This window comes from Cloeon dipterum, chromosome 4 (genome assembly GCF_949628265.1).
Source record: "Cloeon dipterum chromosome 4, ieCloDipt1.1, whole genome shotgun sequence".
NCBI lineage: Eukaryota > Metazoa > Arthropoda > Insecta > Ephemeroptera > Baetidae > Cloeon > Cloeon dipterum.
This window is the reverse complement of record NC_088789.1, coordinates 18728538-19005384: the sequence shown is the minus strand read 5'-3', so window position 1 is coordinate 19005384 and position 276847 is coordinate 18728538. Positions and strand designations below refer to the sequence as shown.

The following is a 276847-nucleotide window of genomic DNA, read 5'->3' as shown; positions in this document are numbered from 1 at the left end:
GAGCAATTTAAATTAAAAAAATAACATTTCTTTGACGCATGTCTTTTTATTAACTTTCAAAATCAAATAGCAGTAAATTGACGAAAGAGCCATTTTTATTTTTCAAATAAGACGCCGGCAGAAAATTTCAGAATGGGCTGGTCTGTGTTGATTAAATTCGGCCTTTGATTTGCCGCTCCGCGCGCTATCACGCGCTGCAAGATAACACAGTGAGTTATCAGGCCATAAAGCAGATCTGCAGGGCGTTTGATTTTGAGTGATTGCAGGCCGAGTGCCGCGCGCTTTTGTCTCATCCTTTTATATGGCCGTTCATTTTTACAGCCCCGCCGCAAGTACGCGCTTTATGTCGCATTATCTACGTGCACACCACCGAGCTTCAACGGGCGCAAAAGTGAAAATGGAGAGGCACTTGACCTCGGCATGTTTCGTCAACTCATAAAGGCAAAAATGCGTAATGGCCTTTCCGCAATAACAAAATTAAATTCTCATTGGGACAATCGGGGGCCGGGTTGCGATCTGTTTTGGTTCCCGCCGGTCAGAAGTCAATATGGCGTCGAAATGATGGAGGCCAATCTGGAGACAGTCCAGCGGCCAATCAGAAGCGTCGAAAAAGAGGCGTGCCGCCTAATAATTTCATTCCCGCGTATTTTGTTACATTTCCATTGGCCTGTGCCATCTAATGGTCGATTCGCCAATTACTGGGCTAATCAGCTGTTATTAAAGAAATATCAACAAAAATATGCATTGTGCCTGCGGTATTTTCATGATAAATTTTCCAAGCCAATTTAAACTAACGTTTGAAACTTTCCCGCCGTACCATACCAGACGCCATATGATGCGCGTCACCTGAATCCGGCCCCCGGTGATTGGGACTGTTTTTTACATGGCATTATTTTAAAGAAATAAGAGGGAGTGTCAAAAACTTGGGATGAGTGCTGCAAATTAAAGATATTTTCAACTGTGTAACAAAGCCAATCGATTTTTGTATGCCTGCGCTCCTTTTTTCATCCTTGTAGCACATCTCCCTTCTCTTCTTTTCTTACTCCTTTTTGATTTCTATGGCTATGAATATTTGACAGGTTTTTGTGAAAAGTTGACTATTTTTAGACTATTTTTCCGTGTAAATTAGATGATTTCTGTGCCAATTTTGTCAGTTGTAGACGGTATTTTGAAACATCATTTCAGCCCATATAAAACGTTGACGTGTGGCAACGGCGATGCTCAACAGCTTTTCACAAATGAAACACACATGTTAGTGTTGCAAAAATCGTTCATCAGTTAATGCAAAAATAAAAGTCAACCCTTTGCTGAAGGTTACTGAGAATCGCCGCTGCCATGGCAACGTGTTTGCTGTAAAAATGTAACATTTAAAAAAATCTTACGTTTTTTCAGAGGTCCAAGATATTTGTTGGTTTTAGGAGAACTGTACTAAATTTAGTGTTGTTTATATTTTCCATCTAAATTGGAAAATAGTAACAAGTAAAACGAAGGTTATTATTTTATCTTTTGAGAAAAAATTGTGACCCTTTTTTAATCATACCTGAACCATTATTTTTTTTTTAAAATACTTGCGTTACCACCAAAATTAACAAGACGAGATATTTTCCACGTTGTAAAGATCTGTGAATAATTTAAAAATGTTAGAAAAAAATCTAGCTGGAAAGTGGAAATGGAAAACTGCCTAAAAATTTAGTATAAAACAACGAGGACAGTTCTGTCTGATTTTCAGCAGGTCTAAAAACTGCAAAATATTATACATATCCAACAAAATACAAAAAAGCGAAGAAATATTAACGAATGCAGAGTGAATTAGTTAAAAATCAAAACATCCTAGTTAGAAATAAGTCAATCTACTTTTTCGATCCAAAGAGCTTTTCGGAAGCAAATACGGCTGGTTAAAATCTCGGATATAATCTTTTCCAGCATTTGATTAACATATGTTAAGACTTAAGTTGTACACAAAAAATAATTATATTATTGTTTTATTCTTGCTAAGGTCATATACAATTAAGAACAGATTTACAAATTACAACAAGAAATGGCATGCAATGCTAGTAGATGTCTGCAAAAACGATCATTTCAAACTAAAATAAGATTTAATTTAAATTGATTTAGGTTTTTTTACTAAGTAAGGAAGGGGAGTCACTGTGCTTTGAATGAACGTGATAATAATTAGAAAGTTTCCAACGCAGATATATTACCAGAGAAGACCAATCAAAAAGCACAGAAGGATGCTTCCGGCTAGTTGATTGAAAACCGTTTTTCTCCATTAATAGCTCGTGACCCCATATAGCAGAGTTCAAATTTTCTTTGGTATGTGCATTTCCCCTCGTGGCACGATTAAAATTGAGAACCTCCAAGCGCTTTTCTTTAAGCAAAGCGGCAGCAGAAGCTATAAAATCACGATTCAATTATTAGCCGCGCGCGAGTTAATTTATACACGCAAGGTGAAACTCAAAAAGTGAGCGTTCAAACTGCTGCTTAGCTCTGATTTGCGGAAATGTGCGATAGCGGACTGTATATACCTAATTTTAGAAAAGCACGATTTTTACGCCATTAAACTTGATATTTAACGCGATTAATTAAAAAGTAAAGTTATCGTGGATTCGTAAATTTTCTTGCTGACGCAAACCGTAAATGAACTACACGAAACATTGTTTTTTCATTAAATAAATTTTGTAAGTACTTTTACGTGCTCGTTTATATTTTGCCTCGGTTTTCAGCAGAGTTTTAAGGTTTGCAGCGTACGCTGGGTGCAGTAAAAATTCCTTTATCAGCACTCGCAGACAAAAACGATTATGGAAAGCGAAAAAAGAAACACTCCCCATGCTAAACTTCCGTGCCTCCACAGTCGTAAAGCGTGTATTTTTGTATCGATCGGGATATGGCAAAGAGGCGAACGCGACGTGGATCACAGACATTTGCAATTAGGCATCTGCCTCGCTTCCTGTGCACTATACAAGACCTTCTTTCAGCCAAGCACAACGGAAACTTGATAAAATTGGCAGACAAAGTAGAAAAATATTTGGAAAATAGTTAATCAAAAATTCAAATAGCCAAAATGAAGCATAAACTATAAATTTAGAGAAAAATTAACTTTTTTACAAGCGGTTTCATTCCCACATGTGATTTTCATAAAACACTTCTTGTCAGAAGAATCAAATGAAGATTCCTTTGCATTTAATTCTTCAGACAACATGACCACCTCGCGTGCTACTGCCTTCATTGGCATCTCTCTGTTGGAAAAATCACGAACTCTTGCAAAAGTATGAAAATCGCACGTCATTCGATTCATCTCGCTCAGCAGATTTCAAAAATGGAAAGTTAGTTTGAATGCGACCACTCCTCGTTGAAATTAGTTATAATTTTGACTTATTAATTACAGGGGCGTACTTCTAAATAACTATAAATAAATGGCAACTTTTCCTCTTGGAAATTTTTCATCTTTGATCAAACACTATAAAATGGTATCGAAAGAACATTAGATTTTTCTAATTAAAAGGTGCGCTCCCTCTACAAGATAGAAAAAAATCTTATAAGATAACATTCTCTGCCAGAAATTTTAGACTAAATTTATCGCCATTCTGCGAATAAAAAATTGTGTCTTGATATTTTGCTTCATGTCCAAAACAGATTTTCATTTGAATTTTCTTGTATTGTTTAGAGGAAGAGTAATGTTCCCTCTTTTAATGCCAAAATAATATTTTGGGACCGAAAAAATGATTTTAAATCAAGCAATTTAGTTTTAGGGTGTTCTCTGAAAATACAAAGTGAGCAAAACTGTTACTAAAAAATCGTATTATAACAGAACGTCGAATTAAAATAATTAATTCAAGGAGAGGAAGCGTATCATGCAGGGGGCTCTAGTGTTTCGATTTCGAGTCCAGGGAAAATTAATCGAAGAACGCACACGCGGACAGCATGAACGAGGGCGTCCGGGCAGCCAACCAGCAAATGAAGCCGAGAATCAGTCACGTAACAAACAGGCGGTCCGCTTGATTTGGCTTGCGTGCGTGACTCCATCTTTTCATTCGGCTGGATGCACGAAGAGCGAGTGAGTTCGTTCAGAATTAATATCGAAAGGCAAAAGCAGCAACGGACGTGCGCCCGTTGCTCTCATGCCACCAAGGGAGACTTGAACGCTTCCAACAGTGTAAGGAGAAAAATGAAAATCGCTTTTAGTGTGTGTTTGTTGCACGGTTGGTTCTCATTTTATTGTATTTTTTCCACATGTAACCATCTCTTAATCATCACATTTGCACATTTTTTCATTCGTTTCCACATTTGCACATTTTTTCATTCGTTTCCACATTTGCACATTTTTTCATTCGTTTCCACATTTGATTGTAAAATAAAAATATATGAAGAGTCTCTATTGGTAAATTAAAACATGTAACATCGAATCCTGAATCCTGAAGCATTTTGTTGACTATTGCGTAAAATCGGAACTAACATTTTTCACTTCCATTTTCTGGCTCTGCTTCCTAACATGGACTCCTTTAAATAAAGTGTTTTTGGATTTGAAATATACTCTCACAGCAACCGATCTCATGCTTTTTGATACAATAATAAGTTAATTGCTCGGTTTCTACAAATTACACATCGCGACCGCCTGGCTGGGTTTCCTCTTTCAAAATAACTCAAAGACGGAGAGATATTTCCCATCAGTATGTATAAGTTCGCCAAAGTATGTTTTGAGATCAAATTAATTGCACACAAAGCAACCGAATTTAAATGTAAAAATTGTAGTTCAAAAGTGAGGACTTCAATCGTTCTGGGGGGAAATGGAGGGCTCGCGGCGGTGGATGTGTAAATTGAAATAAAAAAGGTACGTACTTAAAGGCTAAAAAATTAACAACAAACGGTACAATGTACTAAGTCGAACCGCACAACGCGTGCTCTTTTGTGTTATGTTACTTTTGTGTACAGAGTGGATTTCTTTTGCCTTGTTTTGCATTTTGTCTCTCTCAATTAAAACTTGAGTCTCTGTGGTTTTGTTCATAATTCGTAATCATCAACTTCTCGCAGTTTGTACTCGCAACAGTTTTCAATCACTGAAGTCAAACGGCTCCGGGGGTCCTCCGGGGGGCAGCCCGGGGGCCCCTGCTGGTCACATGAGCGGGTGCTGCAATTGCACTACGGCATCCAACTTCTCCTTGGCAACCAGTTCGTCTCGCTTTTTCACCTGCTTTCGCTCTTTCGCGCGTCGGTTCTGGAACCAAATCTTCACCTGCGAACATATGGGGTAAAAGTACGGCTTTAGCGAAAGTTTTCACAAATAATTTATAAACAGTCCTAGATAATGACTTGTTAAATAGCAGATCACGATTTGCATTTTCGGTATTATACGGTCGGTAATTTTCTGTGCGTTTGATTTTGTTTTACACAAAAAATGAGCTCTATTACACATTTTTGAGACTACAAATTGCATAAAACCATCGTTAGATTCAAAATCCATCTAGAAATGCCAACAAATGTCAATATCACCGGCTAAACGCTAAAAAAATGCCTTGCACTTGTTGTTGCATATAAAATTGAACTTGAAGCATGTTTTCAGGAGACTTTTTTATTAATGAAACCACTAATGCCTTTTGAACCTTATTGATTCTTGAATACATTTATTTAAAAAAAAACCAAATTTAATAATGAGATATTAACCATACAGCAATTTCTCGATTCTAAATTAGATGTATTCACGATAGTTTATTATACCCGAATCCACATGATCAGAATGATAAATATTTTAGATAGCGCTTCATATTGAACCTATCTTCATGTCAAAATTGTTTAATTGTTAATGTTTTATGTTAATGTCTGTACAAAAATTAAACGCATTTTTGAACCCGTAAATTCGAATTTATTTTTATTTTAAAAATTTTGATTTTGAAAGCGACAGACAAGTAAATATTTGCTCAGCTATCTTACAATTTAATTATGTTTGGAATAAAAATGACTTTAGGCAGCTCATCTGGAAACTACGTTCGTGCGTTAAAAATTATTTGAACAGTGCCGATTTTTAAAATGACATTTCATATAAAATGCGTGAAATTTATTGCGCTAAATCACCATTTTGAATTTTTGGTATTTTGCATGGGTGTTTTAGAGGAATGACATAGTTCCAGGAAATAAATTTGATGCTCATTTCCTGGTAAATTGGAACAGGCGTGGACACGTGGAAATCACACATAATCAGGAATTTCTCAGTTTGAACAACGAACTTTGGACCAAATGATGTGCTACTTTTCACGGGGAACAAAGAGTAACTCTGCAACACTTCATCAAAACAAATAAAAAATGAAGTTACCGCGTGGAAATATATTTTCTGTTCTAGAACCGTCTTAAATTGAAATATAATCACCGATTTAATTGAATTAAATTACTTTTATTTTTTCTCATTGCAATGCATTTCCATGCAAGTATAGTGTGACTCAAAAACATATTTTAAATTATTTTGCAGCCTGGCCGGGCAGAGACGGAAGTTGAACGGAAGTGAATCAAATTTTTATGAAAAACAACGAATTCCACGAATTTTCCCATGGTCAAGATTTTTTATTCAGAAGAGAAATTTTACGGCAGTTCACATGCGTACAAATCTATAAATAGAGGCGATGGAGAACATATAATCTCTCCAATTAATTTTCTGTCTCTGCTCCGTTTTAATTATTATCATTTACGAGCTGCTTAAAAACTGCATCTCGACTCTCCCTATTGGCTGTGGACAGCTTGTCCCGCCGTCGGCATTCGAACATCTCCACCATGACGCGAGCAGAATAATTAAAATAACAAGCCAAGCCTTTTCGAAAAAGCACGCGCGTCGCAAGTGAAAAAATAGACGTGTTTAAAAGCTGCTGTCGTCTTCTCGGAAAATAATTTTTCGAGTTGTTGCGAGAGCGCGCGCCGAGGGAGAGAAAGATAAATTATTAGAATGGATTTGTTTTCCTTGGTTTGAATGCAAATGAGCGGCGACGGAATTGAGGCCAGGGAAATATCGGCGTCTGCGGAGCTTTCACTCGTCGAATGCTGGTTCACAATCGGGTGCAACGTCGATATTCCAGCACAAATGCACACGTATGTGAACGCCAACCGACAAATAATACACACGAGTCGCGCCATTGCAGTATAGCAGCAGCAGGTACAATTATTATGTATTGCATGCGCACTGCCCATGGGAATTGTCAGCGCGGTGGCTGCTGCTGTGCCAACGCCAGAAAAGACCCTGTGCCGATTTTCCAGCTCATTATTCATTCAGATCTCGCATGACTCGCCTCCAGTTTTGCTGCTCTTGCGGCCGCATCGCAAAATGAAGACGCCGCCGCGCCTTTATCTCTGCGCCCGTGGGGTTCGTTTAACAAAGTTGCATGCTCAGGGTTCCCACATTCCTCTTACAAATGAAAAGTTTATAGAGACGATGAGACAGTCTCAAAGAAAGGTTTAACTGCAATGACAATCCAAAGGAAAGTGACAGTCATTTTTACAGCTTCTTTCTTTCTATCAATTTATATTAATAAAATAACATATCAGTCAAATAAGTGTTATAGTCCTCAGGATCTTTAGAGAGTCGAAGATTGACATAAAAGGCATAATTTGTTTTTTGGCATTTTCCGGTCAATTTAGATTGCGATATTTAACTGGAAAAAATCATTTCACAAATCAGAATTTTCAGAAACAATTGTTAATACGCTTGGAATTTTGATTTGTTGTTTAAAAATTTTTGTAGATCTGTAGGTGACAATTAAGTCTACAAATGTTTACGAATTTTAACAATTCAATTTAGCAAATAATGGCGTCTAAAAATCGACTCTTTTAACAAAGCCCAACTTAAACTAAACCAAACTAAATAGTCTTAAAGAAAACAATTAGGTATTTTTGAAAACTTAAAAAATAAAATTCTTTGAAAAACAGTTTTCTTTACCATCCATTTGATTTTTGGTCTTCGAGGGGCTGGAAAAACTCTAAAAAAAATTGGTACTTTAAATAAGAAAAGTTGCAAGAAATATCTGAAGAATATTTGCTTCGTTCCGGAAAACCAACAAAAATTTCCAATGAGTCGGGAGTGAGATTCTCAATGTTGTAAAAAATTCAAGATTCAAATAAATAAAAATGGACATAGGTATTGGTTGACGGTGCGCAGTTATTACCAAATCATCGATTGATTTTGTCAGCTCGCGAGAAATCAATAAGCCAAAACGGCCTTCGGTGCCAAGGAGGCGAACGTGGGTGTCCAGCATGTTGCATAATTGCGCAGTACGCGCTCATTAATTAAGGTTGATTGCAACAGATAGTGCGGCTGACGTCGGTTGCTTGCTTTGGTTTTGTGGTTTATTCTGTCTCATAATTATCAACACAGCAAACCATGTTAAAGCTTTTGTGGGATCTTAATGAGCAAAAAGAACGTGTAACGCAAGCCTTGGAACGAATTACTCGGAAATCCGTCTGACCACTAGAACGTTTTCTTTTCACATTTGGAGGGAATTTTGGCGTTTTACTCGTTGGAAAACTATATCCCGCTTCCGTGATAAATAGGGCTATGAATTTTAGACAGTATAGACTATTCTGACATTTTTCTGTTTGAAAGAAAAAAACAATCAACCTTATTTTAAGAAATAATAATTCTCATGCATTTAGCACAATATAATCCTTAAGAAACCCTAGAAAATAACATTTGTAAAGACATTATTTAGAATATTCATGTATATTTTATTTTGGAAAATTGTAATTTTAACGAAAAAAGTGTAAAATGGTTAAAACGATTGAGCAAAAAAGTAATCTAAAACCGTCTAAATCGACTGTATATAAATGCAATATATTTTGCACTATAAAACAGTCATAAAATATTCAATTTGCGATAAAACTTGTCTAAAATTTACAGCCCTAGTGATGAATTTAAGATGATAAAAAAGTCTCATTTCCTTCTAATAGTCACGGGATTATCAAATTAACACGACAATCATGTAATAAAAAGCCGTTTGTCAATAGCTGCCAAAATCAGCTAAAATACGTCCAAAAGCGCTATTTTTATTCTTTGTGAGATTTTTCATAATTTTAAGTTCATTCAAAAATATATTTTGATCGATTTTTTAGACTTACACATTTTTTGTTAACTTCTCCGTTTTGTTGGAAGATTTTAGACATTTTTAGTCAGCATCCAGTAATGATTTCTCAGATTTATTTCACATATAAAATCGTTTAAGTTAAACAGCAAAAAAATGAGCTTGCAATGAATTCTTTAATTTCTGCACTATTAATCCTATAAAACGCAATTGACAATAAATAATTACAAAATATGCATTTACCTGTCTCTCTGAGAGCCCCAGCGTGGTGGCCAACTCCGATTTGCGTCTTATTGTGATGTACCTGGAGTAGTGGAATTCTTTTTCCAGCTCAAGCCGTTGATGGTCACTGTAAACGACGCGGTACTTGTCTTTCGTCCGCGTTTTTCCTACAACACACATAGATTGCAATTAATAGAGTGACGCAGAACAGCCTTTCCACATAAGAAAAAAGCAAATAAAAAGGCAAGAAGTTGTGTGTTTGTACGTGTATACATTTCACAAAAGCGGTTCGCCTATTTTCATATTTATTTATTCAGTCGGCCGCCATGCTGGCCCAGTCACGCACACCGTTCTTATTTTACGATATTTTTTTATCTCCAAATGTATTTAGAAATGCTGGTTGCGTGCAGTCAGGGCGGAGCCAAGCACACCTGACCGCCTCACCTGCCCTGCCCCTGGGGGCAACCGAACCCCCGAAGCGGCCAAATCGGAGCAGCGCCTTCCATGCAAATCAACCGGAAACTCTCTCGTCGGACCTCTCCCTCGAGAAATCATTCGTAATACGCTTGAATTAAACGGCTAAAAGAGTCTCTGCTCTTAGCTGTTTCTATTCTTAGCCACTCTATTAAGAGATCAACAAAGAGGGAATTTTAAATAAACGTTTTTTTACCTAAATTGTGTTTTTTCTGGTGGGTAGAAAAAAAAATTGAAACCGATGTCTTTTCATTCCAAACATTGTTTCTTTTAATTACTATTTATCTTTCTATATTGACGTAGACACAATATATTTAGATTGTTTAACGATGTTAAAGTTAAAATAAAACACCAAAATTTTCTAAATTTGTATCTTGTAAAAATATAACATATTGATTAATTAAATTTCAGTCTGCTGGGCACTCAAGTTAAAGTAAAATTAAGTCATGCTTGAACAGTTTTCCGTTCTGCATTCTATTCTGATTTTCATTGAAACAGGGGCGTAAAAAATTCTTATCAGCGCCTGTGAGAAACGCTTGCGAGCTGCGTCGTGGCTTTTTTCCGGTAAAACGCGTTTCCTCACATGCTCTCTGCTCGTTTAACGCGCGCACACACAATCAAATCAAGAGCGGCCTGTGTTTGTTATTTATTTACCCGTCAGCACACGGTGTGTGAGTGTGCGATATGTATTTTCACGTCTCATTTGTTATCACATTATGTTGTGTACACACACGAGTATTACGAGGAAGAGAGAAGAGCTATAGCTGGGCATGCTGCTGCGTGCATGTGTACCAAAAGCGGGAGAAAATTGAGGATTTTCTCCTCACATTCAAAACCATCGAAGGTGCCACATAACGACAAAAAGTGGATTAATTATATAATTTTGAAGATCCGTTAAAGACAAGTGTAGCAATTTCTGAATTTCTGATCACTTCAATTAGTGTCGTAAAATCGATTGAAACCAAACTTTTGGCTAAAATATCATCAGAATTCCGGTAAAATTTTTAAAGCATTTTTAAACATATTTTTGCAAAAAAATATTAGTTTTCCTGCACTTTCCGTGACATTCTAATTTATTCTCAGAAGGGATAAAAACCTCAAATTTAAGAATAATTAAAGTTTATTTTACATTTTAAAGGATGAATATTGTTAAAATGGTATTGCAGGGACACTTGATTCAGTGTTAAGATCAATGAAATTTATTTTAATTGTAAAAAATAGTGACGAATAAAATATCGAGCCGTTATAACTTTAAATGAAATCATTAAAACCCCATTTGAACTAACAGGTTTTTTAGTTCATTGGACAGTGTTCGTTCAGAATAGTAAAAATGGAGAGCGTCATATGCGCGCGTCCTCTTTACAATTCGCGGAATGCGCGCTTGGATTGTTCCGAAACAAACAATGATTGCAGTGCCGTCGGCGCGCTTTGCGAGATCAAAAAGGCTTGATATTTGCTAACGATGAGTCAGAGAGGCGCGATGTGAGATCAGCACTCCTCCCTGCCCGCGCGATGATGCTCTTGGGCGCTCCATCTCGTCATTGCATCATCTCGCCATCCTTTTCGATTCCCGCAGCCGCTTTTATACGACCGCCATATTTTCAAATATAGCCGAGTTAATTAAAACGGGCACTTCATAAAAGCGCATTTTATTAAAGACGCGACGCTTCGTTGGTAACATTTGCTATTTTTATCAGAGAGATTGGCTGGATTTTCCCAGACGTATCTTTTCTTATCGAAGCAAATTGGGATTATCCGTGCTTATTTGATTTATAAGAAAACTGGTTATTTCCTGTGACGAGTGCATTTAATCGAAAACGATGATGTATCAATTTGAAGAAATCGTTGCAAGTCTTATTCAATTTTCCTCGAATAATCGCGTCTGTTACTCAATTTACTAACAATTGCGAGAGAAAATAATGTGGGAAATTCTGATATTTATATATGCACGCCTTTTCTATAAGACACTCTGCAATAAGAGGAACTAGCAAAAAACGTGTATTTTAAATTGATTGCATAAGATATTAGCAAATCTTCCAATGAGAAAAAATGACTTTGAATAGAAAAATGCATTATTAATGTGATAAAAAAACACTAGATATTATTTCTATCTCCCTTATTTTATCATTCTCTAATCTAAGGCTATTAACCCAGATTTCTATGTTGTCAACTCTCAAAGATGATTTAAATCGAATTTAATTAATTCCTATTTTCAATTCTTAACGTCTTTTTATGAAGCAAGTTCTTGATTTCCAAGCTGAAAATATTTTTCTTTTAAACTCTGACACAACATGTTTAGATTTCTGAAAATTGATTCAAGCTATAGTAGTAAACTTAAAATTTGGTTGTCAACAATTTTCTGATTGATCTAACGTTCCTGAAGGGTTTGGCTTAAGGGCGGACAATTGGCAAAACTACTCTCCAGTGTTTTTCTTTCAAATGTCACCGCAATTTTCTTCTACTTTTTTAGATGTATTTAAATAGAAAACCCCAGCTGTTTCATAATTTGTAAAAATAATTCAATTTTTTCCTCTTATCAATTACCCATTCCGATTTAAATCAAGCATTCTGTGTCTTGAGTGAGAGAGAGAGATATATATATATACTAAATTTAATAATTAAAAAAACCAACAGAATATTTTTAATTGATGTTCATTTTAATTTTGTACAGGGGATCTATTTTTAATAAATCATATGCATTTTTAGAGCTCTAAAGCCAAATACATATATTAAATTATTTTAACTGTTGAACTTTTTAAGTAGCTAAATAGGACAAATACTGCTTTAAAAAAGTCTCACTTAAAAATTGATGTGCTCAATTTTTTCAATTATTGCCAAAACGAATCATTTTCATTTTGAAACTACATTAAAAATTAACATTGTTATATCATGTTACTTAGAAATATTTGTTATCTTCTGTACATTTAACCTGCCCTTGTGTAATGTTTATTTTGGATTTCAGAGAAAATCTTAAAAGTCTGGATAAAACTGACATTTATTTAATGGACGGAAAATTATTAAAACATAATAAAAGCGTTAAAAATTGAAATTTTCCAGGAAGGAGTTACTAATCCCAACCTGGTCCTCATTTACAGCGTGTTGAAGTGAAAAGTCAGATAAAAACCCTCGTCACATAAATCAAACCGCGAGTGTTGAGTGCTCCTTAAGCAGTGAGCAGTAAAAAGCTGTCAACAGAATTGCTTTTGTCATTTGGAAAATTGATTCCCGCTGAGTTCACCAGGTTGGCCCTCTCAGGAGTCCGAGGGAGCCACGCGCCACCGCCCTCCAATGGCCAGCTGGGCCTTATCGGCGGCGGCGGCGGCCACAAACACGCCTGATCGCAGATAAGGGGATTAGGGCGGCCCCCTTTGAGTTTGATTAGCCATCGTGGTGACAAGGAGACGCTTTCTTTCGCGGCCTTCCTGGCACAATTCGCCTTGTCAACCGCGCTGCACACGCAATTGATAAATATACATCTACACTTCTTCCATATATATGCGATTCTGTTTGAGTAACGATGCTGAACTTGGGCTTTTTCAAAACAGAATGCAGCCTGCTGTGTTTCAGGTGCATATCGAAAAAAGGGGAAAAGATCGGAAGTAGACATAACTAAAATTTTTAATTCGAATTTAAAGCAGACCTTGGCTTTTGCTTTGGAGAATAGTGACATTTTCTTAAATTTGTTTCTTGCCAGAGGAGAAAGTATTTGGAAGCGTTGCAGGGGCTTGCATTGTTAAAATTAACACAAAAAACGAGTAAAATCATATTTATCAAGCTACCTCTTAGTTTCTCCTGAGCCCAAAGAAACATTTACATCATATCATTTTAAAATTTTTCACTTTAAAAATTCCTGCAAACCTCCCCCAGACCTTTTTTTATGAGGCTGGAGAGAAGAAGCAACACGCTTTCGTTCTTTACATTGAGAAAAATCATCCTTTTAACCAATTAAAACGCATGCTCCAAGACGTTTCACGCAACAGTTTTGGCTGCGAAATATAATATTTATGCTCTGAGAAAGAGCAGTTTCAAGAAAGAATTCAATATTGCTACAAAGTGAAGCAACGCAGGAAGCAGGGGTAAAACCGAAAAATTACACAATTTATTACAGATAATTGCATCACTCCAAACTAAACAATTCAGGCAAGAGAAGAGGGAGGAAGAAATTTGTGTCAAGTTTTTAAGTGAAGAAATTTTGTTTTAAATAATTGCTAACGGGCCAAACTGTCCACGTTTCTTGTTTCAGAATCAAATGAATTTTTTTCAATATTTTATTGGTTCATATTTTCCCCTGATAGCGAACAACTCACGAAAAAACGCTGCGTCCTAATAACATCACGCATGAATATCATGGGCGAACGGACCTCATTGGAAGAAGCCAAGTCCAAGAAAAGGACCAACTCGGTGTTACTGGCCCCGTACAGGGGTCTTTTATTGAAACGCTAAACATTCATCCCGTGAAATTCGTGCACTGGAAAGGTGTAAATCAACCAGCACTCAACCCCCTAACATATTGTATAAGGGCAAGCAAAGCATGCGCTCTACCAACGGCGTTCCAAAACTAATTCGAATTAAAAAATTAAGTATGTATATGCCGCATATTTTATTATTACAACTGAAACTTGCAGCGGCCGAATGTTTTCCCCACCTGATAATATATGTGTCTTTGCTCCTTCAGAGCTTAGCCCTTGACGCTCCTGGACAGGCCCCAAATTGTAACGAATAACTCTGGTCTATGGTCTCGTTTTACGATATATGCGTCAAGTCCGGTAAGCACCAGCAGTGCTGACCGGAGTAGCTAAAATTTGGTGAAATTTTGCGGCTGCATTCGTTCATCTTTTCTATTTACAAAAATTTGACGATATGCCTGCCCAATAAGTCATCACGGGCGTCGACACGTTTCAAAGTGGAGGCCTGCTCTCATTAAATCGACTCAAATGACGGGCATAGAGAGGACGATAAACCCTGCTTGATATTCTGAATGAACAAATTTACAGCCTCTTGGCGAGCGAGCGTCTAATTACCCAGCCAAACGAGCGCAGACTTGCCATTGAATCAAAGCGGTGCTCGTGCGGCTCGTTGCCATTAAAAATGGAGTTGTTGGCTCCGCGAGCAAACATGGAAAACGCGCGGCTTGGCGGCGGCGGCGTTTTGTGCAGCCAGCGAGAGAGCCGCGGCGCGCCGAGCAAGCGGGTTTGATATCAAACGAGCGGCACAAAGGAATGCATGATGGCCGCGGAGATGCAGGTGAGTGGAGATTGGCTGAGGCCTCGTCACGCAACACACCTGCAGCATCTCATTATTCCGTTCTCAGGCCCCTAATTGGATATACACCTAGCAAGAGAGCCGTTTTGTGTTTTTCCTTCGCTCGCTCCGAGAGAACGCGCGGCGCACTCTCTCATTATTTATCCACGATACCAAATCTAGCCGGCGCTTTTTTGTGCCCGCAGTCTGTTTTTCATTTTATCTGCCAGCCAGATGCCCCGGACCCTGAGCAGCGAGGATCCGACCCAAATGGCCGCCTTGCCGCATCAATGCCGGCTTTTTGTTCTCCGTTGAGAAAAGTGCCGAATCTTTTCATTATATGCCTCGGCGGATGTGCTCCGATGGCACCCGAAAAAGGGAAGTTAAGAGCATTAAAAAAGCAACCGCCACGAATCCTTCAAAAGGGTTCAAGTCGGTTCGCTTTTATATTTTTTGATACCTGAGAGAGGAATGAACTGTTGAAAAGCCTTAAAGGGTTGCATTGAAACCAAATTTTTATTATAGAAGAAGAGAAAATTTCCGAGAAAATCAGCTTCTTTGTTTGGCTATGCATTTGTTTTTATCCCGTTGTAAATCACAACTGGATTTAAAAAGTAACATCGGTGGCAACCAATTTAGTTTTAGTGTCGACAAAATCAGAGCAAGAAAATCTTTTTGTCTAAACCTGCCTGGTTTGAAATCGGTGGGAGGAATTGATCCCAAAGATTACAAGCACTGAAAATATCCTGCTCAAATTGCAGAATTCGAATTAAATATAGTTAAATATAGTTAAATATAAGAGCTATCACACGCGCACTCAAACTTTGCGCCTGGGTGTAACAGCCTAAACTCTAGTGCATTCAAACAAAAAGGGAGCCAAATATCTCTCTTGCCGAACTGACTGACTGATTTTCTTTATTTCCCTCTGTTATAAAAAAATGTTTTATTTTTTTATCTGTTGTGTTCTGAATGTGGGGAGGTTTGGAGCATAGTTGCTCTGCTGATCCGCAATAAAATCACTTTGAATCTAGAATTTTCGGTGGGTGAGATAGCCGAATTGTGACCGCGTGCGGTGCAAGTGGCAGCTGCAAAAAATCGCAGCGAGGCGCGCCAAATTAAGAATTCGATTAACCTCCCACCACTAATAAATTCACAGCTACGTCCATAGTTATTCAAGATCAAGTAACGTATAATACTTAATTCCAATCCACTTTAATTCACTTAAGTGAAGTAAAAGTACTCAAAACTTAACACGCTTGCAAAGACTACGATCAGATCATATATCACCCCTGCTTTTCCTTTCATATGCTGCGCTGAACGAAAAAATAACAGTTTTTAACGTGAGCGCCATAATCATTATTGCCTGGTATAAATCACTTAAAAATTAAAATAATGTAGAACAACTGTTGGCCACCGTAAGCTCCCGCGTAATATTTAAAACGTTTTATTTCGCTGATAACTTTGTATTGCCCCCAATAAAATGCTGTGTTTATGTATCCACGTGCGCTGTAAACTAAAAAGAACGTATCAATCTTGTGCAAAGGCTTTGTCCATCCCCCTTTTGGATGCCAGAAAATCGCCTTGAGCCCAGACAAAAATGAATAACAATGGCAGAGACGGGAACAAATATTTTTTACCCGGAACACTCCAAATCCCAAGGTGAGCCAATGCGGTAATACGCATTGCCCCACGCCATCGCTCTTTCTTTTGTCATGTGCAGCCTCAAGAATTTGCTTTGTTATAACACTGTTGACAGCTGCTGGCAAAACAATGTAATGGATTGTCCCTTCCCTTCCTCCCTCCAAGTAGATATTAAAAAAAACCTTTTCTATCCAGCAGTGTTTTCAAAGAGCACGCGAACTTTCCTTCTTGGAAACGCTCAAAGGGATGAAGCATGAAATGCGCGTGACGTAAAGGCTTACATAATTCAATAGTGCCCAAAAAGTGAAAAAAATCTCTTGAAATTCAAATCATATTATCTCTTATTAGATGTTTAAATTAGTGTTAAATATTTCCAAAAAATGTAATAATAAGACTTGTAGTGTGGTGAGTAGTCGGGTTAGTAGCCATTTTTGTTATTTTTCAGTTGGCTATTGCTCACTAACACCACAAAAGCCCATTTTCTCCATAATGTGAAAACTCGAAAAGGAGAGGGGTGAGGCTTACAAAAGCGCCTAAGTTCGAGCATTTAAACGGAATATTATACACTTACGAGGAATTGATCCAAAATCAAGAAGAATTAACAAATTTTCAAGGGGGAGAAATTCCCTCATGGACAGCTGTATCAAAATGGTAATAGATTTAAATTATTGTTTGGACTGAAATTTCTGAAATGTTCGCTTTCAATCAGATTAATTTCTAAGAGTTAAATTTCATTTTTAGCAATGCAGAAAACATTCATTCTTTTCTCCAAATGATTTTCCGGCGAAACACAGATTCATGAGCTGCTTTTGCGCATGCCGCGGCGGTCACGGGGCGGCAGGCCAGCAGTTACACTGTTTAAGCTGGTCATATTGACGATGACAGCGTTTTAACTAGTTTTAAGTATGTAGAGAGCTTGCAAGTTTTAAGCTGGTCAGCGACCGTATGCCCTAACAAGCTTTTAGCTTGTCAAGAGGGCTTAAAATCGTGACGAGTAAAAAGCGATCATCGTCAATTTGACAAGTTTTTTCCTTGTCAAATTGACTCATTTTAAATACAGTGTGGTTGCTAGTGTCCGCAGAAGATGCAGGGACAAAATTGTGACCTCGCAACTATGAATATTACTGGCCCCGATTGGAAATGACAGAAAATTATAGGCAACCTTCCTCAAAAGCACGATTGTTTCCATATTTTGCAACGCAACGTAGATCGAAATAACTTACTCCTTTTACTTAGGAGCAGCATTCTCATGCAACACAAACCAAATATTAAAAAATTTGAAAAAAATTACAAACTTTCTGGAATGCACTGAAAAATTATGAATTTTCCTTCAACACCCTGACTATAGTGAAATTCCAGGGCTTTTCTTCAGCTTGCAGGATATATGTTAAGGAAATTTCGAAAATTTAGATTTTATGATTTTATGTGTTTCATGAGAGAACAAAAAAAATTCAAATTTATATTTATGGGAATATAAATCAAGTGCTAATTTCTTTTTGATTGATTATCTCAAAGAACAACCTCATAAATATGTTCATAATTGATCGAAATTTTAAAATTCATTGATGATTTTTATGTGCTGATAATCAAAGATAATTTTTTCATGAAATTAAGTGTTTGAATTTTTTAAATCAGAACTAATTGGTAGCAGATTATGAAACCTTCATAAATTTAAAAAAATGCATGCACGAAAATGAAGAGGCGTTTCTCGCGTCAGAAGCCAAAAAGCGAACACAACAGAGCAAGCATTAAAAAAACACTCCTGCCAATGCCGTGCGGCCGCCGCCAGAAAAATGTCTTTTACGCAAAGTGCAAAAGTTTTGAAAGGCTCCCGGGCGCCGTCAGTTGGCCCGACTCCAACAATTTGCGACAACAATGCGCCGTGGCCGCGCAGAGAGGGTTGCCGGGGCAACGGAAACGATCCAATATAATGGTGTGTCGTGCGCGCTGCGCGGTGCAGGCAGAGAGAGAGAGAGAGAGAGAGAGAGAGAGAGAGAGAGAGAGAGAGAGAGAGAGAGAGAGAGAGAGAGAGAGAGAGCTCTCGACTCTAGCCGGGCGAGTGGTGCGTGGTGTTAATTAAAGTTTGCCTGCATTAAGGAGGCCATAAAGCGATTACCATTAGAGAGACAATGGAGCAGCACAATTTTATGGCGGCCATAAATTAGCAGCTCTTTGGCACCCGCGATTTTAAAATATTCGCGTTGCACATCAAAAAATACACAAACAGCAGAGGCGGCGGCGGCACGGCCAAATGACTGCGGAGGACTTTGACGGCCCCCTCGGGGGCCATTCGCCATCGATTCAGCCCCAATAAAGCATGCGAGAGAGAAGAGTGTGTAATGTGTGGTGGCCTACCCGGCAGTTCTCCCTCCGGCAGCTCAACTAAAACAGAAATAACACACTCTCAGCCACCTCACACACAATTTTATGCGTTACTGCGCCCGCAAAACTCACATTGCAACACAGGGTAAAATTATAACTACACGCCTTTGATTTTCCAACGCGAATAAATTAACATTCAGAGCGAAATTTCAGTCTTTACAAAAATCTCAACTTTCCCGCGTTAAAAATTTGGAAATTTCACGACATGCTTTTGGTTATGTTTGGAATCAAACGGCACCGAAACCTTTTCAACCCTTTTGTGTTTCATTTTATTGCACCCAAGTGATTAGAAGCCCCACGGTATTTATTGGTCCATTTCCCTTGGTGTGTGCGCCAGAAATTTTAACGAGCGGGTTCCGTCTTCCTCAGATTGAGGCACAAAAGACAAGTTCGAGACAAAAAATTACTTTTCAGCGGCGGCTTGACACAAAAGAGTTTCGACCGTTTCACAAAAATTTATCGAGCCGCTTTCATCACTCATTTCCACCCTCAGACCATCAAAAATCCTGTGCCGTCCTTGTAACTTGGTCATGAGACTCGGTTTATAGTTCTCTCGGGAGTTTTTCCTCCCCGCCTCATGCGTTTTCCCGTTTTTCTTTTCGTGCTTGTGTGCAAACAACCATCTCGAGAAAAACAATGTTGCGGAGAAAAGGTACAGAGCGAGAAAAAGTACCCGACGCTCGCAAAAAGTCGGTTTTTAATGTTTTACAACTGCGAATGGTTAAAATAGGGAAAAGGGGAAATTTTTGAATGCTGAGAATGATTCTAAGTGGCAGAATTGCCTGAAAATATTTAAAAGGAAAGAAAATATCCAAGATATTTTAATTAATCTCGAATGTTCTTATATTTTGTACTCAATCCTGGTGTTTTTCCGAACCATATTATTTAAAATATTTCCATGCATTCTTGAGCTTGGAATACAACAAATCGGTTTTTATTTCCAGCACCTCATTTGGATGCATAAAAACAAATAAACTAATTCGTTCCAATGTTTTGCTTGTTTTTTGAATTGGAAGTTTTTAAATGAATGTTTGATCCCGTTTTAGCCCATTTTTTTAATTCGAAATAACATATATTTTTAACAAATTCTTTAGAAATAATTGGAGAGACCTTAATGAGGAAGAACCTCCAAAGCTTTCTCGTCATTATGCTCTGATGCATTCCGAATCATGTTTTTTTTAGACGTAGCGGCCAATTATCTTTCACTGAAAAGATACACAAGTCCATTTGTCGGCGTTTTCATTCTCTATCTCTTGTCCGATTCTCTTTTTGGAGGCCACACACTGGCCGCTCGTGTGTGTCTCCGCGTTCTGCGGTTTCGCTCTGCGGCAAGCAACCAAGTCGGAATATAAGAAATTTTCGAGTGAACGAGACTTACATCCATCAAAAGAAGTGCTCTCGTGCTCGGAACAACATTCCTTTGGGATCTTTGAGCGATGCTCTCATCCCGAGGCTTTTTAATTACCGCTCTGTTGATATCTCAATAACCCACGCATCTCCAACACATTTTCATTTTGTGAGGAATTAAGTGTCGGCCGAGCCAGGGCCGCTCCTTTCCCATAAACCCAACTACACCCAGCCGGCAACATGCATTTTATGGCCCAATGCAAAATAATGCTCGCGCCGTGTGTGAGTAAGTGAGTGTGTAAGCAGATAGATTTTTCCATCTCGTCCGAATCGTAAAATCCATCCATCGCGCGCCACGACGCCAGAAATGAACAGGAAATTTTAATTTACGGCCTCTCGATCGGGCAGAGCGAGCAGCACACGCGTTTTAATTTTATAATTTTTTTTCTCTGCTGAGCCGATCCCAGGGCAAACACAAAGCACACCACACCTGGGACATTGTAAAGTTCAATCCTACATAAAAATATTGTTGCCCGCCTCCGCTGATGGCTAATGAATATGTCGGTTTTCTTGGAACGCTGATTTTACTATTGAGGGAACATTGAATGTGGTTTTTTCGACTAACTTTACCTATTTTATTTCGACTAGTCTCTTAAATAGTAGAAATAAAACATTTAATGTTTAAAAAAATGAAAACATGGCAAATCAAAAATCTGACGTGAAAATAACCTTCCCAAAAAAATTTTAGCCTGCTTAGCAAATGAAAAATATCATTTCATATAGTAGAAAAACTCTGGATAGGGTAGTATGTTTCACAAATTTGACCCTTACCCCCTCTATATCAACTCAGTGCTGAGATGCATCAACCCGTATTTCAACCTAACACGATTTCTAATCTAAGGTTAGTTTTGAAAACGCAACAGATACATGTTTCAAACATTACAAACCTCAAGGAAATAAGTAGCTAGCTTCGTGTACCATAAAAAAAGCAGGAATATGCTTTTACGAAATCCAGGAGGCATTAAAATACCAAGAATTCAAAATCCAAAAATTCTACCATTATTCTCTTCTACAGCCTGCACTTTCATTGATGGGGACGTGCTAAACCGATAATCGAATATATCGTTATGTTCGAGCCAGAAAATGGGCACAAATTACGAGTTGTTAATTATTTCGATGATCACGCATTAAAAAACAATTATCTATCTGCTAAACCATAGTAAATCTATTATATGAGTATTTTAGCTGAAAATCTCAATCAAATGTCAAATTTGTTGATTTTCCAGCGCTTAACAAAACTAATTTTATTAATTTCTGGGGAACCACACACACCCATTTCAAACTTCCCACAAATTGACGTGCCCTTCTATTGATTGCTGTTCACAGAAAATCCGGAAAACGTTTATCAATGCAAAAAATCAGTCAATTTTCCAAAGGGTAACTCGTCCAAATCGATTGTGCATAATTTTAAATATGGAAACGAAACATGCGGCTAATTTACTGATGGTTTGTTAGCAAAATAGCTAATTTTTTTAAGCATGTAGAATCCGATTGTTCGCCACAAAATCGATAAATTCAATAAATTTGAACTAAAAATTGATTATTTTTGCACATCCATATTATTTATTAATATTTTTAAGGTTGAAACGATAGATCAATCACATTTGATTATGAATTTTTGGGTGTAAAAATCTCCCCATCTCTAACATTCCTTTTTTTTAAAATAATATTTTTAAGCACACCACATATTTAATTAACAACTTTGAATTTAACAACTTCAATTTGATTTGAATAAATCTCAGACGCAGAAACGGAACCGTTTAAACAGCAATCCAATCGTGATAGCTATATATTCATCTCATCTTTCCACTGTAAAATGATAATCAATCAAACCATTGATTTGAAGCATCATAGTCACGCATGTAATTGATGTCATATACTCATCAAGGGGCAATAAATCATAAAAAGAACCACCATTCAATATCTAAAAATCTTTTCAAATAGTTCTGCGGCTGTAAAAATCTCAACTTCCTTGTTTTGCTCTCGTTGTGAGCGCAAATCTCGCGTTGGATTGCACTTTTCACGTACGGAATTAATTAACAACAGCGTACACGCGTGTTTGTTTTTAGCTGTTTAATTAATGAAATAAATGTTAAAAACAAACAACACATCAGCAAATGAGCAAACTCCAATATTTGAGTAGCCGCGCGGCATTTTATGACCCTTCTCGCGGTAATTACACCGAGGCCCCGTGTGTTTGCCTTTTTAATTTTCGCCGCTTTGCGTCTCAAAATGCCCACTTTCAAATTTGTCTTCGGCAAACAAACGCTCATTGTCAGCCACAATTAGCTCCAGCTTTAAATGGCAAACAAAACTTTACTCTAAGGGATTAAAATGTATGTCTCTAGCGGAGATAATAATACCTTCTAGAAAACGTTAATGAATTAGAAAAATGAAGTACACTAGTTTCATTTAATTACCTAGCAGCTTGTTGAAAATCTTTTAAAAAGTCAATCCTTTCAAATTTCAACGAATCCTTGATGAAAATAAAGGAGAAAGGCGTTTTTTACTAATTATTTGCCGGCCCAGCAGCTAAACCATGCGCGCAATTGAGTATGTGTTTAGCAAGCATTAAAAAAGAGATTCACTTTCCGGCTGTGGGACGTTTTATGAATGTTGTGACGGGGACTTTTATGAGCCAATAAATTTTTTATTATTTACTATTTTGCCGTCTATGGTGAATAAAGTGTGTGCCTGCCTCTGCGCGCGTTGGCATTTTATACACGGCAGCACTTCTCGCGCCGTCAAGTGTGTGAGCATTTAAGTTTATTGTGGTCATAATGCTGCATCAATTAAATTTTTCGCGCATACGCCGAAAGCCACCTTTTGCCCTTTTTTACGTTACATACGCCCGCCGTCAATTACTTTGCTTTATATTTAGAGTTTATGCTTATTGCCGTGTAACTGATTCCCATTCATCAAGTGTGAAAAGGCGTGTGTACACTTGTACTTGTCACGGTAGTTTGAAAACGGAACAAAGCCCATGAGATGTACTGCCGGTTTTTACGTTATTGCTGCTCATTTTACAATTTTGTTCTGCAGTTAATATTTATTTAATATATATGTAATATTTTAGCTAGCACAAAAATAAGATGCGAAGATTGAATAAATTTGAGTTAAAATGAATTCAAAATGACACCTTCTCTACAGTTCCACAGGGCACAGGGACAGGGCCGCGTAATTTATCTGTGCTTTCAATTATTAACATGGGATAGGAAAAAGCGCGATGTATGATTTTTAAACCATATGCGGATAACTTTTAATTCCATCTAAAAATGGTTTAAACTATTTTTAAAGTGTTCAAATATTTTTCTTAAGATTTTCAAATTTCTGCTGCCCTTAAAATCTTGTAAGTCTAAATTCCAGAGAGAAATTTGAGAAGTTGGTTTTATTGCAACTTTGAGAACAATTTATTTTTTTTTTGCATTGGTAAGTTTAAAAAGGAGTTGCATTAAATTCACTTCTTGCCGACCATGAAGACAAAGACCAACCTCTTCTCAAATTCGAATTATTAAAGAGAGTCCAAGTTTCAAGGACAACAATCGATGGGTATCAGAAAACGCGCAAAACCGTCTACTGAGACCATTTGGCAACTGTTAAAAATCAATATTTTTGCTCCAAAAATATCTATCTATTTCCAAGCGGTGTGTCGAAAATTAACTAAACTGTTAATTAATAATTCTATATTTATCAATAAAATTGGGATTTCAAGACGTTGTTTATTGCCAAGTTTGAGGCCCGTGTAATGCGGCTTTAACTGTTTATTCCAATATTATCAAGTAATCTTCTTGAAAAGAAATCGCACCAAAGATTTTTTTGCAATTCTTTTGTTCGTTTTTTGCTGTAATATGAAAATATGTTTTGCATTATTTTCTATTATAATGGCTTTCCCATGGGAAAAAATAAGAAATGGGAGGCTAAAAAACTGTAAAAGAAAAGTAATACCATGCACGCTCTCGTATTTTACGCATATTATAGCAAATATTTTTTAGCAGGTCAAAATTCACTAGTCGATTGCCTTTATTTTGAACTTCCATTAGTTCTTTTCAGGTTTCCATTAAGCTATATCGAAACACCACCACTTTTTTTGTCTAGGAAAAGGAAATGAAAAATCACTTCACAAGCGATTTCGACAAACTTTGATCATTTTAGACGGTTTTGTGAATTAAAAGTCTTAAAATTGCGTGGAATGAGCTCATTTGGCGTCTGTAATTAAATCAGACGCGCAAACAAAATAATAGTCGATTATCGTGGATTCCCGACTTGGACCTTATTAACTGTTGTGGATGTCATAGGCTGAACGGATTGATTAAATAAATAAAAGCAAGGAATTGACAAACAGAACTGTCAAAGAAATGCGGGAAAGGTAAGAATCATACTTTTCTTATGTCTACGCAAAAAATTTCTATCAACACAAGCAACACAACAAAGATTAAAGCTCACATTTAAAGATAGTCTACTATTAAAAAATGGACAGTTCTCGTAACTGTCTTTAAATTACTAAACTAAAAAAATTGTACCATTTTTTCATTAATTATTTTAAGGATTAAGCACAAGTAAGAGACAAATCTTAGGATGAAAAATAAATTTTAACAAAAACTTCTCTATTGATTATCAAAATGAGACCCCCCTTGTTGAGATTGCGCGATTCTACGCGAGTTTTCCGGGTTTTCCCGTTTGAAAATGATGAGTTTCTAGGTTTGAACCGCGCGCCGCGCGCGCATCTCATCAGAAATAATAGAAATTCGCGGCACACAGTGGTAATTTTTTAAGCGGGAAATCGGTCCCCGAAGAGGGCGGCAAACAATGGGTCCGTTGGGGTGCAGCGCGCGTTGTACTCACCAGGGGTGGGGTGGTTCGTGTACGAGGGCTTCTTCATCCACTCGTAGGGGCTGCGTTCGCTGGACGGCCGCAGGTTGGCGCCGTGCAACTGCGGCGACCCCGCCGAGCTGGACACCCCGTCCGAAGAGCCGGCCAGCCCCGAGTCGGCTGGCGACGGGTGCTGCCCGCCGGCACCCCCGGGCGCCGCCCCCAGCTGGCTCAGGTCCTGCGGCTGCGGGGGCGGTGGCGGCGGAGGGCACTGCTGGAACTCCAGGCTCGGGCTGAACTTGTATGGCCCTGGAGCAAAACCAGAGCGCCGGACTATTTCAAAAGATTTTCCTTTGCCATTGCAAAAATGTATTTTTGACTATTTGTAATTCGTTATTTTTAAAATTTGACCAATTCTCAAATAGGAAAGCATTATTTAACTCTAACTTGCACAGGTGTCGCAATCAAGTTAAAACTGAAATATTCAAGTGAAACATATAGTGAGAACTATATATTATATATTTATTTAAAGAAACACCAATGGTGTACAACATAGTGTGAACTATGTATTTGAACAATTTATACACCTGGATCAATTTTGGTTTATAAAAACTCCTTTCTTAATGTATAAGAAAAACTGTATTTTAATTTTATAATTTCTCATTTCTGTATCTGCGTATTTTTGAGTGGCGCAAATAAAATTTTATTTTTACAAGAGCAAGTATTAATCACAATGAAATTCTCATCGTCACCCTATTTTACTGTATATAGTGAATTTGGACGTTAGGTTTGGCATCTAAAATTGTGTTGCACCTCTTTGATAATCCGAACGGTTCATGCTGTTGCAAAAATATGAATCTTCATAAAAAATAATTTTAAATTAAAAAAAATACGTAATTAGTTTTTCCACTTTTATTAAATATTAAAAAGTAATTTTGCCGTACAATTTTGCACTATTACTTTTTTAATTAATGTAGACTACTGGTTTTAGAAATTTAGAATTGCTTTAAGTAGCAAATACCAATTTTTTTCTTCGAATTCTAACGATTTTCATGAAAGAATTTTAACCATTTTTTTGGTACAAGCCCAAAAAACTCGGCCTCTTTAGATTCTCATATGCTTAGACTTTTCATCAAGATTGACTGAAATCTATGTCGTGTAAAACGTTCCCGCTGAAAACACGTTTCCCACTTGGTGTGCGTGCACTATAAAAATATTAAATTGCTGTTTAATTATGGGATCTATACCGATTATCAAAAGCACCGGCGGCGCTTTACGGTACTCGGCATCATTATTCAAACGTGAAGCAAGGACACAAAAGAAAACTCTTTCTCCTTCGTGATATGAAATTTAGATTCGTTCTCTTTACTGTACACTATGAAAAAAAACTAGATGCTATTTTGAATTTGCTCAGCAACTATTAAACACAAAGTGGCCAGAGATAAGAAATGGCTTTCCTGGAAAGAAAAATATAATGCAAAGCAAACTTCACCATGCAGCACACGCACGCCTAATTTATCAGGTCGCTTAGTTTTTAACACTTTATCACCAACTGTTTTAAAAAAATATCACAAAAAAGCGAGAACTAGAACTGAACAGAAACTGAACACTGAATTTTTAAATTTAAAGTCGAAAATATTTTTTAATAAAATTTGGACGGTAGTCACAGAGCATAATAATGGAAAATCAACAGACCTCCAGGGCTGTTAGGCGAGTGCGCTGGTCCGACGTTGGCTGGGTTTGGCCAGTCATCAAAGTGTCTGTTACACGAGCTTCCGTAGATCGGAGAACCGTGCCATGGCGGTGACGATGCAGCGGCCAAAGGAGCGGCCGTCGACAATTCGAATGCCTGCTGCTGTCCGTAAACTGTGAACACGACATTAGGATAAATTTAGTAGATCTCGACATATAAGTTTAAAATATCACAAGAATTGTATTTTTTTTTAATTTTCAAAATTTTCCATGGTTTTTCAACGGTTGAATCAAAAAATTTTCAATTCAAGGCATCCAGGTGTTCTATATCACTTATAGCTTTAAAAAAGAAAAAGGTTGCTCTCTTTTTAAAATTATTATAATATTGCTTGAAAAATGAATCCCATATTTTGAAATCGTATGATATATTATAGCACTAAGCTGAGTGCTTAATTTGAATTTTGGTTTTCCTCGACAAAGAAATCAACTTAAAACGTAAATATCAAATATTTCCTACCTCAAGTTATCTTTGCGTTAAAATATCCATATTGTTTGCTGACCTGCTACACTGTTCCTTTAATAATAAAATTTATTGCAGGCCAATTTGAATTTTATTGCAGCGGGCGGAATGACTATATGGCAGGGTGAGTGAATAAATATGGGTCCTCGGACGAAGATGCGGCGTTCGCCGACAGTTCAAGCGCTCGTCAACGCCCGCACACACACTTTTCATTTTCATCCAACTTTTTCAATAACGATCAAGTGAAAGGGTGATAAAAGTCCCGTGTTAATTCCTCTTTTTTTAAAATAGTCAATTAAAAGTCATCTAGCAAATAAAATACTTAATAAATCGGTTTAGCATTCATTAGTCATCTGCTATTTTAATTTTGAATGCATGCAAATTGAGACAAAATAATTCAAAGTTTACGAGGGAGCAATAAAAAGCTATATGCACACAAACTATAACAACTCTGGCGCTGGAATTTATTGTAGTGCCATTAATTTTCAACGCACAATGAAACAAGTGCATAATATAAAATGGAGTGGATCACTCAATTGGGGGTTCTTTTACCCTTTCTTCGTGTGTTAAAATTACCTAATCCGAAAGTAAATCAAAGCTATGCATTTTGAGGGTATTTTTTTCAAATTTGTCTCTTAAACTGGTTCAAATATATTAGTGTAAAAATATGGGAAGACTTATTTAAAACTTTCAATTCCAAAGAGCTAACAATTTTCAAAAGGATATTAGATTTTTGCGAATGGGATTATGTTTCTATAGAACCAAATAAATTTTTCCATTGCTGCTACTGATTGAAGAAGCTCCAGGTTTTTGCTTTTAGTGATAAAATATTTAGATAAAACTTGGCAGCGTGGAAATATCCCTTTTTGCACGTTTCCAATTATTATGAATATAAATTTTTGCGTTTGAGATGAATTTGGCATGGATATTTCAGCTTTTTTATTCATCACAGGCTCCAATTATTAGCCTTTATTCATTGCCGAATTTTCCTCAAATACCAGGAATTGTGGAAATGGAAACCCAGGATCATGAAATATATCAAGGATTTACATTTCGGCCTTAAAAACACAATAAATTGGTTTGATCACTAAATTTGAAAAAAATTGCACGTAAGGACAAACCTGTAAAAACTGGATGTGTACACTTGAATTGATTTAAGATTTACATTCTTAGTTTAATTTTAATTCCTTTATCACTGCCGCTAATTGTAAGAAGCACACCGCGCACACCGGTCACCATATAAATTTCGCACTTTTCCGAGTCCTTTTACTAACCTGAAGGGCTGGGCGCTGCATTGTCCGGCGAGGGGGCCAGTATGCTGCCACAGGGGGTCAGTTCGGTGGGTCCGGGCGAGGAGGCCGCCTGGGCGGCGGCCGCGGCGGCCACCGCATAGTAGTGCTGCTGGGGTGCGAAGTGCTGGTGCTGGGGGTAGCTGCCGTAGCCGAGGTAGGCTGCTTGGGCGCGGGGGTGCGAGTTAAAAAGATGATTGTAGTACGACGACATTCTGCTCAGGCCATCGCCTCGCCACGACTAACTAAGGCAGAGAGCGGCTGGCGGCTGGCGCGAGGCTCGCTCTGCTGGCCGCCGGGGCGGGCGCAGCCAGAGGAGGGCCCACCGTAGCCATTCGCGCGGCCGAGGGGCGGGACTTCGCTCGACGCTCTTCAAATTGATTCCTCCGTTCAATTAGGCTAATTGATAGAAGGGGGCTGCACGCGGAAATTCTGCCGGAGTGGGCCTGACATTCGCGTCCGTAAAGGGGTGGGTGCTCCGCACATTTTTGCACTCGGATTATTTTTGTTCCAAATTTGAGGAATTTGAATTGGCGACGAATTTTAGTTTTAACTTTGTCCAAGATGAAAAAAATCGATTGATCATCTAATCTGCGTGATTTAATGCTTAAAATCAATATTGCAATTACCATGCAAGTTGAACTGAAAAATTGAGCACTTTTCACTTTGTGATATAATAATTTAAAAATATTCTATCAGCCTATTTTTAAACTCGACTATGACCGAGGCAAATTTGATTGCTTTCCCATGCACCCCCGCAGCTCACACATATGTGGTCAATGAATCGTGCTGCAGGGTGCACTCTTTTGTTAGCGCTTTTCTTTGCGTTAAAAGTAGCCCTACACACTGTTGCCGCACTGGCTCCTTACACAACGACTCATGCACAATCGTTCCCTGACAAATAGTTACGCGGAAAAGTGCATGGTACTTCTTGATGATACCACTTTTTCTAATAAGAGTTAAATCCCTTTTTAGAAATCAAATTTAAAAATTATTATAAACTGTAGATTGCCAAAGATATTTGTTGATATCTTGGTCACCTTGTATTGCAAGTTGCCAATTAGAGCGAATATGAAAGCAATTAAATTGAAGGCCGACTAGATCCTCTCCAAAACCCCTACCCTTAATAGACCCTCCCTTGGGACGCAACCCTGATGCTTTACTCCTCCTATTTCCCCCATTTTTAGGGTGTTTACATTTCATGCAGAAAAGTTACTTGGAAATATATATACCCTCTCAAAAAAATCATTAAATTATTCTCTGATAGTTTAAAATTAGAATTATTATTGCAATATTTTATAAAGCGAGAAGTGGAGTGATACATGGAAATTAATCTCAATTGTATTTAGATTGAATAATAATTTCTTCGGTGTGCAATAATCAAATCAGGATCACGTAAAAACTAAATTTCAGAATTTGCAGAATTTTTTAAATAAAATTAATGGTTTTTCAAAATATATTCCGCTTGATTTCAATTCTTCACGTCGCGATCTATTCAACTGTGGGCGAATTATGATGTGAATTTCCTTTAAAAAAAGCAAAAATATTTGTAATATTTTCATAAGTCGTAAATCAATTAGATGAATAAATTAAAATATCTAAAATGTAAAAATCATCAAATCAAATTGATTTATTATTTCATACTGACTTCTATAGTTTTAAATTGCACCATAGTTAAGTAATCTATAATAAACGGTTTTTGCTCTGCACTCCAATCCACATATGACTTTATTACATATAATAATAATAATAGAACCACCATCACACCTCTACTAAGAGCTAAACACTCCACGCGCAGGAAATCAAATGATGTATGTATATAAATAACATTTTATTATCTTCTTCCACAATATTATATTACAATGTAGCATGAAAATGCATGATTTATTACAACCTGCAAAAAATAATCTATCATATTCACGCGTGAGTGCAGATGCAGATATCCTTCACAATATCAATGCCATAATATTTTTAATAGTATTTTTATGATGATAAAAGTTCAAAATCTTGTGTTTTGGAGAGTATCAAGAGATTTGAATCTTCAACATTTGTCCACAATTTGAAAAAATGATATTTTATTAAGTGTCAGTGGTCATGGTCAGTGCTGCAAAGAGAAATATTTGTTTTATTCTGCCTGCACTCTGTAGAAATAGGAGAAGAAAAACTATTGTCATATTTCCATGCACAAAGCCTTTGTATAAGGGATGCTTTCCGCTATATATTTATATATGACAGCGGAACTCCCAAAAGGTCAATTTTTGTTCTCGCTGTAAAGCGGGCTACTCGTCAGCGCACCCCTCTGACAATTCATACAATAGACGCTAGTCTATAAAGGTCATCCTTACAATGTAACTAGCTTTGATCGTGGCCAAACAATTTGTTGGAACAAGTGTATAACTCTACGTAACAAATGATCGATGAACAAAAAATCACTACCTTTACAGCGTATCCCATTTATAAACTATTTATTGACTCAAGCATCTACTAAATATAGACTATTTTTGCTTCTTCTGTATGTAGGAGATGTTTTAGAAAACTTAATGGGAGCGTGATAAACAAGAATCGGAACAAGTTGTTTAACGGTGTTCCATTAATTTTTTGCTTTTCAAAAGGTTTTTTAGAGTTCCTTCATAGACAATAGGATATTTTACGGATTAATTCTTAATTTTCCCAATTTCCACGCGCCAAAGTCATTTTCAAAATGCCATGAAAAAGGAAAAAAGAGCGGAGCGGAGCTAAACAAATTTCGTTACATAAAAGTAGCCCCCACGGTGAGTTATGGTATTTTCATTGACTTCTTCCGAGGACAATGAAAATATTAATACAGAGCCTTGAGATGCGAGTTTTGTCACGGCACGTATTCTTTTGACTTGGCTTGAATAGTGTGCCCTTTCAAAAATTTGGCCGGGGTAATGAAAAAATCTGAAAACTGCGAACGGAAAACGCGCTGACAAAAAGGAAAGAGAAAAAAGAAACTCTCTATGACGAGAGGTGGTCTTTGGTATAGAAATTTTAGGTTAAGCAAGTTTCTTGATAAAGCGGCTAGATACCGCGCACATGTAGGCACTTTATATTTGAATAATTTATAAAACGTTAAATATATAATATGTGCAGAGCCATAAAAACTGGCTAGCGCGCGAAGCTAAAACGTTTTCCCATGTGCGCAATATGATAAAGTTGAATCTTTGATAAACTTCCTGGAAACTTCAAACTTGGTGTTGGGATTAGTCACAAATGCTTGAACTGAAACTTTCATTCTCGTGAAAGTTAAAAAACATTCAGAGTATAAGTATGTCTTACTCTGTCCCGGAGAAAAACAAAAATTATTTAAAATGGAAAAAATTGTATGATCCATGTAATATAAATTTATTTTTAATTAATATTTTCATTTTGTAGTCATGTATTAGAAATAGGGCACTTCAGTGACGCCGCATACATTTTCAGAAGATAGGATTCAAAGGAAATTTTTAAGGCAACGGAAATAAAGTTTTGTTTTGTTTTCATGATGCAATGGATTTGAAAAGTTATTTTATTTTTAAAAAGCTCAATTTTTTAAATGCGTGCTAAAAATATGTTGATGATATAAGTGCTTATTGTGGCGGAGTTCACGGAGTTACACTTTTCACTACTATCTATCTAAAGTTTATAGTTTTTATCTATATAGTTTAAAAATTTGAAGTTTAAAAATATATTTCGAAAAGCAAAACTAAAACTGTTTTAAGCTATTGGCTGTAAATTTTGAAATCATATAATAACAATTATTGGATTAAACATTTTAAATAAGCATTTTGGAATGTTATAATATTTTTATGGTAATTTTGGCACTAAGGTAGTAAATGAACACACCGATTTACCCATAAGAGTACAGCGCAGTGTGTATTTTTTAGTCGGCAAAGCATCTAATAAATTGAACCATATATCAAACGAAACAACTCAAGAGCAAAATTATACACACAAGTGGATGTGCAGCTTTACTGTTTAATTACACTTCGCTACTCGTTTTATGAAGTAGGAAAAGAGGTGCGAAAATTGACACATTATAATAATAACTATTAATCCTTGTATGGCCAATAAATTATATAGCCGCCTGAGCGATGAAAGGATTTGTGCGTGTATCAATAAGATTATTTATTCAATATAAAATATATCTCTATTAAGCACACAGTTTCTTGGATGGAATGCCTTTTTAGCAGTGGATGGTTTCAGTTGGAAATCAATCGCCTTGAGCGAGTGTATTGCGAACTTTTAGCGTCGATTTCTATGGAGCACGATGCACACACACACACACACATGTCTCCTTGGCCGAAACCGCAAAAGCGGCCGGATGGCCGAAATGAGGGCCGCCGTTGGAGCGTGGCCACTGAGAAAGAGGAGGCCGCCGCGCTCGCGGAGGCCAGGAAGCGAGCGCTCGCACAGCACCGCAAATTTGAGGTGAAATTCTCGGAGGATTCACGCCTCACTTTTAATCAAGCGTGGCGTCGAAATTTTAATTGCCTGTCGGACAGATCGTAAAACAAACCTTCTTCTCCATAACGTCTCGCGCTGACAAATTTACTTTTATTGCCGAAGTGCTGCTGAATTCTGCTTTGCTTTTAATGGTTGCTAAATTACTCCACAGCTTTTTCGCGTAGCCAACCATTAGTTTCTATATAGTCTCTATACGCACGCAACGCACTCATGGATTTTCGTTTCACTAATTTCCCGTCTCTGATAATGGTCTGCTATATTGTTTCCGCAAGTGTACATTTTCGCCTGCAGCAGCTTCAAAAATGCCACCTGCGTTGACGAGCTATTAATTTTTTTCTATTTAGATATGCAAAGGAGACGAAAACAGAGTCAGGGGGTGTGAATGTGAATGAGCCACACTCGCCCTTAGGAAAATATTTTCGGTCAGTATATGTGCACGCGTATGAAATGCATATATTGAGACACAAGATAAATATGGGATTTGAAAATGAAATTATTTTTATTTAATTTTTATCATCGTAAAAGATTTAAGATTATATTAATAATTAATATTGATGGTAAATAATATTAGCGGTTTAAATCATCATTCTATTGATCGCTCAAAATACTTTTATTTTGTTAGCCATTTATTTGCTTCAGTAAATTTTTGATAGTCATGAGCGCAAACATCAGTTAACTACATAAAGGTTTCAGCCAGCCGGCAACTTTTGGGTCACGTTGGGCAGCCGCCAACCACCGGTGAAAAAGGGTCAAAAATTAAAAAGTGCAGGAGAAAAAAATGTCTTCCGGCCCTTTGGCCCCTTTAAGCAATATCAAACTTTCCGTTAAAAGCCACCTTAAATATCGCGCGGATGAGACCTCAGTCAAAACTTATATTTTTTTATTAATAATTGGTTTCCGCCAAGTCGTATAAAATACGATTTTTTAATTTCTGAATTGTAAAGGAAGGGTTGGTAAATCAAGAACACAGTTGGATGTTTTCAACGAACATATTGATCCAGAATTCTCTGTTGTTAATTCTCTGTACTATGCTTTTTTATAATCATGAACTGCTGATGAAAACTGCGAGAGCGTGTGGGATTTTATTTTTTCTTATTATTACATAGTTTGCGTTTTGCATTATTTCTTTTCACAGATCAGGGAGTTAAATAAATCATTAATATTAATTTGCTGTCGAAGGTGAAGATATTTACAAAAATATTAAATTTTTGTGCTTGCCTAAAACTTCATCCTGCCATAAAGCAAGAAATATTTTTCTGCTGTAGATTTTGAGTTCATGTAATCATGCGAATTACCGCGTCTCACTTGACAAACCAGAGTAAATGATTTTCGTCTTCACGAGAAATTTCCAATCGAATGTGTGAATTGCAAGAAATTTTGCCAAGTGTCTGCGTCTCTGCAGCAAGGCCAAAGTAAAGGATCACGCAGCAATTTTTACGCAAATCGGCTAGTATGAACACTTTTAATTAACGCTACACACGCTACACTCACACAACTGAATTGGAAATTTTCCATTTCTTTTTTCTCGAAGATGCTAACGGCTTCGTTGGAGGCGTGTGTGAGCGAGTGGAATGAAAAGTTTGATATGTTTTTCAAGAGAGCGGCGGCGTTGAAAACGATTGGCTGGCAAGAAATATATAAGAGTCGTGTCGGGAATTCGTGTCAATGGTTGCGTGTTCGAATCATGCCCCTCGAGGCCCGCGGGCCGTGTGGAAATTTTAATTACGGCTCGCTCGCTCCTTCGTTTTGAGCATCGCCAGCCATGTCTGTTATTAGCATTATTATATTCAGCAGCAGCGACGGCGCACAGACCGGTGCTCTTTTAATTTTTCATGTATGCGGCGGCAGCAGCAGCAGCAGCACACACGCTGCGGCACAGCGATAATTGCGTTCGGCCCATTATCCCTCAGGAGCCGCGATTTGAAATTTCCGCTTGAGTGTATTTTTCGGTCTCATTTTTTTCGCCTCTCCACGACTGGGTACAAATGGCGAATTTCACCCGGCAGCAGCAGACAAACGAGTCGCTCCGGCTTTCTTGGAAGGTTCATTTAGGTTTTCGTTGTCTCTCACTTCACCATTTACTTAGTCGTGGCTTAAAATTGCGTTCAGTAATTGCCGTGGTAATGACACATGCGCACTTACCTCAACAGCTTTTGGGGTACATTTGCATAATTTTTTAATTGTATATAAACGGAAGAGCCATAAAAGTGCGCGCCCTATCATTACGTGTGCTTTTAAAAGCTATACCCGCGAAACAATTTCGTTAAAAATATTGTTGTTTAATTAAATATAAATGGTTCAAAACAAACTAATCATGGAAAAATAAATATTTGAAATTTTTAGAATCACAACATAAAAAATTTAAAAATGTGTTAAAAAAACTTTTAGGAGTATAATTTTTTTTGTCAAGATTTGGGTTCATTTTACTCTTTAATAGTGAGAACTTTGAATATTTAATTTTTATCAATTAGTTAAAATTCTGGGCCGTCTTCTGTCCCTATATTGAACCCGTCAGTTGTTAAATATTTTGTTTTGTTATGTTCTTAAAATACTAGTGTGTCTTTTACGAATACAATTTTTTCGACACTTTGGAATAAAATTAATCTTGCTCTCGCATACCGTAAAATACAAATACAGACGCAGACCGTGCTGAAAAGGCAGGCCGCCGCGTCCTGGGGGCTGTACGAGGGCTCCTCGACGAAACAGGCTTATCTCGATGGGAATTAGCCGAGATTCTAAGAGCAAACAGTCAGTCAGGTCTTAATTTTAATGCCTGATGCCAGATAAAATGTAAAATAAAAATGCATCGCGTGAAGAACAGTGCCTCCTTTTCATCGGCGGTACCCTCCGAGACAAAAGTCGCAGCCCTCTCACCAACTTGCTTCCCACACTTAAAATAATTTCAATGCCTGTGAATTATCAGGTTCTTTGTTAAGAAAAAGAGAGCACAGATTAAAATTTCGATCAATTGTGTTTTTGACAGCTTTTGATTTATTTTCAAAATATTTACTAACTCAGAAAGACATTAAATTTTTATTTTGTATCCCTCCTGTGATTCATTTCAGTGAACGTGCATTAGATAAAAAATGGTGTTGAATTTAAAGCTTAGATTTGCGAAATAAATATATTCTGAATTAAATTAGGAACGCACTTTAAAAATATCTTTGCATCAAAAACGGCTATATTTTAAAGTGGCTTTGAAGAGTAATAAATCATTGGAAATTTGTGATTCCACGTCCTTTCACTTGTCAGGAATAATATGCCGATGTTCTGTAAGAGGCCTTGGAAATTTACTGCCGTTTCGTTTTATCAATCTCAAGATCACTGATAAATTTGTTGACGGTTTCCTACGGTCAATAAAATCATAAAAATGTTCCCATGAATCCCAAGTTAGGCATATTCACTTGCCTTGTTAATTTAAAAAGCATATATTATTAATTTCGGACTGAATCAACAATTTCCAAAAATAGGAAGACCAGTTTTGAATGGAATGGGTGGCACAAACACTTGCTCTCACGGCTCTATAGGTTTGCACATCGGCAATATTTGCTCACAGTTACCCAATAGTCTGCGGGTTTGCGAGCAAGTTTATCTGCGAGTGACGCCATCAGTGCCGGGCGTGGTTCAAAGCAAAGATGGCGCTAATCAGTGATCAGGGACTGCCCTGACGCAAATTCTTTGACAATGTCTCAACTTTTGGAAGTTTTCAACAAACAAGATTGTAGTTAAAAAAATTTTATGATTGAAGCTCAATTTTCTTTATTTTGAGGATTTAAAACATTTTTCACGCAAAATTCCACCAACTGCTTGTTAATTTTGGCCAGACTGCCCTCGACCATGACCCGTCCATTTCCCTCGACAGGTTCATCCTCCAACTCGAGTTCTTCCCTTTTCTCAGTCACAATAACACGCACTAAAGGATCCTCATCGTCAGCCAGCGGCCGTCTGAAAGGCTGGAGTACAGATCCTGGCTGGAGCTCAGCAGCAAACAGGTTCCTGGGAGCAAGAGCCAACACAGCGGCCAGCACAGGGCCACGGTGAGCCAGATTCCGCAGCAACTGGCCGCTTGGTGCGTCCCATAGAGAGAGAAGGCCGTCCTGGCCTCCTGACGCCAACAGTCGGCTGTCCAGGGAAATGGTCAAGCAGGTTACTGCGGATTCGTGACCGCTGAGAGTGAGGCACGGGGTGGAAATCCCTGGGGCTAATCTGTGGCCCCGTATTTGGCCTGATGAGAGGCCCATGAAGATGCGGTCGAGGGAAAGCGTGGCCGCTGTCACTCCGCAGTCGGCTGTCAGGCTCAGAAGTAGGCGGCCAGAGGTCAGACTGTACACCCGGCAGGTCCGGTCAGCACCCACAGAGGCGAGAAGGCTGTTCAGGCCTCCGCGGCCAACCACCAGGTCCCTAATGGCCGCTCCATGGTCCTATAACCATGACAGAATTTATTATAGCTTCATAATGACATCAAAATTTAACATTTTTGCTGAGAAAATTTTCAAAAATACATCTAAATGATTTAACCAATTAAACCATAGAAATAAATTAAAAGAGCTGGTTTAAAGTCGCAGGTTGAAAGAATCTAGAACTCTCAATTTAATTTTACAATAAGTAAATATCTAAAAAATTAAATGTGTCAAGCCGAAGTTGTATTTAAAAACATCAATAATTACAATATTAAAAATTATTTCTCTGTAAAACTAGCAGCGTTCTTGCAGTTTTTAATTTATTTGGAAAATACTGGAAAAAGCAAAATCCTTAATGTGAAGCTAACATTTCAATTTAACCTGCAAGAAATATGTATTTAAATAGACCTGCTCAAAAATTTTAAGATGTTATATAATATGGAAACAAGCCTCTAAAAATGTAATCTAATATATTTTATACCAGCCTAATATTTTACCTAATATTTTACTGCCAGTATTATGGACATCAATTTTAGAGTTAGAATTTGGATAAAATTTGTAACTTTTGTAATTTGTTTTCATGGAAAAGATATGATTTTTCTTCTTAATATCTTAAAAGCAACTTAATTTTGTTAACTCTGATCTTACATCTATTTGAATTTTTCTCCAAATTTTTAACCTTGAAAATCCAAAGTTCCGATGAGTTCCCAGTGACGGCACCAGCCAATCTATTCACTCGGACTTGTCCATCTTCCGCAGCAGAGGCCAGCAAGGAAGAGTCGTCAGTAAACGCAAGACAGGTAACTTTCTGGAAGTGCCCGCTCAAGTTGGCCACCTGAAGGCCAGTGGCTGTTTGCCAAATAACCACGTCTGTAGACACTCCGCCAGCAATAAAGTTGCCACAAGGGCTGCAGGCAAGGGAGCTGACTTGCCCTCCAGGGCTCACCATCTTAAGTTGACCCTGAAAATGAAATATTAGATAATTATAAATTTTTAGAAACATAATTTAGTTTTAAAGATTGTAACATTATATTAAAATCAAACCTGTTCATTCCGATTTAAGGGCCAGGCCCTGATGAGTGACTTTCCATGTTCTGCGCCTAAAACATAGTCTCGTCCTAAGAGACATAGGGTTCTGGGGGCAACCACAACGCCTTTGTACGACTGTAGAACAGTGCCGGCTCTTGGATCCCAGGCTGTAATTCCACCCGTGCTATCACTCGAGAATAAAACTTCCGCTACGTCGGCCATTGAATTAGAGACACGGGACGGAAGAGTTCGAGGTTATTTGACCAGCATTAACATCGTCAACTTAACAGAAAATTAATTCAAGAGCCAGTGGCTGGGACGGAGTCAGGAAAGTCAGAACATCAACAGGACAAACGTGCTTCTTTTTGTTTTCATCGAACAGGCACATGACATGCTAGCTGGGCAAGTGCTGCCAACCGTACTTTAGTGCTCTTAAATTTTCTTAATTTTTCATGTTACATAATTATTTTGTTTGGAACGGAAAAAATAAAAACAAGATTTTATTTTGCGATTTTTCGTTTTCCAGGTAGCAGGCAAGGGAATCAAATTCGGGGGAAAGGCTTTTCAGCCTTCTTCATTCCCCTTTCCGCCGCCCGGCGCCCGGCCGCGCCCGGCTTTTACTTCTAGTGTTTATCATTTAGGTTTACCCGGTTTACCCCTACTCATTTTTTTCATTTAACCACAACCACACCCCCTCGTTACCTCGTAACCAGCTCGCGACGTCTTATTAACACTCGTTCATTTCCCGCTCTAATTTAGCATCGCTAGGGACGCCAGGACCTGACAAGCCAAGTTCTTTTCAACTTCGGAATCCAGAAACCCGTAATATCTCAACAATTATGGAGCCTAAAGCTACGGAAACTGAAGCCGGAGTTTCCACCCAGGAAACGAGTGTTTCAGTTCCTGAAACCGCTGAAACCTTTGACTTTACCAAATTCAGCGTGCAGAAGGTGTTGAACGAGGATTGCCGCTCGAAGGTGATCTTCCTTCAAGGAAAATTTGAGGAGAAGGAGGGTGATACAGTCGTCATCCTAGAGAAGCAAGTCTTCAATAGCGAGAAGATACAAGGGATCTTCACCGCATGCACTGCAGCGAAGACAAAGGAAAATGACATCTACTACAAATTCGTAGGGCAGCCAAACAACGAGGACTTTACAGGCACGTGTAATGTATGGTGATGGTGGTGACTCAATTTGCATTCTCCCCCGTGCCAAAATTTCGTACAGGCCAAAAGAATGATTTTTAACTTGGCCACTAATTCAGTCCCAAAAATATGTACATATGTTTTATGTAAAACGTAAAACAATAATAAGCTAAACAAGAAAATTTTTAAAATTCATTTAATGTACATAATACGTAATAATATGAATTTCATTATGTAAAATCTATGTTTTACATACGTTTTATGCACATTTTGAACAGTTAAAAGTATTGATTTTAATGTTTAACACATACGTATGCACTCATATGTGCATAATGAAATAGTAAAGATAGTAAAATAAATTAATATGTACAAATATGGTCTTGCAGGCGTGAAAATCGACGTGGTTCACCCAGCAACTACCAAGCACATTGAGAAGTACCTCAAGAAAAAAATCTTCCTAGTAGAAGAAACTCCAGAATTGTACCGCAACGTGGTGCTTCCATATCTGAAAGAGTGTGGATTCAGTCTGCAGGTCAGGAAAATATCTTGGATAATGAGATATAAACTTAAAAGTAAAATTTTAGTGGGTTTACAACATTCTTGAACGCAAAGCTGAAGTGGAAAAGATCGAGTTTGAGGATGTTGACCCAAAGATTGGCTTCACGCTTGTCCATGATGACAAGTGGGACGGCGTGACTGTGGACAATCTCCACCTGCTTGCAATTTCCAGGGACAGGGAAATCAGGAGCCTGAGAGACCTAAGGGGTGCACACATTGCCCTTCTTGAGAATATTCAGCAGAACGCATCGGTAATATTTATGTTCTACTGAAATTAAACTTTTACTTGTGATTTAACTAATGTGTGTTATAGCAAAAGTTAAAAAGGCAGGTTTTGGACAAAGTATATTGTGATAGATTAAACAACCAAAATTAATCAATTCTTCCAATTAACTAAATTATTGCAACTTAAATATTTTTGTTTTGTTTTTCTATCAATTGTTTTGTCAGGATTAAATCATTACCAAACGCAAAAATTAAAATCAAAGAGGATTGTAGTTAATATTTGAACTCTAGAAAATGGTACACAAATACTTAAATCCAAACATATCATGTGCTTAATGTTGACCCATTTTGCTTAGTTCTACAGTTTTTTGTTTGTTTCCAAACTTAATTTATTTCAAGATCAAAATTCTTTTCAGTTGTTGAATAAATATTTATCGTGCCCTTTGTAGGAGACCATTGAGAAGAAGTTCAACCTGCCACGGAATAGACAGGTAGCCTACTTCCATTACAGGCCATCCTTTGAGCATCTGCACGTTCACATCAAAGTGATTGAATTCGAAGCTCCTGGTACGCACGTGGGAAGGGCCCACCTGTTGAGTGATGTCATCGCCAACCTCAAAGCGTCTTCGGACTACTACGCCAAGTCCACCCTTGGCTACACCCTGTCAGAAGCCAGCTCCTTGGCTTCTGCACTCAATTTGTGTTGAAGTTCGACCCAGGTTGGCTGTGTGCCAAGTCCACATTAGTGGACGCCAACTACCGAGACTTGAAGTAAGGACTCTATTATTTTTAGGGTTAAGTGATAAAGTATTGTCTTGGGGTTTCCCCGGGGTCTTTACTATCATTTACGCGTTATAATGAAAAGATGTTAAGTTTAGGTGACTACTTTACTTTCATATGTGTTCTTGTTGATTTTCAAATTGGACATCAAGTAATTGAAAATTAAAATTTGTAATAAACCATGATTGAATAAATTTGAAGGGGGAGTTTGTTCAAATGCTGCATCTATTCTGTTTATCACGGTAAACATATATTTGTATCAATATTCATATTTGGAAATTAGATGTCCGTTTATTTGTATGCTGTTTTTTATGCCGACAACTGTATGAACCATTTTATAAATGTTAACATACAATGAATAGAGCTGCCTTGGAAAAAAAATTATAAACTTCCTATTCTCTAATAATTTTATTTTAGTGTTGCGCTGTGCTGGATTTAAACCCTTTAACTTTTTGAATTTCAGGTCCTGGTAGTTGGCTCAGAGCAAATTCGCGTCATCTTCGGAGATGATCAGGCTGTGGATTTGTTTATTGACAGTGCCAATTTTATCAAAAGTGGGACAATTGGGACTGTTGTCAACTGGACTCCAACCCATGTTGAGGTTCGGTTGCGGACAGCTTCAGCTTACATTAAGCAGGAGTTAACCGCTTTCAAAACTGCAAGAGCACCTCTTGCATTGAATGCAGGGGTGAAGTACGATTTGCAGTGCAGATCGTGCCTTGCAGTGGTTGCTCAGGGTCTTTGCTTTGGCCGGATCCTTGAGAAGCCTCAGGAGAATGACGTGTCGTTTTTCTGCCATGGGCATAGCAGGCTTCAACCGAAGCCCCGTGCTGATGACTTACTCCATGACGTGTCAATATTTGACATACACGGAGTGAGCAACGTGTGCATATCATGCGCGCAACAACTGGGCTCAGCTTACCAGGATAGAACTTCTATTTGGAAATTTGCAGTTATTTGGAGAGGTTTGCATAAATGAGGAATATTAATTTGTATAGATATATGCATTCAAAGATCATCTATTTATTGTTTTTCTGAAATTTTTTGCTGAGTGTGTTCAACATAATTTTTTACAAATATTTAAAACTACCGCTAAATGTCTTAACGTATTGAAGAGGTAGCTTCACTTAAATATAAATAATAAAAATTTATTCATTGCCATTCCCGAACTAACATTTATTTATATTTTTTCTCAAATGTTCGTTCACTTTTGTTATGCTATCAGTGAGCACCAGTCCAAAATTTTATATCCAGCCTAGTTACAGTTCGGACAATGATGTAGGGAAACTTAAACATTAATTTTTTCATTTGTTTTGTTTTTACGTATTGATTCCTCTTCATGAGACAAACCGATTGATGAGGTCATTTTTTACTCCCTGTAGTTCTCAAAGATTATATTTTCAGGCACCTCTTGCGTTGTATAATTTTTAATTTGATTATTTGATGGATTTATTTGCTTCATTTCAATAAATTTATATTATTGTATTTTAATTTAAATTTAAGTTTATGATTAATAAGTTTAAAACAACTTAATTTATAATATTTACCAGAATATAGCTTATAATTTTCATAACACCTCATAAATGCCTGTTTCAGACATCAACTTGACTCCCTCGGACACTCTTGATTTATCCGCAGCTGCACTGGCCAATTTTTCGTCAATTTTGGTGGATGCATGCAGCGGTCTGCCAATGTGCAGTGTCATTCTGATTTCAATCAACGACGGTTCACAACCTCCGGTTCCACTGAAACTCTTTTCTGCACCCCTCTTCGTGTCTACCACTGAATATCCTGCAGCGTTGCCTCCACCGAGGGCAGCCTTGGGAGTTTTAATGGAGGATCAGCTGGACAAGCAAGCTGTCAGTTTGCCAATGCCCCAGGTGGTTCTACTTCGAGGCTTGGAAGAACTGAAGCGTAATGCAGCCTTTCTAAATTCGCCCTGCCTCACTTTTGTTTACATCTGAGCTGGGCAAGTACAGCCCTGTTTTATTTATTTGTCTAAGGAGAATTTAAACAATTAAATTTAATTTGGGTCTCAAGCTTATTGATTTTATTTTATAATACCTATATTATAACAAAGCTAGGTTACATTAATGTTAAGCGATCCTGCAATTAAGTTATATATATGAAGCATTTCAACCATATTGTGTAAGGTAATGAGAAAGAAGAACGTGGGCAAACTCGTACTGCGCCTGAAAAAAAATAACCGTTACAATCTCATTCCCTTCCCTATACTAGCTGATATCTTAAATTAATTCGCAATATTGTTTCTTTAATAACCTTATTCTCGATCATGTTGACCCTTTCCTGGCGCATCCTCTCAGCGACGGCCCAAACGTTGATCATGCTTTCATTCCTGTACTTCCGCAGACATGCGTCGATTAAAATGACAGTTCCTGTGCGACCAGTGCCGCCGCTGAAATTGATAAATGTATTCTAAGTTTTCAAAACGGCCTATTTAGCATTGGGCTTCTACCTGCAATGAATCAGTAAAGGCGATGTTTCCCTGGCAAGCACTTTTCCCATGAACCGGGCAAACGTGTCGATGTCCTCCGGCACTCCTTGGTGCGGCCAAGCCGTGTAATGCAGTTGAAGCACCTCCCTGTGGCCCATGCGCCCTGTCAAACTGAGAGTCCTTTCCACGTGGTCTGGGAAGGCCAGCTCGTTAACGTTTTGCACAAAGTACTCGCCGAAGGTCTCGTTGCAGCCCACGTCTGGCCAGTATTTATGACAGCGTGTCTGAAAAGACAAATGGGGGGTTCAGATTTCACATTGTGGTTATTTTCTTAATTTTTTAGTCTTAAGCAGTCGTATTGGAAATTAGATTCTTAACTGAGTAATTAATAATTTTCATTCTTAGTTTCAAACTTTTCTTAAATAAATATTTTTGCGTCACTAATGAATAGTCACCCTTTTAATCAACATCAAGAGAATATCATTGGATTTTAAAATATTTTGATGGTTGATGATTCATGACTCAGATAATAAATTAAATGCAAAATTGGTAAGTCATTTTTACTGTCGCACTTGCAGGGTGACAATGCAACTATTTGGAACCGAAATGATAATTTATCAAGTTCTGAAAGCAAACATGCGGACTATGGCAGTAAGAGTAAACTTTATCTAATCAGGATGCGCAAATTTTCCAATGAACAGAACTGCACTTGTTTATTATTTTTTTAATTTTGCTATAAACCAAGCGGAAATACAAATTTTAGTTTTCCTAATCTGACCACTGAAAAGTTCATTTTTGCGTCAAACGAGATAAGTATGTACTATTTCATAAATTGTTATAAATCAATTTTTCAATATCATTGGCACTTAAATTGTTAAGTTAATTTTGGTTTGCCAAATTAAACATTAGTTGTTTGATAAATTGCAGAAAAACGCAAGAATAAATTTGCAATGCAGTGGGGGTTTCCAGGATATTGTGGGTTTTTACGAGTTCTGCTTAGAAAAATAATCCCTTTACCCACAAAATGCAACTCTTACCGTTTTCTCTACCAATTTTGTAAGCATGACAACAGTGTCAACTTCCTCTTGCCAAATCATTTGCCAAAAGTCGGTTGTGGTCTTCTCCAAGGGACCTTGGCTGGCGATGTATTTTTTCTTGTTTGACTCGTCCTAAGCATGGTTAATATTTTATGGATACCTTAATTATTATAATATTAATTAAATTACAGAAATGAAATTAGCGTTTATATAGGCCCCTTGGTCGCCCAGCGTGACCCGAGAGTGGTCATACGCCAACAATTTTGCATATCGGTTTTTCTGTTTATTTTCGGCAGTTATTCCGACCAACCACTCCTTCTGCTGGCCGCTCGGTAGCAGCTGAAATAAGTTAGCTATAAAATTTGAAATTTCTTCGCAGCATTTGTTACTTCAAAGTCTTTCTTTAGGGACCCATTTGCTCTCGCCTTGCTGACGTACCCCGCAAAGTTGACCTTTTTCACCAGCTGACCGTGCCTCTTGGGCGCAGGCAGGTACCGCAGCGGCAGTTTGTCCTCTTCGCCATCTGCGGAATTCACAATTAATTCTAAACTGATAATGATCGTGTGATTCGTCAAACAATCTTTGCCTTCGGTCGCCACATATCCATTTTGGCTCCTGCGGTACCTCCATATCACCAAAAAGACCAGAGCCGCAATCAGAAGCAGGACTAGAATTGACCCACATGATATCCCTACTATCTCAGCCACGTCAAACTGATCTGCATTCATTACTATAGTAAAATGGGTTCTAATTGTATTTTAATATGAGTTTACCGGTTTCTATTTTCAAAGCAAGCAAACCCTTCTCGCCTAGCCAACCGCCGGAACCTTTGCAGCGAGCTTCAATATGAACCGAGTATTCGGTGTTTTTTGTCAGATTCGTCATATTATAAAACCTGTTAAATTTTGGCCGGTTGTAATGTGAAGATAATTTTTAATACACTGATTTCAACCTGTGATTCACGATTTCTATGGTTTCATTCTTGTGTCCGACTTTTATTAAATATTCGTTTTCTGTGGTGCAACCAGCTTTTCTACAGTCAGGTGGATTCCATGTTATGTTCAAGAAGTATTTGCCTGTTTTAGTGTTTTCGTGGTCCAGAGTTGGAGATTCATTTATTTTTATGGCTTACAAAGAAATATTTAATTAAGTGTGAGGAAAAATTAATGAGTGTGTCCTACCTTCGGGAGTACTGAGTGGCAAACTGCTTGGTTTTCCCTTCATTGCGGATGTGCGTGCAGTCACTACTACTGTATAGCTCGAGAATATTGCCAAATTACTGAAACTAACACTTTCGACAGTTTCATTCACTTCTTTTACTTCATTGTGTCGGGAATCAGCAGAACCTTTTCCACAAGCGACAAAATATTGATGCTGCAACATAAGGAAACAGTGATCAAAATTTAGTATGTGATGAAAATAAATTTTGCTCATGGCGTCCATTGCACAGCACTTTAATTCTTAAAAGAAGCCAATACGACCTAGAAGTAAATTTAAGAATCTCACTATCAGTTCAATTGTGTATCCTTTCAATTCTCCATTGAGTGTTTCTGGTTTTTTCCAATTCACGACCAATTTGGAATCTTTTGCTTCGTGATACACATTTAATTTCTTCACCGGTTCTGGAGCTAACAAATTTTATTTAACGTGTTGTATTTAGCAAGAAATATGATTATGATTACCTCCTTCAGTTGTATTAAAATCTCTTTCGTGCATTTTTTTGCCTTTTAGTTCAGCAATAATGAGATATTCTGAATTTGGAGTGAGACCATCGATTATTGTATTTGAATTGATTCTAACATTGACTGGCTGTTGGGACTTCCTATTCTGGATTTTGATATCGTAGTCTTGTGGTGGACAAAAGTTCTCTCCCTTCTCCCAGTCAATGGTTAGTGATGTATTGGATGGACGGAGCGTGACAAATTGTGCTGAAATTAAGAATTTAAATCTCGCTGAAGCTCAAAAGGCTAAATTTTGATTATTTAATGCCAGAAAATTAAATATAATATAGAACATTCATTATTCTGGGGCAAATAAACACTCACGATTTTGCGTGCAATTTTTTGTTTTTACATCAGCTGTGGTGTTTTCATTAGGATTGACGTTCTCAGTGCCATTCTCGTGAACTAGTAATTGAATTTTGTATTCTGTCCCCGAATTAAGCCCTTTTAGTTTATGCTGTAGGTGTCTTGGCTTCCAGGGAATATACTTCCACGCTTGCGCTTTGCACTGCTCAAGAGAAATTGGTGGTTATTAAAAATTCGACTTTGACAAAATCATCATGACGGAGAAGTTAAAGAAAGTTGCCAGTGAATAATAACTTCTTCCTCCTCTTTTGTCTTGCCCAAATAAAAACTACCCTATCACTGGCAAATTGAAACATCTTAAAGAAATTAATCCTCTTGCTTTTTCCTCATTAGCCACAATCGCGATACTGTGAAATACTTACTTGATTGGTGTTGGCGCATACGGCTGTTAAGTTAAGGTAACTGATTTTCACTTTTTGTTTGCCCTCATTGTCAGAATTGTTTTTCTCGATGTACTTAAAAGCTTTGGTAATGTCTACTTCAACCCACGAGTTCCCAATCTGTTTAATTTCTGGTGGAACACCTGAATCGAGCAGTTCTGGAAAAACAAGATGATTGCACCTCTTGCAAATAAAATTTGTTCAATCATACGCACTTTCTTTGCAGAAAGGAGGTCGATGAAAATGCAGACAAGACTTATTGTTTGTGCAGATACCGTCAGTTTTTCGACAACTTTGATTTATGCAATAATTGCATTTGTTTGCACAGTTGAAGCCATATGTTCCCCCGGAACAACCTGACGCAGAGAAGCAAGTCTGAGAGATCTATGTTAAATCTCGTCTTATCAACTTACTATTTTCGCAGTTCTGGCCGTTTGATCCCATACAGGAACAGCCATCTGCATCGCAGACATTGTCTTTTTCTTCTATGAGATCCTTAAAAGTGTCATCAATGTCCTCAAATTTCTTTGCTTTCCTGTCTGTAGTAGGATCAATAATGGAAACAATTTTCATCATTGTTTCTTTATCAACGCATTGGACCCCAGAGATGAGCTTTGTATTATCAACGACTGTGACTAATTTAGAATATTCTGCAAAATATAATAAGATATTATAATAGTTTGATTGAGATGAGGAGTTATATCGTTTTCTGTAGTATCCTAACCTTTATCTGAACATGAGCGGAGAGCGCCTATGGCTTGAATTTTGTCACCTAGGGATTTTCCTGCGAACTTCACCTTCACCGAACCATGGAAAGGAAATTTGATCCTCTCAACTCTCCATCTTCCATTTGTTGCCTACGCATGAAAAAAATATCATTTTCTTATTTGTACATGGGATCCTATAATCTTGAATTTTTAGCGTATGTTTTTGTTCATTTGGATTTGCTGATATCTTGATAATATAATTAAAGTTTTATTTTAAATTTATATTTTATCAAAATTAAAATAAATATCGTTTATGTTAGTTCTAAAATTTATCCATTTTCAATTACTAATTTTGTAGAATATGTTAAAACCTTAAGTGATGCTTCTTTTTTCTCGTTTTTTCCTCCAGTGATGGTCATCGTCATTTTATCTATTACGCTCATGTAGGTGACAAAGATACACCCTTCTGGAACTTGAAATTGAGCTTCTAGTCCTGTGCCATCCTCTGGTAAAATAGCCATCGGATCTTAAATGTAACAATTTTATTATAAATATACCATTTTGATTTTTTCCTCTTACGATCATGTACTTTCAAGTAATAGAAAGCTCCCGAAAATTTCTGCGAGAATTTGATTTTCGTCGCTTTACCACCAGTAGAAAAAGATACTGGTGTCTGATCCTTTTCAATCCAAACGCTCACGCCTCTTGTCTCTGCGTTGATGGAAATCGACATGTTCACCCATTGTGAACCACTCCTAAGATTTGGTTGGACCTAAAATGGATCTGCCGATTCACAAATATTTTCCCATTCATTGACATAGATACTGTTGAGAGAGATGAGTATTTAGCTTCGTTGGAACTGCCATTTACGGTTGTAACCAATGTAATCCACCCTGTATTAATTGGAAGCTGGATTTCCTATTAAATGAATTAAATTAAACTATAGCAGTAAACACTTAATAAAAAAATTTAATACAGATGATAAGTTCGCTTTGTATCCAAATTGCAAGAGATAGTCTCTATTTTGGTCATCGGTTATCGTCATGTCAAAGCTGTTTCTAGACAAAATTGAAAAGTGCTTTTTATAATAGCTTGCGTTTTTCTTCACTTCCATTTTGAAAGGCGTCGAACTAGTCACATTTATTGTATCTAAAACTGAATTAGAGAGACAACTTAATAACTGCTACCTTCATGTCTTGTAGCTATATATAATACCATTCCAGCGAGCATCATCGGTTGGTCCAAAGTCGAAATGGGGGTAATCGGAAGTGTGCTTCACCGGGGCTATTTCTTTCATCTCAACTTTGTCTGGTTTCGGTTCAATAGTCAAGTTGGAAGTAACTTGTTAGGAATTGTAAGAGTTATCATAAGAAATGTGTTTCGTTGATTATTTTTTGCTCTACCTATGTAATGAAGCAAGCTTTGACCTGGAACATTAATTGGGAATTTCCAAACCAGGGCACTGTCCTTAAAGTTTCCCTTGTAGTAGCACGTTAATTCCCATTTTGGATTGTTTGTAGTGGTCTGTCTCGTGGTTAACAATAAGTTTCCACCTGAATTGAATTTTGAAAGCAGCGGATTGAAATACTGACGAACACGTGAAAATAAAATTGCGACTCACGTGAATTAGGGATGCCTCCTATGACTAATATTGTCACAGAGAAAAACCACACCCAGCAGGCCATGCCTGCTCACTAACTGGTGCACAACCAGGAAATACTTGCTGAAATTTCTTGCGCCATCATTTTATTCCTTTGAGCGCAGGAAGTGGCGTTTCCGCAAAAAAAGTAAAGATAAGAAATATATCTTTCGGCAAACGAGCGAGTAGGAATGCCTCTACCCTCTTTTATTAACATTAACACAGTCTTAAAAATTCAGTTCTTGTCATCAAAGCCGACTAGCCCGGGATGATCTGCCGGCAGTTGTGCCTTTATTTCAGCAGCGATTTTGTCGTAAGCCTCAATCATCTGTTGGCGGACCTTTTCCTTAAGTTCGTCCACGTCGTCCAGGGTCAAGCCAGCTGTCTCGATGAACGGCAACACAGTCACAATTACCTTTCCTAAAACGAGATTTCGTTTTAAAATAAATAATATCTACTTAAATTTACTGTTAAAAAAACTAGTAAGTTGCTCAGAAACAAAATACAAATTAGAGGTTTTGTCTATAAACTGCGACCACATCTTAACGTCACACTTGGCACTCAAAGCCACAGTAAAAACGTTGAACGAAAATGGATGTTGAAATGGAATCGATTTTTAACCACAGAATGTAAGATTGCGTCAAAAGTAAACTAATTTTAGAAAATTAATCATGCGTATGATAAGGGCTGTTAATTTTAGATGGTAAATTTTTTTATCTAATTGTAAGCTTCTAACCGTCATAAAATAGCAAATTTCAACGAGTTTTTTTAATGTTTAGTCATTTGAACCATTCTAAAAAATTCCCACCCCTAACAATATTAATAATAAAAAATAATAAATTAAAATTCGTACCACCGGTGTGGTATTTGTTGTGGGGGTTGACGAAGTAATAGGGTGAGTAAACGACTGGCATGATGGGCGCCTGGCAGGCGACGGCCACGTGGAAGGCGCCCTTCTTGAACGGCATCAGGCAGCGGCGCTTGTTGCGCGTGCCCTCGGGGAAGAGCCACAGCTTGACGTTGTCCTTGGCCATGAGGCGGGCCCCGTGGGCCAGCTGTCCGCGGGCCCGCTCCGAGTTGATGCGGTCGATGAAGACGACGCCGGCCAGCCAGGCGGCCAGGCCGAACGGCCACGCGTAGAAGATCTCCTTCTTGGCCACGGCGGCGATTCGGTACGACCACGGCCAGAACCAGAACATGCCCAGGACGTCGAACGAACTCTGATGGTTGGCCACTGCTACGCACCCGCGCCGCTGGCCCAGGGTCTCCAGGCCGCGTACCTCCCACTTGATGCCCACCAAGTACGAGGCCAGACGCAGAAAATAGGAAATTCGCCTGTGGTTGAAAAGAGATGGGATCCATTATAAGATCACAGGTCTCAACCCCTGCAATTTTGCCAAGTATGCAACCCGCTTGGCTGATGTGCGAATCAGGTTGCTTGCATTTTTATTGTTACCTGTGTAACCTTTATTTTTTTCTTAAAATATTATACATATTAAAACTAATAAAAAATTATTGGAAGATTTTTAAATACTGCTTGCTAAATTTAAATACGTGCAATTTTTGCAGATTAGAATAATGCAAGTAATCTGGTTCGTCTTTCCATGTTTTATCACTGCTATCGCATACCAAGACAAGAGCTAGAGTTTTAAAAAATGTGTTTTGGTACGTGACTTTCTTTGTCTTAGTTTCTGCTATATGATAAAGAGGTAATTTTTCCATGAATTCCGGTAATTAAGACTAACTGTGAGTATAAACAAGAATTAAGAGTATATATCATTGCCAAGAATTGCATGTTGGGAAAAATAATTAATCGCACTTCTAAGTTGGAGTTTCTGACCAATTTCAAAAGTGCACCTGAATTAAAAAAATATCGCTTAGAGCTGTGCCATTCAATAATTTTAAATTCATAAAATTGCTTCGTTATCTCTTTCTTTTAACATACTTAAAAAGTTTTCAGGTTGGGAAATTCTTTTTAGTTATTTCAATAATAATTATGCGTGCCTATCTCTGGCTAGGAGTTAATATTGGAAGCTTAGAATTGCATTGCTTTACCACATTTATAATCGTAAAAAAGAACATTGGATATAATCCTTAATGAATTGAAAAGAATATAAATTGAATGGTCATGAATTTTCTACCCCTTTTAGAACTGGAATAAAAAACACACGCTCCCCTACGAATATATTAGTTTTGCACCCGCTAAAAAAGTACATACGCATTAATTTTTGTACGAGGAAAGTTACATGCTGGTCTTATCACTCAAAATTGAAATCAAAAAAGGAAATGTTGAACCGCACGGAACGATATCTTTATCTCAGATAATACATAACTTTATCTGCGAGCACTATAAAAAAATTAGTGATTCTGGTAATTCTAATTTTTCTTTATCCACGTGGTTCAACTGCAAATTTTATTTTACAAATTAAATCTAAAGCGCAGTGTAATTATTTCTGCTTTAAAAAAGGAGAAAGAGCCTCTGACATGCAAAAGCTTACTTGGAGTTAATGCAGTCTCCAGGGTTAAAAATCGCGAAGAAAGGGATTGCCAGGAGAGAGCAAAAGGAGACGTAGACGTAGAAAACCAAAGTGCGCCAATTGAAGCGAAACCAATGGTTGAAGAGGAGGCGGTCGAGCAGGCCGAGCACGGCGAGTGCACCCGCCGCCCAGAGCAGCGCCGCGAGCATCCTCTTCGTCAATGGACCAGGGACGGACTGGAGTGAACTCGGGAGGCACACACGTGCTTATCTGGCCGCGGAGAACGAAGAGGACGCGGGGTCACCTCGAGAAACGCGGCTGATATACACACGCCGGGTAGGGGGTGTGCTTCGCGAGGTGTGGGGCATTCGGCACGGAGGCGCGATTTGCATGGCCTCGTGTCTATTGTGATTGATGCACAATCTTCCTATAATCTGGGGCACGTTGAACTTTGATAACGCCAGTTTTCTAGTCTCTTAAGTTGTTTACACAGCGTTTCCATCATAATCGCAGCAACTGCAGTCAAATTATTCAAAAAATTAATAAACGCACTTGGCATGTACTACACCAAAACTATTACACAAATAATTTCTGGACAGTTTTGCTGCTTCTCTAAAATATATCTTTACATTGAAATGATTTTTTACAGCAGGAGTTGAGTATTTTTTTAACTCTCGAGGAAGCTGAAATTTTAAATTAAAAAAGAAAATTAAGTTTAAGGATCTGAAGCTCCCGTGTCAAACTTTAAATTCATTTTCCTTGTCCTGTGGTCTTCAGTTATTCTGTGACATTATTTAACCAATTATTTTCTTTCTTACATTAGTTCATTTTTAATAATTTTCCTGATTTTTCGAAATATTTTATGAGCAGTTAATTTTTGATTCAACTAAACTGCCTTTATTTGATTTACTGAATAATCACTTTAATTTCCGCAAAAGAAAGCAAATAAGTAAACAAAAGAATTTCTTCGCAGCGTCACTTTCTTTTAATGACAATTCAACCGATATAAGTTCAAATGGCACGATAAGATTAGCGAGTAAACATCTATATTTATGCGTATATGATAATTTTATAAAGCAACTTGCGCTTGGAACTATCTCTCCCCCACTCACTAAGCTGTCGTGGACATCTGAGTGAAGTGTCAAAATTCCCAAAAATAATTGACTTAAATAATTACAGGAATTTCCAATGGACCCTCTCGCTGTTCCAAGAGCTACAGGTGTTTGAGGACGAGTGCATGAGGAAAATCGCACTTAATAAATAATAGCGTTCAATAATTGCGTTTAATAAAATTATTCATTCAATTTTCAGAAAATTACCTGTGGTGACCTCTAATCTTGTTTGCTGTCTAAATTTAATGTTCATTATTCGATCGATGGATCCAACGCACACCTTACTTGATGATTGGATGAGATTGCCTTTTAAAATTTTTAATTATTGTATTTTTTACAACAGCAATATAAAAAAATTTAGACGATTTTGCCCATTTTGTCCTAAAAATCTCATGGTAAAGACGACTGATAAATTGATGTGAATTTCCCAGGGGGAAAACTGGTTATTCAAGAAGTTTTTTTTATATTTTCTCTATCTCATAAAATTCAGATATCGCCAAAAGTTGTACATATAGCGTATGGCATTCCACGCACACATATATAATATACAACACGGACCAGATTAGGCTGACTTTTTGCCAAGAATCAAGATAAGTTTGTACTCCTCAAGTTTCACAACTTGCTTGGCATCAGCCGAGTTATTATTTATCGCGCGGCAAGAGTTTGGTGAGGAGTAAACACACACGTAGGCGCGCGCCCGCGACTGGCACAACTCCAGTTCGCAGCCGCATTATTTACTTCTTGGCTTGCAAGTTGCAAGCTCGTTTTTCGCTTGTCTCTTCTTCACTCGAGATGACGCGTTTCAGGATCGGCGAACCCGGACTGCGCTCAAAATTTTAGTTGGGGGTTACAATGGAGTGGGGGAGGGGTTCGTGGATGTTAATTAAGGAAATATTTCCTTGGCAAGAAAAATTTCCTGGGTGTGTTTCAATATTAATTGGTTTCTGAGGTTTGAAAATATTGCCTGCGGATTTTTTTCATTTGTACGCGCGGGAAGTCTATTTTCTACATTTCATACTTTTTCGTTGCATATACTTAGATGATTTCAATTATTAACTGCGTTTTGTGTGTTTTTTGTGATATTGTACACAATCATGCGAATTGATTGTTCAGCTACCACAGTTTGGTGCGAATGTAAAATGACGAGTTCAATTCAACTCCTAATGCGTCTCTTTATTAGCTTTTGCATCAAATTACTCTTGTCATTTTTGAGTAAACAGGAGCATGCTGCCAAGCAAGATGCAAGAGGACACCTCAATCGCAAGCAGTCCGGGCCTGTTGGGGAATCGCTCAAACTTTACGGCTTTCCTTTCCGTGCAGATTTTTCCAGGGAGACGCAATTGACATTCGTGGACGAGAAATTTGATCGTGAAAAAGGCAGTTTTGCCGACTGCCAAATGAATAAACATTGAAAATATTTGCAACAAAATTAATGTGAATCGATTGATAAAAATTTTTCCCCAAAAAGTCATAGAGGAAATACTTAAAAACTTTTATATTGTTAAAAACAATACCAAAGCTTTAAAGAGGAACTTTGCATTTAAATCATTTCAACAATCAATCTCCAGTGAATGCAGGGTTTTTATTGTTTAAAATAATTCGCATTCATCTAATCGTCTCCTTTTTTATTATCGAGTGAGAAACACTTTATCTCCAGTCAGGTTTGTCAGCGATGCAAAAGTTCCCAAACACACCGCTCTTTGAATTTTCGGCGTGCTCTTCAACGGCTGATGAATTTTTAACTCTATATATCCGCGACGGGCAGCTTTTCTCTAAGGGGCAGTTACTGCTACTGCTGCAAAAGTCGCTTCGATCTTTTGAGGTGCCCTCACTCACTCGGAGCAACAGTTCGCTTTTACCACCACATTTGCCGTTCGTTGATGAAAGGGGCAGGATTCAGTTTGCCCCAAGTTTAATTGCGTTTGAATTAGTAAATAGGGACTGGCGTTGAGTTAACTAGATCTATGGAACAAGCAGTTAACGAAGCTTATTGGGGTTACCTGTTTCCCACTGAACTACATTGAGTCTTGAATTTCTTATTATTTGTTTGGATAAATTAATTATGTAAAAATGATAAGAAAAACGATAAATAGTTGAGAGTTCACGGATGACTCATTGTTTGAGCACTTCTTGCTCATTTAGAGGGGATCGAGGGAGAACAACAATCAGTTATAGCTGCAGCTCTTTGCCGACTTTATACATCGTGTGCACTGAGATACTAAAATAAGGCTGGTACATTTATAATGTAAACCTATTATTGCTTTACTGGCATCTAAATGTTTCTTTAAAGCATCTTACAAGATTTTTGTTTTAAATTTAAATTAAACTTAACTTCCAACATTATATTTTTATTTATTTGTCAAAAGACTTAAATGCAGCTCTCTGCAGGACCTTTTCTGTAGAAATATGGAAAAATAAACAGCTCAATACACACCGAGGAAGCTGCATTTTATTCTTCAGAACTTTCTATTTGCATTTTTGTTTTCATGCTTTTGCATGCCATCGTACAAAGCATAATATATAATATTTATGGCTTAAATATGGTATCATTTTTTTAATGTTGGAAAGATTTATATAATATGAATTATTTTAAGTAATTAAGACATTTTCTTCCTAGATTTTAACCCCTATAAAGTAATGAAAACTGACTAAATATGTTGAAAATAGCAACAAAACCGAAATTTGCATGTAAAAAATTATCACTAGCCTGGAAAAAATCACGAGAAAAATCCCTGGCGCGAAAACGTAATCATGCTTGGACTTTAATCCGGTTTAGACAGCTTTTTAGACTGTTTACGACGGTTCTTGCGGTTTTATATTATTTAGATTATAGTTTAAATGGTTTAAAATTACACGATTCGTGCTCATTTGATGTTTCCGCAACGATTAGAAGCTCAGAAAATTGTCAGCCGTCTAAAATTCAAATCCCTAATTATTTGCATTAATTTTGCAATTCATAACAGCACCAACAAATTCACGCCACTGCGTATTAAAGGTTAGACAATAGCAGATAAGAACAAGAAATAGATAAAAATTCACGATCAAAGTTTGATGTTAATCAATGCTCCAGACACAACAGCCCAAAGTTTACAAGTGATTCAGAGATTCTACTGCATGAAAAAATGTCAAATTCTAGCACCGTAACACGTCTATTTTTGCGCGTGAAAGAAACGTGCACACTTACACTTATCATACATTATTGCATCTTCGAAGCACTCGAGGAGTGTGACACGCTATCAAAGGATAAAAAGTCCTAAATTATCCCCGCATCCGACCTTCTGCCTTGGTTCTTATCACAGAAACAGGGGCACAACATTGTGTGCAGCAGTAATTTCGCATCTTATCTGCTCATTTGAACTGCAGTGAAAATCTGCAGGGCGCTCGAAAGCCGCGACATTCGCTCGCCGCCTGACCGCATCCAATGGAAGTCTGGCTGCTGATCGCGGCGGCCACCTGCGTCGGCCTCGCCCTGGCCCGGCGTTGGATCGCGTTCAACTGGCGCGCCATCCTCTTCTACATCTACACGTCCTTCTTCTCGCTGCTCGGCATCCCCTACTTCCTGCTGCGCCCCTGTGATTCAGTCAACTGCACGTAATTGAAACTTGTTATTTTTCCACCGGCGCGACTCGAACCTTCTCGTAGAGTTATCGGTGCAGTGAACAAGATTAACACTGGAATTAATATTCATTGCTACTGTTTTGTATGTGGCGCAGTGAATACTTTCTTGATTTACATTTGAGCTAAAACAAATTAAAGGTATATATTTAAAGGAATTTATTTTAGCTCTCGAACTCAACAAATGATTCGTTTTAGTTCGTGGTGAAATGAAAGACCTAATGTGAACCAAGTTCATAGTTGTCATAATTTTTTGAAGCACAATTAATATAGTATATTATTAATTAATTAACTAATATTGATGTTGGAAAAAACTGTTTAGATTATTTTCCTAAATTACAAAAAATTGAGTAAAAAACTATAGTTCAGACAAATCGGAGTTCCAAAACTCAATAGCGCAGTGATTTTACTAGAAGCCTTTATATGAGCATGAATTCAATAAATTAACCACAAATTTAAACGGAGCATCCTTAGAGTTTCCTAATAAGCCAAATAAAGCTGTGGACCTATATACGCGTGTACTTAATTTTTGTTAGCGTCAGAGGCAATGTAAATAGAATCACGAAAATTGAATGTGAAAAGTGCAAAAGTCTAGTTATAAAATCTTACTAATAGTCACAAGAAAGGTTTTTCTAAGATATAAATTAATTTACATTTATAGACAGGCGCGCTGGAAATAAAATCTACAAACCTCTAAGTCTGTCTCGTACGACAAAGAAACATTATAATATAATTACTTTGAAAATATAAATTAAATTTCTATCTAAAAATATAAGGTCAAAATTCACAGCCTAAGTTATAAGCATTGATAAAATTAGTAAACAATGCAGCATGTCAATTTTTTTCTTTTAGGCATTGGACACAAATTCTGCGCTTGTGCTCGTATCTGGTGGGCATCAAATGGGAAGTACGGGGCATGAAGATAATGAGCCAGCGGCGCGGGTGCGTGGTTGTGGCCAACCACCAGAGCTCGTTCGACGTCCTGGGCATGTTCTGGTTCTGGCCGTGGTCGTACCGAATCGCCGCCGTGGCCAAGAAGGAGATCTTCTACGCGTGGCCGTTCGGCCTGGCCGCCTGGCTGGCCGGCGTCGTCTTCATCGACCGCATCAACTCGGAGCGGGCCCGCGGACAGCTGGCCCACGCGGCCCGCCTCATGGCCAAGGACAACGTCAAGCTGTGGCTCTTCCCCGAGGGCACGCGCAACAAGCGCCGCTGCCTGATGCCGTTCAAGAAGGGCGCCTTCCACGTCGCCATCGCCTGCCAGGCGCCCATCATGCCAGTCGTCTACTCGCCCTACTACTTCATCAACCCCCACAACAAATACCACACTGGCGGTACGAATTTTAATTTATTATTTTTTATTATTAATGTTACTAGGGGTGGGAATTTTAGAGGACTCTTTGGCCTAAATTTAGATGGTTTCCCATTTGTTCACTTCAACTATCATGTTAAAGGCTGAAATTTAAGACAGCTTTTTTAAGCAGATAGTCTACAATTTTAGAGGTTTTTTTTGCAGTACAGTAGTCGGTTGTCGGTTTTAGACTCGTTGTGGCATAATTCACTCGTACTTGACGGTTGATTTTTTTTTTCAAGAGAAAATTGCTGCTTTCAAAAATTGTTGTTGCTTTCGCATTTATAAATACTTAATTATAAATAAAGCCTTAACCCCTATTATAATTCGTTTATTTTTATATTAATAAGATTTCAAAATTAAAAAACTTTTGAATCAGAAAAAATTAAGTGTCTTAAAAATTTTCAAGATTTTTAACTTAACTTTTCATATTTTTCCATAACTCGTAAATTATGAATAGTGGAAAATTATCCATTGGCAAATTTTCATCTTATTTAAAAATATTTAGGATGGTAGAAATAAACAAAACAATATATATTTCGGATTAATATTTACATCAAAAGAGAAAAAATAAACATATATCAGGAATTTAATTAAATAAGTTCAGAACAGCTTTTGTGGAAGAAACTTGATCATTAAAGTTTAAAGTACCTCTAAATATTATTATTTCAGGTAAAGTGGTCATAACTGTGTTACCTTACATCGAAACCAAAGGTCTGACGCTGGATGATGTTGAAGACTTGATGAACCGAGTGAAAAGTGAAATGGAGAAAGTCTACTTTAAAGTAGCTGAAGAACTAAAGGCTGAACTTCCTCCTGACCATCCTGGATTGGTCGGATTTGAAGATTAAAACTTTAAATAGGGTTAGGTTATTTTTAAATGTCTCGATATATGATACTAAACAAATAATCAAATGAAAGCTTGGTTGTTCAAATAAATCTCGTTCATACAAACATAACTCTTATGCGTGTGTGTCTTACATAACTATATCCGTAATAGTCTAAGATATAAAGCTCAAATTTTACATCGCTGATGCTGATAAGATAAAACAATTAGGTCCAGACGCCCACCTGTGATGAACTGTCGACAAAGCCTATCCTTCATATGGGGTGATCAAGTGCAATCTATCATACTGATCGATTGTCATCGAAAGAGAGCGTTTTTTAAATTGCAAATCTCCGATGATTAATCCCGTTTACATTTTTTCTTGCATTTATTACGTTCTAGAGATCACTGCTGAGATACGAAGAAGTCACGCTACTTTGCGTTTCAGTTTGTCAATTATTACTACATTAGTTTGTATTCTCTGTGCAACTATGTGCGTCTCCATTGTGTTTGATAAGATACTCGTTCGCGTGATTTTACAGTGGATTCAAGAGAAGCCCGAGACTTTGTTGCAATGCACTCATTCTAAAATTCTCCACGAAGAAAATGTGGCTGGCGACAGTTGTTTTCTTGCTGGGGCTAGTGCTGGCTCTGCGATTCGCACCTTACAACACAAAATTTACCCTTTACTATTTCATCATTTCGTTTTTGGCAACTTTCTGCATCCCTTTCTTCGCCGTTTTCAACCCGTGCGACCCCATAAACTGCTAGTAAGTAGATGTTTTTCAAAATCTTGAAGTGATAATTGAAGTTAATGACCTTTACTATTTTTTAATAATTACAAAGAGTGAGAAATGTGATAAATCATATTGAAGTAGGTGTTCAGATAAAAATCACTTACCTAATGAAATGGCTATTCTTGAAAATTTCAAAATACAAAATAAAAACCAAAGGCTGCAGTAGAATAATAGAGAAAATAAGTTGCGGTGTGAAATAAATTTTTTTTTGTCAGCAAAGGATTGAAGAGAAACATTTATTCATTATTTTTTTCCATCATATATGGTTACTAAAATTTTACGTTCAATTTGGAGCATCAATGCATACATTCGGTCAGGGTTGAAATCCCAAATGAGTCGTTTGCATAAAATTTAGCACGCTGCGCCAGTTCGATATTGAACTAAGTTGATCTGTTTGGCAATAAAAATACTCTCATATGTGATAAAATTTCCTCTTTCAGCAGGTCTTCATTCGTCCTCCGCTTGGTATCGCATATTTTCGGCATTAAATGGGAAGTGCGGGGGAAAGAATTGCTGAGCCAAACGAGGGCGTGTGTGGCCGTGGCGAACCACCAAAACTCGTTTGATGTTCTCGGCATGTTTTGGATCTGGAAATGGATGAAAAACTGCTCGTCGGTGGCCAAAAAGGAGATTTTTTACGCGTGGCCCTTCGGCCTTGCGCTCTGGCTGTCAGGATGCATTTTCATCGACAGACTCAACTCAAAGCAGGCCCAGAAACAGCTTAAAGAGGCTGCTAGGTGAAAATTTGGGATTAATTAGAGAATTTCCCCCCAAAAGGTTTTTTATACGATATAAAATACCAGTTTATACGTTTTGTCAATAGTGTTAATTCTGACTAAAATAACTTTTGTTTAATATATTATATAAAATATTAGAACATTTTAAGAAAAATCATGTTTTTCAAATTTTAGTTTCTCTGGAATAAATACACGATTTTAATTCAAAAGCGTCATTTTTAACTCAAATTCACATAAAGTCAGACGAATTATTTTACAAAATGCAACCATTATCAAGCTAAGAAAAAAAACTGTCAATGCTCCGAAAGTTCGCCCCGTTATGCTTGATTTATTGCCACGCAAATTACCCTTTTTTATTTTTTACGCAGGAGAATGGACAAGGACGGCGTCAAACTGTGGGTTTTTCCGGAAGGAACGAGGAATAAAAGTCGCAGCCTGATGCCATTCAAGAAGGGCGCTTTTCACGTGGCGATAGCATGCCAAGCACCCATTATGCCTGTCGTTTTCTCACCATACTATTTCATCAACCATAACAATGGCTTTTTCGGCACCGGTATCGCATTTTCTTGCGCCTCGTATCGCCAGTGTTCATCGCATCCATTGATTTTGTTTCAGGAAAAGTGATCATCACCGTGTTGCCTTATATCGAGACCAAAGGGCTCACGCTTGACGACATTGGCGAGCTGCAGAACAAGGTTTGGAAACAGATGAACGAGGTTTACACAAACGTGTCGACCGAGCTGAGAGATTCCTTGCCACCAAAATACCCGGGACTGGTTGGATTTGACGAAGAAAACTAACCGAGTGCTATTAATCATTTTTTATAATTTGACTTGGTATAGTTGTTGTCTTCTAGCATTGTTCGCTATTTTTAAATTTCAATATTTTGTACATCTGATGGCGAAAGCCAAAATTAATTAAAGAGAGACTGCAACACCCAGAAAAATCTGACCATTTTTCCACAAAAAATGAACAAAAGAAAGAGCTAAATCGAAATTTACCCATCAGGTGCAATGAGCATTTTTAGAAAATATATTGGCTATAAGCAACAAATTTAGGGTGATTTCTAATCCTTCCCTTCTAGAAGCCTTATTTCATTTTTAAGGATGTGAGAATAGATCTCTTCTATAGGAATCAAAAACTGCCTTAAAAACCTGATCAAGTGAAGCAAATTATAAAAAATGATTTATTTTGTAGCTTGAGCTTCTGTTTTGTAGAAAAAATCACTTGAATGATCACCTACTGGACAGTGAAAATAATTTCCAATTGTTTCACTGTATGTAATCTTCTATTTTGACTTCATCCTAATTAATTCAGCTCTTTTAGTTTAAAACCCCCGTAAATATATTTCAAGCCAGAAAATGTCCCCAGCGATATATCTTAAAGAAAGTATAATATTTTACCATGAAAATATAAAATAAAAGTCTGTAAAAAAAAAACTAATACAAGCTTAAATTTTTAACTAGAAACTCTTAGTAAATAAAATCTCCTCGACTTTCTTAAAAAATCCATTGAATATAAATACCGCATTATTTTTCTCAGTAGCGTGACCACGTTTCTGCTTTCTTTTGAACACTATACCACTTGCTCATTATCTTGCACTTGCGATAAGAAAAGTAAAAGCGATAAAAGTTCAATAACAATGCATGGAAATTTCTCTTTCAAGCATTTCCTGCGGCTTTTGATCAACCGGTAATTGACGAAAGTGCCTAGATACTTTTGGCTGGCCACGCTTTCAATTTGATCGGAAAAGTTGCGGAGTAACGGCTGGAATAATGACTTCCCCCGCCACTGCTGCGGGGTGGTGGGTTACTTGTTTTGAGTTTTGGCGCCGCACGCGCGCGCTGGAAAGTGGTCCAGGCAGAGATGTTTTCCGGCCGCTGCTGCCCGGTCTTCGATCTGGAGGGGCGCAGTCTCGCTAGCTGCAGGGAGTGGCTGCCTACTTTACAGTGCACCCTCTGTGATAAAAGCCACCCTTGATTTGGCACCCTTATTTTTGTGTATTTGGCGATATGTGATGATGGGCGCTCACCCGCACAGAACAATCAGCACTCCAGCCATCCTGGAGGCGATGTCCTGGGACTCCATCCCCTCCAGGGACTACCTCAGGTGAGACACAGGCCGCTCCCGAAAGCTGTCCAGGAAAACATAGAGCCGAACGTGCTGGGGCCAGTTTTTCGTGGATATTTCGGGGGATACCAATAGCTCTTTTTGCGGAGGTTTTGGCTCTTTTTTACTTGTAAATTTCGATGTCATTTTTTTAGATCTTGAATTTATGTTAATATTCTTATTTAACCCGTTCGCGCGGGAGGTTATGGAATTTTACCTTGAATGATTAAGAATGAAACATATTTTTTCTTATTCCTAACATTTAGGAAAATTAAATTTTGAGATGGAATGAGATATTTATTCCTCTAATAAACACAATCTTAAAATTTTTGTGTATAGGTAGCCTTTATTCTTACGAAGAAATTTGGAATTTACAACGTCATTGTTATTCCTGTTCTAAAATTAATAATATTACGAAATAATTTTTATGGCACCTTTGGTTAAAGATTTTCATTCACATAATTTTTATCAAAAAATTAAAGGGAAAATACCACAAAAGGAGATAAATATTTGCTGATTAGATTATTCCTGATAAAGTCTTGACTATGAACTTTTAAAATTGAATTTTATTTCCGTTGCGGAAACCTTTAAATTAAATTTCCGGCCTCTTTCCTTTCACTAGAAGACCTTCAAAAAGCTCAAAAGCAATCACGTCCCCATTTCTTTCCCATTTTTTCAAGGCATTCATTGCAACAACCCAGTTCACTTGTTGGTATTCAACAGCGGAGGTAGCGACAAATTGCAAAAGCTGCAAGCAAAATGAAAATATGCAGCTAAGCGGGTGCAATCTAGGCCAGTGGACCGCTTGCAAGTGGCAGAGGGAGGAAAACAACCCTCCAGCTGCGAAGAGGCCAACAGCCGTTTAAAAACACCCCTGCGCCGCGTGCAATGCAATTGTGATGAATTTTTGAAAAGGAGGAAAAGTAAAATTGGAAAAAAGTGATGGATAGAACCAATAAAATTAGATCGAGCGCACTTCACCCGGAAGAGGCCTCCGAGGGCCTCCGAGGCCGACGTCGTGGCCGTTGCCGACTCGCGGGGATGCACCCTTATTGATCGGTCACGTGAGCCGCGCGCGCCGGATGCACCCCGCACGCGCACGCCGCGATCGCGCCTGCCGGGGATGGAAATCGGCCTTATCTATTTTTAATGAGCCCGTTCGTCAGTCAGTCGGGCAGGCGGGTGGAATGAGAGACCATTGAGAGGCGTTTATCCAGGCCACGGATGGATGGATGGCCGAGAGGGTGGGTGGGAGGAGCTGTCATTAGGTCTGGGGCGGAATCCATTAATGGGCCTAAAAACGGCTGCTCGCAGCCTCCCGGAGACGCCGCCAGACAAAACTAATTAGCGCACGCATTAAGACCTCATGCAGCCAAGCCGCTTATTTATGTTCTTATTCGCCGTCATCGGAATTCGCACATAATTAATGGTTGCGTACGTCAAAGTGACTTATGCTCCGGCCTGAATTTTGGTCAAAGCCGACTAGTCACCCGCTTTTAATATCGAAACGCTATGAGCGCCCTAACGGCGCAGCTATGTGAATAGAAATCAGATTCTCTTCTTCATCCGATTAGTGATGATTGACTATGTTGGACCCAGCATCTTGTTTCTCTTCTTGGAAATGCTAAAATAGTTGAGATACAGGAGAAGCGCCAGAAATATGAATTTTTAAAGGACACATGCACGCCGAAAAAATATATATTTGTTAGCTAAAAGAGTTTTCTTTCTCGTGAAAAATAATTTTCAATGGAAACAAATTACAATCAATTAGAAAGCCAACAATAATATCAGTTTTGGTCCAAAAATTGCCAGTTTTTTATGGAAGTTAACTATAGAACCAAGAAAACATAAATTTCTGATAAAAAATTGCGCAAATCCAGAAATAATTGTTTCGCTCAAAGTTTTTTGATTTAAAAAATCCTGTCATTAGCGGCACAAGCCACCAACTGTCGGCCACAGCCCTACTACCCTCGCCAGACGGACCACCCCTGCCGCGGCCACATGAGCTCTTCCAGTTCCGCGAGGACAACAGTGAGGCCAACGGCCACGGCATTTTTGACTGCTTTTTTGCATGTCGCCGAAAATTAGAACAGGGCCTAGCGAGAAGAAGGGTATACAGTATTACGGACGGTGCTGCGTTTGCACGGCTGATTCGCTGAAACTGTTCTCAGGTCGAACAAGGCCTAAAATTGTACAATCAACACAAGCAGCAGGCTGCGGTTGCCAAATGGAAAAGCGCCCTGAAGCGGATCAGAAAAAGAGAAGACAAGTTTCTGCTGCTTGGCTATCTATACCAGGCCTACATGGACTGGGGTAAATTTAGGTGAGTGCTCATAACACTTTCAGTGCTATTTTTATCACCGCATAACAAGGAAAATCAAACTTTAATAAAAAACCACACTCTCGTGGTTTCACACCGTCAAACGTCATCGTAAGGGCTCTGTGTTTTAAGCGCGTTATTTTGTCGAGCAGTTTTGTATGGTTATATGGAGTGAAATGATCTGTTTAACACGGCTTCCATGCTCATTCAAGTAGCTATTTTCGGCACAATTCACAAGTAATAAATCCTTAATATGGCATTGTTCTGTTAAAAACTGTCCTTGTTTGTAGTTGTTATTCAAGGTATTTTATAGAATAGTTGATTTTTTTTTTATTTCCATGCTCATCTCTTAAAAGATTGTTTCTGTCCAAATACATGAAATAATCCTAAACCAAATATCCAAAATGGAACAGAAGGAAAGCAGTTTCCAAATGCGTATAAGCCTTTTTAAAAAATCTAGTTAATAGATATGAAAATCTGGCTCATTCTATAAATCTTAATAAATGTTCCGACAGATAAAAAGATCCAAAATGCAGCTGAAACTGTCAGGAATTTAATTGATCTTAAAAATTTTTACACTAACACATTTCTTTATAATGTTTATATATTTTTTTTTAATTTTTAGGAACGAAGATAATTACAAAGTACTAAAACACAACCCAGATTTTTCTGCATTTTTCGTAAATTTTTGTATTAACAAAAAATATGTCAACAAAATTTGCAACAAGATTTTTGGATGGTTTTGGGAGTTAATGCGATTATGAGAATGGTTCAAACTGCTTACAATTGCATGATGGTCTCGCAACCACTGGAAGCCCAGAAAAAATTGTCGATCGTTTAAATTTCATATTGTCAACTCATGCGTATTAAAATTTGTATGTGTCAACACACGCCACCGTCTCGACACGCCTGTTGAGCAGGTTGCATATTGCATACACAAGAAAATTAATTAAACCATTGCAGAGAGAGTCTGGAATTTGCTCATCGGCAGCTGGGCGTGGCGGAGGAGACGGACAGCGCCAGCTTCAGAGCCGAAGCGTACCTCAACCTGGCACGCACGCACGAGCGTCTGGGCGCGTTGGAGCGCTCCATGGCGTACGCGCGACACTCGCTCTTCAACGAATGCGACCAGTGCAAGGTGGCCGGGCACGTGCAGCTGTGCGTGGGCAACGTCAACACCCAGCTGGCCAGCTTCTGCCCCGCGCTGGAGGCCTTCCAGCAGGCTCACAAAATTGCTCAAAGCACCAAAGACCCCGCTCTAGAATTACAAGTTCGTGCAATGATTTGTTCATAGCAAAAGTTTCTTAATTAATTAATTTAAAATTTCTTTTTTTAAGTTGAAATTTTTATTTAGAAGATGAGAAAATAAAGAATAAATACAACCCTAACAGCAGTATTAAGGTCAATATTTAAATTTAGATGAATGTTAGATAGAGGATAGAGGTCTCTTTGACATGGATTATTTCAATTTAAATTTCCAAAATGAACAGATCCTGTATAATTTACAGTGCCGCATATCTCGTCAAATTAATTGAGTGAGACATATTAGAGCAATGATATTTATTGTGTAACGAGTAATTGGATCACTCCCCGTAGTTACTCGTTACAATTGTACAAACTGAAAATTTTCAATAGTTAAATTTACTTTTGAAAATAAGGAAAACCCGGATAATAAACTTTGATTTATATGTTCTGGATACTAATGATTGCTATCATAATTATTTAAATTTAATTTACGTTATTATTTGTCAGTTTTAAACATAAATTATTTACATGCCAGAAGTTCTTACAGTAACAATTAATTATACATTTTGCTTGAAAAAAACCAGGAAAGTATTATTTTTATTTAGCAAAACGTATTTCTTCATTTCCAAACAAATTTAAACGAAAACTGAAATAAAGCTAAGCGATAAACACGAGTTGTAATTATACCTGCAATTTAATTCAATATAAAATAAGAACATTTATACAAGTGGCATTTTTCTCATTTTTCTTTTAGGTGAAAAATTCAATTTTTACTCTCCTTGTAATCTTAAAAAAATCGTATTTAATCTCTGATTTTACAACTTTCCGATCGGACATTTCAGGTTTACGTCGGATTGTCCGAGCTGTTCGCTCGACTGCAGGACGCCGAGAAAAGCGCCAAGTACGCGAGTAAGGCCTATGACCTGTCCCGAAGCCTGCAGCTGGGTGACCTGAACAGCAGACACCACCGTGCGGCGCTGCTGCAGATGGCGGCGGCGCTTCGCAAGCAGGGCGAACTCGGCGACGCGCAGGACTACTGCTCCGAGGCCACGCGCCTCTCGCTTACCTCTGGCGACCAGGCCACCTACGCACGCAGCATCCGCGTCATGGGCGACATTTACCGCAAGAAGTGTGACATCAACGTGAGCATTCCAAGCATTCTTTCCACTCTTTTAAATTGGAATTTTTATGAAATTGTAAACAATTAGTGAGAATTTGAAATTAATTTTCTTTTTATTATGTGATGAAATTTAAAATATATAACGTTGTTAAATATTGATTTAAAATATTTGAAGTGACTTCCAGATTAAAATTAAAAACGATTTCCCGCCGTTGCAGAGGGCTTTTAAACAGTACGAGCTGGCGTTGGGACTAAGTTCCAGTCTGGGCGACCGCCTGAGCCAAATGGAGACCATGGAGGGCATGGCCAAGTGTCTGGAAGCTCTCAGGCTGCAGAGACGCATCTGCAACTGTCGGCCGCTGGAGTTCAACTCCAAGTTGTTGGAGCTGGCCTCATCTATAGGCGCTAAGGTGAGTGCCGCATTTTTTCCCCGCATAACGGCCCAACTTTTTTGCGGAGGGCAAGCTAAAAATGCTCTCGCCAAGCGCCAGGTGCGCTGCGTCATTTTCGTGGCGTTTAAAACTAGTAGCGGCCCAGTTTTACTGCCGCAAAAGAGTGTGGCTTTCTGCAGTCTGAAAAGTTTTGACGCGGCAGGTGCCGCAAATGATTGTGTAAATGATCATGCGGCGCAAGTTGCCACACCACAGTCAAGCGTCAATAATGTGCCTTAATCAAAAGTTTGTCCGCCCTTCTTTCTAAACTTGCTTTACACTCAACGAACTCATTCTTAACCGGTAACATTAAATGGAAATTTTTCGTTTGAAGAGCATACAATATTTAGGTAATTCAAATCGAAGGAAAAAAATAATCAAATAAGCTAGACAAAATAATTTATCTGTGAAGATTTTAGGGTAAAGAATAGTTAAGGATTTTAATTAAAAAGAAATGCTTGTGCTCAAGATTTTTTGAATTTTGAAATTGTGGAAATTATGCTTAAAAGCTGTCCTATATGACCTGAGTGAACAGGTTCAAAATCTTCAGATTGGTATTGCCTTTTGTTTTCAAGAAATTCCACTTAAAGACACGATAATATATGATTTTTCTGATTTTTCATGTTTTGCATAAATTTTTTGCTCAATATATTTAATGTTCTAAATACAAAAATTTCCAAAACTTCATACTGTTAAACTCGTTTGTACCTCCCCTGACCAGCTGAAGGATTTATGGGGTGCTGTATCTATTTGTTTTTTCTCACAAACTAAACTTAAACTTAATACAAACAACAACTGAAACACTCGTCAAGACAAAAACAAAACTCTTTTTGATACCATAAAATTGAAATCCCCTTCTGGGTTGGCTAAATATTTAACCTTAAATTAATTTTCCATTAGTAAATTTTTAACTACTAACAACATTGATACACTGTAATAAAAATTTCTCAGTTTACCAATTATTTTTTTTAAACGGTTAAACATTCTTTGCATTTAAAATCATATCAAAATTGTTAATAACCCTAGAAAAATAAAATTATCCAACTATGTGTTTGTTTGCTTATTTTAGCTGCTGGTGCGGAACGTGCGCGAGCGGCTGGCGCGCATCTACTGCAACCTAGGCGACGAGGAGCAGCAGGCGCACCACGAGCGGCTGGCCGCGCAGTTGGACGCCGAGCTGGAGCTGGTGTGCGGCGCGTGCAGCTTGCCGTACGGCGGCGAGGCGGACAGCCTGGAAGCGCTGCCGTGCGCGCACATCCTGCACGCGCGCTGCGCCTACGAGCTGCTGCGGCGTGGCAGCAGGCGGCGCCGGCCGCGCCAGTGCCCCGAGTGCCAGCGGCTGGTCAGCTCGCGGCTCTATTTATGCTGCGACGAAGCGCGCCGCTCCACCGTCAGCCTGCGCTCCAGCCCCAGCCTGGCCAGCCTGCGCTCGTACTCGCAGCAGGCCACCTCGTCCGTGTGATTCATGCTCAACCCACCCCGCAAGTCTTTCCGTCCCTCAAGCCCGTCGCCACCCCGCTCGCGTTTCGGCGCCAAGCGCTCACAACACCGATCTCTGCGCACGCGCAGCGCCTGAAAGCAGGCGCATGCGCAACGGCTTTCCGCTGCCTCTTTCTCTCTCTCACGGCTCTTCACGCCACCACAGCACGCACCCAGGGTTGCAGCAACCTGACATTTTTCATGCATTTCCGATTTTCACCAATTTTTTTACTCGTTTTCATGAAAAATTCGTTGGTTTATTTCCTGTAAGCCATGATTCAAACTGGAAAGAGGAAGAAGGTTAAACGATGCAAAATTTAAAGGGATCGAAAGAAATATATATATTATGGAAAAAGTATTGTACATAAAATTTATATCTGCCGTATTATCACTAAAATAAAAGAGTTGACAAATGTTAACCTCTGAATTCTGACTGGCTTACACGAAAAAAAAACAAATTTACAACCAAAATTCAGTCTTGGAGTTTGCTTGTAAAAGCATGAAAAAATCTGTATATTTGAACTTTTTCAATTATTCAAATGGGATAACAGATATAGAGTGAAATGAAGTCGTCATATCTGTACATGTGCCCCTTTTTTCAGTGCAGAAAGGAGTGTTTATTTTAAAACAAATTAAAAAATTTAATTGGTGAAAATTGAGCAGTAAAAACAATCGGGTAGTGAGAAAATGCAACCCTGCACGCACTTCTTGCTTTCGTGGTTTCCGAGGAATAATTCAATTTTCAGAGACCTTTGCAGGGCTTGTTGCAGGTGCACTTTTTCCCCTTTATTGGGTTCACTCAATCAAGCGACATAGGGTTGGCAAGAAATTTGCTTCAAAAGTCGCTACGGTAAAAATGTTCAACGAATGCAGAATCGAGGAATTGTTGATGGAGTACGTGTCTTGGAAATAGTTTTAAACAGGAAAAGACTGATATACGCATTTTTAATTTTACACTAACGTAAAAAGCATTAATTAGATATTTAGATTTAAATAAAGGTTTAAAGAATTTAATTTATGATCAGATGCGATAAATTTAAATTGAAAAGTGGGTTCAAAAAATCAAGGATGTACGTGAGGAATGGAATGGTTCTACAAAAATAAATCAGTAAAACCTTAACTTCACTCAAAATTTTCCTGAAAATATCAAAGAAAAACTGAACCAAAGTTTGGCTGCTTCTTTTAAATTGAGCGACATCCTTGAAGATAATCTAAAGTCTAGCTTTTTTGAGAAAATTTAACAAAAAATATTGTGTCCGTTTTTCTATCTAAAAATAAACCCTCTGCTGTGTTTTGGCAAGTTTCATTCCTCTCAAATGATGCTGCCTCAACCCTGGATAATATGAGTTTCGTTCATAATAAAGCAATCTAAGCCTGGACAAGTCCTGCAAAGGATTTAGCCCGCGCAGTGACACGTAGCTGCGTCGATTGCAAAGTTAATAAAAAAAAGTACTGCGTCGCCCTTTAGATCACGTTGATTCGCAGCATCGTTGCTCGCTGACAGTTATAATTACATTTATACGTATTTACACGTACCTTATTAACCAAGCATAAACTACAATTGTGCAATTGTTTAACAATCTATATTGTTATCATGATGTTTGATTAGCTGAATAGTTTGATCGTGCGGTTGAAAAGTCGGCATATCAAGTTTTAAAAATACACACTCACTCACACACAAACACGTTAATCCAAGAAGAATTTTAATCGAGAAAGACAAAAGACTCACTCACTCACTCACTCACACCAAGCATGTTTTGACGACGAAACGCGAGTGGCCGCAGACCAAAGCTCTGAGGGACGTTACACTCACTCAATTAACGAATTAATTATTTACTACTCACTGTTGTATTGCGTGTTTCCACCAATAAAAATGATGGTTAATCACATACACACAACACACATACACCCGCCCCACTCGACACACACGTTCTCACACACGACACAAACACACCACCAAGTTATCTGAAAGAGAAAACTGTGTTTGATTTAAGTGTTTCTCAAACCTTTGAATAATTGTATGTTTCAGCTTTGAAATTATGTCTTATCAGAAAATTAACCAGCAAGTGTGTTAAATAAATTTTATTTAAAAAAGAAATGTTTATTTTAGAACATCTTACAAAAATAGCGATGCAAAAAAATCAGATTCATCTGACAAATGAAGCGCAGCGCACTGTTTAATGCCATTTGATAAATTTGACATTTTACCGAAAGAATAGTTCCCGCCGTTATAACTTTGCCCCCGTAATTTTAAAGTAAAATTTTCAAAATATTTCCATAACTTCTCGAAAAGTTGATTTTTTTCAATCTGCTCAGCGAAGACGAACCAAATAACATGATTTTCACTTTTGCATGATTCGGATCGTGATTTTTAAAAAATCTCCGGCAGAAGAGAGCTCTGGTAAAATCGCGTTCAGAAATAAAACAGTGTGCGGGAACCGCCACACGTGCTCCCCTCCCCCCCCCAGTTCACTTCTGCTGCAACAGCTATTGTAGAAAATATAAATTTTATCTAAAATTGTTTTCATAAAATTGAGCTTCATTCTGGCTACTTCTGTGTTTTTGGTGGTAAAGACGGTTCAATTTTTAAAACGGGGTTTAAAGATATGAGAGGAAACGTGTTTTTCCAGAATATTATAGAATATATAAAATAATTGCAAATTTTATTAGCTTTCTGATTTAGCCAAGATTTGTGCTCCCTGTCGCAAAATTTTGTATATCTAGCTAACACTTTGCAAGATTTATAACTTAGACTGGTAAAAAATAAAATATTCTTCTCGCATTGAAAGGCATATCAGATTTTAAATAATTTAGCTCTCATACCACTTGGTACAAGATAAATAATTATATTGTTTCCAAAACAAATAATTTATATTTTGCTAATGACTTATATAATTGCCAAAAGTTCACGAAATTCAAAATAGACAAATCTTAACTAAAGGCAACACTCAAAGCTCTCGTTCTTCGAGCGGCTTAATTTATCTGATAAACATAATCCCAAGCAGTGCAGCCATGGTGTTCGGCACGGCGCTGCTGCTGCCGCCGCCGCCGGCACAGCGCCGACCTTTTTGCCTTAAAGTTTGTCTGATTACCGGCTGCACAGTGCATGCTTGTCCACTCGATCGCCAACATAACATGCAGCGTGGAGGGACGGCGTGGTTCGAGTAGTGCAACGAAAGATGAGATGTGTGCGCGGGTTACTCGAGATGAAAATCAACACCTTATCATCGCCCCGTCAGCTAAAGTAGGCCTGCCCTTTGCCAGAGCAGCGTCCTCAACCGGCCTGGTAATGCGCAGCACCACTCTGCTCCTGCTGGCGGCCGCCGCCGCCGCCTCCACCGCCCTCGACCAACAACGTAAGAGGCCTCTTAGTCTGCTTAACCCCGCGTGTTTGCAACCCCTTTGACACGGTGTCTCTGTGCTGTTTGTTTCCTCGGCTGACAGCGCGTTCTTTGCCGCGTCAAAGCAGTGAGCTAGCCATAACTAGCACGCCGGCAAAATATCACTTTTCGCACTTCCGCCTGGTTTTTCCGGTAAATTCTAGCATTTGAAAGTCTGATTTACACATTTAAAAACGTTAAAAAAAGATTTGGTGTTCAGTCATATTATAATTATTAAAACCAGTAATATTTAGAAAAATTGGAATCGTTTAATTGAAAAATAGCCGAAAATTTCTGATATCGCCCAAAGTGCAGCTAGGAAAACAGTGACCTAAGCCACTGACTCATTTTTAAGAGGGTCACTGATCTGCCCCTCCTCCAGAGTGCAAGCGAGCTGCACGTCTGCCTCCTTTTTAAAAAATTTCGGCTCACAATACTGATGAAGAAATGACATCCACAGAATCTCTACCTAGCCTATGTCGGAACGATCACCCCCACGTTTTCGTAAACGAGGCACTGATGCTGGACCTGTGGCAGGAGCCGGCACAGCATCCCGCCAACTGCTCGGTGCGGCTCGTTGCTCCCGCTGGACACTATTTGGCCATCGCGTACCACCCGCCCAAAAACCAGACTGACCAGTGCCCCATCAGACTGGACCTGGTGAGACTTAAATCAGCCTTTTTCGGCGAAAGGGAATAATGTTTTAATAACAAATAAAACGCGCAGCGTTGGCCATGCGATCAAACGGACGCGAACAAATGTGCACACTTTGCAAGTTTTGCCGGCGTACGCGAGAGATTATAAAATATGTGTTGCGCTTTTTTATACCGCCATAGAGGACGAATGCCCTTGACAAAGGTTTGTACGTTGGACTGAATGTGTTGCACAGCGAGAATATGATTTTAGCTTTGGATTAATAATCAGCGCTGGGAATTCACTGTTTAACCAAATATCTTTAATAATTTTTCATTTGACATCCAACGAATTAAAAATACAATTAAATATTGAGTATAGAATATATAATTTATTGAATTATCAGTGTTCTGCTATTTTACAAAATTGCTGTGTCAATAATAGAGCACCGTTGGTGTTCAATTAATTATCTATTATATTAATATATTAAACATATTTAATCGTGAAAATGTTACATCCCCTCGTTTTGATTCACAGGCATACGATTACGATGGTGTCCCCGTGAAAGTAGAGGGCCTGTGCACTCGTCAGTGGATGGTGCCGTCCCTTCTGCCCAGCATGTTCCCAGCGACGGTAACTCTGGAAGTGCATGAAGCCCTCTGGCCCCCTAAAGGACACAGACTGCACGTAACTGCCGTTGGCATCAATGCGGTGTGCGATGACCGCAAGAAGTACTATCTGTGCGCCGTAATGAACCCGCCCCCAAACGAGAATGCGGTCAGAAGGTTCTGCGTGCGATACAGCCTCGTGTGCGACGGCTTGCTCAATTGCCCTGCCTCAGGAGCCGACGAGATCGAAACGCTATGCGATCCGCCTAGTGGCGTTGCTGATGGGGATGGTGACTCGATCGTCAGTAAGCAACTGCGTGAGTTGGTGGAGCATGCCCAACTCGAAATCTTCAATAGTGCGCAGACAGCTGAAGAAGGTCAGTCAAAAATTTGAATAAATCTAGTGTAAAAAGAGGAAATGAAATTGAAAATACTTAAATATAAAAAATAGAGAGATCAGTTATTGTACATTTTATCAAGATACATATCATGTAGTTAAAAGTAGATTTCAGTTATAGTTTAGTTAATCCTCTGCTTATTGGGGTTTCCTTTTTTTATTACACAATGGTTTTAAGACGCCAACACATACAAGGCAACAGGAAAGTTGCGCACTAATCTTTACCAGCCTCAACATTCTATTCGTCAAAATGTGCTGACCACCATTTTTGCTCATTATGTATCACGGTGTCTAATATCTTTATCAAACGACATTTTCCCTCTAGGAAATTATCTGCTCCAACTCATAAAAAATCTGATTTTATCATGAGACACAACAATAACTCCATCAAAAAAATTTTGATCGATTTTAATTGCAGAATTCAGCTGGTGGTGGTACTTGGCAGCCACCTGCCTGTCGCTCGTCCTTTTGGTGACTGGGGTAGCGGTTGCAGCTTACTGCAGGAACACCAACCAAGACGAGTCAGACAGCGAGACAACAGGCATGAGCACGTCCTGCCCCGAATCCTGTCCAGAGCGCGAAGACCCTCCTCCCGACTACAAATCGATTTTTCTCTGCGAAGAACCTGTGTGAAAATCTATTTCATGCTAGAAAAGACTTTCAAAAGTTGACTGATTTTAATTGAAAACCGAACTGAGCATGAAGGATGACTAAAAGTCGAAATTTTTATATTACATCTCAATAAGTTTAATAATCGATTTAATTTATCACGCTTTGATAGTGTACAAAGGTTTTTGAAGTCTTCCACAAACATTTACTGTTCATCCATTTCATCGTCATTTTTGGGAACGCGATAGTATGCAATTATAATATAGGCTATAATCTCTGTTTCATATACACACTGTAAGAATTCGAACTCATAATCGTCCTTTCCGTAGACTCTCTTATTATATGTATGCTCAATTATGTGGTACGATAATAAAGAAACAATCAAATCTTAAGCAGGTGTCAAATGATTACGTGTATCCTCACCATTGCGTTGATTTTTATCGCTCATAATCTGCCTTCTGATGAGTAAAATCAGAGGCTACAGCGAGACGTTCTTAATCAATCATGACCTTATTACTGTTGGACATGTTTATCAAAATCGAGCGAGCAATAAAAAGCAAAGCAAGCAAGAAATTACCAAGTTAACATTGGAAAAAAAATATTATAGATTCGCGTTTATATAAATTCTCTATCGTCGAGTCAGATTAAATTGGAATTATGTCTAGGTCCACAACACAATTTTTAGGAGTGGCACGTTATCGACTGATTTTGCAACAGTCTCAATCGTAAAACTGCCCTTTTGAAATTTAACTCAATATCTAGAGCGTTCCACCGGTGCACCAATTACGAATTGGCTCGCTTAATCACCGTGACAACACAAGCCTATCAGGTGATCAATAATTATTTTTTTTCCAAATCGGGGGCCGACAACAAAGCACTCAAATCTCTTATCTGAGCGCAGAGTCTGTTGTCGGGTGCACTTTGGGGTATATTTAAAGGGCGCCAGCCCGCAGCGCAGCAGACGAAATAAGATGCTGTCCAAAGTGATCCTGGTTAGCCTGCTGGCGTGCGCCGCGCAAGCCGTTCTCAACGAGCCTTGCGACCCCAACACTGCCGGGGCTTGCGGCGATGTCCTCAATTCGATCTGCGACCCCACATCCCTGACCTGCGTGTGCGATGATCGCTACCTGGCCACCTCCACCGGCGGCTGCGACGGCGTCATCGGACGCTCCTGCTCCATCGACTTCGGCGCTACTTGCAACAAAGTATGCAATTTTTTATAGCTTACTTGGCTCCTCTTTGATGCATTTATTTAACAACTAGGTATCGGGTTTCATATTACTTGCTTTAGTCAGAATCATATATCTTTTTCGCAAAATTTTATCGTAGAATTTACAAACACAGTCTGTTGTCGATTTGCAGTGGTAATTTTTGTTTTTACACAAAAACTTATCTTCACTTTGCATGTTATGTATTTTTTCAAAGTAAAAAATAGAAAACCACAAATTTTGAAAATCGGGAACAATTTTTACATTTTGCAGATCATTTTGATTTCGATCGAAAAAGGTAAAGCCACTTTATCTGCAACAAACTAAAAAATGAAATTTTTATTTTTTTAATATGTTTAGATTTAGTAGTCTTAATTACAGTGAATTGTCGCACATCAACAAGGATTGAAATTAATTTGAATTGTTGACTAAAAGTAGCATTTTATGATCAAATCGTTTGTTGTGTCAAAAAATTAGACGGATTTTGTCAATGCTTTTTGCTTGACCTCGAAACCTCTCGTCGCGATATATAGGATAGTGAGGGAATTATGTGCAAAATTTCCCTTCTGGTAAAATAAAATCATGATTTTTCAATAAAGTGACAGTATACTCGCCGCTTAATTAACATGCAAACTTTGTTGTTGATTTCTCGGATATTTAAACGCCAACCTGGGAACATTTTTAGCTCATTATACCCAATTTTCATGGAATATTTAGTGTAAAGGTAGATTTTTCATTATTTTAAAATACTTTAATTTCAAATATAATTTATTTAAATTGCTTTAGTTTGAAATAGTTTTAACGCCAATTTTTATTTCTAAGCCAAGTCTCTCCCTGCAAAATGCTTTGATATTCAATTTTATGATACATTCAACACTTTCCTATACATGAGCTTCGAGTGTGATGAAACAAGGCAACGGTCTCAAATCATCATGACTGTTCATGATTCATTTTCATGTGGTGTTTGCTCGCTTTGCAACGACACTGCACGCAGAAGTGCTGATTTTCAAATTTCTTGTATCACGATCACGAGAAACTATCATGTGCTTTGTCTTGTTTAACGCTCGAGACGCCGCAGTTTAGTGTGAAAGTGAGGTCGTCGGTTGGGAGTTTCAAGCAAATGTGCAGAGCTTGCTTTAAAAACACGATGTTTTGTTTTCAAAACGGGACAAAAATAAACGAGAAATTCCAAATAAAATTAAGTGTTTATTTTGACGGAAAAGTCTGAGTATTTATGTAAATGTTACCATCTTTACAGGTTCCTTACGCTCTGTGTCTTGGTCCTACTTGCGAGTGCACCAACGAGTACCTGACCAGCGACTCGAAGACCGCCTGCCTGACTACTGTGTACAACACACACTGTCTCGAAGACGCTCAGTGCGCCGGCCTTGGCGAGTCAATTTGCGTCAACGAACGGTGCGTGTGCAAGGACGGTTTCGTCTCCAACGGAAAGGCTGAGTGCCTGCCTGGTGATAACTCAATTTTATTATATTAAAAAAGGAGCTAATTTTTGGCACACGTTTGCAGTTGCCACTGACTTGAACGTGCCCTGCGACACCGACGCCCAGTGCCTGGCTTACGACCCTCATGCTGAGTGCATCCTCACTATTCTTGGAAACAGGTGCCGTTGCCGCGGAGGATGGGTTCACAACCTGTTCAACAACGCTTGCATCGACAGTAAGAAATTCGTTATATATTTTCATTAAAAGCTAAATAGACCAATAGGTTAAATCTGATATAGAATAGATGGCATAAAAAAATCAATTTAATCAAAAGAAGGGTGACAAATTTTTTTCTTCAGAGATAAAAAGTTTGTTTTAAATATTATTTAATCATAAAGACATATATTATCTTCCAAATTTAAAATTTAGGATTTGCAGTTTGAATCTTGTCAATTGTTTTAAGCAACTTATTGCAAAATTCAAACCAAAAATCCTGTGCTTTATTTTTATCCAAATCACAGAAGAAGATTCATATTTTCCTTCAAAATTAAGCAAGCAGGCAAAAAATCTGGTGTTGAAAGGAAGACACAAACACATTTTTTATGCATATAAAATGAAAATTGAAAAAAAATTTTGCAGGGTTTAAAAACTAAAAACATTATGTCACGGAATATCTTCCAAATTAAAAAAAAGATAACGTAACAAAAATCAAAACCGAAAGTCCATTAATATAAACATATGTCCTATGAGGTAAAATTTAAGTAAAATATCAATCTCAATTGAAAATATTTCCTCTCCTGTCTTTTCAAGCACTTCTAACAACAATTCAAATAGCACTTGCTAGGATTTCCTTAAATAGTATTCAAAGACTGATTTGCCTGTAAAAAAACCTTTCAGGTGCCCACAAGGTCGGTGACTCCTGTGGCGTCCAGGAACAGTGCACCAACTTTGACGAAAACGCTCAGTGCGCTCAGGGCCAGTGCGTCTGCAACGACGGCTTCGTAGGATCTTTGGATGGAGTCAACTGCATTGCGCGTAAAAACCCTGAACAATGAGACAGCGAACAGTCTAACCAGAAAATGTTTTGAATAATTGCAGAGTCCGCTTTTGGAGCCAGCTGCCAGCAAAGCCCTCAGTGCAGCTCCGCGACCAGCAACTCAGCCTGCATTGACGGCGTGTGCCAGTGCGAGGCTGGATTCACCTACGACGGCACAGCCTGCGTGGCTGCCAAGCAATTCATCATGCACAATAAGAGAAACTAAATTGCGAATAAAATTAAGTTTAATAAGCAGGAGTAGTATTATTTTTAAATTAAAAAGTAATAAACTTTGTACCATAAATTTTATTCGCATGCATAATTATATTTAGCAAACAAGTTTAAAATTTAATTTAATTTAATTCTTGTAAAAAATCTCAAAATTTGGTGGAATTCATCCACTTTAAAAATCAGATTCACGTAACGATGAGCGGAAGGAACAACATTAAAGATTTACAATGAGCTTATTTGGCAAAAAAATTAACATAGTGGCCTCATTATCAGTGTTACAACTAAAATCTCTAGGATGAAATGGTAAATTTTCACATTAAATATATGTATGTTTATATAAGGCGAATTGTGCACGGTTACAAATTGTGCGAGACGTGAATAATTATCACAAAATAGCTGCAGTGGACTGCTTGCAACCCTCGACTAGACGGATGAATCAGATCTGCCGCGTCCTGAACACTTAGATTTTTTCCAATACAAATATATATCGTATATAAATCGTGTTTCGCTCGGTACATTTTGACCGTCATTAGATAAATTACATTAAAAATAGTTACAACTAGATTTGTGTGGGTAAATAACAGCTGTCGTGAGATTTCGATTCCGTAGAGTGGCCGATTTACACTGCCACAGGGCCGTTGGATGAAATTCGAGAGCGAGAGCCTCCTGGCAGGCTGCTTGTTGACCTGCACAACATATAAGTAACCAATCTAAGTATGTCTTTTGATGCTAGATTTATTTTAATTAATAATTAGTGTAAATACATTCAAGCAGAACATTTAGTAAGATAAAAATTATAGTTATTCTAAGCGTTAGTGAAGGTAACAATTGAAATGTACCAATGGGTGAATATTGGAATCTATAAAAAATATTATGGGTCATGTTAATTTTATTGCAAGCAGCGCCACCAATTTTATCGTCTGTGAAAATGCACCACTGGTTTTTCAGCACAAAAAAACCGGGAACACCCAATCATTTTTAGTCCGCGTTTTTTCTGAACCCCCTGAAAAGATCATAATTATTTTGCACCAAGCGGGATAAAAGTGCGCAAAATTGCAGAAATCCCCGCGAAAAAATGCTATCAAGTGGATTTTTTTGAAAATCCTGATAACAAAAGACTGTTAAAATTTAATTTTATGCTTGTTTTGGTTTCATGATGACAAGCTCAAGTTTTTTACTGCGATGCTGAATTTAAATTTATTTACCACCTAATCAGCAAATCTTAACAAATATTTAGTGTCATGTCCAGACACATGAAATCTTAACTTGCATGTAGACGGAACATTATGTTTGAAGTAATAACACGCCTAGAGGGTAAAATAAGAACACCAAGCTGAAATATACCCCAAGTCAGATCTCATTACATCTTAACCGCTTGCAAGAAATCCAACAGCAAAAAATGTGAAATGTTTTCTGTCCATTTTCCGAAAAGTGAAGGCAAGCAAAAGCATGTGATTAGTCTTACCTTGCGGATCTGGATGGACTGGGTTTGTCTCCGCGAGCCCTCTGTGCTTCTTTGGCGATGATCATCTCATTGGTGAGATAGGCCTCTCTGCGAATTTGGGCCCTCAGCACGCGCGGGACGTCAGGAATGCACCAGCGCACCAAGATCATTACCAACGCCACAACGTTTTCGAACACAACCACAAAGGCAAACCTAATAGGTAATGTAGAGTTAGGTTTTTTTTTAAAAAAAAAAGTTGAATTTAAACGTTAAATGAAGGTTTACCTTGCTGCTAAGATGTGCCAGTACAGGTCAGTCTTGGCATACTTGTTCGAGTCGTTGTGAGACATCCTAAAATCAGGGTATCTACACACTTCAACGTGCTCTGATCCAAGCATCAAGGGTCTTGATCCGTCCTCAAAGTCAGTTACGTTGAATGTCGCTAGTGAAAAGTCGAGGTAGCCTTCCAAACTGCCGTTTTCGCTGACTACGTATTTGTAAACCTGAGACAAAGAGTAATTAAAACTTGTGCTTTTACAAAACACCTTTTGTTAGGTGATTCAAGAAAATGCCGAAATCTTAAACCAGATGTTTTTATTTCAAATGCATGAAGAGAGGTTGAAATTTACCAGTCGGGGGATGAAGTCGGTGGTAAAAGCGATGATAAAGGCATTAGTTATGACTGACAGCTTTCCAATCGAGTCAAGGATTCTGTACCAAACACCGATATCCCTCACTCGCTGGGTCACAGGACGTCGGTAGAACTGCAACAGTTTTTTCGCGTCCAGACGCATTTCCAGAATGTTGTTCAGCAGAGCAAAGAAGGGAGCGAGTGGGAAGGCGGCAACGAAGATAGTAACAAATCCATATTGCAGGACTGGAAATTTCAATATGAAACAAACTGTTTTTCTTCATTTTTAAAATCTTACCCATTTCAAGATATTCATCAAACAAACTGCTTGGACCCCACTCAACCAACTTGTAATCTTTGCACCACTGCAATGGTTTCTTCAATTCCTTTTGGCTGTCAGAAATTCCAGTCTTCACTTTGATTGTGTTAACCCATTTGTAGTACAAGCTAAAAAACACAATGAACAATTATTTATTCTATAGATCTGAATGACTCTTACGGATAGACCATCTCTAAAAGGGTGTTGACAGCTTGCTTGCCAACCATAATGATTGCGAGTTGGATGCACAATTCCATCAAACATCCACCAGGTCCACACTCTTCTTGTCTGTAGTGGAAGATCCTGTTGTATTCTCCTGGTCTGCCTACAAATTTCCCCTGAAAGTTGAAAAATTGATAGTCTAAAAATATGCAAGATCAATCAGTTTTTTTAGAAAGCTTTGCATACCTTGAAAAATGCTATGTAGAAAATTGAAGCATAGTAGTTGACAAATTGCAGCAAATAAATTTTCAAGGTGAGTGAGTCGTCAAACTCGGTTTGTGTCCTTAGTAGCTCCATCTCAGTCAGTCTCTCTGCCAGCCACATGTAGAACCAGTTGAAAATCACGATGCAGCACAAGTTGATGCATGCGGCTGTGACAGACGTGATCAGGATGACAGAGCTGGTTTCGACCTCAGCCTTAAGACCATGCCAGGCGGCCAGGACAGAAACGCGGTACAAGACCACGCCAAGCACAGCGGCCAGAGCGAGCAGAACAAGCAGCAGCACGACTGAGAAGCTGAACACGGTCGCTGGTAAACGCAGGCTCCAGAATGGCACATAGGGCTCTTCCTCGAGAGTGATGGAATTTTTCCTGGTTCTGTTTTTAGAAAAGCGAGCAACTCGCATGAGGTACTGCGGCCGTGGGTGCTCCTCGTTGATGTCAAAGCTTGTCAAATCCCACCTATGCGTGATTTCTGCAGAGTACCGCTTCCAGAGTTCCAGAAACATAGCGCCTGAGGAGTTGAAAATGTAAATTGAAGTAAGTGGAAATGATAATTTCTCAACTGACCCCAAAACGACATGAATATTGCGAAGAACACCGTGGAAGGGTTGTCGAAGAGGTAAGTCACTTGAGCGTGGAAGCAGGTTTCTCTCAAATCCCAGTAGTCGCACCAGTGGTCACACAGGGGGCACATCCAGATCGATTCATTTCCTAAACAGGCAATTTTGAAATATCACAGCAAACAATATGCAGATTTTTCTCTCTACCATTTTTGTTGCAGATGTCTTCAGTTGGCTTGTTGTGAGGTAGGGTTATCCATGAGTAAGCGAAACATATGAGCCCAACTACTGATGCTGGCAAGAGCATGTGCGTGTAGAAACCCAGCCAGGCAAAATATAGGCCGATTTTAACTCCAAAATAGTCCTTAATGTAATCAAGGGGCTGGTAACGAAAGCAGCGTTTGACTGAAGCCCATTCGTGGTAAAGCAGGTAACGTTGGCTGCCAGGAACTTTCAGATCTCCCTAAAAGAGTTAATTATTAATTATTCAGAAAAGGTAGAACGCACTTGAAGAAAACAGCACATTTGACCAAATAAACTTCAAAACTTTCATTTCAGGAGTAAATATCATTTAAAAAATATGAATATGAAAAAATAGGAATGGGCGAAAATAAAATATTTATTTCAAAAGTTCCCCCAAAGCAAAATTCTTGCAAAACTTGGATGACAATATAACGCTATGTGTGGTAAATTAGAAATAGTTAATTCAATTTAATTGATTAAATAATAATTCCTTGTAAACACTGGTGGTTAAGTGTGGCTGAATTGTGTTGTGCGGGACAGATTAAATTTCTTAATACTATTTTTTTAATAAAATAATCAAAAGTAATGTTGAGGAATAAATTAATGTATTCTGCCCAGTTTAAATTTCAAGTAAATCAACTCACATCATGCAGAGGGTAGGCGGCACTGTATACGCCCTCAGTGATCAGCCTGTTGATACCTAGTGCGTTAGGATCCAAAGACTTGTCCTCGTAGTAGGTTCTGTCGAGGATGAAATCCACGATTCGAGAACGGATGGCAGGCGTGAAAAATTCTGACTCAGTGTCAAATCTGTAAGTTTATATGAAATAATTAGCAAAATTGCTGGTTATAATTGAAAATTACTCTTTCTTACAGGTATTCTTTAGTTCTTGAATACACTGCGGTGAATCTATGGCCTTTTTGTGGGAAGTTTGCTGTGTCTACGTAAATATAGCCCAATAGCTTGTCTACTGCTGACTGGACACTGTCCATGAGTGAATGGGTCTTGGCATGCACTTCTTGGAAGGCAGGTATCTAATCAAATGAGTTAGATAGTCAGATAGATGACAAAATGCTAATGAGGAATACAACTAACAGTGTGGTTATGTAAAGCAAACAGCAATAACAACGGATTTCTAACACATCTAAAATTAAGGAATTTCCATGTTCAGTGACGTGGACTGTCAACCATTTTTAACTAACAATGAATAACGATTGTGATTTCCTGGCGCGTTTGTAAATTTTACTTTTCCTTGAGCGTTTCTATGATAGCATACTTAAAGCAAACAGAAAACAACAACAAAGCATAGATATCTAAGTAATGTCTTAGAGTATAAAAATAGACCTAACTCATCTTTGAAAATACAAAGCTCATTTAGCATGATTTGAAACAATAATGCATTGAATAAAATAAATAAAATATTTTTTAAGCACCCGAATAAATCAAGAGGCATGGAACAGTTAAATTTAAATAAAAACAATGCCATTAATCCATGCAGAATAAACGCTTACCACTTAGCGGGAGGCCAAAATAAATAAAGCTTATAATGAGTAAACACGCCAGGTCACATGCAAATTCTGCATTAAATACAGGTATGACTACATGCTTATCTCGTTTCTTTCCTTGTTTACCTTTTGGGAAATGTACTTCGTGGTTCTGAGCAGCAGGTTTCTTTTGCTGCCACTTTGAATTTTTCCCTCCTATTTTGATATTAGCATCAAATAAGTAAATCAATAAATATAAACGCAAAATTTTCACGAAGATCTTGGTCCAGTAGATTAGAAAATTTAGTGCCTAAATTAAATACCGCATGCAAGCTTGTCAGATTCTATGAACGAAAAAAGAGATTTGGAAGCTGTCCAAAAAACTGGTTTGTGTGAAAAATGTAAATATTATCATAGAAGTGGCCTTGCACCATAACGCTTTAAATTTGCCAGATATTTTCTCAAACCCGTGAAAGAGTATTTCACGCACCTCTTTCATGGGCATCCGCAGTTTGAGGATTTCCGCGTATTTCTTAAGCACATCTATCGGGACGTGAATTTTAACGAACGTCAACGCCGAGCCTTCTTCGGCCTCTTCCGTTTCCAGTTGCAGTTCCTGACTCAGCTGCTCCTCGAAGGCTGCCCGTTTCCTCTCGGCGGCCTCGGTGTTGGCCAGCGGCATTCTGTTGTCCCAGGCGAGGACAAAATCCACGGTGCGGTCTCCATCCTGGAAGAACAGCGACTGCTCCTGTGTTAAACAAGTGATGAGTCAAGTGTGCACGACAGGTTGGGAGATACGAAAAAGTGAGTCAGGGTCGTCGCTGGATGCAGCAAAATTTACCCTGAGCACTTTCCGCGGTTGAACCTCTTGAACCTCCAACTCGAAAGCTTCCAGGTCATCCGTACTGTGGTAGACGGACGAGGACACTCTTTTGGTGTCCAGGAAGGACACGTCGTCCTCCATCACACGTGTCCCGCAAGTCCAGCTGCCGGAGTTTCCCTGCCCGGGAATGCCCTTTCCTAGATGTTTCCTCACTTTCCTCAACCTGCGACTGGTTACTGGTTCTGGTTGGCTGCTAGCTGCAAGCAAGGTGCAAAATAAATGGATAGCTCTTGGCGGTTGTTTTGAATTTTTATACCGGTTAGAATTTAGGAAAAGTAAGAGGATCTGGATTTCAATTAGTTTTGAATTGATTAAGAAATATGATGTAAACTCATTGAAAATGTAATCAGTTTTGTTGAAAAACATTTTCAAGATGATCATGATATCTTCCAACATTACAAATAAAAATTGTATAGCAAAACCGATTGAAAATTTAATCGATTTTCATTGCACCCGCTTAGGCGGGCGTGGCACTCCTTACTCCTACTTCTTGTTAGCAAACAGCAGAACTTTTAAACTTTGAATCGGACCGGAATAAGCAAGAGTGTAAAAACTTGATGTTTTTAATTTAACAATCCATGCCATTTTCTTTTATCTAATGACGTGTTCCTCTGCAAATCTAAACCGAATATAAAAAATTGTATTTTTTTAATTCCCCATGTAGGATTGGTGTAAACAAAGGAGTAAGAACTTGGCTGTGTTCTAATCTATAATTTTGTGTTGTAATCGAGCTTTAAGCATAAAAATCTTATTGTAGCACTTTGAGAGTGGCAAATGGGAAAGCTGCCCTAAAAATATGATGAAATAAAATCAAGTGCGTAGTGTGGCTTGACTCTTCTCTAAAGTCCAAGCAGCACTCTTCACCTCATATGATAGAGAAATCAGCTCATCAGCTGTGGCGTAAAAACACGAGTCCAGACAAGGAGACAAGCTGATAGTGGGCTCAAGAAACAGTCGCCGGACAACGGGACATGGACAATCTGTGACACCTTGGACAGGACTAGATCGTGCTCACAATGGCTCTGAGATTGGTCGGCGTTGTTGGGTATGCAGTTCCTTTCATGCGATTCGTATTTACAGCAGTTCGCGGAAAATTTGTTGAGGCTAGGAAGGGGGTTGGGATGGGATTGCGTTGCCGTGCTTTGGAAAATCAATAGAACCACACGAGTGACCGGCCGGGCGTGACACGCAAAAATGCAAATTACGCTTATCTACAAAATGCTCTAAATTTCTCAATATTTATTTCAAATAATAAGGGGGAAAATTCGTCTGTTCTTGAATTATTGAAAACGCGTGTATGATAATACAAAAACACGTATGAAGATATTGATCGATTATGTATTCAATAATTTATTTATTGATGTGTCTGTATATAGGCTCGAGGCTGAAGTGCCAGGAGGTCAATGTGATCGATAATTTCATTATTTAGAAAGGAAGAATGTGTTCAAAATTTATTGTGTGCACTGCAAGCCATAAAAGCCTTTTTATATTGTCCCCATAGAGCAGTGGCAGCAGAAGCAATAATTTAATACTTAAACAACAATATTTCAAAGTTTGCTGATCTTTTCATGTTTTCATGCACAGTTCAAATAATTATATACGCGCGGATGGGTTGTAATGATCGACACGGAATTGGATTTTTTATTCCCTTTGCTCTCCAAAAATCTAAAAAGTGATGAGAAAAATATGAATATTGACGTCATGCCTGTCCCGGATATCCTGAGATTATTTTGTTTTGTTTTGCTGTTAGAAAAGACGATCAATCTTGAATTTAAAAAATATTTTTCTAAATTAAAAACAACACATCTTTTTGCTGGTGGCAAAGAGCTGAGAGTTTGTCCTTGTTATAAGCAGGTTATGAGTATCCTATTTATTTATTTTTTGGTAATTTATACCAAATTTTGTGTCTATGGTAAAGTCAAAATAATTGTACAGCAATCTCAAACGTTAAAATAAACTACACATTCATAAACTCTTGAACTATGCACGACGTGATTTTCCAGAGTCAAAAAAGTTCATTTAAAATTTTTAGGAGCTGCTGAAAACTTTTTGGCGCAAAAGTTAATATAGCAACCTACTAAATTATTTAAAAGCGAGGAAACATTGCCGGCTCTTTTGAATTTTTAATGCACTTTTAAGTGCAACACGCTTGGCCAGGTTCCATTTACTTTTAACTAGCTCCGAGCCTGTCTGTACCCAGAATTACTACAGTGCGCGTGTTTTTGCTCATTTTTTAACCTCGCTTGTCTTTGCTCTCCGCAATTTTGCAGAGAACTGATTTCGACGGCCGAAAAGATTTTTCTGAGCAGCACAACAAAATATTTCAAAACTTCATAATATCAAAATTTGACTTGCAGACAATTCGGAATTTTAACCATCTATTTTGAATTTCGCAACCCGTGATTCATGATATAGCGTTGGGAGATGCCACCGTCGTTGATTTATTTGCATGTCCGACTCATTTCCGCTCCGATTTGTAGCCAATACACAGCAACTAAAATAACATAACAAAGAATGAAAAATATCGAAAAACATCAGATATTATGCAATCACACAACACTTTGAATAACATGTTACGGAAATCATAGAAATAAAATTAATCGGACTGTTAGATTTATTCAGAAGAAAATGTCAGAATTTCACAAGCACAAAACTTTCTGAAATACATACATGATTGTGAAAAGTATTTCAAGACAAGTGTGTATATTATATGATTAAGCTTCATCCATCTTTTAAAGTTCGCTCTGAAGAATAATTATTGAAATACTCTAAATGAAAAGAGCGCCTGGAATTTAGTTGATATATGTATATTCAACAATGGAAATTATGTCAAAAAAGGATCAGAAAGCACGGAATGGCTCCTAACTTAAATGAATGTTTTGGTAAATGTTGACTGAATCAAACGAAAGCCTGCACGATCGGCCTTAACTCTAATTGATACTGCAGTCATAAAACCTGCATTAAAATTTGATTTGTTAATTACGCCACAATTTAAATGAACTTGGTCATTTTGAATATTTCTTGACTCTAAACAAAATAAGAAGAAAAATCGAATTCACTCAAGTTTCAAAGTACTTCTTACACGTCTTCTGATGATTGGATTTTTAAGTCCGCTTTTCTTTCATTGCAGACTTAAGTTTAAAAAATCGCCTAATAATTTTGCTGAAAGTCTCTTTTATGAATGTTCCGTGGTGGTTTATCCTTGCGTGCCTATTTCGTAGGTAATCCAAACCTCAAATATTGCCTAAGTTGTGTTGGGGAATCGTCCACTTTATAAAAGGACCATGCGGTAAACAAGACAAATATTTTGAAATTTGTGAACGACCCTTGTTGTCAGATCAATCACATAGTGGCGTGACTTTACCTCTTCAGTAAGACGCACTACATTTTTCTTTCATTAACGTCGGTAAATTGAATGAATTTTTGACGGTTCAATATGAGCATTTTCAGTTAAAATTAGCACAAATGGCCTAACAATAAGAGCCCCATGATTTTAATTTGAAATTGCTAATTTTGATTAAATTATGAAGTCAGGTGGCTAAACAGTGTTAGAATATAAGAAATGTTTTTACTGCCGTAAAAATAAATTTGTTTTCTCATTAAACTACAAGCGATGGTTTACTATTTGACATGTAGCGTGGAGGTGAAATTCTAACACTAATTTTGGATCATATGGTCAGCCGCCAGCCACCATGACTTTGGCTTACAATAAGCTGCGCCTGTCACGCCAGCCGCCGGTCAAAAAGTTGAAAAATATTAAATAGTGCTGATCCTGTGATCAAAAATGGGCCGGTCCTTCGAATTGTTGAGCACTAAAATACTTCAATTTTAAAATTTCGTCAGCCGCGCCAGCTCGAACCTCAGAGACCTCTACCTAAAAATCAAGCATTTCCATTCTCCTTTTGCTCAATGTGAAATGCATTAGATGCTTGACATGTTTTGTTGACTTCCTATAAGAACTAAATTTTTCCCAAGGATTCTTTTGAATAGTCAGTGCTCCGTTAGAGTTGGATGCGTCAACTGTCGGAAATTGAAGCATTTTTGCAGACTCTGTTTAATCAATCCCATCCGGAAATATCAGATCTGCACCTGTTCGCACCCCCAGCAACAGGTTGCGATCAGAGGTTGTCAAGCGAGGGGCAGGGGTGAACTCTGCGTCAGCACCCCGTCTCGAGGCTCCGGGTGTCAGCGTCCGGACTCAAGTGCGCGTCACGTGGTGCGGCGAATCCACTTAGCCCAATTAGCGAATATCCATCCAGCAGGGGTCGCGGCCAGCGGGGTCACGTGGGCCGGTCACGTGGGGGGCCGAGGGTCAGGAGGTGGCGGCCAGCGCGGCGGTACCGGCGGACGCCCGCCGCGAGCTTCTCTCTTTCTTTGCGACATGTGCCTCCAGTGGCTGCTGCTGTGTTTGCTGGCCACTGCCGTGTCCGCGCCTTCGCACGCGCCCGCCTCACTCGTTATACTTTGCAGCAGTGGCTACCGGTGCAGCTTGCAGCCTGTTCTCCTTTCACCCCTGCGAGTCACTCCCCCTGCACCCCCGCGGGTCAACCTCACCAGGCCCGCCTCCGGAAATGGACTCCGTAAGTATAACCGATCTTTTCCCAACATGTTAAGAAATTTATCGAAAAAATAAATAAATAAAAACGGAACAAATAGATTCTCGGTTGATATTCTTTCAAGGGGGCGGAAATTTGCAATTTTTAATGGCCCAAACAAGTTGATTGGATGAAAAATAGTTTAAAATGTCAAAAGCTTGTAACAAAATAAAACCAATGTAAATATTTTCTATCAGGCAAAACAAATTATTGTATCGTGAATTTCAAATCAAATAATTTATTATTAATACTGACTTGTTAGAATATACAAGTATAATAAAGATGTAACCAGAGATGGTTTTGGTCGTAATTTATACGAAATATTAATTATTACCAAAGTATTCCGGTTCAGATAACAGGTAACATAAGAATTTGTTAAGGAATTTGCCTTCTAAATAGTAAATATACCTTAATTTGGACGGAATATGTGAAGGACTATTTTTATTTTATATATTCCTTGTACTCAAAATAATTTCACATGGTTTGTAGACAACCAAACAAGACAGACTGATTTTTTAATCCCATTGTACTTTGTACAACTAAAGATTTTACTGAAAAGGTGAAATTCATAGGTTGCAAAAATAATGTTATAATAATAAATCATCACCACTCAAGGATTGAAAGAAAATGGATCAACAAACAATTTTTTTTAATCAGAAGCTTAATAAAAATCAAATTTAAAAAGGAAAAAAAATCACAGCAATGTTTTAGCTGCCCCCCGTTGAATCAATTTTTTCAAATGCCTATTTGAAGCTTTAAAAATGTCACTATCAGCGCCAAAATAATCGCGAAAATTCTCTAGCACGTTACAAATAGCCTCCTAATAAGGCAAAATGCGATTCGCATGTCCATCGCGCGATTGCTTTGATCCAATTAGCAGGCGAGCGAGCCGCTGGCGTCGTTGTCTGCGTGAGCCTAAAAATACGAAACTGACATTGTCATTCTATCGGAGGGCGCGACACGTGGTTGGAAACCGCGAGTGTGTGTGTGTGTGTGCGCACACCGCTGTTTGCCTTGCAATTTTCCTCGTGCACCACAACACGCGGCAGCTAAAAGCTTTTGCATTTTTTTACTATTATTTCGCTCGCCTGAACAAGCTGCACATTTGCACGGCCAGATTGACATAGGCAAGCGCTCGCTCGCAACCACGCGATGCATAAATTTGTTAAGTAACCTGCTGTCACCGCATTGTTGTCCGACATTCTTAATTGAAATTTATTCAGCGCATTAGAATAATAAACTCCGCAGTGAGTAAGTCCTGAAGTTCCTGAACTCGCATGCCATAGCAGTTTTGCAATAATATTATAGTTTTCCTGAAAGTGATAAGTTTAGATGAATAATTTGTTTTGTAAGTCAGACTTAATTCAATAGAAATTAAATCTCATTCGTTTGAACATTCATTAACTGCACCACCTGTCACTCTTTATCAGTCTAGTGCTTAGTGACAGATGATTGAAAAAGTTTGGCGAAATCTCTGCGCGGAAGTCGCGTCTGCGTTGCATAACTCAAGTGCCGCGTGAATGATGGCAGCAACTTGTATCATTCTTTTGTCCCGGTTGCCTTTGTGTACGAGGAGTTGACTTGGAAAGCAGGAAGAAAGTATTTTTCACAGCGACACACGAAGAATGTGTTTTGGATAAAATCGCAACCAAAATATCCAAAATCCATATATTCAAGTTGCTATTTTGTTTAATTTCAAGAGACGTTTAAAAGCGTTTATAAATTATTAAAACTATAAACTACTATTTTTTCATTAGTCTTGCTGAAAAATTGCGCATAACATAAAAACCAAAAGCGAATGTCCTTGTTGCAAGAAAATGGCAACAATCAATTCGAAAATAAAAATTTGGTTGTTGATCGATGCACAATTTCAGCGCTACTACGAAGATTTTAATCTTCATCAAAAGAGCATACAGAATTGTCCAGAATATTTAAGTTGCAAAATCTAAGCACAGTTATCAGTCCTATGGGGTTATCAGCTCTTGGACCGTGTTTGTCTGGCCAAATTATATTCGCGGGTGAGATAGAACTAGACATAGCTGACTGCTGAGCTCCTTGGAATTTAACTCTTGACTCGCATTTAATTGGCACATTATGTATTTTCTTGAACGTGCGCCTGTCTAGCACACTGTCAGCAGCACTTAAGTTAGACGAAGGATGGAGCGCGTTTAATATTGTATGTATTGAATTGTGTCTACTGGCCATTAAAGACTGACCGTTGGAACTTGTATTATGTCCCGCGCACAATTAAGCACACTAGTCAACACAATTTTATTTGAAGTTAAGCATTTTTTCCAGAAAATAATTTTAACTTAATTAAAATTGGTGTAATGAAAAGTGTGAGGCAGTTAAACGCTTATTTATGCAGGTATATGAAAAATTTGCCAAATTTACACATTTGTATAGGACAGCTCACAATCAGATCTGCCAAATTGTAGAGCAGATGATGTGAGTTCATTCACCTCCGTCTTTAATCTTAAATAATTAGAGGGGGATGCGTCAGCGAACAAGCTGAGAGAAAATCTCCCTTGCAGCGATATCTCTCCCTGACCCTCGACTGCTCTGTGATTACACTTTTGAGTTTCTTGACACCGAAAAATATTCAAAAAGACATTCAAACGAACCAATCAATGCCTCTCCTGATATTGAATAATAACTCCTTAAAGAAATAACCTTTGATGCCCGTCCCGCTTTGACGCATGGTGCGACTTTTTAAGTGACTATATAAAGTTAAGTTAGTGCCCTTTTAGGCACCGAAATATTTTTAAAGTGAGCAGAGAACAGAAAAAACGGCTCAAGTGTGGATAAATGCTAGACTGATAGGCGCGAGCAGCAAAACTTGCAACCCTGGCGCCTTCTGTTGTCGCTGGAGCATTCCTATTGAGTATCAGTCTATACTTTGTGATACAGCTACCTGCTAGACAATACGCCTCACATCCCCTCGCACGCCAGTCGCGTACCAGCGCTCCAGTCGAGCTGGTCTTTAATTTCAACTCACAAAAATCACTTCTCCAAAGCTAAATGATGATGTGGTTTCACACTGTCTTTTCCAAGGTGGTGAAAGGTAGGCTTTTTAATCTCAAAAATTTTATGAAACCATTGCAGAGTTTCTAAAATGTCTTGATTTATTAGAGCTGATGGCGTGCGGTGCGCAATGCGTGGAATTAACTGAATGTGGCGGTCATGAAATTGACCCAATCGGACTGGGGAGGCATTCGAACCGACTCGTTTTGCTGACCTGCGCCCGGGCAGTAAGCGTTGTCACCTACAACCTTACAAATTAATATTCCTTTAGTAGCAGCAAGCTCTTGATGATTCCTTTGTTTTCAACCACTCACCAGACTGGAGAAATTTGATTTCGAAAACTCATTGCATTCCTTTGTAGATGATTGAGGATGTCTATTGAAACAGTCAAAGACCATCTTCTGGACTTGCGGAGGGCTTTGTCACCGATTTGACCGTTTGCTGTGCTATGCTGGGGTTTTTTGTTCACGTTGAAAGAGACAGAGTAATGAGGATTGGAACCTTGATTCTCTTGCTTAATAGACTTACGTATTTAGTGTTTCCCCCGACTTACACTTTTTTCTACTTCCGTAAAAAAAAACATCGGATGATTTCTTGTTCGACCAAGCTTGGTAGAAGAAGAATACTATAAAATTTAGATATAACAGAGAAGCATTAAAGAATAAATTTGACAAGTCCCCCATATTTAACCACTGAAAATGTTTCAAAATTTACCTTAATTAAATTTTGTTTCCAAACGGTATATTTTTTATAAGAGATTTCACCACAAATAAGGGATTCTTAACAAATTTTATAAGATTGCCTCTTTATTTTCATAGAGGCGATACTACTCACATTTTTTCATCTAAGCAGATTTTTATCTAACCTCATTATCAACTTTTTCCGGCATTCTGAGCAGCCAACTGACACACGATTTGTTCCACAGCAACCAAGGGCGAAGGCGGATGGCGCTCAACGGCCTACCGCTACCTCACGCTGCCCGTCGGCGTCGGCATTTCCCTGCTGGCTGTCTTTCAGTGGCGCAGCTTCAAGCGCAGACTGGAGGATGAAGTGGTGGAGCACGCCAAGGACTGGCAGATCACCTGCTACCGGCTGATTCCGCTGCGGGCCATATCGAGGACCGTCGGCTGGTTTATGGAGAGGGAGTTGCCAGAGTTCATAAGGCCGTCCCTCTACTCTTTGTACGCGAAATACTACAAGTGCAACCTGAACGAAGTGCGGGAGCCCGACCTGAAAACCTACACCAGATTTAGTGATTTCTTCTGCCGCAGTTTAAAGGACGGCGTCAGACCGATCCATCCCTCTGATCCTTTGGTGAGTCTAGTCGCGTGAGAAAATTGTTGCTCCTCGAGTCAGAGGTCGTGTTCGATTATGGAGAGGTCGCGCTCTCAGATTGGCTGACGAATCTCGCCCCATCGGCTTTTTTCAACTATCGCTCGCTTATATAACAGTGAGAGCTGTCTACTTCCGTCTGACCTCTTACGTCAATTGATTATTTGTGATAACCTTAAAAAAACAGCGTCCGCCATTTCTTTTTGGCCATTCTTTCGAGAATTTTCGCAATGATATTAATTTAACCGCTTGATATCATGGTGAAAATCGCCGGATGGATCCATAATTTTTTAATTCTATTGTTTTACACAGAAATTTTCAATAAATACAGAGTTATGAACCAATCAATTGATGCTTGCCATTAAACAATTCTTATAATATTCAACATCTAATAGCAATAAATTTTTGTGTTTATTTGTTTTTTTTCTAATCTGTGGACAGACGTGAGCAACGAAAATATTTTGGATGGCCCCCAAAAAAACGATGAAAGTAAATCCTTCTGAGAAATGAATTGAATTTGTAATTCAGCTAAAATTTTGTGATGCTTCCATTGGTTTTTGCTAGAAATTTAATTCCGATTCCTTGGTGTATGTCAAGCTGTTTTTTTCCGTATTTCTATAGGTTAATTTCACTGTGAGATTTTTATCAAGGATTGAATTGTCAGAATTTTTTTATTAAAATGGTTTTTTATTACTGAAAATTCTAAAACCATTTTTTGAATTGGAAAATCTCAACAAGAATGCTAATCTCTCGAGTCTTAAGTTCCTATGATTATACCAACAAAACCCAAAAATTCGGTTAATCACAGACTGATTGTCAATTTTATACAGTTTAAACTATTTAAAATGTTTTTATTGCATATTTTTGTGGTCATGTCATGATGGAAGCTCAGGAAAAATGGCCGGTTATTTAAATATCTCTGTTCAAAATGAGCTAATTAGATTTTTTATGTGAGAAAAAATTTGGATCTTCATTTGACTCCGTTTATAAATTTGCATTTTTCATAACTTGATTTTGAATTTGCTTCAGGTTTCTCCTGCTGACGGTAAAATTATGCAGGCTGGACCTGTCACTTGCTCAAAGGAGGAGTGCAAGGAGAAAATCAAAGAAGTCAAAGGAGTTGATTATTCTCTCGAATCATTTATTGGTAAGGTTTATACATTCCTTTGTTATTTCCGCTGTTACAAATCCCTTATGAATTATTTTACAGGTGATCCCAGTTGGATTAGTGAAAAGCAATGGGGCCGCAGCACGCTTTCTCGCAGACTTTTGCACCACGAGAGCGGCACTCGACTATATAACAGCGTGATTTATCTTAATCCAGGAGACTATCACCGCTTCCACTCGCCGACAGATTTCCGCGTCAATTTCCGCAGACACTTTCAGGTAGCCACCCTCTTCTTATCTGTTTGTATAAACAGATAAGTTAGTTGATTATCTATTTTCATCTCGAGGCTGTGAACATTGTGTTGGTCATGTGTAGATATGATTTTGTATTGCTCGCAGAAGTCAGTACAATAAAAATAAAAGTGATAATGGGTTGCAGGATCACATGATTTGGTAAAATGCGCTGCATCAGCCACTTTAACGGCTGCGTCGATGCAGGCCTTTTAGGCATGCAAATTGCTAACTCAATGTTTAATTTTCACTCGTAATATTAATCTGACATAAGTTCATATGGATTATTATTCACCGCCGTGACATTGGTGTTTGTATGCATTGTGTTCAAGTTCATTTTTTTTCTTCAGTCAGACACTTAAGTAGTGCTTTTAGGTAATATCGCAGTATTGTTGTCGCTCAAAGCAGCATGCTCTGAAATGCATCCACTGTAGAACATACTTGTGATAAAATAAAGCACTAATAGTAGGAGGGTATTGTAGTGATAAAAAGGAATTTAAGTTCTGAATATGTATTTTTATATGTAATTTTATATTTGTGACGGAAATAAAATTTTGTTCTTTTAAAATGAGTAATCATTTTAAGGAAAGCTACAAGTCTCCAAACTGGTTCTGAAAAAATATTCAAATCTGTGCTGGAGTGAAATTAAATTGATATTTATTTGCCGGCTTTGCAGGGAGAGCTGTTTAGCGTGAATCCGTTGGTGGCGAGGTGGATCCCGGAGCTGTTCAGTTTGAATGAGAGGGCGATGTATGTTGGCTCGTGGAAGCATGGCTTCTTCTCCATGACGGCGGTAGGCGCGACCAACGTCGGCTCCATTCGCGTCTTCTGCGACGATCAACTCCGGACAAACCAGCCACGCTGGCCGCGCCAACAGCAGCGACACAAGGACACATACCTGGGGCCGACGCAGGAAGGCGTGAATGTGAAGAAGGGCGAGCTGTTCGGCGAATTCAGGTCAGTTTTGCAGATTTTGGCCAACTGTCTAATTAATTTGCTACCCTGCTGGTGAATTATTCCTACGTTTTACCACTAGCTGCGTGTAAAAATTATTTTTCCGTTAAAAACAACGACCAAAATATTTTCTCGCATTGCTAGTAGTGTCATGGCAATGTGAGATATTTAGGGTTATAAAACTGGCTGCCCAATGTCGGAGATAGCTAAAGGTAGTTGATTTAAGTGGCTCAAAATGGTTAAATAGCTCCACAGACTGGGAGGCGCATCGGCGTTGACTCACTAGCTGGTTATCGCACCTTTCCAGAGACTTTAGGGACAAATGTCTGGCGTTTCAATATAAGAACTCGGCGCGGGGATGCGAAAAGATGTCCACATAGGGCTCAAGCTCCTCTGTGGTCACTTAGGCCACTTGTTCCTTGGTATCCGCTCGGCGGTGTTATTTGCATCTGGTTAGCTCATATCTAACGGGATGTGATAAGCAGAGGTGAAAAAAGTCAAACAATTTCTTTTTGCATCAGAGATTATTAAGTAATCCACGAGCGATTAGATTTTTTTTAATATTTTCATCTGTTTTTTGCCTTGATTAAAAATTATGTTTCAAAATAACTAAATTAAGTCTAAAAACGCTGGTAGCGTTACACATTATGATTATTTACCAACAAGTAGAAATATAAATACGAGAAAAACACAAATTGTTGGAATTTGTTCTTAAAGTAGATCTATATACTACACAATACAAAATGTTGATGAAAACAATGACCTATTCCCAAAATATTCTCTGGAAATCGGGAAAGAGCTTAAATTTTCTCAGTTTGCTGTTTTAATTTCTGAAAAATTAGCTCCAAAGTGAGTAAGCTAATCAAACGGCAAGCATTGTCTCTTTATTGAAAATCATGATGATTTATTTCGTTCGAAGGGTGTTTGAGCTCACTATTGGGTAGATCGCAACGAGACAAATTGAGCAAAAATTCTTCCTCAATTATTTTGAGAAAAATGACAAATTTTGAAATTTAACTGATGATGATTTCCTTATTGCATTTGGAGATTTTTAATCAAACTAACAATTTGATAAACAGATTTGGCTCAACGATTGTGCTGCTATTTGAGGCGCCGGACGACTTTCACCTGCAACACTCGGTCAGCCAGAACATCCGGGTGGGACAGCCGATGAGCGTTTCTGACCCGGACGCGCCCGCCGAGGTCACGCCAGCCCATAATCACACTGACTGAGCACAACGCGCACTCGAATGTTTCGTTCCTGACCCCAGATTGTGCCGTCTGATCACACCCCAACGACCTCAACCGATCGCCGCGATTGCCACCGCCGGCTGGAGACGCGTGTTGGACAGCCGCCACCACCGTCGCAGTCGCCGCCGCTGGAGAGAGCTCCTAACACAGACGGAGAGCCGCCTTGCTAAGAGTGACCTCTTGCAAAAGGCCTTTTGCATTTCAGTCATTTAACAGAATCAAAACTATGATTTGAATGATACCCTTCAGCCGCTGAAATGGATAGTCAGAAATTGAACGACCGTAGTAAATCCTGACCAGAGTGTCTCACGTCCGCACTCGGTCCATTTTGTTATATATGTAGTTGTTGCTATAGACCCGAACTATCAGTGCCGGAGTTTGATTTTTTTAATTGACGCAACACTGGGCTGAGTCAAGCATTACACGATCCACTCTAGAACACTGCTAGATAATCACTGTCAATGCTACCAAAATTATTGAGTAATGAGGTTCCAAGTATAGTTACCAATGTCAATTAAATTAGCAGCATTCGCCGACCGAAGGTAGATCTTATAAATATGTACATAATGTAAGGTTTTCAAAAACGAAATAATGATTATAGTCTGTCTTACATAAAAATTGTTTATATTCAAGCAACGCGCTTTTCGTCTCTTTGTTCTGAGCTCTCATTAACTCCCAATTTGTTATATTTTTGATATAAATACAAATATTAATTGTTTCCTCCATCAATTGGCTATTGCTTCAATTTCCTTGAGGTCAAATCGAATTAAAAATGGCAGCTCTAAGAATATTCGTAAACAGTTAACATATCTCACAAAGTTTCGATGTTGTTCAACTTAGAAAAATCTTAGCCCGTACCTAACGAAACCCCCTGCCATTAATACGCGAATTCTGGTTAAAAAGCAGAGAATAGCCAAGGAGGCACTATGGAGATAACAAAAACTGAAAAGTGATCCTACTAATCGCTCAGCTGAAATGAGTGATTGTGAGCAATAGTCGAGAGTTTATTTAAATGATAATATTTATCAAGACACATTGTATATTTATTGTTAAATCATGTTGTCACTCTCAATGCAAAATATACACTGTACGATTTTAATCCAACTGCTCGTCTCATTTCGCCCCCGCCCTTGGTTAATTCGCAATGCGCACGCCACTTCTTTTCGTACGTGCTAAACCGAAATGAAAATCCCCGAATCCGCTAATGCACGAAATGTGTCGGAGAGCACACGCTTTTGCTCAGCCATGTATCGATTGCATGCAGTTGGAACCCACGAGTTGGTTGCGGTCTGCAGTCTATACATATAAATGCGCGGCCTTAAATAGTTAAAACTGCCGTGGAAAGTTCAATCCCAACCGCAATTTAAATTGCGCCAAGCGCATGGTCGGAATGACTTATTCATTCGTCTTTCATTATTTGTCGCGAGTGTGTTTTGCTCGCCACGAGAATTTGATCTACGAGCGGCGCTTTGGCGACACTACTTGCAGCCTTGCTTCGGTTAGCAGAGAAGTTTCGCCGCACCAGAGCAGGCGAGCCACTTCATGCAGCGCAGAACCGACAAAAACATCAAGAAGCAACAGCAAATCTTGAAAAGATTTCGGAAGAGAATAGAAATTGTCACTGCGCTTTCTACTTTAAAAGGATATTTTGTCCAATGACTGCTCACATTCTCCAACAGTTGAAGTTAAACTCCTCTTATTTAAATTGTTTCGAAGTATTTTTTTATATAAGACAATAGAATGTTTCCAATTCAAATGTAATAAAATGTTAAAAACAATAAGACTTATGAGTTTCAAAGGATAGATTTTATTTTTTATTTCTTACAGCGCTTAAATTTGTGATGAATAAAACAGTTGAATTATTTTCCTTTTGTTAAATTGATAGATATTTTTGTATGAACATTAAAATGCATGAAAAAACAACGGAGGTTATTGAGCTATGAGTAATTTCCCCGCAAGCAAGGTGAGACACTGTTTTAGTTAATTATTGAAGAGCTAAAAATGTATAGAAATAGATAAGAAATTGAAATTTCCTCCGACATATTTCATAACTTATTCATGAATTTCCATCACCCTGATCGAGGGAAATTGATTTCTCGCCCGAGGCTGAGAAAATAAGCCGATTCAATCCATCAATTCGGCCGGAACGTCATGGGTGTCGCTCAAGACAGATATTACAAGGGTCGAGAGCAAAAAGTCACCATAAACAATCAACAGATAGCTTTCTGCGGCTCGCGCGGCTTTTTGACCGGCAGCGGTGGTCTGATCGTGACAAACGCACTCTTTTCAAAACAAATTAGCCAATGAGGAAGCAACCCTCGACGACCCGTGAAGCGATAAGAAAATCAATCGCACGCGCGCGCTCTCAGATTAGCGCGGCGTGAAGGCGATTCGGACAGCATGTGGGTCAGAAAGGCGCTTTCTTTCTTCTCCTTGCGAGTCCTCCCTTATCTCAATCTCCCATCCCGCATGTTGTGTCCATTCATTTTCCCCTCCGATAAGCCTTTTCATGTTCCTCCCTTGTATATTCATTATTCCGATTTCAGCAGCCGACTTATCTTGTCAGTCGAGGGGAAATTTGCCGTAAATTTCGAGACACTTTTGTTTTTCCAAGCACTTATGTGGGTTTTGGCCTGAATGAGTAAATTAGTCGCTGACGTTATGCAAGGCGGACCGTCGAAATAGCTTCAAACCATTAGTGTCTTTGTTTGTTCTTCCCCTGTGCTGCGCGGTGGAATAGATTTAATTCTATTACAGCGAACTAATTTTTTGGGGAAATGGAGGAAAATATGTTGTCTCCAAAGGGCTGAATTATTATGAGCTTTGGATGATTTTTTTCGGAAAATAGAAGGCTCCATCATAAAAATATCCGGCATTCCAATTAAACATAATGTGTTGAATTGAAAAATAGTTTTCCCTGCAAACTAGACGGGTTTAGAATTTTTTAGAGTATCCTAGAAGTGTAGAAATAGCAAATCAACCCAAATAGAAATGGAAACTGTCTATAGGTCTAAATATTTTTAACCAAAACATGATCATTTCTGTTTGTTTTCAACATTGCTACAAGATAGCATCAAAACCTGCTTCTTTCGCGTGTGAACAAAACTATAATTTGACAGAAGAACTGTTCAAAAATATTTTTTTCGGCTTCAAATGCCTACTGAGAATGAAACCATGAGAACATTTCCTTTCGCAAAGCAAACAAATATTCCATATTTATATGGATTTTTAGCCGCAGTTTAGACAGTATAAGACTTTTTTTAGGCGCCTTTTAGACGGCCATGATGGTTTTTGACGATTTTAAATATCGATTATAATTGCAAGATTCTTGCTCATTTAATATAGTCCCGCAACACTTTGAATATCAGTAAGAAATAGTCGCTCGTATAAATTTAACAGCCCTACATAGTCATGGGCCAGTTTCATTCAAATACTCTTCTCTTTAGGGCTAATTAAAAAAAGGTTTTGGGTAATGTTATGGTAATTTTATGTTTTTGGTAGAACTGGTACAAGGTAAATTTTTTAAATCGAGTCAAATCGAGTCAAATGATCAATTTCCTCTTTAAAAAGAAAAATGGTCCAGCCTTGACACCTTGTTTACCATCCAACAAGTTAAATAAAACTACATGTAAATGTTAACTTATCTTCTATTCGTTAGAAATCGTCCTGTAATGACATAAATTTTTAAACCTCTTGATATACCAAATCCGTCAAAATGCAAACATATTTTAATACCGACGGAAAATTTATTTTAGGGGGAAATGCGACAGAAATGCCTCAAGTTCTTGTCGATTACGACGTAAACTCCATTATGCACTCTTCTCGAGGCCAAAGGAATTTGTAATGCCCTGAGCGAGCTGCAATCGTGACTGAAGTAATTCAAAATTTATGAAAGAGACATCATTATACTTTTTCATTGAATTTTTATGAGCTGCGGAAAAGAGTTTTTATGAGCCAATGTCATTATCATCAGAAACAGAATGGAGCAGCGATCGTTGCACGGGGCTGAGTGCGGGCATCACGTTTCTCGCCTCATCCCCTGGGTAATTTTACTTTTCCGTCCTTGTCATCGTATTAGGAATGAGACATAATTTAATCTATCGCATTTCGCAATGAAGCTTGGGAATTAGTTAATGGCGTTTCACTTTACTGGAATTCCCCAACTGCTGCAGCTAATTGTAAGTTATAAAAGACGTGTGTCTTTTTCCCATCAATGCGTGGCTGACATATATTTAGACGATTATTTTTCTGACCTTAAAATCAATTCAGGAACATTATGTTAGCACTAATCTTGATTTTTTGGCTCACTTGATCCGAACGAAGTATTTTCTAAAATCAGAACCGCCACAAATGGACAATATAGCTCTGCAATACCGTTTTAAATTATTGATTTGAAATATATTATGCTGTCGACACCCTATCGGCATGGGTTGTCAGATTTTGATGAAAATTTGGCTGGAGGGGTGCCATAGTAGTTCACAACCTAATATTTTGGGCAAAAATGTATCAAATTGCCTGTTATACATGCTCAATAAAGTTAGCGACTTTGAAAAATGTGAATACAAATAATATAAGAAGTAGCTTTTGTCTGGTTGATAAAAATTGGTGTCAAAAATATTCTACATTTTATTCTAAACAAGTTGCCAATGGTGAAAAGCTTTGTAGGTCAAAGGTAAAGATTACAGATATGGTAGGTGGCAATATCATATAAAAATTTGTGTTTTTTGTTTCTTTTTTTTAAATCGAAATCACAAAGTTGGAAAAATGTGTTTTATTCGCACTCTAAAAATCGAGATTTGTTTTAATTAGGGCAATTTTATAGATTCCGACCAGCTTTGATCCATATTGGATTGAAAATAACTAATAATATGACTTTTCGAGGTCGTGGTCAGGGGCTGAGGGGGTATTTTTGAGTTTAATTAAGTATGTCAGAACTGAGCGTGTTGTTGCATATGTTTGTCGATTTAAGAAACTCAATTTTGGACATAATTTAATGTAATCTCACTCCCTTTGGTCATAATACCAATACCAATACCAATGGTTATCGCTGTCTTCGTGTACTGAGTAATCCCCCAAAAATAGGGAAAAGTTCTGCACTTAGTGTAACAAAAAGCTGATTATTAATTAGTCAACATAACTGGTCTTAGTTAGGAAGATCAACATATTTGATTTTTAATAGTTATTTATGAATTTAAAAAATGTGCCCAGGACAAAGTGAAATAAATGTAGCAGCACTCTTTCAGTTAAAGTCAAATTAGATCATTACACCATACGTTCCATAAATCCTATTAAAATTGACAAGAATGTAAGTCGAAAGAAGAAAGAAATCTTCTGCTCTGAAAAATGCTGTCTTTCATTGGTAAACTGCCTTTCGGGTATGCAACCTGCGCAACTTTGCTGATAATTTTCTTACTCCGCAGCATTTTATCTGCGTATTTTCTTCTGGAATCTTCATACAGCTCTCAGCGAAATTGAGTTAAATTATGCACATTTATTTGTTCAGATTGAATTGAAAGTAGCCAGAAGTAGCGGAAAATTAAGATTGCATTGCTTCCTTGCTCTTGAGCTTCATCCAATCTAAACTTACTTCTGGTTTTGCTTTGTAGAAGAAAATAAGTGGTAACTGGAAAGGAGCGAGTTTTTCCACTTTTTGCTAAAAGGCAAAGGCTAGAATTCTAATTCACTTCTTGAGCATTCACAAGGACGGGTGAATGTTAACACTAAACAGCGCATCTCCTTGGTTGGTACGTAATATCGACTCGGAACACATCACACTCGCGGTCTCTGGAGTGTTGGCTTTACCGCCGCCGCCACTAAAGTGATAGCTTTCGTTTAAAAATAGAAAACGCGATTAAACATGTAGAATGCCCGCGTGTCCTTTGAATACCCAAATGTCTCATTCGCTTTCCGTCCACGTTTGGCCCCGACTCGGCAGAATAATCTCCGTGAAAAAAGTAAACAAGCAGATAGACAGTAGTTGGATCAGAAATTGTCTTTCAGTTTGATTAAACCAATAAAATGAGGAAACAAAGCGACTAGCTCCAACTGGTGCTGTTTATTTTACTGCCGACTGGAACAACACACATAGGGCAGAGATTTATGTAGTGCGGAGGTATTCAACACTATTTATTTGGATTAGCATTTTCCCTCAAACATCTCCGCTTTCAAAATACGTGCATGCATGTACGCAAACCAAACATAAAATGGAATACGCGTCTGTGGGCGGGTAAATAAATAAATATACATCGGACTAGCAAGCGATCGTGCTAGTCGGCCTTGAAGGGTGGATGCAGGAAAGGGTGGACGATTTAATATGCACGTAGACTCGAGCCCCGATCTGCCTTGAATTTTCTCGCGCTTGGGAATGGAGAGATCAATTTAGATAAAGACTCTATTCTTCTGGAAATCATGATAAAGTTTTCCTTTTGCCATTAACTGAAAATGAGAGAAGGGTGAAAATAGTTAATTTATAAAGTGCAAGCTGGGAAAATCAGTTCAGGAATTTTTCTTAGTGAGAATCATGTGTATAATTTTATTTTGGGTAAGCAAATAACGTTTAAAAAACATCAAAGCGGGAGGATATAAGGGTCTGAACGATGTCTATTTTTTGGTTAGGGTTGAAGAGTTTATCAGGATATTTCTGAAGTTGCCATTGCGAAGATTTAGTTTTTATTTATTACTTGCTTATTTATGCTCCATTCAAAACACAATTTTAATTACAAAAACCATTATTCCAAAATTTCAAAGAAAATTGTGTTCCAAATAAAAAGAGGTGAAAAAAGATACTGATGAAATTTTGTGGAGGTGCATCTATGTTAAGCGGCTGTTTGGCTCTAGCTAATATAGTTTAAAACTTTTGGTGTCTAAAATTTAGATCGTGATCACATATTGAACAATATGCGATCGTTGAACAATTTGAAGGTCAAAAGTCAAGGTCGCAAAACGTCGCTGGAAAGTAAAAAAAATCACCACATATCAAAGGACTACAAATTTTCAAATTTGCTTATAGTTTTGCTCAGACTTAGAGCAGATGTTAGCATGATTAATCAAAGTTCAGACGTATCGGTTGGGGGTCGAAACTTATCCTGAGGGTGCTTTTTGGGTTGAAATTGAGGTGCTCAAAAACATGACGTTCTTGATGGTGTCGATTCAAAAGTGTTTCGCCACCACAAATTCAGATATCTGCATGGACTAATTTTTGCCATATCTATAGCAACTCAAGGAAAGGCTACCAAAATATTTTTAACTCCGCCTCAATTTCAATTCTAATTCATTTTATTAATTAATTGTTACTTAAAATAATCCTCTAATTTCACTTTTTCTTATAGCTGAGGTGTAGACAAACAAATCAATTTCAAAAGCAAATGAAAAAATAAATGGATAAAATGAAACAAAAAATCAGTATTATGTTTTTTCATGTTTTTTATTTATCTATTTTTATAATTTTATAAATGACTGATTCGGCTGATTTCTAACTAATTTGTAACCGGGTTTATTTTTAGTGCCCATATATCTGTAAAAATTACGAGAGAGAAACGCTTTGATTAATCAATCGGCCGGTCATGTAGATAAATAAATATTGGCGCTCTTTGGCAGAAAAATGTTGCGGGTGGTATCGATTTTCCTTTTCGTCATTGTTGCGACTCCATTTAATCCGGAGTCGTCAGTTTTGGTGGAGACAAATTTTTGGAGGATGCACTCAACTTAAGTGCTCTGACCAAAAACTTCTCTCTGCTTCAAAGTGGTGGGTTAAAAAAAGGATCATTCATGTGGTTTTTACACCTTTAATTTTGCGTGAAGCGTATGGGTTAAGTTATGCGTGTAACTTTGTCAGATGTCGCAACTCTTTGCAAATAATTTGCTTAAAAGAGTCATGAATTCCTTCTCTCTTTGTGTCATTTATTGCGTAAACTCGCTTACTGCACTTGCTCCGGTTTTGCAAGAGACGTAACAGTCTGACAAGTGAAGAAAAAGGCCTGAAAATTCAGTGTCAAGGCAGCCGTGAAAGCTCACAGCATTCTCCGCGTATATTCCCAGCATTTTGAAGCCACGTGTTTTCTCCACATAAAGCGCATAAAATGCGAGCGTGTCTGTTTTATTCGCCGAGCTAACGGATGGAATGAAAAGTGGTTTAGAGCAAGCACAGCGACAAAAAAAACTTCACCATACTTTGTGTACTCGATCTTGACTTCTGCGCTCTCGCCATTGTGTGCAAATTCTCGTGATTTATGAACCTGTTCCACGTAACACAATATTTTTACTGCATGTAGTCTCAGACACGATGTAAGCTGCGGACTGTTCATTGCATTAATAAATAAAATTAATGCGAATTGTGGCACTTGTTTTTAGTGCTTACATTTTTGCACAGAATTCCAAGTCGTGCAGGGTTGGGATTTTAAGGCAATCGACTTTTCTCTGTGTGTATGATTTATTTTTAGGCCCAAAATGAGCACAAATCACACAAATTTAAAACTATTGAGCAAAAATTTGAGATAAAGCGTTCTCAGATGTAAAATATTATGTTACCAGCCCGTTGGCTCGAATTGTTAAGGCATTCTCAGGAGTTTCAAAGCAATGGGAGGTATTTGAGCAGTTCAGAGATCTAATACTGGCTACCCAATATCAGAGATGGCAAAAAGTGGTTAGTTTAGTGACTCGAAATGCTCGAAATTGCTCAACGGGCTGGGAGGCGCACCGGCGCCGACTCGCTACTTGCTGGTTTGCACCTTTCCAGCTTGCGTGATTTGGCTTCACGGGACGAATGTCTAGCGTGTCAATGCAGTCCTCAGTGCGGAGGCAAGTGGCCCTTCAGTGGGCTGGGTCCCTGTGCGGCCTGGTGCGCCCATGTTATCCGTTCGCGGTGTTATTGGGACCCGGGCTTCAGCATTCGTGCTAGTGCAGTGCGCGCCCTTCCCGGTCCTCCGGTCCTCGGACAGGGATAAAAAGAGCAAAAAAATACCAAAGATTTCCATATCAAGTTGTTTTTCATTTTTGCAAATTTTACTAGCTTAAAAATTTTATATTAATTTTCCAAATCTAGCCTTACAATTTTTTTCTATTTAGAGTTTGAAACTTTTTATAGTGGATAATATGTGGCCCGATTGGCCGCAGACGCAGAGGAGTTTGGACCCATCCTTTCGCCTCCCCGCACTGAGGTCTTTTATTGAAACGCTAGACTTTTGTCCCCAAGGCCGCTGGAAAAGGCGCGAAAACCAGCAAGTGGCGAGTCGGCGCCAGTGCGCCTCTCAGCCCGTTGAGCTATTTGAGCATTTCGAGTCACTTAATTAACCACCTTTTGCCAGCTAGTAGTAGATCCCTGAACTGCTCAGATATATCCCACTGCTTTGACACTCCTGAGAATGCCTTAACAATGCGAGCCAACGGGCTGGTTAATTAAGCCACTTATATTCAGTGAGAATAATAAATTTCGATTACGGACCGTTTCTTTTTCAAGTAAATTGGCCGCTTGTATCGACTGTCCGGATTAGAACGAGTTTAGAGCTAAAATATGTTAAAAACATAAATAGGGCCGATATATAAATCACACGAAAGCTATCCGGAGCACGCCTGCTCCAGCGTGTATGTATCGATCTCAAGCATACATACGAACATTTAAATTACGACAGTTTCACTCCTCCGCAAGTGTATCGCGATTTGTCATTCTCCTCGCGTACTATTCAGACACACTCAAACGTATATTTCAGAAAACTTTTGTCGCAGAAGTTGTTGCGCAGCACGTGCAATCAATTATCCCGACAGCCTGCGCGCTGCACGGATACGCGCGAATAAATTCGCGGGCTTAGCCTGATTAAAAAAGCAGTCCGGCTTTAGCCAAAGATTAATGGCCCAATAATATTAAAAGGCGCGGTGTGTGATTGCGATTGTGATGCCGCGCGTCTTTGAATCAGGCCCAGCGCGATGGCGATAAATTGCGCGCGGCGCGAGAGAACGATTTCGGCGATTGTCACGTGTTGCGGTGGTCCGTGTGGCCGAGAATCAATCGGACTCACCTGAATGGCCTCTGATTCATTCATCCCACGCCCCCTCGCGCACGGCAAAACTCGTTTTCAGAAATGCTGTCGGATGGGATCGTTCTCTCACCGATTTCGCCACACGCATGCACGTATAGCACTTTCTCTCCTGGGTGTCCTTTCGAAGGAGAAGCATAGAAGAACCCTCTTGTGCGTCACTCCCTCTCGCCGCGCCACTGCTTTGACACAACCTTCGAAATTCGGCCGTTGCTCAAACGGCCAATTTGTCGAGTGAGTGGCAAAAATGCGGTTTCGATTCAAGTCATGCTTCACTTGCTCACGCTTTTAAACTTTATTGCTCTTCGCGAATACTTATAAAAAAGTGACAGCGTACTTCAAGTATTTTGGCTACTGACTGTTAATATTATTTTTGCATGAAGGACTGTTTTCAATTAAAGATGAAATACTAAAGCTGTTTTGCTGGTATTTCGGTGTGTTCTTTTTTTTTTAAAAAAAGGTAAAATATCCCGGGATAGGAAGCTCATAAATTTGGGGTGCAACTACAGTCGACAAAACTAGAGCAGGACCTTTTATCTGTAGAAAAATAAAAAGCTCGCTATACGCACCGAGGAATCTGCACTAAATTCTTCTGACAATTATGACAACTTCGCGTACTTCTGCCTTCATTGACATATATCATTTATTAAATAGACCTTGAACTATAGGAGGATTCATTAATTTCATGGTACTTTTTGCCATCAAAATTCCTCAAGCAAATATTGCGGCCTTCTAAAAGATACTTGCAATTTTTGTTTGATGCTTAAATTTTGTATCGTATATAAAGAGCACGCTGTGATACATTAATGCATTTGTGACAATTAACATACAGATTGTTGGCAAAATTTCTGATAGCCCAATAAGAAAGAATATTTTGGCCTGGTGAGAGTTATTGAGCGATGGAGGTTAAGTGTCAGAGAGAGGGCAAGTGGTGCGGTGGAAGCTGTCATCATTCGTTTCTATTTTTTGTGCATTTTTTAACGACCATTGATTCCGAATCCTCTGCAACTAATTCTGAGGCATGAATTTTGCTTCGAAGATAAAACATTGCTGATCCAACGCCTGCAATATTGACTTTGGAGTTTATTCACTCTCTGCGGTCATAGTAAAGTTATTCAAATAAAAATGGGAGACAAATTTTTAAATTTAAAATCAGGCTGAGATTTAAAAATTACCACTGTTCTGTTGTCTTTCTGCTTTGCAAAGACTTCTTACTTTGCAAAGACTTCCTACTTTGATTTTTTTTTTTTTTTTTTTTTGCTCTTTTTATCCTTGTCCGTCCGAGGACCGGGAAGGGCGCGCACTGCACTAGCACGAATGCTGAAACCCGGGTCCCAATAACACCGCGAACGGATAACATGGGCGCACCAGGCCGCACAGGGACCCAGCCCACTGAAGGGCCACTTGCCTCTGCACCGAGGACTGCATTGAAACGCTAGACATTTGTCCCGTGAAGCCAAATCACGCATGCATTTATATCAACTTTTATTCCAATGCTTGGAATTCGTCTTGGGAAGCCAAATCACGAACAAGAAAAGTTGCGGTGAAAACCAACAAGTATGCATAGATTATTCCAAAGCATCGCTTACGAAGCACGCATTACACCACTGCAAGAGTTGAGCCACTGGCTTCATCATTCACTGGAAATATTTGGAAATTCCACACAATTGCGGAAGATAAAAATTTCAACAAAACCCGATAGCTAACAAATTTGAGGAACAGGTCTGTGAAATTCTGAAATTAAAGTTTCTAATCATTCAATAAGTAAAACTGCTTAAAACAACGCGTGAAGCAAGAAAAATGCTAAAACGTCTAAAAATTCATCAAAAGATGAATATTATTATTATTATCATACAATTATTAAAGCCTTCTTAAATATCGTGACAAGAATAACTCTCAATATCAGATTAAAAATTTAATTTTGAAAACGTTTCTTTAATGTCTTACATATTTTTCGGTCAAACGAGTAAGTTCTGCAGTCATTTGGAATGTAGAATTGCAGTGGTATTTCTGAAACAAACGCCCCGAGAAACATCCTAGGCGAAACTGACAGGCAATCACTTAAATATTTATGAAATTCATGACACACAGGAGCTGCTCCCATAAAATAAAATAGCGGTGGCAGTTGCGGCTGAATAAAACAACTGGTCATCAAAAAGCAGATCAACAGGGGTGCGAGTTAATTTCCAATTCAACTCGTTTTCAATTACGAATATGTATGTACAATAATAAACGCTGCTATTGCACGAGAAGCGGGTGTCACTCACTCACTCTGGAAACATGCAAATCAGAGGTAGAGTCTCGGGGGCAAAAAATATTGCATGCAGGCGTGAAAAATAATAAATAAGGGTTGGGAACTTGAAGCGAGGGAATATTTTTTCTGATCATCTGAGTCTGATTTAATTTTGGACATAGCAATTTTAAGAATTTTTAAAATCGTCTTTGGAGCCTAAAACCATCCAAATCTGCCAGGAACCGTCAAAATCGCTTTATAAGCACCTAAAAAACGTTCAAAATTGTCCACATCTACGATAAGTTAAAGATTTTTCTCTGTAAACCAAGAATTACTCACGCAGGTAATTTTAGAAATTTAAAATTATCAGATGGCTAAAATTGAGCACTTTCCTTTAAAAATTTCCCTGATAGCTAATAATCATCCTGAATTAAATCGCGCAGAGCTTTAAGCTATGGAGATTTTGAATTTAAAGTAATTTTCTGGTATTTTTTTAATAAGCTCAGCGGTGCATTTCAAAACTCCTTGGCTGCAAAAAAAGGAAATGGGCGGTTCAATCTCTACAAAGCTCTCCTTAATAATAATAATTACAATTTAATTAGAAGTTAGAATAAAAATTGCAAAACACCTTCGAAAACGTGATATTATTAACAAGAAAACTAGGATATGAGCTAAACCATTTAAAAATAGTCTTTCTTTTTACATATTTTAATGAATAAAATTCCCAACCCTTAACCAGAACAGTTCCAATTCTCAGAAAGCGTAACAGGAAAATCGCTGTGCCAATGTGCGAGTAATAATTACACGATCACGGATGGCGTTTTTCCCGTGAAAGGAAAAATTGGGCAGGCAGGAAGGAAGTGGGCTCAAGCGCCGGGGGAGGGGGTGGGGGTCACGGGGTCCGCGAGCTGGCTTGGCGCCGCGGGCGTGCTCTGGGCGGCGCCGCGTGCCCGCCTCGCCATAGCCACAGCCAGGCAGGCAGGCGGTCGGGCAGCACGCATGGCATCAGCGGCAGTCGAGCGCGCGGTCGCGAGAGGATGGTGTCTCGCCATGAGCCATGGTACGTTTAAGGTGACCCTCTCGATGAAGAAGGAGCCGCACGGCAGCCCTGTCTACTGCAAGATGGACGGGCAACGCTTCAAGCAGGCCAAGACGGTCAAACTGCACACGGACACTACCTACAGGATAGACGTTTCCTTCAAACCACCCAGGAGTTTAGAGTGAGTGTGACACTCAGCGCGCATTTCGCTGCTGCCAATGCTATGTTGATATCTCTATTTCACCACCCGAGTCCGCGGAAGAACTCGCGGTTGGAGTGAGTAACAACTTCCCAATTTGCTTTTAGTGTTTTCGATGGATTGAATTTAATTATTTATTTAAGATGAGAAATACTGAAGGAAGTTTTACAGCAGTTTGCACTAACGTTGATAAAAATTAGATCCTTTCAATTTATTTATACCTTTAAAAAAGAAGCTGTAATATTTCCAAACGATCAATATATTTGTTTAAGTTGTATACACAATAATAGAGTTGTCAAATTGGACCAGACATGTGTTTTATAGAGAAAATAATTATTAAATCTTAGTTTTTTAGCCTTCTCTAATACCTCCGAGGAAAAAGAAATCATATATTGTCTTAATTTAAAAAAAATCGGACCGTTAAAAACCTCTACATAATGGGTCTGATTAAAAATGCTGGAAATAGTAATTTTAGGGGTATGAATATTTCCTACTTCATAAAAAAAAACAGAAACCGTGATTTTTTAGACATTTATTTTTTCTAAAGTTTTTAAGGCTATTTTAGCCTAAGATATTTTCATGTTTTACAAAACCTTTCGTAAATTTGAATCTTTAAATTTTTACATCACATCTTGGTATTGAAATCAATTTTAGAAGGGGAATAGATTAGTCAATGATGTGAATAATTTGAACTACTTAACTTTTTTGCCAAAATCCTTTGTTTACCTCTTCAACTGAATTGAAGCATATAATTTATAATTCGATCTAGAAAAGAACTAGTTTACGCAAGAAAAATGTTACTGGAAATTCCACTCTTGTTAGTTTTGTTCCAATCCAACAAAATTTTATATATACTTTTTGGAACATTTAAAAAAAATCAATGAAAGTGTTTCTTATTCTCTTTTGGCTTTAGGTAAAATATTCTCTTACGAGCATGCTCCTTACATTACATGTTATTGTTTTGTCTTCGATATTTGTTGGCTGCTGGAGAGTGAAAGGCCGGGAAAATTTTGTATCGGAAAAATAATATTATCAGAATCAAATGCCCTAGTTCATCCGATATCGAATCCGTGTTACGCGCAAACTGCGCGCCCTTATTGTTAGTCGTAAAAGAAATCACCTCGTTCAATCTACCGAACATGTTTATCCAAGCAGCGATCGTTTACAAGCGAGAAATTTGAATTTCATGGCTAATTGCTAGCGAAATGAGCAAAGTTTGATGCGTAGGCCCCCCACGCGGTCCGTGTTTTCGTCGTTTAACAACAAGAGAAAAAGTTGCGCCGGACCAGGTGTCTGCGCTGGCCAAATCCTTGCCTCTTTCTCTGTGCCTTATTTTATTCATGCACTTTTATCCGGCGCCGAGACGCAGCTCGTGCTCACCCACTCGCTCGTGCCCGTGAGCGGCGGCTACATTTTTAATTAAACCCCCGAGCTCGTTAGTTTTTCGCTCGCAAGGTGCACAGTGTGCATGCGATTATCTGCCTCTTGTCAGAAAGAAGCACGGCAGCACAGCGGGCGTAGGTAACTCACTTTGCTAATTGCGCCTCGTTACACGTTGCACTCTCCTTTCAAAAACATATATGAGTGCGTAATTTCTGTATGTGTGCATCTCGAGTGGTGCGAAATTTATCCGCACTCGCCCCGGCCGGCCGCGCTAATGATTCTGCTCGAGCCTGGTTTGTAATCCAGCAGCGGCCTTGGTTGCACCGAGTGATTTACTTATTTTGCAGCTCGTCTGCCGTGAAATATATATGAAGTGCTCTTATATATATATATTTACCGTCCTTATTTACGGTTATTAAAAGCCGCGGGTGTTTGCATTGCACCACGCCGCGGTGTCGATTCAATTATTAATCGTCGCGGTGAGCCCAGCCACAACAGAGCTCGGCGGTGGCGCTTTTTAAGTTCACAAAGTACGGAAGGAAGCCAGATTCAAATTATAACTGTTTCATTTTTAATCTACTCAATTTAGACTTAGTCTGCTAAAAGCTGTAACTACCAGTATGGGAAAATATAATTTTCAGTATTTTCAGCTCATTTTTAGCAATTTCAAATTTTCAGCTCTTTTGGATCGATTTCCCAATGCTCCTATCAAACGCACGTTGCTTATTTTTATGATAATGAGATTTATCGTCACTAATTGTGTGATATTATTCATATTGATGATTGGAAGCGCAAAGAAACACAAATGATATCCAATGTGGATCGATTGACAAAAATGATTTGACCTGACCAAAATTAACCCTTTTTAAACCATGATATTTTGGAAAATGATACAGATTAGTACATAAAGTCACTTTATTAAAATACACTTCATGAAAATAACATTAATAGTAGGGCTATAATAAATTTTAGACGATTAACTGCAATTTTTCGGTGATCAAATTGTAGCATATAAATCGTCTGCATCATTATAAAGCATCTAGAACTAAATAAATTAAGTCTTAAATCGCAGTGACTTTTAAACTAGCAAACAATCGGTGGCGTCATTTGTCAGCTTTCGCAATTGGTGAATTTGATTCATCAAAATTCAAAGAATGATAACATACGAAATATTATTAGGTTGTTAATTCAAAGCAAGTACGGTTGATATATTGCTCTGAAGAAATCAGCAACAGAAATTCAATCGAAAATGCGGCGATAACGACACATCGAAAGGTCGTTTTCGATATAAATTATCGAGCATTTTGCTGCGGGCTGCCGCCGCCGAGTGAGTGAGGTAAATGGTGCAGCAACGTTTTTACGGCAGTGTAACTCTGCTTGCCTGTATCATTGCCCGTGAAACTGATACATGCACACAACCTTGAATGGAGCAGCAGCAGCGACGAACAAAACCGCACGCGGCCAACCTGCTCTTTACCATTTTCATTTCATCAAAACAATACGTGTGTCGAGCCAATTGCTGAGCCAGTGTGTGTTACAATAATGCGTCGGAAGAACGGCGAGGCGGCGGCTCTCTTACTCGCATCTGATGTATATTCAGGCTGGCATTACGCCGTCTGAAAATAAACAAAACCTTCGCTTGAGCGGTGTGGCGCAATCTGAATTCTGTGTCTGCGTGTTCTGATATTACGCTCGCCAACTTTGGCGAGCAAAATAAATGGCTTACCAGTCTAACGATTGCCTAATCAATGAGAGGTATAAAAATGGCCAATCGCGACCTACAGGCAATTTGCTACTCTCGCCTGCGACGTTCACACCTGAAGGAGTGGATTCCATCACGCCGCAAAAATAGATAAAATATTTAAAATGAAGCTTTATGGCAATTTTTTTGTAATATTTTCAAAATACTCAGGATTTAGTGCGGTTTTTTTCCTTCAAGGTGCAAAGAAATGCCTATAGAAATTTATTTAATATAGCATTCATTCATCTGCACCAACTACTATTTTTTATTTGTGCTTTCCAATATTTGCAAAACGTCAACTTTAAATAGGAAAAAATCATTTTCCTTGGTTCTTGAGACAGAAAATTTTATTCAAAGAGTTAATATAGAGCCAACTATAGTGGAATTTCTGACTCAAAATTAAAAAAAATACCGGATGTCTTTCTAAGAGGCTAATTTTTTTTACTAACTGCAACAAGGATCTGCTTAAAATTTAATGCGAATTCCAATTACTTTTAAATTTAACGATAATAAGAGTGGTAGATTTCAATTTTCAAAAGGAAGATATAACGTCAGTTTCAATTTTTAACAGCTTACTTCCTAATTTGCATGCAAATCCCGTCTCCCTGATTTCAACATGATTTCATTTTTATTGAAATAATTATCTTTAAATTTAAAATTTCGTGTACTGTAAAGATTTGCAGCTGTCTTGTACAGAGCTAATAAAAATGTTTGATTGCCTGCTGTTTTTCCATGCCACCCGTAAGTAGCTCCGTTTGAGCTTGAAATTCGCCTTTTGCCGCATAACAGTATTATCAATATTTCTTTCTGAAAATTGCTGCCGTCAACACGCCGTGGTTGACGATCATTCACGGCCAACGAAAGCCTTGCTCAGCGAATTCTAAACTCTTATTTAACCACCACCGCGCAAGCAATTTTCGTGCAAATCTGCATGACAAAATGCACTATAAAATTTATTATTCGTGTTCAGACACCCTAGCTGGATGTTCCCCTGTTGTGCGTGACGGAAAATCAAAACCTTGCCGAAATTTATACGGTTTTTCATCATCCAGGGAAAATAAAATCAACAGCAGCGAGCACGAGATCGAATAATGCTTTTAAAAACCATTCGTCGTTTCCAAGCCGAAAGCAACCAATCTAGCGTAAATTTTCACGTAGGTGAAAAATAAGGATTTAAATTTTAGACTGTTTTGTTTTACTGTTTTAGAGAATGTTTTCCGGACCGAAATAATCAATTTTGAAGATTTTAAGTGTATCATTTGTAACATAAACCTCGCATTTTTTGCTTTTATAATAGCATGTTTACTGAATTTTTTTCACTTATCTTTGCAAAATCAGAGGTTTAAAAAATTTGCATTGAAACTTACTTTTTATAAAAAAAACTTTTTCGATTTGAACAGATCAAAAATATTTTGAAAAGAAAATTTGAACTATAATTTGGAAGAAAACAAATATTATTTTGCACAACGAATGGATTTTCAGCCGATATAGACCAATTCAAGGATGCTTTTAGACGTATTCCTTTGAAGGTCCGATTGAAAATTCAGAAAATCTTTTTAAGTAATATTTTTTTAAATAAATTACAAGTCGACTGCCTAAAATTCACAACCCTATAGCGATAAATTGTTGTGAAGGGCAACTAATTCACTTTCGGGCCATTACGCCAAGGACGCATAATTTTAGAATTCGGCCGCGCATTGTGTGTTTTCAATGAGCGTGTGCGAACATTGTGGGAACAGAAAAATCGCGAGGGAAAAAATGCGAGCAGCGGGCCGATTTCGCGAAGCCCTCGAGTGTCCGCGGAGGCCAAGCAAGTGAGGCTCTATTTTCTAAATATTTTCCAGTGCGTCTCCGCGACCCAGATGTCACTTTCACTTTGCCGCAGTGCAACTCGCCGCCGTACTGTGTGTCTGCGAGTATTCCCTGGCGAAAGGTCACGCGATTGCAGCAGTGTGCGCCTGTTGCTCTGGTGCGCCACTGGCACCAGGAGGCACCCCTCACCCTTGGCGAACACGCCCCTCGACGGATCGCACACACGAATACACGCCAAAGAGCAGCAGTGACATTTTTTGCCGCCCTTAATGATCGCGGCGCCGAGATTTCCAGACGTTTTTGCCCCTCACGCGTAAATGCCAAAATTCAAGCGGCAAAAGCGAATTGGAAATTAGGCCGCCGCTCCTTTCTTCTTCGCTGTTTGCTTTTGGCGCGTGCGGAAAAATTAATGGACTTTTCCGAACTACACACTTTTGTGCGCGCCGCCGCCGAGGCTTTTATTGCGCGTACAATGGCTGCGAAGAGTACGCTCTCATTGTTTCTTAAGACACAGTCCAGTGATGTTCCGCCCTATTGTCCCTTTTAAAAGCATTTTTCTGTCAGCGGTGTGTAGCAGGGGAAACGTCATTTCGCTTGTTTCGTACAATTTGTCACTCTGTGAATTTTACGAAATTTTCCGGAACGGAGTGGTAATTATACCCTTCCGCTTGCCCATTAAAAATACTCATTGTAGAGGTTAACCATTGTATTCCCGATATCAAATCAGTAACTTATTAATTCATAACCACAATAATGTGTAGAAAGTTTAATTGCCTTAAATTTAATTTTTTTTTGCTTTGAGAATCAAGGAAAATAAATCTCCTGCCAGCTCAAAATTCCAATGAAAAAACTATTAAGAATGCTTATTTAAAAAATAAACTAAACTCTTTATTTTATTTATTTATTTTATTATTTATATTACTTTCTCTCAACATTTTTTAATGAAATAAAAGAATGAGAAAAACCCATCCTATTAATTGATTTTTGGGAACTTGCATGATCCAAATTCTATAACCCACGTTTCAAACTTTAAAGTTTTTGTTTTTCTAAATGAATATTTTTTTGCATAAAATAAAAGCGGATGTAATTGAAAATATCTCAAATTTTCTTGAATTTACCTAGGTTGTAGGGCGCTAAATTCAGGAAAATTAGTTTTCCTTGTGTAGCGGTTCCCGCATATTAATGCTTTAATGGGTCATTTTAGGAGCCACCTATTGGTAGGCACTACACTCGACATTCCATGTTTATTTTAATTAAATTCATAGATTCTTACTCTCTAAATTTTTCAAAACACATTTACATACCATAAGACAAAATCAAAAAGCAACTTCTGATTAAAATATTGCACGTACACTGCGAAGGAGGACACAATTATAAGAAGCATGTAGAGAAGACGAAAATTCACTTTAAAACTTTATTTATAAATAACATTTTTATTTTGCAAGGAATTTTTGCAGCATTTATAGTTGCTTCTTTCTTCTGTCTTTCAAAACAGAAACAACTACATCAGGCATGGCAAAAATTGAATAGTTATTTCCTGAATTCATATACGAGTAAGTTTTTTCTCAATAATATAATGGCATGGGAAGGCTCTTGAGATGAGCAGTTGGTTGCAAATAAAAAATTCCTGAACGTAACGTGTGAAAAGAATGGGAGCAACATGTGTGGCAGGTGCGCATCAAGAAAATGACTGTCTCATTTCACAGGTCGGCCGCGCTCGCTCGCTCGCAACTCTTGTCTCCGCATCTCCATCGCCGCTGTCGGCATCCAGTCTGCAGCAGGCGAAAAGGCGGAGGAAAAAATCAGCCACTTGGCCTGTGTCCAAACGCTATCGTGAGAGCCATTTCACTCGCAATGGGAGACGACAGATTGGCGAGCAAAACGCCGGCGTCCTTTCGCGCGAAGCCAAAGGCCAATTAAAGGGAATTGGCAAGGGCAAATAATTAAACGACAAACGCGTGTGAGTCGATATCTGCAGACAAAGTCGATGCGACAATAACTGTCTAATTTTCATTACGAGAAGAGAAAGCAAAACTCTACCGTTAAAGGAAAGGTATAGTAATCGTTTGGCGAATGCATAAGTGATGTGGTGCGAAAATTTGAATAGCAACTAAAAATTAGATCATACATATTATGATAAAGTTTAATTGCTAATGATTCAAGGAAAGTTTCATCGAACCCTTTATAAAAACGTTATCTAAAAGAAGAAAATTGAAGAAGCAATAATCTCAAGCTACCATTGATCATTACTTCCTTCCAAATGTTGTTCCTAAATAATTGTCTCATTACTTTATGGATGTGTGCTGATTTGGGGCAGAGTTGCCCTGTCAGCCCATAATAAACTTAATTTTGAAACCAAAAGTTGTGTCAAAGATAAATTTTCCTGGGTTGCTATCTAACTTTCTCAAAAGAAAATGTTGGCTGAAAAGGAGTAAAATCGCAACCCTGATTAGTTCAAATTATTATCTTAAAGTAAAAAGGCCGCTAAAACGACAATTATTTATTGTTTTATTGTTTTGAACTGTCCCAGTGTATGAATGTCAATTTTACCCATGAGGTAAGCTAAAAAGTACTATATTAATACCAAATACTTATCTGGAAAAATATTTTGAGTGGCAAAATCAACTATATTGGCTACAAAAATACTGCAGCCCTAGTGTTATGTGTTTTGTTGCTAGATTCCAAAAACAATTAACTTATTTTTCATCCCAAAAACGTAACATTCAGTTCATTATTGTTTTTATAAGATGCCATATGCGAAGCTTTAAATTGAAACGTGATTTTTGCTGTGGGAAAGTCAAAATTTCCATCCGATGCAAGACTATACCAGCAGTCGAAGTGGTTCTCATAGTTGCGAGAGCATTTCATTGAGTTGCATAGTGAATGAAAACAGCAGGCAGTGGCATATCGTCTGCCTCACGCCGCCGGGGCATAATCGATGCTGGCGTGGATGGCACGTGTGGGCTCGGCGCGCGCGGCACCTGTTATTATGCTAATGCACGAGGCTATTAGCCAAATAGCGAAATCAGAGAAGCTCCTTCTCCTGCTGCTCAGCTCTTCGGCTGTCCGCGTGGTCGATAAGCCAAAAAAGCGACACGATTCTCTCGTCAAAAGCCTGCTGAGTGAGTGAGTGAGTGAGCGAGTGATACGTGTTTGTCGCACGTACGTCTGTTTGAAATTTGGCAATCGGCGCCGGAAAGGAAATGGAACACGTCCAGCCGAGATTTTACGACGAAGGATTCTTCCATGGTCGTTTTGATGATGCCACAGAGACTCGATCCATTATTGCTGCAGTTTGGAACGCGAGCCACGCTCTATACTTCTCGAAATGTCTCGCGTAACGCGTGCTTTGGCTCTTGAAAAGGGAATTCGCATCGTGCAAAGAGCACTTTTGGGACCAAATTTTGGAGCCAAAGCTCATCTGGGAACAAGAGTCGTAGCACGTTTAGAAACATAAAAATAGGGTGGAGCTGGATTCATCTCGACTTGCATGCTGCACAGGTTGCATAGATTTCAAAGTGCAACTCAAGGCGATGACGTTATACTATTCGGATCAGATATGGTTTTTTTAAGTTTACAGCATGTACGAAACAAACGTTTTATATACGTAGCATATTTAATCCTCTTTCAGCTAATAAATTGAACGTTTTGCGTCTCAGATAATGATGAAATTTGGTGGGTGTGTTGGTGATTTCCGTGTTTCTTATCCCGCAGAACTCAAATTTAAAGTAAAATTTGAAAATATTCTTCTCCGTATATGATAAAAAAATTAACAATTTTGAATCACATCCTATTTCGACCGACATTCGACACTGACAATGACAATGAGCTGTTCTTAATTGGAATATGTTTTAAATATTGTGCGGTGTCTTGCATTTTTTTAAACCAATTATTGCAGAAGATTTCTATATTTAATCGACCGTGCAAAATTTATTTACATATTGTTGTTTTTTATCATATTTCGTCACATACATACATTATACGATTTGCCTCCGGCACTCAAAGACTGCAACGCCGCGCAATTCCCCGCTCTCCTCAAGCAGCACATGTGGCAAGAGTTTTAAAGTGTTTGTGAACGTGTGCTTTTAGTGTTAGTGATCTTTCCCACGGGCGCATTGCGATGAATTTGGTCAGTTTAATCGGTTTTCCGCTAGCTTTGTTGCCTTTTACTCATCGATAATTTTTTACTTTGACATGTAATATATTTGTACTGTATTTGTATTATGACATGATGAGAATAAGCAATAATATTTATAGTGCACATGCGCCAATAAAATTATAAAGCATATATGAGAAAAGGCAACACTCCTGGCAAACATCTTGCGAAAACCCTGTCCAGGAGGACAGAGCCAGAGTGGGCCCAGATTCAAAGCCCTGATTGTAAGTTCCTACATACGCAGCTTAAAATTATTCATACGTTTTGTGTGGGATCAGAATAAATATAAGAGCGTGAGTTTCGCTTTATTTTTGTTCGATTTGTTTAGCATATAGAACGAAGACAGACTATGGGGGTAGTCAGCCTCGTCCCCGCTGTCCTTGCAACCCGGTCGCGGTCCAAGAGCACAGGGTGTTGGCCCCTAGATACAGACTCTGCAGTGTGCTCGGCGTTTTGGCACTCGCGGTGCCGGCGACGGTCGGAAAAATTGCGCTGCGTAGAAAAGGGTCCCGCCGTACACGTTTGTACTTCTTTTTTTCGCTTCTTGCGCAAAGTAATGCAGCAAAAGAACTGGCCGGCTCGCTCTAGCTTACTTACACACCACATTATTGAATTTCCAGGCAGGATTTTGGCGTGATATTACTTAGGATATGCGCCGTGCTGGCGGCAGACTTGATATGCGCGCTTGGCTTCAGCTCGTAGATTTTGTGTACGTGCACAAAGCGTGAGAAAATCTGCAGGCAGCGTCTGTTTTCTTAGCCCTTCGCAATCAGAGTTTCGCCCAAACACAAACGGGCCGCGCTTCTAGAAATTATATATGCTGGTGTCTGTCTCAGTTGGGTTGCAAGTTTCCGACCGCAAAACTTGATCTCTCCCGGCAGATGATGCATAAAAAAACATCACGTGGGAAACGTCGTAGCTAAATGTTGGCCTATGAGCCGATCGCTGAAAACAGGCAGCGCGTCTCACACGGACTTTTTGATATAAGTTAAATGTGGTGCAGCTGAATTTATATAAACCAATGGAGAGCCATGCATATGTCCTAAAGAAACTCATGGTATAGAGTAAAATCAAGGAAAATATGGATGATAATAATAATAATAATCTTTATTTGACTTTTGGCATGCACATAACTCATCACAATAAATTGTACCGAATTACATACATCCAATTGCAAAAAAAATCAATCATACAGTAACATTCATTCAAAAAGAAACATAGTAGTTGCTACAACTACTGTACACAAAGCAATATTAAACACAGTAAAATTGATATTTTTAAACCAAATCACACTGCGCATCAACATATTGGCTCCAGTTAATATATCAAAATCACAAGTTGTCTACACAATTCTGATATTCAACAAAAGAGTAGAACTTATGAGCATACAAGAACTCTTTCAACGCGATCACAAACTCTTTATATCTGGGCTCCAGGCGAATCGCAACTGGCAGCATATTGTAGAGCATTGCAACACAAGTCAGCGGATTATACTTGGACATCATTGTTGTTTGCGGCTGAATAATGACAAAAAGTTATAACTCGGCATGTGAGCGTGAAACAAAAATTTTGGTCGACTTTTCTAAATTTACTAATTTATTTTATATTTACATTTTCATCACAATGCCTTAAAAATGCTGCATCCTTTTATTATATAAAATGTAAATTTATTGAAACGTTTGACTCAAGAACTTGTTCAGACAATAGTCAACTTGTTTAGTCGGTATATTCAGGTCAAAAGTGTCAATTGTTCTAAAATTTTCAATATTACGTGGATTAAAATAGCCTGATATTTGATCGAATTAGAATCATGGTTTTAACTTGCCAGTTTTTAAGAAAAGTCCAACAGTTTAGAAAATTAATTTAATTTGCCAAATTTATTCTTAAAATCCTTCGCATAATAAAGCTTAATTGTTTTACGAGCCCTTTACTCCTGTGCTTTCATGCGTTACAATGAGGAGACACATTTTATCAGCAATTAATATTAAGAACCACCCTGAATTTTTTTCTTTTCAGTATATTACCCAGTTTAGGACATTTGTGGGCTCCCCAAGGCAAAGTGCCGTCATCGCACGAGGGAAGATTTACGGCATTAAGGGCCAAAAGCGTGTTTGACGAAATTTGGCCTGGCAAATAAGCTGGCCATTATACTCGCATGATATTGCACAAAAGGCCGCACGTAGTACCACTCGTGGCTGGCGATTTTGTGTTGATGTTTCCTTAGTAACGAACGTGTGTGCCACCACTTATTAATTGATTCCAGCAGCACCTGCTCTGCTTTGCCGCGGTGCTGTTCCTATTTATTTTGTCATGGCACCGAGAAGGCGTATTTTCACGGGCGCAAGCACACACACAAATCATAATTGTGTTGGCAGCGAATTAGCATAGTAAAATTTTTACTGCCACTCCCGGACGACTTTGCCGCGCTATTAGACATACTTTACAGTCGCCAGGGCTTGATAATAATATATGTAGATGTACTCATCGTCCGAGGAATAAAATTTATCGATTTCGACTCGTCGTCCGCACTCATCCACTCTCTTTCTTGGTCTGCCTCCGTGAATAAATAACAAGCTTCTCGACGGAAAGCAAGTTGATAATGCTGTGGAATGATATTTTTCACTTTTTTCTTTGGCGCGCCGACCAAAATAGAAGGAACGGCCGTCGTTAGAATAATCTTCCACCTACATAACATGGGAATGATAGTAGAAAAGAAGGTCTTTTTATTTATTGAATCTTAAAATACTTACATAAAATTCCAGTAGGTTTTTTACCGGAAAATCACCTGCATTGAAAAATATTTCAGGATTTTGGTTGAAATAGAATACTTCATTCCTGGTGCATATAATTTACCTTAAAGTTGTCTCATGACATGTGGAAGCATATGTGAAAATTTCAGAGAAGTGTTGAGAAGTTCCTCTTCATCGAAAAAATACGATTTTGTTGACCTTTCCGTGTTTTGTAAACATAGCCAGCTCCAAATCGCAAGTTCTAACCTTTCGAAATGTAAATATTAATCGCGCACCGTTAGACTCATCTTAATTTCCCTTAGCCAGCTGAAGTGTTAAGAGGGTGCTTCCCCTTCAATTTGCTATATTTTAACCCCTTGGAAGAAAGTAAAAATTCTCATAATGAAGATTTTGTATTCTTATTTTGCTTAACTTTAATGTATACTGTTTTGATTTTCAAACTATGTATGGGCTGGTTAACTTAGAGTTAGTTTTAGATAATTTAAAACATTTTAAGCCTTGGGGATGCGTGCTTAATTTTGTTATTAAAAATTGGAGCCCGAGAGTTCAAGCGGGTGGAGGAGCTAATCCCCTTAAACACTTCAGCTGATCAGGAGAAATTTAGATGAGTGTAATGGTGGGGAATGTTTTGCGTATCTGGTGGTCAGAACCTGAGATTTGGAGTTGGTAATTGTTGCAAACACAAAAAAAAATGAGAGGAAGTCTTGTTTTTTGAGTTTTGAAGTTAAGCACATTTTCAAGTTTTTAAAATCATGAGATCATTTTGATTATATTTAGTTCGGGCTCGGCGAGGGGAAAACCACGGATATGAGATATGAATAATTATGCGAAAAACTTGTATGACGAAATCTGCTAGTAAAGACTTATTTTTGTGGAAATATCGTTGAGTTTGCTCGAACTTATGCCAACTTTGTCCTCTGACCCGTGACATTTCGTCGAAACTAAAATTCAAAACATAAATTTTAACAAAACAAAGAAATATAAATATTTTAAAATCAAAATAGCACATTTATAAAGAAATTACATGCATATGTGACGTGCTCTTAATTACAATAATCAATCACCATAATTTCCTCAAATGACCCAGCGTCACTTTGTAGGGGTGCGACAAGATAATCTTAATCGAGGCAGAACGAATCGTAGGTAGATATGGTCTCTCGGCTTCTGGGGGTTGAATAGGGTGAGGTGTGTTGGTTGTCATTACTTATATTAAAGCGTGGGCCATCGGGCAGGTCGTGCTCTCTCGCAGTCAGATCAATCGCGGACGCCTTTTTTCAGCACGCACACGTCGCACACGGCAGGCAGGCTGGCGAGGCAGAGGCGCGAAGGAAGGAAAACGCGCGCGTCGAAATGGTATTTCTCGATAATAGAAATTGATTCGAGCCAAAGAAGAGGGTGCGCGCCGCGGAGAGAGTGAACAAGAAAACTAAAAATAAATTCTGTTAGCGTAAACATCCATCTCTGGCAATGTAAATGGACTTATGTAGGGCACTGAGAAAGCAAGGCGGCCTTTGTTGCTTCTGCACTTTTGATATTGCCGTTGCGCAGATAAACACACGTGACTCGTGCAGAATTACAATTGCGGAAGATTGTACAATCCAGCAGTTTCCTTGCGTCGAAACGGAATTTTCTGTGTCGTGCATACCAAAAGAGCCTGGAGAGGCAAATTTTTCGGGGTTGCTTTTGCCGACGCATGATGCAAAGTTGTTTGAAACTTGCGAGCGGCACTAACAGTCTTTTAATTTGACAGGCGTGCGGAGAGAGATGGATATTCTCTGCCTCCTGGAGCAGTTTTAAAAAAGTTTGCCTTGTTGCTAAGCTGAAAGTCACTCACTTAGACCTCAGTCACGGAAATTGCCTTTTATGCCAAAAGTGATCTCATTTAAGACCAATTACCTGACAGTTTTTTTTAACTAAATAATTTATTCGTTCTGGATTTCAAAACAATTTTAGTGAAACTCGAAAATAAATATTTTTCGATGACAATTTTTCTACGTACTTGACATATTTTTCTTTATTTGCTATCGAAGGTTTAAGCCGCAACATTTTGGAGGCAGGCTGACGCGGTAGAGTTTTTAAACTTTTTCTACGTCTAGTTTTCGACTTTAAATACGGAGGCCAAAGCACTACTAGCAGAGATCGCTACAGTTGATTTTTAGCCTAGACAAATATATCATTGTTTCCACAGTTATCGTCAATTACCCTTCAAAATTTTGCTCCACAAAGTATTTACAGTATTTAAAATTACAGAAAATCCATTTTACCTTTACGTATTATAATATCTTTTAAAGAAGGAAAATTTCCAAGATTGCTTTTCTAATTTATTATGAAATACCTCGGTTGAAAATCGCGAGCAATCGAAATTATGCTCTCAAAAAAAAAAAATGGACGAGACGTTCAATCTTTAGATAATTTCGGCAAAATCTGAAAATTAATTGTTACATACTCTCTTCTGATTTGACTATTGAACGTTTAAATGATGATTTGTTAGTGGATTCCAAAAACAGGAAATTCAATGTACCTCTTCTTGCTAGAGCAAACGATGCAAAATGTTGTTAATTGTTGTCCTGTAAAGATATCCAACTTATGAACACTCAAATCACTGTGCGCAGTGATCGCATTGGTCAATTTTCCAGAAATTTCATAGCTGAATTTTGGTTGGTTTAAAATTAGAACAATTTTCCAGCGTTTTGCCCCTTAAATATTTTTATCATTTCGCTGAAATTTCGAATGTTTTGCTTATCGGGTAGATCTGGTTTCTGTTCTCCAAGATATTAGAGGCAAACGAAACAAAGGTCACGCATTTAATGTCGTTTCCACTTGAACACGCTCGTTCCTTTTGTGTGATGAAAACAGGCACTTTATAATATTGATAAAACCAATTTTCGTGCATTACTTTGCCCACCCACCCCCATTTGTTGCGAGCAACGTAATAACTCGGCCAGAATAAGTGCCAAGAAATATTTATTTCTCAGCTCGAGTATATATTATACAGAGAGGTAGAGCCAAATACTGTATGATCCGCTGCACAAAGTAAAATTTTAAACGACTGCCGTTGTGTGCGAGTTTGTGTCGAGTGTCGATCGATTTTCCACGTCTCGACGCAAGGCCAACACCCAGGATATTGAAAAGAAAACTGGCTGGCGTGTGTCGAGCTGGACTATATGTACGATGATTGTGTACAGGGCAAAATAATTTATAATGCTATCTAAGCGTAGAATGACGTTTTACAAGAACCTCGCTCACTGTCTGCCTTCTCATGGGCTGCGTCTCGCCTCTTGATTTACGGTTTATTGTGAAATTTAGCTAGCGCGGCACCGCGAGCCTCGCCGGCAGACGCACGCTCGCACGCACGCCGCGCGCGCGAGTTTGCCAATTTGGATGCGAGAGTTGAGTGTCGTTATATATTAAAACGTAAAGAGGCCTTGCGTGTGTTTTATCGGGCTTGGTAATTGAATCGGGTGCGCGGCACTCCTTTTTCCAACCGCTGACCGCTTCATTTGGCACGGCTAGATCAGTCACCGCTTTTCACTAACAATCATACACGTGCGTTGTTATTCAAATCCTCTCTCAAACTAGTTGTCGGTTCGGATTTAAATAAATTATGTGATCAGTCAAGTGTGATAAAAAGACAGCCACGCCTGTCTCACCATATTTTCGCTCAGTTTGCCTCAAGACGCAGTTAATTGTTAAGATCACATCTATTGATTAGCCGAAATGATATCGAACAAAAACCTGATCTTACTTTTTACTGTGGTTTCGTGTTCTTTACTCTGCTCAATAAAAGCCGCGTTATTTCCACTGCTCTAGTATTCAATTTCTCAATACTCGTGTTTTAATTTTTATTTTGCAACGCTTGCCACACATTGCTGAATATTTTTATTCCTTAATCTGTAAGTAGTCATTAAAGTTGAATATCTGTAATTACTGTTCATTCTCTTAAATAAAAATTTCTCAGTACAAAATGGTTCCTGTGAACAGCAGTCGATTTGTTTTTCACATTTATCGACCTTTTTGGAGAGCAGCATTGTCATTTTTTTGTCGGATTCGGAGAACATTTATTGCAACAATTTAAGCATACTTTGCATGTACATATATTTGAGGCTTTCAGTGACGTTTTTTTAAGGAAACTTAATTTTTAAGAGGATTCCCAGTCTTTATGGGTTTATTTTTCTCGGGGAGACATAGAAGGTTGTTTGAAATAATTTTTCCGGTCCTTTGTATTATTTTAAACAGTTTGAAATTTTCATCGATCATTAAAAGAGATTTTTTAATTTGTTGGAAGACAAAGTTCATTTAAAATAACCCTTTTAAAAATTTTTTGGGATTAATTTATGGAGATTAGCTTGCGTGAATTTCCTGAAGCTATAATGCGTGTACCAAATTTCCTTCACGAAACTCTTGTGCAAACGCCTTTCTTGTATCGACAAGGCTCTTCCACGAGGCGCATACCCGAGCCACATTGTTCAGCGCGTCGGGAGAGCGGCCTTTCCACTTTAAGCAGGCGTGTTTCTCTAAACTTTGCCCGTTTTGCTGCAGCACTCTCTCCCTCTCTAATGCTTCTAAAATATGAATTTTGCGTGTTGGCAGGAAAATTACCGTCCTGGGCCAGGACATGGAGACCTGCGAGAGGTGGCGGGATTCGACGGCGTCCGCCTACTCGGGCTACTACACCACCCAGGGCATCATTCCGTCGCGCAAGGGCCATCGGGAAGACATGCCCATTGTCATGCGGGTATACACCGACCCATGCCGACCAGTGCGGCCCTGCTCAAATGAAAAACACCACATGTAGCCTTGGCACTTTTTTGCACAGCTAGAGTCCTCTTTTTCTCAAAGCAACCCTCTGCTCCTTTCTTTCTACATTTTTTTCCTCTTCTCCGTCTGCAAAAATCATTTCCAATTAAACCCCTTGAAGTCAGCGAGTCGGGCCGGCTGCCGGTGCAATGTTATCGATTTGATGCTCATGTTTTGACATTTTGTGTGTAGCTCCTCGTGAGCACCAAATTTCCAACGGTAGCTGAGTTTTTATTTTAAATAGGAAAATGAAATATCTACATATATGGAAATGAATTTTTTCCAATATTGCACGGCCAGTATTTCAATAATAAAAAATGCAGAGCAGAAAGTCTTTCCTGACTAGTTTTTAGTAAGTTTTTATTCTTGAAATTTTTGTCTTGTTCCGGAATTGCTTCTGAAACTTGGCCGATAGAATTACGTTGTCTGGTAAATTGTGTAGGAAAAATTAGCATTATTTGGTACTGTTGATCTTGAAGCAATACGTCATTGTTTTCAATTTTTTGCACTATCCAGATTTCAGTTTTAGGAAAAACATTAACAGAGAGATTGCTATAATTATAAAAATATGATATTGACGGTTTTTGGCAGATGAATAGATAATTAATTATAATGGTTTTAGATTATTTCATGTGTGAGGCATAAATTTCCGTGATTTTTGCTCATTTTGAGGAGCACAGAAAAAATATATGTCGACTGCTTTGAATTCCAAACGTGGTTGGACTTTAAGTTATTTTAACCTACGATTTGAAGCTTTTTTTGAAAAAAAAAATGTTTTAACTGGCTGAAAAATTCTACACTTTTTCTCAAAGCAACTCTCTGCTCCTTTATTTCTTCATTCTTTCCTCTTCTCCGTCTGCAAAAATCTTTTCCTATTAAACCCCTTGAAGTCAACCAGTCGGGCCGTCTGCCAGTGCAGTAACATGAAAATATCGATTGATGCTCATGTTTTGACATTTTGTGTGTGCAGCCCCACGCGAGCACCCGATTGCTGGCGATTAGCTCCCTTTCGCATAAATTTTCATACGGAATTAGAGGTGAACCGGTGCACTTCCGTCAAACAATTGCGTGCGGTCGCAATTTATAGATGGGCCGGACCCTATAGGCTTGATTAATGATAGAGAGCCGGAAAACTAATCGTATTTTTCATATAAAACGTTCGTACAAAACGAGGTCAAGACTTAAATATGTAATGCTTTTCTGTGAAATAGAGCGTTAACTTCCATTTCGTATACACGCGCATGGTGAGCTGTTGTGATTCCCTTTATTTATAGAGCGATTAATTGTAGCATTGAATATCTGCATTGCACAATCAGCACGCCTCCGTTTAGCGTAGGTTATGACAAATGGTGCTCATTGTATTGAAGTTATGCCTCAGCCTTGGTAATATGTATTTTTCAAACTATCGAAAGATTTTAATCTCTAGCTGGAGTAATGAAGCGTATATTTACAAATTATCAGGTAAATAATGAGTGGAGAGGAGGATATAAATTGCGAAGCATTATTGTTGTTCTCACGTTTACTAAATAGATTGTTTTAGGAAAACAGAATATGAAATTTTACGACAGTTGATTAATTGTCAGTATCAATTTATAAGAAGAGTTTATAGATTATATTTCCCGGCAGTTTTTAGACAAAACATATTAATCTTTTTTCGTGTAGGTAGTTTTGCAGACAACTTTGACCTACGTTAGGCACTTTGTTTATAAAGTGATTTGCTCCCCACATAAAATCATTTTTTATTTTTTCAGAGTTATGAAACTCTCAATTCTTTTAGACAGTCTTAAACGGGATTGCTATTTGCTTGAAAATTCGTCTCTTAAAATCATTGCCCCAGGATATATTGATCAAACTAAAAAAACCTGCAAAATTGGAAAAGATATGTGATTATTAAATGAGAGAAGATTTAATTAATTATTCGTTCACTTGCAATGAGATGCTATTTTAACAATTTTTGCAGAAGTTTTAATCAGAAAACATTTTTAAAACCACAAAACAAAAAATTTCATAAAAAATCTGTGCATTAAATATTCTAAATTTCGACGGCCATGGATTAGAAAAGTGTTTATCTAAATTTTTAAATTCCTCTTCACTCAAAATTTACTTTACAAACAGCAAATTAGATCTCGAATCATAGGATACAAACCGAAAGCCTTAATCAGCAAAGATATAATTTAATTTGCATAAAAAAAATCTAAAAATAGAGGCGATAAAAGTGTCCAAAAAACGGTCTATATGTAAATTCCGCAGCCCTTTACCAAATTAAAAATATCTCGATTAAAAGTCACACAAAGAAAAACACAACAGTTCCATTTATTATTTAACAACCGCGTCGCCCCAATGCGGTTTGTTTCTCCACAGAGGAGCGATAACACACAAGCAAGGCCTTACGTAATGCATATTATATCAGCAACCCCCGAGACCGAGACACTCAAGTCCGGAATTTTTTCCACCGCGCGCGTTTTCTCTTTGGCGTGCTTCCCTCGTCGTGGATGTTGGTTGTGGCGGCGGCGGCGAAATCGTGTCAAAGCAGCGGGCCGTGTTCGCCGCGCAAGCTTGACGCTAAATCTCGAATCACCCTTCAAAGCCATAATTTTTTCGCCTTCGCCCGAGTTTAATGGCTTCCCGCTGCAATTTCGCAGTTAATTTGCCTCTATCAGGCGAGCTGCATTGATTTTCACTGTCGAATGTGGCGGAGAGTGCGCCGCGGGCAATGAATGAGAGGAGGAAAGAAAAGCAAAGCACTATAATTATTTGCTCGCCAGTTGGCCGGCCGCCGGCGGAAGTTTGTAATAAAGACACTCGGAAGAGAAGAGTCAAAGGACACATTGCGACGAATATTAAAACATTTAGTTTATTCATCTCGAAAGTAAACAGAGCGGCTTTGCCCTCGTAATTTATCAAAAGTTTAAAAATTCCGAGAACCGTTTCCGTTTTTTACGGCTGCGCATCCCTGGGAGTCGGCCCTCTCTTCATTTTATGAAGTGCATTAGTCACTTTTTATATGTATTCCCACTGCTCTCGCTCCACGTACAGGACGTGGACGTATGTTTGCACGAGTTATGTTGTTATAACGACAGCGACACATGAAAAACCTGTTGACTCTGCGTCGAGGGTCAAGGCCGCGTCGAGAGAGCAGGTCAATTAAGGGCCAATGAAGCGCCCCCACGAAAGAATGCGCGTCTGCCAGGGAAGACGCAATCCAATGATTGTTGGTTTTGTACTCGCGGTTAATGAACAAAATTTTTTCCCTTCAAACTGCCCTTGCGAGCACGCGATTGTGAGTGTGTTCTTGCATGCTTTGCCTGCTTGCCGCCAGTCTCCTTACAATTAGATGGTAGATAGTATGACTTTTATTTTCTCTAGTTGCTGGTTTTATTGGTGTAGTTAAATACCCCATGCACAGTGGCTGGGTGGGTGACGATTTTATTTTATGGGGAGCACGTAGTTAAAATTTCATTGTTTATAATAAAAAAATTGAATAATTAGTACTATAATCACATGTGCTTAAACTTGACGCCATCACTATACTGCGTTGAATAGAGTCAAACAGCACCTGTCCTGTAATATTGCGAGAAAGGTTAAATTGATTCATAAAATTTACAAATAGATTAAAAAAATAGAGGAAATAGACAGAAAGTGACCTAAATTGGTTTTTACTTATATATATCCCCGTGGTTTTCTTACCTGAATCATCACATTTATAGGGTTCTAGTTATTTTCCGCAGTATTTTATCTCCTTAATGCTTTGACAATGGAGTCAATCTTGAACGATTTTTGTTTTAAATGGGTTTGGAGTTCCAAAACGGGCTTAGAAGATTTTCAGTGCGATTCAAGAAACTTATTATTGCGTGCTTATTTAGTTTATTAAAATAAACGTAGAATTCTTAGCCGTATAATAGTTGTAATCTATAAAACTATGAAATATGTATGTAGTTTATTATCTCAGCAGTGCTGGCGTTTTTTTTTGCACAATGTTAAAAAGCAAAAGAGGGGCCTGATTTTTTTAAAACCCAGTGACCATTGGTGCAGGTAAAGGAGACTGGCGAGCTGAGCACGTGTCTGCAGATAAAATTCTACCGTCAGGCGGACGTGCAGCACTGCGAGTGGGGCTCCCGGTTGCACTGCATCGAGCTAGACTGCAGCGCCGCGGAGGGCTCGCTGTCAGTCACGGTGAACAAGCAGACCTTCCGGTAGCGCCGTAATCCGGCGCTCGGGAGCCCCTTGTTGCTTACACTGGCCGTTTTCTCGTGTTCGCAGGAAAGTGGGGACAGTGTGAACATGGACAGCATCCCGTTCTTCATCGCGCCGACCAGCCTGGTGGAGGAGGAGGCCGAGGATCTGCTGGACCAGAACGACTTGTGATACTCACGCAACTCAACACTCGACTGAACCGCCAAAGACGAGGGCACAATCACGCCGGCACAATCGCAACTTTCGCTCCTAAATAAAAATACAACTTAATTCTTCTTCAACTGCTGTGTAAATAATACCAGACGAACTGTTTAACTATAATATTATATAAAATAATAATACACACTGAATACTTGTTATGTAATTGCTCGTTTGTTGAGGATCTGTTGTTGAACGCGCGCTGTATCTTGTCCGATGAATTTCTCAGTTGTCTGTTAATACATACACCAGCCTTCTCTCAACCCCCACGATGCCTTATTTCCGCCCTCTTTCGCTCCCACACGTACACACACCGGGCTTTGCACGTCTTTATATCATAAAAAAATACCAGAGAAAGCGAAGATCGAAGAAGAAGATCCCTGACCTGGCCGCACCGTCTCATAACTTTGCCGCGTGGTGACGTAAAAGTCTTTCCCCGTGCAGAAGGCTGAGAGAGCCAAGCTTATGACACACGTTAGATGCACCAAGCACGTACATACAGACTTGGCAGTGACGCAGAGAGCGGGGAAATAAGGACATTCACTTCTAAACGAATGCTTCTTCTCCTTCAAGAGGAACACCTGCAGCTTGTGTTTCGCGAGAATCACACAAAAAGTTCTGCTTTTGATAAACATTAATGTCAATCGACAACTTTTACTAATAGGGCTGCGCGTTTAAATTTTTCAATTGTTTTTCTGGTAAGTGTTACGAAATAATAAAAGAACTTGAAATGCGCAATTTCGAGCAGCTTAAGCCCACGTCAAAATCGTTGAATATGGTTGTTTTGAATCAAAACTAAATCTTAAAATTCATTTTGAACCTGATGAAATTGTCCCTGATCTAATTTTAACTGTAGTATATTTGAGGAAATGACAAGACTTGCTAAGTTCAACAAAAAATTGACAGTTTTTTTAATCAAATTCAAAATAGAAGAAAATTATTTTCATCCACAGAGTTTCAGGATTCTTGGAATAATTGAATCCTCTATAACAATTAAATATTTAAGAACCATCTTAATTTTTACTGGAATTTCCTATTTATTATTTGATCTAGTAAAGAATAAGGTGAAAATCGTGAGACTATGACGGTCAGATATTAGATTCTTAAATGAATACAAAATATTAACTGGATCCATTAAAATTTGACTGAAAAGTTTTTCAAAACTTTTTATTGCAATTCTAGAAAAGTTTCACTTTCAAATATGTATATCTTGCCAAATTGTTCGGATAATAAATTATAAAATTTGCCCATCAAAGTAAACTAAAACAAACCATTTCAATGAAAAGACATCTAGAATCATTTTTAAGAGTAAATATTTAGTTAAACATATTAGAAAACGCGCAGCCCTAATTATTACCCTAGCTTAAATGTCTGGAGACCGGTTGAGTATCACAAAGGAAACTGTACATACAGTAGAGAGCAAATGCTCTCCTTGCATCAAATGTATCAAGGTGGAAGCAGCAAACGCGTAAACTATTTAATACTAATCAAAACATATAATGCGCTCCGCCATTTGCTAAAGGTTTTGAGCTTTAACAGCACCTCTTGCTTCAAAATTGAAAATGACCATTTAAAATTAATGAGAAAACTAACTTTAGGTACACACGGTATCGTGTTTCAATTTTTCCTCCGATTAAATTAGACCTTTTAAACGAATATCACTAATCAAAGTAGTGCCTAAAGCTAGATTTTAATCTATTGGAACATTCACGACTTCACATAAAAACGAAACATCAGTGCTTCCATCATTTCTCCAAAGCTATGAGTTGATGTTACTTGCGGAATAATCGCACGAGCGCGCGTTTGTGTTTGTACGTTTTATTGTTAATTTCCATCTCCAGGGATGCGATATCTCGCAATATTGTACAGGATAGGATATAGCATCCAATTTATTACAGAAAGGGTGATTCTGATCTTGCTCGTCTATTCTCTAAGGAGATCACGGGGAGCGGCGGCGGCCGTGGCCCGCACTCCGGCCGACCGACCGACCCACCGACCGCCCGCAAATGCACAAACTGCACATTAATAACGAAACGACTTTTACCGCTCACATAAAAAGTTAGTTTACTCGTACTTCGGAGCCCTTTAAATTTACTGCCGACCGCTTCTCTCTTCTCTTTCATTTTCCCAGACATCTTTTCCAGTAAGCTTAAAGGCATGGTGCAATTACGGAAAGTTTTACCGCTGCGCGCATCACCGTAAATGCAGCTTTAATTGAACGCGCGCATGCAAAGCGATTTTCCATCCAGCAGCAGGTTTTGGAGTTGGAGCTCAATGCGTGGTCGATCATTGCTTATAGCTGTGAAATTTAGACGTTGAATTTTATTATTTCGTGCTTCCCGTCATTTTGGAGATAATTAGAAGCAGTATTTAACACCCATGTACGAATCTAAAACTCCCAAAACGGCTATAAAATCATCCATGTTTACAAAGAATTTTTCAGGATCTAAGAACCGATTTAATCTGCATAAAGACAGAAATATCAAATTGCTAATTTATTCCTTAAACTTTTTCCATTTGAATTTTTGCTATTGATTAATATTAATAGAAACATAAAAACGTTTTCTGTTTACAAAGAGAGCAATGCTCTGACTCTTCTGACACAAATTTATAAGGACAGAGCTACTGCGAAAATCATTCTTGATACTTGAATTCCTAAATTCCTTTGCACGTCGTTTGAAAAAATAAGCACAAAAAGCATTTTCCTCTTGACTCTGGGTTCAAATTACAATATTTATTTAATCATCTTAATTTTTATATCATGTAAAATATAAATACTAACAACAATTTCTTTTTAAGTTAATGAATACTGTCGGGTAGTTTTAATTTGCATTATTTTTTAATGATTTTGAGTTCAGAAAAGAACTTTTTATTTCAATAGTGATTTATTTCATAATTAATTACGCATTTTTTCCCACTATTTCAGATGTAATAATATTAACTTAATCTGATCATTCTGGCTCCATTTTTAAGCTATTTGCTTATTTATTATTAATGTTTTCCAATCGCTATTTTATCAGTATTTTTTTAACGTTTTATAGTTTCCCATGAGCAAATATACGTAAAACAAATTTGACAGTGAAAATCACATTCCCTTTGAAAATCGGAATGAAATCCATTATCCTTGTTTATTTTATAAAATCACTCTAAAACGTTACGTATTGGATAATTTGGCTTCAGACTGGACACGACGCTTAAATTATTCAAGCAGATTAAAAGATTAACTTTGTTAATGGATGGTTCACATTGAGGCGGTAGCGACTGTTTGAGCGATCGAGCGGCTGGAAATTTATTACGTATGGAATTATATGATATTTTGTTCATTTGAGAAATTAAAAATTGAGGTTTGAGGTTGTATCATTCTTTCTGTTCTCGACCCATTTTTCACAAGTTCTTAAGTAGATTATTGACGCTCACATTTTCTTTGCTCTCTTTTATCCTTGTCCAAGGAAATCAGGAAATATCTTTAAAAAATATAGCAAATGGTGTGGATAGATTTTTAATAAAATCTCAGAAAAATAAATTTAAATTCGTGCTATCACTTGATTAAAATTGACGAAAACAAAAATTTAATGGCATAAATTAACAGTGTTATTTGAAAATATTATTTTTACTCAAATACCCTGTCTAAATTTCACAGCACTACACGATATATAGATATTTATTACAAAAAGAGTAAACCGCTGGCGGCAAAAGTGAATTTTGCGCATGTATGAAGTGCAGCGGCCTTTTCTGCTCGCGCGCGGCGCCTTGTTTTTCCAGTGCAGCCGGCGCAAAAAACGATAATGAAACGGCACACATCTGACCCACAGCAGTGTGCAGCCGTGATTGCAGATGAAGAGCGAAAAGCACACGCTCGCGCATCGTCGGATTTCGAGAGTATTAGCCGGAAGGCGCTGAAGACAATGCGAATCAATGTGCTTCTCTGGTCGGCAGGCCGAGAGATTGCCAGCGCACAGAGGACCATAAAGGTCCATGGCCGGCCCCTGCGTCCCAGCTGGCGAAATATGAAACACACCCTCGCCCACCCAAGGGCTGCATTTGGCGGGACGTAAATGGGCAAACGTCGTCGTCAGCGGAAAAACACGCCCGCAACGGCGTCGTTAATTTACTCCTCGTTGTGCTGACGTTCTCACTATATGTATGCGAGCCGCATCGTCAATTATTCGCCGCCTTTTTGCTGAAGTTACACGCAAGAGTGCGGATATTAATAAACCTTTAAACTGTTTTATTATACTCATCACAGCTGGTTATTTCTGTGAAAATTCTGAAATTTCAAAATCGACGCAACGCAGTCACACACTTTGTTATGTCTGTTAATTCATGTCTTACGTTTAAAGTTATCAATTAAAGTGAATGAAAGCAATTTGGTTGAAACAAATATAAAAAAGGAATAATAAAAACAGAAAAATCGATTCATTTATTGTAATTCAACCCCATTCTTCTTTAATTGTTGAAAATAATTAGGGCTGGGAAATTGTTCAAAGGGTAACTCCGGGTTTAACATCTGTTTTTGTTAATTTAAAAAAATCTAAAAAGATTGATGATCAAAAAATAATAGTTTGGTTTGAAGTCCAATTTTTCATGTATTAAAACGCATTAAGAACAATCAATTGAAAGAAAACAGGTGCAATTTGGCCTACTTCCCATACTAAATTTCCTTTTTCTATTTTTAGTACTAAAATGTTTAAAATACACATATTAACTTGTTAAAATATTGCCAGAAAAATAATTTTTTGATGAAAAGTCTTATATGCATCTACGATTTAGAATTCTGTGCGATTTAGTAGAAGTTTAATAGATATTAAATACGATTTTGATGGGTTTGAGCTCCAAAAACGGTTTTAAGTGTGCCTCAGAATCCTTAATATTGCGTGATTTGTGCTCATTTGTAAATCGGACACACATAAGTCAATCTTGTTAAATTCCCAACACTGTAACTAATTATGTGTTTGATAATTTCCTTCAATTTTTCTCGCAGCACAGAGAAGGCAACAAGCTCATTCATAATAGAATAGAAGTTATTTTTAAAAACGTGATGTGTACATCTGATCGATCAACCTGAAATAAATACTCTGCTCTGATACATATAATATCCATCGTGCGTTTTGGTTATTTCTGCGCACAACACACGTTAAAAATAGCATTTTTAACGTGATCATTAAAGCGGCAAAAAATTATGAAACACAATAACGATAAGCGCATGCATATTAAGCCGTTAACCATCGTGTCGACCGAACGCAATCCCCCTGAGCCTTCCATACGAAAAACACCCCGCTAATCGAATATTAAAAAAGCGCCGGAGGAAAAGGGTTAAAAGCGCGCCGTTTCTTCTCGTTTTTCGGTGCGGCGCAACCTTTTCGCCTTTTTTCCGCTAGAGCGCGGGCATGTGCGAACACGTTGATTTCGATTTTTAGTCAGCTGCTGACATCTGCTTTAAGTTGAGGTTCAGGGGGTGTTTAACCGCACTAATGACAACAAACACGGCTGCTCAATTAGCTTAAGGTATCATATTGACGGCAGCTTCGTGTGCTGATTGATAAGGGCTGACTGCTAAACACAGGGATGGCCGACCCTTCAGCTGTGTACCGACAGCAGGTACAATAAAATTCGATTTAAATTGATGAAATTAGAATAAAACATTATTTTGCTGATTCAAAATAATTCAGAAGATCATGACACTCCCACACTATCACGAAATTCAAATAAAAAATATATCAGAATATAAAATGGTGCTTTTATCATTTACTTTTCATACTAAACGGGAAAATGTTTTTTCAGTCAAAATTTTAATGGTTGCGTTTTAACAAGGAATTTTGCCATGAGTGTGCCTGGAATTTTCAGGATTATTGGTGATTTAAACCATTTAAAAATTTTGCTTTTCACGCAGCTGGAGCAGGTCGAAAATGCTCTGGCTCTCTCTACAGACGAAGCAACGAGGGCACAGCTGCAGGAGCTGGCAGCCAACCTTAAGGAGCTGATAGGACTGACAGAATTAGAAAATAAGGAGAAACATGATGCCAAGGAGAAACAAGATGCCGAATGGATGTTATTTCAAGTATGAAAATTTAATAACTCTGGTGTTTAAAGCTGTATGTATATTTAAGATAGGATTAAACTAAATAGTCCATTTTAGATTATTTTTAGTGCATTTATTCTAGTATTTTCACACGGTTACAGAAAATCATCTTAAATTTATTATTATTTAACAAATTGATGCGTAATTTATTCAAAAATTAGCAAAAATTTTCATATCGCTAAACACATTTTTTAAATATTTTAGTTTGTCAAGAAGCCAAAAGTTGCTAACATTATTTATTGGTACCATGCGTACAAAATCTTCCAAAAATTAGGATCTGTCAAAAATTAAAAATTTTCATAATCAAGCAATTTATATCATCAAGGAGAGTCTGCCTACTAAATAACGTCATGATTTGATTAATATTTCCCAGTACCATATATATTTAACATGGGAAACTAATAATGGGCTTCGCAATTAAAAAATGATGCCAAAGTTAGAAAATTTATGCTAGTTATTTTCTTCAAATTTTATTGAACTAAACACGTTTGAGGCAGAGTTAATGTCAGAGTGGAACAAACCTAGGGTTCCTTTAAAAGAATGGTTCAAATGGCTCTGATTTGCACGATTTTTGCTCTTTTGATAATCTGGTAGTTAGAAAAATTAGAAAACCGTAAAAAATGTCCAGCATTATTTTCAAACAAAGATCATTTTTAGAGTGAAGTTGGGAGCGGCTGGAGCGAAGGGGACAAGTGTCGAGCGCCCTTCCCAACGTGCACAGGTCTGCACAATGCGATGATCAGCAGGCTGACAGTGGAGGAGGATTGCGCCACAGTGGTTTTTGTGCAGCCGCTGGTGCAGCAGATGCGGATGTGTCCGCACCACCTGAACGACCGGTGCCGCTTCGAGAATCGCTGCAAGTATTCGCATGGGCAAAAAGTGCCCCTGGCGCAGCTGCAGCCGTTCCTCGAGCCCGACTTTGGCATAGTGACCATCGGGGCGGTCGTGCTGGCCGCCGGTGAGGATAAGCTGTGGCGCAGGGCCAAGGTCACGGAGGTCGAGACCTCCAGCGTGTGCCACCTGAGCTTCGAACAGTCAGGCGTCGAAACGCAGGCGCCGATGGCCAACGTGTGGCCTCTGGAGGCGGCCAGCGAGTCCCTCGAGGACAGCAGCAGTGACGATGAGGACAGTGATGATGAAATGGCTCGAGTGCACGCGTCGGTGGTGCAGCGGGTGTTAAATGTTGGCTGTGCGAATGAACTGGGCGCGTGGGAACGGCACACGAGAGGCATCGGCTCCAAGCTAATGGCCAGTATGGGCTACGTGACCGGGGCGGGCCTTGGTCGACGCCAGGAGGGACGCGTGGAACCAGTTGAGGCCACCGTTTTACCGGCGGGAAAATCTTTAGGTAACTTTTTGTTTTCAGGAAATATTTTTTAAATGATGTGAAAAAAGGTATTGTTGAGCTGCTATATAAGCAAGTATAAATTCTGAATCACGTAATTTGACTTTTATCTTGCACTGGAGGCTTTCTGATTAACTCTGTTTTCCAATCATTAGACATTTGAATTTGAGTTACTTTAGAATCACTGATATCTTGATTTCATTAATAATTATGTAAATTAGATAAAAATTTCATCGTATATCTAAGAAGGAAATTTCAAGACTGCTACGATATAGTTAGTGGTTACTTGATTTTTTCCTATGGATAGTTGTCAAAATTGTTCGATTCGACTATTTTAGCAATTAACAGAGCTTTGAAGAAAATACAAAAATATTTTTAATTTATTTAGAAATACAACTACTGAAGAGACGAAAAATTGATGGGTCTATTTATATTACTGTTTATTGCTCATTTTAAATATGCACATGCGTAAATTATTAAAATTAATTAATAATAGCAAGAAATGACAAGCAGAATCTGCATGAACGCCCGAAACAAAAAATCGATTTGTCGTCGTCACGTGCCGACATTTACATTCTGAAAAAATTACAATTTTAAAGGATGGAAGACGGTTAGTGAGGGTTACTGTAGAGTATATTAAATATTTTGAAAACAAATGCCTATGTAGCAGAGTTGTACCTTCAGTTTTGTTTTAGTGAAGGAGAATAAAGCAATATAAATATGTACATCCAACGCATTGAATTTACTTGAGGTGCATTGATTTTTTTTCGCAGATGAATGCATGAGACTGAAAGAAGAGGCGGGTGATGATGATCTTTTTAGCGCAGAGCGACGCGAACGCAAATTAGAACGTAGGAGATTGAAACGGGAGCAGCACAAAGCTGTCGCCGCGGAGAAAAAAAGGAGCAGTGGAGACATGTTCTCGTTTCTCAATCGCCACTTGGTGTCTGAATCAAAAAAGCCAGAAGGTAAGGCAGATTGCGAAATATCATTTTTTATCAACGACGATTTTGACAAAGAATTTTTCTCGTTTCTCAGTTTCAGTCGCAGAGGGCCTGGCAACGGAATTGAATGTGCGAGGTTTCCAGTTGGAGGAGAGGATCAAAAGAGCAGCGAAAGAAGAGGCGCATCTGGCTCAAGCGGCTAGCAGGGGCGTTGGACAGGCTGTTGCTAAAAAATTGGAAGCCAAGCGGCAAGAGCTCGAGTTGTTGAAAAGAGAGGAAAAGCGGGTTAAAGGTGAACAAACACGAAGAGAGGAACGAAAAAAGATGTCAGTCTTCTAGAGTCAATGTTTGCACCTAAGTGTAGGGAGTTTCTATGACCTATGTGTTTTGGTGTCCAAAATAATTGTAAAACTAGCACCAGAAACAAATTCTGTTGAATTTATTATGCTCTATCTATTTCTAAAAATACAAATAAAAATGACTTGCACTGAATATCCAAGTTGTCTGATTTTTCACCCACCCACGCTGGTGGCAAAGTGAACAAAGGAGGGCGAGAGGAAAATCAATGGTGGCGCAATTGTAAAGGGAAAATAATATTCGAAAACTCTCGTAGCTGTGCCCGCAAAATAAATGTATGCGCAAAAGCACATACAAATTCTGCACGTTGGAAGCAGCGTTCCGGAAGCGCTTTCAGCGGCGGCAAATTAGCCGTAACTGCGGCCTAACGAGAGCATCCAGCGCGCCCTCTAATTTGCGCTCGTCAAGTGGCGCTGATTGCTGGCTCGTTAGGCCCATTTAAATGCAATGTGATACACTCATTCTGTCGCAATAAAGAGACGATTCAAAACAAACACTCGCGCAGTTTACAGCAGAGCAGGCACCCCCCTGAAGAGGAGAGGCGCAAAACGAGGGTTGGCCTTGCCAGGCTTTGTATTCTCAACGAGGATTTACTCTCGATTTTTTCTGCTTGCCAACAAATTATAAATTTAATAAAAGAATTAAATAATTTTAATAATGAATAAATTGAATAATATTTTTACACGAAGTGTGCCACATATATGTAATGATAACAGAGAAGCGTTTACAATTTCATATTGGTGGATTTATATTAAGGTCTAGAATTTTTTTCTTAAATATTTTTGGTTATAAATTTTTAAGGCCGTATTTTTAATTTGTTAGCTTTGCCAAAAAAATTCATCTTCGTCATTTTTCCTCTAATTTTCTCGTTAAAATTCAAACAGCCTCAATTTAAACTAAAAAAGTTTACAAATTACTTTTGGAGAAAAAAAATTAGAATTTATATAGTTTTTAATAACTAATAAATCATCGAACATTTTGAGAGTAAAAAAATAGTCCTATAAGTTTCTGTTTTAAACTTGATATAAAAATTGAAATTCATTTTAACGGTCAATTTGCATTTTCACTATTTTCTTTGTGTTGATTGAATTTTGTTTTGAAATTGAGACATTAAAGCAAGACGCGGGGACAAGAAAGACGCATTTAAGCCTCTCTCGTTGAGCTCTCTCTTGTGTTGCATGCTGAGTAGGGGTGAGCATTACACACAAAAATCAATGTGAATTGAATGGCAGCGAGCGAGAGGGGCACTTGACGGACCGCCCCTAGCTGGATATGCAATCAACAAGCAATCCTCGGCTATTATTATTTAGCCAGTCCATTCACCAAAATAACAAACCAGCGTGGCTTTTCAATTAATGCCCACCGATTTAACGAGCCGAGAGAGCGAGCGCTTCTTGCATTTCGCGTGTATGTATTTTGTGGCAACAGAAACGAGTGCCCTTTTTTGAGCCAGACTTTGCAAAGTGTACGCTTTTCAGAAATATATGCGATTAATTAATCCTCTTTTTCATTTTCCTGAATTGAAAAATACACCGCCATGCAAATGAACAGGAAGTGTATCTTTTTTCCCCGCGATCAATTAAATGTTAACTTTTGATGAATGTAATTCAATACGCGATGGGTTTTAATTAGCATATATTCGCAGACGGAGTAATTGAAGCGAAATTTGTACGCGCGGCGTGGGCTTAATTGAGAGAGAAAATGTATATGTGACATGCTCTGCTTTCTGCTTGCTTGCTGGATGTCATTTAGCGTGAGACGACACGCCGCGCCGGGTGAATTTGCCAAGAGGGGCGGCAAATAGACTTGTTTGATGGGATTAGCAGCCGCTCGTCAGCAGCCAACAAGAGGATAAATCAAGCAATTCAGACTGTGTATTAGTCCATGATTGATACTGTTCCTTTTCCCTTTCCAAGTGCACTAAAATAAACGTTGGTTTTCAAGCAATGAATGAGGCCAACACAGATTTTATTTAGACAGCACTCTTAAGGAATTAGTACTTTGTGAATGGTTTGGATGTATTAAATTATTTTCCACAAATTATGAGTAAAAACAAAAAAGATTTTTATTTAAAAAAATCTTCGTCAGGTTTTTAATGTCGTGTGTTAGATAAAAATTTGACAAGAAATGCATTATTTAAAAATTGCGCAGTTGTGGATGTGGACAGTGTGGACATTTATTAGAATATATTATGCTATACCCAAAATGAAAAAAGTTGATTTATTTTTTAAATTTTATTGCTGCAAATGGAATATTTCGAATTCACGTCAAGATTTTTAGCCGTTTAATCTGTTTTCGATGTGAAAATCATGAAAATTGGACTACCCACAACTATTTTCTTGATCGTTGCGTCTTATTTCTAAGTTTTCCGTCCAAAATACCCGTAATTCACCAGTGAAACCATCTGAATTTGACCTTTTAGTTTTTGACACCAGCTAAATCTTGTGTAAACCAAACCCTAAAAATGTTAAATCATTGGCAAGAATTCCTTGATGTACACCGCTTTATTTAAATGTGGTTACGATGATCGGTAATTATACAAATAGCTTTTATTGAAATAACGGACAAAAATGGAGCTCATATCTGTCTTAACAGAGTCATCTTTATCGTCAAAATTAGACTTAATTCCCAAACCCCTATTAATTTTCAATTAAATCCTTTGGCATCTAAATTCACGTATCGCTATTTCTACCTAACAAGTGAATAACAACGCGGCTGAGCTCAATTGCCGGTCCGTGTACACAAATGCGGCGATGAAACGTGCAAATTAATGCATGTGCTCTCGCTCTCACATATCTGCAAGCGAGAGGGAGAGAGAGAGAGGGTGGAGAAGCAAGCGAGATAGTCTGCTGTGAATAATGCCCCGGTAATTGCCGTGTGTTGTTTGCTTTTGTGCGGGATAAACAGCTTAGGGGCTGACAATAGGAGGTTGATTTAACAATCAGGCCTGCTTAATTGCCAGCCCCCGGGGCCATCCAGTCGAGCGAGCGAGAACAGACTCGGCGTTGGGTGCTGCTGCATGCGCGCACAAAACAGCCTCTAATTGGCCTCCTCTCTCCGCCGCCCCTAATTTGCCTGCAGTCTCACCATTTCCATATTTATTCCAGCCGCCCCCACCCCTGGCCGAAAACGCCCGCCGACTCGTTTCCAACCCTTTCGCATAAACCTAGTTATTTTTGCGGTTTTGTGCGTTCTCGTTTCAATTGCAAACTGGCTCGAAATGGACGTGACAAAAGTGGCCGCGGGCATTTTCAGGATGGCTACATATTAAAAATTTCCCGACTAATTTCCAAATCATGTGGCTTGTCTTGATGGTTCTAAAACAATACTTTTGGTGCACAAAGTGATGTAGTTACATTTCTAAAAAATAAGAAATATAAATTTAAGAGGAAAATATCTCAAAAATAAAGACCAAAGAAGCCAAAAAAGGCCTCGGAAACACTACATTAAAAAACGGTTATAAATAAGATCAAGAGTGCTTTTCAAACTCTCTTCCTACTGGAAATCTTAATTTCAGAAACCTGACATGAAACAATTTTTAAGCTCCATAAAATTTTGAGAACATTGAAAAATCCTAATTTTTACTAAAATCCTAATTTTAGCTCTAAAACGCCAAGCTCTTGGTCTTCTTATGACTTTTGCACACTTTGGAGTTACTGGATTAGAAAAAAAACTAAAGGAAATGCTTGCTGAAGCCAGAAACCCTATAAATCAATTTAAATTCTCTTTTTACAAATTAACCCAATTGTATGTTTTTCAATTGAATTAATGTGGATGAAAGATTAAATAAGGGCTTTTTCTGTTTCCTTTCGTGGCTGCTCAGTAAAAAGTAAAGCGGTTTATGTGAAACGAGGGAGAAGGAAATAATACAAAAATGTCGACGCAAAGTGCTGCGTAGTGGAAAAAGGTCTCTAATCAACAATGTCGAGAGAATAAAAGATGAGAGCCGTTTTAGGACAACTATAGGATGACTTTATTTCTCAAATTGTTTGTTATTGTTGCACGCACAGGTGAACAGACAATGACACATGAAGAGAGATGGCACAAGAAATAAATATGCATAGAGAGCAGAGAAATAAAATTGCGACCGCTGGTGAACGCAGACAGGCAGACACACTGTCGAGTCCTGCCTCGAGTCGAGTCAACCGGCTAAATTTAATGGCCTGCCTATCACAAACTCGTCTCACTCTCCACGAGCCGCACACAAAACATCTCAATTCCCTCTCTTTCTCCGCGGGGCCTCCTCCACTCTTCTCTTACTTCTTCCCTCGTGGGGGAGACAGATTTTTGCGTAAAATGCTTCCCTGACATTGAAATGGAAGGAAAACGCCGGTCCGGGGCGAAACTTCCCTTCCAAGAAGCCGCAGGGCGTGCTGCTGAGACTAGAAATTTCTCACAACAAATCATAATGGAACTTTGCAGGGGCCCACACAGAAATTTAAATCATTTCCAGTTTCAAGTTTCAGTTGAAGTAGGGAACAGTGCGGAAGAGAGAGGGCAGGCCGGCGGCCAGGACAGCCGCCCGTCCCACCTCCAGCAAGTACGGCGAGGCGGCCTGGCAGCACGCGTCCGATTCTTTGGGATTTTCACTCGAGGTTGGGCCAGAAGATGAGGAGGCTGTCGCCTGCTGACGGAGCTGCTCAAGCCGAAGCTGATTTTGCCGCTTCCATTTGGTCCTTGAACATAAATTTCACAATTTTTCTTCATGCAATGAAAAGTTGTAAAAGAAAAAAATACTCGTGAATGAAATTGGTAAGTGCTTCAAGCAGAAATTTTTATATACTTTTTAAAAAATCATTCAAAATTTAATCATGCAATTTTGTATGCTTTGTGAGCAACATCGCTATTTTTAATACTCAGGTGATTTTTAATTTTGAGTGAAATGCGTCACGATTTTATTGCGATTTGCTTCAGAATTCTTCTTTACAGTTTTCCCAATTTTGTTTAAATTTTATTAAATTTCTTACAACGTAAGAAACAAATATTTTTGCTTATTAAACAAACTGATCAGTGAAATGAAAGACAAATTTTCTTCGAAGCATGATAATTAGACGTTTTGGTAATTTATTTATTTATTTTTTAACGTTAACGAGAGGTGGAAATTAATTGTTGATCTGGCTGATCTCCTTAATTTTACCTTGTCTTATTATAAATTTTTAATATCATCATTCTCATTTTTTTTTAATTTATTTAATAGATCGGGGGAGGTCTTATATTGAAACGCTAGACATTTTCCCCGTAAAATTAATTCACACAAGTTGAAAAGTCACACACCAGCAAGTAGCGAGTCGGACTTCTGTCGCAATCCTCTCAAATCCGAATTGACTGGTCTTTGAAATGCTATGGAATCAAATTTAGGCGCGTATTAGCCTACACCCGACCCTCAAACACATTGCAACGTGCACGCAAGGCATGCGCTCAACAATGGGAGCCAAGGCTTGGTTATTGTTGGTTAATTTTCATAGTGTTTTAGTTAAAATATTATACTTCTGTTTAAAAAATTCGTGACGGTAGTGAAATCTACTATAAAAATTCTCGGAAAGTCCTTGTTTGAAATAAATTCCTCTCAGTTTCACTTTTATAGAACTAACAAAATACACTGACGTCATCGAGAGATTCCAATTTGAATTTTAAAACAGACAAAAGGGAATTCATTCCAATATAATTTTAAATTCAATTCCTTTGAATGAATTAAAATACCAAATCAATTGTAGTTGTCTAAACTACTTACAATTAACCATGCTGAGAAACTTTACAAGGTGGCTGAAATGCGTGATTATGCAACGATGTGAGCAAATGTATGGAGCGGGTTGCATACATAATTTATCTGCAGGCGCACCACCAACCAACAGCTTTTAGCACCCGTTCGAATCACAAGCGCGTAAGGAGACCAGCGAACTGATCAAATTTCAAAACGAACTTAAAATTTCAAGCCTAGAAACTACAAAAAATTAAAAGAGCACAATGAAAAAATTTTAATTCTCCTACCTTCTGTTTTGGTACCACGTTTTGACCTGCGTTTCGCTGAGGTTGAGCGCGTCGGCGACGTCGCCCCTGTCGGCCACGGACAGGTACTTCTGACACCGAAACTTGCGCTCCAGGTACGCGAGTTGTGCGTGCGTGAAGGCCGTGCGTCGGCGACGCGGCTTCCGCACCGCCTGTTGGGCCGACTGGTTTGGCGAGGGCGAACGTGACGCGCTGCGGCGCAATGCCAGGCTCAGGGGGTGCTGCAAAAGGGCAGACACGGCCGCCTCGTACTCCGCGACGCCGGCACCCTCGCACCGCGAGTCCCCTGCGCGCCAAACAAAGCCGAAAGCTTCTTTTAGAATTAAATATGCACCTGTTTAGCAACATTTGGGACACTACTCTACATTTTTGTCTAAAAATTTGGATTGTGTTTCCAAACACAATAAAATTTAAAAAAAACGGATTTAATTCTTAGAACCTACAACCTCTGTAGTTTGGATGTAACAGAGGGGAGAGATTAGGAAATGGTCATTTTTGTTAACATTTAAATTAGGAGTTTCAGCAGATTGTTCTCTAATGCTTCAAGAACCTTATGCTGTGATTTTTTTAGATTTTATTTATGATTTTTGCGGAGAAATAAGGTAATCTTTGTAAAGGTTTTAAAATGCTATAAAGCCAATTTTATAATGATTATGATTACTCCAATGTTCGGTAAATTAAAGCTATTAGTTGTAGTGAAAAAATTATCATACTTTTCCGTGCTGTACAGAACGGAAACAAAATTCATGCCACTTTTCAATAGCTGCAGAGAGTTCATAAATAACTGTCGTTGAAAACGTGCGACTTAAATTAATCTCCGAGCACAAATGAAAAGCGAAATGAGCGACGATAGCCTGTTAATTTCCACCACAACTCACCTCCTTTCAACAAAACTCCCTCTTGCAACAATTCAACCAAGCCAAAATTCCATCCTTTCCTTTTGAGCGATATCAAAGAGTGAAATTCTGTTCAAAGCATCACAAAAAAATTTTAAAGGATAAAATATATGGAAATTTTGCAACTTCTGCTCAATCGAGAGAATTTATAAGCAAATTAAGTGTCCTGAAATTGATATTTCCCCATTACGAAATCAATTCACAACCAAAAATGTTAAACATCTATTGACTGATTTTAATTTTGATGTTAGTAATTTTTTCTATCTCATTAAAATAATTCAACGGATGCATATGTGCTCTAATGTTATGATTAACCTAATTTGCCAAAAATGAGGATATGTATTTAATACTATATTTTATAATGTTGCACGATGAAAGGCCGAGATATTTGTTGCCATAATGACCTAATTAAAAAAACTAGTAATTAACACTAATTGTTAGTGTTTTTTTAGCAGAGTTTATATTTATTTGGTCTCGTGGAGCTTACTTGGCGAACGCACAAAATAGATGCGTTGCAATATTTATTATATTTTTTTTATCAAAATTTTAGTATTTGTGTATGTAATGCGTTGCTTTGTATTTTTATCTCATAAAACAGGGTGCACTGGATATTCTGAAATTAACGAGTATGATATCGTGTCATTCATTTACCTCTCAAGGTAACTTTTGTTTTTAGTATTTCCTTAGGACGCTGCCATAATAAGCTAGATAAACGTTTGCAATTAACAAGTAGTACAACTATAAATCAGCTTAATTTGGAAAACAGTATTTTTATTTGCATGAGGTATGGTCTAAAAATATGTCTAAAAACAAGAGTAACAAAACTAGGATGAAAACAAGGATAAAGGGGAATTACCTGGTTCTGGCGGCAGTTGCGAGGGCAACTGTGGGGGCCTGTCGATGACGTCGGACAGAAGATCTTTGATGAGGAACGAGGATCTGCTCTGATGCTCGGACATGGCGCGAGTGCCGCCCCCGCTTCATTGGCCGCGGCAAAAGCGGCAGCGCCCGCCCTCGCGGGCGGGTCGGGCGTGCGCGGCGCCGGTGTCGCCCCCTGAAGCACGCAGCGGGTGGCCAATCGGCCCCCGCCGCCCCACGGCCCCTGGCGATATAATATGTATCGCAGGCCGAATTGCGACGCGCAAACCCATTAAACTTGCACCGCCAGCGACACATTTTCGCGTGTTTCATTTCAGCCTCTTTGGCATGCATTTATTCTCCTCGCCCGCGTGTGTGTTTGCAAGCTGGTTGAGGGCCGAGGGTTGAAGATGCGCGCGTTTTGGGTAAATAGAGTGGTGGTGGCAAGGTGTTTTGGCATTTTTATCCCCCGCTCGCGTCGAGGGCGCTTTTATTGTGCGCGCGGCACAGAAAGTGTTTCGCAAGCCGCCTTTCTTCGTTTTAATGGTGTAAACCTCGCAGGCCGGAAAACTCGCTGCTTTTTCGCTTACAATTTGACAAGTACAAAAAGAGCTCTGAACACAGCGACCCGCAGCAATTTTTATATGCATGGTGACAGATCTAGAACGCAACGAGCCATAAATAAACAAAAAATTAGCAAAAAAAGTGTTGAAATTTTTTTCTGTTTAACCTTAGCAAGGTTCAACAATAAGGAATAAACTTCATTTTAATTGATAAATCGAAAAAATCTGACCACAAAACATTATCAACAATGTGTTTTTGGTTACAAAAACAGTAAATAAAGAAACTGTTTCAATTAGTGTACATAAATTTGCTAGCGATGCTTAGTTTGTTTTTGTTTCTCAAAGACATTTCCTAATCCTATTTTTTATCTTTTAAAAAGATCTCAGACTACGATTTAGAGGGTTGCATGGAAAAATTTTGATTATTTATCATCAAATTTCCAGATAATAGATCTCAAAATGCTGAAAATAAATTAATTTTCAAAGAAACAAATAATAATTTAAAACAATTAACTATCAGCCTGCAATTTCATACTTTATCTAATTTTATAAAAGTTTTTCAAATTGCTAAATTTATTTTTGTTTTTCATTTAACTCATTTTTGTTCATAAGTTTAGCTCTAAAAATTACTGGGACAATTTTATCCCTATACAAATTTAAATAAACGTGAGTGTCGTTAATTAAGAATAAATAAAAGTCCAAATTTCATAAAATAAGTAAAAGATTGCCTTATTTTTAATCTAGCTCAGGAAAATATTTAATTAATTTATTTTCATTAAATAGGTATGCTGAAACTACGGGAAATATTTGAATTCTCGAGGTTGGTTTCTGTTGATGGCTGCTGTAGGAGACAGATGTGTTTTTCTATGCTACTGTGACGCCGAAAACTTGTCGGAGGAATAAAGAAGGAAGTTTTTAAGCAATGAGGATGAAGTCCATTTTATGCGGAATGTTAGAATTTACATTAAAAATTTTAAACATGTCTGTAAAATTTTGCTGCCAAAAATATTTTAATAAAAAATGTGGTTGACTCAAGCGTAATATTCAAAACATTTTTGATTTATCACTCGTGAATTCTATAAACCTTGCAGAGTTTTGAAACAAAATCCGAAAGAAATTGAAATAGTTGGTACCGAGTATGATGATGCAAACATGAAAACAGAATGAGTTAATTGGATGTGGCTGTTAGATAAACAGAGCGCTTTCAGGTCTTCAGCGCTAATTGCGACGCTGCTCAAAAGGCACCATCAGAATAAATGTCTCCCCCGTCGCACAAAGGAATAAATTAAATCGCGCCGGAGGTCGCTGGCGAGGAGAGAGCGACATAAAAAAATCTGTCTGTGTTTTAAACTGCAGCGCACACCAGAGCATTTTTGATCATTTACGGCGGAGAGAGAAAAAATCGTCCTCGATTTTTGTCCTCCCCATTATTGTGGAATGGATTCAGCAGCGAGCGGGAGATGACTCTTTGACACTTGAATCCTCTCAAAATGCTCAGTAATGAATCAGCGGGATATCAGCAAAAACGATTCGCGTAAAAATGAACGCACGCCTCGGCACACTCGAATTTTTGAGCGACGAGACGAGCCTCGCAGCGGGGAAAACTTTCGGCCATTAAATTTAATTCATTCAGCCACGCAGTCAAAAATATTTTACTGGTATTCCCTTTCTCTTCCTTAACAAAAAATTCAAATAGGGAATAATGGACATCATAAAATCTGAAAAAAATAATTAGAAAAGTTGCACAAGCAGAGGCAACCAAATTTAGATCAAATTCAACGATCATCCTTCCGAAATAATTTTTCCTCTTCAGTTATTTACTTTTAGCTACACATCCTGGTTGGTTTTAAATCAACACAGATTTTATGGAACTTTGGGACGAATATTTTTTCTGAGCTTCCAATCGTCAATAAGACCATGAGCACGAAAAAAATATTAAGCCTCTTGAATTTCGCTTAAATTCTTCTAAAACAGACCAAAATCATAAATTTCGGCCAAAAGTCGGTTCAAATAAAGCAAATTATGGCACATTGTGAGAAAATGTTCAGTCAAAATGAGGATTATTATCCTGAGAAAAATTCCATAAGTGATACTAAACAATGTACTTCGTATACTTAGTTCGAAAAGAATTTATCCAAAATGGCTGAGATCCGGAAATTTTTCCGGTGACTGGATTTTGTCCGAAATGGAATTTACCCGAATGTAACTCACGGTTAAAAATATTTGTAAAGGCCTATCAATAAATATTATTAACGGAATTATTTTAACCTAAAACCGAAAACAAGCAGCTTTTCAGCTTTCCTGCACCACTCCTGGAATATCATTGTCTTAAGGGCACTCCGGGCTTCATGAATTTTCATATCAGCTTCTTCTCCAGTGAAAAAACAGCTCCGCCCATTTTCGTCCACATTATTCGAGAGGTAAATAATTAAGCAGGCGCATAAAAACAAGCTCGCTCGGCGGATATTAATTATTATTTCAACATCGCTGCCACCGTAGCCAGGGAAAAGGGTTAAGCGGGGTCGTTAATTATCAATTCAAAAAGTGTTTCACCTGAGCGGCTGAAGAGCCGCCTGCAGTATTTATACTCTACGTGCTCTCTTTATTTCAGCGCATACACACCCGCTGCCAGTCATTATTATTCGCGTGTCTCCGCGCGGCGCTCGCTCGCTCGCTCGCTCTTCGCTTCCTTGTGTGCTTTATTTATGCAAAACGTGGGTGGTTATATTTGTACCGCCAGTTTTGTGCTCCCTCTCGCTCTCTTAATTAACGAGCGGCGCAATAAACAAATAATATTTATAATGAGCAGCGATCGTATTAATTAAAAACACGCGTTTTTGCACATCCATGCGGGAAAACTCGCGAGGCTTTCGCCTTTCATTGCGCGCATCTACTGTGTGTCCGGATTTAGCAGCGTTTTAATTATGCAATTAAAAATGTATATGTATTTCAGCACCAAAAGTGTTTTTGTTTAGCACAACAGCAATGAAGAGACGCCAGATCAATATGTTTTGAAATCAGTCATATGCATTTGTATGAGTTTGAAGAGATGAAATCAATTATGTGTAGTACAGTAAAAATCCTGAGTGAATAAATTTGAGCTGTGGGGAACGCCCACCCTCCATTGAACTCTTCATTAATATCAAAATACGGGCCCTCCTAATTGTAAGATGTTCTAGTTTAAATTGCTTTTGAACTAGTTCTTTGATCGGTAAATAGGATTGTGTACATTTTTTAATTTCTTGAAGATCCATAGTAATTCTGGTATATTGAGCAAACTTGGTCACTCTTGTGTTAATTGTTAATTCTGCCACGATATGTTTTATAAATTATGAAATAACTCACTTAAATATCTTTTAAAATTCTATGCTCCTGAAGCGGCCGCTTCAAAAAACATAATGTAATATTTTAATCAATATTGTTTTTAGAGCTTGATTACAGACACAGCCGCCTGATTGATTTAGAGGTTTTGGGAAAAGAAACGACTAAATTTTAAGCGTTTTGGCACGTGACAACGTCGACTCAAATATTTTGCTTCACGCGTCCATGCAGTTTATGCTTGTCATTTTTTGTTTAGTTTCATGTTTCTACAATGATATTCTATTTGATTGTACTATTTTAATAATGAAAAATAAACAAACATAATAAATTTCATAGCACTTATTTTTCATCAAAATCCTCTTGATTATAAGTCAGATAGAATCAACTATTGTCTCTCATCTACATCTTATTGTTAGTCAATTCTAATGATGAAATGAAAAATTAAAAAAATCCAAAATTGTATATGAATTTAAGAAAAATTACTCCGAAAAAGCAAATCACACATCATGAATTATGACACTGAACGTTTAAAAAAATGAAAACTTTTAGACCATGTATATCTGGTTATAAATGTGCAGAGACAGTTGAGAATTTTCTTGGGACAGCGTGGTAAAAGTGGAAAATATTCGTTTTCATATTGGCGAATGATTATTATTACACTCATCGAAGTCATTACTTAAATAACGTTTTCCCAGTGACAAATAAAGTAAAGAGAAGTCTCTCCCACTTTCATCGCGGACATTTTTTTGCTCTAGCTGCTTTTCTGATATCAAATGTAAGCGTCGGCAGTGGAATCCGTTAATCGGGTGCTCTACGACAAGGGTGCACGCGTGAGGGGTTAGTTATGCATCCCGCCGGCCAGCAGGGTCTCCGCATAATGGGCCGCCCCCTCTCTCTCCCAGCCACCCTTGGCGCGGCGCTTTTTTCCACTTGGACATGTCCGCGCGGTGGTAATTGCCGCAAATCGAAGACCAATTACTGCACGCCCTTTGTCCTCTCTGTTTTTCATATTATTTTTATCGACATCCAATGACTCAACTCTCGCATCCCACATCTCCACTTTCCAGCCACTTATAGGTAAGGAGGAGACGCAAGAACGGCGCTTACGTGCTGAGAGACAGAACAAATTGCGGATGCCGACAGGGTCAGACGTTTCTGCTGCTCGATCGTCTTGTCAAAAAGAAGTTTCTGCGCGGTCATGGTATAGCCAGATATATAGTCTGAATATTATATATAACTGATTAACTCTCCTAGCAAGACTACTTAAATGCTAACCAAACTGAATAAATGACCGACAACGGCGACACCCCGCGGGATCAGCCAAATAAAGGAAGAACGATGTCACAATTGAAATAAGTACTTTTTCCTGTTTTTTTCCTTTAAAATCAAAAAATTAAAAAATGGACAGTGGCTTCTACATTACAAAGTGCAAAAAACCAACAAAACTTATTCTGGCCGAGTTAAATACTGAGTACTGAATAATTTGAAATATAATCAATTAATTTGGAAATATTTCTAAAGTTATTGAAATGAAATTTTTCGTGTCTATTTAACTTAATCGAAATATGCATTAATTTTGTTAATCATGTTACCCCAACTAGTCACAAAATTGCACTGTTTTTTTACAAATGAAAAGCAATCAAATGGGAAATTATCGGGAAAAAGGTTTTTTTTTGTTTTATTATTAGCAAAACACTTACAAAATCTCAATTTTGGTAGACATCGGTATTTTCTAACTCTACACGTCCATTGTAAGGCTAAGGGGGTGCAGACGCAGGCATTATTATTATTTTTTTCAGCGTGTGTTGCCAAGAGAGCAAGCAAAATGACAATGTGAAGCGCAGGTTGCCTGCTGGAATTGTTACGCACGTTAAACGCGAGAAAAAGTCGCGTGAGCGAGTCGGCCGGGGGAGCGAAAAGTGTGCGGAGATTATGTGTATCCGCGCCCAGCACGACTCCAGATAAATGAATGCCTCTTGTGATGTGCGCGGCTCCTCTCGAATAAAGAGGCATCGCAGAATAAATTGCGAGCCAGCCGCATTCAACGCAGAATTAATTAGAAAACACGTACACACGCGCGCGCGGCGCCCTTGCTTCCCGTCTCTCGCTGTTGGCGCTCACCCGCTCGCACCCCTCCCACCCTTCTTCTCATTTAAATACACACGCCCTCTGCATATTCATGCTGGGCAAAACGGCACAAAAGCCGCAGCGAATGCAAAACAATCTCGTCCTTGGCTAAATCTCTTCTTGCAAGATGCATTTTGATGTGGACGACAAATGTATGTATATACACACTCGCATTAATTTCTTTTTATTTTTTCCTCTTTTTCTTTTTACCGCGGCCATCATTAATCTTTCTTCTTTTTTCCAGCTTGCTGCTGTTATTTCAGTAATTTGAAATTTTTAGATATCTCTTGTTTTGCAGGACCTAAAATTTGCTTGTGTGAACTAAATGATTTTATCAATAACATTCTTTTTCTGCTGGAAAAACTATGAATATATATGCAAACGATTCTACACTAGCCATATCAGCCGTATACGATTTGGTTGTAATTTATTAAAAAACGAAATTATTTTAATTGGCAGGCAGTGTAAGTGTAACTAAATTCAACACTCATTTCCTCGTGAATATACGGTTAAATTTAATTTTTATTTAAATACCTCGATCATATATAATGAACTATTTTAAGTGACATGTAGGGCTGTGAATTTTATAGAAATTTTTTCCAAGGAAACAGTTGACTATTTGTAGACTGTTTTTCCGTACAACTAATATGACGGTTTTAAATAGTCTCTAGGCGGTTGGAGGCAGTTTTTAGTATATCCTAATAGTCCATTGAACACGCTTTATTGGCAAAACTTATCACTTTGTTTTAAATCTAACACGCATTTTTTACAAATATCAAGAGATTTGTCTTTTTTAAAGAGAACTGTACTAAATGCACATCATACTTTAAAAAAAATTGGAACCAAAAATTTGAGACATGTTTTAATTTTTCCGTCCTAACTGATTAAAGTTAACTACTGTGAAAACGAAGGGCGGATTTCTTTCTCTTTTAAGTATGAATTTAACTTTTGGTTCATTTTTGATTTTTTCATTTTTCTTGCTCAAATAAATTTAGGTACTAGAATGAATTATTTTGAGTTAATTTAAGCTCTTTTTGGTTTTAAAATTATTTATAATTTTTTTCAGATTTCAATTTTAATAAACGACAATCATAAATTTGCAATATTTAAAAATGCTATATAATACAGAGATAAAATATTCAGCGCTTTAATATGTGTGTCATATAATATAGCGATTTTTTCTACCGTCATTCGTCCTGATAGAACTCCGTATTGCCTGTTTGCTTGTAGGGTGGCTCATATTCCCTTGTTTTGTGGAACGAGATCAGTAAAATCGCGATTAGGGTGACGTTGTACACTGCAGGAAAAATATGTCAGTTTAGTTTCTTAGCATTTTTGCTTCTTTTACCAAAAATGACGAATCCGAAGATGGCCAAGTAGATGTTAGTGTTACTCTCCTTTAATTTCGTGCTTTCATCTTCTCCCTTCAGAACCATTATGCTGACTATGGCCAAGATTGCGTAGAACAGGCCGACTGCAGAGTATATGGCGGTTTTCAGCAGATACGGGTATGCAAGCCATTTCACTCTCTGCATAAAAATAAGAGAGGTTAAATATCCTAAACAGTTTTGTAATCTAACTTGAGAATTTGCGTTTGAAGATTGAAATTGATAAAATCTCAAAGTCACGAGGTTAAATTTTCAATTTGCAACACGGACTTAACGAAACAAAGATTAGATTGATAGAATAATGTTTAAGCAGTTAAAAAATAAATATCTAGATAGAATGTTGAAATTTTTCAAAGATTAAATGGCCACAGTAAAGAAAGAATTAAAAAACTAAAAATGCCGAAATAATAATAGCCAATTATTGGCCGTTCAATCTGGAAAAACTTTTTCATTCCATCTATAGAGATGTATTTCCATTTTTGAACATCTCCATAATTAAATTTATAGTTTCCTGCTGTCAAAAATTTATAACAAGAAGTATTATATTACCTACTTGTGCAATGACTCAACAGAAGATTAATGAAATTAGTTTTTGTCACTCACCTTGATCAAAGCAAGCAGAAGTAGGGCACAAAAGAATATTTCAATTAAGTCGAAATACAGATATAACTGTTCAGTGAAGGCAGATTGCGGCACAAACGTCAATTCCAGTGCTAGAAAAGTAAGGCGTATGCGATAAACTCTTACTTGGAAAAATCAAAATTACCAGTTATAAAAGAGCTGTTTCGGCTGTTAGCATCAACACTGTCAAATGGATTCACTTGAGTGAAAGCCATCCAAGATAAGTGAACAAACAAATAAATCTGGAATCATAGTTGAAATAATGTTTTGCTCCATAAAAATATATTATCAGTACAAACTCATGGCACTGCGTCGTTTTAAAAGTTATTTAAAGAATAAACTCACAAATTTTAAATTATAATTTTAGCAGATAAACTGACTCAAACAATTTTAATCTCTACATTTGATTGATTTCTGAAAATCATCCTAAAATTCGATCTTTAAGTTATTCGGTTAAAAAGATTAATAAAAATATTCTTACCAGCTCGAGAATTGCAATGCAGAATGCGATTTTGAGACAAGCAGCGCTGCATTTCTTCATTTTGATTCCTCTCTAATGTTGACACAATTTAGCTGCGCAAAAATTTCTTATGTTAACCTGAAATATCATAAAAAATGATTCCTCTGACCAGCAGTATTTAGTTTATAAAACTGCTCCTTCGTTTCCTCTTGCCACAGCTGAAATGACAATATATTGCGCGGCGCCTTAGCTATGACAAACCAAACGGAGAGAGGTCAAAGTAGCTCTTGGACACTGTTCATTCCTTCCATCACTTTAATCTGGATGACCTTGCCACTTTATTGAGAGAGTGAAAGACACGAAAAAATCGTCTGGATTTGAATGCGAATTGACCGACTGCGCACGTACAAGTAAATGATATGACATCAGACATTTCTTTTTGTAGACATGCTGGTGCATACATCAATTCTCAATAATTATTTACTGTCCAAAAATAACATCGTAAGATCTAATAAATAAAGCAAAAATAGGCTGGCAAAATTCAAGTTTTTACAAAAATTTACGCAGAATTCAATTCAATTTGTGTTTATTTATCCAAAAGTCATAAAAACATTTTACAAATATACTTACAAGTCAATAAGAAAATCACATCTAAAGAAATTAAGCATTATTTTGTAGTGTTGGAGAACAACCCGCTGAAACTCGCGAATAAAATATTATTACAAAAAAAATGTATCATTGATAGTTTCTTTTGTAATAAGAGATTAATTAAATTTTAATAAATGATGCATTTTGCATTTTTCATAATAATTGGAATGCGACCTTTTTTTACAAATAATACACTCACCAATTCTAAGAGATCATTTGAAACATCTTAATTTAACAAACGTATTTAAGCGAAAGATTTTTTTAAATTCATTGGAAATATTTCAAAAATGAAATTTTTACTCTCTTTATATTTCTAACAGCACGCAAGTATAACATTTTAAATTTCATTATTTTATAAGTTTAAAATATTTTTTAACTGCGTAAAATTGAAATATACTTCAATGGGCTCTATGTGGTGCTAAAAATAATAATTTAACAATTATAAGTGTTTAACCGCAAATCATGAACTGAAAAATTGAGTTTAGATTATTTGTCTTTTTTAAAGTTTTTTATTATAATGTAGTAAAATTAAATTAAGGAAATAAAAGACCAACTGAAATAAAACTTAGGATATATCAAATCGTCCCAATATAAATTTTACAAGATTCTAACATCATAAAGCGACACACAATACAAATAAACTCGCATTCCCAAATATTTTGATTCGATTAGCCGCTTTACTGATTTAGACACTTGACATCGAAAATTTTAATCATCTGAGTGAAAAAAATCAAAGCTTTACGTCTTGATGTTTGTCTTTAGAAATATCAGAATCTTAGGAATTTTTTATCTTGCGTAACGCGTAGCACCATTAAACACCAAGAAAGGGAACCGCGTGAGTCATGAGTAATAGCGGCAGCCGCTAGACGTCTCTGGTATTTTTACTGCAAGCAAAACAAATCCAGTTTCTCAGAGATAAAATTTCCAAATAACCGGTTACTTAAGGATGCTTTCAATGCTTTGCATGAGATAACCGGTGACCGTGTATCCTGTTATCGGTTGTGAGGAAAGTGTCTGTGGTGGTCGCCGAAAATGGAGCTGCGGTTGTCGATTTTCGGCCTGTAGGCCGTTTTTTTCGGCCCGACACCGGCATGACCTCTGACTTCTCATCATGAGCAGCAAAAGGTACACCGCTTATAGCCGTTTAATTCGTCGTGAAACTGGTTTCCTGCACCCACTCGTTACCTTGCAAAAGGAGGAAAATGCGTTCTGCAACAAGTTGGCCGAATTTCGGCCAAATTTTGAGTTTAATGAGCACGAAGGTCTTGCTGGCCGAACCCGTTTTAATGTTAGTTTACTTCTGTAACTAATGTCTCTAGCAGGATAATCGCCTTCGAGTGAATAATCTCCTCTTGAGATCAAACAAAAGACTGCACCAGCATGCATCGCTTTTGGCATTCGTCTAATTTATCTTTTAAAATAAATAAAAACAAAATTCTCTCCTCTTTACCACCACGAACATTTATGTTTCATGTACTGTTGTGTGAAAATTTCATCATCTCACTCGTTTTAAAGTAAATGACACGAAAAATTGAATAATTTAAGTATTCGGCACCATGTTTCCTGAGTTTTTAATCAATTTTCGAGTCTTAAAATTTCCCAAAAGCTTAGACACTGTTGTTATTTCAGCGAGCTGAAGAAGCTGTCGGAGGAGAGCCTAACCCGGCAGCCAGAGGAGGTTTTCGACATCCTCTGCAAGCTTGGGGAAGGATCCTATGGCTCGGTCTACAAGGCGGTGCACAAAGAGTCGGAACAGGTGTTGGCCATCAAGCAAGTGCCCGTGGACACCGACCTGCAGGAGATCATCAAGGAGATCTCGATTATGCAGCAATGCGACTCGCCGTACGTCGTCAAATACTACGGGAGTTATTTCAAGAACACCGACCTATGGGTAATGTCATTTTTTGTGCTTGGTAGAATTAAAATTTTCCCAGAAAATGCTGTTCAGCGGCATTGTATATTTTTTCTGAGACGCATATTACAAGCTGTGTTCGAGCGGAAACTCTTAACGACGGTTCCACTTCCTCCTGGTGGTTCTTTCTGATAAGGCCTGCCATTAAGTTGATAGAGAAGCGAACAAGCATTGAGTCTTGAAAAAAATTATAAGATTTAGAATAAACATGAATGTAATATAATTGCCCTAGAAAAATACTTTTACAAAAATCTCAATTATAAAACGTATCTAATTCTATCATGATTCATGTGATCTATTAAGTGAAGGACGCATGTTCACCGCTTCCTTTTTTCATTTATCAAAACATAATGGTGTAAGATGTCAATATTCCGATTTCCAGGGTTGGCTAATTTTTTAATTTACATAAATTGTGCCCCATTCATTTTTTAGCAACAAACGAACAGAAAAATTTTTGGAGTTTTCCGCATTTTTCCAAATTTGACCCAATTAAAGGTCATATTTTGCGCCAAACAACACAAAAAGTTTAAGTGAATTTTAAATAGATCCAGTTTTTAGTCTTAATTTTTAATTGGTATTTTCGTCATCTAACAATAATTAATATTTATGATCTTATATGCAAATTACTCTTGTGTTTTGGAAAAATGTGCAAAATTGCTAAAAACCTTGCTATTTTTAAGTTTTGACGGTGCAGTGATTTTTCAATGTGGGTTTTTGCGAAACCTGCGAAACGAAGGTCAACCTGAGAGCTTTTGGAATAATTCATGGACCGATTAAGAAATATTTAAATGTTATTTGTGGTTTAACACAACAAAAATTTGGTGCATGATTTTTCCCTATCGTAGACGCAAATATTAGAAAAAATTCCCATACCCAACGGATGAATATTCTTAATTTTTATCACTACAATCATAATTATGCAAAATAAATTATTTAATTTAATACTTGGCCTTGTAGATTGTGATGGAGTACTGCGGGGCGGGTTCCGTCTCCGACATCATGCGCCTAAGAAAGAAAACTTTGTCCGAGGAGGAAATCTCAACGATAATGAGTGACACTCTAAAAGGTCTCGAGTACCTGCACCTTCGTCGTAAAATTCACCGAGATATCAAAGCTGGAAACATCCTGCTCAACTCTGAGGGGCACGCCAAACTGGCTGACTTCGGGGTGGCAGGTCAGCTGACTGACACTATGGCCAAAAGGAATACAGTAAGAATCTGATTTTTTTACCTTAAATCAGGTTGATTTGAACATTTTTCCTTTCTCAGGTTATAGGAACTCCATTTTGGATGGCACCTGAGGTAATTCAAGAAATCGGCTACGACTGTGTGGCCGATATCTGGTCACTTGGAATCACTGCCTTGGAGATGGCTGAGGGCAAACCGCCATACGGGGACATCCACCCCATGCGAGCCATTTTTATGATACCTACTAAACCGCCTCCCTCTTTTAGAGAGCCTGATAGATGGACTGCAGAGTTTATTGATTTTGTGTCTAGGTAAAGCATTATTAAATAGTTTCAATCATGGCATTTAATCACACCTTTCAGGTGTCTTATAAAAAATCCTGAGGAAAGGGCTTCCGCTTCTGAGCTTCTGCAGCACGAGTTTATTAATTATCCAAAGCAGCCCAATATTCTGGCCTACATGATATGCGAGGCAAAGGAGATCAGGGAAAAACAGCAGCAGGCGCAGGGCATTCTGAGCCAAGCACACAACGATGATTCGGTTAGTTATGCCTGATTTAAAGACCAGACACAATACTGGATTGTTTGCCAAACAGGACGAAGATGACCATGGAGGCACTGGCACCATGGTCCAGTTCACACCGGATAGCGGCACCCTGGTGCCAGAAATGTTAAATCGTGGTGACGATGACGATGGCACCCTAATGCTGAGATCTCGTCGTTCTGGTACCTTGGTGGAGCTGGACTCCAATTTAGGCACAATGGTCATCAACAGCGATGATGAAGACGAAGAGTCCACAATGAAGAGTAATTTAAAAAAAAAAACGTATTTCATTTAGTTTTTACTTATTTTAAACACTAGGACACGCAACGGGGCTGGGTGAATCGGGGAAGAAATATCGGCCTCTTTTCCTCGACCATTTTGATAAGAAAGAAGCAGAGAACAATAGGGTAAGCTGACTAATTCTCTTGAATAGTTGCATGGCATGCTTGGATAAAAAAGAGGCATTAAATTTTTTATAAATAGATAATTAAGTTTCCAAGTTTCTCAAAATGTTGCTGAGATGAATTAAAACGTTTTTTTCATGAAAAAGGCAAGTATATCTCTTAGTTGGCGGCAAAGTATTTTTTCTTTAATCGTTTGTGTGCTATGAGCTCACTGGGTCACAATATCATTGCCAAGCAGATAACATTGGTGCCCAAGTGGCCACAAAGGAGCTTGTGCCCACTGTGACCACCTTTTCGCCTGCCCGCACCAAGGTATTTTATTGAAACGCCAGACATTCGACCCTAAGGCAGCTTGAAAGTTGCGAAAACCAACAAGTTGGCGCTGGTGCGTCTCCCATCCTGTTGAGCTATTTGAGCATTTTGAGAGACTCAAGTATCTCTTCAGTATCGTGTCACGCTTAATTTAGCCGCAAAATAACAATGGTTTTGCAATGGTTCTACAGGGATTTCCTTGACATATCTCAACTGTTTTTATTCAGGCTTGAACTTGGTTTGTAAATGGTCATTGGTCATACAACACAAGGAATTAATTACTGCTCTTTTGCAACGCTTTGCATTCTAAATATTTTATCCGATTAAAAACAGATTAGTTCATCTCATGAAAATAAACATTGGTCAAATATTTACGTGCTATCTCGCCTTTGTGCTTTTCATCCTCATGCGATGACACAGTTACGCAAGTGCGCAAGAAGATAATAAAATAAGAAATTGGGAGCTCCTTTGAAAGTGGGAAGCAGCGAAAATGCTGCAGACGATAAGGGGAAAACAATGCCAGAGGCACACTGACACCAAATTGAAATCTAATCTGCCACTTCAGTCTGACCCGCCTCGTCAGCAAAGAGTCAGTAGCTAGGCGGCTGAGCAAATGTGTGCTTCTTGCAGCAGGGTAGCAATGGAGCAATTCCTATGGGGGCGCAGACGGAACACCCCCCGCCCGCCAACCTGAACAACACGGAGGAACGCGAGCGCTTCCAGTCGCACCTGCGTCAGCAGCTGGATAAAATTTCGGCCGCGCCAGCACCTCAGCCTGTCCTTCCGGCGACGCCGCCAAGGCCTGAAGTCAAGTTGCAGCGAGGATTTGTCGACGGAGATTTCGAATTTGTAAGTATTTTCTTACGTCTAATTTTAGGGGTTAGTGGCTAGGCTATTCGTCAGAATTTCAAATTGCATTAAAATGAGTACTTCGATTTTGGTTGACAATTATGAATCCCGATTATTGTTTACAAGATTATTCACTGTTCCCTCAAGCTTGAGGTAATTTATCCACAATAATGTAAGCTGAAATTCAGATTTTAACCGCAAGACAGTTTATGGAATAAATTCTGGGTCGATCAGTATACATTTTTTAGAAAGTATCTTTATAAAAGGGAAACAAATCTCTAGAAATTTTTCCAAGATAGCACTGTTAGTACTGAAATAATTAAAAAAAATGTACCAAGAGAAATTTTTTTCAGGAATTTTAATACTGGCCGCACAATCTTGAAAAAATTTATCATTCCATCTAGATATTCATTCTTCTTTTTTGAACATCTTACTTAAAAAAGTAATCCCTGCTGTTAATTTGACATTTATCCCCAGTAAGTTGTATGGGAAGACTTTGATGCAAATTCGCCGGTCGTCAGTTTAAACGATTGGCGTTAGATGCACACAATCGCATTTCGGTCCATTAGTCAAGCAACTGACCTGTTTGTGGCCTGTTTGCGGTTCCAGCTCAAGTTCCTGAGTTACGAAGAGCTGCAAACGCGCATGACCAGCTTGGACAGCGAGATGGAGCGCGAAATTGACGAGTTGCGGCGGCGCTACCAAAACAAGCGCCAGCCCATCCTCGACGCCATGGACCAGAAAAAGAAGCGTCAGCAGAATTTCTGAGTCTCGTTTGTTATACTAATAATAATATTAACTGTTAAGCCATATACCCAAGCAATAAAGACTCAATTTGAATTTGCAAGTGGTGCGATAGTGATTCCGTGAGATGCGTTCGAAATCGGTTGTTGTTGAATCATTCAATGATTTTTCGGTTTTCGCGTGCGTGAATGAAAGATTTGAGTTGTGTCATCTGTTGTGCTTTGGTTGACTTTTGCGGGAAGCTCAATCCAAGAAATCAATATAACTGCTAACAATTTGCCGTTGTTTGCCATGTTAACCCTTGAAGAAGTAGTGGAAACATGTATTCGCAGGAAGTGCTTTATTGTTTCTTTCAACTATGCATTTTTGTCACTATTTTTTTGGATGAACATTATTCAGTTTTGGGGAATGTGATAAAGCTTGCGCTCACACTTATCACTCACACAGACACACACAATTATGGAACCTCAGGTCTAACGCAGATGCAATAGTTTGAAAAACGGTTTTACTCTTCAGTTTGTCTCGCCAATCTTTGTGTTTCCTAAGAGCCATTATTCTTGTATGCTTAAAATAACAATTAGAAATTTCCTCACCGGTGATAATAAACATCAGCACTGACACTTTTTAAGGCAGAACAGTCCTTTCTTTTAATTCAGCACGCCACCCCTCTCTCAATGTCAGCCGGGTTTCTCGTTTCTGCTCGCACAAACCTTGCATGGTTATGCAACGCGCCCGTCACACCAGCTTCACGGGCTGCAGATCTCGTTTCACTCGTGTGACACAGAAAAAACCAACATAATCATATTTTATTGAATTTTGCAACCACTCGTGATTTGCTATCAGTATTTTTATTCGGTAAAGACCAGTGGGGAGTAGAGCTTCTGCTCGGATGCGTGAAAGGTAGTTATTCGAACGGCGCTTTTATCGTAGCTGTATGTAATATAAATGTAATGCTTTCAGGAATCAGGCAGTAGTAAGTGTGCCGGACGGGCCGTGGACAGGCGGCGGAACAGTGAACTATCAGCGGTGTAATTCGAGCGGGAGATGGCAGCATCGCGGCACTCCTTTTTTTAGCTGCGACTGGTAGGCGGTGCAGTTGGGTGCCGAACGACGAGCGAGCCAGCGATCAGATGCCGTGTGCGGAGGAGGTCTGACCGCTGTGTATCCGCGCGAGATCCACCGATTTGACCCAACCTGCCTGGCACGAGTGGCCAGCGTGTGCAGCCGACGGCCACGAGGCAAGCCCGCCCGGGCGGCCCCTCCGTGCGGCCAGCGAGTCGGGCCAGCGGCCGATCCGGGTCACTCTCGGCGGCACCGGAAGAGAAAGTCTTCGGGATAGAGGTCACTCGATAAGATAAGCGCATGGGAAAGTGGCGGCGGCCGCAGCAGCTGGCCGCACAGGCCGATGCCTGGCTGAAGGAGCGCGCCGACGACGATGGCCGGCCCGTCGACCCCGCCGCCGACGACGACGAGGAGTTCCAGTGCGGCCTCGGCCGGTGGGCGCCGAGCTGGATGCAGGCTCTCGCCTCCAAGCAGGCCTTCCTCGTTGTCTTCTGCGTCACGTGGGTGCTGCAGGGCATGTACTACACCTACTTCGTCTCGGTCATCACCACCATCGAGAAGCTCTTCCAGATTCAGTCCAAGACCACCGGACTAATCATGAGCGCCACTGAGATCGGACAGATCGGCAGCTCCCTGCTGCTCACGTACTACGGCGGCCAGGGTCACCGACCTAAGTGGATCGCTTGGGGCATGGTGCTCTTCGCCGTCTCGTCGTTCAGGTGTTGCTTTTTTTCTCGCACCCCCTTGTCAGGACATGACCTGCCGCACGCTCAAAGTGCGTCGCAATTCCATCTTTCCTTTGACTCCCCTCTCTGATGAGATTGATACGCGCGCTTCATCTCGCAGAGTAAACACTGCCGAGACCGGTGTATTTTTAACTCTTTCCTTATGTCCACAAACACGCCAGATTGCACCAAATCACTATTTGAGTGAGAGCCCATCCTTCCCCACTGTATTCGATTTGTCTTTGATTGTGATAAGATCCAGTTTTTCTCTTGCGAGGACTTCTTTCCCCGTTACAATCTCAAAGCCCGGCCCAGTTGAAAGTAACTTGGCAATTATGGAATTGCGCAATCTGTTTCTTTGAACTCTGCATCGCGTGCACCATGTCTTCATTTCCACGCTTTTTTTGCCGCGGAGCACCGAGAACGCGATTTAGGTTGCCAAATACAAAGTCAAAAGAATCGTAACAAATATTGAAATACTTTCTAAACAGGTCAATCCGGTACGACTTTGAGTCTTTCTTTCCAAACTCTTCAATATGTAATCAGCTGTTGATCGAATCTTAAATTTACACTAACACAATTAAACAAACTGTCTAGGCGCTAATCGTTTGATCTTCCACTGATTGTTTGTGTCAGCAGTCAGCACAAACCATAATATCTATTGCTATCCCACTTAATAGAACAACAACCAAGTTTATTTTTACTACAGATTGATTGATTTTGAAATCACGAAGATAATTAATTACATAATGTAAAAAGCCCTTTGGTATATAAATTTTAACAGAATTCTTCATGCGTTTAATGTCGTCGCCCAAACAAAGTAAAGCTATGGATTTAATAGCCAGAGTTATCAATATTTTGGAACGATTCTTTGCTGAGATCATATCCTTTTAAAAGCATTAGTACCGATTGATCCCTTCATAATCTCTGACCTTTTTGGGGCTTGAACCAAAATTCCCTTTATAAAAATTAACTCTTTGCCAGGAAATTAATTTTATATACGGTTTTTTAGGGTTTAAGATGGATTTCAAGCTGATAGTTTTTTTTCGGGCAGGCGATTTCTGCACAATTTACAAGTATATTGTAAAAACTTGTCATATTGCCTTTTTTATGAAAAGTTCAATTTTTTAAATATATGTTATTCATTGTCAGATATTGATTTGACAGGAAGTCTCCATCTAAACTTCTTAAATTGATGAAAATCGTATAGTGAATTACCAAAACAGTAATAAAAAAGCACTTTCCTAATAAGTGTAACTGTCATCAAAATCTTATGAAAAGAAGCTTTCATTTTGACCAATTAACAAACTATCAATGAATATGATGACCTTGTCAGTTATTTTTACAATCTTTTAAATTTACGTTGAAAGGGCATGATTTTTCAATTGAAATAGAAGATTCAAAGATTAGGGATAATATCAGTTTTTTTGCGACATTTTCATTGCTGGATTCTTCGATCTATAAAAGAATTTATATCTTAAATATTTGAATTATAATTATTTTTTGCTGGAAATATTATTTGTGACTTAACAAATAATTTGGGTTCAAGAATCTCAACTTTTGGTTCTTTCAAGCATCGATAGCGGACTTTTTAGCAGATTTAGACAGTTTGAGCATTAATTGAATGGATTAAAATGGTACGACTCGTGCTCATTTGATTGTCCCGCAACGATTGGAAGCTCAGAAAAAAGCCTGCCATCTGAATTTCACAGTCCTACTCATTACGTAGTTTAATTTGACTTGGAGACATGGTATCATGTGCGAAAAAATTTCACTTTTGGCGGCTTTGAACGCACAAGGCTCGAACACGTGCTCGTCGGGTTTCCTTCCTCATCATTTGTAAAAACCGGCATGCGTTCTCTGATTGCAGCTGTGCCCTTCCGCACTTCATTTTCGGCGAGCAGCTGCTGCGTTCGTCCTCGAACGCGATTCCCTTCCAGAACACGACGCTGCCGTCGTCGGCGTTGGCGACGACGTCGGCGGCCAGCCAGCGGGCGCAACTGCTGCTGGCACCGCTGCCGCCCGATTTGTGCCTGGCGCGCGACACCAACGTAACGTCGACGCCGTGGCTCGAAAAGGAGCGCGTCCTCTGTGAGTCTGAGGAGACGCGCGACTCGCAACGTCTGCACTCAAAGATCACGGCCGTGGTGCTGGCCATTCTTTTCGTCTCGCTGCTGGGCGTCGGCATGGGCCAGACGGCCGTCTACACGCTTGGCATCCCCTACATCGACGACAACGTCGCCTCCAGAGAGTCCCCTCTCTACTTTGGTGAGCACTTTCGCCCTTCTACTACTTTGACTTTTGTCCAACGGTTCATTTTCACTTTCCAACCGGCGCTGCTGGAATTTTAATGCAAATTCTCTCCTTCCACGACCGGGATTCCCGACGTGCTGCCTTTTTTGCACACCTTGTTTTTTATTCGCACAGCCGGTGTTTTCCGTTTTGTTAACATAACTGTGCTCGCGGATTTTATATTTTTTTTTCAATCTACACTTTTTGCTCGCGAGTATTTCACTGGCTGATGAGTTAATCGTATGCAAACGCTATCAAAATAGCGTCAATCAATCAAAGTGAAAGTTGCAGGCAGCGTGTGCTAAAGCTGCGCAGTTTGTGTGCCACTGAGTGAAGCCTGTTGCTCCTCGCCGCTAAACGGAGCCAACTACTGCTAACTAGTGTTCCGACGCCGCTGCCGCCACCGCCGCTGATTTTGAATTTATGGATAGAGGCAGCTGTTTTAAATGATGTGGTCGCATTCAGCGCGCACTTTCTGATTTCAAGCTATCGCTCGGCGCTGGCACAGTTTGATCTATGAAGTAATTAAATATTCCGGTTTACCAACACCTATAAAACAGGCGTGCATATAAATGCGTTTATAAATAAGCCGTGTGCGTTCTTTTAGCTGATTGCGCAACTGCAATGATATCGGAGTGACTTACTTTGTCCGAAAAGAATGTGTCTTTAAATTATGAGAATTCTTTTCCTTGTGCTCTAGTTTATCACTTTTTCTATTGGTCAATACGATGAATGCAAAAACTGGCATTAGTACACTAGAAAACTATTACAATCTTCAAATATATTTTCCCTCGTTTCAGCTTAATATGCGTCAAATTTCAGTTTCAATTTCAGATGAGTTCACATAATTTACTAATTTGCTCAAAACATTTTTATTTAACCAAATTCTTAGGAGACGTGTGGTTTAGACCAAATCCACATTTTCTATTCAGACATCATAAATCGTCTTCAAAAATCGTCTAAATCTTCAAATAGCTGTAAAAATGTGCTAAATGTGAGTCTGCTGAACTGCAGATGTTATTTTGATCGAAGAAAAGTAAATACATCTTCAAATAAATTGTTAACCCAACGTTTTAAATATGGTTGGGTTTTAATTGCTTTAAACCGTCTGAAATGACCAAAAATGTGTCTATGCACCACAGACTTAAAATTCACACGTTTAAAAAAATCACCAGAACAATACTAGACAATATGTCCCTCTCAGATGAGACCAGAAATTTATCAGAACAATACCAACATTTGTAATCGAGCGTCGGTGTCCAAATTCCGGCTTTCAGCCATCACCATCGGCGTGCGCATCTTGGGCCCTGCGCTGGGCTTCATCCTGGGCTCGTTTTGCACACGGCTTTACGCCGACCTGAGCGTCGACCCGCCCGTCACGCCAAACGACCCCAGATGGGTAGGTGCCTGGTGGCTGGGACTGGTGCTCGTCGGTGCCCTCCTCATGCTTGCGTCGGCCGCCATGGCCATGTTCCCGCGCCGCCTGCGTTCGGCGCGCCGCCCGCCACAGTCCGTTGCTGCCATATCGGGGCCGACTGCGCCCGCACAACCAGAACAGAGAAAATACCCTAGCCTTAGAGGTGAGTATTCTTGTCTCTGCTGACCTGAACTGAATTTTGATAAAACTCGAGATTTTCGTGTTGCGTTACTCAGTTTCCACTGGTTTCAACTGCTTTTTTGCTGCTATCGCATATCTAAGGTTGGGTATTTAAGGTCATCAACTATTTTTTTTCTGTCTGATTTTCATTTAGGCCCTAACTGATTTTGAGCACTCTTGAGCCACACTTCAAACCGTCTAAATAAAGCCTAAGATCGTCTTAATCTCTTGAACTCACTTCAAAACCTTAAATTCCAACCAAAAGTTTAAGTATTGCTTTAAACCATTTCGCAGCTTCAATTGTTCAATGCAAAATTTACGACCTTCTCTAATAATTTTTTTATCGCGCATTTCCACGTTCACATCCGTCATTTTACTTTATCGTCAATTCGATTGAAATTTAATTCTAGGTTTTATTGAATAATTGATTTTAAGGGACAATTTTTACAAACCTTTAATGGTCTCGGCGAGCGCATAGTCAGTTTTAGAGCACTTCAAAAATTGATTAGTTTTTTTTATATCCTGAAATATTATTTATTATTTTATACCCTAAAGTAGTCTCCAAATATTCCGAATTTTATCTTACTTTCGGAAATCACCTTAATTCGACACAAAAATCCCTCTTGTGAATTGACTCCAAAAGCAAATGTAAAAAACCGTCTAAAAAGAGCCCAAAAATGTCTAAATAAGTTCAATTTTTCGTCGAAAAAAAAACGTTAAAAATCCCCAACCATAATATTACACACTGAAATAATTTTTTATAAACATTACCCACCAAAATTTAATCAATTTCAATTGAAAATAATTTATTATATCAACTTAATATTTTTAAAAATAGTTCATTCACCCCTCGGTAACCTCCCGAGTTTGTTCAACTTTCATTGATATCGGAATAATTATTTTGAACTACAACATATAACTTCTCAACTCTGAGTGATTCTTACAGGATTAAGTATGCGTCCTCAATTTTATCTCCTCGTTTTAATAAGACTGCGTTTTAGCATTTGGCTTGTTACAATTTCAAATTTGACTATTAAGACATCGTGGTTTCCTCATTTGCGACTCTATTATGCTTTCTTAAAACGCAACCAAAGGATTCTTACTTCACTGAATATAAAAACATGTTTATTTCCTCGTCGAGTTAACCAGAATTCTGAAAGGTCAATGTTTCCTGCTCCGTCTGACGCGGAATAAGCTTGCATCGGTTCTCACCGTCGATTTTTGTGTTCTCTTTTGCGCGCAGATTTTCCAAAAGCCGTGAAGCGGCTTCTACGCAACGATATCCTGATGTTTCGCACAGCGAGTTCGGTATTGCACATTTTGCCCATTGCCGGCCTCTACACCTTCCTGCCCAAGTACCTCGAGTCGCAGTTTCGGCTAGCGGCGCACACGGCCAACATGGTTTCTGGTAAGATATTTCAACGATATTTTTATTTAAACTTTTTTCCTTTTTTCAAATTTTAATAATACATAGATACCCCTTATTGTTAGATATAGATTGTTAGTTATCATAGTAATCGTCAAGTTTCTTCAAATTTCATTGATGTGGTATGAAAAATACCTTTCGACACTCAACCTAACTAATCTATTTTGAGTGTTTCTTTTAGGATAAAGTTTGCGTCCACAATATTGTATACTAAAAAATGATTTTTTTTCTTTACAAATTGAGGAATTTGTCTAAATATTATTTATACCTCAACTGAACGGAGATTGTGGTGAAACGATAAATTCGTGCAGTTTTTAATTTTTAGAAACAAAGGCTCAACCAACTCATATAAATTATCCCCTTGTGCTCGCTCACAATCAGCTAGGAACCGAAGCTATGACATAACAATAATAGTCTTGTGTTTACAATAAATATAGTATTGCAAACACGGAAACAGATCAATCTTAGAAATGTAGCAATTTTAAACTTTCTTTGTCACTTAAATTTTACTTTTGAGGTATTTTAAATCATGAGGTAGCTACTTCCACATAATTAATTGTAGTATTGCATGACTTGGAGCGTTCATTCACCGTAAAAATATTTTACGTTAACCATTCTTGTGATGACTTCCGTAGAAATGGAACATTATTTGCTTCAATTTATAAAAAAATATATTATTTAACTTCTTTAGAGATTTTCATGAAAATCGTTTTCAAGTCCAGCTCCCAAAAATGTACAAATTATAACAATATAAAACATGAATACAAAATTCAAACTCTCACAGGTTCTCTAACTCAATGCCAACAAACAACTTGTGCCGTGGGAAAATTAAATTTTCATTTTTCCCCACATTTATATCAGAAAGCAATAAAAATTGCACCTGAGTCCAAGTTTTCTTTCGACATTTCTCTTAGTTATTCATAAAAACTCTGTGAAGAAAATATCCCGAACAACCAATTCTGAGCCGTCCCCTACTCTCCACCATGTTGCAGGGGTGGGCGGCATTCTGGTGATGGGTCTCGGGATCATCATCAGTGGCGTCTTCATCCTGCGCGTCAAGCCGAACGCGCGCCTCGTCGCGGCGTGGATCGCGTTCACGGCCGTCGTCTATGCCATCGGCATGGGCATCCTCATGTCCATTGGCTGCCCGATGGACGACTTTGCGGGGCTCGACCGCGCCAACGGCGTTTTCATGCCCGAATGTTCGACGTGTGACTGCAACCCGGACAAGTTCGGACCGGTGTGCGGCGCCGACGGCCGCACCTACTTCAGCGGCTGCCACGCCGGCTGCTCCAGCGTGAACATGACGGACGGGAAATTAACAGGGGTGAGTGACGCAGTACCAAGTTGAAAATTCATATTAGATGGTTGGTTTTCGTCAGCCTAAATTTGATTGACACTCCCGATGCCGCAAGTATGCTAAACTAGACCTATTTACATCTCGTTGCTAATGCCGCTGAATTAGGGCATCCGCTTGCTTTTTTGCATATTCTCTAGAAAAGCCGTAACACTGAGGCTAGGAGCCAGCGTATCTCTTTTTTATACTTTTGTTGCTTCTGTAATTTTGCCGAAAGAAAATGTTGTTTGAGATGTCCGACCATATCTTGGCAGTATTCAGATCTCGGATCTTGATGATATTTTGATAAAGTGATACCTTATTGGACCAATGTTCAACCTTAAAATATCAGGATCAAAATCTGAAAAATGCCTACTTTACAGGAGTTCAGTCTGCAATTTTCGCAAGGTTTTTAACAATGAGAAAATTTTTACTTCTCTTTGGATTGAGGTAAATTGAAAACTTTGGTATTCAAAAGACAAACTTTGAATATCAAAGGTCAAATTTTTCAAATCCAAATAGCCAAAATGTGCATCATACACAAGTAGAAAGAAAAAATTAATATAAATCAGGCTGCACTTTTTTAAAACTCTTTTCCGAAAAATTGGGGTCTCCTAAAACGACTGACTTTTTGGTGTTAATATTTATTTTGCTATTAAAAATTCAACTCTGGACTGATTTTCGATGAATCTTCGCACCATGTGTTCTTAAAATTTTCTTGGTCAGGAAATTCATTCTAGATTGGGGTGCTGCTGTTTCTCTGTTACAGTTTGGGCAATGCTCGTGCGTGCCGACTCTGGACAATTCTACGATGACAGAGGTGTCGATCGGCTACTGCCCGCTGCAGTGCTCCAATTTCGTTTGGTACATAGTGCTCTTCTCGCTGTTCGTGTTCGTGCACTCGACCTCGGAGGTGGGCTCGATGCTGCTCATCCTGCGCTGCGTTGACCCGCGTGACAAGGCCATGGCGCTCGGCCTCATCCAATTCGCCATCGGCCTGTTCGGCAACGTGCCCTGCCCGATCGTGTACGGCGCCGTCGTCGACTCAGCTTGTCTCGTGTGGGACACAGCGTGCGGCGAGCGTGGCGCCTGCTGGCTCTACGACGCTGACGTCTTTCGCGTCTTTTTCCACGGTAAGCACATTATCAATTTTTTTCTAAGCAAACAACAATGTTTACAGACATTCCTGATAGAAAAACAAGGATGCGTTATTTTATCGTTTTCATGAAGCAATGTGCAATCCCAATTTTGTTCAATAGCAACAATAGCCATTGTCTCTCTTACTCAGTACTTCACGCATTTTTAACTTTATTATATATTTGTATTATCTAGAGGTGACACAGAAGTTGGCTCTATTTATTTATCGCACTGCTTATAAACAATGAAGTGAAGGTTACCTCTTATCTTTTTATCCTAATAATGTTTCTTTCCTTTTTTTTTGCCAATCATCAATTAGCACAAACACAGTCAGATTTACTAACTATTTTTATAATTCCTAATCCCCTAGAGTATTTATTTTGTAATTACTTATCTTAATCGGACCCTGATTTTGTTGGGGGTTGAAAAATAATTCAAATTGTTAGCATCTTGTGGATAAAGTTAATCTTTATACACTTTACTTGTGGAGGCTGGCTGACCCAATTGGAGAGGCACCGAAGGCGTCTGGGCATTTTTTCCGCCAGCTGGCGTGGCACGAAATTTTGCATGATGGCTTTGATCTTGTTTCATTGAAAGTGGATCTGTACTGCAAAACTCTTAAAAAATAATATTTAACCTTACCTAAAATATTCTTTTAAAATTGGCAAGAAGCTAACGTTTTCTCAGGTTTGAATTTCTGCGAAAATATATGTTCCAAATTATGCATGTTAATCCTCAATGAAGGTCATGATTCATTTCGTCAGTATTTTCATTTATTTAAAATATTTTCAATCCATTGAATTTTTCAAATATTTTGGCACAATATCTTAATTTATTTGTTTTGAAGTTTTGCTATATCCCACAAACAATAAATTAAATGGGCCACTTTCTATGCAAAGTTTTGTTGACTATGTTGTCCTGTAAAGTTCCACTTTAATATTGCAGCTCACGTGCCGCTGAAATTGTCGCCACGCTGAATCTAGGAAAAAAATGAACCTCTCCAGCTCGACATTTTCTATTCTAGGTCACTCGCACAATTTGCGTGTACCTCTACGTCGAGGTCGTTTAGGGAAACCTGATGCGCAGATTGCTCGCTGATTTATTGAGATTTTCGCCCATTTGCATCTGTCTGCGCTCGCCGAGGGTGACACTGAGTGCGATCTTATGGGATGCGCATACAATTTAGCCGGGGCGGCCTTGACAATTTTGCATTTCAGATCGGCAATCGGACGCGTTAACTCAAGGCTGGTGAGTCTCGAGACATCAGTAAAGAGCACGTTAGCATTGCATGTGGACGGACGAAAGATTCACACTCCGGCATTTCTCAATCTGTCAGTTAGTTGCCTTTATAGATGGACGGCAGTGTCGTTGTCATTGCTGCAATTTGCAGTTGACAGCTCTCTATAAATATCTGAAAAAAAATGCATTCCAGTCATGCTACTGGAGATAATCTTTTTTACTTTTCTTCTCTCTATTAGAAACGGTATTTAGTTTATGTTTAAAGGTTGGGAATTTATGACGTTAGACTATTTTTGTTCTGTTCTTCTGATTGACTTTTGGACGCCAAATCGCGCAATTTCATGACTTTGAGTCACATTTTAAAACGTCTTAAAGCCAGATAAACACCTAAAATCTAGGAACACGAAAAAACAATTTCCGTGAATTATTGTTCTTAAAATACAATTTACTTTTTTTGGATATTGTTTAACAAAAATAAAAGCTTTAAATATTTTTTAAATACGTAGGTTCTTGAAAGAGAAAATCAGTTTAATTCAATTTCTAGCCATTGCTAATTTTCAAAGCAATATTTTCGCGAAAAAATGCTACACCTTAAAATGGCTCGGTAAAAATGAAAAATAAATCTCACCATGCCATGGGTATCGAAAAACTGGACCTCAGTCAGTTGAGACTGACGATAATTGTCTCTCTGCTTGATTTGAGGGATTGGATTTCACGGTGAGACGAAATTTTAAATTCTCATCTGAGATCTGATTTTTCGATCTCATGGTTACACCAATTTGACCAATTGTGAGGATAAACAAGAATTAATGGTGAGATTTATTATTATGATTGCATGCGATCTAAATTGGCTCCAAAACCGTCTAAATTCAGCCTTAAACCGTCTCAAAAAGTCGTCTAAAATTCCCGAACCGTCATGTTGATATGGAGGCGTTTGCATCGTTCCACTGGGATCAATGAATGGTTGGTAAATTTCGAGCGGTTTGCACGCTAACCCTCTCTTAAGACGTTGAAATCGATTGTAGACCGGTACAAATTGTGTACAACTCTTTCTACTAACACCATTCAACCAGACTTGACAATTTTGAAACCATTGTGCGAGTTTGCTTTGGAACTTTCGAGATCTTTTATTCAAATCTGTCGTATTCTATACTGTTGGAATTTAAAATGAAGTAGACCAAACCTTTTTTCCAAAGCGTGTCATTGATTTTCATGAGATGAACTGATTGATTGCAGGCACTACGGGTGGGATCTTGCTGTGCGCCTTTTTGGTTGACCTGATCGTTTGGTATAAGGCGGGCAGCATCTCGTTCGTGGAGGAGACCGGCGAAGAGGAGGCCGAGTCGTCGAACCACGAGGAACTGAGCCCGATGGCGGCCGAGACCAGCGTCTAAGACTGCGAGTGCCAATAATTGATAATCTGTCTATCTCTCACTTGTGATACGCGGACTGACTCTGCTGTGTTTGTTGTTACTGCATTTTAAGACAAGAGACGTGCTAACCACTCAAAAAAATTAAAGCTCGCCTTGTGGGGCGTTAAAAATTGGCTGGGAAGCACAACTGCAATTTTTATTATTTATTTTTAATTAAAAACCAAACCTTTCTAACAATGAATCTCTAGGGATGCGTCGTTTTAGCTTTTCTTGAAATCATTGATAGTGTTAAGGAATTTCACCAAAGAAAATATTCGATTTGACAGAATTTGCAATTTGTGCAGCTCCAAGAAGGTTTAAAATCTTTATGGGAATTGATTTAAAATCTGATGTTGTAGCCAGTTTTCCTACAATGATTTATATTTATTGTGTAGACTTGACGATGCGTCATTTTTATTTTCCGTCTGGGAAAATTGAAAAAATAACTAACAAATTGTTCAAGATACTATTCAAAATTTTCATAGATAAATTTCAGGTCAAGCAGCTCCATTTTGACCATTGGGAAAATACCTAATCATCACATTTTTAGTGTAAATAATTTTTAGAAAAAAAATATTATTTGGAAATTTTAGTCAATATGAAAATACAGACAAAATGCATTAATTTTCAAAATATTTTATTTAGTTTTTTGTTTACTTAAGGTTTTAAAAAGCTTAAAAAGCCCAAGGTTAAAATTCAAAATGGAAAAGTTTCTCAACCAACTTTAAAAAATAGGAAAAATAGCCACCGATCGATTTGCCTCATTGAACCAAATTTAATCTAAAACAGTATATTTGAATCGATTATGAAGTTATTGGCGCAAACGAGTTCAGAAACTGAAACGTCTAATCCCATGAGTTGACAGGAAATAATTTAATTTACCGGGGAGCCATCTCTGACAATTTTCCACCACCCTGGGTGCTCATTTATTTGCGATTCAAATCCCCCAGACACCCGGCGCACATCCACATTTGACTTGGAAAAACGCATCGATCGTGGTCGTTGACCCTGCGGGAGCGCGCACCCGCACGCACGCTACACAGGTGCATGCCTCCTCGCCTGCTAAGCTGCTTTTTATCTTGCCAAACATCGATCTGCCAGATAAATACTTCATCGATCGGTGACACGCGCGCACCAGGCAAGGTCTAGGACAACGCACCGCCAAACATTCGTCATTCAACTTGAGGTTTGCCCGATTGCGCGCGTGCCATTATCAAAGTAGGCCGAATGGTGCTGCAATCAGTTCCGCAGCGCCGGCGGCGTGACTTTGTGTGTGGCCAGGGATGCCGACGTCACTTTTGTTTGTTTTCTCGTCACTTTTCAATTTAAACAATGTGTAGAGTTCAGATAATTGAGCGTTTTGTAACCGATTGCCGAGAATATCCCGCACACTTTCTTCTTGCTGTTTATGGTTTTCGCTTCAAACGAGCCGTTTATTCCAGCACGCGTCTCTCATTATTTAACATTCCAAGCTAATATACGATATATTTTGAAAGCGTTTGTTGTCTCTCTGTTCGCGCACGAGTAACTTTATTCTTCTTCAGTGTCGGAGTAAAATTTCCCTCGTATACCGTTGACCCGCCACTGCCGCCGCCGACGGATGCTCACAATTAGGACATATTGCAACAAGGCGGCAAAACCTATTTGAGGACGCAAATAATTTTTTCACTCCGTCTCGTGCCGATGCAAACACGTTAGAAAATAAACCGTGTATGAGCGTATTAGGTCATTGACTCTCGGTGCACGCCAATTGCAAGAGATGAATCATTGAACTCGCGTGTTTGCAGCTAGAAATACACATTTAGGGCTGTGAGTTTTTTCTGAGTCTCAAATCATTGCGGGACTATCAAGTTAGCTCGATTTGTGCAATTTTAGGCCATTACTTGAACCAATTTTTAAATTGTCTAAAATTACAAAAACCGTCTATATTGAATTTTCGGGTTGCTGTAATTTATTTCCTAATGCTCAGGATCGTATATTTTATGTTTTTAGACATTTAATGATTTGATAAGAGCTATTAAAATGCCTCAAAAACTGAAACAAGTTCTTTTAATTTAAAGAAAGGGAAACTGCTTTTTCTAACATAAGAATTTATGAAAGAAAACTTCCCTGATGTTTCTGATGGCTGCTAACTGCTAAAGGATTTTAGGTAGAGTGCCTGAGACATCTTCCCATTGGATAAACATATTTTGAGACAAATAAAGCATCATACACGAAGAGGATCAGTCGTTAAGTTTAAGAAAGACTTGATTTGATTTTCATCACAGAATTTGCGCTATATTTTTGCTATTCGTCTAGAATTAATTTTCCACTAAGTGTTTCTTAAATTAACCTGCACCGGTGTATTTCTTTCTCCGTCGAAAAAAATTCTTGTGAATTGTGCTGAAATATACAACCTGAAATCTGTACTATGGAATTTGTCCAAAACTAACTAGTTATAATGCTTTAAACTTCAAAACGAACATCTTTAATTCTTGTTTTTTTTTTTATAAAAAATATCACAGCTCTACATCTACACATATTATATATCCATATTATTTGCGGCGAATGGAATAACCTCAGATGACCTTTTTTATTCCAATGTCCGCGGCGAGCCGCCCCCTCGCTTGCGCACGCTCCAAACCGGGATAAAATAATTTCAGAGCGCCTGCCTGGCTCTCTCTGCGAGAAGTGCCGCGGCTCCCAAAATAAAAAGGGATGCGTGTATTTTAAAATTTATTTCCTGTCGCGGTCGCTCTGGCTGGCTGGTTGGCTGCGGTGCTGCGACGGCGGCGTGTGTCTCGCTCTTCTGGAGAGACAACAACAGCATACAAAGTTTCGACCGACGCTCGATGCGCTCACATCACTCGGCTGGCTCACTCGCATCGTCGTCGTCGTCGTGGTATCGGCTGCGCTCGTTAATTATGGTGTTGTTATTGAAATGTCGTCCGACTGCTGAGGGGAGCGCGGCGGCGGAGCACCAACCCGCGGCCGGGCCGGCACCATCAATCACCCACTAGGCCACCGACTAACTCGCCGGCCACGACCTCTCCTTCCCTCCGCAGAATTAAGTGGACGCTATAGCTGCCTTTGCGCACCGCCATTATCCGCCTTATTAATGCACCGTCTTGATAAAAAATATTCAAATCGGCGTTGCTAAAATTCTCAACTTTATAGTTTTGATAATATTGAGATTAAATGGAGAGATCCGAGCACTATTAAGAATTAAAAAAACACATTTAAAAAGGAACAATTTTCGTTCAAAAATCAAAGCACTCAAGACGGTATTTCAATATTACATAATAGCAGCTAGAGGCAATGAAAAATAATTTCCTAAAAATATAAAAAATTGAAGGTTAGGCATCCCGCGTGGTAGACGAGTGAAGTTGATTGCATACCTTCCACACTTTCCTATTCCTTGCATTCTTATCACACTAATTCCATTAAATTATCGTTTATTGTCCAGAAAAGTAATGTAGTATATAAACGCAGTTGCTTTTGTTTGTTATTTTTTAATTTTACAGTGGAATATTATGGTGATTCCATGCAGGCTCAATTATTTAATCTTGTTGGCATTACGCGCGTTCTGAAGCCTTTTGCTTCAACGTGGCGCTGTCATCGAACCCGGGAGGGAGTTTTGCGAGTGGCTCTGATCTGATCATGTGTAATTTGTAAACACAACATACGAACATGTGCACCGTGCTGTTTTGTCGGCGCAGCGGTTTCTTTATTTTCATTTTACTTTGATCTTTTTGCGGCTTTTGTGCGTGCATTTTTTTAACGCCAACGTAGGAAATCAGAAAAATGAGCTACTGTTGTGAGTGTGATAAAGAAAGGATCAAAGAAAATTTAAACAAACTGCTGACAGCCTGCAAAGACCATGAAAAGCTTCTGCGGGCTTACATGCTGGTACGTACGTTGAAACAAACCGTGCATAATTATAAAATTGAGTCAAACTGAATGAGCCTTTCATTTCAGGATTTCTTTGTCGACAATCATTGGGAAACACTGCCGAAAAAATGGAGAGATGTTTTAGGAACTTTGACGCCTGAGGAGCTTGGCTCCTGGATTTTATACCCTGAGCTTTATGAGTATAATTTTAGTTAATTTAAGCAGCATAGAAAAAATTTATGCGCATCTCTATTTAGGTACAAGAAAGTTTGGCCCCTGTCATTGTTGGCACTGAGATGTGCAGTCCGATTTCATTCAATAGAGCGACAGCCGGCACAAGAACATTGGCGAGATCAGGCCCTTGGCTTCAGCAAAGACTGCAGGCACAGGAATTTCCTCAATTGCGACCTGGGCAGAGGAGAACTAAACCGCAAATTATTTTCCAAACACATTAAGCCCAAAAAATTCCACGAGATAGAAGTTATGGCAAAAGTATTTAATTGGTTTTTAAATAATGAAGGAAATCTCTAGCTTATTGCTCAGGTCACAGCTAATTGTGCCAAGAGACTCGGCTGCAAATTTGTCGTGGACATTGGCTCTGGCCTGGGTCATTTAGGACGCATTCTCGCCTTCCATTACGGCCTTCAAGTCTGCTGTCTCGAAGAGCAGATTTGCCTCACAGAAAAAGCCAAGTATGTAAAGCTCTACTTGCAATATCTTTTTACTTATTATGTTTTGATAGGAAAATTGACGAGCAGTTGAGGAAGTTATTTGAAAAATCAGGAAGAAACATTGTCCCTCCTGTACACATCAATAAAAGCATTAATACGGCGTTGGATCAAAATGAACTGATCAAAGTAAGATTTTTATGTAGTTTTGATTCAAGAGCTCAGGAAGAGATTTTTCTGGTTCTGTTTGGTTCCAGGAAAGCAAATCCAAAATTGCATAGTTTTAAGAAAAAATGTTCTTAGTTTAATCTTAAAAAATCTTTAGCTTTGGTCCATTAAGTTGGGATATAAACCTATTTTTAAATGTCGAGAACCTTTCCTATCTCTACTATAAAGCTGGATGGACAAAACTGCAACCACTGTTTTAAAAAACATAAAAAACTTTAATTGCTCCTGAATCGCATGTGGAATAGCTTATCTATTTTCGAGAAATCTTAACACATAGAAATCCAGTTTTGTCTAGTTCCACCTGTTTTGATAAAATTTTTCATGTCCAGCCGGAATCACATGCACAGCTTGGAATTACGTTTTCCATTTTAATCGCACAGCTCTTGTAATTTTAGATTCTGCTAGATGCCTTTGGGTTGCAGTTCAAAGAAGAATTAGAATTTGGCCTGGTGGGCTTGCATCCTTGCGGGGACCTGGGCCCGACTTTGATGAGGCTGCTTGTCGACTGTCCAAATGCGGTGTTTATCAACGTTGTTGGCTGTTGCTACATGAAGCTAACGGAAGAGAGGTATGAATGCGTTTCATTCAGTTTAAATATAGTGTCATTAATGATATTTTCAGCTCTGGTTGCATCCAAGGCTATCCAATGAGCTGCTTTGTTACTGGTGAAATTGACACTAAGAATTTGAGTTATGAAGCTCGTGAAGTGTCTTGTCATGCTTTGGAGATGTACTGTGACAGACTGAAAAAAGGCTGTGTGGATGATTTAAAGGTTGATGTTGTTTTCAATTCTAGTGATGGTTTTTTTCAAAAGTTGATATTTTTAGATTCATTGCTACAGATCTACCCTTGAGTGCATATTAATCAGGCACTGGCCTCACCTGAAGCATTCTGGACTGAAAAGCATCAAGCATACCCAAGACCTGAGTTTTGAAAAGTGAAATAAAAACTATGCCATAGAGATTTTATGTAATGAGTTTATCCGCAGATATGCTGTCGAAGCTGTGGAAAAATTGGCCATCTCTTTACCAGCTCATGATTTACTGTCTGATGACGTTGAAAGGCGCCTTTTACAATGGAAAAATGTAGTTGTGTTCTACTCCCTGAGACTGCTGCTTGCTCCCCTGGTGGAATCGGCAATTCTGCTGGACAGATTGCTTTTCATGGAAGAAAATGGTATTTTGATATCTGCAAAAACATCAAGGTTTTAAATTACAATAATGGTTACGATTTTTATAGGCTTGCCTTCAATGCTGATCCCAGCATTTGATCCACAATTTTCGCCGAGGAACCACATATTATTAGCCCTTAAGGAGAATAAATAAATAACCCCAGTGGGAAATAAATACATATTTTTTACTTATTTAAAGCAGTAGTTTTATTTATCTCGCTGTCTGAAAATTGATATTAGTTACTGATATAGGTAATTGCTATAACCACAATGAAAACTCACTAAAATAATTATGTTGAAGCAGACAATAAATGAAAACTAATCATTTGTCGCACATAGCAATAGAGGACAACCGATGAAAAATATATAAATTTCCCTATTTTAAAAGTTTTTGTGAAACGGTGCTCTGCAGGCTGGAGGCTCACTTTCCTGCTGGCTATACTCGCATGCTTTTCACTCCTTATTTAAACCCTGCTGAGCCACCCCACCAGTGTATTGTGTTGCCCCGCCCATTTGTTTTACTCGCACATGTTTGTGCGAGAAGCGGAAAGCGGAGTGAAGTGGATAAGTGTGGACACAGGCTGAGTGAGGCACTGAAATCCTGATTTTCGAAAGTTAGAAGCGAAACGAGAATAATGGGCTAACAAAGCAGACAGGGAAAGATTCGTTTCAAAATGGCAAGTGAAACTTTTATCTTTAAAATAATATTTCCTCTCGTGTTATTTTATACATATTAATAACTCTTGCATGTTACATAACGCAATTATTTTAATTCCACTTTCATGATCAACTTCATTAAATGTATTAACCAGAAAAGGGAAGAAATTAATTTGTTCTTAAAATTTACAGTTTCATCGAGGTCAGCAAATTTTTTGGAAGCTGCCGCGGCTCATCTTCCAACCAACAACATTTTCTGTGCGAGGAGCAAGAGTTGCCCATGCTAGTCGAATTTTAACGAGAGTGACCAAACCACACAGACTCAGCTACCTCAGCTCCCGAAATTTTTCCTCTGACGAGTTAATAGTTAGTGATTCTGACCAAGACCTTGAGCCTGCCTTGGACGTGAAGGATGGGCTCTCGTCAGAAACGTACCGGGCCTTCCTCTACCCTAATGAAACGCTTCCCCTATTCAAGCAGCTCAATGAGGCTAAAAGCGTGCAGGACATTTTTGCCTTCATGCACAAGCACAAGGATGAATTGAATCCAATTTTGGTCAGCCAGGCTGTCATGGTTCTGTGGGACCTGCAGAGGCTCTTCCTGCAGTACTGCACTGAAGAATTTCTGGTTTGGCTCATTTCTTTCAGTAATTTTTGAGAACCTTCTAAATTAATTTTCCCTCTAGGCTGACAGCATCGCCGAGCTGAAGTCTTACATCAAAGCAGTTAATGGGCATCCTGACTTCAACGCTCTCCTCAGGTCGATTTCAGACCATTGCGAAGATCTGAAGCCTGACGCCTTGACCTGTCTGCTGCTTTACCTTGGAAAAATGGGCGTTCAGTTGACCCACCCTACCATGCAAAAACTCCTTGTGGTCTCAAGTGGAAAAATAGATCAATTTCCGCTAACAGCCCTTTCAAGATTCTTGGTGGCCCTCCAAACTGGATATAACATGAAAACGCTTGAGTGGTGCAGACCCGCTGTTCCTATCGTTCTTGAAAAACTGCAGGTATGGAAACAACCTCTATTTGTTTACATGAGGGGCTTTGAATTTTACACAAGGGTTTGGGGCTTAAATTATTAAAAAAAAAAATCCTGCCGTGAAGTTCTACTAATCCACTTTTCCTTCAGCCAATCTAGATGGTGTTGACTATTTTCAAATACCTGTGGACTTAGACGTTTTTTAGTGTAATTGAAATTCCATGATTCGTTCCAGGAAAATTTGAAGCATATAAAAAACAGTCGACCATCTGAGATTGACAGCTCTGTATATTTAATTTAATAATTTAATTTTGTTTTAGAATGTCAAAGAAGCAGAAGATTTTCGGCTTGTGACTATCTCCTTGTCGCACCTCCACCCCTTCATGACTCCAAAGATTTTAAAGTTACTTTTTTCAAAAGCCAGAGAACTTCTGGAAGAAGGCGTCCTTGGCCCTCACACACCAAAGGCAGTTGTGAAAATTCTGAATTTCAGCAACTACACTCGTGCCTTAAACCCTGAGCCAGACTTGATCAACTCACTCATGCTCACTCTGGAAGGCAATATCTCAAAATTGAGGATTGGGGACGTTGTCAGTCTGATCCGGTAAAATCTCCAATTTATTTATCAATTATTTTCTTGACAAATCCTCTCACAGGTGCACCGAAAATTTCATGCAGCCTACAAAAATAGCTGAAGAATTAAATGAGTACGTCCTCAGCTGCCTCTCACAAATGGAGCCCCTGACGCTTCCTATTGACCTCTTCAACGGCACTTTAATCGCCAACTCTCTTAACCCATCAATCAGCTTTGTGGAAAAGCTGATTGAGGATCACGTCAGATCTGCTTCATTCTCAAGTAACATCACACCCATCTTCAAGCTCCTCCGATTCATCAAAACTCCCAACCGTGAGCTGTGCGACCTATATTGGAACAGAGTTGCGTTGCATCTCAAAAAGTTCCCCAAAGACACCTCCCTGCTGCTGAATATCGTCTTTAAATACATGCATTTCAATAACAACATGGGTGGAACTTACAGGTTAGCGCTACTTGGAATATTTAATTTTTTTCATAAAATTTGGCCAGAGTTTGTTTTGATAATAGCTCTAAATAATAACTAAAAGATCTTAAATAATTTATGACTGTTTTAATTGTCGTGATTTTTAAGGCTGGGAAATTTAGATGATCACTATATTTTTCTGAGCTTCCTGAATCTGACTAAACCTCATCATCTAAAATTAACCATAAGTGCATCATTATGTTAAACGTCTGGAAATCCAAGCGTATAATTATTACTCCACTTGGAACATTGATTTTATTTATAACATCCTTTTCAATCGTATGTTCCAGGAATGAGAAATTTGAAAAAGTCGCATCTGACATGATCCACGATTTGATGAAAACGCCGATACAATTTGTTACCAGCATTATGTCTAGATCTGTTGCCTTTTTGGTCGCTTACTCGCCAGATGAACTTCCAGCTGAAGTTATGACCAGAACTATGAACATGGCAGACCAGTTTTCCATTGTTGACTGCCACAACATTTCAAGAGGCATCAAAATGGCAACCACCATCAAAGGCAGCCCCAAAAACCCGGTCATGTTGGACCAAATAGTGAAGCTGAGCTCCGTCATCAGCAGCAGTATTAGAAACCACCTTTCCACAGGAGATCTGAGTCTGGCGCAAAATGACAGCTTGTTTAGAACTTATCAGAACATCAGAGGCGTAATGATGAACCTTCCCTTTTTTTATTGATGTTTTAATAAGTCTGTTTCAGACGCCTGGCACTGACTTGTATGAACAGCTGCTGAGGAACTACTCCAAGATCACACCTTTTGAGCTCTCGGGGCGTTTGCTTAAAGATATATCTGCTTCTTATATCAACAACAAAACACTCGTTCCATCGGCTGTAGACGTGATGCAGGAATTTGTCATCAGACGCAATGACGATCTCATGGGTATTACAATAGAGAGATTTCTGAACATGCTCTACATGCTCGGATACCACTCTCAATCAACTGAAGAAAGCGTAAAATGCGCCAGTAAAATAATACTAAGGTAAAGTTATGCTGTATTTTCCTGGGGCGTTATTTAACCATGCAATTTTGCAGAGATTGTGACAAAATGAGTGTGCTCTCCTTGCTCATGGCAACAATCGCGCTTGACTTCTATCACCAAGTACCAATGGATTTGATCCACTTTATATTCAGCGTAGACTTCCTTGAACGAGTTGATCATGAGTTGAAATCATGCTATTCAAGGGTAATTGACTCTTTAAGTGTTTATCTAGGTGAATTTATCATAAACGTGTACGCTATTTTGTTATGTAAATCACATTCACTGGTAGAAAGTTTTTGTCATTTTAGGTAGTAGAACTACATGACCGAAATTTGAATAACTAGTACGGTTTAAAAGCACAATTTTTGCTCAATGTTAGGTGAAATTTGGTTCACACTAAAAGTTTGAGGAGAAAAATCGTACCTTGGGACATTTTTGACATTTCGAAAATTTTTAAATACTCCCCTAATTCTTATCCTGGGATTTTAAAGATTTGAATGGCTAACTGAGGAGCAAATAACTCCATAATTTTAAATGTTGACCAAAATTTTATTCTCTGAAAAATTGTGTTGGTTGAAAATGTAAAAAAAGAATAGAAATGGAGCAACATGTCTTGAGGTTGTCAGCTCTTAAAAAATAATATCAAATCTTTTTGAGGTCTTTTCAATTCTCCCAGCCAACTTCGTAAATTCAAAGACTACACCGGAATATAAAAATTGGTCGGTTTGAGTATGCACAGCAAAATATCTTTATAGTCTAATGAAAATTCGATTTCATTTCCTTTATTAGGCCGTCTATCCTTTACGAGTGAGGCAGGCCATGATGGAGCTGAACAGGGCTGTCTGCTTGGACTATCCTGAGGCCGATATCCCATGGTTCCACGAAAAGTATTGCCAGGAAAACATAACTCCGTTTGGTAAATATATTTCATCTCCAAAAAGACTGAAGTTTGAAGTAAATGACTATTTTCAGCCAACAACTCAGCGTTGCACAAGGAAGTGTTCAATACCATAAAAAATGTTGTTGGCGGAGCTGATTTTGTGAAACAAAGCACTTTCTCATCATATTATTACAATTTGGGTAAGCAAACTAGTTTTTAATGCACATTACACCTAACATGTATGTTTTAGATTTTGAAGTTGCTCTTGACGAAAATGAACGACCCATCAATGTGAAAGAAAACAGAGATCTCTCTGACAGAAATATCTGCAGGTAATTTCAAGCGTGTTTATGCAATTGACAAAAAAATAATTCTTTTTATATTAGGGTTGCGATTGTACTTAATAGAGATTTTAATTTCACCAACGGCGTTGTGCAACTCAATGGGCCTGCTGTACTACGGAGGAGACATTTAGAAATTCTTGGCTACCGGCAAGTCCAAATTAGTAGGTTCATCTGGCAAGCAATGTTTATGTCTGATGAATCTACTCGTCAAAAATTCATCGCCGAGCAAATATGGCCCCACAGACGCGCAGCCAGTTCGCAGAATATTGTAGATGGTGATGATTTCGTGCTCACTTAACTCAAATTTATGGATTTCATTATCATCTTTTGTGTCTGTGATAAGGTTAGACTTCAAAATAGTTTTCCTTCAGTGCGGAAATCGTGAATTAACAATTTGTTGCATTTTGGAGAGTATAGTAGGAAGATATTTACTGCCCAGTGGAATTTAAAATTTTGGTTGGACATTTCTTACTCCCCATTATTTTTGTAACAGCTAGCAGCTGTGGCAATCATCATGGAAAGTAATGAGGCGTGTTAAATTTTATGCAAATTAACATATTCATGAGCATTGCGCGCATGTGTCAATAAATGTGGAAATTATCTTCCCAAACAAGTTGTATTTTTTACCCTCAAACATTATAGGTCATTATGGAATATAGTACAAAATATCGCTTAAAAATGTAAATTAACAATATTAAAACGAGATTGAACAATTCGAAATCACTCCAAGGAAAGTGCGTACTAAACAAAAATAAAAATTATTAACGTTGTTTTCACTCTGAATCATGAAACAAAATTGAAAATTATGAAAAGTAATGTAAACAATTGGCAATTAAAAAGCATTTTATTTTGCAATTTTTATTGGCGTTATATATTAATTATATTCATGTACTCTTTACTAACACAGATTAATAATTAATAGCATAATGAAAATATGCTACTGATGCTACTCACGGTTATAGTAATAAATATTGTAGAGTTTCTTAACTCATAATATTGATTTCGTTCCTTACAGTGCCTTTTACCTCTTTTTTGCTATTGTCTTCATGAGTATGTGTAGTGACTTATAATATTATTTGTACTTGTCTAGCAATACGCTTTTGCCGGGGATTTTTGAAAGAAATTTTAAGACTAAAGAGCTCCAAGCGGCGACTCTGGGAAACTTTGCTTCCGGTTAATGGTGGCATTGGTCGCTTGGGAAGCATTGTTGTCATATTTTGCTGCGGTGTTTCAAAAACAAGCAAAGGTGCAATTTCCTAGCGTTAATGTTTTTCAACACCGGATTTGCATTTTCGGTCGAAAATGTGAGCTGATGCAGTTCTAAAGGTAACTCGATGCGCTCTGGACAGGTCGTCAATGGCATCAGCAATGCTAGATGGTGGCTTGCTTCAAATGACCTTGCTTTTACACCCGACTGTCAAATGTCAGCTTGTTCATGGCGTCTTTTATTTTGTCTGTCGGCCAAAACTTGAGTGTCGCTCTAGACTTTAAAGTCTGCAGCTGACATGACACCTTGCACCAAAACACCCCCGCTGTTCAACTTGATGGCCAGACAGCCGTTAGTGAATGGAATGGTGTCCTTGAGGCTTTGCAAAAAAGCGCCAAGCCCTAATAATGTCCATTGCCAAGTGCTTTAATAATGCGCTGCCACTTTTTACTAATTTTTAAAAAAATGTTTCAATTATTTTTAAAATTACAAATAAATCTATTTTCAAAATCAAAATTTTCCAAAAGAATTTATAGTATGTTACTTAAAAATAATGCATAAAATAGATTTTTAAATTTTGTCCTCCTTAGGTTGTATGTATTATTACTGTCACTATTTTTACAGATGATGGAATGAAGAGATGCGTTGGAGCAAGAAGGGTGAACCCGCAGTTGGCATTGCTGAGAACCGTCCTGTCGAAGAGACCACCGTCGTGATGGAGAACATTGCTATGAGCAGCACGGAGGCCCGCAAGCTGGACCTTGGTCTTGTCGTTGAGAAAGACTCAATGAAAGCTGTCGATGAAGCTGGGCAAGAAGAAACCCACGCCCTTATGATGGGACAGCAGTACCTTCTTGAAAGGCCAGATTCGGAAGGGGGGCCTCAAGTATGATTGCATTTTACTCTAATCTTACTATTTCTAAGACTCGAATTGAAAGCTACAGTAATTTTAACTTGTGTTTAAAAAATTGCCTGATGGATACTAAATTTGTATTATTTTTTATTTTTTGTATCATGAGTATTCATATTTTTAAAATCGATATAACTCTCACAGGTCGTCAAACTTAATGCCAACGGACAACTTGTGCCGTGCGATATGCTGCCACATGTGGCACAGCTGGAGGCAGACCATCAAAGCTTGGTTCTCCATGTGTTGCCCCAGGGCGGAATGAAAGAGGCCTACAACATCCAACACTTAAGAGGCAGCCTCATGCATGACGAGAGGTACATTGACGCACTGCCTGCAGCCCAATACGAACAAGTGAGACCATAACCACGTTGCCTCCCACTGTTTACACTGTCAAATCTCTTCAGGAATTAATGCCGGCCACGGAAATAACTGAGGAGGAGCGCAGGGATGCTCAGATGCTAATGCAGGTGCAGTACGGTCAGCAGCCAAAGCACAAACTCAACCTGGAACCCTTGGTGGCAGCCTCATCTGCCGAGGCGAATGTGATCATGAATGTGGCCGACACCTTAATTGTTGATGAGCACCTGGGAAAGGTGGAGCACTCGCATATGGTTGTCGACTACATGCAGCCAGTCGATGGATCTCACTACGAACCCAAAGGGGTACGGTAAAATCAAATATTTCAATTAAATTTTGTCATAAGTCCGTTTCTCTGCTTGTTGAATGCATCCTTTTGATCTGTTCTATTAATATTTTCATTTGAGATGATTAATTTTTAGCAACCACTTGATTTTAAAAAGCTACACTCAGGGTTCGCCCATTTTGCAATGCGCTAAAATGTGCCACTTATTTGCGCTAAAAATCAGCTGGAAAAAACAACCTCATTCTCCACATGAAGGTCACATTTCGCGCCTCAAATATTTTGGGAAATGTGTTAATAATTTTGGTCTCTTGGAGAAATCATTGGCTTTTATACTGATTCTGTAAAAATCTCTATTTTTGGTCATCCATCATGAGACTTTTTTATCTTCAATAAATATGCATTTATTGTGTTTTGGAACAAATGCACAAAATTACAAAAAAGTCGCAAAAAAAAGATTTTGGCTATATAGTGGGGATTTCCATAACAATATGTGGGTTTTTGCAAACCCTGGTTACGCTACGCTTCAAGCTAAATTTTTTTGCAGGATTCACATAGTCTGTCTGGTCTTTTTTATTGAAAAAATTACAACTTAATTATTTATGTTTATTTTTTTACAATAAATGACAAATTACTGAAAAATGCATTGCTTGAATTATAGACAAATCTTCTATTTGGCTGTTTTCTTTAAATCCATTCCTAGATATGTAAATGTGTCGGTTAGGCCATAAAAATTATGTTGATTAAATTGTAATGTGAAGCACTTTCAAATTAATTTAAATTTCTAATTTAGCCGCTCACAAATATGTTAAAATAAAATAATCTTGAGCTAGAAAGCTCTAGAAACTAGAAAGATAATAATTTCACAACTCTGAATTGTCTACAAAAATGGAACCCAGTGAAAAATCAAGACAAACAGTTAAAATACTATCATTTCTTTTGATTTACTGATTGTAAATTCATTTTTTAATTGGTATCATGTCGTAAGTACTACGTAGTACTAAAAACACGTTATAAAACATAAACAAAACTTAGGGAATAATTTAAAAACTAAAACCTCTTGGAACAAGGAATAATAGGATTAATCTATTTTACTTATTTTTAGGTTCGACTTATACCGCACGAGCAGGAATTGGTGGAGTTGACTCAAGCAAGAGTCGAGGAAATACACCAGGCGCAGCATTTAAAACCCATGAACCAAGGTTCAATCATACTCAGACGCACACTGATGGCTCCCAGCAATGAATCCAGACGTGATATTGTCCAGCAGCACATGCAGCAACCCCATTTGGAGGTGGGAGCCACTGTGAAAAACGAGGAGGAAGATGACTTTGAAAGTGGAGAGGACCCAGCGGATTCAGATTATGAGGCAGGAAAGGGATCTAGGTAGGTTTAAGAGTAGATTAGGTTAATTATTGACTGTAATTACGCCCTTCAGATCGTCAAAACGAAGTCTTCCGCACAAGAAACGTATACCAAAAAAGCTGAAAAACGTCAAGTCGGTCGAGAAGAATCTGAAGTGCACCAAATGCAATGAAACATTCCAGACGCAAGCTGAGCTAACTGCACACAAGCAGCACCACAACAAAAAACCGCTCCTTTTCAACTGCGAGATATGCAAAAAGAGTCTTCCCTCGCAGATCACGTTCTTTGAGCACTTGAAGTCGCACTACGAACCAGTGAAAAGCGACTTGGAGCACATAGAACTGCAGCCGACCCAGGATAACTCCGGATTGGAACAGGAAGACGCAAAATTGGTGCACACCTCCGTGATTGTGCAGGAGCCCCCTGCTTCCCTGCCACCACCCCTTCCATGTGTGCAGTGCAATAAGGTTTTCAGGCGACAGAAAACGCTTGAGGCCCACATGCTCGCAGCTCACCCACCGGTAGGAATTATATTTTTTATTTTCCTTGATCTAAAGCTCGCCTGATGTCATTTTTTGAATTTGATGGAAAACAAAAAAAAAAGATTTCCCTTTTTTAAAATAAACCACTTTCTTAAACCCCCCCTTCCTAAATTGGTATTGAAAATATATAAAAAATGACAGGATTTTCTCCCAACACTGCTTGAACCAAACGTAATTCTTTTCCTGGAAATTTATACCTTTAGGCTTACATGAGACACCTAAAATAATTATGTCTAATTACTAAAATATCTCAAATGAACATTGTTTATTTTAATTAGCAGAAGAATTTAGTCAGTGGCTCAATTTTTCCCCTTTTGGTTCCAGCCCCCTCCGAATCATGTCGTTTTGAATGATTCCGTATTCATCAGCGACGGATTGATGCCTGTCCCTGTCGAAGAAATAGAGAAGAAAGAATGGTCCACAAGCGCAGAACTCACCCCGATGACTGCTGCCATACCTGACGAACACGTGGCAGAGATGCGAGAGAACACTGTGATTGTGCCAGTCAGTCCTGCTGATGATGAGCAAATGATCGCGTCTATGACCATGCAGGAGCTGGCCGCGCAGGAAGAAATTCCTGCACAGGGCTCCTACCACGTGTGTGACCACTGTGAAACTGGGTTCCCCCTGAAGATGCAACTCTTGGAACACATCCGAGAAATGCACACAGATGCTAAGCGGAAGTTGCGTATCAAGAAGGAGGAGACTGGAGCGACTGCGGTTGCAGCTGCGAATAAGAAAAGTGAACAGCTCACTTGCCCACACTGCGGACGCGTCTTCAACCATAGAAACTCGCTTGTCTACCACTTAAAAAGCCACACTGGAGAGCGGCCTCATCAGTGCGAGGTAAAACACCTTAATTCAAATTAAAAGTCAACTTAAACAATATTAACTTGATGTTTACTTTAGAGATTGTAGGTTCTAAAATTTTAGTTTTTGAATACAGAAAACATTTAAGTAACACTAATCAATCCTGAAACTCCCAGTCATCAAATTAAAAAAAATTTGATTGATATGAGGCCAATCAAATTTTAATCAAGATTTGTGCTTAACAGGTTTGTGGCAAAAGCTTCTTCGCGGCCAGTGCTTTGAAGGTGCATATGCGATTGCACTCGGGCGATAAACCCTACAAATGTGAGCTGTGTGGCAGGCACTTCAGGCAGTGGGGCGATCTCAAATACCACTGCATCTCGATTCACACAGAGGAAAAGCAGTACCAGTGCGAGTACTGCGGCAAGGACTTCGCCCGCAAGTACAGTCTCATCGTGCACAGACGCATCCACACCGGTGAGAAGAACTACAAGTGCGAGTTCTGTGGCAAAACCTTCCGTGCCTCTAGCTATTTGCAGAACCACCGCCGAATCCACACAGGTAAATAATGAAGTCTCCTTTGCTTAACTGTGAACCTTCTATAACTCTCCCTAACTTAGAAATTAATTATACATAATTACGTCATAACCTTAGTTTAAAGGCAGTTTTACTGGTTTTTTGATATTAAATATGAATTTTTGGTCCAGCTGCTTTACGTTTATTGATACTAAGTATTAATAATAGAAAATGATATGCAATTAATTAAATTAACTATGAAAATGGCATGCATAATAAATTAAATGACAAAATATGTCATTTTCCAAAATTGGGGACTTTTCCGAAAAATCTAAAATGACCATGGATTTATTTGTCTTGTCAAATAGAGTCTATCTATAAAACATTGTCACTATTAAATGAAAACTGGCTTTCTCATGTGAAATCCTTTAAGGAGCTCCACAACATTTTGAACTCTGTTGAATAAAAACATTACCTATGGGGATGTATCTTGACTTATTGGGTACTACTTAATGTTTATATTTTCGCCAGTTAAATTTCAAATCTTAAGAGTTTCCCTGTAAGTGGTGAAGCATTAATGGTGGCCGCCACAGTGCGATTTTCTTACCTGATTGAATAGTTATTTTCGTTATTTTGTTTATCCACCAATGTCCCATAATGTGTCAGTTTTAATGAATACATGTCCAATGATAATTTAGATTTTAATGAACTATAACTTTGAGTTTGGAGTGGTTTTAAAAAAAAATAATTTGTTCTGTATCTGTAGAGCTCTTTGGCGCCTGCTTGAGAAATTAAAGTCTTTCTTTAATCATTTCTCCTGCCTCAAGTGCCTCACCTCCTCTCTAACTGTTCAAAGAATTGCTACAACCTACGATTGGATTTCAGGTGAAAAGCCGCATCCCTGTGAAATTTGCGGCAAACCCTTCCGAGTGCGCTCTGACATGAAGAGGCACCTGAACACGCACAACCGTGAACGAGGTGAGAGCTCTGGTACCGTGACTACCACTGCAGTGCCCACGCCAAGCGACGGCCAGTCTTCGCAAGAGTCGACCGTGGAGGTGGGAGTGACCCACACGGAACTGACCGGAGAGGAGGTGACGCTGCCTGATGGCTCGGTGGTGATCACCGAAGAAAGCCTGAGTCAGCCAATAAATCTCAACATGTCGATTCCTGTCTCGGAGGAGGCAGCCGGAGAAGACTCGGCCGAGCCGTTGTCTTCAGAGCAGGCGATCGGCGCCGAGGGGCACGAGAACGGAATCCAGTACACAAGAGATCCCTTGGAAACGGTGCGCGGAGACAACGGAAATACTCTGTACGTGTGGCCAATTTACATGAACTAAAATTCACAAGTGCATTACCTACAATTATAATATAGTAGACCTTATTTTCAACTTGAATCATTTTGTACTTCTTTGAGTGGTCGCTCAACCCTCCTTAATCAAAGGTGGATCAAAATTTGCTCTCTGAGCTGCAATCTGAACAATGCTAGAACTCTTTTACTACCTATCGTCTACGCTTGCTTTATTGAAGGAGTTTTGGACCATTGGTTTTAAGATCTTGTTTTACTGACCACTGGATTCTTCATGCCATTTGTTTTTACTAATATTTTTGTAACTTGCTGCGATCAGCAGACCGCGAGGATTTTATTACTACAGGCAAAATTTAAGTGAATGATGAAAGTAGCTATTAGCGCTTTAACCAGATGTTAAACTTCGCCCTCCATTCATCATTACCCATTCCAAATTTAATATTTTTATAAAATAGCAATCGAAGACTGATCTTTGGAATAATCTATGATAAGCAGTTGGGAAGTAATACACATTTCTTCATCAGATTATCACGACTTGTAAATCATCATTGAACGAAAAAACAATAAAAATAAAGTTAGCAACGAAAGTATGCGATTTATTAGTGAATGAGACCACAATTATACAGAGCAGACATGAGAACATTACAAATTATATCAGTGATTCATACTTAAGTCTACAGAGAGAAATTCTTAAAAAAGATAATACAGCGCACCTATCCCCACATGTCTTCAGATCTGCCGAATTTGAAAAGAAGCGATGCCACAAAAATAAAAATGTTCTGCAAGAACAGTCCCACGCCAGGATATGTTGACTTCTTGCCTGTGGAATGGTCATTTAGATGAGAGATCTTTAGCAGTTATAATAAAATATACTATCAGGAACAAAGTCAGCGAAAAGGATCCAGCAGGCAGCGAACACCGAGACAAATCCAAGCACAAAACCAATGAAAAGCCAGACTCGAGCTCCGCGGGGACCCATGCAGCCATTCGTGTATGCATCACCACGAACTTGGGCGTTGGAGACGATGTTGATCCTGAAATGGTCATGGATTTCATAAGTAGGGTTACCAGACAACCAAAAAACTAAAAACCGGCGATTTCCCATAAGCCTATGTTAAATTTTGGGACCGAAAAACGGAGATCCTTAAACCTCCTGTGCTAAATTTTCAAAAAACACTGACACTCCGGTTCAAGCAGTCCCAAACTCGGAGGTTGGCAGCCCTATTCATATCAGAGTCCTTCTAATTCATATAGCTCAATAATATTTTCATTAATGCATAAAGTTATTATTCCATTAAAAGCTCTTCCATTATTTATGAAAGTAAAAATATGTACATTGAACTCATTTCTTTATATTTTCATCAGAATAGATAATACATTATGAAATTTAAATTAGTTTCGTTTATATTATAATATTGAAAAGGCTTGTACTCAGATAGCATTGAGTTTGATTTTCTCCGTGATGTGAATAATATGAGTAGATAGTAAAAAGCTGTTTACATTATATAATTTAGTGCCTTACATAAAGAGAGAAATCGTTCCAACGACACCACAGACATGGTAGGCATGGTTGAACGTTTCGGAGTCAGGGTAAGCTGCTGCTACGTCAATGATTATCCACCATCCAGAGAAAAACTGGAACAATATGTAAATAAGATGGTTACACACCAAATCTATGGAGCAGGAGAGAGAAAATGTTCCGCACGTAACGAGGGAAGCCTTTTAAAACAAGCTAATTAGTAATAGGGTCCATAAATCTTGCTTTAGCTTGAAGCACGAAAATCAACAAATTCCGGTTATATGAAGTATCTTACCAGGATTCCTGATATTATGGAAGCAAAGGCATTTTTCCTGTCACCGCCCTCAAACCACTCGCAGGCTGGAAAATTAAAGTTATCGAAGCAACCTGACATTTTCAAAGCGCTAAGGCCGAGTTGTTTTCGTTTTCATGTGACTTGACAGAACAGAAGATCACGATTCACGATTGATTATGAAAGGAGAGGGGAGAGGCCTGTCTTACTTTTCCCCACTGTTGCAAACATTACTCCTTTTCAATGAAAAAAGAAAAAGTATTATTCTGATTTGTTTATTAGTTTCCATATATATTTTTTTAATTGAATATTATGGTAATAATTTGTTTTGAAATTGAATGGAATTGTGTTAGCGTTACCTTATTTTTCCTGGTTTCTTTGATTTATCTAAGTGTGGCAGGACTGACACCCGGAAAAGGTCAAGCATGTCAACAAATTCCTACACTGCGAACAGCTAAACAGCTGCAAAATCTGGTGAAATTTTTGATAAGGCGACATAAAATTTCTTAAAGCAAGAGAGCGAGGTGAGGAAAGGATTTTTGGTTCCTTCCTAAAAATTCTGTTTTTAATATAAATATTTATTCTAAACAATCAAATTTCTCAAATTGTTGCTTTTTAGGGCAACAAAACCTAGCTGCTTGTGGTGCTGAGAAATGAGCGCTTTAGTGTTTGGAGTCGGGGTCGGGCTTTTTGTGCTGATTGCGCTGTGGGTATCCGCTTTTCTGCTTTGCATCGTCTCACTACGGGCCCAGAGAAACGCTGGCTTTGTAGCCATTCTTGCTGCGGTCTTGTTAACCACTGTCCTGCTCGTTTTGCCCATTGATTCGCCCGAAGACACCGAGACCAAACCTTCGTGGACACCAAAGGTTGTTTTTGCGGGTGTTAATTAACTGAATTAATTTAGCCTTGATTTTCATTTCGTCTCGCTCGTCCTATCTGCTATTTATTTCTGAACACTTTTTTGTAGAAACTGGCATGTATAAATATGATACTTTTCTTCCTTCTTCCTTTATTATATTTCTCTTCCTTCATTTTTAGCGACAAAAAATTTAAAGTCCTTAAAGAATACGAGTTAATGATTTTGATATCGATTGATTGCAGGTTTACGACCATTTCTTCATTTGGCGCATCCTCTTGTTGGTTTTCCTCCTGCTCTCTGTAGCTGGAGGCTGCGTTAACTTTGTGTATTCACACCTGATGGAGCCTCAGTTTGCTAAACCTCTCGAACGACAAGCGGTCAAGACTGACTAAAGCACTTTAAAAACAGAAAATGGCCAAATTCCTACAGTTAGCCGCCTCAAGGGCGTTTACGACATCATTGCAGAGGCTTCGAAATGTGTTCACTGTAAGTGACAGTGAAACCTTCATGGAAAAGGTATAGTATTTCATTTAATCAATTAATTTTCAGTGATTTATTTAGTTAAATTTGGTCGAAGGTGCTGAATAATGACGTGCCTGTGATTGTCAACTTCCATGCTGAGTGGTGCGATCCTTGCAAGCTGCTCACCCCGAAGCTGGAGGAGCTGGTTGTGCCTTTGCCTGGCATCGACCTGGCTATAATTGATGTCGAGAGTTGTCCTGAACTCGTTCAAGCATTCGAAGTGAAAGCAGTGCCTGCTGTGATTGCGGTCCGCTCTGGACTTGTCGTCGATAAGTTTATCGGGCTTGTTGATGCACAGAACATTGAGGATTTCATCAAAAAGCTGTCTAAGCAAATGCAGACAAACGCGACTTGAGAATTATTGTTTGATTTGTTGCTTCATTTTATTTATCTGTGAGAACGTGTTCACGGCACAAGTGTTTTATTTATTGTCACAAATGCTGCAAGCTAAAATGTCTAGTTAACGCACACAAGAGCAATAATTTACCTGATACTTGTCTTGTTGCGCATCGCGCATCACACCTGAAAGTGCTATTTAAAAGTGAAAAATGGAAGCAGTTCCACTAATACTCAAAATGTGTTAAAAATTTTTTGAGCTAGTAATTTCTCTCTAGCCTATTGTAGACTAACTTATAATTATTGGCTAAAATTTGTATTTTTTACAAAATATGGACTCTTAAAACATTCAATAAATATATTGGTCTTCAATCTGAAATATGTATTTCAGATTAAAATGGATTAAGTGAAGGGTTTTATTTATTTTTCATCGATTTCATTCATTAGAAGACGCAGATAAAAATATTTAAGTCACGCACCCTTACTACACCATAAAATATTAAATTGTTAAGGTTCTATTGATTTATAAAAAACGGTTATATAACTCAATATTATAAATAATTTAAATACGACGCAATTTTATGCTAAATGAAATTTGCTGTATGTATATTATATTTTATTCCTTTATTGATAATATTCCAATATTTTTCCTCGTAATTTAAAAACACGTTATTTGTTATTTTTCTGTGTATATCCCTCAGCCTCAGCAAAAAATATGTTAGTTAAAAGTATAAACCAACTGCGTTTCAATGCTGGCTCTCTTGATACCCTAACCAACCCTAACCCTCTCGCCTCTCCCGTGCATTTATTGAGTTTGCTGAAGGGACCAAAGAAAAAGCGGCAGTCGCTAAGCGACACCAGCGCCTCTTGCGACAGAGAGCTGGTTTCATGAAAATGGCAGTCGGTTCCATGTGATGGACAATGGATATAGACGGGCCTTCGAATTTAAAGCGCTCCAGCAGTGCACCCATGATCAACGAACCTGCTCCTCCACCCCCAAAGTAATTATATTAACTTTTTAGCACGTTAACTCTACTACCGCTTCTAAATATCCCCCGTAACTGTCATTCGAAATTCGCCGATCTTAACTCGTTCTATGTTAGCCGCTTTCCCGCAATTTATGCTTTGTGCAGTTTTTAACTCCTGAAACCCCGATATTCCTGTTAAAAGAAGTAAAAAATTATGCAGGCTTAAACAATTGTCATAACTGTCCAGGTTAAATGATCGCTGCCCTAATTTAAAAACTGGTGTTGAATCAGGATTCACAGTCATTTTTCGCTCGGCATTAAACTCAGTGTTGTGTTACTCCTAAATTGAATCTCTGCTTATACAATTTTCTCAAATTTGGTCTATTTTTCCTTCCAAGGCTTCTAAATCGTTCAAAGAAATCTGTTTCCCTGGTTAATTAACTGTTTTCAAGGAAATCAATATTGATTTTAACTTATTTCAGCCGCGAACTGGTTATAAGGACAAGGCGTTTCTCCGCCAGCTGCAGCGGCGGCGGCGAGGCTGAGGCTGGCCGTCCCAGTGCTGACCGTGTCCTGCAGTTGCGGCGGGAGGAGCGGCTGGAGCATGGCCGCGAGCAGGAGCACGAGCGCGAGATGATGCAGATGTCGCAGAGCTGCGAGGACCTGGCTCTGCTGGGCGCCCTGTCGGCCCCGGCCGCGCCCCCAGTCGCCACGCCGCCGCGGCCGAGCTTCCTGCGAACCCAACGGCCCCTCTCACCCTCGCCCACCAGGAAGACCTTCCTCAGCAGGCGCTCCTTGTCCCCAATTGCGTTCAGGCCGAGCCCGCTCACACCAGTCAAGCGCAAGTTTGAGCTTGATTCCGACTCGGACTCGTGCTCATCGTTTTCTCCCCCTGCAAAGCGGCCATTTGGGTAGGTTTATCTGCATAATTCCAAGGCTGTGACTGTCATTAGAATTAGGATGAACAGAATAGTTATTGTCGGATTGTACAGCTTGTAGTAAAAAATAATAAGTAATTGAACTTTCATATTCATTGCTAGGGTTGGGAATGTGCTTTTGCTCTTACACCAGGGTTTGACCAAAGGACTGAAAAAAGACTCCTAAGGTTTGGGTTTGGAGTATATACGAAAATTTAAAGATTCAAAAATTAAAAATAACGAAAATAACGAAAATCGACTCTGTATGACCAGATTAAAAAATCCTCCGCCATAAATCCTAGAAAAAATTTAACTCTTCAATTTTAATTGTAGCATCCTGATCTCAACATGAAAGCCGAAAAACTTCGTAAGCAGCAAATTTTTACCAAAGAGATCTGTTCCAGAATATTTTAAAAGCTGGTGTTGTTTTGATTGTTTACATGCAGGGTCATATTTTTGTACATGCTTCAAATTAAAGCAATATTTCCAGAGCAACTTTCAAGTTTGAGCTTTTTAATGCTGCATGTCAGAAGAAGAAAATTACTAAATTTACATTTAACGTCATAATTCAAAAACTTGATAATCACTATTTTTTCAATGGCCCAAACGAGTAATTTTCAAGTCTTAAATGATGTGCCCAAAGTCTTGTTCTTGAGTGTCTTTATGGTTTCTAAAGAGTCAAACTACGCAATATTCTAAAAGCTTCTGACTTGGCAGTCTCATCAATGTGAATATCTTGCAGATTGAACCAATACAGAGTCCGTCAGGCGCCATTTAAGTGGCTACACATATGGGATAAAATAATATGAATCGCTTGAGGGCAATCCTGACACCAGGGTTCGATTTTCTGCCTATTCTTATAGTCTTATCTGACCTGAGGGGTTACCTCAAGAATATTCTGAAAATATTACTCTCTGTTGTTTCATCATCCTGGTTGCACTCCTCTTACCTCCTTTTGCCTTCCTTTTCTTAAATTTGCCTGTGAAACTTTACCATAATTGAGACTAACTGTCTTGGAGCAGGATTTAAAATCTTCCGATATCCTCGTTGCACGTCATCCTGAATTTCTTATTCTCACGAGTTTTGGTATCACAATGAAATACTTTTCTTCGTGATAAAACGCTTCAAACAATAGTAAAAATAGTCTCAACTGTACAAAATATTTAAAGAACACAAATATTCCACTCCAACTATTTCATGGAAAACTAACAAGACTGGCTACAACAAAAGCCACAAACAGAATGAAAAAATCCTAAAGTTGCACAAGAAAGGGATAAGTTGAGATTTTAATCAACGATGAGAGGATAATTTAGATTGCATCATGAAAAAACTAACCTCCAATGTTGATACCTAAACTACAGGTTTAAATAATTTTCCTGTTTGGGAGTGTCAAACTATTTTGGAATTTTTGTTTCAGTGGCGAGTCGATGTTGAGTCCTGGTAGCGGCAAGTTCCTGTTTAGACCTGTAAGTTCTGTAACCCCGAGAGACGAACCTATGGAGGAGGGAGGCCCAAAACTAAGTCCTCTCGTCCAGCAGCCATCTTCTAAGAGTCTCCCGGAACCAAAGGACACTATTATGTTATCTCTTGAACCAAGCTAGTGCGCTTTTGCAGTGTTACCGACTTGCGAGTGTTTGAGTGACAGTTTCTGACTGATTCGAGGCTGCGCCTTGACCGTGATTTAATTGTTTATATTATTCAGGGACACATTGCCCTAAGTTTAGTTTTAAGTCGCAAATCGTATGGCTTTGTTGATTCTATAATTTTGTACACTAAACGTACAAAAGAAATTCACAATTGAGCAGTTTGGAATGTTTTTTTTTAATTATTTAAGATTCATAATATAAAGAGTTTGCGGAGACCCTGATGCATAAATTAGTCAGCGCCTGTTGCTCGTAGAGTAATTTCCTCGATCTGAAATACAACGGAAAAAACAACCTTAAGTGATTGCGTGTAACCCACAATTTTGTCTTACGTTGACATGAGATGGTGCTGAGAGAGTGTACTCGACGGCCAGTGCCACATTGTCAGGGTCCAAACTTTTGTTCTGCTCGAACACGGAATCTGCTACCTGCTGCGGTGTTCCGCCAGCAACCATAATGTCTGTCTTAGTAAGCGCCGGACTAACACTCTAATAGAAAGCGAACCGATGAAATTTTCCATTGTGACTATTAAACGAGATACCGTAATCCTGATGTTTGACTTGAGCTCCGACAACTCCCTTCGCAAACCCTCGGTCAGCACAGTGACGGAATGTTTGCTCGCTGTGTACATGAACATGCCGGGATAGGGTTGAATGTAGTGTCCCATCACGCTGCAATTTCAAAATTATACAAATCAGGGTTGTATTTCCTTACAAACTGGTTTTTTCCCTGCTGGATTTTACCAGGCGTTTTTTTTTTAACCAATGTAGAAATGCAAGGAATATTTTTTATTTGTGCTTCCTTGAAGAGATATTTTTTTATAAACACTTCCTGCCCACAATTTTCTGTCTACCCACAACTTTAGTTGAGGTCTTATTAATAGATTTACTTATTAATAAATTTAAGTAAAAATTTTGAATTAGAACGCAAAAGTAAATAAAAAAATTTGAAAATCTGATAAAACAGTGCATCTGCATTAAAAAACGCTGGTATTTTGCAACCCAAGCAAACATTGTTCCTACAAACCTATTGATGTGAACGATGTGGCCGTCATCGCAGCCTCGGTCCCTCAAATCCTGGATCACCTCCCTGGTGAAAGCGCACAGGGCCAACACGTTCACCTCCAATACGTGTCTCCACTCTTCAGTTGGGGCAGCTGGGAGTTAAATTTTGTTTTAAACTAATTGTTTCAGGCCAGTAAGTTCTCAAATTATTTACTCAAAAGTGGGCTGTGGTGCAGCACCCCAGCATTGTTGACGAGGACGTCGGCTCCTCCCAAATTGTCCCTGGTCCACTTGACCACCCTCTTGATGTCTTCCTCCTTGGAGATGTCCCCTTGCAGAGCGTGGATTTCGCCTTTAGCGTCGGCCGTTAGCCTCTTGGTGAGCTCCTGAATCGCCATTAGATTGTTATTAGAAAATTATTGCGGATTAGTTTTTATTATTACAAACCTGAATTTTTTCTTGTCGCCTGGCCACGCCGACTACTTTCATCCCTTTATTAGCCAGGCGCACACAGAGAGCCGCTCCTATCCCAGAACTAGCTCCGCTGACGATCGCAACACTGCCGACCCAACGCTCCATTTTCCTTTCGGCATAGCAGATCAATTTTTCACTCAAATAGTTTTTATTTGCTCAATTTCAAAACCGTTTAAATAATTTGAAAGATACAATAAGGGTATTTTTTATTTGCTCTCAAAAACGTGTTCATGCACCTGGTGTGAAATTGAACGACTGAAATATTAATTTGGCTTATTATTCCCAGTAAAAAGATTATCATTGGTGAATATTAAAGTTAAGTTTAAATTAAATTTATTGATCACTCTCACGTTACAAAAGTTTTACGATAGCGGTTGTTTGTGCGCCGCGGTTACAACCAACTGTTGAAAAAGCAGATTGAGAAGTTCCCGAAAATCGCTAAATTCCTTCTTTGGTTAGTTACATAACAAATAATGATTTGGAATTTTAATTTTTACTCTGCTTTTGAAAACGTTAAATCAAATGATTTAAATCGACTGTGTGTCTTTAGTAAAAAGCCATATATTTGAAGTGTTGACTTACGGCAAATAATGCTGAGTTTTAGTAGCACCAAAGTAAAAGAGTGTTTTGTGTGAAATGTCCAAGCGTTGTCGCCGAGGATGCTGATGCTCCCTGGCAATGAAATCTCCCTGAATAACCTTGGATACCTGCTGCATCTCAGGTGATGGTGGGGATGTGGAAGGGGTATGCGGATCGTTCCGCATCGTTTAGAGCGCTGATTAAAAAGAGGATCCAACAGGTAGTAAAAAACTATTTATTGTGTCCTATATACTTCAGGAGCTGACAATGAGCACAAAGATCCACCTTACTTTTATATTTGATGGATATGCGATCGAGCAACAGCAATTCATTAACGGTATTAAAAAGGAAACCCCAATGCGTGCTCATTTTAATAAGTTTCATAAATGATAAAAGGATTGCAATAAGATTTATTTTAAAATTTTCCAATTTTATGAATCCTCGAACTTGGTCGAATTAATTTTAATTCTCACCTAAGAGTGTTGGATTTCTATCAAGGTGTATTTCAATGCTGCTTCTAAATATAAATGGGAAGAGCATTAAAACTAGTTTTTCAAGTTTTCTGTCAAACCGGCTTCAGCCGCATACTTGTACATTAAGAATGCACGTTGTAAGGAATCCTCTTCATTAATTAAAAGAACCCACCCAAGGGAGCCACAATTTTTACTTCTCTGGAAAACGATCGATTTCAGAGACTATCAATTACAACGCTAATATTAAAAATCGGGAAGCACTCCTGGTTAAATTTCAACGGCTTTTTTGCACAATGAGAAGGATATTTTATTATTTTCTTTTATTGTGAGCACATGAGCGCAGATTGATTTACTTTTAGGTTGTGTTGAACTGCAAATAAAATATTTATTGACAAGTTCTACTAAAATAAATAAAAATTATGAGTGTTAATGAATTTATTGTGTGCGAATAAAACTGGATTTAAAAACTATTTTAACGACGGTCGCATGATTGAATGATTTAATTATATCATTTTTTCTATAATTATTATCAAATTAAGAAAACACAGATGACTGCGGTTTACTAATACCGTATTAGTTTTCAAGTATAGTGTTACATAAGATTTTGGAGATACATTTTGATTTTTTTACGTTTTTAACATGTTGACAATATTATAATATTATTGCGTTTCATGTGGGATTCCATCTATCGAAGCACATCAATATTTTTATAGCAATTTAAGAAGCAAGAGGGGAGCTGAAAACACAAAATAAATTTTTGCAAAATAAGCATATTTAATTAAAATTAGATAACAAATAACAAGTTCATAATAGTGTATTCTTATTAACGATTATTGATTTCTTTTTTCCACTCACACAAAATTTAAGACATAAAACGTAACTCCAACCTGCCCCAACTCCACTCTAAATTAAATGAAAAAGGATCGCTGGATGGATTCGTCGGGTCCTCATGTTAACATCTTTATCGGCACCCGCTCTACGCCTTAAACTATCGTTGTGTATGCAATCCCGCAACACTAGACTTGATCAGACTTGATCGAGCGCGCGCGCTGGCTTCTGCCAACTAACAAACTGCAATGTTTAAAGGGATTGCAAAAGTGGGCGAGGCGTCGCAGCAAAAAATAAAAACACTCCCCAGCTGCGGAGGAGACGAGACGAGAACGAGAATTCTCTTAGATCTCCGTTGTCCGTTCGCGATGAAAGCAGCGGACAAAAACGTTTTATCCTGGAGACTGTGACTGCATAATTTGCCAGAGACGTGATTCTTCGAGAAGAGGAAAATGCCGTGGTGGTGAAAAAACCCAATGGGCTCTTTGCTCGATGAGTTGTTCTGCGCCATTCAACATGGCAATGTCTCACAAGTTGTGGAGCTGCGGAAAAAGGGTTGGTTTCCTTTTATTGCAGTGTTTAAACAACGATTTATTAATTTTTACAATAAACCAGGAATCAACATCAATCAGATCGGAAAGGCCGGATTCACCCCGCTCGGCGCCGCTGTCCAAAATGAGAAGGTATCTGTGATCAAGGCGTTGTTGTCGATGAAAAGCGAGAGCAGGTCCAAAAACCTTGGGTACTATGTCTACAAATATGACGTCAATGAAAACAACCCCGCCTCGTCGTCTTCCGGGAGCTCATCCAACATCCACCAGGCCGAAGATGAAATCGTGCTCACGCCGGACGGTATGGAGAGTCTCGAGTGGGACAAAGAGCTGCTCGAAGAAGGCGCCGCCGAGAACAACGAGGAACCGGAGCAGGAGGACTCGTGGGCCTCTCTGTACAGGTGGTACGCTAGCGTCCTGGAGAGGACAGGGCACGTCCTGCCTCAGGAGCCAGTTTTGGAGAACATCGACGTCAACGCCACGGATGTCTACTGCAGGACAGCGTTGCACTACGCTGCAGAATTGGGCAACGAAGAGATCATCAGTGAACTCCTGAATGCAGGTAAACCGCTTTAATATCTTTGAATTAGAATTTTGCATAGGCATCAGAAGGTTTATGAAAATAATTTTTAGCAAATATTAAATAAATGTTAATAATTTTGGAATGTTAAAAAATGTTAGTCTCCAAAATCAACAAATCCAAACGATTATCAGCTGGTGCTCGCTCAGCTGCAATTAATTCGCAGCTATCATGTTACTAAAATTAAGAAAACAAAATCAGCAATTCATGCTCAAAGCCGTTGCCTTGCATTGTTGAGCGTTGAGCGCATGCTTTCCATTACGTTACATTGGTATAATCTGAGCAATGAGTGGGGTTCAAGTGGGGTTGATTTGCGGCTACGTGTGATTCTCTTTCATTGAAAAAACGATTCCATTAGGATCTAGAAGGATTGCGAAAACTTTTTGACTTGCTATTTGTTGGTCTGAATCTTTCCAGCATGTGTGAATTAATTTCTCGGGACGAAAATGTCTAGTGTTTCAATAAAGTACCCCGGAGCGGAGACAGGGAGCTGTTCCTTTTCTCCACTGGGCTTTCTCCAATGAGGCCCGTGCGCACATGTTTTTCGTTTGCGATGTTATTGAGATGAGGTATTTTCGCCAATTATTCACTATCAGGGGATCTCCTATATCAAAAGAGGTGAACTGATAAATATATTTTAATTTTTAATTTTGTTCCTCTAAATTAAGCTTGGGTTCTTGTGATGTTCTCTTCATATTCAAAATTATGGCTCTGCAAGTGTTGCTAACTTAAACTTTGATCAGATTTGACCTTAATTTGTTTTTTAATTTTTCACAGGTTGCAAAGCCAACGTAGGCGACAGCAGCGACGTGAAGCCTCTGATGCTGGCCTCAGCGAGGGGCCACATCGGAGCGACTGCCCTTCTGCTGGCCAGAGGCGCCCACCCAGAAGCCAAAGGCCCAGACAAGAGCAGTGCCTTGCACGCTGCCTGTGCTCGTGGCTTCACAGACGTCGCAGAGGTGCTTTTGAAAGGTGGTGCTAGAATCGACGCGATGGACTCCTCAGATAGAACACCACTCTACTTAGCAGTCTCGAGAGGCTACGAAATTACTGTGCAGATGCTGATTCGAAGAGGCGCAAGGATTAATCTTGAAGAAATACACGGTAAGAAACGAGATCAGTGTTAATTAATTATTGAGCCTGTCACTTCATTTCAATTAAACAAAAAAAGAGTTTAATTTTTTTAAACTTAAATAAAGCGTCTTTGTGTTTTGGTCACAAATTTACTACTATTTTGCCTACTTTTAAATGTACAAGTTGATCAGTAGCTATCTAATTAGTTTTTATTCGTGCAAATTAAATTAAATAAATGCTAAATTGTGATTTTTTTCCAAAAGAAAATTCACTCACATTAAAAATTCATCAAATTTGCATGCCGAGCTTCATTTTAGGTCATTTAATTTGTTGTTCCAATTTGGACAGTTCAAACACGTTTACCCAACTTATTTTATTTTTTGGAAATAAATTTCAGGCTACAACGCCCTGTGTGAAGCGGTTTGGCAGAAAAAACCTCGTCTGGTGCGAATTCTCTTGGAGGCTGGTGCCAAAATCACACACTCCCACAGGCTGCTACATCACTGTGTTCTCCTTCGACAGCTTGAGATTGTTAGCCTTCTGCTTCAAGCTGGCGCTTTGGCCAACCTGAGGGACGATTCTGGTGACACCCCCCTTTTGCTTGCAGTCAGAACTGGCCAGGTGGAAATGGTCAACTTGCTTTTGAATAATGGTATTATGAATCCCATACATTTTTCAATTTCCGCCTCAGACAAAAAGAGCTCATGTTCAGAGGTCACGAGGAAAAACTAACAATTTATTGTAAACTAAAGCGCAAATAATGCCTTGCATTAGCAAACATAGAAAAAACATTGCACTGGTTTTTTAAACCTTTTTGTAAAATTATGACTATAAATATATGTCGGCTCGTAATTTATTATTTTTCAAGATTTTTTTAAACTTCCGGGGTTCTGCAACATTTTCTATGGAACATAATTACAAATTTCGTAATTATTATTAATTTCTTGTCAGGTGCTTTGGTGAACTGCTCGAATTCAGTTACTGGCCACTCTGTTTTGCACGAGGCGGTCAGTCACGACTTCGCCACCTTCTTGCGACTGCTTGAATGTCTGCTCGCCCACGGAGTCAATCTCGACTCTGAAGCTCTGACCACCGGTGACTCAGCACTGTGCCGCGCCCTGCTGCTGGGCCGGAGCCAGGCGGCCGCCGCACTGGTGCGTCGAGGGGCCAACACAAACCTCCGCGTGCCCATCGCCGGGGACACCATCGAGTGGGCCTTCCGCAAAACGGGCAGGCCCAGTCTGATTCGGACGCTGGTGCTGGCTGGTTGGCACACAAGAATTTCTGTTTCGACCGTGCGAAACTGTCCGGACGCGGCGCTGGGAAGCTGGCTGAAGGACGTGTCGACGAACCCCCTCTCATTGTGCGAAATCGCAAGACTGAACATCAGAAGGATCCTGGGCCGCAGGGTGTACCACGCTGTTGACCACTTCTGCCTGCCGAAGATGCTCAAGCGGTACCTCAAGATGCAGGATATCTGTGATTCTGACCAGGAGGACGACTCTTGGTAGCGAAACGTGTGTTGTGCTTTTTTTTCTTCATTATTTCCGAGTGAGCTGCGGCTTTATGTGATTTGTCAGGAGAGTCCATTTTCACTATGCATCGGATCGCGCGTGCTAAATAATTGAAAGTTCATTGGTTCAAATTATTCACAAATATTCAAAGTGTTCCTCGCAATAATAATTTATTTCCACACTAAAAGCGCACTTATCAGTCATTTTAAGCGCATCCTAGCATGATGTTTATAGTTCTTTTCTCCATGATTGTAATTATTATACTGCACTAAAAGTGCACTTTCTGAATTGAAATTATTCAATCTCTGTTAACCATAACACCGTGTACAAGCATAACGTTTTCCTTCAACACTTATGTAACAAAGGTTGGTGAAAATGTATTTAAATCAATATACACTTCAAATGTTGAGAAATTTTAAAGTACCCCTAGCTTTTGGCTCTTCATAGTTTTGGACCAATATCTTGTATGCTTTTGAAAACAATTAATAAAAGTATTTACAAGAATTCGCCAACAAGGTCAATATTTTTAGCTTATCACCCTTCCTCACTTTATTCAATATGTGTAATTTTGTACAAGATAGCACATGCTTTTAGCAAAGTAAATATCCTTTTGAGTGATGCCATCATTTTTATCATGACAGCTAAATGAAAGGCGGCTCTTCAAGTCTGAAGCGAAACAGCCGTCAATTTTCATTGATATGTATCAAAATAGTTGACTCTTTTGTGACTTTATATTTGCAAAATAGTGGACTTTTGAGCCGATTTTGGTGGTTATAAGATAGGTCATTTAGTCAAATTTATACACTTTTTGATTAAGATCGCCCTTCTCTGAAAAAAATTACGTTTAATTTGTAGAAATTTTGATTCATATGTCATGCACCAAATACTCAAGTTTTACAAAGTGCTTTTTTTGATGAAGGATATATAGTATTATTTTTTTCCTATTCTAAGGTGAAATTTTGAAATAAAGAAAATTCAATGCAATTATACCTTCCATATGAATTGAACGCCATTTTTTATAGAAATTAAAATTAATTGTAAGTTTTTTATAACTTTTGTTTAGCTTTGTTTGAAAGAAGCTACATTTTCTTTGCTGTATTTTTACTTTTTACCCTAAAGAAATTCAGACAAAATGTGTCTAAAAATTGCAACAAAAAACTTTCTCACGTGAAAAAAATAATTAGCTTGGATTTCAGGCAAAAATAAAAATATCCTCAAAAAATTAAATCTCGAGTTTAAAACGGATTCAAGGTGATTTAAGATAGCATTTTTTGTGGTTTAAATGGCAAAAAATGCACGATTCGTGCTTATTTGATTGTCCCATGACGATTGGGAGGTCAGAAAACATTTTGACTGTCTAAAATTCACAGCCCTATTCATCACAAAATTTTAACATCTGTACAATTTTAAGAATTGGAATCCTCATGCCTGTTCCAAATTTTGAACTTATTCACATAAAAAATAAAAGCCAGATTATATAAATGGAACTTCCCAGCTGCGCACTTTCCTCGTTGGTGGAGGGGCCGCCTTTATAAAGGAGCCTACGGGGTGGTGCAGGCCTGATACCATGGCACTCATTCACTACTCCAACAGCTACATCCCTTGTGACGATGACGACTTGTTACAGCAGAAAACCGTCAACTTCGACTACATTATCTGCTACAACGGCACCAACTACACCTCGGACGACGTGAGCCAGTTTCCCATCCCGATTGACTTGTGGTACGTGAAGCCCTGGTGGGAAATCACCGTCAAGGTGATATTATTTCTGCCAGTCGTCTTCGGAGGTATCATGGGCAACGCTGCCATTCTCAACGCTGTCCGCAAGAACCGGCTTTTGAGGCTGGCACCGATGAACATTTACATTGCCAACATGGCGGCGTGCGACCTCTGCGCCCTGATCATCGGGCCCTGGCTACTCATCTGTAATGATTCCTTTCAGAACTACGTGCTCGGACCTTTCTTCTGCAAAACTGAGGGTTTCGTCCAAAGTATTGAGTGCCACTATAATAATTAATTTCAGCGTTATTTGTTAGTGTAAAAAATTTATTCTAGGCTCTCTTCTATTGGGCGGTGTCTTCAGTCTCATAGCAATCAGCGCCGACAGGTTTGTGGCCATCGTGTTCCCAAAGAAGAAGAAAATGAGCATGCCAATGGCGTGGTGCGTCGTCGCCACAACTTGGATTTTGGGAATTTCTATTTCGGTGCCTCTGGTCCTATTTAGGAAATACAGGGTTAGCTTAACTAATTTAAAGTCGTTTTTGTAAATAATTACAAACACTATGTAGGAAAGACAGTGGCTCGATTTTTTGGAAAAATACTGCACTGAAGATTCAATTTTATCTGTATACTGGACCATAATGATTTCCCTTTTGGTTTGGCTACCTTTATCAGTGATGCTGATTTGCTACTCGGCTATATTTTTAAAGGTAAACTTCTGGTTGTTTTGAACTTTCAAAATCATGTTAAAATAAGACTAAAATTCCAAATTTACCCTCAAGGGAATTTATGGAACAAAGATGGAATATTTTAAGATGTTAAATAATGAAAACAGTTTCTAGATGGTATGATAGATTTTTTTAAACATATTAATGGATGTAAAACCTAGGTAAATACTCTTATTCTAACGAAAAATTTTTCCCATTTTTTAAAAATTAAAAAAACCATTTGCAGCTGACGCATTACGCGAAGCAGACAAGAGCAAGTACGATTAATTCCACAAGGGACTTCAGGACACGGGTAACCAGAATGGTTCTCATACTTGTTTTAGTTTTCATTGCTTGCAGAGTGCCATTTACTGCTATGATTTACGTGCGAAATAACAATACCCAAAAGGTAAAAATCTCATTACAGACATAACAACAATTAAAATTTCTGTCCAGATAGGATTGGATTTCCGTATCTTGTGGTGGGTGGCCCATTACCTAATTTACACAAATGCTGCCATCAATCCGCTCATATACGGCATGACCAATGACGGCTTTCGCAGAGCGATCCAGAACACTTATTCCTGTAGGTCAGAACCAGAAGAGAGCCCCGAACCAACAGCTCAAAAACAAACAAATCAAATGGAAAAGCGTGAGTCAAGCAGGGCGCTTGAACCAAGAGAACCCTACCACGTAGAACCTTGCTGGCGACCTAATGGGGTTAATAGTGAAAATTGTCCTCCAAATAATATATCTACAGTGTTTACAATCGGAGATACAGTTCCAACAAGTAGCACTGAATAGAATAAACTCGAATTAATTACAAATATGTTTATTTTTAAACCATAACCATATTAAATTGGAGGGGCGGACGTGATGTAAATGTGCTTTTCCATCGGTCGAGGCTTGAAAATGCTCTCTTTGATACCTCGGTTCAGTTCCTCCAACGCCAGTTGAGCTTGCAGTCGGAGAGTTTCATCTGAACTCTGGGCCAGTTGCTTCATGGTGCGGTAAACCTCAAGAGAAGACGATCCAAGGGTGTTGACAGCCTGTTTGCCAAGACCCTGAAGGAGGAGCGCCAAGAGGAGAGCCGCCGCCCGTCGGACATGCATGTCCGGGTCTGAGGTGGAAAGACTCTGAGCACATAGCAGAATCTGAAAATTTGAAATGTAAATATTTTTGTGAAAAATAAAGATGATATATTTTCCAACCTCTTGGAGATCGCTGCTGACTCGGTAACCCAAAACTTTGCAAGCCTCGCCCAAATTTGACAGACTGGACGCTCGGTGTGTTGGATTTGCATCTTTTGCTCCCGAAAGATAGACGTTCAATAATATCTGGCGTTGGCTTCCAGCCACTTCACCTAAAAGCAAGATTAGGAAAAAAATAATTATAAAATTGAGTTAAATTAAAGTGAAGTGCTTGAAAATATTACCTAAGTTCTTGCAGACCTGCAGAAGGGCCTCTCCGATTCTGTTCCTCAAGGGCAGGCTGAGCTCTTGTTTGTTGTAGTTTTCTGCTAGTTTTGGGAGCAGAGCAAGGTTTTCCAAGATCAAGGCGCTCATCATCCCAACAGCCGCCAAGTAAACATAAGAGTCATCATGTTCCATTCCAGAAACAGCCAACTGAAATAGTTCCGCTGCTTTCTCTTTTGAATACTGATCTTTGTTTCTTATGAGTTTTGTCAAGCTCAAATATCCGTGGCCCTTGACAGGGATTTCCTCGTCAGCCGCTTCCTCCAAAGACTCCTTAAAAGAGAGCTTGGCAGGACCTGCTTGTTGCGGCTTTTGTGGTTTGATTTCTTCGATCTTTTTCTTCTCCTTGAACATCTCTTTCAGTTTCTCTTCGACCAAAAGCACGTCGCCACTGACAGCTCCATAAGTCGCAATGATTGTGAACGTTTGTTCTACCAAGATTTTCGTTTCCTCTGAAATATGTTTCGAAGTGCGTAGCTTCTGTACAGCTGGCAGCAACTTTTGGCACTTTCTAAGGTTAGCCTCGCTGTGACTGATTATCGAGAGCAGAAGCATCAGCGCCAGGTCCAAAATCTCGGCACTCTCACCCTCTAGCAGAACTTTCAGGAGGTTAATCAACTGGTTGCTTGGCTTCTTCATGAATTCCTCCTGTACGCTCGGCAAACCCGCCAGACTGCTCAGCAAACTGACCAGAAGCATCTTCTCTTGCAAGTCATCAACCGTGGAAAACCTTTAAAATAAAACGTTTTTTAAAATTAAGAAGTCAAAACTGGATGTTGGTTCTGTTGATGAATTGAAGCTTAAAAACTTTTCAAAGTTTTATTTTAATTATCCAATGTATTCAGAGCAGTGCGAAATAATCTTGCTGCACGAAGGAGGGAATCCTTCTTAAGATAAACCAGTTCCATATCTTTAAACTGAAACTTGCATTTTGTCGACATATTTATTTTTCTGTTCATTCTGTTTAAGGCTGTTGTTAGAGCCAAGAAATAAGCAGTTTTTTTCGGTGTTCCTATATTTTTTGTTCCTTATTACAAATTTTTTCACGCTACTTTGACAGCTAAATTTGATAGAAAAATAAAATATATCAAGGTTTTTTTAAAGATAATAAAATTCTGGTTTGATTCATTACATATATATATAAAAGTTTGATATAGATTATTCAAATAATGTATTACCTTTTTAGAAAGTTTGAAAACATTGCTTGAGCTACTGCAGAGTCTTCAGAGAGAGATTCAAGACAGTCTTCGGGAAGAGTGGAAATTGTATGCCAGATGCTCGCTTCTTCTGCTTGCACGATCACCTGGGACAACAAATCTTTGGTCCTGCATCTCAGGGCGGGCGTGCCTCCTGTTTTCCTTGTTGCCAGGTAGAATGCGCAAATGTCTTTAAAATGCCTGGATAGAACATCAGGGCTAATTTTAGAGTGCGAGATCAGCAAGATTAATAGTTCTATGGAGGAGGAAATTTTAGTTTCCTGCTCCTGGTCCAGGATTAAACATCCTTCTAAATCACCAAAATCTTGCTTGAAAACTTGGCAAATAGGGATGAAAAGACCTTCATGACAAAACTCTGCGTTCTTCAGGTGCAGTCCCTGCACAATTTCAGACGCAACTTTTTTGTACTCTTCGTTGCCCGAGCTGAGAAGGTAGATAACTTGGGGGCACAGCTTTTTGTAATACTCGGCGTTTCTGGCAAAGTCCGGCTGTAAAATAATCCTAGCAGTCTTGGCGTATTTTTCCAGAACATCATGTTCACTTTGTACGTCGTGCATGGCCCTGATAGTGGAAATCACTCCTCCTGGGGACATCAAACACTTGTTCAGGTAGCTGGTGGTGGTTTGCACAAACCACTTTGGGCACTTTGGATTCGGTTTAAGCAGAATGAGCAGGTGCTTCATCACGGTGGGCTGGTGCGTCGATTTGATAAATTTACTCGTTTCAAGCTTGAATGAATTGTCCTCATGAGAAAGCTGAAACAGGCCGGCTAAAATGTCCAGCATGAGGTTCGCAGTGAAAACTGAGTAAATGTCCGTATTTTTGTTCTGCATCAGGCACAGGATGGCTCTAAGAAGGTACGAGAGCTTCTTTATATCGTTCTTGGGGAAGGTGATGGGAGCGTTGCATCGAGACTCCAAAGGAATGCCAACCCCTGGCTGCAAAAGTGGACTGACGCCGAGGGCACTCAGAAACTGTGCCGCCGCCCTGAGATGAGTTTTTTGCTGGACTGAGAGCAAAGCACCGTCCTTCAGGATCTTCTTCAGCTCGAACAAAATGGACAGAGTGACGCAGGAAAAGTCCCATGCTGTGTCACGGGTGTTGCTTTCAGGCAAGGGACCGCACTGTTGAATCAATGGGTCGACGCTCTGAGCGAGGTTTTCATACCCGAGAGTGTGGTTTGCTTCAGAAATCTTGATTCGTAGTGAGTCCTCAACTCTCTTGAAGCTCTTCTTCTTGTCCGGGGCTTTCAGAAGAACCGCGAGAGCCGCAAAGAGCCGATTTTCACCGTCGGCCGGCTCCTGCTTCATGTCCATTAAGGAGAGTATGTCCATGCTGCTCTGTTTGTTTTTTGGAGGTTAATAGGTCCAAAGAAATGCTCGTCTCGTGCTTGAGTAGGAAGTTTATTCACTCCGTACTAGAACTGGAAAATTACAACAAATCAGTCTTAAGAATCACAAAAAGAATAAAATTATTTATACAAGTATGTAGTTTGGATTGTTTACATTTAATGTTTGAGCTCAAGAATTTATCATTTTTACATTATGAACGTCAATTTAATATGGCGCCTAATTACATAAATCTTGTATCGCGAATTATTCGTATTTAATGACAGAAAGTGGACTAGATTAGACTTTGACATGATCACTGAATATTTGTTAGACAATTAAATAGGTAAATGATTCACTTACTCCTAAAGAGGGTTCAATTATTGGGAAAAGGGAAAATTGTTGGGAGACGAGAAACACACGCTTGGCGGTTATGTTTTTCACATCGAATGCATGCACTGCACATGCACACGGCCACGGCACGAAACGAATGTTCTGGAACTTCTGGAGTTTTCACTGCACTAAGTGCAAGTGCACCTAGCGACTGCAGCTGGACGGTGGCGCCACGCTGTGGTTGCCCCTACAGTTTTACACAATAACCTCTTCGTCTTCTCTTGCTGTGAGCGCATGTTAGCGTCGTTTGTGTTTTGTTTTTTTCTCTTGCAGTGGGCGTGGCTTGGGCGGATCATCATCTGGTCAGGCGGATTTATCTTTGGGCTGAAAAGTTGGAACATTTCGAACACTTTGGAGGGCTTAATGAAAGGAGATCCGTGCCAGCTGCAAGCTTGTGCCATCCAGAAGTGTTTGCAAGGTGTGATACTATTGATTAACATAAATTTAAATAAGTTTTCCGGCCCTTCGCTGGAATTATGCTTAAGAAAAAATCGTATGCCGTCATGCCGGCATGAAAGACCGATATTAATTTCAACATGAATACGTATTACATCATTTTCAATTTATTTTTAATTTCTTAATTGTGTTCTATGAGTTTCTCTTTTTAATGTTTGGAGAAGTATTATTTTTTGTTATGAGTGGTCTACATTCATGATCCCATTGTTTATAAAATTGCTTGAAGAAATCTGGTTTATGAATTAATGATTTTTCCCCAAAATTTTACAGTGCATTCAAATTTTGATTGAAATTGATTTGTACAATTTTTCAGCCAACAAGTACCAAGAAAAGGCGTGTCCCAAGGAATTCGAACAAATGCGCAAATGCTGCCTCAAGTGGGCTGATCTGTCTGGCTGCTGCAAAGGTTTCCAGAGCGAGGAGACTGCGGAGAAGAGTGATAAAAAATGAAAGATCCAACAAAAAGGCCGTATTACTTGGAGCAGAAATTAAAAAAACGCACCTGGATTCAACGAAACCCTCGATTATACGTGTTCGCCTTTACCGGAACATCACTGTTAATTTTCTTCAGCAAACCCATCTACGACGCCTTCTTTCGCGACTACTCTAAAGTTCCCCCAATGACTCCTCAGCAGATAAAAGACGCTTGGAAAATGTAAAATGGAGTCTGTTTCGAAAGCTAGAAGTCGCCTCCGCATGATTCCCCGCCTGCTTGTTGAGTGCTCCAGCGAAAGCACCGCCTACGCCCGATGCGTGCTGGAGCACAAAGACAATCCTCAGAAGGGAGACTGCACAAAGGAGTTCGAGCGGATGGCCAAGTGCGTCAAGTCCAAGGCGCGCCGCAGTGCACCCTGAGCGATGCTGGAGGCCGTTAGAAGCTCCATCCAGGGCGTTGAGCGGCACCTGCTGCGGGCCCTGGCCCTGCGGCTGGCCCTGGTGGCGCTCACCGGCGCGCTTGACGCCCACCTGCCGGTCAAGTACACAGACGTCGACTACTTGGTGTTCAGCGACGCGGCAGCCCACGTGGCCGACGGCCGCTCGCCCTACCTGCGCCACACATACCGCTACCCACCGCTGCTGGCCTGGATGCTGGTGCCCAACCTGTGGCTGCACCCGGCCTTTGGAAAGGTTCTCTTCTCGGTGGCCGACGTCACTGTTGGCCTGCTGGTGAACCGGCTGCTACTGGCTGGCGGATTTGAGGCGGCCACGGCGGCCAGCTTCGCGCAGGCGTGGTGGCTCAACCCTGTGTCCGTGGTCATCTGCACCAGGGGCAGCGCAGACGCCCTCACGGCCTGCCTGGTGCTCGCCGCCTTGCTCGCCGCGCAAAGGTCGCGACCCGGGCTGGCCGGCCTGCTGCTCGGCACGGCGGTACATCTGCGCCTCTACCCCGTGGTGCTGGGCTTCAACTTCCTGGCAGCCTGCTCAAGCAACTTGGCGCGCTTCCGACTGATCCTGGCCGGCGCCGTGTCCTTCGGCTCGCTCACCTGGATCAGCTGGCTGGTGTACGGCCACGAGTTCCTCGAGCACAGCTACCTGTACCACTTGGACCGGCGGGACGCACGCCACAACTTCTCACCGCTCTTCTACCCGCTCTATCTGCTCGGCGCCAAGGCTGCCTGGCTAGGCACCCTGAGCCTCGTGCTGCAGGCCGCACTGATCCTGAGCGTGGCCGTGGCGTTCGCCAAGCGCAAGGCCGACCTGCCGTTCGCCTCCTTCTGCGCCTGTGCCATCTTCGTGGCGTACAACAAGGTCGTGACGGCGCAGTATTTCATCTGGTTTCTCTCTATTCTGCCAGCCTGCGCGCCCCGTTTCAGGGTCTCCTCCACCAGGGCGCTGGTTCTCTCCGCAATCTGGCTGGTGACGCAGCTCACCTGGTTGCTGCCTGCCTACTTGCTCGAGTTCCAGGGACTCAATACCTTCATGCTCATTTGGCTCTACTCGCTGGCCTTTTTCGTCGTCAATGTTTTCGTGCTGGCTGAGCTCGCCGCCAGCTACCAGCCGGCGCCGCCGCCGCACAACACCACCAGGCCCAAGCCACGGACTGTTCGAAGGTGAAAGTGAAATCAAAGGATAACAATAGTGATCCAAGATAGTGCCTCCTATAAAGGGGATAGCTTGTGAAACAACTTTAGTTCATTTTTAAATTTAAAATGTGTTGGTGAATAAAAGTTTGGTATGAACTGTGTATTAAACAAAAAAATCAGTTTAATTATTCAGGTTATTTTTAAAGACAAGGTATCACTATGCTCAAACTAAAATCATTCTTTAAAGGCACGCAGGCATACGTAGTGACATAGCAACTTCCATAAGAGTTAATTTGGCTAAAATTTAATTTGAAACAGATTTCAAAGGTTTTAAACGTGATTCAATTTTCCGTGGGCAAAATTTTAATTCTGGTGAAATACATTATTGGCATTATTATGACAATATTAGTTCATAAATCCATACTAATATCAATTAAAAAAAGATGATTTTTCAAGGACTGAGCAAATGACAAACAATTTGAGATAATTAAGCAAAATGGAAAGGAATATTTTAAAAAGAAATAAAGTACGCGATATCAAAAATTTCAAAGCTGCTCTATTACTACAATTTATTTTTAATTAATTTTGAAAATATATTTTGGAGGCGGGAGGTATTTCCTTATTACATTTTCAGCAGTTTTTGTAAACACATCCTCATATCTTTTCCCTCTGAAAGCTTTACTTTAATAGCTCTAAGGAACTTCACTCAGACAATTGCAACTGTAACATAAGCAAAGCATCTTCACCGGCAGAGAAGACATTCACAAAGAACACAGGAAAAAATGCAGATAAGAGATGACAATTGTAAAACAGGAGAATTCCTGATTGCACTCAGTTAATTTTACAAAATGGGAACTGAGATATTTTATTCTTTTTTAAATTAAATTAAAGGTAAGTAATAGTGTACGTAGCCTTCGAAATGTTCCAAGCAAAAATGTGAACAGAACTGAAACAAAGAATATTTGATTTCAAAGAGTGTACAATGATCGAATTTTCCTATATTCAATTCTAAATAAAAGATCCAGGTTATCTCTATATATAATCAAAATAACTTTGGTAATTCACGTAACGTACCATATAACATAATATACCATTCCAAGGTGAAAATAGGAAAGCTGAGGTCAAAGTAGCTAAGGCAGGCATCGGTTTTAAGTTCTTTATGACACAGTTCGTAACCAGAGAACACCATAGTTAAGGATCCTAAAACTGCTCCGAGAAAAGCGGGAATGTCAACCACGAATAACGTGGAAACTATAGGCAGAACGGTGATACATAATTTGGTAAAGGCTGGTGGTGACGTGTAATTCAACACTATGATAGAAACAGAAGAATTATTTTTTTGCTTATTCAAAAAGTTCAGTTATATTTACTGAGCAGTCCAGAAAATAGAGGAATCCCACAAGCAAATGCACAATGCACCGAAGTAGAATTATAGACCGCAAAATCAAACTCATCCTCACTAAAGTAAGATGAGTAAGATGCAATCTAAAAAATTACAAACCAAACTCAATTATTTTCACAATCCAGAAATTTGTTAAAATGTTCAAATGATATTCAGCTATCCCAAAATAAAAGATCAACTTTACCTCATATTCATCATAAAAGGTAGGAAAATCAATCCTCTCGGTTGCCTTCTTCGGTGGTCTCATTTTGTTTTTGTAGAATCGAAATGCGATGTGTACGACTGTGAAATCGTAAATATCGGTAAATATATTTAACAGAGAGAAGTGAAACTAACACATATAAATAACATGCTAGGCTCTATTCAACAAGAGGGAAAGAATATATCAACCTCACCTCCTAAAGAAATTTCCGAGAAGATTAGCAATATGGCTTATTTTATCATTTCTCCATTTTTAGTTGTTTTTTAATTATTGGTGAAGCGTTCGGCGTGGCATCCCCATAATCAAAACACGGCTAACGTACCTCTATTGGTCTAAGCTTATAAAATATTCATCTACATCGCAGCCAAGTTTTTTTATTTTCGCTAAGGATTTTATGTTTTTCTTTTAACCATGACCAAAGTCTAGACATAATTTAATACCAGCACCTTATTTTCGCCAATGTATTGGTTTTTTCGATGATCTATATGTTTATTACGCGACGGAGTGACACTTGTTCCATTTTTTACAATATTTTCGCCACGCGGAGATAGGAAAAAAGGCGAAAAAAGGGGCTGATAAAATGGGAGATCACCCCCAGAGCACATCGGCTATATCTATATGGGAGTAGTTGAATGTTGTGAAGTTTTTGTAATTCTGAAGATAGCTCAAACCCGAGATTTGACGATGACAATAATGTTGCAGAAATTGAAAGTTTTAATTCTTAGTAATATTGCCAAAGTCTAATTTTCCTAATCACTGTGCCGCGTTCAATAAATCATCTTTATCTTAGAAGAAATTTTCATCAATTTTTTATTTAAAATGCAGAGCGTGTTGATACAACCGGAAGAACTATGACCAAAAGAATTTCACAATGTTATTTAAAACTGCTTATTGTTGCTAAAGATGGAGTAAACAGTTGGATATTAGTAAGATTTCTAATAGTAAATTATTTACCGAAGGTTGAAAAACTTCAAACAAGAATAATACTGACGACAGAATATTATTTAATACGTCATCATCTTATAAGGATACCGAATATCAATGAGGAAATCTACGGATAAAAATATGTATAATCATACCAATAGTTGCATAGAAATTTTGCCGTTCAAAGTTTTTTCATTTAAAGAAACCTCGGGTAAATCGATCCTCTTGGTTGCAACCTTCAATATCATTTTGGTTATGGCCAATAGGCAGCAAAAAAAGGCTAGAAGATGTGACAAACAATTCATGTGCTTTGGTAAAGCTATTTTTAAGGGAGCTTATTTTGTTTTTAACTATATATTGTTGTCGATAATATATGTGTTTCATGTAGGGGAAGATGATGGTTTGTGGTTTCAGTAAAACTTCGATATTGCAGCACATTGATTCGTATGGAAATAAAAGGAGCAAGAAGGGAGCTGAATCAAAAATAAATTTAAATAATATCATTATGTATTGAGATATTTTGAATTATATTTTCAGTTTTTCAAGCTTTCGCGAGCCCCACTATAATATAAGCTCTAAATATTTTTTAACTTACGGGTAATGCAAGAAGAAAGATTATTGCTATGTACGCACAGATGTGTCAGAAAGAAGACCTTGAAATGCACGCTTTCGTGGAATTTATTTTTTATTGTATCCTAATTTAAATCTTAAAATGCTGACATTGTACATGATATAGTTGGTGTGAATACAGCAGTGCGTCCACGCTGGTAGCAAACAACACTCTAGCCCTAGCCATCCTCCGACGAGGCAGGCACAGACGGACTTGCAACCCTCGTCCCTCTTTGCCCCTTGGGCGTGTAGCGCCTCGTGAAAGATCGAAGATGCTACCAGCGCAACACCACTGTCAGCACGGTTGCATAGCATACGCATCACAGATTGACGCTGACAGAAGAGTTCGCGTGCATGGATGGTTGAAATACATACGAAATGACTTGTTTGTGTTCTCTCCACCTTTCTTATGTTCACACCACATCAAAATTTCAGTATTGTTGTTTATACAAAAAAAAAAATATTTTATTATGCAAAATATTTTTTGTTTCCGGCAGAAGAATTAACGAACTGCATTAATATGTAAATGAGCGTTGAATTTTAAAGTTGATTAGGAATTTTTATGACTGGTGTAATCTAAAAATTATGCTCAGCACATTTGGTGTGCTATGTACACGACATTGATACCAGTAATCGCGTTTTTTCATTAAGTATTTCATTCATTGTTATCTCCTTATAGCTTTAGTACAACATATAGAATAAGATATGAAATAAAATCCTGGCTTTCTTCTCCTTCCGCGGCGAATTTACAACGTTAAAGTGCTGATTACACTCTCAAGATTATATCATTGCAAGCGCAGCATTTTGACGCTCTAATCTTTGGCAATCCTTGATTGCGTCAACCGCAGCGATTGACGATATTGATCGATTAGTGCTTGTGCACTCGAGCGATAACACGTATATTTTGACGAAAATCAAATAGCAAAGTTGCACAAGAGCCCCCGGAAAAATGCCGAACCTCAGAGAAGCTATCTAAGATTTAAAGCTGTTAATTTTGTCTCCTCGGCAGCAGCAATTTTGTTTGCGCCAATGCCACCAATCTATCTAAATCACAAGTGAGGCCGCTTTGTAACAAAGCACCCGCTCTGTAGCTTTCGGCAAATTGGCCGTCATCCATCTCGCTTGGTCCACGACGTTGGCTCCTTATCAAAGACGAGAGAGCCACCACTGCTATATACTTTAGCACGAGGGCCGCGCGCTTTATAATTTTCGCAATTGCAAGCCAGATATTCGTTTTTCTTTCGAGAGGTTTGCGTGATTGAGTTTCGCTAACAACTGCAAGAATGGATTTACGCAGAGGTCTCAGCCAGTAGCGATGCTCTAATTTTGGGTCAAATGATCAAGCAAGCCACCGCAGCCGCCGTGACTTTGGCAAAGCTACGCCAGCCACGCCTGCCGCATTTAAAAATCCTTCAAAATTAAATAGTGCTGGGAGAAAAATTGATCTCCGGCCCTTTAGACAGTTAAGCGCTATCAAACTTCACTTTTAAAAGTTTAAAATTCGGTTCGAGCCAGGCATGAAGCTAGTTAAAAATTGTTGGGTTGAAACCTCTAAATTTACGTTGAAATACTTCCTACGACTGATGTTACGAAAACGTTGAAGCCGTAGAAATGCGTAAACAAGTTTTATTATTTATTCCTTTTTCAATGGCACCATTTACCTGCTGAATTTCAACGGCACTGTATTTAATTTGAAACGCTTTCCACAGGCTTCACACCACAAAACATCTGTGTGCGATTGCTGTGGCGCAGGGTGTGACTGGAAATACCATTATAACGCCCTGCCTTCTTAACAGCTCCGTATTCAAACGCAATTTTCCGGAATCCTCATACTCAGAGCGGCATGCCATATTTCGTGATATGCACCCTTGACGTTTAAAGAAAAGCGCAGGGGGATGTAAGCAGTCTAATTATGCACCCTTATCAGGTAGCCGAGCTGGAAACGTGCATTTGCGCACTTAGCTCGATGCATGATGTTGTATACCCGCCCCCCGAACATTGGGGTGAATGCAACCCTTGCAAGTCTCGTGTCTTTTATCACCCACGCGTTGGCGCCCTTTATGAATAATGGATGTGTGTTTGTTAAAACAGGACGCAGATTTACTTCCTTTTATATGAAAAGCAGCCGACAGCCAGTTTGTGAAACAATCACGAAACGCACCTGGCCGCATGCAATCGACATGCAAGCACGCGGCATTACGCTTTATCTGAGTGGATGATAATTCAAAATTCACTCACAGCTGCAATTTTGTCGAACAAAAAGATGATGGAACACTAATGACTACCCAAAACTGGCCAAAATATTTCTAGGACACGTGCTGCTAAAATCTGGGTTTGCGTTTTAAGCGTTCGAAAATTAAAATTTGAATCGTAAATTTAAATTTCTACAAATAAAATTTATTTATAATTGTTATAGAACACTTTTTATTTCTTTGGACAAGCATAGCTTCTTTTGCCAAAAAATAAATTAGAATAGAAAAAGAAAAATTAAATTACTACCCAAAAATTTGCAAATTTTTACATCAAATAATTCAAAGTTATAGATACTAATTTTTAGCCATTGTTTCTTACATAAAAATGGTGAGCAATGCTCCCTATTGGATTATTTATTGTCCTTCCCGTCGTAAAAGTTGGATAATCTCATCGTTGAGAAAAGTCAAAATTGCCATGGAAAATTTATAGTGTTACAAATATTCGAAGAAAAATGTTCCAAATCTGGATTGTCAAAGCAGCTTGATCTCTTTTGACTATTGAAATTTGTAGCTATTCGGATTATTATAAAAAATCCACTCTTATTTACTCCAGAGGCACCAATTTAATCCGTAATCCACTTAAAAATGGTCAAATTGGCTATGTTTTGTAAAGATTCCAGGCAGTTCTGACGGTTGACCTGGGCAGGGATTTCCCTTTGCAAAATTCTCTGATTCAAAACGAAAAATGTATTTTATTGGGATTGGATTGAATTAAAAGCGGTCGTGAATGCAAATGGGAATATAATTGAAATTATTAAAAAAAAAAAATTGTAAATGGGAATGGAGGGAATGGGACAAAACGAGCAGGAAGCGAAACCCCTGCGTGCTGCTCTAATTAAAAGCGCTTTTCATTTCATTTTGCAAGCATCGCAGCACCTTTTGCCCGCTCCCCATCAAAGCGACCTGCAGCTCGCGGCTGTGATAAAGCGTACACGGGCGAGCGGTTGGCGGCGCGTGCGCCAAAATCCTCCCTCGCTCGTTCGCATCCGCGGCATCCATCCACCGGCGGGCGGGCAGTCAGTCTCGTGCAGACAGCACAGCGCCGCGCGAGTGCGCCCGTCGGCCCCGAGTCCGCCCCGCAGCCGCTAGCGTGGACAGCAAGAGCAGACAGTCCGCCCACGCACGCCCGCACGCACTCCTTGGCCGCCGGCCGTGGCCATGTGACCTGCGACCTGAGCAGCCCGCCCACCATGCCGGGTCTGGTGGTCTTCAGGCGCCGATGGAGCGTCGGCAGCGACGACCTCGTCGTGCCCGGGATCTTTCTCTTCCTGCTGCACACCATCTGGTGAGTACCACCTTCTCTGGTTGAGCGGATTTTTCGGATTCCCTTCTGCGAGGAATGCTCGGAAGTATTTTTCCTGATTGCGAAACTCGCTTTGGCTCATACTTTTTATCTTACGAGGGGTTAGTCGAGTGCTTCAGCTGTCTTTCTCTTTGATTAATTTTTTTTTTGCCAAAAGGAAGAATTTTTCAATTAGTGATTAATAAAGTTGGAAATTTTCCTTAATTGTGAAAAAGGAAATTTTTTAAATTTTTCTTACATTATTTATTTTGCACTGAAGAAATAACTCCTTTTTATGATACTGATGCACTAAAAGGTTCTAGTGGTTTTTGTTGAAGGAAAAATAATAATTACATTTTAAAAGTTCACAAGGAAACTCTCAGGATGCTGCATTTTAACTTTTTGTAACTTGCTTTTTGTGTAGCCTGTCTTTATCAGAATCAAGTTTAATTGTCGAAATTTTTCGATATGACAATTTGAAAGATTTGCAATGAGTTGGAAAAAAATTGATCTCAAAATAGAGTTTTGCTTCATTTAGGTGAATTTTGGTTGATTTAGAACAATAATTTATGAGGGAAATAATCACATCTTTGATTTTTTTAGCGCTCTGTGACACAAAAATTAATTTCAAAGCAGAGAACCTCCACACATATTCTTAAAGCTGATTTACTATCTTTTTCATGTTGCTTTCATGTTTTTGCCAGTTCCTGTTTCCAAAAATTAAATGACTTGAAAAAACTTCACTGTGATTCAAAATTATATTTCAAAACGATACAAAATTTAAAAATGATGTGGAATTTGTTCCTGCAGAGCTCCATGACTTGCTAAAAATGAAGATTTAAAAGATATAGCAACAATAACCGTAGAAATGTGTTCAAATTCAATAATTTATCCAACAACTCAATCTGTTAGGAGCATCCTTGTTAAGAAATAAAGTTCTCGTGAAATCATATTACGCGAAAACTGATAAGTTATCATAGAAAATCCTAACCGCAGGCCCTAGTGACTCGTCACACCTGTCGAACGATGAAACAAAATAACAGCCGCGCTTTCACACCAATTTTCAAACAAGTGTCACCTTCCTGAGAAATACAACGGCGCGTTTTATGTTCTTTGCTGCAAGAGTGGTGCCGGGACTGACAAGAGCTATTTTAGTGCTAATTGCTGTTGAGCCTGGAGCCGTGCGAGCGTGTGTGTGTTCCTAAGTCTTAGGGAGGTGCATAAAAGCCCGACTTTACACCCGCCGGCAGCTCACGCCAATGACCCCCCATTGATCGACACGATGGTGTGTCTCATTATTAATCGACAATAACAGCGCCCAGAATGTAAATAATCGTTATGCACTACCCTCAGGCAATGAGGAAGGAATTCCTTTTTTGTTTGATTTTTAATTGAAGAATTATAAAGCAAAATTTCATTTTTTCAAATTTTTTTCTTTCATTAAAAAAACCAATAAAGTAAAAATAGAGGAGCTGCGTAAGTGTTCCCTGGAGGAAATGATAACGAAAAACAACATGATTTTTCGAATACAGGGTGTATACTGTTTTATTAAAAGAAAATAGGTAGCAAATTTGCTGATAAATTCCTTGTTTTGAAGATCGTAGCACGTCAGGTAAAATATTGATCTGAGTAGCCGAAACAGTCTGAGAATTTTCCACGACAATGTTTGTAGCAGATGTACGCATAAAAAGGCAAATGATGAGCCCTCCTATATATGTTAATAAGCAGAACACATAGGAAGTAAATTAATATGAGTCCAATTTTCAATGGAATAAAAATGTAAGCCCTATACAATACAAATTTGTCGTAAGTAGGATAATCGATCCTCTCCGTTGCAACCTTCATTTCAATTCCGCTGTATATGAAATGAACGAGCTCAGCAACTAGAATAGTTAGGTAAAACGAAGGGAAAATCGAAAGCAATTTGTTTTAAATTTATTTTTGTACATTTGGCTTGACGGTTTTCTTTATTATGTTCATTATCTATTTTATTTCAAGACAAAAATGTGCCAAAAAGGAAATTTTAAGAAGAAAATAATAAATTGGTGTGATATTTACTATTTGTTTTGTGCAGAGTGATGGCATGGTGGGTTTTCAGTCAAACTTCAATATTCAGGCACATCAATTCGAAAAAAACAAGCCAGGGGCGCTGAAATTTGTTTTTTATGCATTTATATAAAATTAGATGTTGAGCCTGAAGCCGTGCTTATTTGTATATATTCCTTATTCTTAAGGAGTTGCATAAAAGCCCGACTTAACACCCACGCCAACGACACCATTTACCAACACGCCGGTGTGTCTCATTATTACAATATCAGCGGGCAGAATGTAATTAACGCTGCGCCCTTGGGCTGATTATGCTAATCTCATGGTGGCAATTTTGCCGCCCTGAGTTATTGGATTGGCAAATCATGCACGTCAACCAAATATCTTGCTGAAATCAAAACACAGCAGAGGGCTCATTTTTTCCATTTTCAATTATAAAAGTTTGTGTTGAGGCGCTCAAGCAAAAAGTGGAAGCAAGTGAGAAAAGTTTCGCCCTTGGGGAGAAATTTTTTAACAAGTTGTCTCAAGTTTTGCCGCTCAGCTGAGCGGGATTCGCACGTAGGAAAATGGCAGAAAAAGTGCGCAGTGCACTAGATAATTAAGGCAGCGGCTGAAAATGCAATTAAGCGATCGATTAATCACGCACCCGTGACACAAATGTAACTGCGAGCAAAGAGGAAGGAGTCTCTCCCGGCAGCCAGACGAATAATGGTACAGCGCACTGCGAATGTGGAGCACTCGGCAAAATGAATTCTCGCGCTCGTTGCCGACGCCAAGCACTTTAAAATGCAGCAGCACAGCAGCAGCGGCAATGTGTGTTTTGTGCTCCAACACACTCGATAAACGGAGCTGCAATTTGGGACGGATTCGGTCGGGCGCAAATTGAAACTCGCACACGCTGTGGAAAGCTAGGCCGAATTACATTTGCTTCATTTGTGCACGCGCACCGCTGGACATGTATATGCGCTTTTGTATGCTAATGAGTGGCACTCTGGTGCTGCGGTCAGCCTGCCTGTGCCTGCCTGCCTCGCCAGCGACACAAATTTGATGAAATGCCCTGAGGGCTGCTCCACTTGCATAGTAATTGTCGGGGGTTAACTAAGTTGTTCTGTTAAAATTTGGTCACGACAAAGTTTTTGTGGCATTTTCATTTTGCGCTGCACGCATGTGGTTTCAATCGGAGCTTGATGAGTTCATCAAATCCGCAAGCTCAAGTTTTTGTGCAACAGAATGGTTCTTCTAAACACCAGCGCAAATAATGCAGTTTTAATTCTTTTGAGCACCATCTAAAACTGTATTAATATCTCAAAAACCAATTGCAAACCTCTAAAGAGCTTAAATACCAAATTCTGATCTAAATATTTTTTAAAAAGTAATCAAAATTCACCTGTAAAAACATTTAAATTTGACATAAAACTATTTTTAGACGCTAACTCCGCGTAAAAATAGCATCCTCGGAAAATTTGATAAGCAAGGAAATCAGAAGGAAATATTGGGCAAAAAACAATTTAAATGGAACCCAAAACCATCTAAAGAATGTTCACTTAAAATTTTGAAATAGGCGAACACTCGAGGTTGTTTTCATGTTGAGAAAAAATAAAAACCTGGCTTCATCACTTGTTCGTTGAAAAAGAAACGTTTAAAATTATAATCCCTTATCATCACTACAATGATGATTGTTCTTGGATATTCTATCGGCCGCAGTTATCAACCGCAGTGAATAATCATGCAACGCGATTAATTAGTCAGACACAGAATCTGTCATCCAACTCTCCACTTGAATCACACATAAATTTATAAATATTTGCTTACTGATGCATGGCAGTGGTTCACTTATTACACTTTTCACAGCATAATATGCGAGTGCCACTAGAAATCACTCGACCGCGGTGGTTAACCACAGCAAACGACGTGCGCATTCGTGAAACCGTCCGGCCCTCTGATTCTGATTGTTTTCGTTTTTAGTCATAACACGCGACGCGGTATATTCTTTTTTCTGAAGCCGGAAACGTATGGCATTTAGCGTGGAAATTAAACGCGAGCTGAACACACAAAGGTGGAAGAGTGGATGAGTTATTGTTTTGTGGGTACAGCGCGTTTTAAGAGCAGCGAAAGCCGACACGCAAACAAGGCGCAAAAGGAATGAGACCCTTGTGCTCGTTTATGGTACAAAAGTGCTGGGGTTCTCTTGAGTGGGTTGTGAGATTCGGAAACAAAAGATTTTTTTCTGTGCTGAAAGTAACAGTGATGTGTGCTAAGGAATCCATTCAAATTATGAAACCTATTGAGAAATTATTGAAATTCATTCAAATTTACAATTGCAAATTTTTACGGTAAATTGATATTAATTTTCCAATTTTCCCCGTTCGAGCGGGAGGTCTTTTGGCACAATATTTAAATTTCGATTCTTGACCGTACAAGTATATGGAAAATCTACTCTTCCAACTTCGGAAATATGTATTTCCAAATTTCAAGATCTTTTTCAGAAAATTTTATTTTTGTTCATTGTTAGTCAAATAAATTTAGGTGAATAATCGGCTGGTGTTGTTTATCTGTTCCGATTGATTATCAAAACAATAATACTGCTTCAAAAAAAGTTCATTCATGGAGAAAAGCCATTTGTTACTTTATATTCCGCATTTGATTATTGCCTTTGAGTTCTTTTACATTATGAGATAGCTGGTCCCATACTCTTGGTACAATATATTAAAATTAGAAATTATCCCAGGTTCCAACATCGATTTGGTATTTTTCATGCGACATGAACACGAAATTTATTTCCAAGTCCCGTTCTTCTTGAGCTAATAACTGGATTTAGACCTTCATTCATTAAGAGGAGAAGGCATTGTCTCTGTGGTGAAGAGGATGCGTATTTCTACTCAATACATTTTTGGCATTATTATGACTGTATTAATTCATAAATCCATACTAATAACAATTAAAAAATGTGATTTTTCAAGGACTCAGCAAGTGACAAACAATGTAAGATAATCAAGCAAACTGAAAAGGAATATTTTAAAAAGATGCAAAGTACGCGATACTACACATTTCAAAGCTGCTCTATTACCACAATTTATCTTTCATTGATTTTGAAAATATATTTTGGAGGTGGGATTAGAATTCGTCCTGGTAGCGGCAAAATTGCGCAACTTTCAACAACCAATCGCGAATTTCTTTGTTGCAAGAAAAGGATTGTTACAATCCATTCGACAATGAAAATTTGGGTATTTGTTGAATGATGCGCAAATTTACCGCGACCAGGATGAATTCATCATTACATTTTCAGCAGTTTTTGTAAACACAAATCCTCATAAATCTTTTCCCTCTGAAAGCTTTACTTTAATAGCTCTAAGGAACTTCACTCAGACAATTGCAACTGTAACATAAGCAAAGCATCTTCACCGGCAGAGAAGACAGCATTCACAAAGAACACAGGAAAAAATGCAGATAAGAGATGACAATTGTAAAACAGGAGAATTCCTGATTGCACTCAGTTAATTTTACAAATGGGAACTGAGATATTTTATTCTTTTTTAAATTAAATTAAAGGTAAGTAATAGTTTACGTAGCCTTCGAAGTGTTCCAAGCAAAAATGTGAACCGAACTGAAACAAAGAATATTTGATTTCAAAGAGTGTACAATGATCGAATTTTCCTATATTCAATTCTAAATAAAAGATCCAGGTTATCTCTATATATAATCAAAATAACTTTGGTAATTCACGTAACGTACCATATAACATAATATACCATTCCAAGGTGAAAATAGGAAAGCTGAGGTCAAAGTAGCTGAGACAGGCATCGGTTTTAAGTTCTTTATGACACACTTGGTAACCAGAGAACACCATAGTTAAGGATCCTAAAACTGCTCCGAGAAAAGCGGGAATGTCAACCACGAATAACGTGGAAACTATAGGCAGAACGGTGATACATAATTTGGTAAAGGCTGGTGGTGAGGTGTAAAGTAACACTATGATAGAAACAGAAGAATTATTTTTTTGCTTATTTAAAAAGTTCAGTTATATTTACTGAGCAGTCCAGAAAATTGAGGAATCCCACAAGCAAATGCAAAATGCACCGAAGTAGAATTATAGACCGCAAAATCAAACTCATCCTCACTAAAGTAAGATGAGTAAGATGCAATCTAAAAAATTACAAACCAAACTCAATTATTTTCACAATCCAGAAATTTGTTAAAATGTTCAAATGATATTCAGCTGTCCCAAAATAAAAGATCAACTTTACCTCGGATTCATCATAAAAGGTCGGAAAATCAATCCTCTCGGTTGCCTTCTTCGGTGGTCTCATTTTGTTTTTGTATACCCGACGATAAGCGATGTACGACTGTGAAAATCGTAAATACAGTAAATAAATTAAACGGAGGGAAGTGAAAATAATACTTAGATTTAAATAACATGTTAGGCTTTATTCAACAAGAGTGAAAGAATAACAAGGTCACAAATAATCACGTGATTAAATTTCCGGTGGGCTAGCAAAAAGGCCTCTTTTTATTTTGACTTTCTATTCCGCATTTGATTATTGCCTATGAGTTCTTTTACATTATGAGATAGCTGGTCCCATACTCTTGGTATAATATATTAAAATTAGAAATTTTCTCAGGTTGCAACATCGATTTTTTATTTTTCATGCGAGATGAACAGGAAATTTATTTCCAAGTCCCGTTCTTCTTGAGCTAATAACTGGATTTAGACCTTCATTAATTAAGAGAAGGCATTGTCTCTGTGGTGAAGAGTGAAGAGGATGCGTATTTCTGCTCAATTTGACTTTTAAAACAATCCTGCGCCGTCAACCGGAACAATTATTTCGAGTTATATAATATACGCAATGCTCAGTATACCTATGGAAAAAATGAATGTGCATAGTGGCTGCATGCTCTCTCGTTGGAACTAATACATTCACGTCTGGGTTGTTTTTCTGCATTTCCGTTTTGGTAATTAGATGTGCTTTGGTTTGTCAGGTAAAATGTTCGGTGGGTCTCTGAAAACTTTAAATGCGTTTGAGCAGGAGAGCTGCATTCAATTAAATTATTTGAATGATTTTTTAACACGAAAGTTTACAGCATAATTTTGAAAACAGGCTTCACAATACATATCATATTGGTGGCTTCAAATTAAGTTAATTTTTTTATCACAGTTCAAGAAATGTTAAAATATGCATTAGGCAAAAATCACGGTTGTGTGATGCTGTTTGTTTTTATAAATTAAAATGTGGAAGCCATATATGGCATGCGTGTTGTGTGAACAAATCATGTCTGTTTGTGGAAAAGGCCGACTTCCAGTTCTGGTTAGCCATTGCATGAGTGACCTTTTTGCACCTTTTTGGAACATTTTATAAAGCAGGTGAATTTTTCATGATTTTTGTGCAAGATGAGAGATAATTTTGTGCGAAGATCATCCAAGTAGAAGCTCCAGTCAGCTTTGTGGATTTCATGAGTTTGGACATAAGCTAGATTTTACTCTGTAGGAGTAATTGTAGGAGGGCGATTATAATTATTGTGAATTTTTATATGATAAAATTACTTATGCAAATAAATTACAATAAACAAACAAAATTAAATATGTTTAGCTTTCAAAATCTCAATTAAATTTTAAATTAAAAGTAATTTTAATGTAACGAGCACCGTACTTTGCCGTTTAACAATGAGGCTTATCTTTCCAACCTCTCCATTCTTCTCATTGTCAGTCAGTCAGTTATGTTACAGCATAATAGCGTATTCGCCTACACCACAGAACCGCTCATTTTTTCCGGCAAAGAGTCAGATTGTTCTCCGTTGTAAACAATGCGAATGTGAATATAAATTCGCCCACTCACGATACGTACGCCGCTACTTGCTGCGCTGCGTGCTCGGCAAGTTTGTTTCTGCCTCACGGAATATATGTGTTTGTATGTGTGCATATTGTTCGGCGTGCTTTGCATGCATTTCATTCTGGTCCAAAGTAGTGCAGAAACACGCCCTAGAGCCATGAGCAAACACACAAGTGTGCGGGTTCCAAGTTTTCTTCTTTATCTAGCCGGTTTGTGTTTCACCTCGGGAGTTGAACAAAAAGGCAAGAGCTCCGAAAGATGCTGTCTGTCTCCTTCATTAGGCAGATATTGCTCTCAAGATTTCGAGCCATTGTTGCAGAGCAGTTTTTCCCCCACATCTTGAAACAAACCCCGCCGTCTCTGTCTTTTCATATATCGGGGTTTGAATGATGAAGAAGAGGCTTTTGTTCTTTCCATTTCTGTAGAGCACTTTTGGAAATTTTGAGTGCTCTGTCTACCACTTTGGTGCACACTGCAAAAATGCAGCAACTTATTTTAAATTTATTTTACCGCACATGATTTTTTCTTTTAGATTAAGGTCCCTTTCATGTTGTTTTTATATTAAACAATAAATACGTTATTTCTTCCAGTCCAATTGTAAGTCAATGAATCCTTCCGCAATTACTGCTGTTGATTCCAGCTTTGGAATGATTGTGCTGCACTGTAAAGCTGCACCGATACCATTTTCTGGCTCGTGAAAGCACGTAAAAGCCCAATGAGTTTTATTGATTGGCAGTAAAACAGAGTATCCGCCATTTCCATACCCCCGTAACTAATTTCTGTCTGCAAACATGATCGCCTAGATAAGAAGAGCTTAATAAACGCTAGTCTGCGGGCTGAAGTAAGAGTTCCGCTGTCGACTTTTTGAAAGAGTTAGCTGGCATCGTTAATGCGATATAGCAGGGCTGCTGCATCTCACTCGCCATAGTTGCATTGTTCTCGCTCGCTCCGTGGGCTGCACTCGTAAATCATTTGTGTGTCAGACCAGCCTGGTTCTCTCGACGAGACCGACTCTACTTTTATTATTTGCAGCAGTTGCGCGCCATGCAAACTCGGTTGCTATTCATCGTCGTGAATCCGTTGCGGCGTGATTAAATGCAATGCGATCCATCCCGTGAATTCGCCAGCAGACACAATTACTCGCGACGTGCGAAGCAGTCTGTTGTCTCTTTTTGCTGCCTCGCCCAGCCAGCAGCATCATGGAATGTTTATCTCAGAAGAATGTGTTGCTAAACCTTTTGTATGGAGAGTCAAGTGGTAGAAAACATTTCGTTTTTACTCCGATGCAAGACTAGTAAGTTGATGAAAGTCTGGAAACGATTTAACTCTTGAGTGGATGAACATCTTTATTATTTTGTTTGAAATAGCAACAAGATGCAAATTAATAAAAATAAATAAAAAGCCAAGGCAAGTGCGATAGTACTCGATCTTTTAATCACTATTTACTTGATGGAATTTAAATAAATAGATTTATATCATTGGCAATGTTTTTCGTCCCCTTTTCCTTTTCTAACAATGATCTATGTGTAATTTATCCATTGATGGAGTTAAAAATATAAAGAGATAAAATATTTCGAGGCTTTTCAATAGGGCTGCAGTATTTGCTTTTTCTCAGGAGTTCTAATTTTTGTTTATTTTATTTATTTATTTTTTTGTGATAAAAATCAGAATCCCACTGAAAGAAAGATGAAAATTTTGGCCTGTGAATTTTTATGCGAGGGAGTTATGTCAAAATGGGACGAGTAGCTGGTTTCGTAAAATTTCGCCTCATTTTGATTTTGGTTTTTGCTCAAAATGGATCAGAAATTATTACAGTCAATTATTTCCAACGGCCAGTGATTCAGAAACCTCTGCAGTTGTATTGATTTGCAGGAAAAGTACTGCTGATGAGGTTTGATGGAGCTGCTGTGAACTACAAAGTGAATTGTTCATATTTATCTACTTAATAAGTTTAAATCAGGGATTTGTATACATCCAGAATTTTCCGGAAAGCCCACCAAAATTACAAGAAACTAGTTAATTGCTGTTTTTTTCTAATTGTTCCCCAACATGAATCTTATATAGCAGGTCGTATAATTTGATTATGGTTGAATTTTAAAAATTCTCTATATCACAAAATATTATAGATTTTTACATTTTATATATTTTTTCGCACTGTCTTGTTTGACGCAAAATATGATGAACGCCGAACGCGGGAAAATGCGGCGAACCCTATGCTTGAAACACACAAGCACTGTCATTTTTCTTAATCAATTATTTTAAAGTAATTAGCAAATTTTACGAATTTAAGGCTTCCTTGACTTGTGATTTTCCTTCATTAGTTGGGAAAATTATTCCATGGCGCTTTTCCTTTTACATTTTTGAAGAGTAACAGCCCATGATCTTCAATTCATCGTGATAGCGGAAAAATTAAATTAATTTTTGTACTGAAAATTTCGTGATGACACTTATAATTAGCGTTGTCAACATTATTTGCAAGAAGGACAAAATACTCTGCAGTGCTAACTTTTTTGCTGGCAAACACTAGCTGGCTGATGAGGCCTGAGAGGCTGATACAGTTTATATCCAGAATCAAAACCTGTAACATTATTGTGTTTTTTATCACTAATCAAAAATTTATAGTAGATGGAACAAGGCAAGATTTTTTGCTAAAAGAAAATTAAACGAATAGATTATTTAAAATGAAACTTTTCCCCACTTTCTTAAGACTTTCTTTCACTTAAACCTCTTTTGAAGCAAAAAATTCCTGAGAAAAATGTGCAATCTTTGCAAAACTGTGAGCTCTTGAGCTAAAGTCGGGCCCTGGTGTAACACAATCCGCATTTCTCTCGCGGCCGCACTTCCTTTGCACAAACACGGACGCAGAGGCTCTCTCACGCTGATGCACACACTGCTGCTCTATCGATCCGCTGTTTTCTGGTCAATGGGAACACCACGCACCCATAAGAGCAGGGACAGAGAAGGACGCGTGATTTTATCAGCCCCTATACACAAAACCATCTCTGGCTTCCGCGTATGCAGTCGTGTGCAAACGAATAGCCGAGGCATCATCATTGTTGTTGTTGCTTTGCGAATTGTAGCACTTGCGGTGACCTGGAAATGGCAGCAAGAGCGGAGAAGACGCTTGGCATCGAGCTACTCAACAGCGTCTCTTTATTTATTTTCTTCGTTTTTCGCCAAACGGAGTTTTCTTCATTGAGGTTGAAACAAAAGCACTTTAAATAAGCGAAATGCACTTCAGTCTTGTGCAATCAACCTGATTAATTTCAACAGAAACTGGAAAAGGGCTGTGGGAATCCTGCTGCATTCCCAGCGAAGTCTGGAATTCGTTTCGAACAGAGCTGTAATAAGAGGACGGAATTCCGATTACTGTGTGCCTGTGTAGTTTGGTCCACGGTTTATTATTTTCTCGCTTCAAAAAATCTCCAAGTCAGGCTCTGCAGTGGATTGACCTGGATTACGGACCGCAGTGGAAAAGGACTGGAATGGCAACGACATTGGGCTCACGAAATTATTGTTGACTATCCTCCTCGATCGCATTATTTGAAAGACGCCCTTCCCATCTCGAGCCCTCTCTCGCATCAATCTTTTCCGAACAATACGAAAGTCGGTCCTGGAATGGCTGCTGTGTTAGGATCGGGTTATTTACAGGGGTGCGAATTTAAGATGGTTTATTTTGGCACAAAATAGCCGAATATTTTTAAATAGTGTTTTAGAGCTAGATACGGCCTCCTTATCAATTTAGAGAAGCAAACAACTTTTGCTTTCATTCTACTATCAAAAATCCTCAAATTGTAAAATAAATGCTGAGTGCGATTATACTCCACTGTAGCACAAATATGCACTGTTAAATATGAACTCAATAATAATTAATCCCTTGAATTCATTGAAAATATTATTAACAAATATGTATGTTGTGAGTCTTATATTTAAAAATGAAAGAGACGATTGTGAGTTAGTATAAAAACAATTTCAACGCAGTTCTGGCATTTTCTATATTTCCTAGTATATCAATTAATCGAGTATTCCTCTTACATACACAGAAAGAGTGAAAAGGCCAATGTACTAAGTGATCAAGTCACTGAAACGTCGGTTTATATATAAATTATAAATTACATATTTTGGCACATATGCCATTATGGTTAAATGATTCAATCATGCTCATTTGATAGTCCCATATGGAACCCTAGAAAAAATTAACACCGTCTAAAATTCTTAGCCCATTTTTTTTCAAAGACTCACTTAGCATTTAAATCAAAGAATAATTTGAATTTACATCTTTCATATTTAATGTTAGATATGCGGCACACGCGTTGAAAGAGCCGAAATTGGTGTTTGGACAGGCTCCAAAACGCCGGCAGACTGCAACAGCACACATTTTATAAAGGAAAATCCACAGAGATATAAATATAAAACTGGCTCTAGCTCACTCTCGCACAATTGTGATGCGATCGTCGCGTGTATTCATCCGCACGGCGCAGTCGTTGTTGTGTATAGCGAGAAAATGCATCTGCACGGTTTCCTTGGGCGAAGAAATGGTCCGTTGGCGCGGCGGCGGATGAAAGCAGCAGGATATCTGCTGTGGCAATCTCGCCGTTCGCCGGCAATTGCTTTTCTTGTCGCAAATTCACTTTGCACGTCGCGTCAAGTGTCACATCCAGCGCGGAATTGAACGCCGAAAGCGCCTTAGAGCGGCTGCTTGCCGCTGCTCCGTCTTTTGGCCCATTTTGAGGCCGCTCTTTAATCTGGATTGATATTGGCGGCACGCGGAATAGAAAACGCTTGCCTGTTCCGCCTTTCCGTCTATTTGTTTTGATTTCCCAGCTCATTGTTGCGCCGGCTGCCCGCCGACCGTGCAGCAGCTCAGCGAAATGAGCGCGCGCGCTTGAACTCTGACATTTGGTCGGCGCCGCCGTTGGTTCCAGCCGGGTCTGCTGCATGGAGCTCATCTTCTCCGCGGCTTGTGTGCAGCTCCCTACTGTTCTCTCCCTCGATCGCTCTAATCCCGCGGCGGCTAGCCAAGGAACTTCGCGGCGGCACTGATGATTTCCGTTTTCATCACTGCTATGGTATGGTGCTCAGCCATAAAATGCTTTTAGGAGATAACTTTCTCTTTCAATTAATCATGATGAAAAAACTGGCAGTGAACATCTTCTCGGCAGCCAGTTTCCTTCAGCGAATTTTTCACTTATTCCTTTATTAATTAAATTTAATCATTTTGAAACGTTCTGAAGAGAATTATATATTTTAATCATGAAAATCACCACCATAATTTTGATAGCTCATAGTAGTTTTTGTTTAGTGTTAAACAGGGTTATGATCTTCAATTCTCAGTAAACCCAACGATTGGCTCGCTAAAATGTCGATTTAGATGTAATAAAAAACATTAACTTGAGCCGAAATAAATTTAAAATCTAAAAGTTGACACTGTAGAGGGATCAGTTAGCCTTACAGCGCTGCGCTATTTGGCTATGCTAGTCCAGACATGCTAGCCGCACCAACCGCCGGCCAAAAATGCCTGAATAATTAAAAAATGCCGGAGAATTAATTATCCTCCTGCCCTTCGGGCCGTTAAGCACGGTCAAAATTCACATTTAAAAATTTCACAGCCACACCAGCTGCCAAAATGAATTATCAGTCACTGGGCTAGAATTTGGTTTTAAATTGCGCTGCTGCTATGATCAGTTAAAACCTAAGCTAACAAATTGCCTATTTACAGTTTTGTTTGGTACACTTTCTGAATTTCCTTGTAATTGTTTGGTTTATATAGCGATTCATGCACACGTAATGCCCCTATCACGATTGGACGCACAGGAAAAACAATTTTGCCATTATATATAGCACGCGCCATTAGTCTCCAATGAGCACTAAACACATAGAGTAGCAAGAGGAAAACTGCCTCAACTCACCCTCGGAAACCCAAGCTGGCCGGTTTAACCCCACTCGTCGATAAACAGCATGCAGGCGTGGACATTCCAATTCCAATTAATCTGCGTGATGCATCAAACATCTGCTCTCTGTCGAGATGCAACATACAATTTCCATTCAAAGGCAGCCAAGAATTTTCATTTGGATCGTGTAATTGAATCGCTGTTGGCTGCCGCCACCGAGTGCGCTGTGTTGCACTCGTATGTGAGATAGATTGAAAACAAACGCGTTGCTTTTGCAGCTAATTGGCGTGCTGTAATTGCAATCGGAGCGGAAATCGAATATTCGCCGGCGGCACTTGTGCGATTTTTCACCACTCTGGCAGAGAGCCGTTTGCGATCGATGAGCGGCGTGAGTGGGCGGATGCAGAATATCTTTTGGAATTTTCCGGTATGCCCTTGAGGCTCTCGTTTTTACTAACAGCTTGACGCGTTGCTAGCAAGCTCCTCCAGAGAGAAAACAGGAGGTTGATGAGTTAACGCGCAATTCAGGTTTCTGGAAAATCCGACAAACAACTCCGTTAAAGTAAAATTTCCGAGGATTCATCTCTTTGGGAGCATCAAATCTGCATAATTTTTTTCTAGCGACAGCACTGAACACGGCTGTAAATTAAAGGCTTTTAAATTTTTTCTGACCTTTAGATTGTCACAGACCAGCCCATCAAATGAGCACGATTCATGCAGAAAGATACACATGAGTATTCAAAATAACTTAAAGTCAGAAACACATGAAATCTGTTCAAATGAAAGGGTTTAAAAAGCATTAAGAACCAGAACTCTGTTCGCTCTTTGTAGAAAAAAACTTGCTATCTGTCAATTTGAAAGTTTCGATAAAAAAACGTCAATTTTGGCAGGTATTGTGTTTCTCTCTAATGAATTTCAACTCAATAGTTTTAAGAAAATAAATCTTTTAAAAATGGTAAATATGTGGATTATTTTGCATACAAAATGTTCCCTTAAAAATGATCTCGGCACAGACAGAGAACAAAAATTAGCAGCAAGACGTTTTAATTATAGATTTTGCTAAGTTTTGAAATAAAAGCGAAACTAAATTTTAAAGCTATTAAGCACGTGTGAATTTTGCGACAAATGAAGTAATCGTCTTAAAACAAACATAACGAGGCAGTTATTTTGCAAAAATATGTATCCGTATAAAATTCGCAGCCCTAGCGAATTTTTAATGAGCAGGAGATGCAATCACGTGGTTACGGTTTTCCACGATTGATATTCAAGTCAAGTTCAATGCCGTCCACCTCGCTCCTTTCGGGGCAATACCTTTTTTTACATAAACACCTTTGGTGGGAGACGATCATATTGAAATACCCAGCACAGCTCTCTGTTTTGGAGTCTTTCGCCAACAGCAGCCGCAGCAGCAAGATGCGAAAGAGCGCGTGGGCCACGATTTTTACAGTTTGTTTGACCGCGGGTCAGACTGTCGGATTCCCGGAACAGACCGAAAATCCGACCACGGAAGCGTCTTTCCTTGACGATGCCTTTGCCGAGATTGACAGTGAGCAGTACGAGGGCCGCGCAAACTTCAGAGATGTGCCCGCGAATCTCACGGGAGCGCATCTCTACCGGGTGCAGCTGAAGAACAATGAGCACAAACGCGTCTTCTTGGATCTCATTAAGACCGAGCGTGAGAACTTTCCTTCCTCTTATTCTTTGCCCGCACGATTGAATTATATGCTCGCCAGAAATCGACGTTTGGATGCAGTCGAGGGGCAAGAAAGCAAAGGCCGTGTTCATGGTGCTCGCGACCAACGTGGACAAAGTCAATCTGCGGTTCTACGAGGCGGACATCACTCTCAAACGCTTGACGGACAACGTGCAGAAATTGGTCGACGAAGAAAATCCATCTGAAAATGTCACGAAACTTAGCAATTCAAAGACAGGTGCTGAATTTTTATTTGCCCGTGTACTGGGATGTAACAGTAAATTTTTAGGCTACGCGTTGACGTGGAAAGCATATCACAAAGCGAGCGTGATTCACGACTTTCTTGACAACTACGCTACGAACTACAAGGATTTGTGCACCGTTGAAAAAATCGGCAACACGGTCGAGGGTCGGCCCATAAAAATGATCAAGATCTCGTCAGGCGGAGACAAAAAGCGGCCAGCTTTTTTTATTGACGGAGGTTTTTGCTAATTTTTAACTCGAACCGTTTTATTTATTTATTTACATTTTTTTCTTCTTTAACATTAAAAAATTCTGCCAATTTAGACGAATTATTTTCGGCAGGTGCTAACTCTGCTCCTAATCGTACCTATTCACAACACAAAAATAGTCTTGTGGCTAAACAAAAATTTGCGTTACAAAAAACCAGATGAATCCAAGGATAGGATCCTATTTTTTAGTTCCTTTTTCTCTTCATTTTCTCTCTTGGTCCTTGAGGTAGCTGGTTTTACAGTCTTGTTAAAAATTGGAGCTAAATATATATAATACTCTTACTCGGTTCTATTGCAGAATTTAGTTCAATTGGTGCGTTGGTTCAGTGCCAAAATTACTATCGAAATATTTTGCTTGATTTTTAAATTTAATATAAAAATGAATTTAATTTAGGTATCCACGCAAGAGAGTGGATTTCTCCAGCGACTGTGACGTACATAATTCGCGAGTTGGTCGAAAACCGCACGGCGTACAGCTTCGCTGACGAAGTGGACTTTTACATCGTCCCTCTGATGAACGTCGACGGCTACGAGCATTCGCGGACCAGAGACCGTCTGTGGCGAAAAAACCGGGCCCCCGGCGCCTTGTGCAAAGGAGTTGATCTGAATAGAAACTTTGGATACAAATGGGGAGGAAAAGGATCCAGTTCCTCCGTATGCAGGGGAAACCACCGCGGTCCTTCAGCATTTTCAGAGCCCGAGTCCCAAGCAATCCGCGATTTCATTCTGAAATTCGACATCGGAACTTTTAAAGTAATTATACATAATTACATTTAATTTATATTTTGACTTTTAAATCCCTGCAGGCGTATTTAACAGTCCACAGTTTCGGTCAATACATCATGTATCCATGGGGGTACGATTACATAACCCCACCCGACGGCAAGGAGCTGCAAAGGGTCGGAGATCTCGCCGCCGCTGCTGTGAAAAAGTTGACGAATGCCTCTTACAAAGTTGGAAGTTCAGCCAAACTCTTGTACGCTGCCGCCGGTAATAGGAATTGAGAATATATGTTCGGACGTGCGTGAAATTATAGGCTTTTAAGGTGGCTCGGATGACTGGGCGAAAGCAGTAGCAGAAATACCATATGCTTACACACTGGAGTTGCGGGACAAAGGAGATTATGGCTTCATTTTGCCGGCCAAATTCATCAAACCAACCGGATTGGAGACCATGGCCATGGTCCAAGTCGTAGCTGAGGAGATGCTCAAAGCTGAAAGGCTGAAAAAGAATTAAAATTATTTGTTAAAGTGTTTAATAAATTCGTAGTACGCTCTTAGAAACGATCTTTTTTTTCTTGAAAACAAAATAAAACAGACTAAAGGATGGGGTGGCTATACGATTGAAATTCAAAAAGGAAAAATGAAATCCCACGTTTTCACACTATACAGCTCGCTGTGTCAGTACTCTACCTTCAAAACGAATTAATTTCTGCAGAGATTTCTGAATCATTGGTCGTTGGAAACATTTTCATAAAATAAACCTACGTCTTTCATTTTTCTGCTTGTCTTTTTTACTCTTCAGGAAAAACAAGCGGACACAATACGCTTCACGTTATCAAAGGAGAAAGCCCTCGGCTCTGGAGCAAAAAGATGTGTGTGTAATGGCATTTGAATAAACACGAGACGAGATTCGCATTTGCATTCACAAGCACTCGAGGGAATAGGAGAGGGAAAGAGAGCAAGCAACAAAGTGGAGAGCCGCTGCTCCGGCGTTGAATGAATGTGTGCCGGATTACAAGCGTGGTGGCGGCGGCCGAGGCAAAAATCTGCTGAGGCATATCCGGCGTAATTGGCGAGAGAAGCGCGTTTTTACGCTCGGTGTCCAAACAAACAGCAGCTAGCGCGTGAAGCGGCGGATAATCGTGACAAGCGCATCTCTGTAATGGGCATTATCTGTCACCTGGCCAAGCGTTTGCGTCGGCACCATCTGCTGGTGCAAACAACGCGCCGACCGAAATAAATTGCGCTTTGTGACGCATTCCCTTCGAAGCAGCTGTAAAACTTCGGCAATAATACTCATTTCTAATAGCACTGCAGGCCAGCCTAATGTTGAAAATAGATTGCTTTTACCGTGTTTATTTTTCCACTAAGCGATATTTCAACTTTGACTGATTATTTATTATTTGTGGAAGCAGCACACGCTCCTTTAAAGCAGTAGTATCCAAGTACGCAATGGGATGGTTCTTGAAGTTAATTTGATCATTATCGTTTACATCGTATCCTTACAATGTAACTCAAAATCGGCTTTTGAGTCTTGCAAGCCTTTAGATTATTTTATCAAAATGTCCAAGAGAGAAATATGCAGTATCAGGCAGTTTCGATTTCCTATTTTCAGCTTATAATGAAAGTCCCTGTATAGTTCATGATCAACAGATGGCTCCAGTGTTCATTTACTGATTTCGTGTACTTCGCGCCACCCTGATATAAGATCAAAACCTGTTATAGTGTTCATTTTTAGCGTAAAAAGATTTCATTCGTCGTTAACTGTTTACTAGTCGTAGCGGTAAACGAAAATGGTTATTTAAAGTTGGCACCATCCATCATAAGCTCCTAACACTGAGGACTTAACTTATGAGCGAATTTTCTTGTAATTCCATGATATGCTATAGACAGTAAATACGGTAAACACTGCGCCTGAAAAATAAATTATTTTAAAGTTTTGTATTAAAGTCAAATTAACATTAAATTTTACCGATAAGTTGGGTTTAATTCAATAGTTAAGACGTATTTTTTCAAACTAAATTGATCAAAATGTCGACACAGAGAACAAAATAGAACATGTGTGTGTGACTGTTTTGAGAGCGATCGCGTGAAGTTTTCCAAGCACGTCTTCTGTGCAAAGAAGGAGATTCTTCTGGGGATTCAGCACGCTCACAATGGCGAAAAAGCATCTGCCCAGACACGAATGGCCGAGGAAAAGGCAAGAAGAGCCGCTGCCTGCTTGCTCAGCGAGTCGGTGGCCGAAATCACGAGAGCAAAGCCTCCGCAAAACTCTTATCCGCCTTTTGTTGAAGCTGCGCCGTCGAGGTAAAGAAAACGCAAAGGATACACGCTCTCTCTCGGTGACGGCTGGGGGTTGCTTTCGGTGGCCCGCCGGCGGTACTTTTTGCCGATAAATGAATGCGCAAGGGTGGTATGAAGTAGCCGAGCGGGGGAAGTTCTTGAGCTATTTGCAGTGTGCAACGTACGCCACCCCCGTGGAAGAGCGTGGGGTGCATATTCGGGGGTGACGTCACCCCTTGGATACCACCAGGGGTGGGTGGCCGAGCTCGCGCGTTGTTGTCATGCTGTTAGCTCAATGGGGATTTCTCATTCGGGGTCCTGCAGCTATTTAATTTCATGCGGCACGCAATTGTTGGCGCGCCAAATTTTTATGGCCGCAATTTCGAAAGGAAGTCATTACTGGCGACGCGCTGGGCTTGACTCACACGTTTCACGCGTTATTGAATTTTAATATTGATGGGCTCTTGAGGGAAATTTTATGGGCTGTTTGTTTTTCATTTTGGAAAATCAATATTACTTTCGGCAGATGTTCAAGGGGGATTAGAAAAATTTTCTTTTATAACCTGCAAGTATGTGCTGTTTCGCCACAAAAGCATCTCGTAAAAATGAACGCAACCCTTATTCATAAACGACTCACGCATGGGAATTTTGGGCGACGAACTGCACTTTTCAAGTTCTGCGGTGTTTTGGGGCCGAAAACTGACAGTTTGCCTTCAATAATAATGAAATTTAAACTTGAAACCTGCAATAGTTGATTATTCTGGTCACTACAAGTTGATTTGTTATTTTGGTTCCAAAAATTTGTTTCCGCATACCTGCGAATTGAAGTCTATCGACTTGTTTTAACCCTTATTATTGTTTAAGGAAAATCGATCAGTTTTCTTAATATTAAATGAATTGGTGTCTTTGAACTGTTTCTAAAATTAATAAAAATATATGTATCGTTTGGATAACCTGACATTTATCGCTGTTTTCTTTTTTCGGGAAAAGACCAATCATGGAAAAGGCTGGATAGATCCTAATTTAAAGTGGCCTATTTTCACTCATCAAAAATTACCAATCGAAGGTGCTCGCAAAACAATAAATGAAAAATTCCAATAAATCAAAATTCTTATTTATAAAACCATGTCATTTCATTGATTTGTTGTAAAACCTTGGCTAATAGGGGCCTCTAATTTTAAACGATATGTAGGGTTACCAGCCAATACTTTATCACAAATTCGAAGTCCCACGCACACGCAACCAACAACTTTTAAATAAAGTTCCTAATATTGGAAGTCCCGAGCAAATCATGTGATTCCTATTGACATTTTGGTCTCTGAAATTGAGGATTTCAGCCTAAAAATTTTCTAAACAACTGATTATAGTTTAAAAAAACATCCAAATATGTAAATATCCGGTTCGTTCTTTTCCAGTATTTATGCTCCTACCCGTGGCAAATGAACAAAGTCACCACATAAGTCCTCGCATAAAAAACTCCATAATGATTCCTTTTTTTGCAAAAATGCTTGTCAAAGAGAAGCACGGCCGGTCCTCTTTAAAATTCATTTGTGCACCACTCAAGCAGGCGAAAGGGCTTTTGAAACGCGAGAGAGTATGGTTGTTGGTTTGCGAAGTTGGAAAAAGAAGGATAAAGAGCGCCTAACTCTCAGCACCGGGGAAAAGAAGACCTTGGTAGTCGGCACTTTTTCGATGCGTGAAACAGAAAACAACCCGGAAAACAGCCGTCGCGGCACAGCGAAAGAGGAGGAGAGACTAAAAGGTGCTTTTAAAAGTTAGCTCGGGAGCAGAGAGGCATAACAGGCTGAGCGCCGAGATTTATTCGGGCTGGCAAAGCGACTTTTGAGAAGGTGCATCTCGAAGACTGAATCATAAAACACACGCTGCTGCAAGAAGCAAGTAAAAAAGAGGGGGATTTAGTAAATATTTTATCAGCACTTGCTGCACCAGACGCCTTTCTCCCTGCCTCCTAGACGGCTGGCTATGCAACCGACGGTGCAATGCAATTTATTCTCGCGCGAGTTACGGCCCCTCGACAATGAATCCAGCTTTTGCCTGCGGGAAATTGCTCGCTATAGTTAGATGCATGCATTTAATGCGAGCCTCCGTGAATTTTTCATGGTGACCTGAGTGCTCAGCTCCTGCTCCCTCGGCGCAGCAGCACCGGCTGATAATTCTATTCAATTTGGGCCACCTAGCATATATTCACCCGTTTGCTGCTGTTCTCGCGCGGAAAATTAATTTATTGTGCATCGCGCCGACCTTTTGTTTTTGACTCGACTTTATTACGAGCAGCGCAAAACACAGAGAACGTATGTAGTGTGCAGTGAACGACACGGCACTGGTGGTAAAATTTCATTACTCCACGAGCGGAAATTGTAATGGCGGGTGTGTGTTACAATTTGTCGCTGGCTTTTTGGACCTGTTGGCACGCCGCGGCCCATAGGACCAAACTGCGTCGCATTAAAATCGTGGCTTATGAATGAACTTGCACACTAATACAATTTTCCTTTCGAATTTATTACGCACACCACACATACTTGTTTATAACGACCACTGACTTGATGTCACCATTGGAAAACTTGTTTAGCCCTATAAACAGCAATGATGGAATGCGGTGAGCCAAACTTAATTACATCCTTGCAGCATGTAATTTCCTCATTAGCGAAATTTCCCTGTTGTTTAAACAAAATTATGGGTTACCAAAAATATTTTCTCTTAAACAAACATAACAAAAATCTGTTAAATATTCAGTACAAACATTTTAAATATATCAATTGAAATAAAATGATAAAAATACACCTCTCGCAAGCACAAAATTTAGATTTTCTACGCGTCTATTTAATTAACCGAAATTTAGTCACATGAAACGTGTATTGACTGAACATTTGACGTTCAACATTCAAACAAGAATTGATGCAAATGCTTCCCCACCTCATAGGAATGCTAATAAAATATTAAAGGGTGCGGAAACGCTATTCCCAATTTGTTTTGGGACACGTCGTTATTTTTGAAGTGTTGTCAGAAAGCGTGCTGCGTGTTTATCATGCGCTTCTTTCCCTCATACTCGAGGCAGCACATAAAATTGATCGTTTAATGCACTTCTTGACGACGCGTGGCCTGTTTCATTCATCGCAAGCCTAATTGAAATATTGATTGGGTAGGAAAACTCACGTACGTCACGATCTGCCCGACGCGCGCCCCATATTTTACGTGAGCCCCATTAGCGGTACATGCCACATCCTTTTTCGTATCGCTCGCGAGTCATAAAGCCGGCAAGAAATGAATGCGTAAAACCACCCGTGTTTGAGCTGGCAAGCTCCCAATTCAACCGAGCAACTAGCTTTTTTCTTCACGGAAACGGCCTAAAATGAGCACCGACAAAGAACGTTAATAGCATTTTCGCTCCGTTCATTCAAAGCCAGTCAAGCTAAAAATACTCTCGTCAGGAAAGTCTCAAACAACTGATCTGACATTTGACAGGCCGAAGCGCTCTTGAAATAGCTTTAAATCGATGAGGGAAGTGGTGTAACAAATTCTCCTGCTCTTCAGAATCATGATCGAAAATCAGAAAAATAAATAAACCTTGTTGAGACTTTCAGACAGTGAAGATTTTTTCTATCTACACCTAAAGAACACGAATAAAAAATCTAGAACCACCAAAAACCGTAAATCGCTCATGAAGCTTGATAATTGAAAATCGTAAGTTCACTTAATAATTCGCTATTTACAAAAATTATATTATAATGCGTGTTTTAATTGCTTTTGAGAATTTTAAGAATATGGTAGTGTCATCTAATGCTGGCTTGGAACTCTAAAAGACTTGCGCAATATTGAATTTTGATGCATTTTTGTTAAAACAATCGAAATTCGATTGTGCAAGCACTAGAATTCTCTCTTCAATCTCTTATTAGAAGCGGTAAACATGCAAAACATTGCAAACCCCAAAAATTTTATGTTAATAGCAAAAAACAACGCTAGGAAAAATAGAAAAAAACTGTTTAAATCTGAGACCCTAGAATTTGGCTAAATAAACGCCTTTATATATATATATATATATATATATATATATATATATATATATATATATATATATATATATATATATATATATAAACGAAAAAAGAACCCTAGCAATAAGTTGACTTTTTTACCTCGAGTCTGCGTTATTTAGGAAAAATCGTTTCTTCCCTGCCAATAAAGGAAACCCTCTTAGAAAAAATCGACTTTTTTCCGATTCCTGAGGGAAGTTGCCGGCCCGTACATTTCAATATTCGACAGCAGTGGTGGGTCGTTTGTTTTATTTACACCAGGCAGTCTGCGAGCGTCGCATTTATCTGCCGGGGCTCTCGTTCGCTTCCTTCCTTATCTGTGGTCAAGTCTGTTTGCAGCCCGCAAGCCCCTGGGGGACGATTGTATGCGAGTTGCCCACGCACGCACCAAGAGAGGGAGAGCGAAATTTGTGACCCGACAAACAAACAGAATGGATATTATGCAAGTGTGGGTGGTACGTCTTCCCTTTTCTAAAGGCTTCTTCGATTACAAAGAAGCTCGCGCGTTAGCTCAAGGAAACCGGAGAGTTAGCACGGCTTCGTTCTGGCATTTGGACGAAAAAATATTTCGCGCGCTTGCGGTTTTCGGTGCTGGATTAGACTGTGAGGCGTTCAAAGAAAAGGAGGATTTGGTTGCTTGGAGCGAAATTTGCGCTGGAAAACGGCGAGGAAGTGATGAGAGGGATTTTGAATTGTAAATGTCCCGCCATGATGACGTCAAAACTTGCACGAGGCTTAAATATGATGTGCTGATAAATGTTCAAAGTTATAGTCCGTAAAGCCAGCCCGTCCTTTGAGAGGATATTAAATTGCATTTAATATTATCTGGATTAAACTTTGGTCTCGGGACCACATTTGTTTTGCAACGTCAGATCTGCATTTGCAAACAGAGTCATGTCTTTGTCTGTGGTCTCTCAGCCTGAAAATTTGACCCATTGAAATAATCATGCGAAAATTGCCGCAGTAGCGAGCTGGCCTGTTTTTATCCGGAGCTCGTCGAGTGCGATTTTCTGCCTCGGATGCTCAGATCAAAAGTAGCCTCGATTCGCTTGGCTAGATATAAAAAGATGATTGACGGAGCAAAGTCGGTTGATTTGCGTGCAGTTTATTTTTGTCTTTTTTAAACATGGCGAGGCAGTTTGCGGACTGAATTTATGTGATTTCAAGGGTTGGGAATTCCAGACGATCGACTATTTTTTTCTGTGCGTCTGAGTATCTTCGGAATACCAAATTAGAACGAGACATCTAATTTTAAGGCTCTTGAGCCACTCTAAAAACCCTCCAAAAACTGTTAAAACAGCGAAAAACCTTCTAAAACGACTGTGAATGTGAAGACACCAAACACTGTGCAAAATCGCTTGTGAAACACGGAACAACCTTAAAACGCTTTAAGTGGTCCAAACCGTTGGCCCATAATTTTTTTTCTACAAAAATTAAATTTTCAAAATAATTAAAACGTTGCAATTGGAAACTTACGTTAGTTTTAGGTAATCAATTTTTAATGAGATACTCTCGAACATTGGGCTTCATATCTCTATTATCTTGTGTTTTGGTTGGTTTTATAAAATATAAAAGATGGCAAGGTATGTATAGAGTCTGACTAAACTTTTTTCTGTAAATGTATATTACCTCAAAAGTAATTTTCTTAACATAATTAATCGATCCTGTTGAGCTATTGGGTCAGTTGCTATCTTGTTACAAGCCTTGGAAAAGTTCCAGAAGAAGAAAAGTTCTAAATTTTGTGATTAATTTTTGTCAAAAAAATAATATAAATTCATCAGTGAAAACCATCTGAATTTGCCCTAAAAGATTTTTTCTAGCTAAATAAATATGTAAAGGAATTAAACCCCTCAACATTTTATATTACTGGCATGAAAATGTATTATTTTTTGGGTTAAGTCTAAATATAGACTTCTTTTTTGGGCTCGAAAAAACCGTAGATCTATAATTCGCATCCCTAAAAAACACGAAGTGACACTTTTACGAGATTTATATTATGCGAAACAGTGGAGGGAAACTTGGCTTTTCTCCTTTAATTTAAATGTGATATGTTGAATGCCACATTATTCGTTACAGTTGGCAGCAGTCACCCCTTCCCGTCGTTGGTTTCTATTTATTCGTTTCATTAATATTTTACGACTCTCGATAAAGCGAGAATGCGGAGCGATTTCGGATTTTGGAGAAACTCCAGCTGTCATTAAACGCTTTTTCGAATCAACATTTTATTTCTAGATAGACACATACCTTTGCTGCGTGTGCGCGTATTTATTTTTGCTGAATCGCGGAGGCGGCCATTGTCGCTCGAGTTGGCGCGCAAGCCTCATCAAGAGAGCGGTGATACAAGGCATTGCGTGGTTCATGAAAAGTTTTGCGGCTTCCGCTCTATCGCTCTTGGAAGGCGAAATTCCCGCATGAAATAAATATACACGGAGTGTTCTTGTCGGAGCCAGAAGCAGCTTTTTGCGCCTGAGATAATAAAGAGCTTTACGGCGCTCTGAGCCATGATAGTAAAAATAAAAGTTGGGGTCACTGCTCGTCTGTTTTTTGCTTGAGTTGCGCCCGATACGCTTTCAGGCCACAGACTAATTAATTACTTCCAACCGTGTGCCTTTTCACGGTCACAGGTTGCGGGGAAATGAACCGAAATCGACAGTGAATTTGCATAAAGGTCATTGAGTTTGCTGGAAAACTCTTCAGTTTGAAGACCGCACCGAGAAAGCCACTTGAAAATAAACCTCCAAGCTAAAAATTTATTGAAAATATAAATCAAAGGCACTTAAGTTGGCCGCGGCCTCCAGGCGAGACGCACGAAAATAAACATCAAAGCGCGTGCTGCTCGTTTGAAGGTGCTCTTCCTGCGTGTGAAGCCTCGTGACGAGCAGGCGTGCATTCGCTCCATTAGGCAGGCTCAAGTGCGCTCATTACGCGCCTAGACACTTACTTAGCATATTATAACGAAGCATCCCGGTCCCGCCTCGTACTCGTCGCATTCGGACGAAAAGGCATAATTTGCATTCTCGGACTGCCTCTTCCCCGCGATGAAATAGGGTCAAGTTGCATCAAGAGCGGATATTAATTTTTCGCCAGGCTGCGTGCAGGCGGAGCTGATAACCTTAAATTGCATTTTGCTCTCGGGGTTGATGCTTGATTGATGTTGATGGCAAGTAATTTCATTCCGCTATATGGCAATCGGTCGACCGGTGAAATGACTTGGAAACCCTTGCATGAACATATTAAGCTGTCCACGCATAGCATAACGTCATTTGCAACTCAATCATTTTTTACCGGAGCTTGCAAAAAAGATACTGATCAAATGAATAACTGATGTCTTAAATTCCAAAACCTAGAAAACATAATTCAAAATTCTTTTATCCTATCAATATTTATTTGAGATTATAGATGTGCCCCCTCGCCCCAACCATCGCTTTCCCGGTCAGCAGAAGCTAAAAGATTTAACTAAGCCCTGCGAAGCCCTAAATTTCAAGCTAGACCCACCCTGCCTTATCTATGATAACATGTTCATTTATAAAACCTTTCAAAATCTCCTTGATAGTAATTACTATGGAAAAAAAACTAGCCTTTGAATAGTATACATAACCTATTTTGGACCTTATCCAATATAAGCCTCCATCAGGTTGGAAAATTGATCTGCCAATAATTTTATCGGAATGTGATGGACGTGTTTTCAAATTATCGGCGAGACGAGTTCAAAAAGTTCACTGTGTCTCCGATGGCTCACACAATAAAGCAATCAGTCGCGTCATTTATAGGCGTCAATTCTGTCGGAGGGGAAAAAGTCAGCCCGTGTGTTGTATGCGTATACGCGTCTTCATTAATTGATTGGACCCGCATGTCGATATGCAAATAACGTGTGCTCCGTGCACACCGAGAGGCGAGTGCGGCGCCGCGCGGCTTTTTAGCAGCCCTTTGCTTGTCACTCGCAGGCAGCGTCAGTCAACACACGGACTGACTTTTTCGAACGCCACGCGCAGGCACACGCATTCGCCGTCGAGTAGCACACAAAAGTTGCTGTGGTTGAATCGATTATCGGCCTTGCTCGACGCTCAGGAGCCGGCCGCCGAGGATACTGCCGCGCGCGAAAACAAAAACACTCCCAACGAGCTTCATCTGTCTTGTAGGAACGAGCTACGCACAAATTTTTTGTCATTCCAGACAGGCTTCTGCGGTTTTTCCCTCTGACCACTGCAATTTCGAGAAAGAAAATTTTCGCCAACAAAAATTTCGCTAAGATTGGGAGCACTTCTGTGGTGGCTCAAATGGAATAAAAAGGAAACACGGCAGATGATAAATGATCATACAATTGATTGCTGTATAGTTATCCTACAAAATTTGAGAATATGAATAAGAGAAATTACGTCTAGGTGAAAAATCTGATATTTTAAACAGATTTAAATGTAGGAATATTTTAAAATTATGATTTTTTGGTAAGTTTCTTTTAACAAAATTCATCCGCAGTGTTTATAAAAAATATTTATTGCGAATTTGCAGAGTTACTAAGCCTGAAATACCCCCAGATAGAAATAAAAAATCAACATCCATTGGAAAAGAGACAAATCGGCTCAGAACGACGCAAAAAACATATGTGTTAATTTTTAAAGTAGAAAAGTTGTTTACCGTTTGAACTTTTTGAGAGAAAGCATCAGTGGATCTCCACCTCGTAAATTACACGCGTCACATGGCGTAAAGTAAGTTGTTATTTACGGCGTGCAACAACATCATGTATCATCCGCAGACTATCTCCAGCACGTTTCGCAGCAAAAACTTTGTCTCTCTGGCAGTACATCCGTTTCCCTTTGCCAAACGGAGCGATCATATCTGCTGGAAGAAGAATGTGAGCTGATTGGCTGGGGGCAGCGCTCTTGATAATGGGGGCGAAGACGGGCAAAAAATAATATTGGAAATCCAGCAGCTTTATTTGCTGGTGTGTGTGTGTGTGTGTGTGTGACGAATGGCGGCAGGCGCAGGCGAGGATAATAATAATAAAAAGCGAAGGCGGAATGCAGCGCAGGAAATAGGAGCAAAGGCACTTGAAAGGGAATGTCAAAGGGGAAAATCTCTCGCGCTTATCATATTTATTCTACTTTTTGCTAATAGCGACGGCATTAGTGCGCCTGCCGCGCGGGGGTGCAGAAAGATGAGGGCTTTGAAATTGGCAAATTGAGCGAGTACAGCTAGCGAAACTCGTTAGCAGCAGCAGCAGTTTTTGCTCGTTAACATCGTGGTTCGAGTCTAAGTAGCGCATTACTTTTAAACGAGATGCACTCGGGGTTCGGAGTGGCAACTCATTCGTCCCGTGGAGGTTGTCGCAGGAGAAACATAAAATTTGCATGCTAATTCCTGCCACCTTACTAATTGTTTTGAATTTAGCTCAAGGGTGATGAAATTTCCATCCGTTCGCTTCTCAAAAAATGATCAGTGATTTTTTCGAATGATTTCGATTCCTCTTGTCACGATCTATCCAATGGTGTACGAATTATGGGGCTATTTTCCTTCTGGGGAAATAAATCCTTACCGCTTAATTGACGCAAACTTTGAAGCCGATTTTTTTCGGTAATTTAATATGCAACCTGGGTTTATTTTAGCTTAAGTAAATAATGCTTGATTTTGCAGTCTTGATGATACACACTTGAGAACGATATTCGTGCAATAACAACCACCTTGTTGTATTTTCTCAGTGGAACAAATGAGCACCTTTAAAAGTAGCTCAAAAATTGTATCAGTGCGGAGGAGGACAATCAATACAAGTAGCAATTTCGTTAGGAAGTCAAGTGCGCACTCGTCTTTTTCCCCTTTTCCTCCGGCACAGCGCCGAGAAATCGAATCTGTACAATCAGAGCGGAGGCGAAATTGACAAACACGGCAGCGTCGACGGCAAGTGATTCAATTTGCACGCGGGCCGACGCATAATAAAATGAGAGCGCGATGAGGCAACAACACAACGCCTGCCGAGCGCTGAGTATGCAACTCGTCGGGCACAAATGCTCCGCTGGCTGCGGATAACTCGATCGCGCAGCGCCACAAATTGAATTATTAGGAAAGTTGCGTCTGCCATTGTGCAAAGTTGGCTCGCAAAAAGTCAGCCGCGTATTTCTTTTCCCTGTTCTTGCATATCTCGGCGCTGCCAACTTTTTAATCAAAACAATCCGTAGGAGATTTCCTTTTTGCCCGCTGCCACCCGCCGACGGCGAAACTTTGCTGCTGCATCCTTAATTAATCCCAACTTTCGTAATATCGGAAATTTAAGAGGCGGAAACTTTTAATTGCTTGCTCGGTAAATTATAAATCATTCGTGTCTCGCGCTGTTGCAGGGCCGTGGTGGTGGTCGTGCTCTTCACCAGCCAGTCGCTATGGCGCCCGGAGGCATGCGTCGCCCTGCTGCGGGTGCACCTCGGCCTCTACATGGGGCTCCTGGGGGTCGCCATGGCCCTCGAGATGGGCATCGCCGTGGTGGCAATGAGGGGCTCCATCCTTGACACCGAGCCCCGGGCGCCAATGCAGTATTTGCTGTACACAAGAATTGGTGAGTAAATAATATGATATTTCAAATGATACGAATTTAAAATGAAAAAAAATAATAATTTTACTAGAGTGTGTAGATTTAAATTATAAAGACCCATTATGCAGTTTGAAAAACACAGGTTTTTATTTTTTTTTAGTTGAATTATGAATTTGGAAACCACTATTGATGTGGGCTTTTGGAAGGATTATTATTATTTTTTTATTTGAAGAATTTATTTCCCACCCTTATAAAAATATATAAATTTTATTATTGGCAAATTCTAGGTGTTTTAAATCCGAAACAAAGAGTGAACCGAGTGAACACAGTTCCCAATAAAGTAAGGTCGTGAATAATTTTTAAACTCTTGAATGAAGAAGTTAAGTTTGTTGCGCTAGTCTCTTTTTTATCTCTGAGATCTAATTATTTTACTCTGAAAAATTATTCACTTGACTTGTGAAAATTAATAAAGCTAAATAGCAACAACTGTAACTTTTTTCCATTTTTGCTCCCCCAAATTTTCATTAATAAAAAATATATGAAAAGCCTTCAAAACGTCCTTCCGTATATAAAAAAATGCTTTTCTGGTCTAGATTTGAATTAAATTTAAGAAATATCAGTACCTGTGAAGGACCCCGTGAAATTTTCTTATTATCTCGGTTTAATAAAAATCTTTTGAGAAGGACTTTTTAAAGTTACAAATGTGTTAGTTTCTTTGGAAAGTTGGGAAGTTTATATTCAGGTGTGTTTATTTTTCAAAATATTTTTTATAGAAATATTAAATTCTGCTGTACGCTGAATTCAATCACGGAGCATGCCTTCCAAAATGCCCGGCATGGCGTTCGCCGATAAATCGCCTGCGGCCAAATATTAATTAAAGGTAATGGCTTTTGCAGGGGTGATGGGTTTGGAGCTGGTCTGGCTGGCGCTGGGGGTGGTTTGGCTGGTCTACCACTATGGCGACTGCCCCATCGACTCCTCCAGAGAGGCTGTTCTAGGTGAGTGCGGCTAATTGAGCCTGTCAGACACGAATTCCTACTCTCGGCTCGGCCCACACTGGCAGCCCGGGATGCTCTCATCATGCTGCATATTGTGCGGCCGTAATTAGAGATGATCCTGATTATGGCTCTAGCTTTCGGAATTAAATTGGTTTTGATCTGGTTGCAGGTTTAATTGTGGGCAACGGCTGCGTCCTGGCCAGCATTGCCGTCACCATTTGGTGCACCTTCGACGCTGCCGGCCGCTCGTGGGTCAAAATGAAGAAGTACCAAAGAAGCATGAAAGAGGCTGAATCAAAGTTCCAATACCGCAGATCAGGAAGCAGACAACGAAACTGGAGACAGAGGTTTATATTACCCGGGATTTATTTGGAAAAAAATTCTCCTGTCGAAAATTGACAGTAATAACTGACGCCTGTCGTAAACTTTGGCTTCGCAGGAAAGTCTTGCGCGCCTACCAAGACAGCTGGGATCACAGGTGTCGCCTGCTCTTCTGCTGCATGGGCAACTCGGACAGGAGCCGGGTAAGCTGCCTATCCTATCTCCATAACTATTGGGTTGGGATTTTTAGATGTTTTTTTCTTTTCGACGGATATACGAATAATTTTTAAAATCGGTTCTGCGGAGCCAATTTTGACAATTTTTACGCATCTTTCAGGTAGATTTGCTCACCAAAAATCCACGTTTTAATAGATTGCCTATTAATTAAATTTTCAATCACTTTCTTCTAAAGATCATATTACATTATTACATTTAAATGGAATCTACTTTTGTCCGGTTCAATTAAAGATGTGATGGAGGTAATTCGCGACAAAAATATATTAGAGAAAGTAATAAATAATAAATTAGTTCATTTTAACAGAATGTTTTAGAAGTGACTAAGTAGTTTAGAGTTTAGAATTTATATTTAACAAACTTTTCTAGTTAAGATTTAACGGATGACAAAAAAAATAATCAAAGCCATCTGATTTTTCAGTAAAAATTTACACAAAAAAAAGTGAAATATTTCGAGCAAATTTTAGGGTTTTATATATGTGTTCAATGGTAATTTCGATAGTTTTTTGTGCATTTAATGCGTATTGGACACTTAATATGGTTTTAGACGATTTTAAGCGATATTTTAAAGTCTAAAAATTGCATGATTCGTGCACATTTGGTGTCTAGGAGTAAATATGACGCTCACGACGCTCAGAAAAAGAGTATCTCGACTTAAAATCCCAACCCTATGCCCATAACGCACGAAACGAAACAACCGTCGTAAATTCTGTGTGCCATAAAACGCGTGTGTGCCTCGCGCTGCATGTTTCCGCCGTGTATCGATTCCCAGAGTCCACTGTTTTATAGAGAGCCGATCGGGAAAATGCGTCAGCAACGTGTTTCGTCGCCGGTACGTGCCCACTCGCTTTATTTTCTGACTCTGCCCATTAATTTCTTCACGGGACATGTGACGCGCGAATTACTTCATTGCTCACTCCACTCAGTGAATGAATATACAGTTTCACGTCCACGAAATCGGGTTGTTGCACTTAATATGCGTGTTGTGGAGGAGTCATAAATTCCAATGAACCAGGGTAGCACTTAAATTCAATTGCTTACGCTGGCGTATAATTTATTGCGTGCAAATTTTTTGCCCTCGTCACGTAGAAGATTTAAGATTTACAGCAGAATTTTACGAAAGATAAAATATTTTCCTTAACACATATTCCAGTCGTTTCTCCCTAAAAAGAAAAAATAGACCAAAATATTATCAAGAGAGAGAAAAAATTCAGTTTCACCAAAATCATATTCATGAGCAGTTTTCATGAACCAACTTGTTGATCTATATTTTCTCACTTGTCTTATTTTCGTGCCATAAAATTACTCGAAATATTTACTTTGGTTTAAGACTTTCAACGATGTTATATTTTACCACATGACTAATTGTAAGGGGATGTATGGGGTAAAGTAAACCCTATACTGATCCGCAATAAAATCAAATTTCTAATCTTATTATGTTGTTTTCAATTTTTTTTTAAAGAAGGGAAATGTAAGAAAAGGCGTCCACCACAAAAAATGACATCACAACAAATTTTCCTATTAAAAATATTGGGTGAAGGCTTAAAGAAGCCATTATTAAATTCAATCTCCGCGTTACGATGTTCGGATGTCACAGTATTTTACAAAGCCATGAAAAAAATGCCAATTGGTTGAAATACCTTGGTCTATTTCTTGCCCACGGCCTTGCGAGTAAAATTCAATATAGCTATAGTCTGAAACATTAGCTGGCAAATGGATTTTTAATGTCTCCCTTTATTTCCCAACTGAGTGAGTGAGACAAATTAATCTGTTTAGAACCGCCGAGATGCGGACTGCAATTTATTATTTAAAGAAACGTGACGCGCGCGGCGCAGTTCTCTCGATTTCAAGCCCTTTTCCTTTGATCATCAATCACCCTCCATTTTCATAAACGCCGCCACTGCTGCTCTCTTCCCCACGGCAACACGATATTCCTCTTTTAAGAGTGATCACTTTGCAGCGGGGCGTGCTTTGTGCCCGTTACATGTCGCAAAAAGCCACACAATGAGTAATTTCAGACACACACGCTCTCGGTACCCGTTCGGCATTGCTGGCTACTTTGGCACTCGCCGTTTCCCTCTTATCCTTTTGCGAATAGGACATCCGCTCCTGCTCCGCAATCGAGATTATTTTCCCTTTTGGCGTCGAGAGTGAGATGTGAAATGCTTGCCTGATAAGTCACGTTTGCGATAAATTTTGGTGCGCACAGGATAGCCGTTGGACACGGTCATCATTCAAAATGATTTTGTTTTATTACACGTCAGGGAGAAAGTGTTCACCGATTCTACTTTCGGCTCTCTCTTGCCTCCAGCCTAATTGGCTTCATTAATTTTTTAATTTTATCGTTATTTACATTTAATTTCGAGAAATCTGTTTGTTTTTAAAAGAGGTCTGTGGTATAATATACTAAAAAATTGGTATAATAACTTGAATCTAATAAGTAACTTCACCGATTTGAGGTGTTGCAAAAAAGCGGCTTAAAACTAAAATTTCAATGCTTATTTTTATTTCTTGTAAATATTCGAAAAATTTGAAAAAATTGAAGACTCTCAGCCTACTACAATAATTAATAATCCCTCTTTCCACGACAACTCACGTCAGTTGATTTTTTCTTTCAAATTTTGATTTGACTTAATAGGGATTTAAAACTTTTTGTTCCTTTTTGAGCAAGTGTTAGCTGGTAAAACTACAGAACACATTGACATTTTTAGTTTTCTTTTCTAGATGCTTTCTGCATTATAAATGTACTTGAATATCAGGCTCTACGGTATTTCTACTATTACAATAAAATTAAAAAAAACACGATGCTTAATACATTCCTTTGGAAATGATGATTTTCCTTTACATTTTGAAATATTTTGTGTTTCCTTTTTGCTGCACAGACCAAATTTAAAGAAATGCTCAACTAATCTCCTCTAGAAAACACCCTCTACCCTAAGCCAAAAATATCCTCCGACGAAAAGAGATTATATGAAAGTTTAATAACATTGCAGAATTCCTTCTCCGACATTGCCCGCCTGCTCTCCGACTTTTTCCGCGATCTCGACGTAGTGCCTAGTGACGTGATCGCCGGTCTAGTCCTCCTGCGCAAAATGCAAAAGGCGCAGAGAGAGGCCATCGTTGCACAGGTGAGCGTCCGTTTTTTCCAAATAAATGCTCAAACTTTGTTTGGTGACACACGTCCTTTTCCTCTCTTTTCGCGGCAGCGATGTAACGACACATACGAGTTCCTGTCAGGCGTGCCCGTCACGCCGAGAACCAAGTTCGTGGCTCTGGGCGAGCCCGAGCAGATGGCCCAATTCCAAATGGTCATACACTACATGCACTACGCGCTGGGCGCCTATGGATGGCCTATGTACATGGTCACGCACTCCGCCTGGGGAATATGCAAACTGTGCACGAAACTCGAGTGAGTAATAATAAAATTTTGTAATTTAGTTTATCTCTGAATTAAATATTTATGCTACGGTTAAGCGGTCAAAACTACAATCAACTAAATTAATTAAGTTTAAGTAGTACGTGTACAGAGATCTGATGCAGCTTGAATTAATTATTTTTATTTTTTTTAATCTCTGTGTTTAAATACACCTAATTTTTATTTTTTTAAATATTTAATCTTATAAAAATGCACTAACTCTAAAATAATTAAATTATCTATTTTTATTTATCAATTATGTTAAAAAATATTTTAAATTCATGATTAAAGTATATATAAGCATGTTAAATAATAACAATAATTTTATTTTATGTTGCTATATTTTTATATATTCCAAACAAATTTTTCAGCCACTTACCTAAGTGTTATAATAAAATAGTGGAATAAATCCGTCTTAGTGAAATTTAGATAAAAAGTTATTACGGATCTGAAATGTGAAATAAAAACAGTAAATAGATATAAATCATGTTTCTTTGACAGTACATAAAAACTTTTCAATTGTTAGTGAATCACACTTCTAGTTGAGCCATATTTTGTTTATATTCTTCAAGGTGCTCCTGCTTCCCCCGTCTGTGTGGCAAACGCGAGCCTGAGGACAACGCGGTCGTGTTTGAGGACAACTGCTGCCAGTGCAACGTGGCCGCCCTCAGGGAGCAGGTGGAGCGTGGTGAAGTGGAGGTCGTGTACGCCACCTACCATGTCGACGTCGGCCAGACGCCGTTCTTCCTCGCAGTCGACTACACGCGGCGCAAGGTGGTGCTCAGCATCAGGGGCACCCTGTCGATGAAAGATGTGATAACTGATCTAAACGCCGAGGGAGAGCCGCTGCCTCTGCATCCTCCTAAAGAAGACTGGTTAGGTCATAAGGTGGGAAAGTCAATTTTCAAAATTAAATTTTTTCTCTATATGATTTTTAATTTTGGTGTCATTAAATCGCTTTTATTTCAAGGAGATTCATTTTATTATTTTTTCAAAATGGTATATTTTTAGTGTCAGATCTAGTAAATAAATTGACTTTCATCAAATACAAGCACATCTGAATCTGAAAGTACAGCTTTTAGGCGACCATCCTATCATTAAATTCCATACAAATTTTATCTGTAAATTCATGTTCCCTATATAGAAAATTTTTAGACAGCTAAAGAAACTCCGTGATTTTTTAAATTTATTTTGGTGACGAAATAGTTAGATCGAGAAAAAGTAATTAATTCCATGACTTGTGAAAATTTGTTTTCAGAAAATTTAGTTTGTTTCAAAGAAAATTTGTCCTTGACTTTAAAAATTTCAGGGTATGGTTCAAGCTGCCGCCTACATAAGAGACAAGATACACGAAGATGGCATTTTGGCCCGCGCATTCAGTCGGGACCCGGCGAGGGGCACCCACGAATTCGGCCTTGTCCTCGTGGGCCACTCCCTGGGCGCCGGGACAGCAGCCATTTTGGCCATTCTACTCAGGCCGGAGCACCCTGATCTCAGGTGCTACGCCTACTCCCCTCCTGGGGGCCTTTTAAGGTACAATTTTCTGATTGTTACTCTCCTCCGGATGGATTTTAACTTTTGGTGACATTTGAAGTATGCCTGCCGTTCAGTATTCGCAAGAGTTCACGATCTCCATTGTGGTCGGCAAGGATGTAGTGCCGAGAATAGGACTGCACCAGATGGAGTCCCTCAGGGCGGATCTCATTAACGCGATTAAGCGTAGCAAAGACCCAAAGGTGAGTCTCAAATTCAAGCGTGAAAATTAGGGCTGCGCGTTTCGTTTTTTATGGTTCAATTTTACAAAGCAATGGAATTTAAACGAGCTCAAATCATGAAATTTCAAGCAATCTATGCCCATGTAAATTCAACATAAATTAACTGATATTTCGTAACATTATGTGTACGCGATATTGTGTTTCATCAAAACTAACTCTTTAGCTGCAGATAAGACATCAGGAATTAATTCCTCCTCCGATTTTTTTTTAATATATATATAACATTCAAAGGGATATTTTATTTTTGTCAAGATGAACTTAAAAATCAAGGAACATTTTCTTTAAGTATAAAATAGCATTTTTTTATAAATAAACGAAAACTGTTTGTTTCCTAAGAATTTTAGGTAAAAAATTCTTCAATCCTATAAAGCAATCAAAATTTTAACTTTTGACTATCTACTTTTTTTACTGAAGGACCCTAATCACAGATATAGGAAAAATCGTGACATTGTTTTTGCTTCGTGAACGAATTTAGAATATCGAATACCGTCAAGATTTTGGAAGAGAGCAGGCTTGTCTTTTTTAATCGAAAAATTACGACTACCATCTAAAATTCTAGTAGAATTTCATAAAAAAAGTAAGACTCAACTTTTACTTATATCTTGCAAAAACGTAATTTTAAAATTTTCACAAAAATAGCAGTTTCTTAAAAACAAAAACCAATTGATTTAAATAGATGATCAAAATCAAACTAGACCCAAAAATCAAACCAAAACACGCAGTGCCAATGATAACATGCAATTATCGCCACCTTCTTGTAGTGGAAGACAATAGCCGGCGGGATGGTTTGTTGTTGTTCGCCACAACAAGCCGAAGCTGAAGACAAAGTCAGCAACTCTGGCGCTGAAGGCGGCTCCGAAGCAGTCGTGGTAATTAATAATTCGGAGAGATCGCACCGCATTTCACTATAATTTACCCAATCAGGTGAGCGAGGCTGAGAGAGATGCGGCGCGAGAGGTGATTACTCACCCGACAGACAATTCCATCGCTCTCACCGTTCACCAGCCTCTCTACCCTCCAGGGAAAATCCTTCACGTCGTTAGGCACCATCCGACCAAAGGAGAGTGAGTACATTTTCTCGTCTCGAATTATCTAATTCTTAAACAACTAACTTACTAAAAATCACGTTTTATTATGTTTGAATCTGCACTTAATTTGCTCTCATTATATTTGATGAGGAAAATATACGACCGGTGTAAATACATCATTTAATATTTTGATGTTTTTAGCCGATCTCACGCAACATTTTGACACATTGTCGCTTTTTCATGTCTGCTTTCACTACTCTACTATACGCGCTGCTTGATTCTTATGATCTAATAGGCAAAAATATGAGAAAAAGTGGAGGTATGTCTCACCCGAAACGTGCTCTGTAGCCAGATTTGAATCTCTTACTTCATAATAAGCCTTTTGCTTTTTGCATGGAATTTGAATTTTGTATAGTAGTTGTTAGTTTTTGGAATGGTATTGCTAGATAAAATTCTGAAACTATTAACAGATCTGTACAGTGTACATTTTCTTGCATTTTTTAATATTAATTTAAATACAATGATTAATCAAAATTTAAAACCAGGTAAATCAGAAAGCAAAAAAGCTCACTATTTGTTTAGCGCTCAGTAAATTTTAGATTGTAGCTTTATAATCGTGTAATAATTAATGTTTTTCGGGCACAGCGTAACTTTGTCTCAATTTCCAGACAAGTTCTGCGCAAAAATGAGCCAGTGTACCAGGCACTGTGGGTGGACAACATGGATTTCGACGAAGTTCTGATCTCTCCAGTGATGATCCAGGACCACATGCCCGACAAGGTGTTGGAGGCCCTGGAAAAGGTATAATTCTAACGACGACACCCAGAGCACACCTCATCGCACCATCAGTACAAAAAATGCACTTGCTGAGTTTCACTTTGAAGAATTATTAATTAACTATGCATGAGCATGACCGACCAATCTCATTTATGCATGTTGAAACAAAAGGAGAGGGTCATTTAGAACACGAACAATCGACCTGTCTCATTTGAGTAAATTGCGACAAAAAGTATAACCCACGGATGTGCTACTGAAAAAACACATTAGAGGGAAAGCAGTTGACCTGACTTAAAATTCCATAGGTCGTGTCAGACCACCTGACCTCCAAACCTTGTGAACCTGGGGGGAATTTAGTTCCCATACCCTCTGATGCGTGCGCCATGGCTGTAGCATGTATTGATGATAGCTCTCCTAACTGTAACTTATCTACTTCTGTTCAAAAGGAAACCAGGTAAATCCTTTTCGTGTGCACATTTTTCTGGCCTCTTTGCCTCCACCATTTTCACCCAAGACTATTATCTCTAACAAATTTCGCACAGTTTTCTCACCCTTTGTGCCGTTGAGTGAAGATTTACATGTAAATATTATTGGTAAAGTTGGAAAATGAATTTGCAGTAATGTGTTGTAAACTTGTCGAGTTAATTGACGTAACATTAATTAGAAGGGGTCGTGTAAACAGTATTTTATCTTGCCGTCACACGGGATTGGATTACAAGCAGAATTTTAATTGCTGTGCATACAGGTTGTGACCCACATCGGGCCAGCAAAGCCAAGACGGCACTCGATGACTCCGTCGGATAAAGCGCCCACCGAGTGCTCGTCGAAGACGCTGATGATCAACAGCGAGTTTTCTGAGCAGACGCTGCTGCTGCAGAACACGCCTGCATCGCCCAAGTCGCTGACGCCGCCGTACAAACTGTGCCTTGAGACGAGCTTTACCTCGCTGAACCCGTCGCACCGCTCGTCAGCATCGAGCAACAGCGTCACCCCCATCGTCACCCCGTTCACCCTGCACCCTACATTACCCTGGGAGTACACGTCCATGCTCGAGGAGCAGCTGCAGACGATGGCCAGCCGATCCACAGTCTCCTCCACTATTGATAAAAAGAGAGTAAGTGCCATTTAAAAGTTAATTTTCTGTGGTAAAAATATTTTTCATTTTAAATAATTTAATTGGTTAATACAAAACAGCATTATTTATGGAGAACAAATTGTTGAAAAACACAAGGCAAGATCTCACCTGCATTACACTCAATTTGTTTCTGTACAGTCATTTTTCCAGCATTGTTAAAATTTTGTGACGCAAGCTAATAATTAATTAAAATTGATTAAAGAAAAAATAACACGTTAGATTGAAACTAATATTTCAATTAGCAAATTCTTGAAAATCCGTTTTTCATGAAGATTCGGACCCAAAAACTAGACTAAATGACACACGGCTAAAAATATATATCCAGATACAATTTTGCCTTTATTGGGTTGATCATGAAAATTTCATTAAAAAAAGTTCATGGCACAGAATGAACGGCGGAGAATAAATTGATATAATCGATTCCCTTTGGGCCACCCATTCCATAATTTATTTGCTCATGGGAGTATCCATTGCAAAGTCTGTTTTTTTTTTCATTGAAATAAACCCTTACCAAGAGTATTCAATATTTTTATTTAACAATTTTAAAATTTTGTTTGAAATAAATACAATAATAATTTTTCCTGTTCTAGATTGATCTGATTCACGATGACTGGTTCGGCTTGGCGCCGCTCGCGACGCCGGAGTCATTGAGCGAGGTGTCCAGCATCAGCTCGCGGACAGGCAGCCTGCTGCACGGCATCGCGCAGCACTACCCGATGCTCTTCTCGCCTCGGCTAGGCAAAAAGGTCGGGCCCGTGGTGTACAAGCCGCAGTGCCTGAGCAACCCGGTGAGCAAGTGCACGCCGACGCCGAGCCCGGCGCCGCTGACCGAGAACAACAACCAACTGGAGCTGGCGTCGTCGCTGAACGACTCGACCGAGCTGAGTTTCGGCTCGGCGTGCAGCACGCCGACGCACCCGCCGATGCCTGCCACGAGCATCAACAACAACATCATCGTGGACGTGCACAACAACGACGGCCGGCAGCTGAAGCAGACGCTGCTCAGCAGCAATTCGCCGAAGCAAGTGACCTTCAACCTGGTGGAGGCGCCGCCGGGCACCACCAACGGTGGCTCGGCCTCACCTGGCAGCACCCTCTCGGCGCATTTGTTCTTCGCCGGCTCCGTCGGCGAGTCCCCTGAGGACGAGGATAGTGGCTTCGGACAGGTGAGCCGGACAATGCGTGGCTACAGACAGATGCGGTTACTGGCGCCGAGTCCTGCCGTGCGCAAGGCAAACTCGGACGAAGAAAGTGGCGTTCCAAGCACGGACGACGTGTCGCCGCTGCCGCTGTTGACGCCGCTCGACGCCGAGTCGCCTAACGCCGCACTCCTCTCCAAGGTGGTCAAAGGCGAGAGCAGCGTCTGACTGATTTTTGTGCTTTTTTATTCTACTCTGCTCGGTGCCAGCAAATTTGGAGCGTTTTGTCGTGCAAACTCACCACATGATGACACCACGGCTTCTGCAAAGAGTCTCGATTTTACTAATTTTGCTACAAGTTTGTCAGCATTTTTCCGGTGGAATTGAATGTGTTCAAGTAACACCAAGGTAAAAGATATATAGCTCCAGATTTGCTTTTTGATACAGCGTATTGTCGCCGGCCAGTAAACAGCTAAATCGCTATTTTCGTGAATTGTCAGTGTTCAAAGTCTCGTCAGAAAATGACGCCACCATCCATTTGTTAATTCACAAATTCAGTTTGAAGGTGCCAACAGATGGTGCTACTGTTAATTTAAAATTTCAATCCTGCTACTCCGCTTTCTTGGCGTTAAAGATTTCATCCTGTAAACCAAAATCGGTTTAGATACAACAGCAAGTTTGTCTTGAAATTTTGTCTTTTTACGATTCAACCGCGGTTGGCTGAACCAATTTTGGTTGTGATCATATTTTTAGGCCATTTAAAGTAGCATTCTTGAATTTTTAATCGCAATGTAATTATCTGAACACTTAAAACAACCGGCGGGACCATCTGTTGCAGCGTCTCTGAACAAATAATTTTGTTCATCACTGTTATTTTGATAAGTTGGAAAGTCAAAGCAAAAGAGAAAATTAAATTTTCTTTTAAAATTAAAACTATTCAACATCTAAAAATCAAATTCGAAAACTTGCAAATGGCCAGTAGGGCTTTGAATAAAAACAACTTACTCAAATAGCAAATTGGCTGCCAAGAAGCTTGTAACCAAAGATACATTTATCAAAGATATTTAAATACACATATTGGTATATAAAAAGGTCAATAATGATTCTATATACATAGTACTTGTCTTTATGTACGAAAATTCAGAGCAAATCTATAGCCACACAAAGTTGCAAACCTGAAATTGGGTTCCAGCATGGAACAAGTTGCAATCAATGCACCAATTTAAGGAGACAGAAAATGTACTTTCAAACCTGTTTGTTGTAGAGGAGCCTTACCACAATATTTAAGGCACGTCAGTAAATATTTCGTAACAAATATTTTTCTTAAAACAATTTTCACTAATGAGCATTTAAAGGCTTCAAGACATTGCATTTTACCTTCACAAGTATACTACAAAGAAATTTTAAATGAAAATATTCCGCTGTTTTCCACCATTATTTATTTTTGTGTTCATGATTTCAAAAATGTTATAATTTTTGCAAATTTTAAAGGATCTCTCCCCTTGGTAAATTATGAAAATAGCTCCGAGACAATTTTAAAAGAAGTTCTCTGTGTAAAATGCATGCGAAATGAAATTATTAGAATAATTCAAACTGTACTCCACAGTGAACAACTATCTCACTCATACTATTCGTCTTAAATTTATTAGTGAATTAGGCAACGGAATTTTAGAACATTTGTATTATATTATAAAATACTCTCATGAGGTGCTCATGGCTTGTTAATGTTGTAAATTATAAATTATCATGGAAGTTGCGATCAAAAAGTTTATATATGCCAGTCAATCAAACTGATGAAAGGTGATTTTCAAATGAAAATTATATACTTATCAAAATCATGTGCGAGATGAATAAATTGAATATAAAATCTTACCAGGATTCGTGTTTTTACACAGTGAAATAAATGTTGCAGCTTTTTTGTAATTAAATTCTATACGTTTTTTATTCGTACAAAACGGTGGATATTACAAAAAGGTACTAATCGTAAGTAAAACTGAGGATCACATTGTCATTGATTGATTAAGATGGTTTTCGGCATAATGAGAGACGCGCGAAAAATGAATAGTTTACAACCCTGTCTATCCTACTGATGCTTCTCAAATAATGACTTTTCTCTGTTTTATATATATTCCAGGTGTTTCAATTTTTTGTGTAAAATGCTTCTTCGTCCAAAAGTCCGTTTGATTCTCTCACGAGGAAAATTTTACTCCAGCAGCATTTAAAAATAAATTACTCGCGGTTGCTTCTTCAATCTCTCTCAATAATGGCGCGCTTAGGCCTTGGGCTTCTCAGTGGACTTGTCGGCGGCGGCCTCGGCAGGGGGAGCGGCCAGGTCGGGGTACTCCAGCTTCACGCCCTCCTCGCACTCGAAGATAGGGCAGCACGTGGGGAACTCGGCGGTCTTGTTGGTCGACTCAGACAGCTTGCACTTGGGGTTGGGCTTGGGCAGGGGGCCGCAGTCCTCAACCAGCTCGAGCAGACGGCCCTCTTCGAGGACGCAGGTGGAGCGGCCGCAGAAGGGAGCAAGCTCCCATGACTTGCCGGGCTCGATGGTGGCGCAACGGGTCGAGGCGAAGCACAGGCCGGGGAAGTCTGACAAAGTTACCAATTTCGTTAGTTTTTTTTAATTAGAAAAAAAGTTTTTTCTGTTTAAATTGCTATTAAAAAGCAGATGTACAACTTTATAAATGAGTTTTTTCTTTTTTAAATATCAGAAGTATCATCTGAAGTAATTTTTGTTAATATGGAAGGATGAATTCTGTTTAAATTGCCTTTTCCAGAAGGTATTAAGTTGTAAAAATTCACATTTTAGCATATAAAAAAACATTTTAAATAAAGGAACTGCAAAAAAGTTATAAAAAATCAGATTTAAGGCTGAAAATTTTCATTGTTTTCACACGGACAGCGATTTCATTTAAATCTAGGAGTTATCTTTTTTTTAAAAAATATTTTTCTGCTATCATTGCCACCAGGATCCATTATTTGTTCAATTTACTTGTTAATATTAGAATGTCGTTTTATCTTAGTTCGTCGCAAGAATAAATACAATCTAATCACTGTGGCAACGAAGATGAGTCTGTATTTTTTGAAAACAGAGCAAATATTTCTGCTTTTTCAGTGGAAGTGCTGATAATGTCCAACTGAGCATATATACCTCTGAGGGTGTCAGCAGGAATGAGACGGCGGAAAGTCTTTGGTCTTTCGGCAGCCTTGTCGTCAGCGGCCAAAGCGAGGGTGAGGGAAACAGAAAGAACGACAACGAGGAACTTCATCTGCAATCACACAAGTGAAACGGTCGAGTTAAACACACACGTGCAGTGCTGATTAGGTCACAAAGGAGTGAAATTAAAAGTGTAAGTTGCTCGGCCGGTTTCCACCTGCCGGCCTTCCGCGCTCAGAGCTGAAAAAGCCGAATCGACCGTTTAGTGCGGAAGATCGGCAGGCGCTCTCACCGCCTAGAGGACGGACATCCTTTGCTAAAAGGCAGCAATTAATAAATCACACTTGTCCCGAACTCGTGCGCCCGGCAAATCGCGAAAGTTGCCTGACGAGTAAAAGTCGTGCGATTCGGCGGCCCGCATACACAATAAAAAGCTGAAAGTCTACTGCTTAGGCAGCCCCCGCGGCGTTTTCTGTGCCAGACTGGGCGGCGGTGTAAAAAAGTGCAAGAAGTGCGCCGGCCAGGCCAAGGGAAAAACGCGTTGTAAATCGAAAACTCGTCCGCTGATCAACTTTTCACCTGGCGTGTGGGATACTGAGATCGAATTGCAAGGGGAAATTCTGTCGTAATAAAAAAGGAAACCAACGACTTAGGTTACGCTGCTACACAAACACGTTGCAGATGCAAATTGTGTTTTGAACGAAAGGGAAAAACTAAACTAGGCGGCATGTGAAAGTGCTCTTGACTCAGTTAAGTGTGATCTGTCACATTAGTTGGTTAATTTCAGCTCACACAATTAGCGCACTGAGAGTGAGGTGAGAGCGAGCCTATAAAACTGCAGCATTTTGCGTTGCTTAAGACCTTGCACTAATGGCTTCTTACCCAGAACACGGTTCAATTGGATTTAATCGTGATAAACGCCCAGCAATATGAATTGAAGGTTGATAAATCTAGATCAATGAATGAAAAATCACATTATAGATTTTTCTATCCCCTTAGTAAGAATTTTTTATATATTTAACTACAATATCAGCTAAAATCCCCCTTATTTCATTTTGGGAATTTGTATACTGTTCAATAACCATCCGTTCAAATATTAAAAAACCAATGGTTAAAAGCAACAAATATACTTTAAATCTTAACTGATATTTCAATTGCATCCTTGCGCGCAGGATTTTGTATATTGATACCTGCACCGATGAAGAATGAAGTTAAAAAAAATTGAGAAAAATTCCTTAGTTGGAGGTGGACATTTTTTGCTTGTAAGGTCAGGAAATGAAAAGAAATAAACTGTGCAAAGTGTTCAACTGGAGCGCTGTTTTTGAACTCCCTGCACATTTTTTTTAAACAAAAAGAAAAATGTCCACCTCCAACTAATAAATTTTCTCAATTTGCTTTATCAGCAAAAATATTCCAGTTAGTTTGTCATCCATTTGAACTGTGCAAATTGAAAGTCTAAATTTTAATTTCTCTTGTCAATGCAAAGAGAAATAAAGTGACTCGAACGTTCTAGAGGCCTACCTTTGTTTGCGGACGCGCTCCTTTTTCTGCGACAGGGTCTTAGCGAGTGGCGAGAGGTTCTACCGAAGCAACCTTTTATACAGGGCCGTCAAAGCTGGAGGAAAGCGGGTAAGGGCGAGGTGGGAGGGCCAATGCTAACGCTCAGCAGGCGCTTCTCGCTCCTCGCATGCATTTGTACAAACACACAAACGTATATATTGCACACAGTTTTTATTCGGACCTGGTTTACAGATTATTTTTCACGCATCCTCGGCCCAAAGCATTGTTCGCTATGTGAAATTAAATCTGCAGTAGTGCGCTTCAGAGGGAATTCACTAGGCAAAGTCTCTCGCGATCTGTTTCTGTGCGAACGCGAACTCTGCAATTTGGTCGGCCGTTGCAATTGTTTTAAAAGGGGTTAATTAAATACCATAACTGGTTTTATTTAGTGAATGTTCTTTAAAGTCCAGTAAAATAATTCAATTTAAGTGCTTCAATAGAAAGATAAAATGATTGAGCATATTTTATAGTAAATATCACGATATTTTGGCTAGGAAATAAAATAGGGACCGATCGATATGTCGCTGCATAATATTTTTTAACCTTCATAGTCCCCTTTAAATTAATAATGATTTTCTTTTCTGTAAATTTTGCAAAGTATTTTAACGCAAATAATCCTGCCAATCTTTCAGTTTCCTTTCCATTTCTGAATTCAGCATAAATTTGTTTTTTTAATTTTTTTATTAACTTTTCAGAAAAGCTTTTAGTTGGATCGACTTTGCTTCACCCACTCTCACTGCAGTAACATTTTTACAATAAGTGATAACTGAAAGCATGTATGCTTCACCCTTTTGTTGCAGAAGTCAATGGAACATATTGTTCGAATGTTTCCGTGGGTGCCTCGGCCGACCGAGAGTAAAAGCTGCTTTACGCTGACGTGCCGGTTAATACACCTCTCCAAAGCATATAGTGCAACACATTCAGCTGCATGTCATTATGTGCCGTATTGTTGTAATTTATGCACGCTGAGAGCGCGGCTTGCGCAATGGGCACGCCGCCGTGTGCGAGATCTCCCGCGATGAACCACCTCTATTATTGTGTCTCTCCTGAAAATTTAAGCCGCTTACATAACAAAAGGTCGAGTGAACACAATAATGCAAATTGCAAAAATCGTCGGCCCTTCGATTGCATAATTTTTCGCCAACACGATTTATTTTTCTTACAGACACTTCGATTTTATTTCAAGCATTGCTGTCATTAAAATCGCCGGAATTCACACACGGTGTAATTTAATTTACATTGTTCCATTTTCACATAATAAAACAGTGATAAATTCGGCCTCTTCCTTGCTTTTATTTAAAATCACTGACCCGTTGAGTTCATGGTTAGTTAATTAATTAGTGGACTCGGACAGAGGCGTGCCTCCTTAAGTTTCAGTTCACTTGAGCGAGAAAATCCAAAAGATACGAGTAACCTGGCAGGATTCTTGGCTCGATAGACGTCCAGCAGTTTCAAAGTCAAGGATTTATGCAAATTAAGCAGCCGCGAAAATAATCTTTTATTTATGGTGCCACTTTCCTTGTTCTTCGGTGCTTATGTAACTGTCTGGATTTGTAGAACATTCTAGCATATCAAATTATGTCTAGTTTTTTGCTGATTAATATCAAATTATAATAATAGAGTATCATTAACCTCATCTTCCACTCCCTAGCCGTTCAGTACAGTCATTTGCAATAATGTTTGACCTATAAATAATTTAATTGCAAAACATTTCCAATGTTAAGAAATTAAAGAGGATTGATACTGCAAAAACACGGAAATCCTTGTTGCCAATGAAAAAATTATCCCTAAAGGATTCAACTAAAAACAAAATTGACGTAGTTAGCAGTGTATTTTGTTTCAGAAAAGTGGCAGTAAAGTTAGCATTCTTTTCAATCGAAGAGGACTTTCTCAACGAGATGTATCAAAATCTACAAAGGAATTACTACTATAGAAAGCGCTGTAAATTTTGGAGAAAATGGACAAATTTTGTACTTGAATTGTAGTATGATATACATATATATATAAGGTCCTCTTTTAATTACAGTAGATAGCAGAAAAATTTGACCAGTTTCTCATTGTAACCAACAATTCAAATAATTTTCAATTGTTGCTCTCTATCAATCCACTTTAATTTCCAGATTAAGCTCAATTTAGCACAAAATGATTATTTATGTTAAGCTTTGCCAATAATTTTGTAACTGAAAATAACATATTAGAACAGGATTTTTAGCTTTTTTATTTTATATTTATGCTCACTTATAATACAAATTAATATCACATATATTATATACTGTATACAACTTGATCGAAGAGTAGAAAAAAGTGCAAAAGGGCACCGCTCCAGATATACACCATGTTCAGACGTTACTTGTAAGAATAAAGCCTAAATCGGCCCATACTAGATATATATTTCTAAACGCAATAAAAAGCAAAAAGCATTGTTTAATTATTACATTTAAATTCTTAATATATATGATATCACAATGACTGAATTATTATGTTATTTTCCCACATTTAAATATTAATGGTCATCCATCCATAAACAGAAAGCTCAAATTGAACGAATTAAATTGACGCATTCACAGTTGATTAGTGACCCTGTTTTCCATTGAGTATGCGAAACCGTGGGTGTGCGAGGTGCAGAGCAGAGAGAACAAATAATGAAGCCGTGACATCCTGGCGCGTGAAATCGACACCGACCGGAGGATTCACCCCAGCGGCGAGAGTAGGCGAAAGATATAAAACTTCTCGCCGAGAGCCAGGTGTCGTGGTATAGGACGTATTGAATGTTCCAATTTTGATGAGCGCGGCAGGCTTTCACCCGCGCGCGGTGTCGTTTCCAGGCTGCGGAAAAACGAAAGGCTCGGGTTGCGATGACTGGCACGATATCATTTCTACATACATTATCATTAAATTTAGATTTGTTGCAAGCATGTGAAGCTATTAATACAACTGGGAAATCCACTCCTGTCTCCTTCCTAATTGCGAGTGGATGAGTCTCTCTGTTTTCACGCTTGCCTGCTCAACTTTATTAGTTGTTCTGCCTTCACGAAAAATCCAAGAAATTTGTTGGTTTATTTCCACATTATCACTTTATCCTCCTCTTGAAAAATTACAAGTCAAGTTGTAACTGTTCCCGCCTCGCCTGCTTTATAAATATTTTTCTTTAGGGTAAAAAATCAGCAAAAAATATTGCTGCCCTCGAAAATTTTAAATGCTTTAAAAACTGAGATCGTAAAATTTGCAAACAAAATAGTCTACAAATTGTGAACTTTGTTGCAAAAAACCGTCTTAAATTCGCAACCCTAATTGAAAATTGCAATGAAATATTTTTCCCAAATTTGAATTGATATCATTAAGTTATTGTTGAGATTGTCTCACAACAGGATCAAAATGGAACAAAAAAATTGCATTGGAGAGCTTCCTGCTTGGAATACTTCGATGGCTTCACTATTTTGTTCCTTGGTTTTAACGGAAAAAGTAACAAATAGTTATCTAAGAAGGTCACTAGATTAAATGGAACAAGTTAAGGTGGGCTGCGTTTCACTGTCTTGACAAAAAAATAATAATACAATAAAAAATAACGCTGGATCACACTGATTAGGTATGAATGAATATTAATCGGATTTACTTCTTTGTTTCTTGCATGCGTAGGCCTAAGTAAAATATTTATCTGTTCCACGCAATCTCGAACTGCTTTTAAATTGCGCCGCACAATTATCAGTTACGTCATTCAGACACAATTAGGGCCACCGAATTGCGCAACAAAAAAACTGGTTTTCGGATAATACGATCTCTGAAATGATAAAACGCGAGATTTATGTTGGGGATTCCCTGCCAGCATTGGTCGTTTGAAAATCACTCAGTACGAAACAAAGAGTTTTCAGATAACCTTCGGGCACTATGGGTTTTAGCAACAATAGCGAAAGGTCAGTGTGCACCTTTTCAGCTCACTCTCATGTGTGTCAAAATGCATCCGCCCAATTTGCTCACTTCCCTTGTGTTGTTTTACACGCTAAATAATATCGACCTGCTTGACAAACAAAGCCAAACCTATGCTGACATGACTCGTTATTTGTAGAGCACGTTTCGCTGGGTCCATTGCAAAAGTTATTTTTACGTGCACTAATTACTCGCGCAAAAGTTTAATCACTATACACGTATCAAAAATATATAATTCATATGCTTTTCAACCAATTTAATAAATTTTGTGTACAACTAATAAATTGAAATAGACAACTGAAAGAGATGCGTGTAATTAAATCAGTATTCGAATACGAACACGATTTCTTCTTCATCTTTATTTTCACTCGTAGTCATCCATCTGTAGTCAGTTCCACGCAGAAAAATAGATTAATAATAAATTAATAGTTATATTTATAAGGAGATTTAGGTGAACAAAAATGAATAAACAAGCATTTATAAATTATTTTCAATGCTTTATTAAAAAGGGCTTGTCTGCAAAAAATATAAAACGCTTTTTCATTTAAAATTTTGCATCAAATGGTTGAAATAAAAACTGACTGAGGAATTTAACTATTGGTGCTGGATCTGGATGGTTTTAACTACTTCTCTAAAAGTGGAAACCGAGACCCGCTAGTGATAAAACGCATGCTCTCTCTTTCCAAATATTTAGAAAACTATGAGCTGCTAATTCACACGCGACATTGGTGCTCACTGTGTGACGGATTCGTGAGCAAGGACACGCTAGGTGAAAAGAGCCAACGCGCTTCTTTCATATCAACTAAATTGTGAAAATGGTACGTTTGTTTAGTAATTTCGTTACTAATGTGTTTTGCAAAAATTAAAAAAACTAAGTTTCAAGGTTTTCATTTTATTTGAAATCTTGAGTTATTGTAATTAAATAATTTTTAGTTGACATTGACAAATGACAGTGCTCTCTTTGTGTGTCGCAGACAAAAATTAAAAAGTCACACACTGTCTCTGTTCACAAAGTCTTCTTTGTTTTCTCGTGCCGGCTGTGAAACGCGTTCTTGAATCGTTTTCCACTAGGCTAGTTCCACCTCTAATTATGCTCTCCGTAATCCATTCTTTTGTTCCCTTTACACACTCTTCGTGGCAACCTTCATTGAGACTCTTGAAAACTAACTTTTATTACGGCGTCGATGTGGAAGATCGCTCAGAGCGATAGGCAGAAAAAGGCTGCTGAGAGACGGAGACAGCGACGAAAATAAAACCACGAGCTGTGCGCCAAAGAGGCGAGAGCAGCACGCAGTCTCAAGGTTTTTCGAGCAGAGTTGCATGAGTGTTATTATTTGCACTCTTCGCATCAGATGCGAGAGCAGCAGACCAGAAACAGTATAAATTAAATTTAATCCCTATATGTGACTCACGCTCTTAAGTCTGTTACAATTAATGGCCATATGGGAGGGTGTTTGTGTGTGTGTATATAAAAAATTACAAGCGTGGCGTGAAACTGTAACAGTCTATTTCGCTCAAGGTTTTCCTTGGATTAGTTTTCCTCAATCAATTAAAATAATGACTATCAATTTGTTGTGGTTTTCTTCAACTTGATATAATTATCATTGTAACAAATTGAGCGATCATCTAATTTCCTGCTCAATTTTATCATATCTGCCAAGCACAAAAAAGTTCATAAAATTAAAAAAATAAACAATATCTTAAGCCATCGATCATCTTCATTAATTTGTATTAGTTAAAATGTTAATGAACTGAAAAATTGCATATAATATAATAGATACTCAAATTATTGCACGAGAGAAAAACTGCAAACTGACTTAATGTGAGAGAATTATTTAATACAAATCATATAAAAGCGCCATAATCAGTCAACCGTTTTGCAAAGTGTCAATTAAACGCGAGCGAAGCACGAAATAATTTGTTTAGTCTAAAGGCGCAATTTTCTGGGTTAATATTACGAGTAGCAGTGCTGCGTTATCAGCCTGCATACGGTCAAGCTCGAGCGCGGTATATTGAAAGTGTCAACGAAAAAATGTAAATTGAGCAACACGGAATTAAAATCAAAGCAATATTACTATTGTTGTTTAATCTTGCCAAAGTCATATGTACAATTAAGATCAGAAAATCTAGTGCCCGAGATGTTCAAGTGGATAATAAAGGTTAGTTTTGTTCTATAACTTTTGTTTGTATTGAAACGCATTCCCCCCAGATAGGGCTTAGCTGTTTAATGAGATAGGTTAAGTGCAGGTTATTTGATCAGTTGGACATGGAAAATTAGCGATATTAAAGCGTAAATTAGAACCACTAAGCGCGGAGCCAGAGGAGCGCCGACCTGCGGATCATCGGCTGGCAGCGGCGCCACCTCACACCTAAACGAATCTTGAACGTGTTTAGATTTTGTAAATTTATAAGTGTGCATCTTGAAGGAGAATAAATAAATAAATAAATAACAATATCATGCGAACATATGTGTAGCAATTTGTCCAATGCTACAGGTAATTTAAGCGTAATTTAAGGTATTAAAATATAGAAAATGGATACATTATTATGGAAACGAATACATTATTTCTTGAAAATGACTACAAAATGTGAACTTCAACCAAAATCTAGTAAACTTTTTAAATGAACAAAAATGTCATCCAAAACATATTTAATAGTTTTTTTATTTTTACACATTCAGTCACTTTTATTCAACGACAGGCAAGAAAAATACCTAGCTCCATTTTATTTGTTAAGCAAAAATTGTACTACTTTTGCTTGCAAAATTATCAGTTTGTGGCTAAGCGAATTAAAAAAGGTATTTTCTAAAAGATAAATTTGGTCATTCAAAACAAATTGTAAATCATTTAATTTTGCTTTTTGACAATGTAGCTACAGGTTGGTCAAACAGGTTAAGTTTTAATTTTTAAATATACTGGTTGCTATCATACACAGGACAAAAGTCGCTGAACAAAATTGTAATTCCGCGTTGGCCAACCTTGGTGTCCGACTAATTGCGAAAAATGTGCGAGAAACGAGCAATTAGGAAGTTGAAGCTTTTTAACACTTGTTGGAACATCGCGCACTACACGCTTAGTTGGTTAGATAATATCTCATTAATTTCGCATGCACAACACAGTGCCCGTGACCAATTTCACTTATCTCATCAAAGTCAGTCACACTGCCAGAGAAACAAAAGAAGAGTCTAGAGAAAGAGCGAGTTGTTGGCGGTACGCGCGGCTGTGTGAGTCACGTCTCGGGGGCAAATTCAATTAGCATACGTTTGAGTCGGCACACTCGACGCGAAAATACGCGAGCCGCGAATGAGAGAGCCAAGAGGCTCTTTTCGCTGACGAAGGGCGGCGGTTATTGTTGAGTTAGGCCCATTCGTTTGCCCTGCTTTTACTCGCACTTTCACCGCTCATCATCCAGACGGGTGACGTTTGCTTTGCACTCGCTTTACTTCTGCTCTTAACTGGAAATTTTGCGGTTTTTGCTCAAGAGTAGATGTTGACTTTCGATGTGGTATTTATTACTTCAGTATTCAGACTTCTTGAATGAAAATTGGATTTTGAAATATACGCATAAATTATCCCGATAATGTTTAATCATCTGTTGAGAGGATTATTAATAGATGATAATCTTAACAGCAATTAAAAGAATTGTATTTATTTTCAATATAGAATAGAAAGTAAAAAATAAATAAAAGAATCGTTGAACTGTCGAGTGAAATCATTGGTACCACTAATTAAATTAGAACTGGTTTTTGAATCAAGTTAACACGCAGAATTGTTTGATTCCTCATAATCGATAATTTTCAGAAATAATTAAAACATCATGTTTAGGTGAAATCCTGCGATAAAAAAATTCCAAATTCCAAAAAAAATATTGAATGAACTTG

At 38.9% G+C, this 276847-nt stretch overlaps 32 protein-coding genes and 1 long non-coding RNA gene across 49 annotated transcripts; 21 read left to right on the top strand and 12 right to left on the bottom strand.

Annotated features, from left to right (window-relative positions):
- Positions 1–4182: 4182 nt before the first annotated feature.
- cad (caudal) lies at positions 4183–28984 on the bottom strand. Of its 2 annotated transcripts, XM_065489987.1 has the most exons (6): positions 28713–28984; positions 26922–27092; positions 25260–25535; positions 18984–19010; positions 9294–9439; positions 4183–5230 (listed from the first exon to the last, which is right to left on the bottom strand). In XM_065489987.1, the coding sequence occupies exons 1-6, from the start codon at positions 28939–28941 to the stop codon at positions 5111–5113; spliced, it is 969 nt and encodes a 322-aa protein (XP_065346059.1). In that variant the 5' UTR covers positions 28942–28984; the 3' UTR covers positions 4183–5110. The 2 variants fall into 2 exon arrangements, with proteins under 2 accessions (XP_065346059.1, XP_065346060.1); XM_065489988.1 differs by lacking the exon at positions 18984–19010 and having other exon boundaries at positions 28713–28983.
- Positions 28985–36913: 7929 nt separating this feature from the next.
- Positions 36914–39017, bottom strand: LOC135942498 (WD repeat-containing protein 18). The gene is made up of 3 exons (XM_065488628.1): positions 38639–39017; positions 38274–38555; positions 36914–37615 (listed from the first exon to the last, which is right to left on the bottom strand). Exons 1-3 carry the CDS (start codon positions 38843–38845, stop codon positions 36944–36946), a joined length of 1161 nt encoding a protein of 386 aa, XP_065344700.1. The 5' UTR covers positions 38846–39017; the 3' UTR covers positions 36914–36943.
- A 323-nt stretch (positions 39018–39340) lies between these two features.
- Dcps (Decapping enzyme, scavenger) lies at positions 39341–43369 on the top strand. Of its 2 annotated transcripts, XR_010575099.1 has the most exons (6): positions 39341–39781; positions 40154–40299; positions 40352–40576; positions 41000–41321; positions 41794–42295; positions 42927–43369. XR_010575099.1 is itself a non-coding variant. In XM_065488630.1 (4 exons), the coding sequence occupies exons 1-4, from the start codon at positions 39463–39465 to the stop codon at positions 41255–41257; spliced, it is 948 nt and encodes a 315-aa protein (XP_065344702.1). In that variant the 5' UTR covers positions 39341–39462; the 3' UTR covers positions 41258–41728. The 2 variants fall into 2 exon arrangements, 1 of the variants encoding a protein (XP_065344702.1); XM_065488630.1 differs by lacking the exons at positions 41794–42295; positions 42927–43369 and having other exon boundaries at positions 41000–41728.
- LOC135942497 (receptor-type tyrosine-protein phosphatase eta-like) lies at positions 43353–49761 on the bottom strand. 2 transcript variants are annotated; one of them, XM_065488627.1, is made up of 24 exons: positions 49618–49761; positions 49400–49549; positions 49212–49337; positions 48973–49151; positions 48822–48914; positions 48576–48768; positions 48368–48522; positions 48014–48146; positions 47703–47939; positions 47505–47645; positions 47272–47447; positions 46868–47051; positions 46505–46750; positions 46329–46450; positions 46004–46196; positions 45775–45949; positions 45596–45717; positions 45409–45540; positions 45212–45345; positions 45012–45161; positions 44823–44954; positions 43807–44069; positions 43611–43746; positions 43353–43522 (listed from the first exon to the last, which is right to left on the bottom strand). In XM_065488627.1, the coding sequence occupies exons 1-24, from the start codon at positions 49679–49681 to the stop codon at positions 43466–43468; spliced, it is 3693 nt and encodes a 1230-aa protein (XP_065344699.1). In that variant the 5' UTR covers positions 49682–49761; the 3' UTR covers positions 43353–43465. The 2 variants fall into 2 exon arrangements, with proteins under 2 accessions (XP_065344699.1, XP_065344698.1); XM_065488626.1 differs by having other exon boundaries at positions 45400–45540; positions 49618–49760.
- A 40-nt stretch (positions 49762–49801) lies between these two features.
- On the bottom strand, positions 49802–52523 carry LOC135942500 (1-acyl-sn-glycerol-3-phosphate acyltransferase alpha-like). Its single transcript, XM_065488631.1, has 3 exons — positions 52134–52523; positions 50489–50970; positions 49802–50055 (listed from the first exon to the last, which is right to left on the bottom strand). The coding sequence occupies exons 1-3, from the start codon at positions 52319–52321 to the stop codon at positions 49871–49873; spliced, it is 855 nt and encodes a 284-aa protein (XP_065344703.1). The 5' UTR covers positions 52322–52523; the 3' UTR covers positions 49802–49870.
- Positions 52524–56174: 3651 nt separating this feature from the next.
- LOC135943595 (1-acyl-sn-glycerol-3-phosphate acyltransferase beta-like) lies at positions 56175–59107 on the top strand. Its single transcript, XM_065490223.1, has 3 exons — positions 56175–56815; positions 57692–58173; positions 58863–59107. Exons 1-3 carry the CDS (start codon positions 56646–56648, stop codon positions 59039–59041), a joined length of 831 nt encoding a protein of 276 aa, XP_065346295.1. The 5' UTR covers positions 56175–56645; the 3' UTR covers positions 59042–59107.
- A 403-nt stretch (positions 59108–59510) lies between these two features.
- Positions 59511–61387, top strand: LOC135943594 (1-acyl-sn-glycerol-3-phosphate acyltransferase alpha-like). Its single transcript, XM_065490222.1, has 4 exons — positions 59511–59786; positions 60254–60550; positions 60919–61103; positions 61166–61387. Exons 1-4 carry the CDS (start codon positions 59623–59625, stop codon positions 61348–61350), a joined length of 831 nt encoding a protein of 276 aa, XP_065346294.1. The 5' UTR covers positions 59511–59622; the 3' UTR covers positions 61351–61387.
- A 720-nt stretch (positions 61388–62107) lies between these two features.
- Positions 62108–71232, top strand: LOC135943228 (43 kDa receptor-associated protein of the synapse). Its single transcript, XM_065489684.1, has 7 exons — positions 62108–62659; positions 64590–64770; positions 64831–64982; positions 65943–66249; positions 67067–67366; positions 67563–67754; positions 68845–71232. Exons 1-7 carry the CDS (start codon positions 62568–62570, stop codon positions 69235–69237), a joined length of 1617 nt encoding a protein of 538 aa, XP_065345756.1. The 5' UTR covers positions 62108–62567; the 3' UTR covers positions 69238–71232.
- A 988-nt stretch (positions 71233–72220) lies between these two features.
- LOC135942148 (uncharacterized) lies at positions 72221–75273 on the top strand. The gene is made up of 4 exons (XM_065488124.1): positions 72221–72610; positions 73095–73294; positions 73805–74252; positions 74691–75273. Exons 1-4 carry the CDS (start codon positions 72361–72363, stop codon positions 74903–74905), a joined length of 1113 nt encoding a protein of 370 aa, XP_065344196.1. The 5' UTR covers positions 72221–72360; the 3' UTR covers positions 74906–75273.
- Positions 75274–75818: 545 nt separating this feature from the next.
- LOC135942149 (tenascin-like) lies at positions 75819–78820 on the top strand. The gene is made up of 5 exons (XM_065488125.1): positions 75819–76086; positions 77348–77558; positions 77617–77766; positions 78429–78566; positions 78630–78820. The coding sequence occupies exons 1-5, from the start codon at positions 75853–75855 to the stop codon at positions 78791–78793; spliced, it is 897 nt and encodes a 298-aa protein (XP_065344197.1). The 5' UTR covers positions 75819–75852; the 3' UTR covers positions 78794–78820.
- Positions 78821–78855: 35 nt separating this feature from the next.
- Positions 78856–84986, bottom strand: subdued. 3 transcript variants are annotated; one of them, XM_065488120.1, is made up of 14 exons: positions 84767–84986; positions 84416–84673; positions 84073–84141; positions 83315–83475; positions 83085–83250; positions 82405–82660; positions 82205–82348; positions 81601–82148; positions 81373–81530; positions 81172–81320; positions 80872–81119; positions 80528–80745; positions 80264–80455; positions 78856–79484 (listed from the first exon to the last, which is right to left on the bottom strand). In XM_065488120.1, the coding sequence occupies exons 1-14, from the start codon at positions 84887–84889 to the stop codon at positions 79418–79420; spliced, it is 2757 nt and encodes a 918-aa protein (XP_065344192.1). In that variant the 5' UTR covers positions 84890–84986; the 3' UTR covers positions 78856–79417. The 3 variants fall into 3 exon arrangements, with proteins under 3 accessions (XP_065344192.1, XP_065344193.1, XP_065344195.1); XM_065488121.1 differs by having other exon boundaries at positions 84791–84986; XM_065488123.1 differs by lacking the exon at positions 84073–84141 and having other exon boundaries at positions 84767–84985.
- A 702-nt stretch (positions 84987–85688) lies between these two features.
- On the top strand, positions 85689–98466 carry Pisd (phosphatidylserine decarboxylase). 3 transcript variants are annotated; one of them, XM_065488321.1, is made up of 7 exons: positions 85689–85853; positions 89282–89388; positions 93353–93741; positions 94789–94906; positions 94970–95145; positions 95834–96114; positions 97191–98466. In XM_065488321.1, the coding sequence occupies exons 1-7, from the start codon at positions 85825–85827 to the stop codon at positions 97342–97344; spliced, it is 1254 nt and encodes a 417-aa protein (XP_065344393.1). In that variant the 5' UTR covers positions 85689–85824; the 3' UTR covers positions 97345–98466. The 3 variants fall into 3 exon arrangements, with proteins under 3 accessions (XP_065344393.1, XP_065344392.1, XP_065344391.1); XM_065488320.1 differs by having other exon boundaries at positions 89279–89388; XM_065488319.1 differs by lacking the exon at positions 85689–85853 and having other exon boundaries at positions 88898–89388.
- On the bottom strand, positions 92498–93021 carry LOC135942291 (uncharacterized). The gene is made up of 2 exons (XR_010575088.1): positions 92742–93021; positions 92498–92675 (listed from the first exon to the last, which is right to left on the bottom strand). It is a non-coding gene; the product is annotated as an uncharacterized LOC135942291 (long non-coding RNA).
- Positions 98467–110585: 12119 nt separating the features above from the next.
- Positions 110586–135247, top strand: LOC135942163 (CB1 cannabinoid receptor-interacting protein 1-like). Of its 2 annotated transcripts, none has more exons than XM_065488145.1 (4): positions 110586–110843; positions 127294–127438; positions 131533–131673; positions 131761–135247. In XM_065488145.1, the coding sequence occupies exons 1-4, from the start codon at positions 110623–110625 to the stop codon at positions 131863–131865; spliced, it is 612 nt and encodes a 203-aa protein (XP_065344217.1). In that variant the 5' UTR covers positions 110586–110622; the 3' UTR covers positions 131866–135247. The 2 variants fall into 2 exon arrangements, with proteins under 2 accessions (XP_065344217.1, XP_065344218.1); XM_065488146.1 differs by having other exon boundaries at positions 131533–131693.
- Positions 135248–137329: 2082 nt separating this feature from the next.
- Positions 137330–140752, top strand: LOC135942162 (zinc finger CCCH-type with G patch domain-containing protein). The gene is made up of 5 exons (XM_065488144.1): positions 137330–137490; positions 137783–137950; positions 138629–139319; positions 140090–140284; positions 140355–140752. The coding sequence occupies exons 1-5, from the start codon at positions 137458–137460 to the stop codon at positions 140597–140599; spliced, it is 1332 nt and encodes a 443-aa protein (XP_065344216.1). The 5' UTR covers positions 137330–137457; the 3' UTR covers positions 140600–140752.
- Positions 140753–144551: 3799 nt separating this feature from the next.
- Positions 144552–148617, bottom strand: LOC135944003 (homeobox protein MSX-2-like). 2 transcript variants are annotated; one of them, XM_065490676.1, is made up of 3 exons: positions 148376–148617; positions 146606–146933; positions 144552–145293 (listed from the first exon to the last, which is right to left on the bottom strand). In XM_065490676.1, the coding sequence occupies exons 1-3, from the start codon at positions 148476–148478 to the stop codon at positions 145080–145082; spliced, it is 645 nt and encodes a 214-aa protein (XP_065346748.1). In that variant the 5' UTR covers positions 148479–148617; the 3' UTR covers positions 144552–145079. The 2 variants fall into 2 exon arrangements, with proteins under 2 accessions (XP_065346748.1, XP_065346749.1); XM_065490677.1 differs by having other exon boundaries at positions 146606–146909; positions 148376–148523.
- Positions 148618–153967: 5350 nt separating this feature from the next.
- LOC135944051 (uncharacterized) lies at positions 153968–157251 on the bottom strand. The gene is made up of 6 exons (XM_065490742.1): positions 157027–157251; positions 156879–156970; positions 156543–156639; positions 156380–156489; positions 155737–155917; positions 153968–155685 (listed from the first exon to the last, which is right to left on the bottom strand). Exons 2-6 carry the CDS (start codon positions 156936–156938, stop codon positions 155576–155578), a joined length of 558 nt encoding a protein of 185 aa, XP_065346814.1. The 5' UTR covers positions 156939–156970; positions 157027–157251; the 3' UTR covers positions 153968–155575.
- Positions 157252–158475: 1224 nt separating this feature from the next.
- Positions 158476–164093, top strand: hpo (serine/threonine-protein kinase hippo). Of its 2 annotated transcripts, none has more exons than XM_065491968.1 (9): positions 158476–158630; positions 159135–159396; positions 160375–160626; positions 160686–160915; positions 160967–161144; positions 161200–161410; positions 161466–161554; positions 162497–162712; positions 163322–164093. In XM_065491968.1, exons 1-9 carry the CDS (start codon positions 158617–158619, stop codon positions 163478–163480), a joined length of 1611 nt encoding a protein of 536 aa, XP_065348040.1. In that variant the 5' UTR covers positions 158476–158616; the 3' UTR covers positions 163481–164093. The 2 variants fall into 2 exon arrangements, with proteins under 2 accessions (XP_065348040.1, XP_065348039.1); XM_065491967.1 differs by having other exon boundaries at positions 162494–162712.
- A 325-nt stretch (positions 164094–164418) lies between these two features.
- Positions 164419–175836, top strand: Oatp74D (Organic anion transporting polypeptide 74D). The gene is made up of 7 exons (XM_065491966.1): positions 164419–165237; positions 167114–167511; positions 168813–169115; positions 170376–170540; positions 171551–171885; positions 172664–173027; positions 175507–175836. The coding sequence occupies exons 1-7, from the start codon at positions 164819–164821 to the stop codon at positions 175662–175664; spliced, it is 2142 nt and encodes a 713-aa protein (XP_065348038.1). The 5' UTR covers positions 164419–164818; the 3' UTR covers positions 175665–175836.
- Positions 175837–178229: 2393 nt separating this feature from the next.
- Positions 178230–181817, top strand: LOC135942735 (methyltransferase-like protein 25B). The gene is made up of 10 exons (XM_065489013.1): positions 178230–179570; positions 179640–179752; positions 179810–180044; positions 180096–180244; positions 180295–180409; positions 180844–181016; positions 181070–181220; positions 181276–181385; positions 181437–181624; positions 181688–181817. Exons 1-10 carry the CDS (start codon positions 179466–179468, stop codon positions 181771–181773), a joined length of 1425 nt encoding a protein of 474 aa, XP_065345085.1. The 5' UTR covers positions 178230–179465; the 3' UTR covers positions 181774–181817.
- Positions 181818–182154: 337 nt separating this feature from the next.
- LOC135942734 (FAST kinase domain-containing protein 1, mitochondrial) lies at positions 182155–187151 on the top strand. The gene is made up of 12 exons (XM_065489012.1): positions 182155–182296; positions 182469–182903; positions 182962–183285; positions 183578–183861; positions 183914–184294; positions 184606–184981; positions 185034–185314; positions 185368–185518; positions 186104–186230; positions 186287–186394; positions 186445–186526; positions 186581–187151. The coding sequence occupies exons 1-12, from the start codon at positions 182294–182296 to the stop codon at positions 186834–186836; spliced, it is 2808 nt and encodes a 935-aa protein (XP_065345084.1). The 5' UTR covers positions 182155–182293; the 3' UTR covers positions 186837–187151.
- Positions 187152–187698: 547 nt separating this feature from the next.
- On the top strand, positions 187699–194424 carry LOC135942091 (zinc finger protein 431-like). 4 transcript variants are annotated; one of them, XM_065488027.1, is made up of 9 exons: positions 187699–187864; positions 188370–188631; positions 188800–189006; positions 189060–189317; positions 190401–190681; positions 190734–191181; positions 191527–192048; positions 192258–192573; positions 193414–194424. In XM_065488027.1, exons 2-9 carry the CDS (start codon positions 188386–188388, stop codon positions 193866–193868), a joined length of 2733 nt encoding a protein of 910 aa, XP_065344099.1. In that variant the 5' UTR covers positions 187699–187864; positions 188370–188385; the 3' UTR covers positions 193869–194424. The 4 variants fall into 4 exon arrangements, with proteins under 4 accessions (XP_065344099.1, XP_065344101.1, XP_065344103.1 ...); XM_065488029.1 differs by having other exon boundaries at positions 187699–187916; XM_065488031.1 differs by lacking the exon at positions 187699–187864 and adding an exon at positions 187888–187908.
- On the bottom strand, positions 194410–195821 carry LOC135942092 (transmembrane protein 50B). The gene is made up of 4 exons (XM_065488032.1): positions 195652–195821; positions 195360–195472; positions 194711–194871; positions 194410–194657 (listed from the first exon to the last, which is right to left on the bottom strand). Exons 1-4 carry the CDS (start codon positions 195748–195750, stop codon positions 194551–194553), a joined length of 480 nt encoding a protein of 159 aa, XP_065344104.1. The 5' UTR covers positions 195751–195821; the 3' UTR covers positions 194410–194550.
- A 223-nt stretch (positions 195822–196044) lies between these two features.
- Positions 196045–197771, top strand: LOC135942093 (thioredoxin, mitochondrial). 3 transcript variants are annotated; one of them, XM_065488033.1, is made up of 4 exons: positions 196119–196139; positions 196268–196514; positions 196750–197023; positions 197085–197771. In XM_065488033.1, the coding sequence occupies exons 3-4, from the start codon at positions 196919–196921 to the stop codon at positions 197382–197384; spliced, it is 405 nt and encodes a 134-aa protein (XP_065344105.1). In that variant the 5' UTR covers positions 196119–196139; positions 196268–196514; positions 196750–196918; the 3' UTR covers positions 197385–197771. The 3 variants fall into 3 exon arrangements, with proteins under 3 accessions (XP_065344106.1, XP_065344107.1, XP_065344105.1); XM_065488034.1 differs by lacking the exon at positions 196268–196514 and having other exon boundaries at positions 196045–196172; XM_065488035.1 differs by lacking the exon at positions 196268–196514 and having other exon boundaries at positions 196073–196139.
- A 448-nt stretch (positions 197772–198219) lies between these two features.
- Positions 198220–201439, top strand: LOC135944544 (P2R1A-PPP2R2A-interacting phosphatase regulator 1). The gene is made up of 3 exons (XM_065491567.1): positions 198220–198366; positions 198816–199244; positions 200668–201439. Exons 1-3 carry the CDS (start codon positions 198287–198289, stop codon positions 200849–200851), a joined length of 693 nt encoding a protein of 230 aa, XP_065347639.1. The 5' UTR covers positions 198220–198286; the 3' UTR covers positions 200852–201439.
- LOC135944543 (farnesol dehydrogenase-like) lies at positions 201048–203150 on the bottom strand. Its single transcript, XM_065491566.1, has 7 exons — positions 202954–203150; positions 202345–202480; positions 202112–202283; positions 201920–202049; positions 201435–201564; positions 201226–201381; positions 201048–201164 (listed from the first exon to the last, which is right to left on the bottom strand). Exons 1-7 carry the CDS (start codon positions 203133–203135, stop codon positions 201126–201128), a joined length of 945 nt encoding a protein of 314 aa, XP_065347638.1. The 5' UTR covers positions 203136–203150; the 3' UTR covers positions 201048–201125.
- A 1370-nt stretch (positions 203151–204520) lies between these two features.
- On the top strand, positions 204521–208485 carry LOC135944540 (ankyrin repeat domain-containing protein 17-like). The gene is made up of 5 exons (XM_065491562.1): positions 204521–204806; positions 204867–205364; positions 206160–206486; positions 206854–207108; positions 207408–208485. Exons 1-5 carry the CDS (start codon positions 204728–204730, stop codon positions 207965–207967), a joined length of 1719 nt encoding a protein of 572 aa, XP_065347634.1. The 5' UTR covers positions 204521–204727; the 3' UTR covers positions 207968–208485.
- Positions 208486–209503: 1018 nt separating this feature from the next.
- On the top strand, positions 209504–211200 carry LOC135944541 (neuropeptide FF receptor 2). The gene is made up of 5 exons (XM_065491563.1): positions 209504–209961; positions 210026–210204; positions 210259–210399; positions 210644–210805; positions 210853–211200. The coding sequence occupies exons 1-5, from the start codon at positions 209538–209540 to the stop codon at positions 211198–211200; spliced, it is 1254 nt and encodes a 417-aa protein (XP_065347635.1). The 5' UTR covers positions 209504–209537.
- Positions 211201–211212: 12 nt separating this feature from the next.
- Tango6 (transport and golgi organization 6) lies at positions 211213–214922 on the bottom strand. The gene is made up of 5 exons (XM_065491561.1): positions 214780–214922; positions 213050–214511; positions 211832–212601; positions 211608–211759; positions 211213–211550 (listed from the first exon to the last, which is right to left on the bottom strand). Exons 2-5 carry the CDS (start codon positions 214420–214422, stop codon positions 211251–211253), a joined length of 2595 nt encoding a protein of 864 aa, XP_065347633.1. The 5' UTR covers positions 214423–214511; positions 214780–214922; the 3' UTR covers positions 211213–211250.
- Positions 214923–215974: 1052 nt separating this feature from the next.
- On the top strand, positions 215975–217475 carry PIG-M (Phosphatidylinositol glycan anchor biosynthesis class M). The gene has a single exon (XM_065491564.1). It carries the CDS (start codon positions 216124–216126, stop codon positions 217318–217320), a length of 1197 nt encoding a protein of 398 aa, XP_065347636.1. The 5' UTR covers positions 215975–216123; the 3' UTR covers positions 217321–217475.
- A 6213-nt stretch (positions 217476–223688) lies between these two features.
- Positions 223689–266564, top strand: inaE (inactivation no afterpotential E). 2 transcript variants are annotated; one of them, XM_065487438.1, is made up of 16 exons: positions 223689–223963; positions 253314–253525; positions 254398–254499; positions 254669–254846; positions 254939–255023; positions 258048–258182; positions 258261–258463; positions 259042–259357; positions 259779–260002; positions 260064–260205; positions 261006–261113; positions 261169–261308; positions 261568–261591; positions 261941–262073; positions 262795–263163; positions 263775–266564. In XM_065487438.1, exons 1-16 carry the CDS (start codon positions 223869–223871, stop codon positions 264549–264551), a joined length of 3243 nt encoding a protein of 1080 aa, XP_065343510.1. In that variant the 5' UTR covers positions 223689–223868; the 3' UTR covers positions 264552–266564. The 2 variants fall into 2 exon arrangements, with proteins under 2 accessions (XP_065343510.1, XP_065343511.1); XM_065487439.1 differs by lacking the exon at positions 261568–261591.
- Positions 239084–241210, top strand: LOC135941747 (carboxypeptidase B-like). The gene is made up of 6 exons (XM_065487440.1): positions 239084–239397; positions 239456–239653; positions 239705–239896; positions 240322–240680; positions 240734–240917; positions 240973–241210. Exons 1-6 carry the CDS (start codon positions 239136–239138, stop codon positions 241161–241163), a joined length of 1386 nt encoding a protein of 461 aa, XP_065343512.1. The 5' UTR covers positions 239084–239135; the 3' UTR covers positions 241164–241210.
- Positions 266237–269154, bottom strand: LOC135941748 (uncharacterized). Its single transcript, XM_065487441.1, has 3 exons — positions 269005–269154; positions 267478–267595; positions 266237–266915 (listed from the first exon to the last, which is right to left on the bottom strand). The coding sequence occupies exons 2-3, from the start codon at positions 267593–267595 to the stop codon at positions 266596–266598; spliced, it is 438 nt and encodes a 145-aa protein (XP_065343513.1). The 5' UTR covers positions 269005–269154; the 3' UTR covers positions 266237–266595.
- Between the last annotated feature and the right edge of the window lie 7693 nt (positions 269155–276847).

Bases quoted from the DNA above. Each gene is read 5' to 3' on its own strand.
- cad (XM_065489987.1), bottom strand. From the start codon at position 28,941: ATGTCGTCGTACTACAATCATCTTTTTAACTCGCACCCCCGCGCCCAA. The intron at 9,440-18,983 runs GTAGGCCACCAC...TGTGTGTTGTAG, and splicing joins GCCGGAGGGAGAACTGCCGG to GAAAAACGCGGACGAAAGAC. The intron at 5,231-9,293 runs GTAAATGCATAT...ATATGTTCGCAG, and splicing joins TGGGGCTCTCAGAGAGACAG to GTGAAGATTTGGTTCCAGAA.
- LOC135942498 (XM_065488628.1), bottom strand. From the start codon at position 38,845: ATGGCCGACGTAGCGGAAGTTTTATTCTCGAGTGATAGCACGGGTGGA. The intron at 38,556-38,638 runs GTTTGATTTTAA...TTTCATTTTCAG, and splicing joins CCTTAAATCGGAATGAACAG to GGTCAACTTAAGATGGTGAG. The intron at 37,616-38,273 runs GTTAAAAATTTG...TCATGGTTATAG, and splicing joins CGGAACTTTGGATTTTCAAG to GACCATGGAGCGGCCATTAG.
- Dcps (XM_065488630.1), top strand. From the start codon at position 39,463: ATGGAGCCTAAAGCTACGGAAACTGAAGCCGGAGTTTCCACCCAGGAA. The intron at 40,300-40,351 runs GTCAGGAAAATA...GTAAAATTTTAG, and splicing joins AGTGTGGATTCAGTCTGCAG to TGGGTTTACAACATTCTTGA. The intron at 40,577-40,999 runs GTAATATTTATG...TGCCCTTTGTAG, and splicing joins ATATTCAGCAGAACGCATCG to GAGACCATTGAGAAGAAGTT.
- LOC135942497 (XM_065488626.1), bottom strand. From the start codon at position 49,681: ATGGCCTGCTGGGTGTGGTTTTTCTCTGTGACAATATTAGTCATAGGA. The intron at 44,070-44,822 runs GTAAGAGTTGCA...TTGTCTTTTCAG, and splicing joins CAAAATTGGTAGAGAAAACG to ACACGCTGTCATAAATACTG. The intron at 43,747-43,806 runs GTAGAAGCCCAA...TATCAATTTCAG, and splicing joins CCTTTACTGATTCATTGCAG to CGGCGGCACTGGTCGCACAG.
- LOC135942500 (XM_065488631.1), bottom strand. From the start codon at position 52,321: ATGCTCGCGGCGCTGCTCTGGGCGGCGGGTGCACTCGCCGTGCTCGGC. The intron at 50,971-52,133 runs GTAAGCTTTTGC...TTTCAACCACAG, and splicing joins GGAGACTGCATTAACTCCAA to GCGAATTTCCTATTTTCTGC. The intron at 50,056-50,488 runs GTACGAATTTTA...ATCTCGTTTTAG, and splicing joins CAACAAATACCACACCGGTG to GAAAGGTAATTGTGACTGTG.
- LOC135943595 (XM_065490223.1), top strand. From the start codon at position 56,646: ATGGAAGTCTGGCTGCTGATCGCGGCGGCCACCTGCGTCGGCCTCGCC. The intron at 56,816-57,691 runs GTAATTGAAACT...TTTTTCTTTTAG, and splicing joins TGTGATTCAGTCAACTGCAC to GCATTGGACACAAATTCTGC. The intron at 58,174-58,862 runs GTACGAATTTTA...TTATTATTTCAG, and splicing joins CAACAAATACCACACTGGCG to GTAAAGTGGTCATAACTGTG.
- LOC135943594 (XM_065490222.1), top strand. From the start codon at position 59,623: ATGTGGCTGGCGACAGTTGTTTTCTTGCTGGGGCTAGTGCTGGCTCTG. The intron at 60,551-60,918 runs GTGAAAATTTGG...TTTTTTACGCAG, and splicing joins CAGCTTAAAGAGGCTGCTAG to GAGAATGGACAAGGACGGCG. The intron at 61,104-61,165 runs GTATCGCATTTT...ATTTTGTTTCAG, and splicing joins CAATGGCTTTTTCGGCACCG to GAAAAGTGATCATCACCGTG.
- LOC135943228 (XM_065489684.1), top strand. From the start codon at position 62,568: ATGATGGGCGCTCACCCGCACAGAACAATCAGCACTCCAGCCATCCTG. The intron at 62,660-64,589 runs GTGAGACACAGG...TCCTGTCATTAG, and splicing joins CCCTCCAGGGACTACCTCAG to CGGCACAAGCCACCAACTGT. The intron at 64,983-65,942 runs GTGAGTGCTCAT...AAACCATTGCAG, and splicing joins ATGGACTGGGGTAAATTTAG to AGAGAGTCTGGAATTTGCTC.
- LOC135942148 (XM_065488124.1), top strand. From the start codon at position 72,361: ATGCTTGTCCACTCGATCGCCAACATAACATGCAGCGTGGAGGGACGG. The intron at 72,611-73,094 runs GTAAGAGGCCTC...TGACATCCACAG, and splicing joins CACCGCCCTCGACCAACAAC to AATCTCTACCTAGCCTATGT. The intron at 74,253-74,690 runs GTCAGTCAAAAA...TTTTAATTGCAG, and splicing joins TGCGCAGACAGCTGAAGAAG to AATTCAGCTGGTGGTGGTAC.
- LOC135942149 (XM_065488125.1), top strand. From the start codon at position 75,853: ATGCTGTCCAAAGTGATCCTGGTTAGCCTGCTGGCGTGCGCCGCGCAA. The intron at 76,087-77,347 runs GTATGCAATTTT...CCATCTTTACAG, and splicing joins TCGGCGCTACTTGCAACAAA to GTTCCTTACGCTCTGTGTCT. The intron at 78,567-78,629 runs GTAAAAACCCTG...GAATAATTGCAG, and splicing joins TGGAGTCAACTGCATTGCGC to AGTCCGCTTTTGGAGCCAGC.
- subdued (XM_065488120.1), bottom strand. From the start codon at position 84,889: ATGGAGGACGACGTGTCCTTCCTGGACACCAAAAGAGTGTCCTCGTCC. The intron at 81,531-81,600 runs GTATGCAAAGCT...TTCAACTTTCAG, and splicing joins TCTACATAGCATTTTTCAAG to GGGAAATTTGTAGGCAGACC. The intron at 81,321-81,372 runs GTAAGAGTCATT...TGTGTTTTTTAG, and splicing joins CTTTTAGAGATGGTCTATCC to CTTGTACTACAAATGGGTTA.
- Pisd (XM_065488319.1), top strand. From the start codon at position 89,190: ATGTGCCTCCAGTGGCTGCTGCTGTGTTTGCTGGCCACTGCCGTGTCC. The intron at 93,742-94,788 runs GTGAGTCTAGTC...AATTTGCTTCAG, and splicing joins TCCATCCCTCTGATCCTTTG to GTTTCTCCTGCTGACGGTAA. The intron at 94,907-94,969 runs GTAAGGTTTATA...ATTATTTTACAG, and splicing joins TTCTCTCGAATCATTTATTG to GTGATCCCAGTTGGATTAGT.
- LOC135942163 (XM_065488145.1), top strand. From the start codon at position 110,623: ATGGCATCAGCGGCAGTCGAGCGCGCGGTCGCGAGAGGATGGTGTCTC. The intron at 127,439-131,532 runs GTATACACCGAC...CCATTGGTGCAG, and splicing joins ACATGCCCATTGTCATGCGG to GTAAAGGAGACTGGCGAGCT. The intron at 131,674-131,760 runs GTGAACAAGCAG...TCGTGTTCGCAG, and splicing joins AGGGCTCGCTGTCAGTCACG to GAAAGTGGGGACAGTGTGAA.
- LOC135942162 (XM_065488144.1), top strand. From the start codon at position 137,458: ATGGCCGACCCTTCAGCTGTGTACCGACAGCAG. The intron at 137,951-138,628 runs GTATGAAAATTT...GATCATTTTTAG, and splicing joins CCGAATGGATGTTATTTCAA to AGTGAAGTTGGGAGCGGCTG. The intron at 140,285-140,354 runs GTAAGGCAGATT...CTCGTTTCTCAG, and splicing joins TGAATCAAAAAAGCCAGAAG to TTTCAGTCGCAGAGGGCCTG.
- LOC135944003 (XM_065490676.1), bottom strand. From the start codon at position 148,478: ATGTCCGAGCATCAGAGCAGATCCTCGTTCCTCATCAAAGATCTTCTG. The intron at 146,934-148,375 runs GTAATTCCCCTT...TTCTAAAAGAAG, and splicing joins GCAACTGCCGCCAGAACCAG to CTTTCGGCTTTGTTTGGCGC. The intron at 145,294-146,605 runs GTAGGAGAATTA...TTTATGTTCAAG, and splicing joins ACGTGGTACCAAAACAGAAG to GACCAAATGGAAGCGGCAAA.
- LOC135944051 (XM_065490742.1), bottom strand. From the start codon at position 156,938: ATGAAGAAATGCAGCGCTGCTTGTCTCAAAATCGCATTCTGCATTGCA. The intron at 156,490-156,542 runs GTAATTTTGATT...TTACTTTTCTAG, and splicing joins AAACAGCTCTTTTATAACTG to CACTGGAATTGACGTTTGTG. The intron at 155,918-156,379 runs GTGAGTGACAAA...ATTTTTATGCAG, and splicing joins TTCTGCTTGCTTTGATCAAG to AGAGTGAAATGGCTTGCATA.
- hpo (XM_065491967.1), top strand. The intron at 161,145-161,199 runs GTTAGTTATGCC...TTTGCCAAACAG, and splicing joins AAGCACACAACGATGATTCG to GACGAAGATGACCATGGAGG. The intron at 161,555-162,493 runs GTAAGCTGACTA...TGCTTCTTGCAG, and splicing joins AAGAAGCAGAGAACAATAGG to CAGGGTAGCAATGGAGCAAT.
- Oatp74D (XM_065491966.1), top strand. From the start codon at position 164,819: ATGGGAAAGTGGCGGCGGCCGCAGCAGCTGGCCGCACAGGCCGATGCC. The intron at 165,238-167,113 runs GTGTTGCTTTTT...CTCTGATTGCAG, and splicing joins TTCGCCGTCTCGTCGTTCAG to CTGTGCCCTTCCGCACTTCA. The intron at 170,541-171,550 runs GTAAGATATTTC...ACCATGTTGCAG, and splicing joins CACGGCCAACATGGTTTCTG to GGGTGGGCGGCATTCTGGTG.
- LOC135942735 (XM_065489013.1), top strand. From the start codon at position 179,466: ATGAGCTACTGTTGTGAGTGTGATAAAGAAAGGATCAAAGAAAATTTA. The intron at 180,045-180,095 runs GTATTTAATTGG...CTTATTGCTCAG, and splicing joins AGATAGAAGTTATGGCAAAA to GTCACAGCTAATTGTGCCAA. The intron at 181,625-181,687 runs GTATTTTGATAT...CGATTTTTATAG, and splicing joins GCTTTTCATGGAAGAAAATG to GCTTGCCTTCAATGCTGATC.
- LOC135942734 (XM_065489012.1), top strand. The intron at 184,982-185,033 runs GTAATGATGAAC...AGTCTGTTTCAG, and splicing joins CTTATCAGAACATCAGAGGC to ACGCCTGGCACTGACTTGTA. The intron at 185,519-186,103 runs GTAATTGACTCT...TTCCTTTATTAG, and splicing joins TGAAATCATGCTATTCAAGG to GCCGTCTATCCTTTACGAGT.
- LOC135942091 (XM_065488027.1), top strand. From the start codon at position 188,386: ATGCGTTGGAGCAAGAAGGGTGAACCCGCAGTTGGCATTGCTGAGAAC. The intron at 188,632-188,799 runs GTATGATTGCAT...TAACTCTCACAG, and splicing joins ATTCGGAAGGGGGGCCTCAA to GTCGTCAAACTTAATGCCAA. The intron at 192,049-192,257 runs GTAAAACACCTT...TGTGCTTAACAG, and splicing joins AGCGGCCTCATCAGTGCGAG to GTTTGTGGCAAAAGCTTCTT.
- LOC135942092 (XM_065488032.1), bottom strand. From the start codon at position 195,750: ATGTCAGGTTGCTTCGATAACTTTAATTTTCCAGCCTGCGAGTGGTTT. The intron at 195,473-195,651 runs GTAAGATACTTC...ATATTGTTCCAG, and splicing joins CCATAATATCAGGAATCCTG to TTTTTCTCTGGATGGTGGAT. The intron at 194,872-195,359 runs GTAAGGCACTAA...TGACCATTTCAG, and splicing joins GGAACGATTTCTCTCTTTAT to GATCAACATCGTCTCCAACG.
- LOC135942093 (XM_065488034.1), top strand. From the start codon at position 196,919: ATGGCCAAATTCCTACAGTTAGCCGCCTCAAGGGCGTTTACGACATCA. The intron at 197,024-197,084 runs GTATAGTATTTC...ATTTGGTCGAAG, and splicing joins GTGAAACCTTCATGGAAAAG to GTGCTGAATAATGACGTGCC.
- LOC135944544 (XM_065491567.1), top strand. From the start codon at position 198,287: ATGGATATAGACGGGCCTTCGAATTTAAAGCGCTCCAGCAGTGCACCC. The intron at 198,367-198,815 runs GTAATTATATTA...AACTTATTTCAG, and splicing joins CCTGCTCCTCCACCCCCAAA to CCGCGAACTGGTTATAAGGA. The intron at 199,245-200,667 runs GTAGGTTTATCT...TTTTTGTTTCAG, and splicing joins CCTGCAAAGCGGCCATTTGG to TGGCGAGTCGATGTTGAGTC.
- LOC135944543 (XM_065491566.1), bottom strand. From the start codon at position 203,135: ATGCGGAACGATCCGCATACCCCTTCCACATCCCCACCATCACCTGAG. The intron at 202,481-202,953 runs GTAAGTCAACAC...CTATGCCGAAAG, and splicing joins AAAACTCAGCATTATTTGCC to GAAAATGGAGCGTTGGGTCG. The intron at 202,284-202,344 runs GTTTGTAATAAT...ATGGCGATTCAG, and splicing joins GGCGACAAGAAAAAATTCAG to GAGCTCACCAAGAGGCTAAC.
- LOC135944540 (XM_065491562.1), top strand. From the start codon at position 204,728: ATGGGCTCTTTGCTCGATGAGTTGTTCTGCGCCATTCAACATGGCAAT. The intron at 204,807-204,866 runs GTTGGTTTCCTT...ACAATAAACCAG, and splicing joins TGTGGAGCTGCGGAAAAAGG to GAATCAACATCAATCAGATC. The intron at 205,365-206,159 runs GTAAACCGCTTT...AATTTTTCACAG, and splicing joins CAGTGAACTCCTGAATGCAG to GTTGCAAAGCCAACGTAGGC.
- LOC135944541 (XM_065491563.1), top strand. From the start codon at position 209,538: ATGGCACTCATTCACTACTCCAACAGCTACATCCCTTGTGACGATGAC. The intron at 209,962-210,025 runs GTATTGAGTGCC...AATTTATTCTAG, and splicing joins AACTGAGGGTTTCGTCCAAA to GCTCTCTTCTATTGGGCGGT. The intron at 210,806-210,852 runs GTAAAAATCTCA...ATTTCTGTCCAG, and splicing joins GAAATAACAATACCCAAAAG to ATAGGATTGGATTTCCGTAT.
- Tango6 (XM_065491561.1), bottom strand. From the start codon at position 214,422: ATGGACATACTCTCCTTAATGGACATGAAGCAGGAGCCGGCCGACGGT. The intron at 212,602-213,049 runs GTAATACATTAT...TTTATTTTAAAG, and splicing joins TTTTCAAACTTTCTAAAAAG to GTTTTCCACGGTTGATGACT. The intron at 211,551-211,607 runs GTTGGAAAATAT...TCAAATTTTCAG, and splicing joins TCAGCAGCGATCTCCAAGAG to ATTCTGCTATGTGCTCAGAG.
- PIG-M (XM_065491564.1), top strand. From the start codon at position 216,124: ATGCTGGAGGCCGTTAGAAGCTCCATCCAGGGCGTTGAGCGGCACCTG.
- inaE (XM_065487438.1), top strand. From the start codon at position 223,869: ATGCCGGGTCTGGTGGTCTTCAGGCGCCGATGGAGCGTCGGCAGCGAC. The intron at 258,183-258,260 runs GTGAGCGTCCGT...TTTTCGCGGCAG, and splicing joins GAGAGGCCATCGTTGCACAG to CGATGTAACGACACATACGA. The intron at 262,074-262,794 runs GTATAATTCTAA...CTGTGCATACAG, and splicing joins TGTTGGAGGCCCTGGAAAAG to GTTGTGACCCACATCGGGCC.
- LOC135941747 (XM_065487440.1), top strand. From the start codon at position 239,136: ATGCGAAAGAGCGCGTGGGCCACGATTTTTACAGTTTGTTTGACCGCG. The intron at 239,398-239,455 runs GTGAGAACTTTC...TATGCTCGCCAG, and splicing joins GGATCTCATTAAGACCGAGC to AAATCGACGTTTGGATGCAG. The intron at 240,918-240,972 runs GTAATAGGAATT...TAGGCTTTTAAG, and splicing joins ACTCTTGTACGCTGCCGCCG to GTGGCTCGGATGACTGGGCG.
- LOC135941748 (XM_065487441.1), bottom strand. From the start codon at position 267,595: ATGAAGTTCCTCGTTGTCGTTCTTTCTGTTTCCCTCACCCTCGCTTTG. The intron at 266,916-267,477 runs GTATATATGCTC...TAACTTTGTCAG, and splicing joins TCCTGCTGACACCCTCAGAG to ACTTCCCCGGCCTGTGCTTC.